Source organism: Bactrocera neohumeralis, chromosome 3 (assembly GCF_024586455.1).
Source record: "Bactrocera neohumeralis isolate Rockhampton chromosome 3, APGP_CSIRO_Bneo_wtdbg2-racon-allhic-juicebox.fasta_v2, whole genome shotgun sequence".
Classification (NCBI taxonomy): domain Eukaryota; kingdom Metazoa; phylum Arthropoda; class Insecta; order Diptera; family Tephritidae; genus Bactrocera; species Bactrocera neohumeralis.
This window is the reverse complement of record NC_065920.1, coordinates 73,703,588-73,991,945: the sequence shown is the minus strand read 5'-3', so window position 1 is coordinate 73,991,945 and position 288,358 is coordinate 73,703,588. Positions and strand designations below refer to the sequence as shown.

General features: G+C 36.5%; 13 protein-coding genes across 20 annotated transcripts; 6 read left to right on the top strand and 7 right to left on the bottom strand.

The window, feature by feature from the left end:
- Nucleotides 1-59,468: 59,468 nt before the first annotated feature.
- LOC126753754 (laminin subunit alpha-1) lies at nucleotides 59,469-126,907 on the top strand. Its single transcript, XM_050465424.1, is given in 17 exon segments — nucleotides 59,469-60,233; nucleotides 60,399-60,888; nucleotides 114,196-114,879; nucleotides 114,882-115,554; nucleotides 115,742-115,997; nucleotides 116,062-116,458; nucleotides 116,522-117,551; nucleotides 117,702-117,898; nucleotides 117,963-118,423; nucleotides 118,486-119,244; nucleotides 119,311-119,593; nucleotides 119,657-119,807; nucleotides 119,873-120,524; nucleotides 124,915-125,533; nucleotides 125,663-125,796; nucleotides 125,873-126,104; nucleotides 126,163-126,907. Coding segments are annotated over 17 exon segments (7,938 nt in total). The 3' UTR covers nucleotides 126,318-126,907.
- A 4,735-nt stretch (nucleotides 126,908-131,642) lies between these two features.
- Nucleotides 131,643-171,599, top strand: LOC126754030 (non-lysosomal glucosylceramidase). Of its 3 annotated transcripts, none has more exons than XM_050465879.1 (11): nucleotides 131,643-132,347; nucleotides 160,906-161,175; nucleotides 166,345-166,859; nucleotides 167,504-167,759; nucleotides 167,824-167,946; nucleotides 168,161-168,275; nucleotides 168,339-168,708; nucleotides 169,609-169,816; nucleotides 169,902-170,142; nucleotides 170,234-170,443; nucleotides 170,644-171,599. In XM_050465879.1, the coding sequence occupies exons 1-11, from the start codon at nucleotides 132,181-132,183 to the stop codon at nucleotides 170,833-170,835; spliced, it is 2,667 nt and encodes an 888-aa protein (XP_050321836.1). In that variant the 5' UTR covers nucleotides 131,643-132,180; the 3' UTR covers nucleotides 170,836-171,599. The 3 variants fall into 3 exon arrangements, with proteins under 3 accessions (XP_050321836.1, XP_050321835.1, XP_050321834.1); XM_050465878.1 differs by having other exon boundaries at nucleotides 166,342-166,859; XM_050465877.1 differs by having other exon boundaries at nucleotides 166,291-166,859.
- A 4,041-nt stretch (nucleotides 171,600-175,640) lies between these two features.
- Nucleotides 175,641-177,344, bottom strand: LOC126754032 (transcription termination factor, mitochondrial). The gene is made up of 4 exons (XM_050465881.1): nucleotides 176,762-177,344; nucleotides 176,271-176,700; nucleotides 176,038-176,188; nucleotides 175,641-175,983 (listed from the first exon to the last, which is right to left on the bottom strand). The coding sequence occupies exons 1-4, from the start codon at nucleotides 177,249-177,251 to the stop codon at nucleotides 175,717-175,719; spliced, it is 1,338 nt and encodes a 445-aa protein (XP_050321838.1). The 5' UTR covers nucleotides 177,252-177,344; the 3' UTR covers nucleotides 175,641-175,716.
- Nucleotides 177,345-177,726: 382 nt separating this feature from the next.
- LOC126754031 (uncharacterized) lies at nucleotides 177,727-179,602 on the top strand. The gene is made up of 2 exons (XM_050465880.1): nucleotides 177,727-178,710; nucleotides 178,788-179,602. Exons 1-2 carry the CDS (start codon nucleotides 177,781-177,783, stop codon nucleotides 179,253-179,255), a joined length of 1,398 nt encoding a protein of 465 aa, XP_050321837.1. The 5' UTR covers nucleotides 177,727-177,780; the 3' UTR covers nucleotides 179,256-179,602.
- Nucleotides 179,586-180,395, bottom strand: LOC126754033 (defense protein l(2)34Fc-like). The gene is made up of 2 exons (XM_050465882.1): nucleotides 179,966-180,395; nucleotides 179,586-179,903 (listed from the first exon to the last, which is right to left on the bottom strand). The coding sequence occupies exons 1-2, from the start codon at nucleotides 180,272-180,274 to the stop codon at nucleotides 179,742-179,744; spliced, it is 471 nt and encodes a 156-aa protein (XP_050321839.1). The 5' UTR covers nucleotides 180,275-180,395; the 3' UTR covers nucleotides 179,586-179,741.
- Nucleotides 180,396-181,330: 935 nt separating this feature from the next.
- On the bottom strand, nucleotides 181,331-191,145 carry LOC126753142 (defense protein l(2)34Fc-like). 2 transcript variants are annotated; one of them, XM_050464343.1, is made up of 3 exons: nucleotides 191,062-191,145; nucleotides 181,711-182,038; nucleotides 181,331-181,630 (listed from the first exon to the last, which is right to left on the bottom strand). In XM_050464343.1, exons 2-3 carry the CDS (start codon nucleotides 182,020-182,022, stop codon nucleotides 181,466-181,468), a joined length of 477 nt encoding a protein of 158 aa, XP_050320300.1. In that variant the 5' UTR covers nucleotides 182,023-182,038; nucleotides 191,062-191,145; the 3' UTR covers nucleotides 181,331-181,465. The 2 variants fall into 2 exon arrangements, with proteins under 2 accessions (XP_050320300.1, XP_050320301.1); XM_050464344.1 differs by lacking the exon at nucleotides 191,062-191,145 and adding an exon at nucleotides 182,143-182,244.
- Nucleotides 191,146-193,712: 2,567 nt separating this feature from the next.
- On the bottom strand, nucleotides 193,713-196,152 carry LOC126752390 (uncharacterized). The gene is made up of 4 exons (XM_050463136.1): nucleotides 196,076-196,152; nucleotides 195,542-195,669; nucleotides 194,121-195,444; nucleotides 193,713-194,045 (listed from the first exon to the last, which is right to left on the bottom strand). Exons 1-4 carry the CDS (start codon nucleotides 196,121-196,123, stop codon nucleotides 193,944-193,946), a joined length of 1,602 nt encoding a protein of 533 aa, XP_050319093.1. The 5' UTR covers nucleotides 196,124-196,152; the 3' UTR covers nucleotides 193,713-193,943.
- A 545-nt stretch (nucleotides 196,153-196,697) lies between these two features.
- Nucleotides 196,698-199,406, bottom strand: LOC126752389 (nucleolar protein 10). Its single transcript, XM_050463135.1, has 6 exons — nucleotides 199,219-199,406; nucleotides 198,881-199,144; nucleotides 198,676-198,813; nucleotides 198,191-198,616; nucleotides 197,838-198,133; nucleotides 196,698-197,773 (listed from the first exon to the last, which is right to left on the bottom strand). Exons 1-6 carry the CDS (start codon nucleotides 199,282-199,284, stop codon nucleotides 196,807-196,809), a joined length of 2,157 nt encoding a protein of 718 aa, XP_050319092.1. The 5' UTR covers nucleotides 199,285-199,406; the 3' UTR covers nucleotides 196,698-196,806.
- A 297-nt stretch (nucleotides 199,407-199,703) lies between these two features.
- LOC126752097 (ras-related protein Rab-14) lies at nucleotides 199,704-203,647 on the top strand. Its single transcript, XM_050462660.1, has 5 exons — nucleotides 199,704-200,190; nucleotides 201,744-201,857; nucleotides 201,943-202,123; nucleotides 202,295-202,477; nucleotides 202,546-203,647. The coding sequence occupies exons 2-5, from the start codon at nucleotides 201,752-201,754 to the stop codon at nucleotides 202,721-202,723; spliced, it is 648 nt and encodes a 215-aa protein (XP_050318617.1). The 5' UTR covers nucleotides 199,704-200,190; nucleotides 201,744-201,751; the 3' UTR covers nucleotides 202,724-203,647.
- Nucleotides 203,648-203,941: 294 nt separating this feature from the next.
- On the bottom strand, nucleotides 203,942-207,036 carry LOC126752096 (polypeptide N-acetylgalactosaminyltransferase 35A). The gene has a single exon (XM_050462659.1). It carries the CDS (start codon nucleotides 206,858-206,860, stop codon nucleotides 205,037-205,039), a length of 1,824 nt encoding a protein of 607 aa, XP_050318616.1. The 5' UTR covers nucleotides 206,861-207,036; the 3' UTR covers nucleotides 203,942-205,036.
- Nucleotides 207,037-207,273: 237 nt separating this feature from the next.
- On the top strand, nucleotides 207,274-210,673 carry LOC126752814 (DNA mismatch repair protein spellchecker 1). The gene is made up of 8 exons (XM_050463802.1): nucleotides 207,274-207,407; nucleotides 207,460-207,509; nucleotides 207,592-208,131; nucleotides 208,201-208,475; nucleotides 208,534-209,618; nucleotides 209,674-209,906; nucleotides 209,974-210,065; nucleotides 210,127-210,673. The coding sequence occupies exons 1-8, from the start codon at nucleotides 207,362-207,364 to the stop codon at nucleotides 210,581-210,583; spliced, it is 2,778 nt and encodes a 925-aa protein (XP_050319759.1). The 5' UTR covers nucleotides 207,274-207,361; the 3' UTR covers nucleotides 210,584-210,673.
- Nucleotides 210,674-210,897: 224 nt separating this feature from the next.
- On the top strand, nucleotides 210,898-218,019 carry LOC126752259 (calcium uptake protein 1 homolog, mitochondrial-like). Of its 5 annotated transcripts, none has more exons than XM_050462944.1 (10): nucleotides 210,898-211,025; nucleotides 211,090-211,383; nucleotides 211,476-211,659; nucleotides 212,415-212,577; nucleotides 212,744-212,781; nucleotides 214,150-214,161; nucleotides 214,668-214,782; nucleotides 215,113-215,273; nucleotides 217,111-217,570; nucleotides 217,645-218,019. In XM_050462944.1, exons 2-10 carry the CDS (start codon nucleotides 211,118-211,120, stop codon nucleotides 217,797-217,799), a joined length of 1,554 nt encoding a protein of 517 aa, XP_050318901.1. In that variant the 5' UTR covers nucleotides 210,898-211,025; nucleotides 211,090-211,117; the 3' UTR covers nucleotides 217,800-218,019. The 5 variants fall into 5 exon arrangements, with proteins under 5 accessions (XP_050318901.1, XP_050318903.1, XP_050318902.1 ...); XM_050462946.1 differs by lacking the exon at nucleotides 212,415-212,577 and adding an exon at nucleotides 211,988-212,147; XM_050462945.1 differs by having other exon boundaries at nucleotides 210,898-211,034; nucleotides 211,076-211,383.
- Nucleotides 218,020-219,823: 1,804 nt separating this feature from the next.
- LOC126752050 (voltage-dependent calcium channel subunit alpha-2/delta-3) lies at nucleotides 219,824-264,767 on the bottom strand. The gene is made up of 13 exons (XM_050462589.1): nucleotides 263,251-264,767; nucleotides 233,119-233,200; nucleotides 232,676-233,042; nucleotides 231,732-232,606; nucleotides 231,494-231,664; nucleotides 229,100-229,177; nucleotides 228,662-229,038; nucleotides 228,446-228,597; nucleotides 227,859-228,364; nucleotides 227,531-227,773; nucleotides 227,375-227,468; nucleotides 226,892-227,313; nucleotides 219,824-224,684 (listed from the first exon to the last, which is right to left on the bottom strand). The coding sequence occupies exons 1-13, from the start codon at nucleotides 263,391-263,393 to the stop codon at nucleotides 224,577-224,579; spliced, it is 3,618 nt and encodes a 1,205-aa protein (XP_050318546.1). The 5' UTR covers nucleotides 263,394-264,767; the 3' UTR covers nucleotides 219,824-224,576.
- Between the last annotated feature and the right edge of the window lie 23,591 nt (nucleotides 264,768-288,358).

The following is a 288,358-nucleotide window of genomic DNA, read 5'->3' as shown; positions in this document are numbered from 1 at the left end:
GCGTCGTAAATGCGTATACCCACACATACTTATATGCACTTATACATACATACATGTGCATTTAATTGCCTACATAAATAGTGTTGGCATTAATTAAGCATACGCGCAGAAATATCGCAGTGTCTCATTGACGTTTTTAATTGATTAACAGCATGTGGTGGGATTTGCGAATTTTTCTGTGAATTAGATAGTCATGTGGGCTACTGTAGGTATTTTTAGCGTAAATAACTGTACATTTATGCATATAGACTTAATTTGCCAGAGAAGCAGTTTCGTGGTTCGTTGCTAAGGCTATTTTTCTCCGAAAGCGCCTAAAGGAATCTTACTTATAGAAACATATTTTGCCATAAACTCGAGTTTATTGACAGATTGACAATTTTGGTGTTTAACATTTAACTCTATTTATAAAAATTCTTCTCGAACACTTTTTTTATTTTTAAAAAAGATAAAAGCTTTCATTTTAAACTCTAGAGTTTCTTAAACATGAAATTTCTCCATTAAACTCGAGTCTTACATTAACTATATAGATGTGCGTACGCTCCGAGGTCCTAACATCGACTCGGACCACTATCTTGTGGGATCCAAGATACGCACCCGCCTCTGTGCAGCAAAATACGCACGCCAACAAACTCAAGGAAGGTTCGACGTCGAGAAGCTGCAAACACAATAGACAGGCGAACGATTCTCTGCCCGACTTGCACTCCTACTCTCTGGGAGCACTCGTCAACAACTCGGTATAAGGTAACTGATGCCGTCCCACATTTCAAGCTCCTTACGTTCAGCGGGAACCGAAACCATTGCTTTTTGGAAAATGCAAATGAGCAGCTGGTATGATGAGGGGTGCCGTATCGCAGTGGAAAGTAAACAGACTGCCTACCACGCAACGTTGAGATCGACCACAACACGTGCGGCATGGGATAGATACCGAGAGTTGAAGAGGGAAGCGAGACGAGGGATAACGCTCGACAATTTCACGAAGACCGGAGCAAACTCTTGTAGCACTGCCAATGGCGATCTAGCGACTGATGCCCATATCATACTCAAATTATAGAGGGAACACTTCTCCAGCTTGCTGGATGGTAGTGAAAATTGAGCAATACCAAAAGCTCCGTCGAGATCGGGAAGGACTTCTCCGAGCCGTTCGATACCAAACGAGGTTTCAGACAAGGTGACTCCCTTTCATGCGACTTCTTCCATCTACTCTTGGAGAAAATAATTCGAGCTAAAGCACTAAATAGGGAAGGTAGTTTCTTCTATAAGAGTGTACAACTGCTGTCGTACGCCGATGACATCGATATCGTTGGCCATAATAACCGCGCTGTTAGTTCTGCTTTCTCCAAGTTAGACAAAGAAGCGAAGAAAATTGTTCTGGTAGTGAATGAGGGCAAGGCGAAAATCTGCTGATGAGTCGGTGTTACGAGTTTTCGAGAGATAAGTCTTGCGGAAGCTTTATGCTCATTTGCGCATTGGCAACAGCGAATACCGCAGTCGATGAAACGATAAGCTATACAAGATATACGACAACATTGACATAGTTCAGCGAACTAAGAGACAGCAACTACGCTGGCTAGGTTATGTCGTCCGAAAGGATGAAAGCCAGCTCGGAGAGTATTTAACGCAGTACCGTGGGAAGCAGAGGAAAAGGAAGATCTACACTCCGTTGAAGATTTCAGAAGGAAAAAGACCTGGACGCAAAATAGAGAAAAGAAGAACGACTGGCACGCTGTTGCCAATAAAGAAGAAGCATAATAAAATATTTAATAATCATTTTTTAAGCTACCCTGAAGTATATTTTTCTTTTAATGAGTTTTTTTGGAGGGTCGCCATTTTGTCAAAGTTCAAAATTTCGACTAGTGCTTTGATAATTACCTCTATTCATCGCGGTAATAACATGTTTTTTTTGGGTTCTTTGGATTTTAGGCAATTTTAAGCGCTAAAACCTTTCTTAACCATAGACGTCTTGTTTGTTTAGGTCCTCCTGGAGACCAGCTACGGGAGCAAAGGAGTCTAAAATTGAAATATTTTGTGAACACAAAATTCTAAACTCGAGTTTACAGTTTTATTTTTACGTTCCTGCGTTTTGATTCCACTTAATTCATTATGCCACAACTCGAGTTTCTTCACTCAAATACTTTGATCTTATCAATTAACTCGTTTTCGTGGGACCAACAGCAGATAGCTGCATCCAACCCTTTTCTGCATTCTTTGTTCACACACTTACTTAGATATATGTATGCCGCGCGCCGTGGCAAGAAGCGCAGACTGTTTGGAGCCACAGTTGTCGCCTTGCACATGCGTCGCGCTCCGCTGTGGTGTGCTCACACAGCAACGCAATGCCAGCACAATCGATGCATTCCTACGCAAAAGTTGGCATGAGTTGCTGCCGCGCAGGCGCTCCAGACTCCGGCTGTGGTGCTGCAACATTTTGTTGCTGCGTTGCTGCGCCCAAACATTCGCTGAATTCTCGCAATGATTGCGGCAAGAATTTGTTTTCAACTTGTTGTAGTGGCTATATACAACTCGATGTTGTTCTTGTTGCATTTGTGTTTTCATTTTCATTTTATTGCAATAGTTGTTGCTGTTTTACGAGCTCGTTGACATTTTTATGGCGATTGGAGCGCTGTTGCCACAGCCCAAATGCCGCTGCAGCAAAGTTCTACGACGTAGTTGTTGTTGCTGTTTGTTTGTTGCGCTCACAATTGCAGTTGTGCTGCCACTTGGTATTTTGTTGCATTGTTGTTGTTGTTTTTCAAGCTAACTTGCTTGCGTTTTCCGTAACCGCGGCTCAGTCTGTAAATGCGACACAGTTGTATACACAATATTATTGTTGTTGTTGTTCGTATTGAGGTTAGTGCGTCCTAGGTGAGCGCTCAGCAAACAAATGCCATACAACAACAAAGCAAATACTTGTAACCACACCATTGACACTTGCCGTCAATATAGAATGCGCGTATGCAACGGTAGTAGCAAACAACAACAATAAATACTTATATAATAAAAAGAAAAACTAAACAATTACAACAACAACAAATGTATGGTATTTTTACAACTGCTGCGCCATCGGAGCTTTTTGCCACTAACGGTTCACATAGCTGTGGTAAATTGAATTCACTCATTTTTATTGCCGCGATTTTTCGTCGGTTTTTGCTTCGTGATTTTTCAATATTTTTCTTGATTTTCTGCCGTTTGATTGACAGCTGAGTGGTTGGGATTTTTTGCTCCGCAGTTGTTAACATATCCTCTTGGCGGCTTTCTGTTGTTGCAGCTGCCAATGTGATGCTTGTTTTTTTTTGTTGTTCTTGTTGTGTTGTTGGTTTTTGTTGCTTGTCTAAGCCGCAACATTACTCGACTCGCCGCTTCATTAGTTCAGTAATTTGAAAAATTTGTGTTAAATACTTTCAATTAATTCGAATGCGAGGGAATTGCGCAGAAAAAATTCGATATTTTGCGGAACTTGTTAGATTAGTATCTTTTCGCACTGTGGAAAATATAAGTATGTACTATGCGTAGGATAGGTTGAATGCATCTTAACTATAATAAATTTTCGATGATTTGGAAAATGAGTTTTAAAGGGAAATCCCAATTCAGCATTATAAAAGAAGAAGATGAATTCTTGGAAGACCAGAACACCTAAACTTAAAACTCGTCGAGATAGAGTAATATATACATATGTATGTATATAAATAATCACGACGACGAGACAAGTTGCAATCCGGATCTGTCCATTCTACGTCCGTTTAGACTGTAACTCGAAAGATAAGCAGGCATTGGATTCAGATGAGCGCTATGATGACGACGAAAAGCGGCATGTCACAGGTTCAGATGATTCCGATGAAGTCAATGTAATAAGCGTTCTATTGTCGCATCGTCGTTGTTCTGCTCACTATCGTTTAGCTTACCGTCGGGAAGCAGATAAACAGTCTTTAGTCAATCGATCGAAACTGTCGCGTCAGAGGTTTTTCATGCCTTGAAATGAGTCGGTGAGGTCCTCATACGATGAAGTGAATGCATGTTCCATAGCATCGCGAAGAACAAAAACTTGTGAACGTTTCGTTAGTTCTTTAAAAATTAACGCTTCCTGGATTAGGGTACAAGGTCTGCGAAGTAGTTTTTCAAACGGATTGTCATATTGGATGGTGGCAAACCAGATCATGGTGAAGGAGTTGGAAATTCACCTGGTAGACGAATTGACTCTCCATAAACGAGATCGGTGGGAATGCCGGTCATATTTTCCTTGCAAGCGGCGCGAATTCCAAGAAGAACGATGGGTAGCATTTCGACCCATGAGTTGTTTTCGTGACAACGAATAGCATCCTTCAAGTGACGGTGAAGACGTTCCACCATTCTATTCAACTGCGGATGGAAAGTGGTGGTACGTTATTATTTACTGCCGAAGAGACGACCGAGATCGTTAAAGAGTTGACTCTTAAACTGTGTTCCCTGGTCGGCCATGATTTTCGACCTCCATCATATAAAAAGTATGCGGGCAACACACTCGGTCTCGGTATTATCAATGGGAAGTACGTCTGGAAACCTGGTGAAAAGATCGATGACTTTCAAGCAGTTACGATACCCCTTGAAGGTACGTATGGTCCAATGATGTACATCTGGATATGTTCGAAACATCTTGTGTGGCATGGAACATTTTGGGTTGATATAAATATCTTCAAGCATACACACTTACCATATATTCATCCTATAGGAGAATGAGTGTGGCACCGCTCACTTTTAAGTGAAAATCACAAAAACAGGCAAACCAATTTCAACCAAATTCGGTATATAACACTATCCTTACTCCGCAGCGTGAAATTGAATCGGAAAATAACCACGCCAACTTCCCATATAACAAATATTTCATTCCATCTGATTCTTTCACTTTTCAGTATACAAATCGAAAACCAATGAAATTATCGGAATAAAATTTCGAATAAATAGTGCCCTCTAGGTATGTTATCTTACATCTAAAAATGTTCGAAAACGGGCTATAAATTTTCAGACCTTTATATACCGAATATATAAACCTAAGTGCAACGAAATAGCACCGAAAATAGTGATATAAGACTATGAAATAGAACAATCAAACTAACAGAACCAGAGATATTCTAAAAAGGAACAAAATCAAAACAATGCTTTACATAGCCTCGATAAGCATTTCCAAATTCCGAGTTCACTTTATACCTTATACTACTGTGCCCAAGAAATAAGGTGACACAGTATTTATTATGAAAATTCTTTATTTATTCTTCCAAATCAATTGCATCCCCTTCAAAGTAATCCCCTCCCGATGCAATGCACTTATGCCAACGGGTTTTCCAATCTTCGAAACACTGGTTGTAGTCACTTTCCGGGATGGCCTCCAGTTCCGTCTTCGCTGCGGCTTGAATCTCCTCTATCGTATAAAAACGGTGTCCCCGGAGCGGTCTTTTGAGCTTGGTGAACAGCCAGAAGTCGCACGGCGCCAGATCAGGTGAATACGGTGGTTGCGGAACGATATGGGTTGAGTTTTTGGCGAAATGATCACGAATTACGAGGGCAGTATGGGATGGTGCATTATCGTGGTGTAAAAACCAAGAATTGTCTTTCCACAATTCCTGCCTTTTTAGGCGGATAGCGTTACGCAAACGACGCATAACCTTCAATTAATACTCCTTGTTGACTGTTTGACCGGTTGGAAGGAATTCATAATGCACAACACCACGATAATCGAAGAAAACAGTCAACATGACCTTGATTTTTGAGCGACTTTGGTGCGATTTTTTTGGTCTCGGCTCTCTTTTGGCACGATATTCGCTCGATTGATCGGTTGTTTCGGGGTCGTAAGCATAGATCCAAGTCGCATCGCCTGTTATAATGCGTTTCAATTATGAATAGCCAGAAGTCACACAAAGCTTGTTCAGGTGAAAACAATAGTTGCGGCACGATTATTGGTTAAACATTTGGCGAAAAACTCATGAAGAATCAATACAATCAAATAGTATTCCTTGTTGATAGTTTGGTCGGTCAGAAGATAATCGAAGAAAACTGTCAACATAACCTTGATTTTTGAGCTGCTTCGACATGGTTTTTCCGACTTCGGCTCACCTATGCACGATATTTGGCCGATTGATAATCTGTTTCCGGGTCGTCAGCATAAATCCAAGATTCATCGCTAGTAATAATATGTTTCATGACATCCGGTAATCGGAAAGCATTGTTTTACCGACGCTGACGGGTCGTTGTTTTTCGAAAAACTTATTGATTTTGAGACCAATCTTTTTTCGAAATTAATTTTCTAAAATAGTGTTCTCTTACTTAGTTGCCGACAGTTATTTTTCTAATACATATATTTTTTATAATTAATTTGATCTCATGAAAAACTTTTAAAATTTTAAATCTCTAAATTTTAATTTTATGTGATCTTCATCAAAATATATTTTTCCGGACCTTGAACATATTTTTGAATGAAACATATTTAAATATTAATTTGAAAAATAATTATTACCCAAACAATAACTAACTGTGAGCGTAGATTATGACACTCACACAATTTAAATGTTTTGATTTTATTCATTTTAAATAAATTATTCTCAATTTTTCTCACTCTAATGGAGCCACCACCAATCAAATCGCCATTAAATGCTAGATTCCATTATAAACACCACAATTGTGGCCATAGCCTTTGAAATAATATTCGCCTACAGCAGCTATTGTTGCGCAACACTTCGCATACACCAGCCATATTCTTGCAACACGCTACATTTGCATACACAAACACACACACAAACATCTGGCGTACCATTCACAAACTTCTTTAGCCCAACAGCGGGGCTCAAGACCGCGCGGTAATAGACACATTAAAGAAACATCTCAGCAAGACTTCTCACATTTCATTGCACAACGCAAATACGCAGAGCGTCATAATCCCCGACAAGTCATAAATCATCGGTGTTGACCTTATCAGTCAGGCGATAGCGTTGCCAGTTTGACACAGCGCTCATCGCTCAAATGAGTGGCCATAAAGTCAGCTGGCAAGCGCAAAATTTGTGCAGCGAAAATTTAGCTGCCAAAAGAGATTTTCCGCCATCGCTTTACAGTTATTATTAAGTGTTGTTGTTGTATAGTGTTTTGCATGTCAAAATTGCCCAGTGTGTAATGCAATTAAAGCGCTTGTATTTAGTTGTAAAAATATGCATTTAATGTTTCTATCTATATATGTAAGTATGTATGTCAGTGTGTATGTGTCTATGTAGTCGGCTGAGTCAGCAGGTGATCAGAATGTTTCGCGCTGAAAAAGTTATAAAATTAGTTTATGACACTAATGAAAACTCTGCAGCATGGATCATGTGTCATAAACTGGTGTAGCGTAGCTCATAAAATTTATTAACGAGAGTGTACCCTTCAAGTGGACTAAGTGAATGTCAGCAAAACCAATTAGCGCCGAATGACATGAGTTTCAACACAATTATGACACAAATCCGCTAAAAGTATATGAATTGATTTGGAAAAAAGACATGAGCTAAAAATAGTAAGACTTTGTTCATAATTTTAAAATTCTTAATTTATTCCTCAAAATCTATGTAATCCCTCTTGGCCCAATACACTTGTGCCAACTTTTTTTTCCAATTCTCGAAACATTTGTTAAAGTCAAGCGATTCACGTTTAATGGCTGAATAGGCAGAAGACACATGATGCTAAATCGCTCGAATATGTTGGTTGCGTCACGATCGACGTATAACACTCAAATAGTATACCTTGTTGACAGTTTGGCCGGTCGAAAGGAATTCGGGATGCACCACACCTCAATAATCGAAGAAAATTGTCAACATAACCTTAATTTTTACCTGCCTTGACATGGTTTTTTCGCCTTCAGCTCACCTATGCCACAATATTCGTCGACTGACCGTCTGTTTCCGGGTCGTTAGCATAGATCCAAGACTCTTCGCCTGTAATCATACGTTTCATAACATCCCGGTAGTCGCAAAGGATTGTTTCACGGGCGTTGACGCGACGCTATTTTTCCAAAAAAACTGAAGTGCTTTTGGAACCAATCGCGCTCTCACTTTTCTTAGGCTCAAACGATCCGTTCGGAAATTCCAATGATGACAGTAAGATCCCTGACTGTTAATCGTCGAATCTGAAACACCAGTTTCTTTTATTTTATTGACATGGTGATCATCAGTTGATGTATATTGCTGTTCTGGACGTGGTTCGTCAACGCGTTCTCGACTCTCTTTGAATAACCAATAACCAATCCAAATGACTTGCTTGGCTTATGCTTCTCCATCATTCTGAAAGTTTGTCAGCAGAAATTTGATTCCGCACACAAAATTTAATGGAACTTCTTCGTTGAATAATTTCACTCATCGTAAAAATCGCCGAATGCGCTTTAGGTACTTCAGAAAGACAACCCTATACTAAACACTAATGATTATTTTGATTTGATATTTGGCACTGATGTTATTGACAGTCAAACCAAACTAGAAAAAAAAATATTTCGAAGAATGGGTTTCCGCGCGTAACTATTCCGAACTTGACGATTGCGTAGGATATTTCACTACCATCAGCTCAAGTGTGTGATAAAATTCCATATGCGGCGAAATCTAAAACTATGAATCAAAGTAGTCTCTTTAAATAGAAATAGTTTGTTAAAAAATCTGTCAACCTTTCAGAGACGGTTTTATTTCTTGCTTTTTCTTTAAATAACCTGATGTCATATTGATGTTCCTTGTACTTTAGGTTTTATGTTTTAGATGGTTAGACAGAACCAAGCGAACTCGCAGATGCCCAATTGTCTCAAATTCTACTTTTGAGGCGATTCACCTCTATTCGGATATTTAGATCCAAGGGCAATGGGATTGCCTTTACAGATTGTTATGAGGTCTACTATATAATCAGGTACTCTGGTGTTTCTGGCTCCATATCGCAAATTACCCGTTTGTACAAGGGGCTATACGCATGTTGAAAAAGTCATTTGATGAGACGAGGTAACATTCTTTCTTTCATATCCGTCTGCTGTCATGTGAAGTATGGTCTGTTTTACTGAATCAAAATTACAAAATCAAATATAATTTTTGGTTACGCTAAACGATTTTTGTCTGTCGAAACTCTTCAAGCTTTTCGTCGTTGTGTTCTTACGGAACCGCACTTCCGGTTCAATAGTTGCTTAAATAATCAATATCGAACATGTGTTATATCAATATGATTGAAAAGAGTCTATGTATGTGCTTTGCTTTGCTTTCTACCTTATTTAACCTCGCTTCGCAACCGAAGCATTTCCGACTAATTTCCATGGTAGTCCATAAACTTTCCCGAATGAGATGTAAATATATGTTTTACAAGAGCTTGAGGATTTGTGGGACAGAGTGTGAAACCTTATTAAAACTTCTTCTTAAGATCAAAAAATTAGTTAAGATCGACCGCCTAGGGATGATTTCATACACAAATGGAGGCAAAACGTGACAGATATATGTATCTATAAATAAAAATGGTTTTGCATTATATCTCGGGTTGAGAGAAAATATGCATGTCTTCCTAAGGTTACTGCTCTTTGATCTCCGCCATTCCAAATTTTAAAGCTAGGATAAAGATTATTTTTTAAAACAATCGGAAAATTTTGAAGCATAATAAAATCAACTCTATACTTTTTTACACTTTTCATAAATTTTTACTGTTTTCTTGTTTTTTGAGCACTTTTGTGCAATGAGATCATTTGCTCCACAGCCTAATCGTCCAGTTTCCTGTTAGGATGGTAAGGATGTAAGTTGCCATCGAAGTCATCTAACGGTAGGTTCAGGAAATGTGTTGTTTCGACGGGGTCGGACCCAAGGGAAAAAGGTGTAAAGAGGTGGTTAGTGTCATAAGGGGACTCATTGCACGCTGGACACTGGACATATATTCGATATGTCAGGGTCGATTCTGGATAAGTAGGAGGTTAATCTGATACAGTATCCAGAACGAAAATATGCAAGGGTCACTCTCGATTCTCACGCCAATTCGAGCTCGTCGTCTGCAATGGATGGTGGTTTGACTCCAAGTACGCTCTCCACTGAGAAGGAATCGGTAAGGCTTGTTTGTCTGGTCGGCGTATTGCGAAACCCCTATTTATTTCTTCTCAATTTAGAGTTTTTACCTCGAAACAGTACGGATGATTGTCGACCGCTCAGGTAATTCATGGTCCACCTCTTCAGCTCTGGAGGGAGCGTAGAATATTCGATGTCCCCAAGTAGCGTTGTATCTAACCGCGTTTGGATCGGTATGTTTTAGTTTACCTCTTCGAAGGCAACAGTTTCCATTCAACTCCAGCCTAAAGTTCATCAACTTACCACGAGATTCTAATATCAGTGTCTCTGTTCCTTTGAAATTTTTTTGAAACTTCAAACATTAATCTACTCGAGCATGACATTCCGTAACGATCGATATTTTGTGAAAAGCTTAACCGATAAATGACTGAAAATATAATTTCAACAAATCCAGTCAAGTGATAATCAAATTCCAAGATTTTTGTGTAATTATGAAATAATTTCCAAAGCCATAACTACCACAACCCGTTGGGCGGTGGAAAAAATTGCTATCAAGCCACTGTTGCAGCATAATTCAACACAGAATTCTCTATTTGTTTACGAAAGTGGCATGTAAAATACTGCAAAGGGCACAATTTTTGCCTTCCTCATACAATAAAATGAAAAGCAGGCAGTTTTCAGTGACGGCGGCGACTTGTTATAGGTACAACGTGCAGCTCTAGGCCAAGAAATCGCAATGTTGCACGTTTGATTTTTGAATAGTGCATTGGTAGTCTAGAGACACACACTAGGAGACTGTCTGGGCGGCAGCCGACACGTAGTTCGGACAGTATGAGTATGTTAGCAGATATGTGCATTTATAAATGTGGGTACTTGTTGTGGAGACTTTAGTGGCCTACGACGCTGTTTGTGACTGACTTTGAATTCGGTTGGCGGTGGCACAACATTAGGCAGCTGATTGATTGTCAAACGTGAGCGGAAAACAGAAGGCAAACCAACTAATACTAATAAAACATAATCACGGGAAATTATAGTCATTAGAAGAAATATTAAACTTGTACATATAAATATAGATATATTCGTTTATGCGCCGAGCATATAAGTACAGATATATTCGTTTTCAAGATCGTATTAGAAGTTTATGTCTCACAAATCTGCGAAAGATTTTCACTGTCCAGTTTTGACTTACATCGATCAAATGTACATCAGAACATAGCATGCAATGAACCACAGTAATGTGCTTCGTCTTTTTCTTTGGCGCTACAACCGTGGGTTGGTCTCGGCCAAGAACACAGAATTTCAACAGTTCTATCTATCCTTGCCTGGCCACGCTAGTTGTGCATCCCAAGTGCAGTCAGATCACTATGCACTTGGTCCTTTCATTGGATGCGTAGGCGCCCTTGCTTCCGTTGTCCACCCTTAATCTAATCAGCGCATTCGTTGGATATTTAGCTGGTATCGTTCCTGATTCTAACTTCCCAGATATTCATCTCTCAAGCGGACGGCTTTAAAGATCTTGCGAAGAACAGTTTTCACGAATGCTCCAAGTGATTTCTCATTTCCGTTCTTCATTGCTAATAATTCTGTGTCGTATAATAGGACGGGAATGATAAGAGACTTATTGAGCGTAATTTTTGTTCGTCGATAGAGGTATCAGTTTCTCAATTGCCTACAGAACTCAAAGTAGGAATTTTTGGCAAGAGTTATTCTACGCTTGATCTCCATCTCGTTGGTCTTTATGCTGGTTTCAAGATAACAAAATCCTTCACTTTTATAAATTTATAGCTAGCAAAAGTGGTGTAGTTTCCAAGACGCTTGGAATCTTTGTGTATAGCCTGCAGGTACTTTGTCGTGTCCTCACTCAGCTCAAAACAACCTCTTTCGCTACTTTGCCTAAGCTGAAGAGTCTGCGGTGACGGCTCTGTGTTTAAAGGCTCTGACTGCAATGGCATCTGCACACCCTATTGTCTTTTCAGAGTAAATTGCGTGACTGTGGTTCAGATTAGCTGCGGGTAGCACTTTTTCTAGCCATTATATGGAAGAAGGCGAACGAGTGGGAATTAGCCTGTCTGAAACCTTCTCCGGTATAGAAAGACTCGGGCGTTTCTCCCGATTTGACGGACCGGATGGGTTCTCAAGGTCATTATGCAAAATGGGTTTCATAGGTAACTCCTATAATATATATATGTATTGGGTCTACTCAATGTTATGGACGCAATTCGATTCTAAAAATCGCTTGTCTCAACTAAAAGGAGTCTTTAGAGGAGCATCGACTAAATTTGGTGCCGAAAGTATAAAACTACAGCATCGATTGAAGCTTTGTGGAATTCTTATTGATGATTTATGGAACTCTGAACCAGAATTGAGACTTTTCATGGAATAAAATATAAATATGCTAATCAAATATTTATATTTCTCAATAGGTTTTTGCTATTCTTAAAGACGCAACCAAGTTTTAGGTTTTCCAACTGTCCAAGATATCAACTGTAGACGTCTCTTATACTATTATACACGTAATTTCATTTACATGTACTCTATTTTATAGTTCTCATCCAGTTAATGAAACTAGGAATACTTGTAAATCGACCAAAAATTTAGTAAGTTATACTCAAGCTCGCATGAAGGGTTAGGTCTCAAAACCTTCAAATATAGGCCTCTCTTGCATTTATATAATACATAACTTTACGCGCGTGAACTCTATTTTATAGTTCTCATGCAGTTCATGATGGTATCCAGCAAAATCGTTCAAGTCTCGAATTTGGCAATCAATTTTTAATTAACACGAGTAACAAAACTGCATCACGGCGTGAAATAGCAAATAATGCAAATGATACATTTAATCATTCAATCATTATAATAATTCCTCTGAATTTGAAATAAAATGCTTAAATTGGACTGCAGCTCTAAACCTTAGCCCCAACTATACAGTTTAGTGTCCACAAATCACGAAGTATATCCTCCATTCCCTCACAATTCCAGTCACACGTTTGAAATTGACCCTGCAGTGGCGACTTCCTGTTGCACACGGTAGCGCCTAGTTGCCAAGGTTCGTCGAACTACTTCACAATTATTTTAATGCTGCTTTTTGCCGCGGCGAGTCAGCGCTAATGTCTGCCTTTGATTTTTGCATATAACTCATAATTTCGCCAGCAGCAACTGATGAGCTGCAAAAATCGCATAAACATGTGGTGGCAGCAGGCATTTCGTGCCTTACAATGTGGCACGTTGCTAATGATCTTGTTACTCGTTGCATTGCTGCGCTACTAACGAGCAACTAGTGCTAATTTTTTTGTTGCCGTTACAAGGTTGCCATAAACAAAAATAAAGTGGCAATATGTCCGTCTGAATGCAGTTTGGCAAGAGTCATTTACTTCTAACTTTATTTGTTTTTATTTTCTGGTTTGGTGTGATGTTTGAGAGAGTTCGTCAAAATTGTTGATTGTCGACAACTGTGGTGCTTAAAGCAAGAAGTTTTTTGGTTTTCTAAGTGATTGGTTTTCAATATTTTTCAACTTTAGGATGTTGTTAGCTGTGTTTTCAACCTTTTGTCTAGCAAAATCTTGCCGATATTCAATTTCTTACGAGGAGATTGAGACAGACATAGGTTCCTGTGAAGACTGTGAAAAATTATTTAGAAGTAAGGCATGTCATAAGAAAACCCTATTGGTTCCGGCTACCTCTTTGTAAAATTTCCTGACACTATGTCTCTCTATTTCTCTACTAAACCGCTCATTTTCCGAAAATTTGCTTGAACTGTCCGCAAAAAGAAATGTTGGTACTCTTGTTACTGTCAATTACGTATACTTGTAGAGAACCGTCAAAAAGTTGTCAATTAACATTACCCTAACTGACAAATGACAGCACTTGTCAACTGTCAAAAATGACAATTTCAAATACGTAACTTTTGTTTAGCATATTCTTGAAAAAACAAATATATAAATTTATTTTTCTTTCAATAATTTTTTTTTTTTTAGTTTTTTCTACATCTTTGCCTATTTTCGGTTGCACTATTCATTTTATTATACTTTTATTTCCACTTTAATCGCTCGCTCACGTTTCTTGGGTGGTCTGTCACACACATTTTTCGCCGCTCTCTTTTGAAACTGTTAAAAAATTAGTTAATACCGAAATTTAAATGCGTCACTAATGACAATCATAAAACGGAAAATGCTTGTATTAAAATTTAATACAACAACAAAATAAATTATAACAAAAACAAGCATTTTATTAGTGTCACGTTTGTTTCATTCAAATGTCACAACCTTTTCCAAGCTCTAAAAATATTTGTAAAATGGACAAATAAACGCATTTTTGTGCATACAGGGTGTTTCGGTATGGACCTTTATGTAAAATAATACGCTGACAGATTGTTGTATGTACATATGTATATGTAAATAAAAAAATAATTCTGAGGAATGATAAGCAGTTGACAGAACTTGAACGGATACAAATCTCAGTCCGTTATAGTCACACGGTCGTTTTCGAGAGTTGTTTTCTTTCTAAACTTCTGTGAGTTAAGGGATTTTATCCACTTGCAAGACATCAGGAAAAAGTGGTTGCGGTTGGTCTTTTTTAAGATTTTTTAGACTTTCGTTTTCCTCTAATCTATTTCCAGGAAGACCTACGAAAAAAATGTCTGGCGACGAAGAAGATTTTTTTGCTCAAAATTGCCTGCAATCCAAAAACCAAACAAATTTATTATAACAATAGATGAATCAGGAAATGATAGAAGGATTCGACAAAAATTTGATTCCTTAAAAAATATCGGCTTCAAAAAAAAAACCGGTGAGAGTGGCGTAAAGGATCAAAAATGTATCAAATATCGTGTTCCTTCGATCGTTGCGTAAGCAATATGTTTAAGAAGATCTGCGAAAATATCGATCGGTTCAATCATTTCGGAAGATTTTCTCACCGACTCTGAAAGCAACATGTCGAGAAAAACGCGATTAAATTTTTGGGAACCGACTACACTGAATTAAAAAATTCGAATAATACGAAACGCTATTATACCATCTGAAATTTGACCCGGACTGTCGGTCTGAACCGACTAGTTTTAAATAGAAATTGCAAAAGTGTTTTGGCGAGTATAAATATTTAAGAATTGATTTTTTTAATTCACAAACGGATGTAATCTCTTAAACCTTGAAGCTTTTGTAGAAAACATTGAGTTTTAAATAGAAATTTTGCTAAGTGCAACAAAACAACTCGAGCTTACAAGAAACCTCTTCACTTCTCTCAAAAGTCCTTACATCCACACCCTTTACGCTCACTACACAAGCTTTTTAAGCTTTTCTTCGTGCATTACATTTTATGACAAATTATTTACGAAAAAACTATGCGCACGATTGTCGTAAAACTGTTGCAACTCGTTGTCATTAACTGCGTTTTTATGGCATATTAGGTAAAAACGGCCAGTGCCATGCTCTGGCGGCTATAAAAAACTTTAACAATTCTTTTTCAGTTTCGTTTTCGTTCTTCGATTTTTCCTAATGAACCATTTCTTCAAAGTGGCGTTAGTAAAGATAAGTCTCAACGATTGTGGCACTAAAAAGTGGAAGTCGATAAAAGCTTTAAACTTTAATGTAAAGGCGTGTGCTTATAAGTTAAATTCCGAGTCATAAGCGTAGATAACACTAAGATGTCGTAAAAACATGAGTCGTTTTCAAAATTTGAACGGATTGAGGTTGCAAAATCGATATATTGATTTTTCTAAGCTTGAAAGCGCTTAGGCTTTTTATAGGATTGTCTGGTAAACAACTTGTAGATATGGATTTAATGAAGTGCGATTTGCATTGATAGTTTGTATGAACTCAAAAAATAACAAGACATAGTTAAAAGCGGTAAACTGATCAGTTTTTGAGTTGACCAAAAATAAGGTTAAAGCTGAACAGATAGTATAGGAAATGAAAAAAATTAATTGGACTTTTAAATATCCGCATAAACAAAATGACACAAAGTAATATTGGATCTAAATAAATCTGACCAGGACATGTTCATGTATTTTAGAAACAAATAAAGATCCAAAATAGGCTTCGGAATCAATACAAGATTAATCCAATTTTCCACACACTCGGGGCGGATGGCCTGGAGAGCCTTTAGTGAATGACTTTTAACTACTTCTATAGACTTATGATGCGTTCGCCGAAGAGGATTTTTCAGTTTCTACAACAAAATGGAATCAATAAAGCTGAGCGTTGACTCTTGCTTAGTACTGGCCAAAAAGTCAGTCCCAATCATGAAAGAGTGAGCGGTAACTTATCGTGGTGAAAAATCCACTAATTTTCTGCCCAATATTTCTGTCGTTTACAATTAATTGTGTCAAGAGATAAATCAAAACGGCCGAGTAGTAAGCCTTTGGAGCGAATTCATGGTAAACCATACCCAATTAATCAAAAAAAAAAACGATGAGTGTCTTAACTTTTAACCATCTTTGACATGGTTTTTTCTTTTCGGCTTATTTTTCAAGCCCCATTCACTGTATTGTTGGACAATTTCGACGTAATATTCATATACCTACTTCTCGTTAACAGCAATGCATTTAATGAATGTTGGGTCTACAGCTATGTTGTCAAGCATTTCGTTTACGACATCGTTTTTGCAAAATATTCTGGTTATTGGACGAATCTGGAGTTGCCACGCTTTATACCCACAATATGTTGAGTCCATCCATAAGAGATTTTTTTTTTAAAGTCGGGAGAAGCATCGAAAGCCGGAGTGCGATAAGTTAATCTGCTAAACCTAACCTACTCCCAACTCCAGACTTTCCCACTTAACCACCAGATAAGGTATTCGTGGAAGTGACAAGAAATTTTATGTCTCCTCTATAACACCGACGGACTGATGCCTATTCTGCTGTAACTGTATTAATTTAGCCGTGATGAGAGTTGCTGGTTCGCAAACAGGTTTCCACTCATCTGAGGACTGACACATAATTGCAGTAAAATTTTCCACCCTTAAACTACCACCTAGAGAACAATGGAAAAACAGAGGTTCAGAGTATTCAATGGAATCCGTACACATCAAACAATACATCGATCAATTAGCGCTGATAGCTTATATAATCTCGTGAATTCGTTTCTCTCTGGATGTCTATGGGCAGCACACTAATACTTCCGCTGCTTCGCTGGATATAGTTCGGAAAGCACTTGTTACTTTTATTGCTGTGAGTCTATGTGCGGCATTTATTGATCTGGCATACGCGGAAAAGATGTTGAGATCTTTATGAGAGATAAGATCTGATGTTAACACTAAGATTTTTAAGATTCTTAAGCAATTTGCATGAGGCAAGTTTTCGATAACTTTACGAGCTTTTTTGACTGCTTTGTGCCACTCAACTACTCGGATCAGTTCGGGTCAAATTCGATCACTATACTATACCATAAGTAGTGTTCCGAAGGACAACGGGTTATTTGAGATGGTTCCTTAATTCTAAGCCCAGCTAGGGTTGCAATCTTTTTACTCAACTCGCTAAGGATGGGCACTGCAGACTCAAGAAACACTTGTCCAACGTGGGCATAGTCTCTTGCGCAAACTGCCGGTTTTGCGACATGGAACAGGAAACTCCAGAACACCTGATTCTAGATTGCTCAGATATTTGTAGAAGCAGGCTCAAGGCCCTAGGATCCATCTACGTTGGCCGAGATCACATCACTTCCATCAGGCCCAGAAACTTGCTTGCTCTAATACACATTCTTGGATCTCTTTTCTGAACTTGGCTTAATGAAATAGCGATCTTTAACTTTTTATTCTCAGTCGGTGATCTCCCGGTTGCATCTACATTCAAAATATACAAACTTATGTACTATGTACATACTAACTTTGCTAACTCACTGCTGAACCAAGCCACAGTCACAAGATCAAGTGCATCGTCTCAGTTAATCGCTTATCAGCAATGCGTAGACTTCAGCGCACTTTATTGCTCCCTCTCCGCGATCCACATCAAAAATTGCAATTTCTCTACGATTATAAAAATAAGTTTTGTTGTTGTTGGGATTCTCCTGCTACATTCTTTGTACTCGTTGCATTCAATATAATTGCCGCAACGGAGACCACACTTGCCGGATCGCGCCACAGTGCAACGAGAAATAAGAAAATTTATCGCAAAAACATCAAGGCGACCAACAACAACAGCAACAATAAGGAAATCCTTTTCTTCACGATATCTGCCAAAGTATTCAACGCATCGTTGACCTATTGAACCACAATAAACGTGTGTGCGACGTTATCGGTGCAACAGCATCAAGGTGTAGCAACTGGCAGCAACGCGCGGGGGAGTGAGCTGTGCGCGCAAGCCCATCCGCGAGCGAGGGAGCGCATAGTGTACAATGCGGAGGATGTGTGGCAAATGCGCTGGAACCTGTTTCTAGCTGACAGCTGGCGGCTTTCTGCAAACTGCTGACTGCTTGCATTTACATCTTGAATGAAAGCGTAGACAATTGTCTATGTGTGAGTGTGTGTGTAGTGGCAATGTGGTCTGAGACTACATAAATATTGACGACTTTGGAAAGCCGGTGGTTTTTAAGAGCAAATAGAACATATTTTCATAAACTTTTTTTGTTGTTGAGCTGGTGCCGAAAATTTTACTGTTGTACTAAGTGTTAGTATGTACTCAAAGGTACATATATAAATTTGTATACAATAATATTTTTCTGTATTAAAATGGTTTCTTTTGTTTTACTGAAAAGGCGGTCTGGCTTTGCTTTGAAGCTACTATTTGCCTATATTTTGATTTGTATGAATTATAAAGAACGATTTGATTGAACTCTGCAGGAATGCCATATTATGGGGATTATAAAAAATAATATATAATATATAGTTCTTTGGTTCATTTTGTTTTTGCAAATGAGAAGGGTGACCCAAAAGTTAGATTACAAACATAGAAAGTTTCATGTAAAATAATTATTTCTATTTTACCGTTATTACAAATAGTACCCAAGGTTAGGTTAGATGGCCGATTCCTCAGCATGATCCCTCCTGCATTTTGATATCAACTAACGGCAAAACGGCTCTGAACCTGTCACAAAATATTTGCCATGTTAACGAATGCATCCCGGCCGAACAGAACCATTGAAAGGTGGACCTTACTGAGGTCAAAGAGCTCCCTAAAACTCTTCTAATTCACCCTGGGTTAGGAAGCCTTGCTAGTAGTTGGTCAACGCCTGCTGAGCTGGTCTGAAGTCCAACCATTCAGTAGTGATCAGCAAGAAGCCGATGGACATCCTACCCGATCTGCAGTTAGGGAGACTACAGTAGATGACCTAGTAAAGTTCATCAGTACTGCTGTCGCGAGGCACTCGAGGTCAGAGATAAGGAGACGAAACATCACTTCCCTAGTCTTGAACGTGCAGTCAACGAGCTCAAGGCTACTACCCTACTATTGGAATGGATAGTCTGTATCGAAGAGGTTTTCTCCAGCTTAATTTAAATCTCGCATAACCCCAAGGTATTTAACAAAGCTCTATAGTCCCCTTAATGAGGAGGATTAAATTTCGAAATTGTTGTCTTTCTTGTAAAAAGATGGATTTTCTTATCACAAATTACATAAAGTTTTAATAGGGAAACATTTTTTTTTATGGTTTCTCAAAACTGTTGTATTTTACCCTGAATTAAATTTTGTGAAGTTCACGGAGACGATGCTGTATCAGTTCTGGAAATTTCGATGTGAAAGATGCTCCTCGCTCTGGTCGACCTTATGAAAAAGATTGACCAGGAACGACGCATAAGCAGCCATGACATCGCTAAGAAACTTAACATTTATCATCAAACGGTTTTGAACCATTTAAAAAAGGCTGGCTACAGAAAGAAGCTCAACGTTTGAGTAAATTTAATGGACCGAATTAACATCTGCGATTCTTTGCTGAAACGAAATGAAATCGAACCATTTCTGAAACGAATGATAACAGGAGACGAAAAGTGGATCAATAATGTGTGAAAAAGTCATGGTCCAAGCGTGGTGAAGCTCAACAAATGGTCGCAAAGCCATAATTGACGCCTCGAAAAGTTATGCTGAGTGTTTGGTGGGATTGGAAAGGAATCATCCACTCAGAGCTGCTTCAGCCTGGTCAAATGTTTGATTGTACATTTTTCTGTCAACAATTGATGAAAAAAGCAATCGAAAAAAATGCCCAGAACTGATCAACAGAAAGTGCTTCGACTTCCATCAGGACAACGCTAGACCACACACATCTTTGATGACTCAGCAAAATCTGGGAGAGCTTGGCTGGGATTGGTTCGACCTGAAATTTTGCACCCATCCTTTTCCCAAGAAGCTTCTAATTTGTTGAAACCACCGATATTGGACCACTATATGATATAGCTGCCATACAAACTGACAGATACAACTCAAGTCCTCGTATAGAAAACTTTTGTATATGACAAGATATCTTTGAGAAATTTTACCTAAACTATTATCCAAAGAAGCGCTACAATATCCGTAAATATTGTTCAGATCGGATCACTATAGCATAAGGCTGCCATACAAACTGAACGATCAAAATCAAGTTACCAGTACGTTTATACCATTTTATGCTATAAGGAATGTACTGAGAAGGGTATTTTACTAATATTCTTAACTTCTAATGATATTTGTAATGTCGTGCACCCGACTGTCTTATATTCCACAGACCTGGTTTTGGTTAGCAATTTTAGGTTAGTTTTCTGCATTTGATTCTAATTCGTTTTGCACGTCGCTGCGGCCAACCCGAACAGCAACAATAACAATAATACATATACGAGTATAAGTATAAACACAAAACATTTGTCCAGCGGCGCCACAATAGTTGCCACTTATTTCCCCACTGACGCGGCGTAAACACACACATACACTCGCCAATTATATATTATTATAATATTTTTATTAAGCCAAAACTCGCGGCAGTTAGCAGCAACTGTCTAAAAAGAGTACGCATTACAGTTAGAAACACACACCTGCCTGCAAACGTACCCGCGCGCAACAGTTACAGCATGTGTAGTGTGTGTGTGTGTGTATGTGCGCCTGCGCAAGTGCATTTTCCGCGCTGCGCTTGTGAAGCGTGCGAAAAGTTGGGCGTTTCTAAACTTTCTGACCTTTTGCGTTTCGCCGCCAACCCATCCGTTTAACTTCCTCTGCAATCAACTGCAGCAGCTCACTCACTCATAGGCGCTGCACTGCCAACTGCAGAGCCAATCAGAAGTATTTATATGTGTTGCTGTGTGTTTTTGTGTGTTTCTATGTGTTTTTGTGTGTGTGTTTTGGCCGACCAACAATTGCGTGTTTGCCGCAAATGTTTTAAATTTGACGTTTTCCCGTTTCATAGCCGCGGCAGTCGGCTTGCATTTAATTGATTTTTCTCTTTTCTCGCACACACACAAACATACATGTGGTTAATAGTGGTTTCGAAGAATATTTTTTTTATTTTGTGTGTCTTTTTCGCCTTTGGAAATGAGAAATATTCGCCACACTTTTCATGTTTTGCAACTCTACAATTTAATTACAATATATGGTTGTTTGGAGATCATAAAATTAGACACTTAGCTGGGCGTCTATTTCTATGTAACTGCAAAGCTTCACTTTTTTGAGTGTTAGTCAAAAGCTGAGTTGTTTTTTTTTTTTTGTTATGGTTTTGAACTCAATTTCGCCTACAAGATTTTTTAGAATTATTCAAATTTACTCCTCTGCTTTGATAGGTGCTTTACTAAAATTCATTGCTTTCAAAATGCAACTCAGCAAAAAAAAGAAAACCTCCAATTTCTGCTCACACTCTTCCAAATCTCTTCTTCTGCGTTTCAGCTTTTACTTCAACAATTTTTAATTGCTTCCGCCAACCAAAGCGTGCAACGTCCAAGTGTGAAGTTACAATTAAAATAGAAAAATTTAATTACAACACCAAAAACGCATTAATTGCATTCTGTAGAAATGTCTTGTGCTTATTTATGTATGTTTATACACCATGTTTAACACTCACCACATGACCACTTAGGTAGTACGTTTGTACGTGTTTGACCCATTTCTAGCAAATTCGTGCACCCGACTTCCTCCATTTTGGTGGCTTCCACTGCACTGACCCAAAATAATTATTTAATTTCTATTTTACGGCATTTCAAGCTGTTAGAAATTTTGTTAAACAACGGTAATAGCTGTAATTTTTAAAATTACATGACCTTTAGTAATTATTTCGAAGAAATTACCAACTTAAGTATTGCGCAGATATCGCATTAGGACAGCTATAATGACTTTAAGAAAAGTAAAGTGAGCAGGTTAATATTTTTGTAACGGTAAATTAAAATTAATTACATTTAATTAGTGAATAATTAATAAAAAGTATGTGTGTCGGTAATTTTATTTCTATAAATTTTTGTTTTATTTTTATGTTAAGTTTATTTTTATTTATGTTTTATGTTATGTTATGTTATGTTATGTTATGTTATGTTATGTTATGTTATGTTATGTTATGTTATGTTATGTTATGTTAAGTTAAGTTAAGTTAATGTTAAGTTACGTTATGTTAAGTTGTGTTAAGTTAAGTTGAGTTGAGTTAAGTTAAGTTGAGTTAAGTTAAGTTACGATAGGTTGTTTTGTTATGTTGTGTTATCTTACGTTATATTAAGTTATGTTATCCCATGTTATTTTATCAAGTTATGTGTTGCTAAATTATGTTAAGTTATGCTCCATTATGTTATGTTATGTTATGTTATTGTATGTTATGTATATTATGATGTGTTGTGTTAAATTAAGTTATGTTATCCTATGTTATGTTGTGATGATATGTCTTGCTAAATTATGTTAAGTTATGCGACGTTATGTTATATTTTGTTATGTTATGTTAAGTTAAGTTTTGTCGTGTTATGATTAGTTTATTTAATTCGTTAAACATAATATGTTTCAGTAATTTTTTTCCAAGGTATTATTTAACCTTTTTTATTTATGACACTCTGAAGATTTTACATCTGATCAAATTTGAGCCGGACTGACAAAAACCACCCAACACACTAATTAAAATGTTGTGCGTCAATCCGTCCAAGAGATATTGAGGTCATTAATCAAAATGTGTTGAGTCCATACAAGGATATTGAGATTCTTAACCATCTCTCCCATGTCAAGACAAAGAATTTCAAACACTTTACTTTGTTGATGTTACCGTCATTAACAGAGGTGGATGGACAACTCGCATAACCTCTGTAATACCAATATCCAATTCGTCAAAACTCTCCAAAGAAAAATTGCATGTTTATAGTTTGACCAACGACTTTTCTGTCATGAACTATAGCGGCACCGCAACTCACAAACACCGCAAAATGTCACAAGCGTTGTTATTTTTCCGCATCAAAATAATGCAAATCTGAAAGACTTCAAGCTTGATATGACAGGTTCGTCCTGTCGCAGACAAACTTAGCAATGCAATAATTTTGTATATGTCACAGTTGTCAACTACTGAGATTGTCAGAGTGTCATGTGAATGTCAAAATGTGAAGAAGGGTTCAATCCGGACAAGAGCTGTCATTGTTTTCCTATGAGACTAGCCGCTTTCACATTTGTAATGACTTTTCACTCTTTTGCGTGGGAAAAGAGCGACTTCTTGTAGCTAAGGTGTTAAAATTAGCTTCCGCGAAGGAATATGAAAAGGTGACTAAATCAATGATTATGTGTGATAAGTTGTTTGGATATCTACGGGCATATAAATGGTAAATCTAAATACAAGGTATACTTTAACTTTAAATATTGTATTTCTAACATCACAATGGTTTAAATTTAGGCCGAGTCGACAGTCGGACAGTGCTTTTTCATTGGGGTGATTTCTACGTGGCGGGTCCCAATCCCAGCGCACAAACTCACTATGCAGGTAGTGAAAAGTTTTGTACACGTTTATATAGCGAGCCGTTTGCTTCAAAACCGACGTCCGCTAGCAGCCGCACCTCTAATGAACAGACGTCGAAGTAGCTCCGCTAAAGCAGTGACCTCAAGCTCCACACAGGTTGACTACCGCATCTTACCCAAAAGTTGCTACCGATTCCAGGGTGCTTGGAAAGGACGCAAATGTAGGAATTGAGAGTAGCTCTACGATTGTAACAGCATACTCAGTAGCATGACTATTCCTCATTATATCCTTAACGGGCTGTCGTTAACTAGGCTGTAACCACGTTAGCGATGTCTACGCCAATAAAGAAGCATTGTTTTTCCGTTTTCTTTATCAAATTATATTTTATAATTCGCTAAGATTATTAATAGAAACATTAAGCTCTTCAGATTCCAACTGTTTTCCTAAGCGATCTTAAGAATGTACATATTTAAATATCTTGATAATCCAGATTTTTCATTCTGTGAATAAATGGTCGAAACTACATTCTCTAGATCAAGATTCAAAGTACCTTCTGATAGTTGAAACTAGATCTCGGCTCAGTTATCAGTAGGTTAACATGACAATTAGAAAATGAGCTGATCATATGTTTTCAGATCTAAAGGTCGTTTTTAATTGAGTTATGATGAGTATGGGAGAGCAGTATGTTTGCATTTTACTTATAACTCTTACGTATATTACAAGATCAATCCTGCACGATTATTTCTTAAGATGATAGGTCTTCGTAGCGTATTGGCTCTCGGAATAGATATTGTGGAAGTTTTTGCTAATTATTAATTAGAAATGGTGAGAAATCCGTGATCAGAAGATCGATAAGATTAGACAAAAATTTTTTTAGATATATCGTATGGCACAAAGCGGATGTCTGACGACGCACCTAGGCTTTTAGGATGCTCATTGTGAAACTTCTGGGACTAAAATTCACCCACACCACTATCTGAACCACTTCTTGCCCCTGATGAAGTTCATCAATTCAAAAAGTTTTATCTGTGCCACTTCCGAGACATTGACAAGAAACAATCGGCCGATAGTTGCGTTTCCTTCCTATATAGAGCCTGGTCTTCGAATAGAAGATATTTTATAGCGTCTTTTTCTTCTACCTCCTGAAAGCTGCTACAATAGTAACTGTATGTCGGTCCCATATAGCAGCGTGCGTTTCTAATTCGGGCCAGTATTTTTTTAATTTTTTTTTTCAAATATCCTACTTTGACTTCTATTAACATCTGTGATTAAGCCTGACCTAAAAATGTTATACTACATGTTTGAAAGGAAAGGAACGAAGATGATGTCCATATTTTTACATATTTTACTTTAATTAATATTGATGTTTTCAATAAGCTCATTCGAAGACGTATATTTCGATTTTGGGAACAAACTTTGAAAAAACGGAGAAATTACTTGTTTACTTAGGGCTTAGCCTCTCGAAAGAAAATGATTTCGTTCAATACCCAGCCGACTGCTGCTAGTGTTATATTAAATACTCCCAAATTTATTCTTCCTTATCCTCTGAAATTCAGAAATGATAATAATACTAATCATTAAACGTATAATTCATAAACAGCCACATTGTACGATATAGTTCCTTATAAATATCCATGAAATTCAAATATAAAATACCTTTCAACATTTGCCAGCAACATGTTGCTCTCAATTATGCATATAAACAAAATACAACGCAACATCAAACACGAATCACGAGCCGCCGCCGAAGAATGCGCACACAACACAACAAGTTCGTTGGAAAAATTACCGCAAAACAAAACAAAATTGCCGATGCAAAAGATAACAACAGCCGGATGGCAGCAACAGCAGCGGCAGCGACAGCGCAACAGCCAACCGGCAAGCGCACGAATTCTACCAGCGCTCCAAACGCTAGCCCAAACACCGCACGTTGCGCGCCGCATAGCATAACGAGCGCACAGCAGAGCGCGGCGTAGAACAAGTTCTGCAACCAGAAAGCCGACGAAGTCGCAACTAAAAATAAACTTTGAAAACAACCAGAGCGCAAAAATTAACGGCGGTGCGTGGCAAGGCGCAGAGGCACGTCGCGCTGCGCTCCGAAAAAGAGAGCATCGCGCGCCAGCTGCTGGCGTAGAGGGGCGGCAAAAGCACAGTTACTTGGTTAACTCCAACCGGCCGACTGGCAGCGCTGAGAGCGGCAACATTCGCACAGTCGTTGCGAGCAATTGCTGTTGCCTGCCGCTGCCGGTTGTTGTACGCTGGTCGAGTCAGTTGTAGAGCGACGGCGCGTTTGTGTGGATTAAATTAGCGGATTGACGGAAAAGTGTGCGCGTGCGATGCGGGAAAATTTCCTTCACAGCTTGTTCGCACTTTTGTTGGTGTTTGTGTGATTTTCCAATTTTTTTTGCGATTTTTCGTTCGTGAAAATGGTGAAAGAAGCGGGTTTTCTTTTCGATTGTTACGATGATTAAAAGTGATTTTCGTTTGTTGTTGGTATTTTTTCGCAGCCAAGTGGGCATTTTTCAGCGCAAGTTTGTGTGCATGCGCGTGACCAGTGAGTGGTGACAGTGTCGCAGTCCTGTTTGTTTGTGCAAAAAATGCGAAAATAAATAAATAATTCGAAACAATATTAATTAAATGCTCTGCGTTTGCGCAAGAAAAGTCAAAGTGATGCAGAAAAGTATTAATAATCAATAAATGCAAACCAAAACAACAACAAAGTGTCTAACAAAATACACAGAAAGTGTTTATTATGCTTGCCAGCAATTAAAAAACAACAACAAGCAGATTCTTTCACTCTGCGGTAATTATTGACCCAATCGTTCGTACGTGCCGCGCGCCTGCGCGACTGCAACAACAAAAGCAATCACTCGCATATTGACTGATCCTGCTGCCGCACAGTCACACGCACATTTGCGCTTACTCCGCTACATACGCTGTCTGCAAGCGCTTCTTCAATCTTCAGCGCGATTGATTGCTTGGCAGCGATTTATGAGTTTAGCATGTCTTGTTCAAGCGCGCACGTGTGTGTGTGCGTGCGCGCCTATGCTCATAAAATAGCATAATAAGCGTACGCATTGCGCACGTTTGTGGACGCGCCTCAATTATTAGGCGCTCGCGCATGCGCAACCCCGCGCGCTTTATTAATTTCAGTGCATTTGCCTTCGGTGCAAATTAAATCGAATTTAAGTGCAACGCGCCGCGCGCGCGTGTTTGTGTGCATGGATATTTTTGTTTTCTTCCACTTCATCGTGCGTAATTATTATGCTGATGACACTGCGCCTAGCGCTTGGCTACTAATGAAAAGGCGTTCAGCAATGCATCGCAGGCAAATAAGTGTTTGGTGAAATGTAAATTAATTAATTTGTATAAATAAATAACAAACACCGAGTGGGTGTAGTTGACGTGCAACAAAGTTTACTGCCAATAAATGCCACAGTAGTGTGCTTGCCTCCACGCAAACTAATTAAATTCCATAAATGTGTTGTGTTCAAAGCGACGACTCGAAGTAGAAAATAAGTGTAAACGATGTGAAGTAATTTATGTATGTTTTAATGTATTTATTGACATTATTTTGACAGCTGCAGTTGTGTATAAAAAAATTATGAAAATTGGGGCAATATTAATTAAAAATTCAGTGGAAATAGCTTGCGGCACACTTATCGAAAATTTCGTTTACATAAAATTAATAAAACTGTCAATAAAAAAGTTTGAATTTTTTTTTTCGAAAAAATTGCTGCGAAAAGCAGTTGAGACTGTTCAAGAATTTTTTCTCAAATAACCAGTATAACAAATTTCTTTTAGGGTTTGCAAGTCTACTAATAACCCACGATTATTTGAACTCGGCATTTGCTGTTTTATCGCCCGTGGCTAGACTCTTATTTCTTTATCTTCATCATGTAGAAAAAAGAATCGAATTCGTGCTATATAAACTAGTAAAAAGTGAAAAGAATCACAATAAGATACAACTTTTTGGAAACTGAAGATGAAATAGCCAAAATTAAAGAAAGATTTAACAAAGGGTTATGTGGGTTTCATGGGTTAAAAAACAGCCTATTTTCAACAATTTTTTTTCTCATAATAAAAATTAAATATTTTATTATAATTTTTTTTTGTTGCTAATATACACTATTAACAAAGAAATTCTGAAGTTTTTGGAAAAAAATATTTTAAACTCGGTATTGCGATGCCATTTCCGGAAAAAAGATGCGCCCTCGTTGGCAGTATAACTCCTTACAGGATCATCTAAAGTGAAAAAATACGTGTTTTAATTAAAACCTTAACTTAGAACTTGGACGAAGGAAAACAAAACTGAAAATTTGATTTTTGGCAGAAATTTTGACAAAAAATGGAAATTTAACAGAAAATATCGTGACATTTTTCTTCAAAGAGTTGTAATTGGAAAAAAAAAATCCTTCATCCAAGTCTTTAAGAATTATCTCTCAAAGATCAATGTAAAATTTCATGAAGATCGGTTGTGTAGTTCTTGATAAATCTTGCTATCCGACTTCAAAAGTCAAAATAGTTCAAATAGTTTCGAGTTAAACAAGTTTTAAAATTTTTGTGACAACAAAAGCGCACAAGTTCTGAAGCCTGTATCTACGAAACTATTACGCGGATCAGCTTGAAAATTTAGGACAATATTCTAGAGGTATTGTAGAATTTAATGAGATAACCCGTAAATCCACGTAACCCCTTAAAATACGTTTTTACGCATCTTGGCACTCTCTTACAACCGAAATGTTCTTCTTAGAGCTAATAAGTTCTTAACTCAACATTTGTTTATTTGGATTCCAGAATGAGTGATTCATTACTGCTCAAACCATCACGTCACATACCAAAAAATACGCTCAAATTCGAACTTTTTCGTTCGTCAGTTCGTCAACTATTAACCTTTACTGAAGCATGATTTCTATAAGAGATCATTCAGAAGCGAATCATTGGGTGTCAAAACCCCCGCTGCACTCCACTACAAAATCGAAGATTTTAATTTAGATTCAGAAGAACTTTTGAAGTAACATTAATACTAAAAATATATTGTTAAAAGAAAATAGAAACCTCCCAAACAAAATATGCCGATAAATCCTTGAAATTCATAAGATAATGTATTGCAAATGGAAATAAGGTTCAAATCCTTGCTAACATGACAGAATTGAATTATCAGCATAAGCTAATAAGTCCTGATATCTTTGTATGCACTAATCTATATCCGCTAAGACCGCCATATTCGGTTAGTAGAAAAGTAGTAAATATGGATGCTTTCGAAGTTGTTGTTGGATCGCCACTGATGCTTCGCAGATTCCAGTCAAGCATAATACGCCTGTTAGGATTCTTTATCTATTGTTTAAAAAAATTGTTGATGAAAAATGTTGTAAATAATTGAGGTACTTGTTGCTGAAGACTAGATGTGTCTGAATCTCGACGGATTCATACATGTTATTGCCAACTTTATATATGTGGTTGAGTCTCATTGAAATCGTTGCGATATTCATCTCCAACGTTTAATGTTAGTTCAAAGAGATTATAGGTCCTTATGGAATCCATTGAGACTATTTCGTCGAAAACTCTTAAAATCGATTCTTAAATATTAGTTTCCTGGACAAATCTTTCTTTATCAACTAATCTGTTCCTATACAACATCCGGTGTGTTTTACGTGGGTAACTGCTGACGACAGCCTTACTCCACGGCGCTCAAAAGCACAACGGATCAAAACAATGCGTTGATCAGCGCCCTGAGAATGCTAAGCATTTTCAGTACCAATTGGCAGTGTGACATGGACACACTAACCACCTTGGTAGGGTTCGAGGTCCATCTAAAACCTCTGCCGTACTTTGGGTCCGGCACCCGGTTGCAATGCAACTCCACATTCAACTGACAAGGTCAGTTCTTTCCGCGATTTGGGTTTTAACCACAACCACCACAAATCTCCACAAAGGGCCAAACCCAATGAGCAGATTGGAGTTACCTCCAAGGGCTACTGCTTCCCGTGGTACCAGAATTAAGTCTCCGGTCAGACCTCGTAGCCGAAGCTACTACCAGTTGAGCTTCCATACGGCTCTGGACTGGTAGCCAGGATATTAGTCGCCTCTTACGACAGGCATGCCTTACCACGGGTATATTCGGGGGGTCCCCCTACCCGCAGAGGGATCTGTTCCTATACAGTGATATCTCGCTGAAACATATTTGTTTATATTTTTCCGATCACAATTTAGGATATATTCCTTCAGAGATAGCATAGAGGCTGACTCGTAGAGTCGAAGATTTTTAGTTGAAGATTAACTAAGTGTTTTTTTTTGATATTTGGTTCATCCCTTATAAAGCGAAATAACTTTACAGAATTTAAATGAAGTGAGTGGCTCGTTTTAAATTTTGCTTGACTCAACCTGATTTCGCTTCACCTTTAGTGTAAACTCGCTTTATTTCTAGTTTAACCTCTATAAAGGTTTTTTCCTAACTAAATATTTTGTACTTGCTTAGGGTTCTTGACTTCACTTAATTAACGTCACTAAAGGGCATTCTTCGGCTACCACACCTAATGCGTTTACTTGACTCAGGCTTAACGAGGAACTGCGATAAATTGGGAAGTGATTGAATTATAGAACTCAAAAGATTTCATTTTTCTACACTTACGGTTTTGTTACCCATTTTCCAAACCAATATTGAAATCAATTCATATTTTTAAACATTTTCGATTTGTTTGAAATAGATTTAAAGACAACTATCCATCCATTATTCATAAAATAATTTCCTTAACCGATTTTCTGGCACAACTTGACTTCAAGCGCCTTCGACCAGTGACCTTTAGTTGCAGTGACCCAAATTCCTTAACAAAAAAATATTAAAAATAAAAAACTTCAAATACATGCAATTAGTTGTTGTTGCTCATGTCTACATATTCTCAGACGAAAACTAATGTGTAACAATTACGTCCACTGTGTCTTATCACCAGCAAAATCACGTCACTTAAATAGCCCACAACGGGCCGCGGCGTGCTGCCATTATTTACACAGCACACACACATGTACGAACATGTTGCAACACGCTGTTGCATGCCAATCTTATCGGCTTTATAAAAATTAAGCAAATTTGTTAAAATTATATTTTTTTTCTTTTTTCAAACAAGTCAGATTGTAAGGCTTTATCTTGGATATCTGCTATTTGCATTTCGTTGAGTTTTCAGGCATTTCGCAGCATCCCACAGCCAGTGCAACGGTCCACCAGCCAACAGCCACCAGACAGTCTGCCAGGCGAGCTGCCAACTCGGGCGCTTATCGCCACAGACATTTCACCTTACACCTTCCGTGTTGCTCTGCTCATTTGTGTCGCTTATGTGTGTGTGCGCGTGTGTGTGTTGACAGCGTGTCTGTGTGCGTTGGCGTAAGATAACATAATTCGTGTATTTGGACACATTTGTTTAAACTAAAAATACCGAAATTAAAAAACACAAAAATTTAACTTTACATGAAATTGTCTGGAATTGTCTTGAGTGGCTGAGGGTTTGTGTGCTTGTGTTCGCGAGTGAAACGTGGGAAGACACGGAGTTACTTGTACTACTGTCTGCAAGCAAGTGCTCGGTTGCTTGTGTAAATATGGGGGCGGCGGTTTCAGGTGAACTATGTGCTAAGAAAATATAATTAAAACAAAGTTAAATAGTTGGCTTAATTAAGCAAACAAATGACAACAGACACTGTTCGTCTGCTTGGGAAGTGTGAAAGGTGGCTTAGCTGCAGGCTTTACTATTACATTATTCCAAACAGTTTCATAGCTGCATACCAAAACAAGAATTTAGGGTATTTACACATTGTATAGAGATTATCTCGACACCTGCTGTAAAATCGTTAAAACAAATCCTGAAAGAGGCACAGTAAGACAAAACTAAGTGGTTACTTGAACGTTTGTTTACAAGCAAAGAAAAGTTTCCCCACCAGAAGGAAACATCGGAAACCCTACAAAATATACAATCCGAATCGATTTTGCCATATCTGCCGGTCCATCTGTCTGTCTGCATATACGCAAACTAAATCCTCAGTTTTTAAGATATGGTCTGAAAGCACGTCCATTCCTCCCATACACATTGACCGATCCAACTCAAATCTTTTTATAAAAATCTTTTTTATTTGACAACTTACAGAAACACGTCGCGCGAAAACGTTTGCCCTGACTCTCCAGGTGCTCGGAGACAACTGACAAGCCGCTCGTTCGTTAGCTAGGAACACCCTCTACCGAATCCACCGCACGCTCCGAAGTGCAGTCGCGGCGGAATAAAATCAATCTTATTACTTTCCGGATAAAACCCTGTAGCTTCCATACGAATTGACCGTTCGACATCAAGATCTTTTATACCCTTTTATGGTTTAAGAAATGCTCCTGTGAAGGATATTATAGCTTCGGGTCAGCCGAAGGTGAAGTCTATTCATGTTTTTCCTCCATTCTGAAATATGGGGTCTCAATAAAATCAAGAATTACATGCGCTGCCCGAATATCGACGTCTTCGAAATAGTCTTTGGTCTGTACTGGCATCTGATGCCTTACAGATCCAGTCAAGCACCATTCTCCTGATACTGTTAGGATACTTTCCCTTCTCTTCTTATGTGTTTAATAAAGTTGGATCCAAGTATGCTGTCAATGTTTGAGGCACTTGTTGATGAAGACTAGAAGTCTCTATTCGGCGTTTCCTTGACGCATGCAAACTAAAATCATAGCTTCGTGATTTGAAAGCACATAAGCCGAGGTGGCTGAATTCTGTTTGTCAACTTTTATATGGCGGTTGAGTCTCATTGAAATCGTTGCGATATGCATCTCCAGCATTTAATGACAACGCAATGAGACTAAAGGTCTTTATAGAATACACTGAAACTATTTCGTCGGAAAATTCTAAAAGGAAATCGATTCTAACATATTAGTTACTAGACAGATCTTTCTTTATCGACTATTACGTACCAATACACTGATGGCTGGCTAAAATACATTTAAGTTTATTTTTCCAGTTTTAGGATATATGTAGTTCTTCAGAGATACCATTGAGACTTCCTCAAGTAGTATATAATAGTTGTGGTTCACTCTGACTATAATTTTAGATTGTTTTCGGTCCTCCATTTCTTTCTAAACTTTTCAGATATATACATTTGTGCCCCAGAAACTCTACTTTCGGCTTTATGCTGCACAAGAAACAATCGGAAGTGCAGTGAAAGCAGTATGAAAGAAATGAGACAAGACCTTTTCCATGAAGAAAGTATTAGTTCTTATTATAGCTTCAGTAAACAAAGCTAGGGGGAAAATCCTTTAGGTCGCTAATCGTCAAAGTTGTATTGAAGAAGAATGCGGTGGAAACATCTAGTCGCTCCTCCATTGTACAACTTTTGCAAGATGAGAGATTGAAACATTTCGACAGTCATAACTTCTGCGAACCAAGAGACACCCACCAAACTTTTTACTAGCCACCTCAATAAATTTGTGTTAGGCTCAAAGCACTTTGTCGACTTTGAGTCAAAACAACGGACCAGCGTTTTCATCTATCGAGGTTAAGTTCAGTTACCTTTTTCACAATATGTAATTAAACTCTTCTAAGCACTTGCTAGCCAGTTGTAAAGTCTTAGTAAGTATGCTTGCAGCAACAATTAGTCGATGGATCTCTTGCCTCGATCTTAAACTTGGAAATCAAAAGAACTTCAGCCTAGAACCCATTTCATCTAAAGACAAACCTTACAACATTATCTTAGCTGCTCGTAGCTAGACATATACAGAGCTTACTTCTCCTTACTCATTGGTTCAGTTACATTCGAAATACATTCTCAACCCGATACTTACTACCACTTGAAAGTTTGACCTAAGCATTTGATAGTCGGAGATCCAAAGTCTTACTAAGTATTCTTGCAGTTACAACTAGTACATGGGTCTCTTATCTCGGTCTTAAACTGAACTGAAAATCAAAGAAACAGCAGCCTTGAACCCATTTCTTCTAATAGTCTAAACTTACATCTTTATCTTACTCCAAAGCCATTAGGAGCTACACATATACAGAGCTAGTCAGAGATCCAAAGTCATTCTAAGTATGCTTGCAGCTACAACTAGTCCACCTTTACCGCGGACTTAAAACTGCAAATCAGAAAAACATCAGTACAGAACCTATTTCTTCAAGAGACTAACTTTATATCCTTATCTCACTGCGAAGCCATTCGTTGCTAGACACATACAGAGCTCGACGTGAAATCAGTCTCACGGTAGTTTCTGTAATTTCAGTAGGTAAACTGAACTTCTTCTCAAAGCTGTCAGATCTCCTATAAGCCTTTGAAAAGCACTACATAAGAGTGTAGTAGCAAGATGCTCCGTTTGACTACGAAAACATCCTGCTTGCTCACCCGTAGTCCACACTATTTAACGCTCCAAGTGTGGCGCTTCCCTGTTTGTTGTAGAGAACATAAACAATTCTCTAATTATTTTCTTGTGTGAACCACAAGCTCATCACCCCAAATCGACAAAGTGCTAAAACGTTTACGATGCTACTTCGAAATTTAAGCGATTCTAGGAACGATTTTGAGATATTTTCGTCTTTTTATGATCGGCTATTTCTACTTACACGCTTCTGTGCTTTGTTCTCACCGTCATGCGCTCCACTTCCGTTGCTTTGTGTGCTCGGGCCCAACATAAAATCCGTCAAATGCAGTTCATTAACAACAAATTAACTTGGCATTTGAATGGACAAACCCCATTAATGACTCTTTCAAGAAGCGGCGTGTAAGCAACAAGTGTAAGTTCAAGGGGCATGCACCGATAACATGAAATCGTATACTATATATTTGGAAAAACGCATAAAACAACAACAGCATGACGCGCTCGAAAATTAAAAGGCGGTAATCCAATTAAATACGAAATTCTGACTGACCCAATTAAAGCGTCGGTCATACCCGAAGCGACGGCTGGAAAAAAATGCAACAACAGCAGGCGCGGTATTAAAGAAAGCAACAAATAATGTCAGCGGCGGCTGGCGCCTACTATATTGTTACCAACGAAAGCCAGACGAGACAAGCGAACAAGCCGAAAACAAAAAAAAATTGAAAAGAAATGCTGGCGTCCAAATTCGGGCAAAGTTTTTGTGGCATTTTGGATTTTTTTTTCTTTTGGTTTTTGAATTTTTTCTTTATATTTTTTTCTCTTGCTCTTGTCGATTTGAAAGATCAAAGATCACTGATCTGTTTGTTGCGCTTTCCGCTTTGTGCGCCGTTCTTTGGTCGTTGCGCTGATGAACTAGGAAACCGCAAAGCGAAAATATTTATTTTGGCCACAAACCAAACCAAAAAATAACAAAAAACCAAACCAAAAAATAACAAAAAAGCAAGTTTGCTAGAAGCGTAGCAAAGATCGCGCTAAACAAGTAGTGACAACAAAAAAGAAGACGGACAAACAACAAACAAATAGAGTAACAATGCAAAAACACGACTTTTGAAACGTAAACACACACACACACAAAAGAAATAAATCTTGGTCGGTTCATTTTGACTTCAGTAGAGTAGCCGGAAAAAAGGATTTACGGCGTACAAAGCGCCAAGATCAAAGGCGGCAACAAGCGCAAATATTTATTTAGTTTGTAAGCGTTGCTGTTGTTGTTATGCCAAAAGCGCTACACAATGCTTGCGAGTGCAGCGTTTAAGGAAATAAACCACTAACCAAAAGACTAACCAAAACTTTAACGAAAAGCGCATTAGAAATAAAATATCATTTCAAACGATCCTCGTGCTGAACGTCATGCAAGCGCGTTGGCGCTACTGCTGACGCTCAGTAAAAAAACGGCATGCCACCAGCGTATTGCCACAACAGACCTTATCAGTATGCAATGACCGATTGCCGATTGAAATAAAAAGTTCGATTGTGGCTGATCGCTTTAGTGATCTTAACTAGCTATAAAACTAAGTTAACTACTAAGCAGGCCGCTTAAGCGCAGCGCATGAATAGACTCATCCTAAAACTCATACTTGCCTGTAGTCGCCACACTCCCGCTTGCGCCTGCAAATTTTAATTTGTTGCATGATCTGCACGCGTATCTCTGAGCGATCAGTTGCAGATCACTTAAGGTTATTTACATTTTCTATCCGCTGATCACTGGCGCACCAGTATGCCAGTAATAGCTGCCACAACAGCAACAGGAGAACAACACCGACGACCGTGATTTATACGCTGATCTTGATTTAGTCATGGCAATGTGGCAGTTACACGGTGCTATCGTGGCGCATATCGCAATACTTGTGCGATCAAGTGTATAATAAACTAAATGAAGTTGAAGTGCCGGAGCTAGAGCTGGAGATGGAAAACTGTTGTTGTGCTGCGCCAAGAATGCTGCACAGCAAATGCATACGCAAGCACAAAGCAAAACGAAACAATAATAAATAAATTGATCTTTTGGTATCCGAGTAGTGATCTTGGCGTTGCAACTGATTGCAATGACTTTGAGAAAATAAACAAACGAACGTCTCTTTGAGCGACAAGCAATGAGTAGACACACATGCGGCGCACAAAACAGCGCCGGCAATAAAACAGGTGTATGCTGCAACTCATCGTTTATACATATATGTAAGCTGATCGTCAGCATGATCACTATTACGACTAATAAGCGATCTACGCACACGATCAATCAAACGCGACATTTATGCCAAATGGAAAAAATGCAGCGTTGACTTTATCGTTGGAAAAAAATTTACATTTAAACAATCGCATTCATTAATCTTATTGCGGAAAAAGAGAAATCAAGCGGAAAAAAGTTACATTTGAAGCAGGAAAATTAATAAATGTCACTAAGAGAAGCTTGAAAGACACAATCACCACAATCAGTTATATTTAGATGCGCGCGAACGATTGTCTAAGCGTTCAAGATGCAAATAACAAATTGAAGAGACGCGATAAGTGTAGACTGACCGTGAAATTAATGACTGAAAGATCAATAATAAAATATGTAAAGTCACAGTAGATATGAAGAAGTTCATTGACACTGCGCTGATCACAGGCCGATCGTGATGCGATCGTGAAAACTTCCGCTCAAGTGATCAATACTGGAGTCGATAGCCAAAACCTGACAGCGTACTTCTCCATCAATCCTCCTCACAAGATTTGATTCGTCCATGAAAAAGCTCATCCCCCTCTACTCTGCCGAATCCTTCCTGCCTTGAAGGTATTTGAGCAGGGAAGGGAACGAAATCAAAGTCTGCAAGGATTCCAGAGTGCACAGGCTCGTAATCATCTAGTACCCAACTTTTCTGAGTTTTAGAGCAATTCTCACAGCCATTCACCTTCCAACTATGTCCAGCGGTGCTATATGCAGCAAGGCGTGTAAATGTCCTCTCAAGTGATCGATAAGAGTTGAGCGAATATGAGTTGTGCCACAATTATCGGAAACTCCAAATACATTTTTATACAAAGAGTAAGCAAGAAAAGCCAGAAGTGTTTCGACTTCAAACAAAGAAGAGCAAATAAAGCTCGTACAATTTTTTAGTAACAAAATGTAAAAAAACTGTGCCACAAGTTCTAGCCCGACAAGCCTATTAGCTGTAAATGCAAAGCACAATGAAATTAAAGCAAATTTAAGTATATTTTCGAAAAAACTGATCTACAAGGCGAAAACAGAGCGCACTTAAGTACGCGGGTTGCCTTTTATACATATATCGTGATTAGAGAACAAAACTGTGGTGATTGCAGCCTCTTTACGTCGAACCTTCACGTGCGTTTTACGCTGCGTATCTTAGCTGCAACAAAATAGTGGTCCGAGTCGAAGTTAGGACCTCGGAGCGTACGCACGTCAAAAATACAGTAGACGTGTCTTCCGTCTATCACAACATGATCGATCTAGTTGGTGGTGGCTTTTCGTTTCAGATGAATTTTCTTGTGCTAGATTCTAGTACTACAGATAACCATATTTCGGGCCACGGCGAAGACGATCAGCCTCAACCCATTTGGGGATGTTTACTCATGGATGCTGAATTTGAAGACTGTTGTGCTAAATATACTTTCGCTTCAAGCGCTGATAGAAGACATCTTTGGTCACATCGTCCTTATCTTCCGGCGGAATTACCAGATCATAACACTAGCCTTACCAAATCCTCATATATAAAAGGCTACCTACGTAAGTATTTGCGTCGCGGAAAAGCGCTATAATTATGCAATTTCTCAAAGGCTTTGCTGGTGGTCTTACTACTCAATACTACAACTCAGTAACCACTGCCGCCACATACCTCGCTCTGGCTTTGAGCGAAAGAAAAACTCTGCGCGAACTTTTTAACGAACAAAAAGTGGGTTTATAAATAGCACAGCCGCAATTCATAAGTAAAGTTCGTTTGTGGCAGCTTGTGGCAACTGCACGCGGGCATAAAAACTGATTGATCTGTAAACGTATAATCTTTTGTGGTATGCAACGAACCTACGATCAGGCGGCGGTAACCGATCGTCAAGCAATGCAAATAAAATTATAGTTGAAAGGAAGTTGCTCGATTAAGAGACTACGCGCCGCAGCTGAAGTGGAGCGCTGGAAAATACGGCTTGAGGAGCTAATAAAGTAAACAAAACGTGGCAAGGTTGTTATGTGGGTAATTTTAAATTGGACGGATAGGCGCCTGGGTAGGAGTCCTACAAATTGCCGCATATAATGCGAATATATATGTTTGAGCATATGCAAATAAACTGAATGACTATGTTGATGTTTACATGGTGAGCGACATTAACTTTGAAGATCAGTGAGATAGGCGCACAATCACTTTTTATTCGATAAAATAGTTATATAAAATTTTTGCTAGTCAGAACAATGGCATCACAGGTGAGGTTAGATGGCTCATCCCACAAAATGACGGGGAACATACATAGACTGCTATATGAAGTCCTGTGTGAAGCCAGATAAATGCTCCCCTAGTTGGATAACTTAGCTAACGACAAAGCGGCTTGAACCTTTCACAAATCTGCTTAAGTGCTTTATTTATATTTCCGCTATTTCTGAAATTATGAGATCTGCCTTTATCTGACAAACGCTGGACATCAAGAAGTTTTGAGTTGTTGGTATAACATACTCTACCAAGCAGCTTGGCAACCGGCTTCCAGTATGATATTCAATCTTACTGGATGAACCTTGAACGGAAAGTTTCCAGTTAGAACTCTTACAACCATTGGAAAGTAGACTTGCTGAGGGCAAAGAGCTCACTAAGCCTCTTACTATTTACCCTGGGCTGAAAGAACCTATCAACTGCACAGTTCTAGTAGTTGACCAACGTTTGCTGTGCTGGTTTGAGGACTAACCATCCAATAGTGAATCGCAAGAAGCCAGTTGAGCTCCTATCCGTTCCCACTGTGGAGTTAGTTAGACTGAAATACATGACCTAGCAATCTCCGCAGCCTTGCAGTTTCCTACAATATCGCTGTAGCCACACACCCAAACCAGTCTAATCATGTTTTAACTCGTTTCCAGAGAAAAAGAGTCTAGGATCGCTTCACTAGTATTTACAGTACAATCAACGAGTGTAAGGCTACTATCGCTGCCCTACTTTCGGTAGTCACAACTCTGAAGATGGTTGGGCTTTGGATCAGTAGACCACCTTATGGCATTCACTTCCGCTTGGATAACGGTCCAAGAAGCCTAAAACTGGAGTCGATACATAATATCTGATAATCTACTCCTCCCCCAATCCTCCTCGCAAAGTTTGATCCGGCCGTGAAAAAGCTCTCCTGCCTCTGCTATGGCGAAAGTTAGGAAGTACTTTAAGGTATTTGAGCAGAGAAACGACAGCCAGAGCTAAGCAAGGTGACCTGGTAATCAAAATGTTTTGGAATGAAATCAAAGTGTGCAAGAGTTCCAGAGTGGCCAGGCTCGCAGTCATCTAAGTACCCAGTTTTTATGAGTTTTAAAGCAGTTTTCCCAGCCATGCACCTTCCAGCTGTGTAGTTCGCAGGGCTCCACATATAATGATGAGAGCCGTGGTAGATTTCGTAGATCATTATAAGTGATCATTTCCCACTGTCTGATCCTCTTCTCTTTTATAATTAAGCTTTATTCCTCAGTTTAGTGATCAGTAAATTTATTCCAGATATAATACAGCTGTTGTAAAGCCAAAAGTGATCAGCTTAATAAATGATGATCTTTATCTTTTACTCTAAAAAAAATCAATAAATAGTTTCACCATTTCCAGGATATGGTTAACAAAATTATCAATGATCTTGCCAGATACCCAAGTGACCGCTATCTTATCATCTCAACTATCACTTTCAAGCTTCGACACTTATCACCATTATTTAAATATACTAAAACAGTGATAAATATCCATGCATTTACATGGATGATCTGTGATCGTGTCACACGCCGTCACCAACAACACCGCCTCTGCGTGTTTGCTCGCCATTTCCATAAAAACCAAAACAAATTACCGACTGTTTGTTTAAAAGCGTCTCACAAGGCAATTTATTAGTGTTGCATGCAACATGCCACGATTGTGGCAATTCCGCAAAACAGCTGCTAACTACTGACGATCAGTGCAAAGCAAATAATTTCTACTTCAGTGGCAGCAATGAAATGCGATCACTGGCGCATCCTCGTCAGCTGTGCGCATCCGCATTTGTCTGCTCGCAATAACCGACTGGCAATCACTTTTTCCACCAGTTGCAGGCATAAATAAATGCTTACAAACACATACGGCTGGTTGGAGCTTTACAAATTTATGCCGAGCTCGTTGTTGCGTATAAATGTTATTTAAAATTTTTATTGGCAGTCAAACTGTCTGCCAAAGTAATCATTCACTCACGTCAATTGTGACCGGCCCAGACGACTCAGTTATGCATACAGTTTATATTTTTTTCTTTCGCGTATCCTGTGGCTCCAAGCGAGAAATTATAGAAGAAACACATACATGCATACATATATGAGCGGGTATGCAAATGTTCAAGCAGTGCTAGTTTTGTGGTCCGCCTGGAAACAGACGCAGCTTGTGCTCTTCACTTCACCCCGATCGCCACGATCACTTTTTGTTCGTCTGTGTAGATCATTCAAAAGTTAGTCATTGCTGTCGTTTGTCAGTCGTTTAGTTTTGTTTATTTGCTCACTCGCTGTGGTTAACAAGACAAGAGCTTAAATAAATTTTGCTTGTTACTCGGCTTTCCTGCATTTCTCTTGTGCAGCAACAATTTTATTGACGAATTTCCCATCGTAATTTTGGGCGTGATTACTACTTGGTCGCTGAGTGCGTGTATTTGTTTAAGAGATTTAAGAGGGTTTAAGAGATTTAATTGGATTTGTAATGCGGTGATTCGAACCTTTTGTTCTGTATTAGGAAAGTCGAGAAATATGAAGAAAAAAATAGCTTAAAACCATATATACCTGTAGTCATGTAGATGTTTATTACTATCATTAAACCAATTCTTACATTGGTCTGGTGGCCAGCATTAAAGAGAGAATATAATAATAGAAAGTTAAATGAAATGCAGAGGACAGCCTGTGCAGGGCCATTAAGTCATGTTCTACTGATGCACCTTATATGTATGCTCCTACCTCAACTGAACCAGCTTCCAATAAATCTAAATAGATCAGATTATATCCACCCAAGTTTGCATTTCAATAATGACTTCCAGGAGAGAATACCCACTAGGCGTGAATATAGAAAAGGTATAGTAAGTGAGGAGATCTCAATATATACATATATACCGACGGTCTCAAAATGAACTGCAGTGTAAGGACGGTGATATATTCCGAGGATCTTGATATCTCTCTCTCCTTTCGTCTACTAAACTGGGCATAGAGTAGGCCTTTGGAGTTCTACTAAATAACTACGAGTGGATACAGAGAGCTTCCATATACACAGATATTGACAAATCAACTCCACTTGCCTCCATTTAGATTCCTGGCCATAGGAATAACGCGCTACGCGTCATAACAATATTTGCCGTAGCTGCAAACTCGAGTGGAGTAAGGAAAAGATTATACACTTCATCTGCGAGTGCCCAGCTCTATGGCAATCCCGATGTAGCACTCTTGGTACGCATCCGGTACCAAAGCTAAAATGTCAAACTACAAAAGGCATAAAGAGATAAGTAGTATCATTGAAGACATGTGTGTCGCTGTGGTTAATCGATTTGAAGCGCTCCGGGTTGTATTGCAGAATCGACACTGTTTAGTTGATGTCGATCGGGTTCATTCACTTGTCGATTGAGGGGAAGAAGCTGCGAGGACCACTTCCTTTTAGCTGGAGTGTAGGGTGTCCAAATGTGTGGAATGATGAGTGTGTTATTGTTTTTGTAACGGTTGTCAATTCTGGATTAGAGTCGAGTTTAACCGGAGACAATCGTCATACGAAGTGCTGGACACTCTGTATATCTTAAGCTCTTCGTCTAGCAATTTGTGATGGTTTGACTCCAAGTACGCCATTCACTGAGAGGTAGTCGATGAAGGTGTTTATGGCTCCAGTGTGAATGGCAGTCAGTGCATGTCTGAAGTTAGTTGCGTCCGAAGTCTCGTTGTATTGTCTTATGTCGTCGACGTAGTTGAGGAAGGACCTCTTGATGCTCCTAGGCGCGGTTCCGATTCAAGCAGGTGACTGCAGGGATGATTTCCACGAAAAAACCCCAGCAGATACTCATAGAAAGTAGTTTATTATGCCCCTTCCTTGTCACTAGTCCAGAGTTTGGGACATGCATCACTATATCCAGGCGACCATGATGGTGCAGCGTAGTTGAGGACCGGCTGACCGATTGCCTTGTATGTTGCCAACAAAGTTTCTTTGTCTTTTCGCCATGTGTTGCTGACTAGCGGCTTGAGGATTTTGTTACGGGTCTGTACATTAGCAATAATCGCGATCGTGTGAGGAGTGAAGGAGCACATGCTGTCGATTGTCCGACCTAAAATCTTAGGGTTATTGAAAGTCGGAATTTTAACGCCATCGACTGCAATGTTAAGGTCAAGTCTGTACTCCTTGCTGCAGTGTACAGAGTGTGGTATCATCAGATTGGCTGTATTGAGGTGTTCTATATTAGGATGTACCATTACTCTCCCAGGTGGCGCAGTAGGGGGCATATTAACTTATTTAAACATAAATTTAAAAATTTTTTTCAACCGATTTCAAGCACTTCTTGCAGCCAATTTTCTCAAACTGACTTCAAAATTCCCATTAGGCGCTGAGTTGATCAAATATTCATATGTATACAATGTATATTGTATATATGTATTTACATACAAAACATAGCGCATAATCAAGCGTTGTGCTGTTAGCCAAACAACTTTGTAACATACCTGCCTACATACATACAAACTATGTACATAAGTGTCTGCCAGAAAAAGTGGGTTATGAAGCCGCTGCAACAACTCAATTGAGTTTACGAACCGCGAGCCACTTTTTCGAAAACATACATTCGTTTTTTTACTTTTTATTCTTTAATTTAATGCTTCTACGCTTTGTTGTTATTGTACTGTTTGAGGCCTGCAGCTTCTTCAGACAACAGCTACTGTGGCAGACGCCGCTTTGCAGTCTCTGGAGGCGCAGCAGCGACTACAAATTGTGGCCTAAAGTCAGTGGCTGTCTATCAGAATAAAGATATTATGTGTATGTATGTATATTTGTATATGTGTGTATGTATACATGTGTGTGTATATTCAGCTACAAGTGCATATTTCTAATGCAGTTGTTGCATTTTCATGCCTCATTTAATTAAAAGTGACAATACCAGTTAATTAACCGGCAATGTGCCCAGTTTCTAACGCCGCGATTGCCTGACAGTGTTCATTTTCGCCAAACAAATACTCAAAATTTCCATAATGAAGCGAAAATGACACAGTTAGTCTAATATCCTATTAATTATTAATAAATGAAATCAAATGGCCACTCACATTTTCGCTTAGAATTTAAAGCAGCGCTGCAGGAGACCATATCATATTACCGCTACTGTTGTTGCAACAACCAACCGACAGCATTCTACAACTTTTTTGCCATTTGCTAATTATTTTTATTTTCTGTCACAAAACAAACGTATTTTCTTTGCAACTTGTTAGCGCTTTTTGCTGTTTTTTTATTTTTGCTTTTGTTTTCTTTATTTTTTTTTTGCTTTTCAACAGCATTTTCATAATTAATGTTTGTTGACAGATTTTTTTTCTTGCTTCGCGTTCGCTCATTCATTTATTTGATATTTTTCCACAATTTGTGTTGCGACCACTTCACTTTCCAGCAAAATGTGTCGCTTTGGTCCGGCCATTAAACGCTTCGTTGGCCACGCGTAACGACTTGGCCTCTGTCTTCTTTGCTTGCACCAAGACTCAGCCTGCTGGCATTGAAATCGATACTTTTTTGTTGTCGCTGCGAGTTTACAATTTACCAAAAATGGAAATAATTTGTCGTTGTCTTATTGAGTTAAGATTTATTGTAGATTGTCTAATAGTTGTTTGATCGCGCCGGTTAAGTATAAATCTGCTACTAGTTATAAATGGTGGGATTTGTGAGATTTTTTGATGATGCGTGGCAGTGAAAACATTAATTTGAACATATAATATAGGGTGATCCATTTCGAGATTCTTCTTGGAACTTTTTAAAAGCCCATAGAGCTAGGCGATGGGGAGGTCGAGCCGCGCTTTGAACGCTTTCAATTTAAGATCTTGACGTAAAATGCGGCAAGTCGTTCGATACGTAAGTCCGACCCTCCACGTCACTGCCAAACAATACTGAACAAAAATAAAATGACAACTTGACACGACTCACGCTTGATCTGTCAAAAAAAAAGTCTATTGAGTAGCTCTTCTTGGATCACCCGTTATTATTAAACTAAAAAATTAAACAAGTTGAGGAGGCAGCTTCTTAGCTTACAATTTATTACACACTTGTTTTTAGCCATGCTTTAATTGTTATTTCTTTCTAAGCTTCACTATGTGCTTAGCCTTAGGTCCTTCTTTATTTATTTTATTACTTCCTTATTGTTTATGTCATCTCTATACACTTCAAATTCAACTTTTTACCGGTTTTGGGCATCTTATAGCCCCATAATGTATAAATTTTAGGTTAAGAGGTCGATCCTGAAAGGAATCTCAGTAGAATCGCTTGGAACGCTTATCCATTCTACCTGTATTATCTAAAACTCCTATATAATTGATGAGAAGGTCTTCACAAATCGACAAAACGCTTTGCCTATCACAAACTTGTTATTACGTAATGTCTTCTGGTTCGCCATAAGTATGGCCGCCGAATAGTTTTAAACTTCAGTATTGCACAGACTAGACCATAAACGAAACATTTTTTGGATGTTTCTACTTCTAACACCTCCATATAACTTTGACTTACACTTACTTTTTCGTCCGACAAGACAAAACGCATGAATGCCTATTGGACATTGTTCATTAAGAACCCCTACGATTGCAGCAAGATCAACTTTGTTAAAGGCAAGTAGCTCAGTAGACCTCTTGCTTTCTACTTTAAGCCAAAAGGATATTGCAGTCGCACAGGAACGGATCGTAGATGAGCGCGTGCTAAGCGCACGTTAGGTCCATTGGGCCAGTGCAAGAACGCAAGGTGTCAATAGAGATCCAACTCGTTCTCGAGATCTTTAATTGAAAGCGTACAAAATACAGTGTGTATAAAAACTGAGGCCCCTCTTCCTTCCTAAGCGACATCGCTTTGCTCTTTAGGCTCTTGAAAAGTTCCAAGAAGATCCGAGGTTTTCGAAACAAAATCTGTTGAACAATGAAGCCCACTTCTTGCTCACTGGGTATGTAAACAACCAAAATTGGCGCATTTGGAATGAAAAGCAGCCTGAAGAGATTCAATCCTTCAAATCGGATCTTGGTGCAAAACATCACGCGTGTCGTTCGCCAGTTACCAGTCGAAATGCTCAAACGAGTCATCGAAAGTTGTACTCAACGGATAGACCATCTGAGACGTAACCGCGACCAACATTTAGAAGAATAATCTTAAAAAAATAAATGTCAAAGAATGTTCTTTCAAATGAAAATGAACATTCCTCAATAACTTTAAAGTTTCTGTGTTTTTTCATTAAACAATCGAAATGGATTACCTTTTAGGTCGACTCTCAGAGCCCTAGTCCTGATTTTACATGTCAAGTCAAAACCTTTCTTTCTTGAAGACGTTTGACAAAAACAACCCAAAAATCGAAACTGGAATATAACTAAACAGGCTTGCAGGTATATACTAAAGTGGCAGAAGATAGTATTGTCTCGTATTATATTATTCTTGATCGGACGCCGCATGATAACTGTCGTATGGAACTTGAAAAGGAACGATTCCCATAAGTCGTTATCTACCGGTAGATTGATTGAAATGAAACAAGAGCAGAAAACTGGAGCCTGAGATACCATTAATTGACTTCTTCCAGACATTATTAGAGTATTACAATCTTTACTCACTTAATCCGCCATAAATTTCCATTTACACACAATTTCAATACATTGTAGTTTAACTTACAACATGGCATATGCCACATGCCACATGCAGTTCGTTCAATTAAGTCATAAATATACTATGTGTTCATATATATCTTTTTAATTGCTGGCATGCGTTGCAATTTATGTAACCAATAGCGCCTCATGCCACATGCCACATGCCAACAGATGTCGCACAAGCACAGCAACACCCTTTAACAGCCCAACGACGCCGCCACCACACGCACGCACCCATAATCGCATGCAATCAAACCAATCAAGCACGTTCGGCCAACTCATTCGCCCAAATGATCGTCGACGCTTAGCGCCTAACGGTACAATTTTTTTGCTGGTCTCAGCTGCTTAATTAATGAAACAACAACACAGCATTGTTAGATGTTGCTGCATCATGGCGAATTATTGCACGCAACTTTTCGATTAAAAAATCATCTCTTTCCAAGTACTCGACTCGCCTCGCCTCGCCCGCAACTCGCTTGCTAAGCGCACGCGTTCCCTCGAGAGTTTTGATTAAAAACATATGCGTGTGTTTGAAAAACACTTTCAATTAATCGATTGTTTCAGATGAATGTCGATTTATTGTTATTGCGTGTGCTTTTAATTTCACAAACATAAATATTCGTATTTGTTTTTCGAACCTTGATGATCATCAAACTGAACAGTTAATGGCGGCAAGATCACAGTCATTAAGCGTTCGCCTTAATTTGATTTCTTGGTGGTGATTTCGCAAGTATTCAGCGCATAGAATCATCAACTGTGGGGTTAAGCTGAAATTTCTGTTGAGAGCAGGGTAAAATTTTTATTTTCAGTAATAAAGTGTGTTAATGCGCTAAATTTAGAGGGCGCTTTATTATGCGCTGGCAAGATTATACAGATCACTTTATGAGCTAGCAAACTAACAGCAAGTCAACTTTTCTCTAAGAGTTGGTATTCTTATTGAGAATTGGGTATTGGCAGCTTGTAGTAGTAGTTTGAGTCTATTCTAAAATGAATTTTATGTAAGAGGTTAAATATGTATTCTTTATTCAAATTTGAACAGCTAAACAGTTGGTAACGCTGTCCAAAAAGTTGTTGACTAAACAATTTTCAATAAATTGCTAAATAATAATTAAATTTAGTGAAAAATGTCTCTCTGTTGATATAAAGGTTTGAATAAGTGGCAACGCCAGTTGAAAATATCTGAAATCGATTTTTTGCTAACTGCCTTAGTTTATTGGTCAAATGGCAATTTTTTTAGTTAACTTCAAATTTTGAAACAGGTGGCAACCTTAAAATAAATTTTAAAATAGATGGCAACTCCTCTGTTAAAAATATTTCAATTTTTGCTTAACTATTTCAGTTTTTTGATTACATTGCAATTTTTTTTAAATTAACTCCAAATTTTAAACAGGTGGCAACCTTGAAAAAAAGTTTAAAACAGCTGGCAACTCCTCTCAATGCTTTATATTTTATTATTATCATAATATTAAATTTTTTTTATTTAGTGCATAAATTTTAGACATGTGGCAACTTTAAGTGCTTCATTTTGATAGCCATATTCTTAAATTCATTTTTTTAATAAAATATTTAAGCAGTTGGCAATCTTTGTAGAAAATTCCATTGAAAATTTGTAAAAGAACTTACGAGGTTAATTTGCATACCTCCATTGGAATACTAAATTTTTATTAGTTTTTTAGTTAGTGAAATCCAGTCAAAAGTTTGTAAACAGGTGGCAACTCTGGTCAAAACGAAGAAAAATAACAAAATTTACTGATGTTTTTTTGTTATTTTATCATTATCGTAATATTTCGTTATTATAAATGAGATAAACTTAAACAGGTGGCAACCTCTCTCAAATATATACCGAAAAATTTTAAATTTTAAGAATTGAAAAGGTTTAATATCCATACCTCCATTGGAATATTAAATTTTTATTAGTAAAATCACGTTAACACTTTGTAAGCAGGTGGCAACTCTCCTCAAAACGATGTACAACAACAAACTTCCCTAATGCTTTTTTGTTAGTTTGTCATTATCATAATATTCAACTATTATAAAGAGCTTTTTATCATATGTCCCCTCGGAATATTAAAGTTTTTAAACAGTTGGCAACCTCTCTCAAATATATCACTCAAAATTTGAAACTTTAAGAATTGAAGACATTTAGTGTCATCCCTCTCTTTGGAATATCTAAAAATTAAAATTCTAGTTAAAAGTTATTAAACAGGTGGCAACCCTTCTTAAAAGGAATTTCAACTACAAACTTTTCCAATGTTTTTTATTTAAGCAAATTTGTGTATACGAAATTCTATGTTCAGCTTTCTGTATGCTGTCTGCGTGACGGCTATTTTTTGTTTAAAATTTCGTTGCAGTTGTCCGATATTATAATTAATTTAAAAAAAATTTTACGAATTTTTCGTACTCTACTGGAATCTTAAATTTTTAATGGTGAAATCTAATTTAAAGTTTGAAAACAGGTGGCAACACTTCTCAAAAAAAATTTTCAACTATAAACTTTTTTCATGCTTTTTCGTATGCGAAATTATCGTTCACCTGTCTAAATGCTGCCTGCGTGACGGCATTTTGTTGCGTAACTCAATTTCGTTACAGTTGATTGATATCTTTGTCTAGAAAAGGTTCACTTAGTTCCTCATAAATTTATTAGTTTTGAGCAATAAAATGAAATTAAAAAAAAATTCTGATAATGTCAAAGAAACAGTTATGTATATACATACGTATGTTGAAGTGCCACATCGATCAATTTCCTTACGTTCCACTTCTCTTAAAATTCTTCTTCTTTCCCAACCAATTAGTAAAGCGCAATGGCCAAACTTAGCGCCAAATTATTTATAGTCATTGTTTAGTCTATTTTCATACAAAAAGCATTTGCGTAGAATTCTGACGAACAACAGAAGCTGCCACACGAAATTTAGGTCAACCGACTTTTTCCAATTACTTTTTCAATTATTTGCGTTTTTTAATTGCCAATCGAAAAGGAAATGAGCTTCTTTGCAAAATCTTTTCCCAATTCTTTTTAAAGCAATTGAAATGTTGCTGAGCCTATAACAACATAAATTTGTCAGCGGGTGGCATTGTTGTGCGCTGGCAAGCCAATAAGTTATTAGCAAATACATTAACTAAACTTAAGACTAAGCAAACATATTTATTTACCTTAGTTGTGTTTGTTTAGTGATTTTTGTTTTATTTATTGTTGTTATGTGCGTTGTTACATGACGCAATGCTGCCAGATGTGTACACTTATGTACACACTACATAAATACACAAAGCAATTAAATTCAAAATGGAATTTATTCAAGTTGAAACATTTTTGTGTGCCATAAATGCAACGCTGCTTGAATTTATTCAGGCATTTTGTTGAAAAAAAATATTGAAAACCCGTTAAGCGGCTGTACGGCAATTTATATTTGAGATTAGTGCACAAAATATGAAAATTCACACATGAATAAATAGTTTTGTATATTTATGCGTATTCGGTTATATATTCGGTTATAAGTAATCCGCAGTTTTGTTTACGATTGCCTGTGCTTTGCTCATTGGCTTCGTATTTCTTCGTATTTTTTTATTTTAACGGTAAAGTTACTTATGCGTTGCTGCCAACTGCCGATAATCCTTTTACCTGTTGCAAGTTAAATAAACATGTCTATACTGTTTTTATGCACCAACTGACATATATACTAACTTATCTATATTTGTATATCATACATAAGTACATATGTATGTATGTATGCAAATGTGCGCAACACTACAGCATGTGTTAATTGGTTAACATGGAATTTTATTGAAAAATTATGCAAATTTCGAATTATCGTCAAACCGTAAAAAACTACCAGATTACTAGATCTCGCTTTCAGGTAATAAAAAAACTGATTTCGATAATGAAAACAAGATGTATGGCATATTTCTTTTATATTAGGATCAGCTTTAATACGGTACAAAAAATCATATTTATTAATGATATAATGTAATGGCCTCGATTAAAAACACAATTTGAGTTCAATATTAAAAATTCTTCAATATTTTTGGCAAATGAAGTTTTGTGAAGAAATTCATATTTTTCGAAAGTAGCGGTGAGCTATTTATAACCAATTTAAACTATTTTTGAATACAAGGTCAGCCAAGTGGGCAGCGAAATAAGCGCCTTTTACGTGTCGAGGCAGTGTTGTCACTCTGTTTGAGGTATCTCCAAAACATGCGTTCTAAACTTAACGATCGCCTCTTCAGGTTTCGAAAAACATTGACTCAGAGGTTAGACGTTTATTTATTTGCTACAAACGAGAATAAAAAGCAGTGATTCGGTGGCAATCGGGACTATATGGAGAATGACGCATCAAATTGATGTTTCGAGTGCTCAAAAATGCAGTTATTTCAGTCGATGTGTGAAAGCTCGCAGAAGAGTGATCCGTCTTCAGAGGTTGTTTTCCTGATTTCTTGAAAGAGAGTTGACAAACAAAAGGTATTTGCTGTCTGCGTTGTTCTAGTAGCACGGTTGCAATATATCAAGCTTTTCCAAAAAACCGCCAACCATTTGCTTGGAAGTGCTTAGAGCGCGAACAACTTCGCTATCGCTTTTTTTTACATTTCCCTCGGTCAATCGGCACGAGCCTTTATTTGAGAGATCGACAAATTGTGTGGGATACAACGGTCAAATGTTCATGAAATATTGGATACATGCTGGTCTCACTAATGGCCATAGTCGTCTCAATCTTACGTTAAGTCACATGACGATCTTGAAATATCAATTTTCGCACAGCATCAATAATTTCCCGAACAACAACTGATTTTGGACGACCTTCGTTTTGCGAAATTCGTCTTGGAGTGAGCTACGACCATTTACCAAACCATCGATAAACACTGGTTTGTGATAAAGCTTAGTCGTCAAAAGTTGAATTAAATTCATCGATGCCCTCCTCCTTAACTCATCAATCCACGTCGAAAGTTGTAAAAAAGAATCGCGCGAAAATGTTCGCGATTTAGTATCATTTTTTTTGTCGAAAAGAATATTTTAAGTTACTGTACTGTTACTGAGTATCCATACCATCAAAAGTATGAACCCTTATGATAGAATCGTGAGTTTCAGATTGCCAAATTATGGGTGGCAAATCCAGAAATTTAAAAGGCAACTTACGTATTGTTATTTATACCTCGAACAGGATGTATTAAGCTTGTCAAGAAGTTTTATGACACCCAGAAGGAAAATTTGGAGATTCTCACAAAAATATTTATAAAAGATCAGCCGGACGGCCTGAGTCGATTTAGCTATACTCGCTTTTCTGTCTGTCTGTATGGTTACATATACGCGCACTAATCCTTCAGTATTTGAGATATTGATCTGAAATTTTGCACACATCCATCTCTCCCCAAAACGTTTTAATTTGTTGAAATCGTAAATATCAGATTAGCACAGCATATATAGTATGTATGTAGCTATCATACAAATTGACCGATCCAAACGAAATTCTTATAACTTCTGATCGAATTTAACTGATTGTCCAAAATAGTTTTTAAATCTTTTAACATATTTGAGTACAAATGTTTATTGTGGCTTTTAAAGTAGTCTCCTGAGCCAATACTAGATTGTTGGACAATTTCATATTCAAAAAAGACATCCCGACCAGTCGAGATAAGTTTCTCAAAACACTATTCAAAATGTGTAAAATCGATTCATAAGAGATATTGAGGTACTCTGTTATCGCTCTGATGTCAACATGAGACAAATTTTCGATGCTTTCACGATCTCCAATAACCTCTTTCTTTTAAAGTTTAGCTAAGCTTTAAAATTGTGTCTCAAATTTCGGCGAGCCGGAGTCTATTGATCCAAGCTGGATCTCAAGCAAGCCTTCAAGCTTCCGGAATACTACTGTGTCCTTCAAGCGGAAGTCTGGGCAGCGGTCAAGAAAGGGCTGACATAGGCAACAACGCAGAAAATCACATGTCTATAGTCAAGCGGCAAATAAGTCAATAATATCACATCGCATTACGTCAGAGTTTGTTCATGAGTTTGCCAAAAATACCAACCGCCTGGCTACCAAACTAGAACGGAAAATATGGAAGGCACTAAAAACGAAATGAAATTTCTGAAAGGGCGAGATGGAGTGTCCCAAAGACATGCAGGATCGCCAAGATCATTTGCAATAGCACCAAAGAAAAACACACATGCCTTTCACTCACACGCTCTCGAAAGAATTGCAGGACGGTTCTTGGTCTTACGACATGTAACTGTACTGGTCTCACATGCGAAACGCAAGGGCATAAGTAACAGCGATACATGTCGAAAGTGTTGTGAAGTAGGTATGAGAGAGACGGTGGAACACCGCCTATGTTTCTGTCCAGCCTTATCTAGAACTCGTCTCAGATACCTAGCAGCTTCGCGGTTTAAGTGACTGGATGAAGTATAAAAAGTTGATATCAAGGCTCATTTAAAGCTCCAATTAAACTTCATCTTACATTACCAAGGAACTATATGGCTAAGTAAGACTTGACAGCCGGCCAGTATTATCTAATCTAAGCTTCGAGTTTTTCACAGTTGGGTATTATAAAATCAATTATGCTTTTCAAACTGAGGAGAGATTGGATAAAATGGTACAGTTCTTATCTCTTTTAGACCGTGTTGCCTTAATTTTTTACATTTAATTCATTTATTAAAGAATTAGTCCGATTTAGATCTTTTGGGTTCCGGTATCAGATTTATTTTCTCTGTGGTAGCTAGAAATTAAATTAGGTTTCAATTATGAAGAAAAGCAACGTCGTCCGAAAAATAGAACAATATGTTCCAACCGATTTTTATGAACATTCGGTTTCTAATAGCCTCGACAGACGGCAGCGTTAATCCGGATTAACTGCGCACTTAATCAGATCCAAATTTGTAGGTGACAGACGGCAGCTATGCAAGTTTGAAACTCTCATAAACAGCTCATTGTCCTTTTTATAATATTTTCAATGAAAATTGGTAGAAGATAAACATTACGGTTGTTAGCCGACCAATTTTTACCAAACCATTTTTTATTACAAAAACATATCAAACCATTATTTTTAAAACTGCATCATAACATAGAAGTTTTATTGATATTATATTGAGAATTTGATAAACAGCTGTCAGGGTTGCTTGTATTTCATTCACAATAGATGAAAATTGGCCATTTTTAACAATGTTTCCAACGAAAATCTCACAAACTCCCTAAAATTTTGAGAGTTATTTTTGGATTCAGCAACGGAGTTAGCTATGGTAACTCCTGAATTAATCCCGAAAAATGCAATTAATCTGGTTTAACGCTGCCGTCTGTCAATGCTATAACTGAGCTATCGGGCTGACGAATTTCGTGTAAATGTTTAAGTTTTCCCCACGGTAATACAAAATATTACTAATCAATCGCATGCTGCAGTTTCTAACATGATACATAAGTCTTTGCCTAAAAAAATGTCTTAAAAAAATCTTAGAAAATCCATTTATGTACACACCTTAACCAAGAAATATTATTTAATATTTTTTTAAATTTTTTTTGGCATATTTAAATTATCTCTCCAAATTTGTCTAGGCAAGTTTTGTAATAAAGGGCAGGGCAACGCCTTTCTACATGCCGCTCCAAATAAATAATTAAAAAGTAAAAACAAAAAAAATACAAACACCACAAAGTTCACACCTCGTCGCACTCGCTGATAGGCGTAACTAACTAGTAAAGCCTTTTTCGGCGAGTTTTTTCCACCAAAAATCTGGCAAGCGCTCGCATAAATGTCTCATGTTAGAAATGTGAATATTTACACACATTTTTACTTATACGTATATTATACATATGTATATATGTATGTATGTACTTATAACTGTTTGTAAGTGTATGCCTGTCATTTGCCACAGCTGTTGGCAATTAAATCCGAGTTAACTGCCACACTCTCTGCACATGAAAATAAACCGTAAAATCGACGGCTTTGAGAGTGTGAAAAAATCGAAAAGACTAAGCAAAATAGTGAAAAATTAGAAAAGGAAGACAAGTTGAAAGAGTAATAAAAATCAATTAATTCGCAGACATCGCAGGCATGCGATCAGCGTAGAGTGCAAATGGGCTGCAAAGCGAGGGGTGATATTAAAGCTAAGGACTGCAGATAAAAGAAAGAAGTTTGATGGCAACATTATTTATTAATTTTTTTATTTATTTATAATTTTTCTATAAATATCTATACATAGGTATATATAGTATATATTTTTTTTCTAATTTTTTAGCATAATTTGTAGGCGCGTTAAACGTCTATTATGTAATTGCGCGCAACGTCAAGCAGAAGAATGGCGAGAATGTCTTTTATCAAAGCCGCCGTATAATTCTTTCCGCCTTCATTGGCCTAAAGAGGCCTTTGCGTGCTCATTTCTATTAACTTTTTTACCATTGTTAGTATTGTTTTTTCACAATATTTTAGATATAAAAGCGTAAACGTTGCTTCGTCTATTATTTCAGCAAAAAAAAAAATAAAAAAGATATTAAATTAAATTCTTCATCATGTGCAGAGTTTACTTAGAACTTAAGCATTATTATGGCAAAAATTGATTAACAAAAGGGCTGAATACCTTTCAGCTACGAAAGTAGTTAAATTTTGAAAGCGATAAAATTTTATCTTTTTGGATCATTTATCTTACTTTTTTTACATTAAAGTGGATTTTTTTTATATTATATTTCTTATAACTTCTCAACTGAGTACATTTTTTTAGAGAAAAAAATATTATTCACTTAATTCTTAAATGTCTACTTTCAAGAGAAAAGTTCAGGAACCTACTTTCAACCTTCTATAATTTATTGCGAACAAAGTAAGTTTTTAAAAGTCGACAAAATATTTCGAAAATTTTCTGGGTATCGGAGAGACTAAATATCTCGTCTTTATGGCCGAGTTTACAACAGCGCGTCAGTTGTTCCTATTCGCTGTTTGGCGCTATTTGGATATTCCAAGTGTAGTCAGGTCCTTCTCCTGGTCTTTTCAACGGAGTGGGGTCTTTCTTTTCCTCTACATCCCCAGCCGGTATTGCGTCGAATACTCTCAGTGCTGAAGTGTTTTCATCTATTCGGTCGACATGACCTAGCCTGCTGCCTCTTAATTAGCTGAACTATATCAATTTCGTCGTACATCTTATACAGCTCATCATTCCATCAAATGCGGTATTCACCGTCCCCAGTGCGCAAAGGACCATAAATCTTTCGCAAAACCTTTCTCTCGAAAGCTCGTAACGGCGACTCATCAGATCTTGTTATCGTCAATCATATACCAGGACGGGAATGATAAGTGACTTATAGAATTTGGTCTTTGTTTTTCGAGAAAGGACTTTCCTTTTCAATAACCTACTTAGTCCAAAATAGCACTTGTTGCCAAGAGTGATTCTGCGATGGATTTCAAGGCTAATTGCCTTGTCTGAAACCTCGTTTGGCATCCAATTTTCGGAGAAGTCTTTACCAATCCTGGCGGAACTTTTGGCATTGCTCACGGAGCTATTGGTATTACACAGTCATGTTAGTTTTGCAGGGATGCCAAATTCAGACATAGCGGCATAAAAGCGATCCATTTTTATGGGTCTTTTCCATTATTTGGCACATGGTGAATATCTGGTCAGTTGTTGTTTTTCCAGGTCTAAAGCCACACTGAAAAGATCTAATCAGTTTGTTGACGATTATGTTTATTATTGTCTTAAATAAAAGGTCCTCTCGAACACTATTTCTTTAACTTCTTCGATGTCATAGTCATTAACAGAAGGAACGGACGACTCACGTGTGTCAGTTTTCAATGACTTCACGACCTTTACTGAATGCTTCTTGTATTTGTGGTAAAGTGGACTCCATGATTTTTTTGGAGACCCAAATTTTCAGCAAACTCGTTGTTCTATGTATTTTCATGGAAAAATCGTCAGACGCACTTTTCGCGTCGTAAGCAAACAGATGCCAAACAAACATACAAATATAAAAAATATAAAACGTAAAATATTCAATTATTCATCAATATTTATTTTGTCGCCTTCAAATAATCCCAAGAAGATGTAATATACTTATGCCAACGATTTTTGCAGTCCTCAAAACACTTTTTTCATAAGCACTTTTTGGGATGGCCTTCAGCTCCCTCAGCGAATTTAGTTTTATCTCTCCGGTCGACTGCAAACAAGTCCCACGGAGCGGCGATTTCAATTTGGGGGGCAAGAAAAAATCACACAGAGCCAAATCTGGTGAATACGGTAGTCGAACGATGGTATTAATTGCGTTTTAAGCTTTAAATTTGGTCACAATCGTCGATCGATGCGATGGTGCAATATCAAATCCATTAATTGTTCTTCCACAATTCCAACTTTTTTCGACGGATGTTCCCACGCAATCGCCTCAATATTAGTCTAATTATATTTCCAGAGGTTCACTTAAGTCTGAGAGCTATGAGCCAGGATCTGTATGTCACATATTTGAAATCAAGCTATCTCTGCTTATAACTATACTATTCTGACTAACAAATTAACGAAATAATCAAAAGGATATTAAAAACAAGGATTAAATGAAGTAGAATTTAAAGATAACCCATATATAGGTTATGTGATACAAGAAAAGGTGATTCCAATTACAAAACTCAGATTTGTGTGAAAAGTGAAAGTGACTTCAACTACAAAATTCAGTCATCCGAAACTTTTTAGAAAAGTCTTCATCTACAACCTTTTCTCAAATCTGCTGTATTCTTATTTCATCTCCTATCCGACCAATAATTTGCTTTATTCACAGACTTCCCCTGTCTGAGTCACTCAAACGTGCGCTGAACTTCAATCGGGCTTCTAACGAATTCTCCACCTCAGCTGCTTAGGCAGTTCGTTTTAGCGTTTTTTTTATTTTATTTATCATTTTTGTTTGCCATTTTTTCGTACAAAATTTATTACATCACGATTTTCGCGTTATGCTTTGTTATTTCCCGCGCTTTTTGCTTCTATTTTTTGTTAAACCCGCATTCTAGTTTCTATTTAGTGCACGAGACGCCACTTTTTATGGAGGCCTGTGTTCTTTGAAACAAAAAAACTTAAAATTTTTGTTTTTATGCCTTTGTTGTTGTCTTATTACATTTGTTGTCGGCTATTGCTGTTAAACTTGCTACTTTCTGTTGACCTAAGCGCTTTACGTTTATGCCATTTGTTATTCGTTTGTCTGGATATACACATGTAAATATGTATGTATGCATGAATGTACATATATATATATATTCATGTATGTATGTATATTCACATGTATGTTTGTATTTATTTGCTGTGTTTTGACTTTTTCAGTTTTTGCTTCGATCTTTTTGCTTTTAGCCCGCCACTTTCACGGTTTCGTATACCTCACACATTTCTTATAGAATTATTCCCGCTGATGTTTCAAATTCATTCAAAAGCAGCTGGGCTTCCTGGAAAATAATTTCGCTTACCGCACAGCTGTCCAAAAGTAGCATTTAACTTCTGTTTTTATTCATGAAAGCCTTCGTTCAGGCATCTAGCACTTTATAATTTTTGAGTTATTCACACGTGCAGCGTCTAATAAGTGCCTGATAAATACATACATTTGTTCATAGATATATATATATGTATATATATATATGTGAACTTGTGTTTATAATTATTGGATATTTATGACGGCTGACGCGCTCGCGCTCTCATTATCTTCCACTTAGATTTACCTTTTTAATCTATTTGGTGAATCTTTTGGATGTTGGCGTATTTGATTTGTTGAGCTCTTCTGCGATTTTGTTGAAGTCGTTAGTTTTATTATTTATTATGTACCGAAATGCTTCTAAGTTTTGCGGACTAGTTGCTTTGAATACAGTTTTATCGCAATTTAACACATTGCCTGTCAAGCGGTCTTAACGAAATCCTTCATCGGGTGCCAAGAACGTTTTTATTATCTCCAGCAGATGTAATACACTTAAGCCAACGATTTTTGCAGTCCTCGAAATACTTTTCATTAGCACTTTTTTAGATGGCCTTCAGCTCCTTCAGCGAATTTTGTTTTATCTCTTCGATCGACTGAAGAGGGGTTCCACAGGACGGCAATTTCAGTTTGGGGAACAAGAAAAAACACACGGATCCAAATCTAATGAATACGGTGGTTGATCGATAGAACTCATTGCGATTTTGGCCTTAAATTCGGTCACAATCAAATTCATGATCCACCAAACCACGAATATCGGAAAGAACTATGAGCATCACTTTGATTTTTGAGCGGCTTTGGCATTTTTTTTTAGGTTTCGGCTCGTTTTTTCCCTCCATTCCGATAATTGTTGACTTGATTACATGCAATGACTCCTAAATATTGTTATTTCATGAATGCCACATAAACCACAATAACTTAAAATTTTCGAAATTCGTAATAATTTTGGCTTACCTAAACTCCCTAAAAGATCCTCTAGATCAAATTAGTCGCAGGCCGAATATAAGCTGTGCTATTTTTTTTTTTTTTGTACGAAGAATGATTTAACCAGCAAAGGTCTTCAACTATTTTTTATTACATTTTAAACTCTCTCAGTAAGTCTACGGTTACATACCACATTTTTAACACTCTTAGGAAGTCTGGAGAGAAATCTTGACTCTGGGTGCCATGTCTATGGCTATGAAATGAATATTCACCTGCACCTGCTTTTGCACTGTGTGACACTTCATTTAGAAGATAAAAAGCAAAAGTTTGTAGTCATATTTAATATTTTTGGTAACAAAATATCGCGCGCTGGGGACACCCGCCGTGCGCCGCCATGCGAATGCCAATTGAGCAATAAAATTTCGCCGAATATAATTAACTGATTGCGCGTAATGCACCGCATGTGGTTAAAGCGACAGCTGCTACGCGCCACATGGCGCAGCAACGGCGGGAGGGAAAAGTGTAGACACATATGCCGGTCTCTAAGCGCAGTGGGGCAACGCTGGCTGGCGTTTTTCTGCTATGCCGCAGCTACGCGTCTGTAAGCCGACCGCTGGAGATTTAGGCCGAAAGTGGGTTAAATGCTGAGGGAAGACAAATTGCAAATTAACGGCAATTAATTGAGTTGTACACGCGGCAACAGGTCGCCACGGATATTTCTTGTATTCCTCGCTGAAAAATATAAATTCAACTAAATAGAAATGCAACACTGCGGCTGTCAAAAGCAAATGTCAAAATTTATTATTTTTTTAAATTCGTGCAACTATTTATATAAGTGTCTTTTCTCCTGCCACACCAATAACAAATAGCAAATGTGACTTGTCAACGATTGAAAATATGTTTCGCCACGAACAAAAACAACAAATGCTTTCAATTAAATATAGAATAACATAAACAGTGCAAGAATTAAAAATGACAGCGCTTGTCAAGCGAACTGTCAGCGTGACATTTATCGCTGATAGCAAACAACAGTTATGTGACACGCGAACGCGCGCCACTTCCGCAAAGCAACAACAGAAACAGCAACAAAAACAACGCGACAAACGAAAATCTACGAAATGCCACCGCCACCTTCGGCAAATGGCGTATTTAGTGCGACCTTTGCTGTTGCTCTTCTGCCTGCTACATGCCGCGCAACATATGCGTTGCGTCCACATGTTGACAGATGACAGCGCATCCAGTGCCAATCAGTTGCTCTCGTTTGTGGAGAGTACAGTGAAACCTGTAAATAATAGTGTTAGTGTAAATAGTGTAAGTCATAGCCGAAGTGGCGTAAGTGTTGACAATGAGAGTGTACAAAATGATGTTGCTGCAACAATGTTGCCCGCAACATCGCCACCAACCAAACGAAAGCTGCGGCGCAAGTATCCCACGAAAATGCAAAATCAAACAGAGCGAGCATTGGGGTCAACGCAGGTGGCGCAGCGTTACAAAGGCAAACGGCGAAAAGTGTTGCTGCCGCGCGGACAACCGAATGCAACCGCGCAGGCAACACGCAACATGTCCGCTGGTGCGGTGCAACGGTTGAATGCGGAAAATATACCAAAGAATGTGCGAAAGCCACAAACGCTGCAGGAGCGGCAAAGGCAGCGACAGTTGCAACAACAAAAACAACAGTCTGCGCAACAGCAGCGCCAACTGCAGCGACCTGATGAGTTGAAGCGGACTAAAGATGCAGTACAACAACAACAAGCACATTTCATACAAAAACAACAACAACAATCGCTTCAACCAGAACAACAACCACACAGATTGCTGCTCACACAGCAACAACAACAATTCTCATATAATCCCCGCGAAGGCCACTATTACCAACAGCAACAAAGGCAACAACAACAACAGCAGTTACAACAACAAATTCGCGTGCCACCAACTTCGCACTTACAAAAACAATACCATTTCATACCGCAACCCGACACACCAGCCACCACCCTACGCATCAGCACGTCCATCGATCATCATCATCATCAGCAAATCACAACGAATACAACAACCACAATACGACAACACATACAGCAGCAGCCACCACAAGGTCCTCCAAACGAACATCGTTATGAACATAGACAACAGCAACAACAGCAACATGCTGTTAGCAATTCAAGCAGCATAACGTCTAGACATCAGCACACCCATCAGCAACAACCGCAGAGCCAGCAACATACCGTCTACGACACTACAACGATACAGAATCGTCAAGATCACGTCGTCGTCCAGGGCAACACGGACATCGTGGTGTATCGCAATATTGGCACGTTGCCATGCCCACCGAGCGTGCGTTTGGTGCCGCATCGCTTCATACCGGTGCACCCGCAGCAGCGTACAAGGCCAAGGGGTAAGTGAAAGGCGGTCTCATTGTGTTCAAATGCAGTGTTGAAAGTTGCAGCAATCTTTTACGTGAGACTTATATAAGAAGCATAGATTTTATGAAGAAGAGTGGAAAATTTTTTAGTTCAACACCAAAATTCGACTTTTCAAAGTGATCTTAAATTACTACCAGTCTATTCTCCCCCCAAAATGCCAATAGTTAAATTATTCCTTGAAATCACTACTTATTCTTATATAAAAAAAATATTTTTGATTTGCAGAAATTTACTGAAATTCTGAGGTGATCGCCTGATATGTTAAATGCTCTTTCCCTTTCAGTGCTTTTCTGCCTGCTTATTATTATTTGTAAAAGAAGTAGGTATAGAGATCAAAGTTCTCAAATTCAAAATCTTTACACAATTCCCCGTCACCTAAAACACAATCCAAAATATTCTTTAATTTGGTTTGTGTATAAGCGTAGAGTTGTAATCAAATTTTTCAGACTAGACAATATTAGTATTACCTCCACAGAATACAGTTGAAATAATTTTCATAAAATCTCTTTTATGCTATAAAATTTCATAAAAGCTTTTTGTTGCTAAGGCGTTCTTCTGGTAATGACGTCAAACTAGCGATACTCTGAGAAATAGGTAAGTTTAATCTGGTAGGCCAATAAGCCAAGCATAGACCAGTTTTGGTTCTTTCCAATACCAGTTACTAGATCCATGAGCAGTAGTTATCTTTTACGATGTCTGCGCTTGACGCGAATTTCAACAGACACTGTGGTCTCACTGTTAGCCCTAATCTGCGGGCGTGTTTGGGTAGCAGACAGTGACCAGTTAGTATTCCGATCATGTTCCTACTGCCTCATCTATCGAGTGTCAATAGAAATTTTGTGTACTTCCGCTCTACCGTTTTTCACATGACTTTTGTAGTTTTGCACTCAGGTAGCATGAGTTTCCCAATGTTGATCACATTTTCGGGAGTTAGCCGTTCACCATTCTTGGCAATCTCATCCACTATCTCATTGCCATCGATGGTTCTGTAGCCTGGCACTCAGTAGAAGTAAAGTTGCTTACTTCTGACAACACTTTTCACAGCTGCCGTGATTCCCAAGCCACTTCTGGCCGATGTGCGGGGTTACTGCCTTGAATGCTACTTGGCTGCCTACTTAGATGTTGACTCTCAAATTGCCTGAAGGTATATTAGAGGCCAGTTTCGCAGCTCTGAGTGATAACTCATAACCCAATATCATAAGAGAAACTAAGCAACCATTGCAAGAGTTAAAAGGAGAAAAGCCTCTTTTATATCGCAAAAGCTTCTGCCTTTGATTTTTCTTCTTAACACGATCTACTCGATTATAGTCCAACAATAGATTGAAGAACTCATACGATAAGTTAATATCCTTGTTTAAAACCTTAAACAATTCGTACGGCTCGGAGAGGTCATTTCCGATCCCGACGGAGCTTTAGGTGTTGCTCATCGTCAGTTTACCTAGTTGTATTCGCTTTGCGAGAATGTCTAATTCAGACATAGCGGCATTAAGGCTGCTCTCTTTCGCGCTGCGTCCAACATCTTTTCGCAGGGCCTATTCCCAGCTTTGACGCATACTGAATATCTGGTCAATAGTAGATTTTCTAAGTCTAAAACCACACAGACAAAGTCCAATCAGCTTGTTGCCGATGAGCTTCTGCCTTTGATTGCTGTTTAAAAAAGATGCTAACTATGCTCTCAACCAAAGCATTAAAATATGAGAGCTTACTAAGGAGAGAGCGAGAGCACCTTTTAACTTTGTACGTATATAATCCAAGTGGTCTATCTTCACCAGATATTTCAAATAAGTATCAACCACAGCGCCTTTATCAAAGCAGGCGAATATATTCCAGAAGCTTGTTAGTTTGGTTTTACAATTATCGATCTTTATACTTACAAGCCACATATAATAAAGTAAATAAAAATTATTTTAATTTTTTATAACAATGACTCTATCAAAAAACTAGATTTTACGGGTCAAAAGCAGAAACAATGAATTTTTTATTTAATTACACTTCAGACATCGACACATTAAGACACTTAATAAAAAATTTAATACCCCGATTGTGCTGCTAATGAGGGCTTTGCGCAGATAAGAAGTTAAGCCAGCCGAAGCCGACAAGCTGTCTTTTTTTACGAATATGAACGCATATTTCAGTTGATGTTGTTGTAATATTGAGCTCTCAGCTTACGACAGAAAATAAAGCGCGGCTTCAATTACGAAATTTTCATTACAAATTTACATAGCTGTATATATAACGATGTATGTATATGGAAATAAGATTAATATAACATAAATACAAAATAGTCAAATATCATATGGATGGACGGACATACACATTTCTGAGCATATTAAATGTCAATAAATATTTTTGTTTGCTGTGGTGTGTTTTATATGAATGTAGCCTAATCTTCCGAATATTTTCCGAACATTTTCTTAATTTACTCTATTAATAATTTTTACTCAGCGAGCTGACAAATGACGGCCCTCCCAAGCTGAAAAATGCGCTGTTTGTCCGAAGTGTGTGGTGTATTAAATTTCAAAGAAATGAAAAATCGAATGAGAGATGAATATTACCATATGTTTGAAGTATGTTGGGGCATTTAAGATTTATAAAGGAAATGCAGATAGTCATACATAACCTCAATCAACTATTAAGCGCCGAAGCTAAGAAAATAAATCAAAAATACATATGAACAAGATACCTATAAACAAATACAAAAGTTTCCATAAAAAAACTTGATTTTAATCGGTCTGTTTCTATGGCAGCTATATGCAATAGTGGTTCTATCTGAGCAATTTTTTCGGAGATAGTGTCCTTGCCTTAGGCAATAAGCCATGCCAAATTATGTGAATTTATCTCGTCAATTCAAAGAGTTTTCCATACAAGAACTTAATTTGGGTCGAATAGTTTGTATGGCAGCTATATGCTATAGTGGTCCGATCCGAAAAATTTTGTCAAGAATAGTGTCATTGCCTTAGATAATAAGCCATGCCAAATTATGTGAATTTATCTCGTCAATTCAAAGAATTTTTCAAACAGGCGGACAGGCATTATAGTACTTATTGGTTGGGCACCCAATATAGCCACATTCTTTAGATATTCCAATTGAAGTTCTTCGTTATATCTATATGTATGTATATATACAAATTGCATATCACAATAGCCAAATGTATTTATATACATGTATATGTATATACATATGTATACGACAAAATCTTATACTACTCTCTTTACAAAGATTGGTTTATCTTTTAAGCTGTCTAAGCTCCCTCTACAACCCTAACCGCAACATCTATGTCAACGCCCATCGTCTGTACATATGTAATATATTATATATAGACACGTATACATACACATTTACAAACACATATACACAATATAATCTTTATTCAGCTCTATTTGATCCAGCTTAAGTCTTCTGCCATGAGTTGGCTTGCTCATGCCACAATTTTCGGTTTTGATTTCATTTTCTGCGGCGCGTGGCAAGCGTTAGAAAACTACAGTCGATTTTCACTCTTCAATAAAAAGTGACACGCGATCTAAAAACCATACGTTTTCCTAATGACTTTCTTTCACTGCTGACTTGCACTGGATCTGGAGGGTAACCACAATATGTGGCATATAAACGCGAAAGATTCAATTAACTTGTGGTAAGCGTGCGGATTCTGTCAGTGAAAATTAATAAGATTTCATTTAAAGAAAGTGTGATTAGTGCAGCAGACTTTGTGTCGCTATAAGCTACCGTTTTGACACTTAGTGCTAAAGGCATGAATTTAAGTTCTCAAATATTTTTACATGTTTGTATATACAATTAGAATAAGTTCCATCAAAGTAGGGCGTAACGCGAAACAGCGCCCAACGCGGCTATCTCAACAAGTAAATAATTGAGTTAGGGGAAGATGGTTTGGTATAAAATAAAAGTAAACAATTATTTCTTAAAAATAAAATAAAAACAATATAAAAAATATAGAACTTATAGAAGCAAATATAATTCTAAGTCAGTGAGATCATTCAGTCAATTTGGTGTTTCCAATTTTCTGCCATTTCGTCATGAAGGCATCTAATGTAGTTTGCGTTACCGTACTGCGCACCTTAATAGCTGACATCACAGTAAGGGATACCAAGACGCGACTCGGCACTACAAAAGGTTGCTCACAGGCTGGAGTGCTACCCCCTTCGTTATGGAGCCTTCCCGTGGACGACCTACTAGTTTTGTTAACTGACAATGGGATCCGCTGTCAAAGATATGAGAATGACATTGTCATTATATCCAGAGCAAATTTGAGTACACTCTCTGCGACTTAATACAAATAGGTTTAAACCTGGCTAAAGGATGGAGCACTGGAGTTGAACTGAATATCCACCGCTCTAAGAGGACCATCGTCCCGTTTTCGAGACATAGGTCCCAGCCTGGCCTCTGATACCAAACACTTGGGGGCAGAGAGGTAAAGATGTCTAACACTGTCAAATGTTTTGGTCTCACGCTGGATCCCACTCTGCGGTGGAAGCAGCATGTTGACCTGAGCATGCACTAACGGTGCACAATCGACTAGCTGGTAAATCATGGGGCTGCAAGCCAAAGATTGTCAAGTAGTTGTATAGCATGATCGTAAAATGCGCACTAGAAGTCATGGTTGATCTCACACCCCTTCACCTAGTAGTCACACCCCTTCACCAGGTAGCCAAACACACACTGCTACAATTGACAGCAGTTGAAGTGTGTGGCAAAGATAAGGGAATCTCGTTCCAGCGGATGAAAGAGTTAAGTGGCTCTTCTCTCAAGGGAAAGCATTACCAAAAGGGTAAACTTCACAAAGAAGCTCAAGGCTACCCTTAGCAGCAAGGCTGAATAGAATGATCTCGAGCTACTGCTTAGGGATAGTATAATCAAGTGGTACACCGACGGCTCGAAAACGTCTAAGGGAATTGGTGCAGGAGACGCAGGATCACGCACCAAACTCTCCATACCTATGGGAAGTTTTCCGAGCATCAGGCAGAAGTCTTTGGCATTAGTCGGTGCATAAAGGGAACTATCGCAACGAACGTATAACCATACTTAGCGATACTCAAGCGGCACTTAAAGCAATCTCTGCCTATGAGAAAAAATCCCAGCTGGTGCAAGAGTGTAAAGAACGGCTGAATAGCTTAGTGGAACGTAATCAAGTGCACCTCATCTGGGTGCCCGGTCACAAAGGTATAACGGGAATGAACTAGCTGATGAGCTTGCCCGCTCTGCAGCATCCACTAACGTGGTAGGTCCTGAACCATTCATCGCGGTAGTGCCATAGCTCTTTCAATGATCTTCTTGTTATCTCATTCCAAGATTTAATAATACTGATTGTAACGTCTTGGTCCATTGCTTGGATTAATTATGTGTGGTTGTGTGTGTATTCGATTTCACAATTGAGAGGAAACATATTTACGAATATATTACGTTAGAAATCTGGTGATCCGGAAGAACATGATACAATTAATTGTGCTCTCCTTCTAGAAAAGAAAAGCTATCTTTATTTCTATATCTTTATATCTCTCTTCTGCACTCTATTTCTAGAGGAACTACCAAATTGTAGCACCTTCTTCCCGTTCACTATGCAATCTCAAAGTTCTCAATCTAGATAAATATTTTATTAAGTTTGAGCAAACCTTTTATGCAAGCTAAGGAAAAAATACGTTTTATTCACTATTCAATCAACGAATTAGCTGTCTGGATCTAGAATAGTCTAAGTAGTTTAATCTTCATAACACTGAGTAAACCTTTAGTACCATTTCAAAGGAAAAAGTGGTATTTACCAGAGCTACAACAATGTGTGAAGAGAAAAATAGTGTTGAAAAAAATTAGTTTTGCATTTATGTGACTAGTACTTTCGTAGGTTTAAACTCCAAAGCAAAGTCTAAAATAAAGCTTAAAATCGAGTCTAATTACATATTTATCTAAGTTTTAGCCACTATTTATGTTATTAATGGAAAATTTTCAATTTATGACTTTTAATTTTCGGCCGACCGCTTGCATAAGATGCATTACCGAACTCAGTTTGCAACTGTGCAGCAATTTTCGGGCATTTTTCAACACCTGTTTATCGCTTTTTCGTAAACTTCAAAACAATTTGCCAAACTCATAAATTATAATTATGAGCAAAAAGTGGAAAAAGTCTGGTCGAAATTATGATATCGTGCGTCAGCTGTAACTACAAAAGTGCATAAATAAATTAGGCGCTAAAACCAAAATCGAACAGTAGACTGCCAGAGTTGCCAAGAGCGGGAAAGCGCCAAGTTATGATCTCAAAACAATTTTTTATTTATATATTTACACAAAAAGGAAATTTATGATGGCATAACAGACACGCAACATATATAATATATATGTACAGCATGTATGTATGGTGTGTACAACAAAAAGTGTCAAGATATATACATGAAAATGGTGATTTAAAGGCAGCGCATGCGGTGATTTCCAAAAGGCGTAACAAAGAAAACAAGTTAGGCATTAAGAAACACAGATTTTTTAAGAATTTTGTATGAAAACTTTTATTTTTTTATACATAACGGCATATGTAAAATTGGCTGCAGTTAGAGCGCTTGCAACATGTGCTTGCCACGCGTGAAACGAGTTCTACACCTTTGACGGCATTTTTATGCTACAAAAATTGAACAAAATTCAGTTGCAAAGCAAAAACAAATACAAAAAAATCAAAAAAAAATTTTGGAAGAAAAAAATTTAGAAAAAAAAAAATTGAAAAAAAAAATTTCCTATAAATATCTGCTTTGATAAACCAAAAAAATGTGTGAAAAATAAAATAAAAATTCAAAAATTGACAACCAAGTGTGTATGCGGCACACAACACTCCGCAGCTCTTTTATTTACATACAAATCACAAATCACGTATACATATACATCGCACTTGTGTTAAGTAGGTGACTTTTGTAGAAAACGAAAACTGTGGCAGCATTGTGGGCGACAATCGCGCACGAAATATCCGCTTTTTACGCCTTGTGAAAATGTGTGCAAAACAAAAAACAAAAACTGTAAAGGCGAAAATGAAAACTTACTCGGGCGCGAAACGTTCAATCAACTCTCTTGACACAACCCACTTGCTTGTCACTTGACGATTTTTTTAGGTTATGTGCCGTGAGCGGGTGTGATACTCGTTTGCTAACTTCATTTGTCAATAGAGAATTAAAAATTGCACTCAATGAGAAAATTAATTGTATATTTACCAGTTATAAATTATAGCGATGGTTTTTGAAAACCGTTAGCTTTTGAAGAAAACTGGAAACTGTTATTTCATACGGAAATCGTAGAGACAGAACAGAGTTCTCTTTGACACATACGATGGAACGCCTCCGTTAGATATTATTTGCATTATTTAAGACCTTTTATGTTTGGGAAATAAAGAGAGGAGCTGTCTTAGTAAAGGAAATCGTCGAACCCTTCCGAAATGCAGAAGGAAACTTGAAGAAATCTCATTTTTCACTTATTTCCGGTATTCGGGAGATACTTAAAGTTGTGAAATTTCGGAAATATCGGAAATTTATCCCGCATTACCGATGGTTTCAAACCTAGAATATAAATATAACGGTTTTTTGAAAACATAATTTCGAAAAATCGAAAAGAAAATCCGAAATGTCCGCACTTTGAAAACTAGAATGCCAATACATCTATCGCATTGAAAACATGATGCCGAAATTATGAAATTTTTTCTACGAAACAATCTCTTCAAAAATGACAACTTTGAGAGCTTATTTTACCGCAAACTGATAACAAGCTCCTTATTTCGAGAAGTTTAAATATCGGGATGCCGATCTTGTCAACATAGCAGTCAGTTTAATATACATATATATTAATATTAGTTGAATATAAAAAATTTTGGGACGAAAAAACATGTTTTCCACAAACTCACATTCCGATGTCGCAGCCCCGATATATCATTTTAAAACGGAAGTTATTTATAGTTTTGAATATCAGAAAGTGATGCCGAATTATCGATATTTTGGAAATTAAAATAGCAAAATATCGGTTATTTGAAACCATGTTCCTGAAAATATAAAATTTTGTCTACGTAGTATGAAATATAAATTTCGGGATCCCGAAATTTTTTTTGTAACATTTTGAAATTTTGGAAATATCGGAAAGTTAGCCGAATTATAGATACTTTGGATGCTAAAATTTTGTCTACCTAGCATTCATTTGAATATTAATCTCATCAAAAATAAGAACTTAGAGCAAAAACTATTTTTTACTGCAAACTGATATCAAGTCCGTTGCGCCGAGACTATTTGAAAAATTTTAGATCGAAACAATTTCACTCAAACTCAAACGCCGATGTCGTAGGCCCGAGAGTATGAAATGTAAATTTCGGGATCCCGACATTTCCTGTCTTTAGCATCGCAACTAACCACCTGCATATGAAAATTTTGGTAGGAAACTAATTTTTTACGCGAAAACTCAAATCCTGACATTAAAGTCCCGCGAGTATAAAATTTCATTTCGGGCTTCCGAAATCTCCTTTCTACAGCATCGCCAGTAATCACTTAAATATAAAAAGTTGGCAAGAAACAAACTTGCAAATTTAAACCCCGATATCGTAGTCCCGAAAGTATGAAATTAAAATTTCGGGATCCCGATTTTTTTTTTTGCAGATTATTTAAGTACCAAATCTATAGAATATATACAATAATTTTACATGCTCAACACTAAAAAAATAAACGTTTTCTTATAATATCGTTATATTTTTTCTTTTATTTTATTAATCTATTTAAATTCTAATTCAATCTTCAATGAACAATTTTGTGAAAAAACCTAATTTTTTTCGCAAACTTAAATCCCAATGCCGTGGTCCCGAAACTGTGAAGTGTAATTTTCGGGATCCCGAAATGTTATTTATTCTTTGTATATAATTTATAAAATTAACAAATTTTTTGCAAAGTTAAATTCAAAGGCCGTAATCCCGAAACTATTAAGTGTAATTTTCGGGATACCGAAATTTTATTTTATTATTATTTTTATATACAATTTATAAAATTTATGTAATAATATCTTTATGCTTCAATACTATAAAAACAAAATTTTTTCTTACATTCCAGGTAAGTTCCATAAACTAATGATTTCAAAGAAACTTAACACTGAGTGCAAATTAGCCCCACTGGTCAGCATCATCCTCATCGCGTGAGTACTTTTATTCAATCAGTTGGCGTTTTGCATTACCAAATGTTTTGGTTATGCTCATAAACACCAATCTACTTGCTCTTCAAGTCCAGTCAAAGTGGCACTGGAAAAACAGCACATTTCCGCCACTCTATAGCCGTTACCATTAAAGCTCGTTAGTATGTACAAAAGTTCGTGTGTCTTCGTGTGTATGTGTGTGTGTGCGCGTATTGTATTTCGTGCCGCCGTTTGTTTTGTCGCTTGATTGAAAAACAATATCGCCAGCATTTTATCTTTATTAACGACATGTTTTTAATTTAAACTGCGGCTATAAAATATTTAAACCAGCCTTTTCGATTGCGGGCATTTTTCTCCGCAGCCACAGCCGCAGGCGCCGCCTCTTACTTGTCCGGTACTTCGCTGCGGTGTTGGGGGTGATTATTCGTTTTTTGGTAAGCGATCCGCGCAAAAGTGAATGTGTGAATGAAAATTCATTGCTCGCGCGCCGATCTGGCTTTTCACTTAGCTCACACGATCACGCGCCAACCTCACCGGTGGCCGCGGCGGCTGTGCGCTCGGTAGCCGTGTACGTTATTTGTTGTGATTGTTTTGAGCTGGCTTTGCCGTGATTTTGTGGTTTATTTTGTTGTTGTAATAGTTGTTTTTGGCCAGCTGTTGGCTGAGTTAATTGAAATTGAACTCATATTTGACAGGCGCAAAGTGCAAAATACTGATAAGGCCACTCATTTACGGTGCAGATCGGAGATTTGTGAAGCTTTCAAAGTCTTTAGACATTTATGTATCAACATATCAGCTTAATGGAGTAGTGGATCGGCGCTGTTGTAGCAAACTTGTTGCGCAAATTTTAATTTATTATTACGTGTAATAATTATGAAGTATTTATGTATATACGTATGTCTTATCGGCTTGGCAATATCGCTTAGAATGTTGGAATTGCGCGAGCTTTCATGATGAAGCGCAATGCAGAGCGGGTTTCATTGATACTAGCTGATAGTGGTGATCATTAGGATCTTCTAGTTGCCATGCCATGATGAATTTATGCCCTAAAAGTGACTTATCCGTTATCCTCTAAGGCGTGCGACAACGGAAACCATTTGGATGGCCCGACGTAACCAAATCAGCAAGTTGGAGATCTTTTAATTCACCTAAATTTAGCAGATATAGCCGTTTGGAGTTCATTTCTCATAATATTTTACTTGGCATCATAAGACCTACCTAATCCATGGCATGTTTTAATATTGCTCTATAATACTTAAGAAAATTATGAATGTCTTAGATTTTATATGCCGTGTAGCGCTGTAGCCTCAGTGAAAAGATCCGAATGTCTTACAAATTGATAATATTTTAAGCTCTCTCTTGCGATATATGATAATTTATGACTCACAATTTATCACTCTAACATTATATTGAGTAGTCGAAAAAGTCTTTTCGTATTTGTAATCAAACTTCAACTTATTTTTTTTAGACACATTATTTCATCAATGTCAAACTTTTCTTGTTTCTCGACGAAAAACTGCGACAAGTAATTTTCACAGTCTTCTCTTGTAGCCAACTTTACTTCATTTAGGGAGTTCTGCATTGACCGAAGCAAATGGTTGTCTGATGGTGTAAGGTCAGGGTTATATGGTGGATGCATCAAAACTTCCCAGCCAAGCTCTCCCAGTTTTTGCCGAGTCTTTAAAGATGTGTGAGGTCTAGCGTTGTCCTGATGGAAGACCAAGCCCTTTCTGTTGATCAATTCTAACCGTTTTTTTTCGATTCCTTGCATCAACCTCATCAGTTGTTGACAGTAAAATGTAGAATCAATCGTTCGTACAGGCTGGAGGACCTCATAGTAGATGATCCCTTTCCAATACGACCAAACACTCAGCATAACCTTTCGAGGAATCAGTCCTGGCTTTTGCCATTTGTTGAACTTCACCGCGCTTGGATCATAATCTTTTTTGCACATTATTGTCGCATTTGATCCACTTTTCATCTCCTGTTACCATTCGCTTCAGAAAGGGACCGATTTCATTTCATTACACCCAAGTGTTACAGATGTTGTTATAATTCGGTCATCTCCTGGGTGGTTTTTGTCTTTTGTGCTGGAGTAAAACGTTTATGAAAGAGCCATCGCAGAGAGTATTGGTTAACTGCTTTACCACACCTTCTAAAATATCCTGCTGATATACTTTTTGCCCAGTTTTAACTGGTTTTTAACAGAACTGAAGATGTGTAACGACTTTACGAGAACCGCATGCCCGAACCAGAACAGCAGCTGGTTGTTGACCATGTTGAGCCCTTGAAATAACATTTTCTGCGTCTTTGGAAGCTTTTGTGTAAACTTTGGGTTTTGAAAGCTTATTCAATAGCTATGTTGTTTTCTTCTTTTCATTGGAAGTGTTTTTCTCTCTCGGGTCCCAAACCCACCGCACAACACTGGGCAGGGATACTTCGTCTTCTCACTTTAGCTCGTCATGAGTCATATGTGTAAGAATCGTTGCAGGTCATTCCCAAGTAAATGGAGCTCAGAGAACTTTCCTCACTTGCGTGAACTTCCACACATGGCTCCACCCGAGGCTGTTATGTCCTTTTGCTTGACTATAAAATAGCTGTTTGCCACGTGAAACAGAAGACATCGCTTGCATTTGTTGAGCATATTTTGCTGCAAGTGTATTGTCATATACATAATGTATATCTAATCGATATATGCATTTCCCTTGACATAATTTTCTGTTATTTTTAAGGGAATGCGTTGGCGAACAGTTTTTATAGCTGGATTGATTCAATAAAAACGAGGATGACTACTTCTCTTTCTGTCATTTGTAGACTTTCTTTTGGTGAAAATAATCAATCCACCAGACACATTTTTTTTCTAAAAGCGCCTTGAAATTTCAGATCGAATTTATAAAAAAAAACTTTATGGAAACATCATACTCACCAGCTTAATCTAAGAAGCTGCACCTCACAGGTTTTCTTTAGTATTTCGCCTATGCTATAAAATATAGTATCAGTCATTCAGAAATAAACACCTGTCTTAGAACTAACTCCCCTGATACATGAAAAATACACTTCTCGAGTTCGTACCAACGACGGATATGTGTATACAAACCAGCACTTGCCCTATAGATAGTCGCTAAGTACAATCGGCTTTTATGAGACTAAAATTAATTAGCTACAAAATTTTCTCAAGGTTATTCGACACTAATTAGCCAAGTATTTACACATTTTTGGGCGCAAACAAACAAAATTACTCACAAACAGATTTGTTTTCATTTATTTGTTTATGTTTCCATAAGCTTACAACAAAAAAGGAAATAGGTTACAAAATCTAGTTCAATAATCCGTCAATAGTGTCAACAATGACATTTGAGAAATGTCACTCGCGCCTGTTACTTGTTGTTGTAGCCGTTTCGTGCACACCCACGACAAAAATCGATTACCGAGCACATTTTGAATATGTGAAACGAAAAGCATTTGGCATTCAATGCAGGCGGCAACAGACAGTGTTATGTTGTAACTGCAACAGGCTTGAGCTGCGACATGTGGCACTACAAAAATACTAACAATTGTTGCTAATTGCCGTGGGTATGCATATGTACATATGTGAATGGTCAAAGCGTGGCGAGAATGTAATATAAATAAATAAATGGTAAAACAGAGTTGTCACATTTCAACACAGCAAAACACGCTATTTTACTAAAAAAGTGTAGCCACAACACAAATTTATCAACAACAAAAATAGTTAATATTAAAAAAATTATAAATTGACAAGCGAAAAATTACTAATTGGGATTAAGCGCTGCAAAACCGACATATGAATTTATTAAAAAAATTTCTATATACTTTTGACGGAGGATAGTGACTAAAATTGTTGGTGGCAGGTAGGAGTGCAGCCCCTGTTATGTTTCGGACTCAATTAGCACTAGTCGTAGACCTTTTTATGATTGCTATCACGTTGCATCTTCTCGTTCAAACCATTTTGTGATTTGGATGAAGCTACTAATGTCCGATATGTTTTTGTAGATATTCATTCAAGGTTTCATGCTTGATGGATTCCAAGTGTTCTGTGTCGGATCTGCGATAGGGCTGAGCATTCACAGAGAAAGTGGAAAATTGTTTACTTATGCGATACTAGTTCGCAGTCTCGGCGAATGTTATTTTAGGGCATACCCATTTGAATGCAAGTTCTCCAAATGGTCAATGCCCTGTTATGGTAGCAGTTAGTCTGAGAATATTTTTCCTGGACCTAATCGTTGAAATTGTATATTAAGCTCTCTTCTGATCGATCCCGGAGGGCTTGGTATTAACTCTGCCTCGGATTCGTTGAGGAAAGCTCCCGCCTTTGCCAACTCGTCTGCTTTTTCGTTGCCGAAAATGATCCTGTGGCGTTTGTTAGGTGGAGTTTGTTTTCTAGTGAGCTCAGCGCCTTCTGGCAGTTAAGGACTATGCTGGAATTAGTCATGGGAGACGACAAGGCCAGAAGAGCCGTCTGGCTATGCGGGTATAATGTTGCTTTATGTATCCTCACGTAGTTATTCAATAAAGCCTCGCAGGTCTTCTCTATGCCCAGTACTCCGCTTGGAAGATGCTAGCCGCGTTCGGTAGACGGATAGAGAGATAAATGTCCAGATCTTCGAAATATACACCCGTGCCTACTCTGCAGTTCATTTTTTACTGGTCGGTATATATGTTTCGCCTTCTCAATTTAGCTCGCCTTCAAACAGATGTTTTTTGGCTACCCAGAGGATACTTGGTATAAGACCGGAGGTCGTGAGCTGCTTGAGCCGTATGTAAAAGAATCATGTCTGGCCATTCTTAAGTGAATGACGCTCAGTGAACTTTCCTGACTTGCGTGAACTCCTAGTAGCTTATAAATACTAGTTTTTCCGACAGGGTATTCATGAGACTGATCATAGCGGTGAGGGTGTTAAGCGCAATGACACCAAAATGTCAACGGAGCAACATTGCTATCAACCCGTCACTACCAAAGTGCCACTGTGCTACCGCATATTTTTTGATGAAGTGATGGCAAATCTAGTTTAGCAAGAAAAATTTAAATATGAAATGCAAATTAACAATGCCACAATTTAACAATTCATTTGTCAAATCCGTTATGCTTACAACTACATAACACAACTAAGAAAAAACGCTAAAAATGCATTTAATAAATTACAATATTCGCAAATATTTTCACATTCTAAAAAATATTTAACTTCAAACTTTGTACACACATTGGAAAATGTTCCTTCACCGCAACATGCGCGCGGCATTTAGAAATTCCGCAACTGCCTCGCAGCGCGTTGAGTTGAACACACCTCAAATTAACGCAAAGTGTGCATTTTTACTCCAAAAAAATATTTTGCATTTTGGTTTTTTGAGTCACTTGCATTTTTTTTTTCGATTTTACTTTACCAAGCGAAGCGATTGATTTGTTTGCTTGCGCGCTTGCTTGAAAGCTTGATTGGCTCTACGCTTGTTTGCGTTCGCTTCACGAAGTGACTGCCTGGGTGACGGACTGACTGAGTGTCTGCTGTCGTTTAATGCATGCCAGTGTGTGATTTTTCGGTATTTCCACTTCGCATTTACGGTTTTTTGCTGTTGTTTGTTATGTGTGTTATTTTAACGCTTCTGGGTGATGGTAGCCTAGCTTGTGGCACGTTTAAAGTATGTGGTTTTTTCATGTCTCTCAATTCATATGTGCAACACACAAAACGATTTTGATATGCTAATTGCCCCTACACATACGTTTATAGGCAACAAAGTGCATATTGCGGTATGATTTTGTGGATTTTGTATGAATACGTACAGTCGCAGCGAAAAATATGAGTACGGGTAGTAATTTCTCCAGTGGAATAAACTGAAATAATTGTTTTAAGATGATGATATTATAACTATTTTTATAAGAAACAATCTCACGAGTCCTTTTCTTCTTCTTATACCCATGACTCTCGGAAGGTGTTTGGCTCCGAAAGTTGCCATCAGACTCAGAGAGTCTGGGTTTCTAAAAGAAAACTTACTCACTTTGACTTCATACGGGATCACTTGGATCATGATGAGAAGAAACCGTTGGAGGATGGGTCAAAGCATGGGGGAAAGGTTGGTGGAAGGGTTTACTGTTGCAAAAGCCTTTTGGCCGAAGACCGATCGCAGGAGATGTAGTGATCTCTTTACCCTCAGTAATGCCAACCTTTCCTTAGTTTTGGGGCTTTTAACGCCCTATTGGCGTCCACGCAGTATGGCTGGGGCTCCTACCAGACGCCATCTGCAGAAACTGTATGAAAAAAGATGAGGTGGAAACAACTCAACACTTCCTCCTTGACTGTCCCGCGTTTGGGAGGTCAAGACTTAAACACTTGGGAGCGCATACATTCGGACATCCCACCGAGCTGGCGGGAATGGAAATTAAACGCCTGTCCAAATTTGTATTGGCTACTAAGCGTTTTGCTAATTTATAATTTCGTACACAGGAGTTTTTCATAGAGGACAGTAAATCGTAGTCCACATCTTTGATCAGACATCTAACCTAACCTAGATTAGATATCTTTTAAAACGAACTATCTGATCAAATTTTACTAAGATTAATCCACTTAAACTGTTAATGACGATAACATCGAAGAAGTTAATGAAACAATGCTCGAAAATTGTCACCAGAGAAATAGCAGAGGGTCCCAATCATATTTGGGTAATATTTTGGATATGAAGCAATGTTTGACTCGTACTAAATCTGAAACGCTAAATCTTTTGCAAACACGTCGCGCTTAGAGATCGCAAAAGAGATTACTGACAGCGCAGCTGAGAACGCTATATTCATCAAACGAATAACGAGTGGTGGCGAGGCGTGAGTTTATTAATATTACTTCGGAACTGTTCCAAGAGTCTAGACTCTAGCACTCCAAAAATGCGCCGAAACCGAAAAAACTATGTCAAAGTCGGTCAAAATCAAGATGATGCTCGTTTATGTCTTTGATTACCTTTGTGTGGTTCATCATAAGGTCGTTCTACAGAGTCAAACGGTCAATAAAGAATTCTACTTGGCTGTTTTAAGGGGTCCACGTGAAGCAATTCGTCGCAAACAGTCGGAATTATGAGCAGAAATTGTTGGATTTTTCACCAAGACAATATGTCATTACATTCCGGCTCAAATCTGATCAGATGCACAGCATCTTTTTATCAAAATGAGTAGGGTTTCAAAAAAAAGATAGAAGGTATGACGGAATCGATATTTCATAATAATTAGTGGATTACTAATGAACCTATAGTTTATTATATCATCCACTTTCTATCTCTGATCTACAACATACCTGTTATTTTGTTAGTATACTGCACTTTTCTATAACTAATAAAGAAATTTGCTCTAACTCCTACATCACAGCATCACACTTTTCTCGGAACTGACTTCTGTTATAACATGGTTTTCTTAAATCCAAATCTTGGTCACCAAAATGGCTGTAGGTCACGTTCCTTCAAGCAAAAGAATAGAAAATAGTTCATCTGAACCGCAGACTCGAATGTCACTTCTCAGTCTGTTAATGCTTCTTCGTATCCGTGCTATACTTTTCTCTACGACTGTGTCATTCATGCGGCTAAATATCCGCATTATGCTCGCGCCTTCACTGCACTCGGCAATAATGGTCGCTTAAGTATTTATGCCCCATTCCTCGTCGATCACTAGACCGTCAATCTAAACGCTCTTTCTTTAATAGACATTTGCTAGAAAACATGTTCACGTTCGTGGAAAAAAATAAAACTCTGCGAAACTATAATTTAACGGTGGTAATTCGATTTGTTATGCCGTGCAAAGTAGTGAAATTAGCTAAACCATGATTGATTGAAAATTTCAATTACTTACATTACATACTTTGCTGAATTACAGTAAACAGTTAACTAACTCTATAAGCGTTTCGGTGCATTGGGGGTGCCAGACTGTTCTTGTGTAGTTATGGCAAACGTTTGCTTTCGTATTAAGTGCATGAGACATAGTATGAAGGTGTGGTATATGAATATTGGTCGTTCACTGAGTAATTTCGTTTTTTAGTACAATTTAAACAAGATTTTTTATTGAGTAAAACATTTAATGAAACTATAAATTTTCCATTTTCATCCAATAACTTTTGCCATCTTTCCGGCAAGATACTGATTCCACGCTCATAAAATTTTTGACCCTTACAGGCAAAATACTAATCTAAGTAGTTTTTGTCCTCCTGATTTGAGGTAAAGAATCTTCGATACAAAAACAAGATATATTGAAACAAGTTATAGTCCGAAGGTGTCTGGAAAATATGGTGGATATGGTTTCATATTCCATTCAATCTGCAAAAGCTTTTGGCGAGTTGTATGAGGTCTCGCATTATCCTGATAGAATACTACACCTTTTCTATTAATCAATTCTGGGCTCTTCTGTTTCGGTGCATCACTCAATTTGTCCAGCTGATCACAAGACATTTTAGAATTAATTATGGTATTATCGGGTAAAAGCCCAAATTGAACGAGCCCTTTGAAATCCCACCAAACAGACAACATAACCCTTTTGTGGTTTGAGCTGATTTCTTCTTTTTAGACCACGATTTCTTGTGATTTACGTTCTTATAAACAACCTATGTACTTTCCATAGCCAATAATAGTGCACTTCAAAATTCGATCATTTCTTTACATTTCATAATGAAATCAGAGTCGTAATGCTACGGAGCAGATTTCGTTCTGTAAGAACAGGAGGAATCTATGTATCCAACTTCAAAATCCTAGATAATCCTAGACGTTGGATGTGGTTGTGAACGATCGCTTTAGAAAAATTTAATCTTTCAGCAATCTTTCGAGTGGTGCATCCTCAAGATGGAAATTGCCGGAACGAAATTTTGGCATTGTCTAACACATAATTTTCGCCTTGCATGAATTACATTTTTACCCTTTTGATAGTAAGTAACAGTATGCCGAAAATGCTCTGTTAACAGATTTCTTTACAAAACAGGCCTTATTATAGCAGCTGTACAAATATAGTTATAACGATAAAGATCAGCTTTTGTCATCAAACGGAATTACTTATAGTTTGTTGCTTTGAAAATATTTAAGTAGATATGATACCTTGAATTTGTTTTATGTAAGGTCTCTTAAAGAGCCGCAGTAATAATGGCGTAAAAGAATATGTTTCATTCCATCTTCGAAAACTAAAAGGCTTAAATTTTATCTTTCGTGTAGTAATAACTACTTAGAAGGGCTTGAAGTAATTTGTAAAGCACTCAAAAATCAGATGCTAGCTTGAACAACCTTTTTTCTGGGATCTAAAAGGTTTGAAACTGAAGATTAGCAAAGAAGAATTTTTGTTTGCCTCTGTGAATTTCCAGAACAAAATGGTTATCATCAAAAAAAAAAAATTGAAAGGTTTAAATTTAATTTTAAGTCCTTGGAGAACATGATTCTTTACTCATAAGTCATATATTTAGTCGTATATAAGACCTCAAGCTCTATGAGTCAGTATGACCCCGTATTAGCCTTAGAAAACTCAGCAAAGTAGTGTATTTTCTAAGAAAAAATGTTGGCTGGCATTGCCAACATGACTGGACGTCGGCGGTCAAATTAAAAGAAAAGTTTTTAAAAATTTTGGTGAATATCACTTTAGAAAATAGTATTTTAACTAAGAAGGATAATTCCATAATGTAGGCTCATTTTAAAAACTTCTATGAAGCAGAAGTTAATGAATGCGGCAGCATCGGCCAATCTTGCATTCTGTTAAGTCGGTTCTGTTATTGTTGTAGCGGGGAACACATCTCTGCAGCAATTTGAAGATATACCCCGATGAGTTGACATTTCTAAGCTCGTAAATAATGCGGGCAACTTTTGGGTTGTATAGACAATTCACGCACAAATATGGTAACATGACACTAAAAACATTAGAATAGAAATTTCCTCAGTATACTTACATTTTTGCTAAACCCAAAATTGGAAGTCCAAGTTAATGTACTGATTCTGAGTCATAAAAGTAAGCTTCGTTTGTTAAGCAGAGGAAGCTGTAGTTTGTTCACACACAGTCTTTCGAGCAATAGGTTTGTGGATGAGAATAAAAATACAGGTTCGTTGCGGCTACGTCGGTGCTGTGAGTAAAATTGGCGTTGCCTATAGCACTTTCCTTGTAAACTGTGTCCTTCTGGAATGCCTTGAAATACCCTCGACGAGTTTGAGATCTCCAGAAAATACCCCTCATTACTCTAACCACCGAATTTGGAAGTCTTAAGTTTTGGAATACATACTTTTTCGATCTTCACTTTATAAAACTTCCATTAAATGTCACAAATCAATGCATTACTCCGCCGGCAAAGCCTCTTACATAAATAATATTCATTCGACCACGACTCAACTTTCCGATACATGTGTCAAAACATTTCAAAGTGTCAACACACACGCAAATTTCGCCACAAACGCCAGACAAATTGGAAAAAAGGACGCCGAGGAAATGGATGCGGGAAAACTTCAAATTACATGCAACACAAATAAGTGTACACTTATATGTATTTGTATGTATGTATTTATGTATGTATGTGTATGCATGCGTGTACTGTTAGTCTATTAAAAATTAGGATTTATGTTTATTGCAAAAAAGAAAAATTGTCACAAAACCAATTTGCTGCTCATACAACAACGCCGAGGAAAGTGTTAGCAGACAGACATGCAGATATACAAACATAAAGACATACAGCCATAAGCACACATATGTACATATGCTCTGGTGCATTTTGGCCTGACAATTTTTCTATACACACGCACACACATACAGATGCGTATGGATATATGACAGCTGACACTTTGGCGTTGACAGTTTTAGGTGCGTGGTAAAGATAAGACTTGTAAATGGCTTTAATTACAAACATTTAATGCATTTTAAAATGAGATTGTGGCTACACAAAAGTGCACACGTACACACACACACATCCATACCAAAAAACATTTATATATCGATATGCAATATATACATACATATACATATGTATGTAGTTAGTATGAGCGATCTGAGGTTATATTATAGAAAAATATTAAAAAAAAAAATTATATATTTGTTTCTGTTAATATAAGATATAACGGTATATATGTATATTTATTGTCACGGTTTACATACATATTTGATTTTTTTTAATACATATTTGTATAAATTAAAGCTCAATCAGAGGTACTTGATTTCCATCGGTCAATTTGTATGACAGTCATTCACTTTAGTGATCCGATCTGAACAATTTCTTCGGAGATTAGACCATTGACTTAGACAACAATCCTTGCCGAATTTGATGAAGATATATCCTTAAATGAAAAAGTTTTTATACAAGAACTTTAATCCGATCGTTTAGTTTGTATGACAGCTATGTGCTATAGTGACTCGATCTGAACAATTTGTTCCAAAATTGTAGTGCCTACTCAAATAATAATCTATGTCGAGTTTCTTGAAGACATATTGTCAAACAAAAAGGTTTATCTTATAGGGAATTAAGTTTGAATGATCAGTTTGTATGGCAGCTATATGTTATAGTTGTCCGATCTAAAAAATTTGTTCAGAGATTTTATCGTTGACTCAGAAAATAATACATGCCAAATTTCATGGAGATATCTCCTCAAATGAAAAAGTTTTCCATACAAGGACTTGGCTTTGATCGATCAGTTTGTATGACAGCTATATGTGATAGTAGTCTAACAAATTGTCCGGAAATTAAAAGGCTTGCTTAGATGATAATTTATGCCAAATTTGATGAAGATATCTTGTCAAATAAAAATTTGTCCATACAAGGACGTGATTCGGATCGTTCCGTTTGTATGGCAGCTATATGCTATAGTGGTTCAATATCGTCGATTCCGACAAATTAGCAGTTTCTTAATGAGAAAAGAATGTGTGCAAAATTTCAGATCGATATCTCAAAAACTAAGTGACTAGTTCGCGTATAGAGACAGAGACAGAGCCCCCAACAATATTACATATATTATATTATATATGTGTATGTATGTACATATGGAACATTTCTTTTAAAATTCAATCATTGTAAAGTTGCTATTCTTAAATCTCAATGCCAAAATCCCGCTTTCGCCGCATGAGCACATGTGCAACAGGGTTTGTGGCATGCCACTTCCTCTCCTTTCATTCGAAATCTCCACATTACAAATGCAAACTTTTGTTTGTATGTTTGCGGCCGCCATTTTTGGCAACAAATGACGCATCACCATTTACCTTCTATTGTCAATTTTATTTTAGTTGCTTTCAACCATTTTATTCTTCCTTTTTTGATTTTTGTAAATAAACTTTGAAATTTTTCGAGTGCCAAGCGTTTATGCCACATTACTCGACTTCATTGCTTGGCATCAAAGACTTCAAATGCCGCCGCTATTCACGCCATGTGACTTTGAGTTCCACCGCAACAACAGATGGATGGACTCATTTTTAGTTGTTGTTGCACTTGCTTTTGTTTTTGCGCTCAACTTTTGCAAAGGAAAATTTAGTTGTGCCGCGAAAATTTAAGTCGCTGGCAAATGAGCTGTTTGTTTTTATTGGCGCATGTGGCAATTTTCGTGCGCATTTGTAATGTAAGTGTGGCGTTTCTTCTAGCAAACTCACATATACATATAGTTACGTAAAGAAGGAGCAATCGTTTGATCTAATTGTGAATAGTTCGGTTTAAAAATAGAGCGCTCATCACAGTATGAGGACTTTGAGTGTGCTCTTCGCCTTGCGATTTTGTCACTGATAAGATTTTGAAAGAAGCAAGAAGTTTATTTTCGAATACTTTTTGAATATCGAAAAACTTTCGACCTTCAGATAATATGAAATCAAGATCTTCCACTATAGCAAAGCTCGCTAGTTTAAAATGTTGTTAATGTTGTTTTTGTGTTGGCACCAAACATGGTGGAAAATGCTGCTGAGTGAACATTCCTTGGCCAGATAAAACTTCCGGATGCCGGTTTATAGACACATCTTTCGTGTAAACAGTCATCACAGGGTTGCTTTGCCGGAAGATATTGTTATTAGACGGATTTCGGAGCACAGCTTCTATCAGAATGATGACTGTACACGTTGATAGTAGAACTGCGATTTTAACCTCTAGTTCGCTGATCAAACGTTAGAGACTAAGGAAGTAATGTCCCGAGGCCTTATCAATCGTATCGAGGTACTTCATCTTTCGACTGCTTTGGCTCCCTGACCGCTTCTCCAGGCAACTGTAAGGCTGATGAGCTTGCTATGTCAGGTACTTCAGTCTCACTACTTGTAGAATGAGAACTAATACGGGTGACTCTTGGGATTTTGGTGCTTAAACGAGCTCGACAAGCGCTGGTCAGATACCAGAAACTGTGCAATCGCATAGTTCTTATGACTTTGGATACATCGTAAGAGGTCTAGTGAGCTCCTCGCCCTCAGCGAAGTTTACCAGTCTATATTTATTGGATTGAAAATTTACCAGATATCACTTACATAAGCTTATTTGAAGATTCTGATAGACATGCATGAAATAGAAAAAATAGAAATATAGTTTCGAAGCGGATTTAGGAAAGATTCAAGGCGCTTTGTCGCTATTTAATATCCGATTATATGAGTTTCTATCTAGCCTCACAAAGGACTGTATTTGACAGTATAAGTATGATCTCTCATGTTTCGAATAAGTATTCATAGGTCCTGATTTACGATTTTGCACATGGACTTACGGTCCTTGATGTGGTTTGTTATACATCAAGTTGTCTTAGATACTGAAGGTTCTTCTCTTCAACAATCCTTTTCTATCACATCTACGGGCTCCATCCAAGTTAGCGACAAACAACAGAGTTTCCATACACGAATCGATGCTGAAGCGCAACAATATCCATTCATTTCTGGATTGTATGGTTACTGATGATGGAAATTGTATTCTTTACGACAACTTCTAGCGAAAATGATCGTTGTCGAATCGCGGTGCGTACTAGGATTGTCGGTCCGGAAAGTTTGTTTATGCGTACTGTCAATAATTCCACCATATGAACGAAACAAACGCCCAGAAACTGTCAGCTAAAGCTAGTAGAAAAGGAATTGTGCTCCAATAGGACAACGCTACGCCACCCTCGTCGATAATCCCTCTATATAAACTCTAGGAGCTTGGTAGAGAGAATCTTTTGCATCCACATTATAGTCTGGATTTATCACCAAGTGATTACTGCCTGTTCTTGTCTATCGTTAATGATTATGCTGGTGAAAAATTCGCCTCAAGAGAAGCATATGAAAGTCGAGTTCTATTCCACTTCCAGTATTTTTACCAATAATAACGAGGGTTTCTGTGGCAGACGTATATAACTACATATTATCGAACAAAGTAGTACCTGGGTTTCCCACTGTGACTAACTCACCTCATGACAAACACAATCTGAGGCTTAGGCTCCCTCAACTCGTCGATAATTTCAGTCTACTGTGACGAAAAATTACAATAATTATGGACACACTCCAAGCGAATACAAATTATGCCAAATTCGTGGAAGGCAACACCCAGCTCTAACGAGTTAGGACTGCGTGAAATCGCGCACAAACAAATGCAACAACATACGTGTACCGTGCACACGTACGCCGAGCCGAACGTCAAAACGATTTACATTACGATACCTGACAACTGTATAACAAATAAGCTCACGGCTGCTCTTGCACGTTGCACTCGTTGACGCTAAGTCGATCTACTTAATTATAATGCCGGGTAGTTGGGCGTTAAGGCAGCAACAACAATAACAACAACAATGTCAAGAAAATATCAACAATAAATAAATTTTAGTAAAACAAAACGTTCGCCATAATGGCATAATGCCGTTAAATCGCTTCAAAATTATAACCACCGTGTGTGAGGGGGCGACGAGTGAGGTGGAGGTGCTGGAAGTGGATTAGAATATATGTGAAATGTTGTTGTATGAACGCAAATGTTGCCACAGCAGCAATAATAATTGTATTGTTAAGTGTCAAAATGCCCAACTCAAACAATTTATGACACCTTCAATGGCGCAAAGCACAACAACAGCAACAACCGACACACTGACAACTGACAACTGGCGATTGGCGCGGCGCTTGCTCATACACGGCTTTATCGGGAGTATGTCCATGCAAATGCTTACCTGTTAGAAGCGTTGTTTGTGCCCCTAATTTGCTTTGTTGTTGTTTTTTTTTGTAGTTTTATGCTGAGTAATTTTTAACAATTATATGTTTGTTATTGTTGCTATTTCATTTGCTTTTGCATTCGCTCGAAAAAGTTGCAATTAGTCATAAACAAATGGCGGCTGTCGCTGGCGGTGCGCCGGCGCAGTTAACTAAATTGCAGTAACCCTTTTGAGCTGAGGAAAATTTGTTAGATTTTTCTTTAAAATTTATTGATTTTTTTTTACTTCCATGTAAATTTATATAGTATGTATGTATGTATGTATGTATTTTTATACCATGAACAAACAGTAAATAGTCAGAAGACAACGTCGGAGACTCTATAAAATATATACTTAAATGATCAGCACGACGAGCTGTACCATGGGAACTGATAGTTCGCTTCAAAAAGCTGCTCATTTGTCGGGATAGCCGATATTGCCATACAAACTGAGCGATCAAAAATAAGACCCTGTAGGGAAATCTTTTTTATTTGACAAGATATCTTCAAAAATTCGGTCGAACTATTTTGGAAGTAATGCTTTTATCTGTCGAATTTTACAATCGCTCTATATACATATAGCTGCCAATACAAACTTGGCCGATCAAAATCAAGTCTTGTATGAAAAACTTTTTGATTTGACGAGGTATCTTTACGAAACTTGGCACGAACTATTTTCAAAAGCAACGGTATAATTTTCAAAGAAATTGTTCAGATCGGACCATTATAGCATATAGCTGCCATACAAAGGGACCGATCAAAATCAAGAAAAAGATCTATTTTCCCCTTTTTTGCAATAAAAAATGCAACTGTGAAGCGTATTATAGCTTCATTGCAACCGAAGTTGCCGTTTTTTTCTTATTTTCTGAAAATTTTAAATTTTTGACAATTTTTTTATACATAATATGATGTACATTTCTTTATTTTTTTTTTAAGTTTTTGAACTTTTAATATATTTTTTCTTGTTATATTTTTAAATATTTATATAGTTTTAAGGTTGCATTCATTAGCTTGCTATTTGGCTACATGTTCCTTTGTCATTTTTTGACTCTAACAATGCTTTAAATATTTTTCAAACTGTGCCTTTGTACAGCACCTTAAATATTTGCTTAACACTTGGGGCCACACATTAAAGTTTCGCTTGTTTTGTGGCTATATTTTGCAGTTTTACTTTCAGCTTGTTTTATTATTGCACACAGCATGTGCGTGGTGTTGCAAGCAGTGTCAGGCTAAAAAATGTTGCAAAAACCTGAAAAATATGGCACACATACGCATCTACATAGCATACATATGTATATAATCATGCATATATGTGCATATACATATATATAAATATACTTGCAGTATCCAGCTCTGTTAAAAAATAATAAACAACACTCGCTCTCTGTACGCATATTTGTTTTTGTTCTATTGTTTAGCCAATATTTTTTATTTTATTTTCCCAATCGGCGTCTCACCTATTTCTCCTAATTGTTTGTGCACTCAAAATGGTGTTAATGTCGCTAATAAAAATGTTAAATTCACATTTTCCACTTCGAAACGCTTTGCTATTTTTTACCGTTTATGTGTGGCGTTCAGGTGTTTGCTTTTCGCATTTGCACAGCGGCGCTCTTGCTGTGATGATATTGATTAGCCGCTTGTTTGCGCTAAAACGTTCGGTGCGGCGGGGCGTATGAGTGAAATATGAGACGTTATAACTGTGAGCGAAGTGGTTCATTGGCTGACCTGTGAATTTTGCTGCGTTTATGACTTCAAATATTGCTTGTGAAAATTTTTAAATGGGATGAGAAAAAGCTGACTTCGATGAAGTTTTTGCTGATGACAAAATGTAACGAAGCTCTAATTTCTCTATATGTAAATTACATATTGATATAAAATGATTTTGACAATACCATAAAGTTTATAGATGACAAAGTATAAACTAAACGATAACTCATGGGAATGCGATTTTAGAGAATAGATGATATTCATTACTCATCATTTGGCTACATGCGCCTAAAAGTCGCCTTAAGTTGGGGTCAATTGAAGATACCTAGCGAGCTTAAATAAACAGAAATAATGCTCGACTAGGAAAACATCACATTGTATGTGTCAATCCTCTATTATGGGTGTTTTCCAAGACTTGGCACATAGTTAATATATGGTCAGTTGTTGATTTTCCAGGCTTAAAGCCACACTGATAAGTTCCAATCAGTATTTTGACGGTGGGTTTAATCTTTCACACAATAAGCTCGATAGATGCTCCTATGTGATGTTGAGGAGGCTTATCCCTCGGGGGTTGGCGTTGATTGTGGAGTCTCCCTTTTTGTGCATTGGGCAGAGCACACTTTTATTTAAATTTTCGGGCTTGCTTTCGTTCGACCATATTGTAGAAACAATAGATCACCTCTGGGGGTTCTACAAAAACTGCTGTCTTGAAACCTTCTGTTAGTCGCCGCAACTTTTCGCAGAATTTTCGATCATTACTCCTGTAGCTTGTCAAGCCCTTCATACCCTTCGGCCGCTCTCCTTAAATTTCATTTGTCTTCAAATGCGTCTTGCTTTCTTTTTCAACTCTCGGTATCTATCCCAACCCGCACGTGGTCGATCGTAACGTTGCGAGGTAGGCAGTCTGTTTTCTCTCCGTTGCGACACGGCACTCCTCATCATACCATCTGTTCTTTTGCCTTTTCCGAAAAGCCAATGGTTCCGTCACCAATACTGATGCGTTTGGTGAATATAAGATTTTCAGGAATCTTATCAAGTATATTATATGTTACCTCTACTCGACCCCGTTTTTGCAAAATATTCAGATATTTTGATAAAAGTCTAGCATTGGCACGCTTCATACCCAAAACATTAACCGAAATTAATATATTTCAATTCATAAGATATCGTTCCCACAACAGTCGGGTCTAAGTAATCGGAACGAAGCCGGTTTTTTAAAAGTCCAACGACTGTCAACTCGTTACCATTCCTACTTCAATAATCTTTTCTGCCTCTATTGCAACAACCGATGTTGTTCAGCTGTCGCTCTGATGCCAATTGGATAATTTTCAAGCGCTGTTTCTTTAACTTTTTCGATGCTAACGTCATTAGCAGAGGTGGAGGTGGACGATTTTAAATGAACCAGTCCGGCTCAAATTTGATTAGTTGGTATATATGTACATATTATAAATTCGAGAATCGCTGTTTTATTTTTGAAATGTGAATATTTAATTGGAATTTTTGGGTGTTACAAAGGTTAAAATATGAATTTAAGTGGTTACATGGGTTTCCTCGAGTAAAAAACAACCTTTATCAACATTTTTTTTTTCTAATATAAACAATGAAATATTTTATAAGATTTTTTTACTGTTTCAATTATTAACAAAAAAATTCGGAAATGTTTGGAAAAAAATATTGTAAACTCGACTATTGTGACATCATTTCTGGTGACCACTCGGAAAAAAGATGCGCCGGACTTGCCTGCTTACAGTATAATCTAAAGTGAAAAAATAATTGTTTTAGTTAAAACCTTAAATCCTTCGTTCAAGATTGTATCTCAAAGAAAATTTCACGAAGGTCAGTTAAATAGTTCTCGGGAAATCTTGCTAACCGACTTCCAAAACACAGTTTCGAGAACAACGCAATTAAAGACGGCGCACTTAGCCTAACTAGCCTTGAGCGCACAAGTTCTCAAAGCTGTATCTCCGAAACTACCACGCGGATAAAATTCAAAATTTGTGGCAATATTCCAGAGGTGTTGTAGAATTTGAAAAATTGATTTAATAACTGTAAATAATAAAGCTCTCACCACAGCCACTCTCTTATAACAACTATAAATATTCCAGTCATTTCATAAAACTTAATAAATAAATTAAAAACATAATTGGTTTCTGTCTTAATTTCCGTTTAACTAAGTGAAAAATGGCGCATGACATTAATCTATACAAATATTTCAAAAAAAATCTAATTTATTCGATATAAGCTCCACTTCAAATTAATTTGTGGGATCATATGTTAAACTAGAAGACAGTCTTTTATGACTCTAATTTATGTTTCTATTTATTTATTGAAGTCAATATCCTACATAAAGTTCAATTATACACTGGAAATGCCCTCAAACTGTCGAACTACACATATTTTTGAATTTACTAATAAAAAATCTAAGCTAAGTAAAAAATACTACACATACATATACACTTACAAACTTATGTGGTTATACAAAAAATACTTCGGTATGTAAATCTATACCTTTAAATGACTAATAATGCCTTAACCGCCAGCCAATTTAGCGGCAATCAGAGCTTGACTCACAGCTCGAATTTCAAAACATCGAAATCTTTGTAATACAAATCGTTTCACACAATTCTACATGAATTCCAGCATTTAATTAAGCTGTCAATCTTCGTAAAACATTCTATCAAGCCAAACAAAAGTCTAATTGTGGTTTTGATTACGAACAGTGGCGGGCTCACATATAAAGATACGCTGAATAAAGAAAAAAAATACAATTTAAGTGAGTAAACTACGCGCTATTATGTAATGTCTATTTACTATATATATTTTTTATGTATATATATTTATATATATGTATGTACTTATATATATGTACATATATATACTAGAGCATTAAAGCAAAAAATTTCCAATTTTTGAATATGTGTATATTTATATGTATTTATATACCCTCCGGTATATGAGTTAATTGCCTACCGTTATTTTACATAAATACCCAAAATCGCCATCTCGCACTTCTTACTGTCACATCAAATCGCTTTGACCAATTTAAGTCACGTCCATAGCCAAATTGTTATTAATAATAAATGTCTGTTTACATGCGGCGCGCATGCGTGCGTGCTGGCGTGCTTTTGGTGCGTGTGTGTGGTCCATGTAAGCACGTTTTTTGCGCTTTTGTGCTTAACACGTAAATGTCATAATAGCAGGCATCAATTTGTTCTTGTTGTTGTACTTGCTGTCATGCTGCGAAACCAAAAATATGAAAACTGCATTAGAGTCTTTCCTAAAAAGTGAATGTGTTATGGGCGTATGGCAAATTGTAAAAAAATTACAACAACAAAACAATTATTCGCAATTTTTTTTAGAACTTTACTATGTATATGCACATGGCCTGTTACTATATATGTATATGGAGTATAAGGTGTATGTCTTGATGTTTAATCATAGATCCTAAAAGTTATAAGTAAACCTCAAACAGCTAATGAATTTGAAGATGATTTTTATTGACATAAAGGCTTTCAGTGGCTTAATATGCCAGGAACGAATAAAAAATTTTCTTTACCAGAATTCCTTCATACAACCTTCCTTTCATGATCAGGCGCTCAACCCAATCAAATGATCAACATTTTTACTATTTCTTAGCGAAGGCTCTTGGATAGTAAGCTTACTAGAATGCTTTCAAAAATATCTCAGTTGTAATCAATCTTAAATGGTGACAACGGTAAAATATTCATCATATAGACCCATACTTAAAACTCATGTATCCTCGGGTAAAAAACAGCCGAATATAATCTTTTATTATTACAAACATACACTATGAACAAAGAAATTCTAAAATTTTTGGAAAAAAATATTTTAAACTCGGCCATTGCGACGCCATTTCCGGTGACCCCTCGGAAAAAAGATGAGCAGGCGTTGGGAACAAAAATGCGACCGCGTTTTTCAAATAGTTGTAATCGAAAAAACCTTCGTCCAAGTCTTTAAGAATTATATATCAAATACTTATGTCAAATTTCATGAAAATCGCTTAGGTAGTTCTCGAAAAATCCTACCAACCGACTTTAAAAACACAGTATCGAGAAAAACGCGTTTAAATATAGCGGACTTAGCCAAGATAGCCTCGAGGGCATAAGTTCTCAAGGCTGTATCTCCGGAACTATTACTCAGAGCAACATGAAAATTTAGAACAATATTCTAGAGGTATTGTTGAATTTAATAGGACAATAAAAAATTAGATTTTTTGAAACACGTAAATTTTATCTCAGGAACGTCAACTAATTTCGGGAGCTGTGCCTGTTATAGACACAAAAATTAAAAAGACTAAACGACCACCCTTTATATAGTATCAAATATATAATATAATAAAGGTTAAAGCCATTAAATCTTTTAAGAATCCATTATATGAAGATTCTGCGAACCACACCTTGCAAACTAGAAACTTTGACGCAACAGCTTGTCCGGGATTACGTTACTCGATATTTAGTAAAGTTGAGGCTATTGGTTGGATAAGCTTCTATTTATATAGTTTCACATAAATTGCAAACTTATGCACCGTTTTCTCCGATAACTTGTTGCCACTTTGTAGATAATATACTAATGTCACACTCATATAAACCCTGCTGTTATTGTAGCGGCAGAAAACATTGCTGAAGTAATTTCGAGGAATGGTGCCGGCTGATGAGGCCGGATAAAAATCCGATTCCGTTTCGATTACTTAGACCCAATTGTCATGGGAACCCTCGTCACTATCAGCAGAAAACTCGTACAAAAGATTTTGTATTAGGTACTCGTGATTCGAATTTTTCACCGTTAAAATCAAACGCCATAGCCATAAACACTTAGTAATTACTTGGTGTCAGGTACAGACTATATGGATACATAGGAACTTCCCAATCAAGCGCCAGAGCTTCTGGTGATGTGTGTGGCCTATCTACCTATTGACCAATAGGAGACGCTTTTGGGCGTTTGTTTTTCAGATTTGATAGATGCCTGTTCGACAGCAAAGATCCATATTAAGAGCTTAGCCATGGAACTCATGGTTTCATTCGCTATGATTCCAGGCTTGGTCATACTGTGCATCGGCTTACCGCTTTTCGACCACGATGGTTTTCGCTTGACGCGGTCGTAGATGGCCCACTTTTCGTTTTGTTACGATTCGCAAATGGAAATTCGATAAATGAGATTTTTTTGGGTTAACTCAACTGACACTCATGCGTTAAGCTTCTTTCTGTATCCAGTCTTATTTAAATGGTTTCAAGAGGTTTCTTGTACAATGCTGAGATTCTGGAAAATCTAAAGTGCTTACAAAAAGGTCGGACTCGGCGATTTCTTTTATTTTATTGATATATTCGACAATCTTTCTAGAGTATGTTGCCTCTTTGACAGCAAAATTGGTGGAAGAAATCGATGAAATCAGAGTCCGAACACCTTAGAACTCTTCGCGTTTTCAGCCGTCTTGCTTGCCTTTTAGCCTTTATCGAAGACAAACTGTAAAATATGGTGTCCATTCAAACAGTACTAGGTCAAGCAATCACAAAAAAATCTGAGAATTTTTTTTAGGACAGAATGGTGTCTTTCTAAAGCCATATAGTGCTCGATAACCGATCGTACCTACACCACGCAAGATCCCCATTAGATTTAATACAACGACTTTTGCAGTCGTCGAAACACTTTTCGTAACAACTTTTTGGAATGGCCTTCAGCTATACTATAGTTGACCGATAGTATTCATTGCGCCTTTGGTTTTAAAATCGGTCGCAATCGTGGCTCGATGCGATGGGGCATAATCATCATGTACAATGTTCTTCCACATTTCCGGCCGTTTCCGACGGATGTTCTCATGCAAACGCCTCGATACTACCAAATAGAACTCCTTATTGACCTTTGTTCCTCCGGAACTAATTCATGATGCACCAAACCACGAATATCAAAGCAAACAATGAGCATCAACTTGATTTTTGAGCGGCTTTGGCGCGGTTTTTCTGGTTTTGGTTCGTTATTTCCCTCCATTCCGATAATTTGTGACTTGATTGCATGTCAAATTCATAAATCCATGTTCTATCGCCGTTGCTTTCCATGAATGTGAGATGGGAATTCGCACGATCAAGCATGTCCAAATATACCTTTTTACGGCAATCTTATTGAAAAAAGTTCAGCTTTATCGGGACGAAACGAGCAAGAACGCGTTTCATACTCAAATATTCACCAAAAACATTCGAACGGACTTTTTTAACATTTTCTTCAGTTGAAGAGGTCGAAGGTCGTCCAGAACGAGGCATGTCTTCAACGATTTCTCGACCGTCTTTGAAGGCTTTGTACCACTCGTTGGCTTGTCTTTTGATAAAACTGAATCACCATAAGCCTTTTCCAACATTCGCAATGATTCCGCGTACGAAATTTGACTAGAAATACAAAATTTGAGACAAATTCTTTGTTATTTTTATCCATTGTAAAAACTGCTCATATTTGGCATAGTAATTAAGGACAAGTCCTACCAACTTAGCAAAACATTTTTTTAAATGTCGTTTACCCGGCGAATTCAATCACAATTTCTGGATGCTTTTTTGCCCAAATCTATAACAGAATTTTGCCATTAAGATGTCAACACCATTGTTCAAAAAGTGTGTCATTGAAAAAGTGCGTAAAGTAATTATGAAAATCCAGAGTCAAAGTTGTTTAGGCAACGGCATATACGAATACATACCTACATATGTGTCAAAAATGTCAATTGTTCTAAATTTGCACAACTTTTTCACGCTATTTTTAGACACTTAATTATATATACACCTATACCAATACATATGTACATTAATTTTTTTGCAACTTTCGGTCATTCACTCACACACGCTACATTTCCAACTTCAATTCGAAAATGAAATAAACTATACAGTAGTACATACACCAACAAAATCGTTTACTTTATATATACATATGTGTATATAGCATTTATTTTTATGACTTCTGATGTTTTTTGCCTAAGTCTCCCCACTTCAAACTGCAATTTGTTGCACCGTGTTGCCGAAGTATTCGCAATTTATGTTTTCCGTTTGACATTTTTGAACTGCACGCACTCGATCGCAGAAAAATACGAAAATCAAATAAAACAAGCTTAAAATCATTTAAAAAATATGCATAAATATGTAAAAAGTAAATGTTTAGTGGTAAACCTCTGCCAGTTGTTGGCGTTTAAATAAATTTGTAAAATTTTTCATTTTTAGTACGCAGATATGGCCTATGGATAACATACATATATATATGTACATTCGCTTTATAACAAATGCCTGCGAATGGGTTTTTAAAATCGCATTTAAATGCAAATTAATGTGTCACTTATTAACACCGTTTAAATCAATCACTGACTAAAGTCACCATGTTTCCTCCGTGCACCATAAGCAACTGATCAGGTGTTGCTTGCAGACATTCATAGGAATAACTCCAAGTAAAGTGAAAAAGCAATAACTCCGCATGTCCAAATATGACTTGAACAAATCTTCATGGTGAATTTAAATTAGTAACGGTTTCTTGGTTTAGGGCGTAAAATAATATTTACAAGTAAATAACGGAATATTACAAAATTTAAATAATCGCCACATATTTGGATATTTTTAATTTGTATGTATTATAATCTTTACCGAGTTATAGGCAAGATATGGATGCTTTCTCGAAAACTAACAATCTCTTAAAGTACAAATGGAAAATTGTATAAAGAGAATTGGTCCTTCACACATTGCCCAGTGCAAATTGTCAGTACAAATGTCAAAACTTATGGAGGTTAGAATCTTAGATTAGATCTTCAGAATGTCAAAATAAATTTTGGATCACACACAGTTATTTGAAAATTGGAAAGTGACTCATCCCTCGAGGTTTAAAATCCGAGCCCATTATTACAACGGCTCTTCTTCGTCTAGATCATACCAGAGCTCTCCCCAGCAGTTACGGGGATGACTCCACCTCGTTGTCATGCTGTTTATAGGCCGAGACAAGCCAGAGCTGTCAGGTAATGTCCTCAAACCTGGCGGTGACGAAATGATCATTGCTGAAATTACTTAGAAGTAAAATATTAAGCTCATTTCGGATCAATACACATTATTCCTGTTGTTGTTGTAGCTGCAGAAATTAGCCGAGTTGACAGTCCTTGGCCGGATAAAAACCGGGTCCATTCCGGTTACGTAGACCTGACTGTCGTGGGATCTATCAATGTAACTGGCAGCTAAAAGCTTATGTATCCTTCTCAAATAAGTTGGCGCATTTCTTCTGCTTCTGCCAGTACCGTTATCTTTCCACTCTCTCCTCCGTGCGATACGCTGGCGTTGCGATGAAGATTGATTTCTGCACACTGACTTATAGCAAAAACTTCTGCTTGAAAGATGCTCGGAAAACGTCCCAATGGTATGGGTGTGGCGGTCCCGCAATGCCTGTTCCAATACACTCCGGTGTTTTCGAGCCGTCAGTGTAAAACTGGATACTGCTGCCCCTCAGTTGTAGGTCGAGCGTGAAATCACTCCATTCCGCCGAGAGTAACTCTAAACTTATTTGTAAAGTTTACCGTCTTCGTAATGCCGTCCAATGAAAGAAGGATCAGTGTCGTGTCTTACCTTAGGTCCTACATTTGCGGAGACGACATTATCTACCCTCTCCAAAACCCTCTGCTGCCATAATTTTAGTAGACTTAAGCTCCTTTGAATTATGTCGCATAGAGTGTCCTCAAATTTACCTCAGGCCGTTATGACCATACCATCGTCGTCCTATTGTTAGTGAGCAATCTTAGGAGCTCATCTACTACTAGACTCCATAGCAGGGGGGATAGAACTCCACCCTGTGGGTAGCCCTTCGTAGTAACAAGGTTACCCACTGGTTTCAGCTAAAGAGGGAGATAATAAAGAAATTGGAAAATTAAAAAGATTGGAAAAATTAGAACAGAGCTCTTAGATGTACTGTACTTCTAAAGTTCCCTGAGAATAGCTTCATTTCTTGCCAAATATAAGCCTTAATATTATAACATATAATAACAAATAACTTCGCTCATGTAATAGTTTCAATTTAACCTTCAATGACTTCAAATTTTTTACTTAAAAAAATCATTTCGAATTCACCATTAATTCTCTAATTTAAATGAACTGCAAAGCAAGTGTCCGAGGTATCGATTGGTTAACTCAAAAACACTTACCCAGTTCACAAATTGACTTTGTCATGTGCGAATAAAACATAAATCAAGATTAACCGATATTTTTGAGTATGCGTTGAGCACTCTAAATTAGAAATCAATTAAGACACAATTACAAACCAAAAACCAGCAACAACACAGAGAGTTTTAATGGATCAAGCACACAATGGACAAGTTAAAAGAAAAGACCCAAAACGAAAAAGAAAAATGCCAATAAATTTGAAAAATTAACAAAGGAAAATCCAAGCGGTTGCACTCGATTGCAATAAGTGCATTAAAATGCAAGGCGTGCAAGGGAAACGATCATTGCTACAAACGAAAACAATAAAGCATGCATTGAACGCAATCGAACAGCCCAAAAGCGCACAGAAAAACGGCCGACTAGCGCTCAAGACAACTAAACTTTTGACAAATCAGGCTGGCAACTGGCAAACGTTTGCGCTACAAAAAGGCACGTTGTGGATTTCGTGAATACGAGTATTTACTAAATATCGAATTGAGCGCTGTACATTTAAATGGTGGTTCTAAAGTAGTTTTTTCTATTCTTGAAGATTTTTAGATTATTTAAATAATATATTTATAAATTTGTTCAATTCTTCTATAGAAAGTTTAAACACTTTCTTGACATACATGAATTTGGTTAGTGAAAAGCCGACATGGGGTTTGATACTTTTAAGGCTCAGCTGATTTAAAAAAAAAAAAAAACAAATATTTTTTCTACAATCTACTAACATTTATAACAGTCCAACCATGTAGTGCAGCTCACTTCTGAGTTGACGTATCCTGGATAATGCTAAATTATATGCGTCTTTCACGGCATTTTTTAACGCCTGGACTTGAGCTTAGCTTTTGGATTAGATTATGAGTAGAATTAGCTCTTTTACGATTTTAAAATAACAATGGACTGGTGCTTGTGGCATTGTGACACCTAGTAATGATATAGTGACACCCTTCGAAAATGGCTCACGTGCTAATATCTCTTCTGTGCTCGTCTGGTTAAAACCCTGGCAAGCAGCAGACTGCGTTTTCCTCTCTTCGTTGCCAAATTTCTGTAGTGAGGCGACTCCTTCTTTGAGCTAGACGGTTCTGAATGTATAGCCTCATAAAAGCATGCTTCAACTCCCGCCTTGGGCTCGTTACTGAGTCCACTTTGGGACCATTAAAGACGACTATCATTTCGGGAGATCGACAGCGGCTCTGATTCGGGATCCAAACAACAGGGACAAGTAAAATAAAACAAACGATGACGGAATTCTTTCCGCAATAGAAAGTGAGAGAAGGTCGAAACCGACATTTAAACATGTCTTTGCTGGGCATACTGCTGTTAGCAGGACGAAACCGTCGTCAACTAAAAGTAGTTAAATAATCACCACTTTTAAGAAATTCGAAGTTGGGTTCTTTGCAGAACAATAGGTCGATAGATGACGGCGGAAATCTGCAAAGGAACGTCAGTTAGACTCAATGGAAAGTGAAGGGAGGTCGAAACCGACATCTAAATTTGTCGCTGGTAGGAGTACTGCTGTTAGGACGACGACACCGTCGCCAACTAAAGGCAGTAAAGGATATCTACACCAATTGTAAGAAGTTCAAAGGTAAGCCCTTTGGAAAACAATTGGTCGGAAGAAGTCTGTCGGCAATCTGTCGGCAAGCGATGTAAGTAGTACATTCATATGCAGCGGAATAGCTAGCATTAGCAAAGGAACCTCAATTAGACTCACAAGGAACTCAAAAGTAATCAGACGTAAAGCAGCACCGGAGAGGAAGCAGAGGACACATCGTCGTTTGGTAGCCAAAAGGGACAGCGGTACGGTAATAGATATCTAAGCAGCATGCTAACATTCTCGAGTCGGCCAAGAAGGTGCTGAGTGAGAGCGAAAATGGCAGAACCAGACCGGACGTGAATGCCTAAACAAATTTGTATTGGCCGCAAGGCGTGTTGCCACTTATAGGATACAGGAGTAATATTTTTATAACTCCAGAAAGAACTGCATATAGCAATGCAAGTGAGATGTCAGGATCTCACTGAATCCTGAAGTAATCTCTTATTATATTTTTCAATCGGAAGTCAAGAAGTATGGATTATAGATTATAGCTGGAAACAGAACCAGAAGCTTGATTCAAATATCTATTTGGCTGACATTATACTTCAAATACTCCAAATCTATTCAAGACTCTTTTCAATAAAATTAATGTCATCTTATTCCAAAAACGGGTTTTTTTCATATTTCTAACATTCAATAATATAAAAGTGTTTGAAGCTGGAATAAAGGGCGATATAAGTGGTTTTAGCCCTTTTTTGGGACCTCACTACCTTATGATTTTGGGTAAACTCCTATTAAAAAAAGTGTCTCATTTATAATTGGCTATATCTGGAGCAAAGTAGACTTCAGTACTTACTTTATCAAAAGGGAGTTAGAAGACCTATAAGAGACTTTTAGTCAAATACGTGCAGTTCTATAAAAAAGGTTTCTAAGAAAAAATTTAAATTTAAGTTTTGGATGTTCATGAAATTTCTATTCATTCGAACCACCCTATACCTAGATAGTCACAACGAAATTTGCCACTCGGCAGCCTAACAATCAATTATCATAAATTTCAAATTAACCAATGACTTGAAGCGGTCTACTTCCATAAGAGCCCGCAAGCACATACACACAAACATATATAATGGACGTACGACTCGTTGATGGACAGACGGAAATACTGACATTTCGAGTAGCCTAAACATAAATAAAACAACAACGATTGCATACAGAAAACACTACGCTTTTGGCCAAACTACTTAATTGCCTTGCGGCGCAGGTAATCAACAGGCAATTAAGCGCGCTTGAGCCGTTGACTTAAAGTTGACATTTGAAATGTCAAATTGATGAATACAAATGAACACAAAACACAACGCATGCAAGCAATGAAGAGAATTTAGACAAATATTTGTGGGAAAAACAAAACTTAGTTGAAGTTCAACTTCGTATTTTATAACTTCCAACAGGCATTAATCACACTAAGGCAGTAACCTCAAAGTTACTTGTCATATTTGACAGTTGTGCGCAGAGATTAATAGAGCGTAGTGTATGAAGTGCTCGCTATTGGCTAAACAAATTGAAATCTTTGCACACAACGTTCCACAAGGAAGGGCACAGCATGGCCGCTGGTTTAGAATAAATTCTGAATGAAAGTTTCTGGTATGCACACAGACACATATACATGTTGTATGTATGCATTTACAGATACATGTACGTATTTACATACACATGCATGAACATAGGTGCATAACTCATTGCTTCTACTGCCCGCTACAGTCTCTCTATTGGCCCACCTATGGCCAGCACTCAAACCAAAGTGTATGCCACACACCTACATATATGGGCAAACACACACCAATACACATGCAAATATGTATGTAGACATGCCGCCCACTGCTGACCCATTTATCTCGGCCAATGCGTCGCCTCATTTGCATTTTTATATGTCTTCATTGCGAGTGACTACAAGCACATGCAGAAAAAATCTCGCGCGATGCAAGTTGCAGATAAACCAGTACATGCAACATGCAACAAATACATTTACGTACATGTTGCTTGGTTGTAACTAACATGTAAATCATATTTATGCTTCTATTTACATTGATTGCCCACGAAATAACGCGAATAGCTCAGAGACCACCATGAAGGGGACGTCCAAGCAAGTCCATTGGCGGTTTCATGTATAAACTTACTTTTGTACACATGTATGTGCGCATGTCTGAAAGGATGCACGTGGTCACGGTGCATAAATATTGGGTATGTAAGTCCCACCACTGGGCTTTCGTGCTCTAATTCCTTTAGATCATTAGAAAATTCCAAGCGAGCTCAAGTATTTTCATATAGGTTTTTAATGCTGTGAACCTGTTTCGAGTTGCGTTGACAGTATGAAGGAGACTTGTATAGATTTTACTATCAGTGAGTCATTTTAACTGTGAATATTTTATGCCTCAGGCTATTGGTCATATTATAAATTCATTAGAAAATACCTGTCCGTGTAAGACTGATGACGGGTGCTCAGGTTAACTGGCAGCTGGTGAAGTATGAATAAGCAAAGCCACATATCCTTGACGTCAAAGTACTGCGCTATATATAGAAGAATTAGATTGATCTGGCTAATTGGCCAGGTCCCGAATATGATTTTTTGCATTTAAAATAGTCGTAATGACACCATTTTCAGCATCAGTCACAATCCTATGCAAAAACGTGTTCTTTTTGAAGTATTCAATCAAAACCACTGACAGTGTGAGCTTCTAAAACCGAGTCAAAACAATGCTATCGACAACAATTCATCGAATTGAAACGACCGATTGCCGAAAAAGCTCCGAATTTGCGACTATACAGGAAATAATAATATACCAATATGACAACGCTCGCCTTCATGTTGCGAAACCGGTTAATGTCCAAACCTTGTCCCAACTTACTGCCACTTATTTCGGTCGATACAGAACGCCCTCACTGGAACATCAAAACTGGGTAAACTGGCTTGATTCATTCAAATACTTTTGGGATGGAATCCACAAATTACCAGGAATTTGAGAAAACGTGAGAGCTTCACCTGAAATATACTATTCAACATGTTTTTCATAAATAAACGTTCAATTTTGGAAAATAACCATATAATATAGTTATAGACCCAATAAGCTGGCCTCTAATGCACCTGCCGGCAATTCCAGAGTCAACATCTCCAAGCAGCAATCAAGGCAGTAACCTCGTATCGAGTTTTGGGAAGCAGGCCAGCAGTGGAAAGAGTTGCCAGAAGCAAACAACTTCACTTCTACTGAGTGCCAGACCACAAAGGCATCGAGGGCAATGAAATAGTGGAGGAGATTGCTAAGAATGACGTACGGCTAACACCCGAAAACGTGATTGACATTGAGAAACACATGCATTGTCTGTACGACGATCTCTACAGAAGCATAGTAGACAAAATCAAAACCCGTTGGGTGCAAAACTGCAAAAGTCATGTGCAAAGCGGTAGATTGGCAGTACACAAAATTCCTATAGGCACTCGATAGAAGAAACTGTAGGAACATGATGGGAATACTAACTGGTCACTGTCTGGTGGCGAGACACGTCCGCAAGAAGGGGCTAACAAATCGAAAGGAATGCAGTAAATGTGTAGAGCAGGCCACCAGGGAAACAGTGGAGTATTTCCTGTACACTTGCCTCGGATTGGCAAGACTACGCTTTAAGCATCTGGGGTACCCACGGTATGATACACTGAAGGAGATATCGTCAAGCGCAGACATCCTAAAGGATGACTACTCCTCTTGGACCTAGCAACTGAACTCCATCTGGCATCGCAAAAGTCTAAAACTGGTCTATGCGTGGCTTATAGGTCTACCAGATAAACCAAACCTAACCTAACCTATTTAATATTACCGATTATTGCGATCTTCCAAACTACTTAACTCTGCGTGGATTATCGAGGTTTATTTGAGATTGGTGTTTGTTAAAAGATGCGAAGAAAAAAATTAGAGACGGGCTCCCTTAAGCTGGATGTGTGCTGTGCTTTAGTATTTTTCTGATATGTCTTCATCTCACTTCTCCAGTTCCCATTTACTTTTAGTAATGCCTTCGGTTATAGATACCACTGGCATTAGAGATCTTTTAGACCGATACCAGAAATAAATATTCATAATAGACTCTATTAGCCGTGTCTCTGCCGGATAGTAAACAATAATCTAGCAATATCCACAAACGTTCCGAAACTTATTTCTCTTAGTGTGCTCATAACCACAACACCATTTGACGGCGACGTCACCTGCGCACACTAACTCCAACCCATTAAGAGTATATAGTGTAAAAGTATGGTATTTACAAGTTGACTCAGTTTCTTTTTTGCGGCCGCACACTTGGTTGAAATTTCTTCACACCGCCGCATCCACGGAAGATAAAACCACCAGTAGCCGATCTCATTGATCACGTCCATATTAAAATGAATGCCACCGAGCCGGTTGCCACCTCGACGACAAGCAATAGCCGGCTACTTAGAGCATATGGCTAGAACCGCGGCGGTGGTCGCCGCCACAAAAACAACAAACAGCGAATCCGCCAGCCATCTAGTTAGCCACCCAGCAATGTTACGCTTCAGCGCGTCCGTGGAAATCTGGGCGGTTGCTTGCACAGCTGCTCTGATGCGTCTGTACATATTTTAGGAAGTGTGTTGATGGCGCGCCCACCAACCGCCAGCCAACCATCCATAGCTCTGACTTAATACCTGACTACTTGGCGTTAGACGCGTACGCGACTTCTGCCTGCCTTTATTTATATACATTTTGATCGAAGTGTACAACATGGGTCATAACATTTTCTTTCAAGCCATTAAAGGCAGCAGGCGTAATGGGCATTTCTGTGTGCCGCAGACGCTGGCAGTTTTCTAGTCTAATTTTATATATTACTCTATTAATTTTGCGGCATTGCAGGGAAGAGTTTGAACTCATGCGCGGCGCACAACTTTACTCGAATATTCAGTGGCTTTTTAGTGGTTTCGATGAACGCTTTAGTGTCTACAATGGTGTGTGGTACCGAAGTTTCTTGTCGAGAATTCCCACTTTACCTTGTCGTTCTCAAACATCTTTGGAATAGAAGCTGTTTTATCAAATGATATGCTTGAAATAACATTTAAGTCCATATTTGTTATTGATATTACAGAAATACTGCAAGATCTAAGAAGAGGTTGATCGGATCTTCAACTCCACTTCTTCTTATGCAAATTGATAATACTTTAGTGGTAAGCTACTATTTTATACTGATCACGAAAATGGATCATGTGGCCTTGAGCCTGCTTTTACAAATTGTTGTCAAAATATCCAATATTTTTTGCTCCGTGCAAGTTATTAGAAAAACTAGTCCTAACAATCGCAGGCCTTGTTGAGAACTACGTTAAAGACTTTTTATATTACGGAACCAGCTTAAATTCTACCAATAATCTAAGATCGAACGCAGAATACCATATTTCTTGCTAACTGATGCTACTTTGGGATCAGTAAGCTAATGAGAAGCAAACCCCTCTTGCGACGTACAAAAAGTAGCCTCTATAACTCAAGAGAGCTGCTGTCCGCAAGTTCTTCGAAACCATCTGTGAGAGCGATTGATATCGAAGAAGACGGAACCATGAACTTTATGAGTTCGACATCGATATGGCAAAAAAATCCAATAAATGCGCTGGTTGGGCCATGTCCTTCTCATGGAAGATGATATTTCAACAAAGAGCTTCTTCGTTTCGAGACCCTAGGGTGGATGCAATAAAGCACACGCGTCCTTTCCATTGGACCAAATGCGTAGCGACCTGTTTGCACTTGGGATATAGTACAACTGGATAACCTCACAAAAGATGGAGCCAACCGGCGAAATTTGGTGTACTCAACCCAGACCCACCCAAAGCTATACTGTCTAAGAAGCTGAAGAAATCCAAAACTAGAAACGTTTCCATAAAATGTCGGTATTTGGCTTTGGAAATGTTTATTTTGCAGTCTTGTACGCCGTTTACCTACATATTCTATTAGCAAGATCCAACGTACGACAAAATATAATTTTCTTAACCTCAAACTACTCATTTGCAATTACAACGTTGCAATATCGGTCACGCCCCTGTCGCCTGTCGCTTGTCGTCACAAATCATTCGATTTATTGGCGCGCATTGAATGGCCTATAACGCCTATATATACACACATACATACAAACATACACATATATATATAGGAGGGTATGTACAACAACTATAAAAACAACAACAAATATACGCGCCTAATAAAGCCAAAGCCAATCACGTCTAACAACCTGGAAGTAACAAAATAATAACTCAATTACATTATGCAATTTTCCAAAGCAATCAAGTCTTGTATCTTAATTAAAATATAAAATTGAAATGCCATTGAAGACTGCCAATTTGACTGAGCGATTGACAGACGGCGGCTGCAGCGGCTAAGCGCCACTAAAAATGATGAGAAATATTGTATGTACTCACATAGACAGCAGATGAATGTGTGCAATGTGGCTAGAAGCTTTTGATTTTTAAAAATAATTTCATTTTTTTCTTTGGAATTAATTTTTGGATTTTCGTGGTTAACAAACAGCTTATCATTGCCAAAATTGTAATAAAAAAATGCTCAAACACGAATTTGTATTTCTCTTGATTGGCGCTTTGAACGCCTAAGTAATTCTGGGCCACGCTGAACACAACTACGCCTACATTTATATTGAATTCGGTAATTGCAGATGAAATCTTTACAGAACCAACGATGAAGTTGATTTTACAAGTTTGTTAGTTTTTCGATTTACAGTTGAAGTAATTAGTGTGTAAATTTTTGCTTTTTATTAAATTGCTGATGCTGGCTATTCTGTTATAGCAATAAAAATATTTTCTAATTAGTTTTGTGCCACGTTTTTGGCCCACTATAGCTAATTGCTCTTCACTTTTGATTAAACATGGGAATTTTGTGTTCCATTAAACTGAAAAAAATTTAAATACTTAAATTGTAATATCTCTCAAATCATTATAGAACTATTCCCTTTTCTATATAACTAACAAAAATGTTACCCCCTTATTTGTTTTGACGAGAAAAATTTAGTTATAGCCTTTCAACCCCCTACACGCGTTCGGAGAAATCCGATCCTTTGCATCAAAAAAGATGTATGTGGTCCAGCATTGTCCTTATGGAAGACGAAGCCCTTTCTGTTGATCAGTTCTGGCCGTTTTTTTCGATTCCTTGCTTCAATCTCATCACTTGTTGACAGTAAAATGTAGAATCAATAGTTCAACCAGGCTGGAGCAGCTCATAGTGGATGTTTCCTTTCCAATCCCACCAAACACTCAGCATAACCTTTCGAGGCGTCAATCCTGGCTTTGCGACCATTTGTTGAGCTTCACCACGCTTGGACCATGATCTTTTTCGCACATTATTGTCGTATTTGATTCACTTTTCGTCTTCTGTTACCATTCACTTTATAAATTGTTCGATTTCATTTCGTTTCAGCAAAGTATCGGTTCATTAAATTTTTCACAGACATTTCATGTGGTACCCAAACATCGAGTTTCTTTTTGTAGCCAGCCTTTCTTAAATGGTTCAAAATTATCACTATTGGGGTGTGTCAGATTCACGTTCAGGAAACACAATTGCATCTCAAAAAATCGACCGTTTAGTACGGCTTATGGTATGGCGGCCTCATCGGGCCTTATTTCTTTCGAAACCACCAATAGTGAGCTTTATATCTTGTCTTCGCGTCAACCAGCTACTCTCGAGGAGCTCGCAAACAACATTCAACGCATGAATATGCTGCACCGGCTTACCGAAAACGAATGGAGATATGCAAACGAAGGGTGATCATTTGCCCGACATTTTGTTCAAATCATAAATGGCATGAAATATAGTGGATAACAAAAAAACATGTTGACCAAATTTGAGTATTCTATTTCATTTTAACATCTCGCCTCTCTTGTTGGTAGACCTTTTATGTTTGTGTCACTTCTTTAACAACCCAGAATCATTAGTGAATATTTGAGCCTATCAAAAATATAGTGAATCTTCACTGTAAAACTCTTACCTAATTAAAGACGCACAACCGATCGACCCCGAATTTTCTTTGGACCACCAATACCACAAAATGTCCCTTTCAAGCAACGGAACATATTTTTCAGACATCTGTGTTTCTTAGAGGTGTTCTAAAGCTGGTGTTAAGGTTTCGGTAATGTCGTAAACGTCTAGTGTTAGTCTTAGGCATTATTTCCGAAGACCAAATCTTTTGATAGAGTTCAATAGGTCGATCATCGTTTAGTAGTGTAATCCAAAAATCAAAGACGAGTAAAAAGTCTATGGTTTCATTAACAAATTATGCTCTGAGTTTATTTTAGTCTCAACAAAAGTAATTTAAGCAAATAAATCTAAAGCTCTTGATAAATTAAGCAATCAAGGTAGCAGCGCTATCAATTACTCATTACCCAAAGTAATTGGTTACTCATATGTACACAAATGTGGAACTGCACATAACTGTATTTCGAAATGACTCGCTAATGTGGTTTTGAAAATGAAAATGTCCAGTCATCTGTGGACCAACATTTATTTTGGGAAGGCAAGGCAGCAGCCAGCGTGTCGGTAGCCGCCTCCGGTGCTGCTACGCCCACACTATTTAATTCGCAATTTTAACTAACAGTTGATATATGTATGTACTCGTATATATGCATATATAATAGGTGTATATATGTATTTATATTAGAGCTCAATACTTTTTTAATTTGCTAAGCGAAACGTGCTCATTTCAAAAACAAGCCAAAACTAATGGCAACTCCGGCCGGGCAAGTCAACTAAGCGCTGCCAAAATAACCAAAACTGTTGTTAGCAAAAAAAAAAACAGCAACAAAAAAATGTCAATAAACAAACCCACGCTTCCTTAAAATAAAGCCAATTACAAACGAACGAACGCATGAACCTGATGTGTGAGTGTGTGTGTGCGTGAATGTGCAACAAGGAAACATTACAAATTTATGCATACATATGTACATACCTCATATATGTGTGTATGTGTGTGAATTAAAAAATCACATTATAAATGACAACATATGTGTGGAAAATTAAAAAGTCAGCGATTTGAAGACATAGCGCCGATGAATAGCGAAAAAACAAACAACTTTGCAGCAACAAACAACTTGGCGGCAACAAATTGCATATCGAAATTACTCAACTCAGCAATAGGCAAAATATTATGGAAAATATGACAAACGCGAAAAAAATGAAGCGAATCAATGAATATCGAAGCAAGTTGACTGAACTCGACTTTGTGCGCAGGCGTAGCGTAGTTCCGCTGCTACCGAGAGCAATTACGGCGCTCTAGAGCGGTTATTGCGCATTTTATTTGCATATATTAAATTAATTTGAATATTCATTATTGCTTAACACAATAAGTTAATGAAATGACGAAAAACCCCAAACAAAATACTTCGAGGAAAAAGCAAGAAAAGTCGATCCAGCGAAGAACAAATTTGTTGTTTTAGCAAAATAAAAACCAAAACAAAATACCTCGAGGAAAAAGCAAGAAAAGTCGATTCAACAAACAACAAATCTGAAACTCAGCACAATAGTTTAAAGAGACACTGACGCCTCCTAACACTACTAACTGGGCACTCACCATTTTATTGGCAGATATGCCAATAGACTAGGAACACCATATCAAGGACTTTGTAGAAGATGCGCCTAATATGACCTAAGTGTGACCACCTGCGGTCCGGTTTTCAAACGCTTCCCTTTTCAACCAACCAACCATTGTGAAAGACCAACCAACCATAAAGAAAGAATCGCAACTACAGGTCAAGGGTTTTCTGACGATGTCTTGCAGGTTACACAGTTAAAACCTTTTGTACGGATGAACTCCATCAGAAGCACAGCGTGGTTCGGAGGGGACATAATAGAGTAAGAATTTTTAATGAATTTTAGGCCCAGTGGTTTCTCAATGGCCCTTCTAAAGGTCTAGGGGTATCGCCAGACCACCACCTTCTCAACTACGTTTTTTAAAACCCTGCCTATTATGATACCAGACCGTGTAAAGTCCGCCGTGAGATAATCGCAAAAAGTTTACAAAAGCTGTTCATTTCAAGAACAGGGACAAAAAGTTTATAAAAGCTGGTCATTTCAGGAACAGGGACATAGTAAATCCTGCTACGGAAGGCATAGAGGCTAAGGCATCTTACTTATGTTGGCACAGCTCTCATCAAATAAACTAAACAAGAGTCAGTTAAACAAATTAAATAAGAAATATATTCCCATAGAATATTTTGCTAAATTGAAGTAGGTTTTTTCACCGTCCAAAAAAAGTGTGATGTTCTTCATAAAAGGTGCCGAAATAGCTTAACAGAATAATAAAAAAAATTAGAAGTTAAAAATTGCAAGTTAAAAAATCTAAGGGAAAATGTTACTATAGCAGATCTCGAAAATATTAGAAGATTGAAAAGTTATAAAGAAAAGTGTTACTATGTTAGACCTCAAAAAATATTGGTCACTCTCTCCACGTTCCTTAGTTTCGGTTCAAGCACGATCTAATATTCCTCCCAGTCGTGTAAATATTATTGTACAGCTCACTTTTCTTCACAGTTTTATCCAGATTCTTGCAAAAGTAACTAATAACTCACCATTAAGTCTGATTTCTGAGATTTTGACTTGAATACAATCAGATCAAATTTGACCCGGACTAGAAACTGCATTTTCACGTATTTTAATACAAATCTTTATTTTCGACTCTAAAATATTATTTTCATACAAACCTTTATTATCGACATCAAAATAGGCTTCTGAGCCAATCCGATTAATCAAATTTCCCATACACTTGTTACAAGCCTCAGATGGAATAGTCTTCACTGCCTTCGACGAATTTTGATTTTTCGGTTTCGAGTTTCACGAATTTTTATTTTTTCGCTTTCGGTTTTTAATGAGTTTAATAAATGTTTCCCCATCTACGTTGTCAAGTCCCATCAAGTGTTGTCAGCATCGCTTTCCCGACCTCTAGGTTAGATAAGGTCACAGGATCATCGAAAATCAATGGAATTCACATGATCAAATATTATGTGTTATCAAAAACTCTTCATAGAACGGTCGAAAAACCCAAAATTCGTCGAATAAGACTCGTGAAGACTATCCCAGCTGAGGTTGAGTATGGTGTATGAAAATTTAATTAATCGGATTGGCTCAGAAGCCTATTTTGATGTCGATAATAAAGGCTTGTATTAAAATGCGTGATAACGTATTTTTTCCAGTCCGGGTCAAATTTGATCAGATCTTATTTAAGCCAGAACAGACTTAATGGTGAGTTATTACCTACATTTGCGTTAGAAACTGAATGAAACGGTGGAGAGGAGTGCTCTCAGCTTATAACAAATTTATTAAGTTGATTGATCTCAATCCCAGCCACTGCGTTAGGTTCGCCAAAAGTGTGTCTACCAAATATTTCAATCTCAGTCATCAAAAATCCGGGCAGTGGAAAAAGTGACAAGATGATTCCATCACGGCTTCCTCCATACAACTTTTACTTAGAGCGTCTTTGGCGATCTCTACTCGACGTCGTTTTAGCAACAGATTCAGGTATTTTGGTACGGTGATACACTTCATACCCGAAACATTAACCGAAATGTCTTGTGTCTATCCAAAGGGTTTTGATATTTTTTTTTTTTTGCGGGCGCAGTTTACATGGACCAGTCCGGGCCAAATTTGATCAGGTGTTAGGTAACTTTGTGTAAAATTTTTCGAAAATTTTTGGGAAGACTATATATGTATATCAAAATTGTATGTTAAAGCTGACGACAACTTTTCCACTCGAAAGTTCTTTCTTACACAACTTTCTAATGCTTTGCTATACAATCAATGTACTCATCCTGCATTTAATGCGCTGAACCACTTACTTATCGTTGAACATCCGTCTTAATTATCCAGTCTAATAAATATCACCGCCATGGTAGTCAACACGTACTCGAATCTTTCATTCACTGTCTGCGCTGAGCCGCCACTAGCAACTCATTCACCCTTCTTCTTCTTTATTGACGTAGACAGCGCTTACGCGGTTATAGCCGAGCAGCTCATTCATAAAAATATTAAAACAACAATAATAAATATATTACAGCGATAATAATGGGGAGCCACTTAAGTGAATGCAGCTGAATAGACTTACATATATAACATTTGTGAACATATACACATATAACTATATAAGCAATGACCGATTGAGTGACAACAAACGAAACTATGGAAATGCCTAAGGCCATACGGCGGCACAGCGAGGACATGTGTGGACGCAAAGACAAACTGTGTAAATATAGCAAAGAATATAAAAATGTAAATTAAAGTGATTACCGGCAATGCGCATGCGTGTCTTACAAGTTGTTATGTGTCTACATAGGTATATATCCACTGCAGCCAACAGTCAGTCATTCAACGTAGAATCACTCAATGAAGCCCACATGAAAATTTGCTTGCAACATAAAACTGACAACACACATGCGAACGCCACTCTTGTGCCTGCTTCCTACCTACAAGCTAAAAGTAACAAACCATTAATGGCTGCAACAACTACATATAGATAGTATACGCTTGCGATACTCAAGAGTCAAACTCCTTTTGGCCATTACGGCTTGCTGCCGCCCAAACACGTGATTTTCATGAATGAAATCTTCAAAATCTCCTACACACATACTCAAATCTGCATACTCGCAAACATATAAACACATCCTCAATCAGACACACACACACATACACTCGGTGCACTCGCAAGCCGCCCAACCAACAAACCATTCACAATTTGCAATTGTCAGTTGCCTTGGCGGCTGGCTGCAGGGGCGTCCGGAAAAAGAGCCAGTCTCACCTGAGTTAGCGCGTGTGTTGGTGTCATTTCCATATGTACATGCACACATAGTACATACATATACTAGGGTATGCGCCTCGTCGCCAGTGTGTGAATGTGGGCGTAGGCCAACCAACGCCAACTTGCGACCCACATTATTTAAGCTGAAAACCATTACAATTTTTGTATGCTGCTCGCTGAAATTTGTATGCTATTTTATATACATACATACACATATATGTGTATACACTGAAATACGGTACATACATTTGGGATATATGAATTAAAAATACATTAATTTTTGTTGCCTTTTTTTGCGCTCAAATGGTTTGTTTACTTGCCCATCTCGTTTTAAAGCCGTCGAACATGCGCAGCAAAGAGTCGCCTTAACTGACCTGCTTAGCGTTGCTCAACAATTCAATTTCCGATGTTCATTCATTTGTAATTACGTAAGTAATATGCATGTACTGTGAAATAGTATAGAAGTTTGTAAAAAAAATAAGAAACTAGTCTCAATATCACTCAGTAGACCACGAGTTCCCTTAAAACTATCTATTATAATTTTTTGTGTCATGAATACCACCTTTTAAAACTTTTGAAATTTTCAAAATATTCTTGATTTTTATAAATGATACTCTTAGGGGGTTTTCAAGACGAAAATCGTCGGTGTTATATGGATTGTGACACAAAAGTACCCGGAAATTGCAAGCAAAACGCAAAATACTGAATTATTCATCAACATATATTTCGTCGCCTTCAAAGTAATCCACACGAGATGTAATACACTTATGCCCACAATTTTTCCAGTCTTCGTAGTACTTTTCATAAGTACATTTTGGGATGGCCTCAGCTCCTTCCTTTATCTCTTCAATCAGACTGAAAACGGGTTCCACGGAGCTCCAAAAAAAATCATACACAGCCAAATATGGTGAATACGGTGGTTGATCGATGGTATTCATTGGGGTTTTGGACCAAAGAGACTTTTTTGTAGGAGTCGAGCAAGAACGCGTTTCATACCCAAAAATCAACCAAAATCATTCGAACGGACTCGCGAGAGATAATCTCTCTTGCTATCTCTCCAACTCTTGCCTGACGATTTTCGAGGACCATATCCATATCCTTCACTTTTTTATATTTCCATCAGTTGAAGAGGTCGGAAGTCGTACAGAACGAGGCATTTCTTCAATGATCTCTCAATCGTCTTTGAAGGCTTTGTACCACTCGTGAGACAAATTCTTCGTTTGAAATTTGTATCCATAACAATAAGTTTTGAAGCACGTCCAAATATGAAATTTGTACTACAAAAAAATATCTATAGTAGAATGAAGAAAGCCACGAATAACGTTATGTAACGTCTGAAAACTTCACAGCTGGCCTGGTCATAGCGAATCTAACGCCTTAAAACTTCGCAGTTGGCCTGGTCGTAGCGGAATCGTTGTAATCTGTAAAGCCGATGAGCTCACTAGAAAAAGCACCCTCACCCACATCCCATTAGGAGCGGACAAGCAGGTGTTCTCTTTGTGCACTCGAATGCTGGACCTTCTGGACCAGAGAGGAACGCAAAAGAAAAATGGAACTTTAAGATCATTCCACAGTTCACATGACCGCAATGATAGCAGTCCTAACTAAACACTGTCCCATTGTCACTCACCCAGTAAGGCTAAGGATTTTGGTGGATGCAACTTGTCAAATTTGCAGTTAAGAAAATGAGCTGGAAACATCCACTGTTCAGCTGTCGCCAGACTAAGGTTGAAGCATCCAAGGTTACCAAAAAAAAACCGGCTGGAGTAGATATTAGCCAGCTCTGTAAATTTGTGGTTGGCCTTAGGCGCCTTACTATAATTAACGACGGTCTTTTTGATCCGTACTTAGGAGTTCGGGCCATCACAACGAAGAAAAGTCCCTAGCAGTACAAGTAGGATTTTTCGTGGTCTCATGAATATTATCCTATTTAACTATTCTAGAAATGTTATAGCGAATAGCAGTCCTCAAAAAAAATTATTCTGCCATGCTAAAGAAAAGTTAAAGAGGATAACTACCAAAAACACGAAAGCCTCGACAGTGTATTTTATAAAGAGTGTTAAATCGCACGGTCTAGAAGGCCTCATCATAAGCCCACGCCGTGAGATAACGTGCTCACTAAAAGTTTCCTTAAATAAATTAATTGTTTCGTTGGATGTATGTCATGTAGCGGCTTATTGTTGGAACAAAGGTCGTACACGTCAACATCCTTCCAATTCAGGCATGAAAAAGTCTCATTGCGTTTGGAAACATTTTTGAAGAAATGTGAACCCGTAATTACGCCATATATTTACAGTATTTGAGGATGTAACGGCGTCTCAACAATGGCTTCTAGATTTCATCACTTCAAATACGACAATTTTGTTCATTAACGTACCCATTTAACCAAAACTGAACTCCATCGCTGCAGAAATTTTTATTTTCTTTTCCTTTTGAATTCTTGCTCGAGTAGGATTTAGTAAACTCCATTCATAAAGTGGATGAGAAGTTTCTAAAAGTTATTGGCTTTCAAGACATATTTCTATAAGCGTGTAGAGAATTACAGGCTACTTTTCAATGAACTGAAATGAAAACTGATTATCGCAAATACTTAATTTCCGCAGAGACTGGCATGCGTGTCTAAATTCCGTAATTGGCCCCTAACTTAATCGACTGTCTATGGCCTCCAGTAATTTTGACAGTATCTTCGCTGAAACCCAAATTGCAAATATATTTTTTATTTTTTTCTCTTTTTGTGTCATTTAGCTCATGTAAAGCCTTAGGCCACGTCACAACGCATGTTCAAAGCGCAAAACATTTTGTCAACTCTAAAAAAATTGACGTACCACTTGTTTTATTGCTTTTGGCGTCTGGCAGAAATTGACATTTAATTTTTTATATCATTACCAAGAAGACTTCAGACATACATGCACACATATATGCAAAGGCATGTCTACCTGACTGCTACCTGCCTGCGTAGAGTTGTCTGTATGTCACAGCGGCTCATCGCCGCCGTTGTGTCCGCTGACGCCGCAATCGAGTCGGTCGTCTGTCTGTCCTGCTTGTAAGTCTGGCTTTCAATTTGTCGCTATTCTTATTGAAGGCTAAGCGTTGTCTCCACTTTGTAATGAGGTATACACTTTTACAAAAGTAAAGTATGCAAATAAACCGACCAGTTTTTGGAGCAGTGCACCACATGCCGCCTCTTCAGCTGGAGCTTCTTTCCCTTCTCTTATTGACATTGTGCTCATTGTGTATATTTGCAACCTCGTTACTTGAGAACTTGTAACGGCTGTTGATTGTAAACGAAATAACGATCTTGCCAGCGGCACTAGTTGCGGGCTTTGTTAGTACCCTTTTTTTTTGTCTTTTTTGGCTTGTAATGAACTTTGCCGTGCCCACTTGTTTGGTGGGTTTTTAGGAATGAATTGATTTTTATCAGCGTAGAAACAAATTTAAAACGTGATTGCAAACAACGTGATGCTTCCTCAAAGCTACACCGTCATCTTTTCTTATTATATTTTAAGCGGACTTTTTTCAAAACTGGTCCTAAAAGTCCAACCCAGTGCGTCATCGATCTCTCCTACTAAAAAATGTAAATTGTAAATATCTGCGCTTTGATGCATCAAACTCATTTCCGCATTTTAACCGCCATAAATCTTCCAATGTCTTAAAGCTGCCGCCCCCTCTTTGTGTGCTACCTACTATTTCGCTTACTTTCATGCAGTTCATTCATCTCCAGGCCATAGCCGGACCATTCATTAATACTCACTTATCGTAAGCACGCCAAATCTTTCATATACAACTATACTTTTTCTTTTCTGTTTGTATCTTTGCAGAGTGTCAGTGCAGCCCGATCGGCGCCATCGCCGTCTCATGTGACAAGCGTACCGGTCAATGTGCCTGTCTGGCCAACGTTACCGGCCGGCGCTGCGACAAATGCAAATCAGGTCATTGGAACCTCACGCAAGGCGTCGGCTGTCATGACTGTCGCTGCGATCCGGCCGGTTCGCGCAGCCACGAATGCAACCCGTGGACGGGCCAATGCGATTGTAAGATCGGTGTAGGCGGTCAACATTGCAATGAGTGTACGGACGGTTTTTACGGCTTCTCCAGCGATGGTTGTCAACGTTGTACGCAGTGCGCGGGCGAAGGACAAGTTTGTGATCCGTTGAATGGTCGCTGCATCTGTCCGCCGAACAGTCGCGGATTGGGTTGTGCACAATGTGTGGCCGGTACTTGGGGTTGGCAGCCGCGTCTCGGTTGTCGCAATTGTGCCTGCGATCGTATCGGTTCAATCGGCCAGCTGTGTGAGTCGTTGAACGGCCAGTGCCAGTGTCGTGAGGGTTATGCGGGCCGGCAGTGTGACACGTGTGCAATTGGTTACTTTGGTTATCCGGAGTGCAGGCGTTGCAATTGCAATGTGGATGGTTCGTTTGTGCACGCCGATGGCTCGATCACTTGCGATGCGAACGGCCAGTGTCCGTGCAAAGCGCTGGTGGTTGGACTCAAATGTGACACGTGCATGAAATCAACTTTGGTTTGTCGGCACTCAACCCGGAAGGTTGTACGCGTTGCTTCTGCTTTGGTCGTTCGAGTGAGTGTGTGCAGAGTGAATGGTCGTGGGGACATATACGCATGGCGGAGGCACGCAACCTGAGCGTGCAATACATACGACCGCAATACGTTACGAATACGGAGTATGAGTATATTGTTGTTGTGCAGATGGCGGGCGCGAAGAGCTATCGCGAAGATGCCGAAATACACCTGCTCAACGATCTGAATTTGATACCACGCTCCACGGGCAATGTGTCAATCGGCGCATACACGAATTTCTTTCATCCACTCTACTTCCAACTGCCACCGCAATTCTATGGTGATCGCACTAGCAGCTATGGTGGTCACTTGTTCTTTACGCTTCTGATCGAAGGCGCTAATCGGCCACTGGAACGCAATGTGCTCTCACGTTTCCCGCTAGTGCAGATACATTCGCACAAGAAGTTGGTGCTCGACTATTACGAATATGAGAACTACGAGTATGCGCTCAATGTGACCTACAAAGTGCCTCTTCACGAGTCCGAGTGGAAGTTTCATCACAACAGTCAGACGGTGGATCGTGCTACATTGATGGCAGCGCTGCAGAATGTGAAGCATATCTTTGTGCGAGCCTCGGCATTCGCGGACTTCACTGAAGTAGTGTGAGTATGACAGTAAAAAACATTTCTTTAGGATAAACTTGATCTATATTTTTGTGAACCAACTCAAACAAAGGAGCTTTTTAACCGAAACTTTGGCGCTCAACTGAAACACTTTCCTAGTACCTACTATTATAGAACCTAGTACCATCTACGCGCGTAATTTCTTACCTCACTTATTAAATTTCAGACTGAGCAACGTTCACATGGACTCAGCCATTTATGTTTACGGTTCCACGAATATGATAGCCAAAGGTGTTGAGCACTGCAAGTGCCCGAAGCGTTATGATGGGCTATCGTGTCAAGATCCTGGCAAAGGTTTTTACCGTTATCGCAATGTCACTGAAATCGAGACCGTCTTCATAGAGGATCTCATCGGACGCGTTGTGCCCTGTCATTGTAACGGACGGAGCAATGAATGCCAACGCGAGACGGGTATTTGCTTGGTAAGCGCAGTACTGAGCTTTATTTGAGGACTGAAAACTCATTTATTGTGTCTTAACTTCATAGAATTGTCGCGATAACACAGGCGGTGGCCACTGTGAACAATGTGCAGATGGCTATTATGGCGATCCAAATTCGCCATACGGCTGTCAGTCGTGTCCCTGCCCGGAAACAAGCCGTAATTTCGCTAAAGGCTGTAATGTCTGGCAGGGTGAGGTTAGTTGCGTTTGTAAACCCGGTTACACCGGCAAACTGTGTGATCAGTGTCGCACTGGCTATTTCGGCAATCCACTGGCTTATCCGAATAGCACCTGTCAGCCGTGTAACTGCAATCTGGATGGATCAACAAACGACGACTGCGACAGTCAAACTGGACAGTGTCAGTGTCGGCCAGGTGTGACTGGTCTCAAATGCGACCGTTGCATTGCGGAACGCAGCCATCTTGAAGATCGCGGCTGTCGAAGTGAGTAATTTATCAAGAAAGAGTTCACATGGGTTGCTTTTACCATTGTGTTTCCAATTTCAGTTTGTGACAATTGCACACTGTTGCTGCTGGACTACATCGAGCTGATCAGCAATAAGCTACGCCGTGGTCTGCACAATATGGATATGACGGGCATACCAGCACCTTATCTGAAAGTAGACGACTACGAACGCGACTACAACACGCTACAAATTCACTACGAAGACTACACGAATGCGCGCAAACTGTTGGGAAACTATGATGTCAACGAATTGCTGAAGATCGACTCACACGCCGAGAATAATAAATTTCAGTCACGCAAAGCGCTGGCCACTGCAACCAAGCGCAAAGAGGCTGTAAGCCAACTAAGGAATGATGTGACCACGCTCTATGTGGATATAGGCGCGCTCCGTCCCGATATTTTACAATATATTTTCACGCTCAACAATTACGGTAAGAGTGAGCAGCACATGAGTCTACCGATGGCGTTAGAACAAGCGCGCTTCTATTTGGCCTCCATACGACAACACGAGGAAACCGTGAAGAACATACGTAACTCCACGCAATGCGCTTGGCATTTCTACTATCACTTTGGTAACGCATCGGATGCGGCATTCGATCAGGAAGCGCGTGTCGAAATGTTCTGGCGTGATCTTAATCAAAGTAATGTTCGCATATCCGATATGCGTCTGCACGTCGATCGAACGGTGGAAATGCAAAGCGAGATCGAAGACACATTAGAGCATGTGGTGAATTTGCGCAATCATGTTGCGGAAGATTACAGTAAAATCAATGAGCTGGGCACTGATGTCATGGATTATTTGAATCAGAGCTTAATACCGCGCACAAATCTATTGATCGAGCAGAATTGGGCACAACAAGAGCAACTGACAGGTGTGACCGATACGATTGATAGACTATATGAACAATTGAATATCTCCATGGATGATAGTGAGGGCTTACAGCGTGAGGTGCGCAAGCATTGGCTGCCGAAAGCACAAAAGCATGCCGATAGATTGATGGAGCGTTCGAATGAGTACGCCAGACAGTTTCAACCCACGAGAAATGGCGCGAAAATCGCGTTATTAGCAAGGTAAGCTAATTGAGCATGGATACAAGTAAACGCCACTTCACTTCAAATATTCTGAACTGAATTTGTGTTAGACAAGTTCATAAACGTTTTGAAAATTAATTTTTTCATATTTAATAAAAATCTCGTCTCCCTTCTTCATACCAAAAACAGTTCCGCGCATAAGAACATATCCGATGCCATTGACGCTGCAAGACGAGCATCAATCGAAGCCAAAGCACGTGTTTGGGAAGCACAGAGAAGACTCTATCCCGACGATGGTAGCTCTGTGATTGAACGTGCTGAGATATCACTAAACAAATCTAGAGCACTACAAAAAGAAGCGCTTGCCGAGATGGAACGCACCAATGGTGAGTATAAAAGTGAAAAATAATTGAGCTTCACAATACTCTAAATGACGCTAACACCTCGCAGCGCTCAAGCAAAAACTCCAAATACACGAAGACAAAGTGGACAGCATCAAAACTACGATCTACGACGCGGGCACGCGCACCAACAACGTCTCAGCACATTTACATGCGGCGGCTAACAACTCAGCGCGTCGGTTGGCTTTGGAGAGCATAGACATGGCGAAGAATATTAGCAATGAAATGCGGCACGAACTGCAAAAGGCGAGACGGTTGCACGAGGAAATCCTGAAGTTACGCGAGAAGTTCGCCATCTTAGAACCAGATTGGGAAATCAAGCTAGGACGCGCCGAGGAGAATATATCGCTCACTAAGACCAATATACGTCTGGCGAACATATCGCTCTCGTATGTGGAAGAACAAGCGCAGAAGGAGAAAGCGAAATTCGATGAATGGAATAATACGATGTCCAGTCAAGTGCAGGAATTGCGCGACAAAATCGCTAAAGCACGACATGCAGCCGAGGGCGTAAGTTGTATTGCTAATACGTTGACCAAACACATGCTAACTCAACCCGTTTTACTTTACAGATTAAAATCTCACTGGAATCGCTGAATCCGAAATGCTCGCGCACCTATCTACCCACCTTATATGGGCTCTCCACTTCGAACACCATAAAAATTTCATTTGCGCTGCCCAATCGTAACGGCAACTCGCCACTGTTGCACATACAAGGCAGCGACGGCCGCTATATCGCACTCGAACTCTACAAGCGGCACGTACGTCTAGTTTGGAACCTTGGCGGCACCACCACCATCATTACACATCCACTGGAAGTGCAAACGCGTGATCCCAAGTATGATGACGCCTGGTATCATGTGGAAGCGAATCGCACACTGAACATAGGTAGTCTTTTGGTACGGCGCATGAATAACTATGGCGCGCTGGTGCCCGGTCAAGCCGTAACTGGTAATACCGACGCTGGCTATACGCGCTTCTTCCAAACGCCCAACGAACGCATACATCTCGGCGGTTATCCGAGCGATATGTCACAGAAGGAGATGCAACAAAGTGCGGGTCTCAATGTTGTCGTGCACAACGTGGAGGTAGACAATCGTCCCTTGGGCATATGGAACTTTATCACTAGTGAGGGGCGTTGTGGCGGCGCAATTACTGGTGCACAGGAATCCACATCAACCTCGATAGCAAGACACTTCAATGGCGTGGGTTATGCGGAGGTGAAGAAGTCACGTTTGAGATCGTACCGTATGAATTTGTTTGCGCTACAAATGACCTTCAAGACACTGGATGAGAATGCGCTGCTATTCCTGGCGGTTGATGATAAGAATGTATGTGGTTTAGCCCAGATTCAAAATTTTAAATAATTTTTTTGTGCGATTTTTGTTACTTTCCAGAATCGCTCCGTGTCGGTGACGCTCAGTCGTGGACGCATTATGTTCCGCATTGATTACGGCGATGAGGCGAAATTGGAAATAAACACAACCAACAAATACAACACGGGTAAATGGGTTAAGATTGAGGCAGCGCGTGAGTTCGTGCCGAGACGCGGCACTGAGAATGGTATCTTACGCGTGGACAACGAACGTGCCATCACTGGTTCGCCCACAGTGCCCATTAAGAGTCACATGTTGCCGGATTTGTCGAAGCCGGTATACTATTTGGGCGGTGTGCCGCCAGGTAAGCGTAGAAATCTTAAACAAATTTTGTGTTTAAAATATATGGCCTTACGCTCTTAACTAGGTTTCAAATCGGGTACCTCCAAGGCACCTGGTGCGGATAATCCCTTCCTGGGTTGTATGAAGGACGTGCAAGTCAACAGAGAAACTTACGATCCACTGGAGGGCTCAACACACTTTGGCGTAGAGCCATCTTGCAAGGAAGTTATAACAAAGTAATTGGGAACACACTTTTGAACAATTAAACTATAAATTTAAAACACTTCTACTTCTTCTACAGAGCCGGCTTCACAGGTCAGGGTTACATCGAGCTTCCCTCCCAGTCACTACGTAAGCGCGCCAACACCGGTTTCGTTTTCCGCACCTTACAATCCGATTGCCTACTATTGCTCTCCGCCTATCCACCCGAAGTTGCTGAGGACTACGACGACAAAGACATCAAGGGAAATTATTCGATCAGCTTAATCGACGGTCATCTGCAAGTATGGATCAACTCCGGACGCAGTCTTTTGAAAATCATTTCGAACAACACGCTTAACGATGGTGAATTCCATGTGGTGAATTTAATTAAAACTGGTCGCAAATTCGAACTGATGGTTGATGATGAGTTGCAAGACACGAAGAGCTTAACCGGCGCACCCACACTTGTCAGCATGCCACGTGACGCCGGCGGTCTCTACATCGGTGGTGCTCCACCTTATGAGGAGTTCACACCACTAGCACCTACTTTTATCAAACTAGAGGGCGCCATACGCGATGTGGTCTTCAATAACCATACGGTCAACTTGAACCAGGCGGTGGCCTTCTCGAACGTGCAAATCGGCCGGAACGGGCCACCAATGGGTACTGTAAATGGACTTATCGATGTACTGCTTAAGACTGAACCGATGATTGGCAAGAGCTTTACCGCATCGCCTGAGGGATGTTTAAGGGTAAGTGCTCTTGATTTTTATTCCGTAGTGGGTAGAGGATGCTATTGATACTGTAGCTGATGAAATTTTCATTTCCTGTAGTACATAGATATACCATCGGTATATACAATAGGCCATTTTTGAGCATTCAGGTTATTATTAGTATTCATTTTAAGCTATTATTAAAAAAATGTATTCCTAAAGCTTTAAATGTTGAATATCACATCTCCTAAGGTGTCTCTATGAAATCTGATCCCCACTAACCAAAATTCTCCGGCTCTTAACTCGTGTTTTAAATCCGCCTCTCTCTAATTTCTAAAGCTGCGGTGCCGTTATAAAAAAGTTAAGACTAACAATTCTGCTCTTTCTTCATGTAACCTTATAATCAAATCAACCACAGAATCACTTTACTTCTCTGCTGTATAGCAATATTTTACTGTCAAAAATCTCGCCAACTCTTAAACATTTAATATTAAATAGAATTCTGAAATGTTCTCTTCTAAAGTCATTTACCATTCTTGTCCCTTATACGTTCTTGCCACGCCTGGTCTTAATTCTACTCAAGAACTTTGGCAGTAAATGTACTAGCAGTCCAATCACTCCTTTCGACGGGTTATTTTTAACGAAGCTCTCATATTGTGATTACTTTTAACTTCCAATTTTGACTATTGTGTCGTAAGAAGTCCTATGTTTAACTATAGCGTGGCCAGCGGGTGTCATATTTTCACTGCTCTCCCAAGAGAAAAGTGTGAGTTTAAATTCGTAGTTCTAGTGCTGTTAGGTTAGCTCGAAGTCTATGAAAGAAAATATTTGTATATCCCGCGCAGGTTATAATAAGTTTGCCACGAAATCGGTAACTCCCAGAAGAAAAAGTCGGAAATACTTCTTTGCACTGGCCAATTGGAGATTCCAAGTATAGCCAGGTCCTTCTCCAGGTCGTTTTCAACGGAGTCTTCCTCTTTCTCTGCCTCTCCCGGCGAGTACTGCGTCGAATACTCTCAAAGCTGGACTGTTTTCATCCATTCGGACGACATGACCTAGCCAGCGTAACCGCTGTCTTTTAACCCGCTGTCGTTATTTATCTCGTACAGCTCATCGTTCCATAGACTGCGGTTTTCGTCGTTGCCCGTGCGCAAAGGATCTTAAATCTTTCGCAGAAACTTTCTCTCGAAGACTCGTAACGCTGACTCATCAGATGTTTTGCTCGTCTATGCCTCTGCACCATATAGCGGGACGGGGATGATGAGTGACTTATACAATTTGGTTTTTGTTCATCGAGAAAGTTCATCTTTACTTCTCAATTGCCTACTCAGTCCGAAGTAGCATCTACGCTCGATTGAATATTGTTAGCGATATTGTTGAGGCTTATACTCTTATCGTCAGGCATAATTTCGTCCGACCATATTCTACAAAAAAGCTGATGCATGCTTCTTATCAGTTTTTCGCCGCCGTATTTGAATAGCTTAGCCGGCAATTCATTGTCCCCCGCCGCTTAGTATTCTACTGACAAGTAATTTCTATTCGAACTTCTTAATGATCGATTGGGGTATCGGGTTTACCATCTCCTGGTGTTATGCTTTCACTGTAATTCAGCAGGTTATAGAAATATTCCCTCCATAATTTTAGTATACTCTGGGCATCAGTTACTTTATCACCTCTGAGAGTTCTACAAGAGTATGCTCTAATCTTGAAACCTTCTGTTAGTCGCATTACACCCGGCACGCATTTCGGCCTCTCTCTTCCGTCGAGGCGTGGCGGCAAATCAGCAATATGTTGAAGAGCTTCGTTTTGAAGCGGATTGTGGCTAGACGTTCATCCGCCGGGGTGAACGCCAGGGCTCGGCGACGGAGTCTCTCTCCCACCACAAATCTCACACCGAATTTGCGGTCTTTTAAATGGGAACTGTAGTAAAAGCCACAAAGGCCTTCTCGTCTCAGTTCTTTTCCCGTCCATCGCACTTCTTGGACGGCGGTGATGACAGTCTTTACTTTTATGAGGACATCAACCAGTTGGACAACGGCACCTTCCCAATGAAGTGACCGGCCATTCCAAGTGCATGCCCTTAAATCGTAGTCATTAATGCATTTGCACCCAGTATAGAATATATGTAGCTGCCAAACTGAGTAATCAAAATCATTCAAAATCATGTTCTTGTTTTGAAATCTTTTTTATTTATGAAGGGCGTTACAGTTTCGGTACCACCGAAGTTAAATTTTTTATTGTTTGCCTTTAAGTTATCATCTCTGCCTTCATTTCCCATAGAAAATATCTTTTTATTTGTCTTTTTTGGGTTAAGTTAGACTGAGTTTTATTTAAGCATTCTTTTCCGTATCAAAACAAGCTAAGTTAGTTAAAATAATTTTTAGTTTTATCGGAGAAAATATTCTAAACAAGTAATTATTTAACATCTCGATTCATATAATATTTGGGCTATAAATAATATAATAAAATGTCATCAAACTATTTTTTTTGTACTTAAATTTTTCAAATTTATGAGGCTGAGCACATATTGCGGTGCGGAGCAATGAAATGTTGTTAGTTTACAGTTTTAAACGCAAAAATATTATATGATATTTTATTGGAAAACACAAACACACCTACATATGTATATATGCCGTATTGTTTCACTTTTTGCTCTTTTCCAACAACCTTTGCTTAGTCTACACCTCACTATGCTCTCAGCCTTATATCTTAACCCTTAAGTGCCTGGCGGTTCCTCCAGGAACTACTACTTTTTTGTAAAATTTTCATGTATGAACATGCATTTTTAAATATTACATCACGTCACTGGTGTGTGAGCTTTGCAGTCATTTACGTTTTGACTTGAGTAAGAGTGCATCGAAAAATTAATTTCCAGAAAAATTTTGTATTTTCAAGTGACTATTGTGAGAAGTAATTATAATTAATTAGTGCAGAAAATTTAGAATCTTCGTCGTTATTACAATTTAATTTGTTGTAAGTGTTGATAAAAAGTTTACAAATTTAAATTTTATGAAATGAAACTTAAATGGTCTCTTGAGGAACCATCAGGTGCCTGGAGATACCGCCAGGCGTTTAAGGGTTAAACGCTATGTAGCTATTTGCTTGCCTCATATCATCAAACATGCATTATCATGAATTTTCTTTTTATTTTATAGGACTTTAGTTGTTGAGTCTAATGAATTCCAAACACAACGAACATTTATTATTTCTAAAAATTGAGCTAAGAACACTAACGAAATTGTTAAATTTATATGAAAATAGCGGCCATATTGTATTATTGCTATACTATATACTTGTATGTGTAAAAAACTATTAAATTTATTGAGGCACTTAAAAAAAAGTTTTTGGTTGCGGTACTACGTCAAAAAAATTATTTTTGTAAATACCTACACATTTTTCATTATTCACCAATGTTTACTATTAAATTTTCATGGTATGCCATATTATCACGTGTCACATACGGACTGAGCATTGAAAGGAACAAAACTTTTTCTATATGTATTTATGTATATTCTAATTATCATTATTAATAACTTCATTTAGTATTTAAGTGAAATTTTCACCGAATTTTGTGCGAAACTCAACTTAATTTCACCGTTAATCGATTAAAAACGCAGAGTTTATCATGACGTCACAAACTAAAAGCGCATAAAATATTTGTAAAATATTTCACCTTCATCACATTGCCTTTTTGTGTTTGTTTAAGCTTTTGTATTTAATTCTATAATTTTAAATTTACTTTTAAATAAAGCTAAATCATTTTCACCTCATTTCGCCAATATTAACTACGCACTTAAATAAATGAATTGTATAAAATTTGTTGTTGTAATAAAATAAAAAAAAATATTTTAAAATAATTTTCATTTACATATTTTTAATAAAGCATTATTCTTTAACAAAAAACAATCATGAAAAAGGTTTTTTATTTCTTGGAAACTAACCAACATTCACAATTTTCGGCTTCACTAAATTTTACGCTAACAACTAACCATTTGAAAACGTAACGCTTTCACGGCAAGCAAAAGCTCAAACTAACCGAAAAGCGCGATGCGTAAAGGTGCGTTTAAATGTATAAAAAATTAGAATGAAGACTGTTAATAATGGGTAACTGGTTTAACTAAAAACAGACACTAATCTGGGCACTTAGCTAACTGTATATAACTGTCATTCATTGCTAAAACAAAAATCACACTTTCGACTAAAACTTTCATGAAAGCTCCACTAGCAACCATTTGGAGCTTAAAGCTTCACAAGACACAATGAAAGAAAAATCATGTCATATAATTAATTTTGGTACATTTTTGAAGCGATTGTTGACTTCAAAAACTTTCCTCAACGCGCCTAAATACCGCATACTCAAATACATATGTATTTCTCCCCTCTTTCTCTTTCTCTCTCTGCCTCTCGCACGCGCTTACGCCTAACATAGGTCGGCAGCTATTCGTACGAGCCGAGCGCCTTCAAATTCGGCGATGTAACGCACAGTTACGCCCAACTTCAAGTGCCACAACGCAATTTCTGGCAACGTAATTTTCACATCTCTTTCGGTTTTCGCTCCTTCTATCCGAACGGTTTAATCTTCCTAGCACCGGGCAGCAAGGAGAAGCATAAACACTATGTAGCGCTGCTGCTCAAGAATGGTCAACTGCTTTTGATAGTGCGCGGTCGCCGGCGTGAAGAATTGAAATTGACAGCAAAATTAGACGACGGCGTATGGCATCACGTGACGATATTGTGTCAGGAGCGCAAAGTAACCATGTCGGTGGAGATTGGACAAACCGATCAGAAGACATCGGCGCAGATGAAGGTGCCGAAGAAGATTGCGGCCACAAATGTGCTGTATGTTGGCGGTTTGCCCGAGAAGGTGCCTAAATTGCCAACGGAGTTGCTGCAACGACTGGAAGCCTTCAAAGGTTGTCTGCGTGGCATGAGCATAAATAATAGCACGCAAGATCTGGCGCGTCCGGGCAAACATCTGCATGTTGGACAGTGTTTTCCGAAAGTGGAGAAGGGTGCATACTTTCCCGGCGATGCCTACGCGATATATAGTGAGTATTATAAGATATTTAAAAAATTTGAGAGGAAAGGATTTCATAGATGAAATTTGTAAAATGAATCAGTTATTTAGACCTAAACTTCTTGCGAGTACTAACTACTAATTTACTTCAATTTTACAGAACGCAACTTCCATGTCGGCAAATACTTGGAGTTCGAGCTCGACTTCCGCACCTCCGAACTTTTCGGTACACTGTTAAGTATCTCGGAGCCCTCAGGGTTTCCAGCGCTCTCATTAGAACTCAACAATGGCAATGTAAGTCTTTGACTCAACATTTTTGCAATATATTTTAGCAATATTTTTACATTAATCTGGCAACGCTTGCACGCAGATCATCTTCTCCACCGACCTCGGCGATGGCATGCCATTCCGCGTACAATCGGAACTACCCAGCAAATACGCTTTATGCGACAATAAATGGCACAACATTTCGGCGCTTTACGATTACGAACACATCACATTACGCATCGATCAGATGGCGACCACCAAAGCGCGATCGACACAACAACGCAACAACAGCAAAGTACAAACGAAGTCGGCGCTTTACATAGGCGGTCTACCAGGTAAATATTTTTCATGGCAAGCGAATACAAAAATTAAAAAATATTTATTCTTGTACAGAAGTCGCTCCCAGCGGCACGCTGCTCGCACGCGAAAACTTCAAAGGCTGCATACGCAATGTGTCCATACGTCAGGAGCGACGCGATTGGATCGACATGGACGAGCTGCATAATGTTTTGCTAAGCGAATGTCTGGTCACAGGCGTGGACAACTGATTGTGATTGTGTGTGCGAATATGTGTGATTGCAATGTATTTGCGTAGAAGTTAAGGTGAGAGTGGTCACAGTGAAATGCTTTAGTATTTAGACAACGCTTGAATATGCAGCAGCGATTTTCGTTTATGTTTAAGTAGACCGTCGATGCCTTTTGGTAGACCTGTAGCATACCGAAATAGACTAATTAAGGCATAAACATGAGTTTGTTGTCTCAACCGCCGGGTTTTTATTACATATACATATGCATGCATGAGTGTGAGCTGCAATGTATCATTGTGAAGAGCATCTAATTTAAAAGAAATATCGGTTGAATAGTTCGACCAGAATCATGTCCGCCAGTTTAAAAAAGTGTGTTTTGAGAAAAACGCGTTTAAAATTTGAGGTGTGCACTCCGAGCGCTCCGAACGTCGAGTGGTATTATTATTTTTGGGCCTTTTTCGAAACCTTCCAATGGTAAAGTGGGTTTCTACATTAATTCTAAGGATATAAGAAAATGCAAAAAAAAAATTTTTTTTTTTGAAAAAAGATTACCCTACTGACTCCTTAAATATTTTAAAAATTAAAAAAAAAAATTTCGAGAAAAAATTTAATTCTCAAACACAAAAAATTAAAATGTCTCAAAAATATTTTTTTGAGAGAAAAGTTTTGAATTCTTTTAACAAAAATAAAAAAATTTTAAAAGAAAACTATCGAAAATATTTAGTTTCCCGAAAAAAAGTAATAATTAATTATGTCAAAATTTTTTTTTTCGAAAAAATTAAAATTTAGAAAACAATATTTTCTATACAACGTTTTATTTGTTTAAAAATATTATTTTTCGAGAAAAAAACAAGTTTTAAATTTCTCTAAAAATTAAAACAAAGCATTTCGGAACTTAATTTTCAAAGGAAAAAAAATTTTAAAATTTCTCGAAAAAAGTTTTCATTTCTTTAAACCCAAAAAAATAAAAATAATTCTTTGAAAATTATAGAAAATACTTAATTTTTCAAAAAAAGAAATAATTATTTCAAAAATGTTTGAGGAAAAAGTTTTTATAAATCATTTGATTTGTTTAAAAATATTTTTTTTCAAGAAAAATGAACAAGCTTTTTATAAAAATTTTTGAGCAAAAATTGAACTTTGCGAAACATAAAAATTATAAAACTGCTCAAAACAATATTTTCCAAAAAGTATATATTTTTTAAAGCTTAAAGCTTTTGAAAAGATTTTCGATTTTTCTAAAAATCACAACAACAAATATTAAAAATTTCGAGAAAACATTTATGTTTTCAAAAACACAAAATAGAATAAAAAAAAATGCTCAGAAGTATTTTTTCTCAAACAACGCATAATTTTTCTATAAAACATTAAAGTCTCTTAAAAAGAAAATTTCGAGCAAAAAAACAAAAAAAAAACTCATAGAAGTAGACTCATACGTTTTTAAATTATTCAAATGATATGCTTTCTATTTTCGAAAAACCTCAAACACTTTCAACTTTTTATCTCTTTTTAAATTGATAAGCTTTTGAGCTTTCATATTCGATTTCAAAACTTCAGAAGTCGTAACTGGTTCAAATCTTATAACATTCATGAAGTCAATAATTATCGCGTTTTCATTTCACTAAAACTTGGTTAAGATCACCACTCCTCCACTTTTGAGCAATACCTTGTTTACTTTTTAGAGTCGATAAAAATACGAACGACACTGCCATAATGTATTTACGCTTACGAACACGCTATAGGAATTTGAAAATTAATGCAAATGTGTAATTAAAAATAGCAAACAAATAATTTATAACGAAATATGAAAGTGCAAATCACTTATGAAGAATTATATATACATACTTCAGTAGAGCTTTTATGCAAGTTATAAACAAATCTCTTGCTAAAAAGTGTGACAGCTTAAGCGGGGTTTTTAAAGCGTTTTTACAAGTGATAACTAAATCACTTGCGATGAAAAGTGAAAGCTTTATTAGAGCTTTTTTTAAGCTTTTCTATTAGATAAAGTGTAATTTTTTAAGCTTTTATACAAGTGATGTGCATATCACAAGCAAAGAACTGTGAAAGCTGCGGTAGAGCTTTTTTTAAACAAATCTTTATACAAGTTATAAGCAAATCTCTTGCTAAGGAGTGTGAAAGCTTAAGTGGGGCTCTTAAAGCTTTTATACAAGTGATAACTAAAATATTTGCGAAGAATTGTCAAAGCTTCAGTAGCGCTTTTTTGAAACTTTATACAAGTGATAACTAAATCAATTGCGAAGACGTGTGAAGCTCCAGTGGAGCTTCTGAAGTTTTTCTAAAAGCTGAAGTGGAATTTTTTAAGCTTTTATACAAATGGCGCACGTCACTTGCAACGAAGTGTGAAAGCTTTAGTAGAGCTTTTTTAAGCTTTTTTACACATTATAATAAAATCACTTGCGAACAAGTGAGAACGCTCCAGTAATGCTGTTTAAGCTTTTATACAAATTAAAATTAAATCACTTGCGAAGAAGTGTGAAAGCTCCGATAGAGCTTTTTTAAGCTTTCACTTGAGAATAAGCGAGAAAGCCTCAATAAAGCTTTTGTAGAAGTGATCTGCGAATCACTTACAAATGAGCTTTAAAGTTCAAAAAGTTATGTTATACTTGTACATATACATATGTAAGTGATTTGCGGCACAAAATATTTCAGCGTAACGACTTATATGTGACTATATATGAATTATAAATAAGTATGTCGAATTTATTACATATACAGGCGCTTAAATATATAAATGCGTGCATTTTTTCAAATTAGAGCTTCGAAATATAATAAATTCTACATTTAAATCATTGCCAATACTTAGAATTTCCACTGAAACAAACTACATAAATGTATGTATGCCACTATTCAATGTATTAAATTAAGAAAAAATCACTTAAACATATAAATATATATACTATATTCATATAAATGTATGTGCTATGTGCGTACGAACGAACCAGTGACTGCATTTTAAGAATGCAACTAGTTAAGTCGAGTAAAAAATTGTTAACCCTTAGCGCGAAGCATACTTTTAGGCTACCATATAGATTACTATAATATATAGTATGTGTAGGTAAATTGTTATAGTGGGTATATACATACGTATATATATAAACGATATTTTTTAATAATTTATGTGCATTCATTATTATTTTCTTTTATTATTTATTATTCATTTATTTCAATTTTGTTTTTAATTTTCTTTTAATTCGTTGAAGAGGCTTTAGTTAATTTTTTATTTCATAATTATTTTCATTAATTTTAAGTATGTATGTTGCACTTGTGTTCGTTTATTTAAATTAATTATTTTATTTATTGATATATATTTAATATTTAAGCTCAAAAAATATTTTTGAAAAGCATTTGCCGCCAAAACCTATAAGAGTTAAGAACCGTTATGTTACGTACAAATTGTACTTATTTAAGCATGTACATATATACCTATACCTAACAAATACATACTTATACATATATGTACCTATATATATAATATTTTCTGCTTTTTCGCTGCATATTGTATATAAGTAAACCATTGTAAATACAAATTAGTGAATTAATTAAAATTACTTTTATTAAATTTAAGTACCTATAATTAAAAATTAATTAATTTAATTAGTTTTAAATTAATTAGAATATAATTTCTAGCTATTAATTATATTTTAAATAGCTCGCTAAAATTATTTTTTAAATGTTAGCTAACCATAGTTGTTCATGTAATCACAGCCAATAGCAAAGTAAATAATTTTTTAAGTTAATTAATATATACATATATATGAATAGTATTTATAATTATTTGTATATGCATATAGCTTTTGGTTTTATTAAAAAAAATATTTAAAATAAGCCTAGCATTTAATTTGAACAAAGTATGCATGTCATAAAATCGAACAAATAAAAAATATTTATTTAAAAAAAACAAACAGTTTTTGTAAAAATAAGGTCAAAGTGAGTACAATTTTTTATAATAAAAATATTATTTGTATTCGCCTTTCCTTCCTTTCTTAATGTCGTTTATTTATTTATTTGATTTTATAAATTTATTTGCATTGTTTTCCTTTCCCATATAATTAATTATTCTTTTATTAAAAACAAATTGTATATATTGTCATTTATAAATTAATTTTTTTAAACTAATTAATTAATTATTATCGATTATTTTACGTAACTAATTGTACTTTTATTCAGAATAAGAACTATAAATAAACAAAAATAATTTCGTCTATCTGTTTAGTTATTAATTCATAATTTTATTTATTTCTTTTCTTAAATAATTAATTTTTCTTTTAATATTTTTTTTTGCTTATTTGTTATTATTTTTTTCACATAATTAATTGTTATTTAATTCAAAATAAAACTGTTCACTTTTTCTTTTGCTAATTTTGTACTTTAATTATTTTCCTTTTCTTATAATTAATAATTTTTTTATTAAAAAAAAGTTATATCTCTTCATTTATATATTTATAAGTTCATTCGTTCATTTTTTTTTTAAATAATTAGATTTCTTTTTATTAATTTTTTAAACCAATTATTGAATTACCTATTATTATTTATTTATTTAAATAAAATAACTTGTTATATCTATTCAGTTATGAATTTATATTTTAATTATTTTTCACAGAATTAATTTTCATTCAAATTTTTAATTTATTTATTATTTAATTACTAATAATAAATATTTATATTTTTTTTCCTTTTTATATTAGTAATATACATATGTATGTATGTACATACATATATTTTTATCATTATTTTTTTTATCTTCAATAAAGTTGAAATTTGAAAATATTTTTTTTTTTGTTTTGTTTATTAAATATATTAAATTTCATTTTATTTCATATTGTTTTTTTCAAATATATTTTATTTTTATTTTTTTATTATTATTTTTACTTCACATAACTATGTATACTATGCTTTTATTTAATTTTTTTTGTCTTGATTTATTATTTTATATTTTTCTCACTAAATGTTCTTTTATTCAAAATATTTAATTTTTTCTCATTTAATAATATTGTATATTTTTAATTTATTTATTATTATTGTTTTTTTTTTTTGTTTTGTTTGATTTCAAATAATTATCTTTCCTTTTATTAAATTTTTATATATAATTTAGAGTTGTTATATTATATTAAATTTAACATCTTCCTTTCAAATCGTATCAGAAATCTCCAAGTTTATATATCAACAAATACGCTAAAAAGGCAGTTGGCAACTCGGCAACTCTACAAACAGCTGTTCGCCACATAAACCTCTGCTTTCTAAATTTGACACTGTGCTCTCCCCAACTGTGCTCCACGTCAATTCAAAACAAAACAAACCATTTGATTTTGTTGTTGTTTGACGCTTGCTCACGCAACGCAATCTGCAAAAGCAACGGAATTTCAAGCCAATTTAGTTCTTTCGTGGAATTGAGCGAATGCGGTTGATTATAGTAGAGCGAAGAAAACGTGTGCATTTTCCCATCAAATAAAATTTTGGTCACAAAAGTGAAGCAACAATTAGTGGGACAGAATTGTGCACAAATTCAAGCCGCATAATCATAATTAAGTGTTTCATATTCGTAGTGAAGTGCGTGTGTTTCATGTGCATAAGTTTATTAACTGTAAATGAAGAGCAAAGTTGTTTGAGTGAAAGGGGAACTGTATAAATTGATTTTTGCTTTTCCCCACCAGTCTTTGATCGTGTGAAAAAGTGTAGTGTATCAGTGTGTGTGTTTGTGTGGTTTGCGCGAGAATTTCTTTGCACGACAATTAATATAATTATTTGTATCTCAATTGGTGCTTATTCCATTTACTAAATCGGCTAAATTGAGTTTGATTACGATTTAGTAGCTCTTCCCACGTCATTTTGCTTATCTTCACCGTTGGCCAGTCAACAGTCAAATATGGATTCTGTAAGTGCAAACCTCGAGGAGTTGCAGCAAAACGAAATCACCGCTATTCCACAGTATGGGCTCAAGTTGAAGTTTGATCATGTTTGGCCGGAGAAACGCAATCAAAATTTACGACCGTCGATAAGGCAAACGCTGCCACTGGTGCCGCTTGTATACAGGTAATTACAACAATTATACATACATATGTATGTATGTACATGCACGCTTACGTTGTATGTATGTATGTACATATGTACATATGTATGATTCTTAATGGTAATTAGATGTAAATGCATTCAATGAAAATATTATTAGTTTTCATTGAAGTTGCAGGTAAAGGTACAGTTATTTGTTGAATGAGCAGAGAAACAGTCCAAGCGTTACGGTAGTGAATTTATTAGTTTGCATTTAGTTAAAATTTTTAAGGGAAGCAATTATTAAATAAATTAAAGCTGAAAAGTTGTGAATACTTTTAGCATTTTTATTTTATATTTTTGATTTAAGATGAAGAAAAGCTTCAAAAAAAGTTAAAAAAATGTACTTTAGAACTACTTAGCCCTTCCTTACTTGTTATTTTATATTTTTGATTTAAGATGAAGAAAAACTTCAAAAAAAGTTAAAAAAATGTACTTTAGAACTACAAAAATTATTTAAAAAATAATTAAATTAAATTTTAAGTTCGCTAGAAAATTAATATTCATTAATTTTTATATTTCACTTTTATTTTTAATATTTTAAATTATTTTAATTTTTAGTATCGGAAAAGGCAGTGACCGAAATAATATTTTTTTTTATACCCTGAACATGGTACCTACATACATATGTACACACATATATTAAGTTTGTAATACGCAGAAGGTAAAGTCGGAGACCCTATCTACTAAATGTATAAATGTTTAGCTTGACGATCTGAGTCGGTTTAGGCATGTCCGCCTGTTCTTCTCTCTACACGTACTAGTCCCGTCAGAATTTGAGATATCATTCTAAAAATTTGCACACGTTCTTTTCTCCTCAAGAAGCTACTCATTTGTCCGAAACGCCGTTATTGGACCAATATAGCATTTAGCTGCCGTGTAAACTTACCGAGCAACGTGATTAGAAAGAACTAGCAAAACGGTTTCCGTTTGATGGAAACAGTTGTTGTTGTAGTGACAGAAAAATTCCTGAAGTAATTTTGAGTCATGGTGCCTGGTTGACAATCCTTGGGCGGATAAAAATCCGTGTCCGTTTCGGTTACTTAGACCCGTGGAAACAAAAACTTTTCGTCGGTTACGGTTCTAAATTTAGCTATACATTAAATTATTAAAAGATATAACCATAGGAAAGGTTTTATTAAATTTTAATGAATGTTTAAGATTTTGTTTGTTGAACCTTTGGTAACAAAACGATAATTTTAAATGCTATTTAAGACCCTCAAAGGCTGCAAATATTATCATACCACATACATACATATGGACATTTGGATATTGTATCTACGTTATTGATACAATATTCGTTCTTATATTCTTGAACTTTTCAATGTCAAACAAATTTTCATCAGAAAAGCTTTTTTGGTGAAAAAGAATATTCCAAAAACTTTGTTTTCAAACCTTAATTAAATTATTCATTGTGTTGCCTCAAAGCCATTTTACTCTGTGTACTACTATCATAAACTTTGTATTTGTACACAAAAGTTGCGTGTGGCATAACCAAAATTGTTTACCAAACTCATTCGCGCAGTTTTAGTTTACACTTTTTATTGATAAAACACAGGTGTGGATGCAACAAAGTTGAAAAAAGTGTTTCGGAGAAACATACATACATACATACATACATACGTCTGTTTGTTCATGTATATACAATATGTTTATCGATGTAACTGTACACATGCCTTTGTATATATGTATGTGCATCTGTGTCCTATTTTATTGCTTCACACACCTGCTTCGTCGAGTATATTTTGATTGTATACAAAAAACACAAAATTTCGAAGCATACGTTCTGGCGTATACGCCAGCCCAGTCAAACACAACTTTATCAATACAAAAACGGTTACTGTACATACTGTAAACACATAAATATTTATAAAATACTGTTTAAAATCCAAAAATAACGCATACTCACCAAAGCATAATTGAACGAAATAATCAAATTAGGCGCTTTACATTAGCTAGCGTCCTGTTTGCATTAATCGTTCGTGTATGAAATAATATGAGCCAAAAGCTTGGGAGTGTATTTGCGCGCCAGAACTTCGGCACCAGGCGGCCCACAACGACGCCAGTCTATAGGCGCATATGTCGTTGTATGAGTGTGTATGAGTATATAAACCTTCCACTGGTATTTAGGCCAAACGTGACGCCTGGTCGACAGGATGTCGATGAAAACTTCATTTGCCATATAAAAATATATGTACTCATTCACGTTTCGTGCCTTCAACTAGTGTACGTGTGACTACATGTTAGATCTTGCTTTACTATTCAAATTGGCAACAACAAATACGGTATATATAGCTCTATAAATTCGTAACAAACTAAAATGAAGGGTTGGTCCTTAAAAATGTCAAAAATTATAATGTTCCGAAATACATACATACATATGTATGTATATAGGTATGTACATATGCTGATATCTTAATCTATATCGTCACCTAAAATGAATCCCTGTCAGATATAATAACCAATACATAACCATTTTATGACCAAACCCCAAATTTTGTTTCAATATGAGTGGTTCCTGTTAAATCGTTTTTCCTTCGCCTGTAATCTTATGAAAAGTGATGTTAAGTTATTTTCCATTTTAGGTTGTAAAACACTGTTTCTGAGTCGGTGAAAACTTTTTTCTGAAAATCCTTAGACATATTTGTCAAATATAAAATTTTTAAAATAATTTCGATTTTTAAGCCATTCTGAAGTGTAAATTTTTTAATGAAAAAAAACATTTTCTTGTGACGCCGAATTTTATAGTTGCTGAACTCAGTTTGGGCTGTGTGTGTTTTATCCTTTAACATCATGAAGAAGACACCACAAAAATTGTGCATTTGATATGTTTTCTGACCACCCTAATGTGACGACATACACATTTCTTTCTGAGTTAGAAGCAAACATGGCGTGCCTGCCTCATTTTATTAGCATTCGTGTTTTATTTATAAGGGAAGTCGAAGCTTTTACTATCGGAGTCGGAGTTTTTATTACGGTTTTTATATACATATGTACATTTCTGTATACGTAAACCCCAAAATAACTCCGTTCCTTTAAGTAGAAGTAAAGTTTTTACTTCATAGTGAAGGCTTCCTAATTACTCCATTAAGGAGCTTGATTTAATATGCTAAAATTTTTTTCAATGTAGAGTTCGTAAATTAGTCGTCGAAAAATTCCAGAAAAAATGCCAAGCTACAATATGTTTCCTTAAATCATATAATTTTACATTTTTATTAGGCTCATTTTTGATCTTATACAGAAATCTGCTTTTGATATAGGATTATAATATGTGTAACTTCACCAAAAATTTTACAGTTACTCTCTGCAGTAAGGCGGAGTGGAGTGATTCTATATCTACCTTCTACTGAGAGGCAGCACTATCCAGTAGTACACTGACGGCTCGAAAACAGCGGAAGGCTATAGAGCAGGCATTGCTACACTGCATACCAAGCGATCCATACCAATGGGATGTTTTTCTAACATCTTTCAAGCAGAAGTCTTTAATATAAGTCAGTGTGCAGAAATTATTATACAATCCAACTATCGCAACGTATCGCTATACTCAGCGGTAGTCAAGCGGCGCTAAAAGCGATCTCAATTTATGAAGTCAAATTATTATTAGTAGCTCAAGTAGTGGCTCAAGGCTCTTAGGTCCATTTACGTGGACAGAGATCACATTGCCTACATCGCTCCTGGAATTGTTCAGAGTGCTGAACCTTTGTGACCATTTCACATAGGCACAATAGACCGTAGGTCACAGTGCAAAACTTCATTAATTTCTGTCTTTGCTTTCACTATGTGAACAATATCTGACGTTCGACTGTATTTTTGTTGGGAAAACACTCTTCATTAGGTTAGGTTAGCTTACACCGGTTAACTTTCACGCCATACTTAGATCTACCTTTGTAACGCCAGATGGAGGTTTATTATTGATACGAGCAGAACGTTAACGATTTATGAGAAGTTTAATGGAGACTTGGTATTTAATTCAGATACTTCCTCCAGTCCTTTGAACTGTAAACCTCCTACCTTTCTAACACCATTACCAGCGTCTCTTATACCCACTTCCCTGCATTTTTTACATGTATCATCTCATACGGTTCGCTTCCAATGCCAGTAAATTGTGACCTGTGACTAGACAACAACCGTCCTGCAGTCTTTTCGAGACCGTGTGAGTTTAAATCTTACGTGTTTTCCTCTCCATTAATAGCTATCAGAATTTCGGAAATGCCTTCAAACTCGAATAATAGCCCCAGTTCGGATGCGAGCCTAGCAGTGGTTTAATACACAATTATTTGAGCTCCTAACGATACGGTATACTTTAGCGAGTGGTGAATCTAATAAACAACTCGTATAAATTCAATAGAATAGAGTGGTATAATCGAATATTTATAGAAAGCAACTGATTTTGATACTTTAACGGGAACTAAATTCTGCTGAATAACTTAATTATTGCTTACACATGTACATTATTTCGTAGCTAAGCGGAGACGGCTATTTTATGTATATAGTAAAAGGACTCAAAGTATTTCATAACCTATGTATATATTTTTAAAAATTTTATGATTTTGCATTTGCAACATTTTTCGATGGTGTAAATTAATTCAACTTTCTACGAGTAATTATAAATCCATTAAAATGTCATTTACATCATCAAACCCTTACATTTCACTTTACGTAGAGGATATTATAAGCGGCTCCGGCCAACAATGAAGGAAACAAACAAACCACAAAATTTTTCACATTCTATATAAATGTGTACATAGTATGTACATAAGTAAAGTTTTATTTATATGTGTCAATAGTAATGTCAACAATTTTGCTTTTGATTTCAACCGACTTCTTCTTCAGCTCACTCTACTTCCAGTACAATAGTTTTCAACAGTAATCCATATAAATCTTACATAATCACACATACATACATACACAACGAAATTTGAACAATGTGAGCAACCGAATTTAGGCCAGTCAGTCAGTCAGTCAAGCAAATACGAATGTGTTAGTTATGTCAGCCAAGTTACTATGCTCATTTGTCAATACACATATTGGCTTTGATATCCGGCGCACAGAAAAGTAAATAGTAAACAAATGAAATTTTTATTTGCTCGTCATAGTGAAGCATGCAATTTCGCAAAATGTACGGTGACCGAATTGCGATTTAGCCGGCAATCAGCCGAGTATAATATTTGTGTAATAACTAGACATATACAAACACACATAGCTATACATACAAAGGTAGTAATATCACTTGAATCATAGAATTTGGAATGAATTGCAGAAATTTTGTTTGAAAGAACTTTCATTAAAGTATTTGAAGTTTTGCGCCTAAGATGAGTGGAGTTAGCGAGCCTTATTGAGTATTACAGGTTAATGCAACTAAATTTAATTTAATATTTATACACAGAAAAGAATATATAAAGTTTTCCACGAAGTTTATATACCCCAGACGGAAACGTCAGACAGAAGTTTATATAAATGATCAACGAGACGAGCTTAGTGAATTTTGTTATGTCCGTTTGTCTGTATATACACGACCATGGTCAACCAACTAAAGCACAAATGGTGTACAATCGATTAGCTGATGAATCCTGGGACTTCAAGCCAAGGATTGTAATCACGTATCGGGGGTGGCTTGGCTCAAAAGCAGCACAGTCTTCGGTAGGGCTCCAACTATCGAAGCTGCATCGACTTGCATGCATCTGCATGCCACGTGCCATGCGCACATACCCGACGGCAATACTTAAAGCCATGCTTGAGCTCACACCACTTCACCAGTAATCGGTCATGTAGCCAAACACATAATGGTCTAGATGACAGCAGAACGGTGTGGCAGAGGTAAGGTAAACACATCCCAGCGGATGAAGGAATTAAGTGGTGTATACCACTGGCACTTCTCCCAAGGGGCAGTATTACCAAGAAGGTAAACTTCACCAAGAAGTTCAAGGTTACTCTTGGCAGCAAGACAGAATGGAATGATTCCACTCTCGAGCTACTGCTTAGGGATAGTACAATCAAGTGGTACGCCGACGGCTCGAAAACGCCGGAGGGAATTGGTGCAGGAGTCGTAGGACCACGCACCAAACTCTTTATAATTATGGGAAGTTTTCCGAGTATTTTTCAAGCAGAAGCCTTTACGATAAGTCGGTGCGTAGAGATAAACTTCCAACTTAACTATCGCAACAAATATATAACCGTACTTAGCGACTGATAAGCGGCGCTTAAAGCAACCTCTGCATATGAGATCAAATCGCTACTGGAGCAGGAGTATAGAGAACGGCTGAATAATGACGCCTCATCTGGGTGCCCGGTCACAAACGTATGACCGGGAATTAACTGGCTGATGAGCTCGTCTGACTTGCTGTTAATTTTATTGTTGTTTGATAATTTTCGGTAATTTTTTTTTTGAAATCCAATTTCCTCTTAAAAATACTATTTCTAGAAATTGATTATCTACTAATTTTAGAGTTTTAACTAGACATACTATATATACATATGTATATATGTAAGAATCATAAATTTAACCGACTTTTAAGAGGAAATATAGAAATAAATGCTTTTTTAACTTAAAAGATTTCGATTAAGAAATCAATTCCGCCAAGCAGCAATTATAAGAAGATTGGTAGATATCGCTGAATAAATGACTATGATTTGTTAGTGGATCATTTACTTTTTGAAGATAATTTCATTTAAATGTTGAAATTCGGAAAGAATAAAGTTTTTGGGCAACTCACTGTAACCTATCTGAATTTATAAAAAAACTTACTATTCACATCACTGGCCCTTCTTCCAAGAGACGGCGTTACGAAGAGGATAAACTTCACAAAGAAGGATAAAGTTCCTCTTGGCTATAAGGCATGCTGCGCACGGAGAAGAAAGTGAGGAGATAACAGCACGCGCAGCAGACAACAGGAATGTGCCACGCCAACCTGCTGTTGGGAGGTTACAACCTAGCAAGGTTTGGAGATGTGATCCACCTCCTCCGAGACAAATTCCGTCTCCTTGTCGCTCCCTATACTGGGCACTGTCCAATATGGGCATAGCCTTTTGTGTAAAATCCCAGTTTTGCGACATGGAACCGAAAACTCCAGAACACCTGATTTTCATAGCAATTTGTAGAAGCCTGCTCAAGGCCCTTGAATCCATATACGTGGACAGAGATCACAGAGATCGTATCACCTCTCTCTTCATTTGGTTAGGTTAGCTTACACTGACTGGGTTTCACGCCACACTGATTTCATTTACAACCATTTCTCTTATATATATTCGTTAAAGACATCGTCAATAATATTCAGTTTGAATATCTGCTCTGTCCGATGATCTGTAGGTTTTCTGAACTAGCTCGAAATCCAACTTTCCATCCTCTTGAAGCTCAATCTCAATGCCAAAAAATGTACTGTGGTCTCCTATCCTCGCTTTCAGACTAATAACGGGTCTATTGAAAGGTCCCCGACTTACCATTGTAATGTGATGTGCACGTTCAGTTGATATGTTTAGACTGCCTGCTATCTTGAACAACTTCACTTTACGTTCATCCAAATTTAGTTTATGGACTTTTTTGATGTTTTCGTTGGTAACAACCTCTTTTGGTCGTCCACTGCGTTGACCGTCTTCGGTGCAAAATGCAATATTTTATCAACATGTGATGGGGGGGAAGACCATGTTATCATAGCAAGAATTTACTAGAAATTGCGTATATCATCGATCTATGGATTTTAATTAACGGCAAACTCTCTTTTGTGAGGCACCTAGACAGAATAACCTTGCAGGCCTACAAAGTTTTGGGACTCATTGCATGAGCTGAGGGACCACCTCAATATATACCCCTTGATTAGCCCGTATTGTGCTCTAGTCCTACCAATACTCGAGTACAGTACTGATATCTGGTCACCATACACTGATACTCTCATCAACACAACTGAAAGGATTCCAAACAAATTCAATACTTACAAGTATTAGTATTAATGGTTGAGATCTTGTGAAAGATCAAGAGCAATTTAAAAGCATACCTCACTACTTTGCAGAACGTTGTTTGAACTTTACTTCTAAGCCTTTTTTAATTAGACCATTGATATTTCAATAAAATAATCAAGATACAAACATTCTTAGAGATCAGAAGATATTTTCAAAAAGATCCATGAACTTAACCAAAAAAAAAAGTCTTTTTTCAACACTTGTAAATCGAAATTTCTGAACTTATGTGGTTTTAGTATTGCAGTTGAATCATATTTAGGAATATATTATCATAGAGCTGTAGAACGTGCCCTCCATTGGAAACACTGTGGTATTGTCATACTGGCATAACTATTTTCTCCAATAAGTGAACCTTCCCGACTATAAAGTTGCGTTGAGACGAATTTGAAAACAGAAAACACCGATTGCCATCTTTAATAGATTTTCGTATGAAAAAGAGCGCTAAAGTAATGAATAATTTTTGAGTACAAGTGACAAACAGCTAAACAGCAGACTCAAGTACATTGCAAGTGTCTTATCTTATGTACATAGACATATCAATTATACCCAAAAAAACACCTAATATTTCTTGAAGTGATAAACTACCAGCCTAACTGCTTATCGGCAACTGGTAGCGTGTCACGTGTCAAAGAATGCTTCTGGTTTATGATGAAACAGCTGGTTTATATTAAACTTATCGATCGATAATTTATTTTATGCTTTTATGGCGTTAAACCATCAGCTGAAATCGAATAATTATACTTAATTTTAGTTCGTTTACAAAAATATGCGAAGCCACAATCTCCAATTTCAACATTTTCGAGTGCATAGCACTGAAACAGCTGTGTCTCATATTTATTTATTGCATTGTTTTATGTGCCGTTGTTTGGCCATAAAACTTGGAAACATATAAACTGCACATAGGTAAGTTTGTATGTACTCGCATCTACTTCATGTTTCATTGGCGTAATCAGCAAAGTGTTAGGCGCACTCGTTGAAAAAATGGAGCGAAGGCCTGATAAAGCCGCCTGAAACCTTATCACTAAATGCCATTTGACTATATTTTACATAAAAAATTAATGAACTGACGCTTTGTGAGTGCATACATAACTACATATGTACACTGAGAAATACAAAGCCTTAGGTTGGTGTCAGAGTGGAAGCGATACGAAAACTGAAGCGATAGCTTTTCAAGCGAAGACCGATGTTATGGGATGTCAGAGTGAATAGAAGTAGTTAGTGCCATCGTGTAGCATCTCTTCTCGCTTCCACTCTGACATTAGCCTTAGACATTTTGAAAATTTTTATAACACGTGTTGGTTAACTTTTTCTTTCTTTTATGCTATTTACCATTTCTTGTGTTTCCGGACAAAAATGAAAAGTATTTTCGAAAAAGCTCCATTGAACGTAACTGAATGTGAATATTGACTTTTTTGAACTTAACCTAACTAAACAAAGTGACCTCTTCAACGCACTGATTAAATTCTGTCACCTTTTATCTGAGCGAGTGTTATCGTTTTGCAAAAAAAACTCAATATTTTTATTTTGTCAGTGATTTTATCTCGTGCCGAACACTTTTATCTTGAAAACTTCAGAAAGTTCGACGCGACCATGCTTACAGACATACATTTGGGTTCAAAATGTATACTTTATTACGCTATCATTTTCTATGACATTGATAATATTAAACTTTTTAACTTGTCATCGTGAGGTTTTCAAATTCTTTCAACCATATATGAATGGTGTAAAATGAAGTTAATATCCATTGATAATTTTAATCAAGAGCTCAGTATTAAACGTTTCAACTAGTCATCGTGAGATTTTTAAATTCTGTCTGGCAACCGTGTTATAATTATGGTGAATAACAATATAACTAAAAAATATTTCTCCGGTTCTGGGAGTTTGAGTCTATAATGTTTCAATCAATCATAATCACTAATCATTATACATACATATGTAGTATATGGGAGTTGGGTGTAGTATCGACACGACTTTATCTATTTTTGTCAATAGAACATACTAATAAAATGTTCCCTGAGGTTCATTAAAGTACATATCATAACCAATCATATGGAGTAAAGTCACACGGTTGTAATATGTTTGTTATATGGGGGCAAGCACAAGTTTTCGCCCAATTTTAACCATTTTAGGCACAGAGACTTACTGTTATCAGTAAAACACTCTCTCTCATTTTCATAGAGATAACTCACTTGCTGGCCGATATATGTGGTATATAGTCACCTTGAAGTTCGAAAATCGTTGTGTTACGTATATGGAAACTAAAAGAAGTATTGACACGATTGAATCCAATTTTTTCACACCGACATACAATTGTCGGGAAAAATATATTCCTGAATTTCAATTATATATCTCACACATTGACCGATATTTGCCAAATATTTGTTATCTAGAGGCTTCAACAGTTCTTTTTTTTGGATTTGAACACTTTTAACTCATAAGGTGGAATACTCTCAAGGGATAATTTGAGCAAATTTTTATTCCGTTATATTAATTTCTTCTTGATTTGTAAACCGGGAAGTGAAAGAACCAAATGGAATTTAAAATTGTGTTCTATGGGAAGTAGGCGTGGTTGCAGTCCTATTTAGTTCGTTTTCGCCCTGTGAAATAAAAATATTGGAAGAATGTTATGTACTGAATTTGGTTGAAATCGGTCGAGCAAGTCCTGAGATATGTGATTTTACCAAAAAGTGGTCAATGCCACATCCATTGTTTAATTTTTACACCGGTTTTTTTAAAGCACTCTCTTATACCATTTCGGGGATAAAATTTAATGTCTCTGTCGTATTTAGGGTCCTCGCCAATTTTTTCAAAATTTTCAGCCAGAGCCCAGATTACGAATTTATTCATGAAGATATTGAATGTGCTCTTGTTTTTTCTGTTCATTGCGTATCTTATATTTTGATCAATTATCGGCTTATTAATAATACAATTTATTTTTCCGGTCATGATTAGAGTTTGGCATGCCCTTTTCGCGTATACAAACATCATGTGATCGCCATTATCAGGCTCTTTACCGAAAATTTGGGAAAATATACGAAAAATGCGAAGGTTTTCAAGGTCTGGTTATGGCTATTCATGAAAGATACATATTTAATCAAAGTTATGACTGTTCTGAAATGTCAAGCTGGAAAAGGTTAAGTGTTGACCGTCGAAAATATCTAAGGTAATCATAAATTACAAAATTATGAAGAAATTGTATTAAATACACTAACAGATTTTAGACTCTAGGAGCAAAAATAAGAATCAGGAAGAATCAGGTGTCTCTGGAAACACCTGAAAAGATTTTCAGATAATTCAATACATTAAAGTGAGGAACAGGGAGAGTGGTACCGCTAAGATCTAAGATTGATGTAAGAAAGGTATCAAGGTTGATAGGATCGTTACATGAAGGTAAATTATTTCTGGTCCTTAAAAAAGACTCAACTGAAAAACTATAAACGAAAACCACTATAGACTAGTACAAAAGTTTTATTGAACTAATTGCATCAGAATTCGAATGTTTTTAATATCAACTGATTAATATTTAACACTTCATTCTTTCTTTCTAGGGACAACACCTTTAAACATAACTCAATTTTTGTATTTACTTTATGGTTTAACCTCTATTGCTGCAAATTATTCCTATATGTAAACTTCACTAAGAAAATCACCTTAAGTCACTTTCAAAAGTCTTACTAATTTGTTATTGAAATATTCACTTAATTTCCATGTTTGGCGCCAAAGGTACTGTCGACTTGGCCCCGCACATCCATAGCAAAAGTATTCCGCCTCAGTGACTGCATTAACATAAAATTATATAACCTATCGCTCTCTTCTGCTCACGCTCACGTCGTGCTCATGTATTTGTATGTGCTTTCATAGTAATTTTTATTGCTCTCATATTTCTTTTATCGAAGTTCCCGTGAATTAATAAAAGTAAACAAAGTAGAAGTCATAAACTGAGTATCGAGCTGGGCAATCGCTGCCAGACATTGACAATCACGCCAGGCTGTCGTAGCAGCAGCAGTGGCACAAACTCGTGAGGCATAAAATATATATTTATATAGTTATCTGATGCTTAGCAAACATAAGCTTAAAAAACTTTTAGCATTTCGTTTTGCTTTAAGGCGAAATTGTGTAGATATGTATTTCTTTATGTGAGTTTGTAAGTGGTAAGCAAATTTTTTATTTGTTTTATGTTTATTGCTAATTTATGTATTTGAAAATATGTATATGTATGTATGTAACAAGCAATTGAAAAGTCCCCGGCCTACCATAGTAAAACACATGTTTTCATTTCAACAGAGATACCTTCAAAGGTGATACACTGATTATAGCGACCCTCCAACTTTTCGATACCATTTTTATAGTATTGACCTCTGTTTCAAAATAGGCCTCAAATAGGCGATCACTTCTGTATTAGACGAAAATTTCTTCCCAGCGAGTATTCTTTTGAGATCTGAGAACAGGAAATAGTCGCTGACAGCCAGATCTGGAGCATACGGTAGATGCGGAAGCAATTCGAAACACAATTCATAGATCAATTTTCAGTTTTAGTACGGTGCATTGTCTTAGCGAAACAGCACTTTCTTTTTCTTCAAATGCGGACGATTGTCAGCGATTTCGTCTTTTAAGCGCTCCAATAAAGCTATTTGTCGGGGCCGTCACTTTTCAATTGTTATATACTGGTATATCTGATAAACAAAACATATATTTTGCTTGCAACAAAGTTTCACCTTTTGTAATTATAGAGAGTGTGAAATTGTATTATAATCGAGGCTATAAAACAAGTATATCATTAATATTCTAAAATATTCCAAAAACTTCATTATAATTAATTAATACTGAATTTAATGCAACATATCGAACTATGCCTCGATTAGTCCTCAGATACTTAGTTCCTTTTGCTACTAGTGCTGGTCCACGCTTGTTGGTTTTCTTAATGTGTAACCCATTTGTGCCATAATCCCGACCTCTTTTTCGAACAGCTTCGCGCAAACAACACACAACACTCAAATAGTATGTCAACAAGGATGCAAGGAAGAAAGGTTTGGCCGGTCGGAAGGAATTCGAAGAGTACCACATCTCGATAATCGAATAAAACTTTCAACATAACCTTGATTTTTGACCTCCTTTGACGTTTTTTTTCGGCTTGAGCACTCTTTTGAGTGGTTTTTGGAACCAATCGTGCCCAAATGATCTTTTATAATGGTTTTCACTTATCCTCCTGGTATTCCAATGATGTCAGTAAGATCTCTGAATATTAATTATATTCTCAAACACCCCTTATTTTATTGACATATTGATCATCAGTTGATGGTGATGGCCGTCGTGTACGTGGTTCATCGTCCACGCTTTCTCGACCCTCTTTGAAGAATTTGTACCAATCCAACCCACTTCCTCGCGACAAACAATTATCACCGAAGGGCTTTTGCAACATTCTGAACGTTTCGGCACCAGATATTTGATTCCGCACTCAAAAGTTAATGGAGCTTCTTTCTTCTCATCGTAAAAATCGGCGAATGCACTTTATGTACTTCAGAAAGAAAAACGTTTGTTTTGTTTGATGCGAAATTTGGCACAGATGTCACTGGCAGAAGTGTCAAGCTAAGAAAAAACATTTCGATGAATGGCTTTTCGTGGGCAATTTAAATCAAAAAGTCTTACCTTTTTTTGCCCACAGTAGTATCCAAGTTTCTATTAGTTAAAATTCTCTTCAGAACCTAACTCTGACTCAGGGGCGAATCCAGAGTAGAGATTTGAGGGGTAACTATATAGTTTTGTTCTTGCAACTCAAAGTCCTTTTCTTCGAGGAGTGTCACTCATGATGGAAATAACTTTGAACTTTGGGGGAGGGGGAAGGGGGCGAACTCTCCGTAGTAACTCCGTAGTAACATCCCGACAGGCAATTTTTTTGCTTTAAATTGCCAACTGGTCAACACTGAGCTGTATTTGGCATCCTCACATAAAGTTTGCACTGAACAGGGTATATTATGTGAGTTTGCGTGAAGTTTGTAACATTCAGAAGGAAACGTCGAATTCTCTATAAGGTATATAGTACATATATATAAGTGATCAGCGTGAAGAGCTGAGTCGATTTACCTATGTCCGCCTGTCGGTACATCAGGTTCCTCGAAGTCTCACATTTCTAATGTAATGTAATCCATTCTAGCTGGTGAAATTTCAAACAATTATCTGCAAATTCGGTTCCAACATTTAGCCTTCTAGTTGTTGCAAAATGTATAATTACATTGTAAACATTTCCTAGAATCATAAAGTGCTGTTTACAATTATTTCTGAGTATTTTTGCAAGCAAGTAAGGGAGGGTTAGCTAAGGGTGTAACCTAGTAAGGGTAAGTTTTCAGTAGTTTCTAGCAAAACAGTTATATAAGGAGTCGGCGGTGTGTTACTCGGTTTCTCCTATTTTCACACTGTCGATAAGAGTTCTTATAACTAATACTTGCTCTGGGCGAATTTAGTTTCTGTAGTTTAAGTGGTTTAGGAGATGTTACATTAGATTAGAGGACGAGCCACGCCCACTTTTTCAAACATATTACCCCACAGGTTTTCTAGCTATTACGATGCTCTTTGTCAAATTACAGTTCTATGACACTTTTTAGATTTTTGTTTAATGTGGTTTTGTGGGCGTGGCAGTGGTCCGATTGCGCCCAGCTACGAACTCATCCTCACTTTTTTTTTGCCGAGGAACACGTGCACCAGGTTTCTTTACGATATTTACGATTATACTCAAGTTACATCATGCGCAGCCAGACGGACTCGCCCGAAATTCAACTCGTCACTTCACTTCATCCTGACCATTTATATATATACATATATGTATATATATACATATATATATATATATATATGTATATATATATATCCATTTCAATTAGCTTTAGCTGACACAAACAACAGTTAGGTACACACACATATGTACGTAGTACAAAACTGGACACCTTTATGTCTCATATTAATTCTAATCTATATTACATGGTATTGGAACGAAAATAGTATGTCATAAATTATATCATCAAATCCTGAGCAATAAAAATTCCATATAAATAAACAATTCCGTGAACTTCGATATCAAAGTTGTTAATGAAACCTATAAATAAATGCAATGGTTGATTGGTTGGCAGATTTATTGCTAAACCCACTCATTTCCAATCAGAAGCTATTTGCCGACACACCCTGTACTGTTAACTTCGCTTGCACTTCTCAGCAAGTTCACTGTAACTTGTAGAATGCATTTTCGTTAAGTACAATATTTATTTTTAACATTGGCTGGAATTTATTCATACACGTTTGTACATATGTATGTGTGTAAGTGTCGTTACCGCATGCATTTCTCTGTATGTGTTGTGTGTGCGTACAAAATCACTGCCCAAAATGGTGTTGCGGCGGCGCCAATGGCGAATGGCGGGACACACCTTAATGTACTTTGTCAACAGCTGGCGGCATAATGGACTTGGTGGGTTATTTATAAAATTGCATCAAATTACGCATTTTGTTTGCGAAGAACATGCATGCTCACACGCATATACAGCGATGTGCCTATTAAGAGGAACGATTTGAAAAATGAAAAGAAATTATAGAATTATTAATTTAAATATTGTTTTATTACAAAGTGACTTAGAAGTAATGAATAATCTTTTTACACTTTTTTCTTGTGGCTTACTATTTATAAACGAAAATCTGGCAATGCAAAATAAAAAAGAAAACAGAAATCCTTTTTTTTAGCTTAATTGATCAATAATTATACCAACTAGTTTTTTTAACAAAAAACATCTGATCAAAATTGACCCGGACTGACAAAAAAAAAAAACTTTCATGAATTTGAATACAATTCCTTATTATTGTCTTCGAAATAGGCTCCTCAGGCAATACAATCATATGTCAATACTTACAGATGGTCTTCACTAGATTGTTAGACAGTTTCGACGTCATATTCAAAAACCCACGTCTACTCGGGCCCAAATATGGGAGAAAGCCCTCGAAATCAAATCGTATCGACGCGGCCTATTTTCCACGTAGTACACCATATGCGCATTAAGAGTATGCTCTGCGTTTCGTACGGTATCCGAAGATGCTGCCCTATTAATTGCGTGATTACCCTTAGTCAAAGAGCTCACGTACCCTCTGAACTCACGTATCACCCCGTAGAACCCAAAAGGAGAAAGGCCGAGCAGATACGGTGAAGAGCTGGCAAAAAAGATGGGAAGACAGCCGAAATGGTCGCTGGACATTCTGACTAATCCCCAACATAGAACTATGGCTAAATAGATCGCACGGTGAAGTCGATTTTCACCTAACCCAAATTCTCACTGAACACGGCTGTTTCAAATCATACGAATGTGAAGCAATTCAAACACGAAGGCAACGATATATATATAGTATTATTGCGGAGGCGAGATGATCGAGAATGTGGAGCACACAATGTTTCTTTGCGCGAAATATGAGGAATACGCATTCGGGATAGACCCATCCCCAGAAAATCTAGTGTTCCAAATGGAGGAATCACTAGATAAGTAGAAAGCTGTGTACGAAGTAGCAACCAAAATAATGAAACACCAAAGAGCTGGAGAGCAACAACGAGGTTGGGACAAAGAAATGCATCTTGTTACTGAATACATTAGGTCCATCAGGTACATATGAGTAATACTCAACCTTCCTCCCAACGTAATATCTGACGGTGGTACCGTGGTATCGGTACAAGACAGTAGGAGGTTTAGTTCAGATTAAAGTTCCATACTGACATGGCGTTCAGGCTTTCGAAAGTGTCCTGAGCAAAAATTAAACATTTGATGAATAAAGGGTTTTCAGTGTTGAACAAGTAAAAGCATTAACAAATCTCATACTCAAAACATTTACCAAAATATGGTGAGTCATTACATAAGAGATGTTAAAATCGTCTATTATATCCCTGTTGCCAACACGATGATTTTCAAGCACTATTTCATTAACTTCCGACTTCCACTGTAAGCTTTGTGCCCCTCAAATACTCATATTCGTCATAAAGTAGGCACCCCAAACCACTTCTGCAACGATTACGTACCTGTGATTCCATCGGATACACTAAGTTTCAAGCAATCTGGTTGTTAATTCTTTCTTTCAAGTAAAAATCGTGAGAAAAACGTTTGGCGTCGTAATTGTAATACACACTAATTGACATATGGAGATCAAACTTTACACGAGCATAAAAAAGTTTGTACCAAACTAAGAATCGGCTCGGTTTGTGCCGAAATTTATATGGACTAGTCCGAGTCAAATTTGATCAGATGTTCAATATTGGAATCTTTTACACTGTTAAATATTAATTACATTTCGTTACCTGCAAAAAAGTGAAAATGAAATGAAAAATGTTCAAAAAACGAAACAAGCAATTATCATCAATTTGTTCGACAGTTGCGATTAGAGGCAATGTTCACTACTAAATTCATCACTTAAATTGCATATCAACGCCAAAAATATATATTTTGTAAATAAATGCATTCAACTGTTTCATTATCAACATGATTATCTGCATCATGTCACAGTTAGATTATATAGATTACATGTCTCATAGATTAATCTATACATTAGTTTTATGGCCGTATAATTATCTGTCTTTATGTCATTTGCTGATAAACACTTTTTTCTATTTTTGTCAGCACGCGCCCAGCTTATTAATGACTGGCATTTATATATTATAAATGATATTTTATTGTTATGGTTCTTGTATTCATATACATATGTAAAAGTGGATAAGAATGACTTGGAGAACTTTCTTATTTTTATTCTTTGTGGCTAGCCTCTGAAATTGATGGCAGAATTATTTTTCGGAAGTAAAAATTAGATAAGCAAACGAACTTCTTCCATTTTTTTTTCTGAGTGTTGGACCAAACAATTTTTTTCGGGAGAATTAGTCCATTGTAAAAAGTAATAAAAGTAAAGTTTCTCAAAGTTAGCCTCCAAATACAAGATATTTGCCTTAGAAGTTCGCATTTGAGCTTATGGAAAACGTAATTATTAATTATAATATTTAAGTTCCTGAAAATGAATATTTAACTTTCTCAAAATGGAATGAAATGGAATGTTTTTCCGCTTATCTCAATTTCGTGTAACATTTTTCGGTCTAGTAAGATTTCGGTGTCACGCCAAAAATTTAAAAGAAATGTATATATATTTTTTTCGAAAACCCCATTTTGGTTTCTTATAGCATCTGCTCAAATATTTAGATTTTGAAGAGTAAAAAGTCGAAAAACGGAAAAATTATTTTTTTTACTTGGGACTGCACCTCCCGAAAAAATTAAATTGGTCCATTGCTCAGTCAAGTTTTGTACAGTGTTAGTGAGCTATTTTTTTTAATTTTTAAGAATAGATGAACTATCAGGAAATCTTAAAAAATATAGTCACATCAAGTAAAAAATTCGAAGAAATCATCAACTGAAAAAGATTTATTTTTGAGTCTGCTCGAAATTTATAAAAATTACTATTTGTCTTGTATTTTCAGGTTAGGTAATATACCTTATGTCATAAAAGCATTACGTTGTAAAATTATGTGTAAAATTACTAAAAAAAACAATCGATATTTTAGCCGATAATTATTGATACCCTAAAATATCGATAACATTTTCAGGCTTATGGCTTCTATATAGATTAAAATATCGTATATAATAACTATAATTGTATTGCAATGTTTTCGATGTATATGAACAGTATTAAAATAAAAAAATCGATAATTTGATTTAAAAATACGTATATCGATAATTTTTAAATTGATCGATAATTAAGTAAATAATTTATAACACTCTCCAAAACAAATTTTCGATAATTTTCTTGTACACAATACAAAAACTACATACATGTATATATTTAAATCGATGATTTTGTTCAACGAATATATCGATAATTTTTAATTTTTTCGATAATTGAGACCTTATATCTACACATGTAATTGTTCGTCTTCTACATATTCAAGACGAAAAGTACATACAATAGTATTGAAATTTCAGTTTCTTCTTCAAATATAACTATAAATAGATTTAAAAAAAGCGATATTTTTTTCAAAAAATATATCGATAGCTTTTAACTTGGTCGATAATTGAGTTGGGTTTGTTGTAAAAAATATATCGATAATTTTTTTAAAGCTCTTTTAATTTAAAGAACAAAATATTGCAATGATAATTATAAAAGTAATACAATTCCTCTTTGTTCTTAATCTACATATTTGCAAGCAGTATTAAATTAAATTAAAATTAGTTTAAAAAATATATCGATAATATTTTAATTTGTCTACAATTTGTTTCTTATATCAAATTTATATAGTATATAAAAAGTATAGAAAAAGAAAAAATCGATAAATTTGTTTTAAAAGGATCGATATTTTTTAAATTGTCGTTAATTTAGCCCTGATATCAATACTTTAAATGTTCTGGTGGCCTAAAGTAGCCCAAATTTTTTCAACTTTTTAATTATTATGCCAATTAATTACCAAAAATCGATATGCTTTTTCGATAACTATCGATAACGTGGTATTATCTGTTTTATTTTAAATTACTTCTGAGTTCGGGAAAAAAATTTTGATGCAACTATTACGCATAGACATCAGTTCTCCCACATTCATCGAAAAAAGTAAATTTTCGTTCCAAATACTTGTACGAATATCTCTTTTCCACTAGTAATCTTATATAGTATCGCTTTATCTTTCAACCAAAACTTGACTACAATAAAATTTTTTACAAAAAATGGCGCCACATTCGAACATCATCAGCTTGTACTAGAACTTAAATAAAATAATAAATACTTTCGTTCCACGTCGGAGTATCAAGAATTTATGTGACAATTCCTCGAAATTGTTGACTTTGTAGCGGCAGAAATATTCACAAAGATTTTGAGTAAATAGTCCTTAGCCTAAAAAAAATCTGAGTCTGTTCTGCTTACGTAGACCCGCAGGAATGAATACCTCCTCTGTTATACAAACCACAGGTTTCTTGATTCTATCCCGCCGAATTTTTTCGATTATTGTCCAAGGGAATCCTTTCTGAAGTTTGTTGGTTACTGAGCTAAATTATCTTTAAATTGCCGTTAATTTTTTTAGTAATGAAAGCTAACAACCTCAGACCTCTTTAACACTTATCTCGAAGCCTAATCAGGCATTAAAAAGCGTATGTTCTCTTAAAAATGTTACTTTAAAAAAAGATTTAAGTTGATGGAAACATAGTTTTTCATCCGATTAAAACAAAATTTTGATATCAAAAACCTTTTTCGGTTCTAATTTCGCTTTTAGGAATTCTTAATCTTTAGTGTATCATTAACTGGAATCCTTTCGTAATGATATGTTTACCTATTTTCTGATACTCTTCTTCTTAGTAATCTCATCTACCTTTGTTTTGAGATCCCACTACAGATGTGAGGTTATTCCCTATTATACTTTGACAATTACATGACATACAAACACACCTAACTGGTTCTTAGTGATTCATGTCCCCAAGTTCCTGTAGTGCTTGAATATTCACCCGTTATTTAGTACATTAAATCCATATAATTCCACTAGATAAAATCAATTTGTGCATTTGAATTTTTAAATCCATTCAATTACCCCCGAATGGTTGACTCTCACAGCAAATGTTCTGCAATAATTTCATTTAATTTTTTTGATTGATAATTTAATTACGCAGTCACAGAGCTGCGTGATTTCAATGACCCGTTAATTGCGGCAATAACATTTGGGGTAATTGCCACCAATTAAATTTTCGCTATATTTACTGTTATGTTTGTGTGTGCGTCGAGTTTGCTAATGATTGCCAATCAGATTATATTTCTATATGCTCATATGCAAGTGTATATACTTGAACATATTTATGATGTTTTCCGAATTTAATCGAAATCTGTTTATATGGAACATGTGTTTTATGGTCACAGGTAGTTTTATAACAAACATATAAACTAATAAAAGTAATGGCATGGGATATAAGAGATTAGGTTTGGTTATGTCATCGGGCTGATATTTGTAAAACTAAAAACTGGTTCGCTTTCATATCTAGAACATCTAAAACTGATCAAAAAAGCTAGCTCCACAGGATCTCACACGAGATCCACAGACAGCCATTGTTAGTATGTAAGACGCCATCGGAGCACCGACTCGTTTCCAGTTTGATGAGTTGGAGCTTAGAGCGCACTTTCTTGTGAGCTCATCAGTTATGAGGTTTCCAGCGATTCCGCTGTAACTAGGCACCCAAATGGGTCTGATATCGAAATAACTTAACAATATTGCTACACGACTTGCGACATGACGCGACTAAAACTTACCAATCCAAACGAGGTTAGATCTCCGGAAGTACAGTCCTTGGCCGGATAAACCCGAGTCAATTCTGGTAACGTAAAACTGGCTGTTGTGGGACTCGACGCTGACATATCAAAAGCCTGGCTGTAAGAAATGAACCACGACAAGACGCGACTAATCCAAACGAGGTTAGATCTCCGGAAGTACAGTTCTTGACCGGATAAACCCGGTTCAATTCCGCAAACGTAGAACAGCTGTTGTGGGACTCGACGCTGACATATCAAACAAATGTGCAACGAATCCCCGCATGACACTAGCCACCTCTTTGCATGCTCTGCTAAATCTACACATCTAACACCCCTCTCTCTATGGTCCGACCCAGTCGAAATAGCACGATAACCTCGAGGACAACTTATCTAATCCTTACCATCCTAACGGGGATTAGGTATCAGTTACAACAACAACAACATGACGCGACTGGAAAAGTTGTTCACGGCTTTCTGTAGTGCAGATCCCTATTAGTGTTTTTAAGATTCCTAAAAAATCTAGTATTGGAAGTACTACGCCCAAGCCGTCCTATGATCAGAGATAGATTGGTTATTAAGAACCTTCCAATTTGTGAACAATCATGAAGTTGTGAGCTTCTTCGCTTTTACAAATGAATAGATCTACGCTACAAACAAAAAGTTACTCACGTCTGGCTCGAGTTCGAGCTTGCGTCCGAGTCCATTATGATGAGAAGAGCCAGGTGAACCTCTGCCCTAATCGTCCTCAGCAACTCTGGAGGTGTCTTCACCTCTTCGTCAAGCGGCATATAGGTTAATACTAACCTAAGTTATCCCGATTCCACCTGTATTATTGGTTCTCAACATCTTATTACTTCTTGTCCTTAACCCAGAGATATCACTGGTGTTCAACCGCGACTCCTGAATTAGCACAACGGCGGCTTTGTCTCCTACCAGGGGACACATGATATTAGAAAGTGGTTAATCTGAAAGATCTTTACACCCAGTCCCCTCTTCATTAGTGCGAATACTCCACCACCATCTTTTGGTGTCCTCGAACGGCAGCTCGTGGACTTATCCATCCATCGACGGTCCGCATTTAGTGTCCAACGCGTCCAAAGAGACTTGATCGATATCCACGACTGTTTTTTCCTCGCCTATCTTCTTCACCCTCGCTCCTGGAGTCTGAGATCATCATCTTTAGCGATTGTTGAGAGGATCCGAAGCACTACACTCTCGAAGCCTTTGTTAGTGGCCCCTTAGTGTCGAGTGTAAAGAATAAATAATGACAAATCTTTTTTATTTTATTGCATATTTTTAATTTAATATAATTTTGGTTTATTTGGTTTTAGTAATGAAATATCGCAAGATTATTTTTTCAGAGCTCACATTCGCAAACGTTGACCCCTATGGTAGCAGTTTGGTCTGCCTCTAATTAGCCAAGAAAAAGGTCCCTAAGTGTTGAGTCTATCATTTATTACAAAGCACCACAGAAAAGGCAAACATAATTCATGCTTTTCAATAAAATGGCGCAAGCGTGTTCAAAAAGTGACTTAATTAATGTATATAGCATACAATTAGGCGCTAAAACGCACTCAAGCCCATAGTGGTCATGCAAAGTAATGCTCGACTGCTTTTAGGCGCAAATGGCAGGCAAGGCGAACTAAATTCATTTGAGTTCATTTAATTTAGTCCTATAAGAAATGTTGAACCTGCGCCTTTTTATATATTTTTCATACCCCTCCACGACTCCCTTATATTTTTATGTTTGTATACTTGTGTATCTGCAGGCATGGGTGGCTAGTAGACACAACCCGCTGTGTTAATATTTTACTGTCACGGCACTTAAAACCGGCACTGCATATGCGTTATAGCAACGTTATGCTCACCATCTTCACCGAGTATCTTCGCTACGCCCGTGTCGCACTGCCTTTGTCTATCGCTCACATTGAATTAAGTGAAAAACACTTGTGACAAGTGCTTTTTAATGTGGCTTCATCCGTCGCAGCGCCCTTTTCTCAATTGCAATCACTCAGCAACGTCAACGATGATGACTCGACAGGCTTGAAAAAATTTCGCTGACATTTGCAGATTTGTTGGCAAATTGTTTTTCTTTTTTCCGCTTTGCATATTTTTCCATATTTATATGCAGAGTTGCATTTACGGTTGGGTGGTTCAGCTAATTTATTCTGTATAAATATAGCTCTGTGTTGTCGCCGTAGTCGTCGAAGACTGTCTCTAAGCTCTTCACAAACTTTGCAATGACTTTAGATTGCAATGCTGACAAGAGAATATTTATTTTTAAATTTTATTTATTTTTATACTCTGGACAAGATATTTTAAGTTTGCCACAAAGTTTGCAACACCCCGAAGGAAACGTGGAAGATCTTATAAAATATCTATGTAATTGATCAGCATGACGAGTTGAGTCGATTTAGCCTTATCTGCCTATCCGTCTATACTGTCCGTATATACTTGAACTAGTTCCTCAGTTTTCGAGATATCGATCTAAAAATTTGAACACGTCCTTTTCTCCACAAGAAGTTGCCGGAACCGTCGATATCGGACCACTGTAGCATAAAGCTGCCATACAAACTGAACGTCGGAATCATGTTCTTGTAAGGTACTTTTGGTATTAAGCTTCGGTGCAGCCGAAGTTAACGCTTCTTCTTTTTTGTATATATTTTTTGCATTTTAATCGCTAAGTGGCGTTTACCAAGTGCATTTACGTGATTAATTGATTATGGATTTTCCCTTTTGCATACTTTTGTTGATTGCCAATTTGCTGATGTCTTAACATGTTTTCAATTACTCCATTGAGTGAAAGGCCTTACAAATTCATTCACAGTGATTGAGTGGATGGAGATAACGGGTGATATAAGTAGAGGTATTTTTTTTAAAGGCATTTTTCGAGAGATCACGTGTGATTCGTGTCAAGCTGTCATGTTATTTTTGTTCAGTATGGTTTGGCGTCCAGCACCCAGTGAAGAAAATATAGCAGCCGTAGCTGAGAGTGAACACGAAGACCGTGAAGAGTCGATTCGGCGCCGTTCGCAGGAAGTCGGACTGACGTATGGAAATACTTGAGCCATTTTATGTCGAGATCTTAAATTAAAAGCGTACAAGCACTAAAGCTGCTCGACCTTCTCAAGCAACATCGCTTCGCTTTTTAAGCTCTTGAAAAGTTCCAAGAAGATCCGACGTTTTCGAGCCAAATTTTGTTCAGCGATGAGCCCCATTTCTGGCTCAATGGGTATGCTAACAAGCAAAATTGCCGGTTTTGGGACAAAGAGCAACCTGAAGAGGTTCAAGAGCTGTCATTTCATCCAGAAAAACAACGGTTTGGTGTGGTTTGTGGCCGGTGGAATCATCGGTCCATATTTCTTCAAAAATGACGCCGGTGAAAACGTAACCGTCAATGACGACCGTTATTGCGCCATGTTGACCGACTATTTGATGCTAAAAATTGAAGCTCGTGATCTCGGCGACATTTGGTTTCAACAAGACGGCCCACTTCCCACACATCTCATCAATCAATAGATTTATTAAGAGAACACTTCGGTGAGCAGATAATTTCACGTTTTGGGCCGGTCGATTGGCCACCAAGATCGTGTGATATCACACCGTTCCTGTAGAGATATGAAAAGTATGACAATCCCGCTTCGATTCAAGCCTTGGAACAAAACATCATGCGTGTCATACGCTAGTTATCAGTCGAAATGCTCGAACGAGTCATCGAAAATTGAACCCAACGGATGGTCCATCTGAGACGTAGCCGCGGCCAACATTTGAAAGAGATAATCTTCAAAAAATAACTGCTAAAGAATGTTCTTTCGAATGATAATAAACATCCGTCATTAAATTTGAAGTTTATGTTAAAAAAATGTAGCGAACCTCGAAATGTCTCACCCTTTATGTTATATATTATATGGAAGCTGGGTTTATTAGTAGAGCAATGCCACATATTTTCTGCATTAAACTAAAATATATCGAATTTGTTTATTTTTGCTAATATATCTTACATATTGACCGAAAATTCGTATATTAAGTATATTATTGGCCCCTCTCTTAGATATCAAAAACCTAAACAATACCTTTTTCACATTTTTAAATAAAAATTAAAAATGTTTCCTATTAGTAGTACCTTTATTTTGGCCTAAAAATTATCACTGATTAAAGCAGATTCTTCTTCACACCTTGATTGAAGAAAGCCACATCTGTTCCAAAGCTTAAATATTTCTCAAATGTTGTAGACACTTTACGTTACTAATTTAATGACATAGTTACAAATTATTCACGCAACACCCAAAGGTTACTTATACGCCATGACAGCATTCCGAAATGCGATTAAGTTGTGAATGACTTCATCACTTGACTTAAGTACCGCTATGACCGTAGTTGCCAAACGTTTGCTCAAATGTAAGTGTGTCAACAATGTGAAAATTTTATAGCAACAACAAAAACACACTTTTACATATACCTATGTATATATACGAGCAACTGTGCGTTTGTTTTCCTCCCGCACGTGAACTTGTGCATTTCTATGGCCTCTACGTCTATGCAATGTTTTATTTAAATTATGTCATACACATCCGTGAATTTGTAATGCCACAAGTGTGTATGAAGTGAATAAGAAATCTGCACAGTGTACGTCTCTTCAACGATTTCAGTGACCGTTAAAGGGTCGTGACACGACATTGCACTTGACAGTGCCGCCGAGAGACGCTTGGAAGTAGGCAAAGTGCTCATACGCTGACCTTAAAAGGCGTTTCCTGTGTATGTGTGTGAATAAAATTGTAACTGTATGCACATACGTATGTGTGTACTACTCAGAAATCATAAAATTTAAATTATGAAATCACTTTCACTGTGACTTCTCTTACATTTTGTCTCGCACAAGTTGCAACATTTTAATCTTTTCCACTCTGCGGCCAAAATCCTTTAGGCAACGTTGTGTTTGTTTGGCTCTGCATTGCTCATAATTTATTTTTAACTGCATTTATGACATCATCTCACAATGGCAACTCACTTTGTGACCACACGCTGCTGCGCGCTTTCGCTCACCATTTTCACCACCTACCTCATTATCCTTCCCGCACGTGTGCAAGTGAGCGAATAAAAAACGTTTGTGCGCGCTGTTGGAGCCTTTGTAAAAATATGTATTATATACCGTTGTGTATACACAAATATTGGCTGTTGCCATGGTGCTTATTTCGGCCTTGTATGTAGGTATGGCTAAATTTTCGGCTCATATTTCAATTGATTTTTTTGTGGTGTGTTCTTAATTACCATCATTAATCAAGTAATTAATTTGGCTTTAATTTAAGGAATAAATCGGAAATGTATGCACTTTTATAGACTTCATTTAAGATATGACTGCACCCAGAGAATTGTAGTCAAAATTCTCGCGTAGCGAAATTCTAGCAATCACAATCCGACAGGAAATTTAGAACGTTCTGAGAAAGTATAAAAGTATTTTCGAAATACAGGGTTTGTCCGGAAAGTAGTAGGACTGGGGCTATTTAAAAAAATATATTGAGGCAATCGTTACAATTCTTTAAAATCTTTTAAAATAGGCTCCTTATGCGTCGATACAGCACTTCCAGCGCGCTTTCCAAGCATTGAAGGCGTCATGAACGTCATTATCTGGAATAGCTTTGAGAGCCGAGGTGAATGCTGCTTGGATCCTCTCTGTCGTCTCAAAATGCTCGGAAGATTGCCTCTTTGACTCGCGATCATACTCAAAGATCCATGACTCGTCACCTGTGATTACGTTATTCAAAAATTGGTGGTCACTTTCACACATGTTCAAATTTTCTTGGCACACTTTCACTCGCTTTCTGGTCGTTAGTGAGCACTTTTGGGACCATCTTCGTCACAACGTCATAAACCACAGAGTTTGTTACATTTAATTATATTTTATTAAACGAACGTTAGTCGACGGCCTGAGTTGAAAATTTTGCATACACGAGTCACACTGTCGTTGTTTATCGAAGTCGCAGGTCTCCCACCACGGTCTTCATCAGCGACCTCTTCCCGGCCCTCCAAAAAGGTCTGGTGCCACCGAAACACACCATTTCTTGCTAAAGCAACATCTGGGTAAGCCTGCTTGATAAGTCTCACACAAAATTTAGTCGCGTACCGCTGCTCTAACGAACGCTGTATTTTCGGCTTGCACCACTCACAGAAACACGTCGCCCGAAAGGGTTTGTCCTGACTCTCCAGGTGCTCGGAGACAACTGACCAGCCGCTAGTTCGTTAGCTTGGAACGCCCTCAGTCGCGGCGGAATAATGTCCTATTACTTTCCGGACAAACCCTGTATCAGCAAGACCAATTGATGCTTCTAAGAGACTGATACTTCAAACGTCGACTATCGACACCATTATTCTCAAGAAAACTTTTATCTCGTACCCCACAATAACCTCCGCCATGGGCTGTTCTGGTAGCGACAGTAAACATTCCGGAAATAGGTAGGTGGTGTTTAATGGGCTAATAGTTCCACTGTGAATGACGTTCGGTGCCTATCGGAAATTGGTCCCGCCCGAAATTTAGTCAGTATATCGTTCCGGTTCGTCGACATATTGGCGGAATGTTCTCCAAATGTTCCTCGTTGTTGATATTGTTGTTGCTGTTCTAACGGGTAAAAATCTTGGGATAGCAAAAATTAGATAAGTTGTCATCGATGTCATCCAACGGTAGGCCCAGGAAATGTGCTGGTTCGAGGTGGTCTAGTTTTGGTAACATTACGGTCAAGTCTGTACTCCTTCATTGCTGTGGATTTAGTAGGCGGCGCCGCTTCCAGCAGATGACTCTCTGCAGTCAGAAACTGCTTAGGGAGATGTTTGTTTATAGAGAGCTTGCGGCCCTCACCATGTAGAAGCTCGATGAGAGATATCCCGTTATTTGAAAACTCAAAAATTTTAAAATTAAATCGTCGTAATTTGACATCAGTGTCGAAAATATTGAGGTCCGGTCTGTACTTCTTCGTCCAGTTTTAAAAAAGCAATAAATTCCATTGTTCCATTCGCTTCCTTTACTCGTTTCGTCCTCGTCCGCGCTTCGTCATCCAATTGCTAACTCCAGAATTGGAATAAAAAATAGAAAATGTAATTTTCAATACAAAATTTTTCAATTAAACAATTAGCAACCCTAGTATTTTACTACACTCAAGTGTAGAGTGCTCAGTACGTTTTCTGCTATTATTTTGAATTTCATATAATATGGCAACGCCAATTTATTTTCCATATGAATTTAAGAATTATTTGCTATAAAAAAATATCAAAATAAAAAGTTTGCTCTCACCAACTTACCACACTCTCTTTTCTCCGTGCCCCACAGGTACTCTACCTACTACTGGAAGGTCTCTCGCGAAAATCGTCGCTGCTACATGGACTACTATTACACGGAGAACGGTAAACAAATTTATGGTGTGCCCTTGGGCGGCATTGGCGGCGGCACCATAGGGCGTGGCTTTGCCGGCGAATTTTGTCGCTTTCAGATGCGTCCCGGCATGTATGAGTACAATGTGGTGCAGGCGAATCAATTCATAGTGACAATCAAAGACGCCAAGAATTGCACAATATTTCAAAGTTTGCTCTCGAAGCTCAGGTAAGTGACAAGCTGACAAGCTAAAATAATTATTCCCAGTAAAATGTAATTAAATACCAACATGCATGTGATGTAACTAAATCGCCTGAATCCCTAACTCCACTAACCTTGGTGAGCTTCCTCAAAACGGACATGAAAATACTTCTATGAGATATTTCTATGTAATCATTTGTACGGTACTATTGTTGAAAGTAATCAAAAGCGATTTGACCTCAATTTGCGCTGTAATGCTACTGACATACTCACACATTTGCTATTTACTCACACGTTCAAGCCTTATGTATGTCTCGGGTATTAGAATTCTACATTCATTAAGCTGTTCGAACATGTTATCACATTTTTTTTTTGTTCGCCCACATTTCCTGTCACGATTTGTCACCATTCGCCATACGTGTCCGTTATGTAATTATGTACTTCTTTTGTTTGTTTATATTGTTTGGATTTATTTGTTCGTCATTTGGCGTCCTTATAGTCACGTTGCATGTGCCACATACTCCTTAAAGTTCAACTTTTCTATCGAGAATTTGTTTTGAATCGAACTCATCACGTTTTGGTACAATATTCGTATTATCACAATATTCTTTGAAACTCAGGAATCAATATACTTATATATATTGTATATACTTGTATTTCTGTTTACAATCTATTTTATTTATTTGTTTGTTGTTATTATTATACCTTTTCACGCCACACAGTCGTAAATTTCAATTTAAGTTCATAAAAAATTAAACTCCAATCTTGTAATGTGTGACCTAACGGTAAATACATAAAAAAAAAAATTTGACATTACATAAATTCCTTATTTATTAGGTTATATTTCCCTTCCGCCTTTTTGTCCTTTCAATTTCGCGGCTATGTGTAAAGCGCTACAGAGCTCGTATCTGGCAATGCTATATATCTTTGAAAGGTCTTGACATAACCTACAAAACGAAGCTATGCATGATTAGTTGGGATATTGCGATCAACAGTTATAGACGTGTAAACATGGAGTTCACTAACTCCGAAACTCGCGCTTTTTTTAAGTTTTCCTTCGTTAAAGACAAATCCGCTAGAGAAACGTTCCCTGAGATTAATGGTGTTTTGGGGGATGGTACTCTATCACTTCGAACTGCGGAGGAATGGTTTCGACGATTCAGAGCGGGTGAAAACGGCACCATGGATAAGCTAGCCGGCGGAAGACCTGTGACAACGAATACCGATCAAATCATGGAAAACATCGAGTTAGGACGGCATGTGGCATCTCGTGACATCGCCCAGAAGATGGGAGTTAGTCACCAAACCATTTTGAACCATCTGCAGAAGGCTGGATACACAAAAAAGCTTGATGTTTGGGTGCCGCATGATTTTACGCAAAAAAGCCTTCTGGACCGAATCAACGCCTGCGATATGCTGCTGAAACGAAACAAACTCGATCCATTTTTGAAGCGAATGGTGACTGGCGACAAAAAATTAATCACATACGACAATATCAAGTGAAAACGGTCGTGGTCGAAGGCCGGTGAATCGTCCCAAACAGTGGCCAAGCCGGGATTGACGGCCAGGAAGGTTTTGCTGTGTGTTTGGTGGAATTGGAAGGGAATCATCTACTGCGAACAAATGGACCGCTTGAAGCAGGCTATCGACCAGAAGCGTCCAGAATTGGCCAACAGGAATGGTGTAGTGTTCCACCAGGACAACGCCATACCACACACTTCGTTGATAATTCAATTACTGTAACTTTATCATAACTTAATGCTAGCTTTCTTTTATTTCAAATAATAACTAGAATTATAAGCGATTATTGTGGTAATGACTCATAGGGTGTGTGACTCGGCTACAATTTAACTTTTTGGCGCCTGAGTGTAGGCCAACATTTTTTCTGCTATATTTCTGAATTAATAGCTAAAGCAAGAACATTATAATTTTAATGTTTCTAAACTTTTCAGTCGAAATTTAAAATTTACAACCTAAACCGCAGAGAGTAATGGAGATGGCCCCAAAATATGTTATAAGAAAACAGGACTTTGCTTAAACAGTAATCAAAACTAAATTTGCATATTTTTCGGCTGATATGATAATTTATTTATTTTATTCACATTAAAGGCTTAGGCTCTATTATACTTAGGAAAATATGCTTTTAATTAGTACTCTATCGCATTAGTACCGCAGAGGTTGGTTTTAGTCGGCGCATTTTTACTCTAGTCCATACTTAAAGGGCACCCCTTTGTTGGCGACCTAAATTAAGACAATTTTCTGGAATTAAGAAAGAAACTGCTGCTTGAATTGTTTTAAAAAATAAAGAGCATATAAATTTCTATTTTAAAAATACACAGCAAAATGTTTATACGTTTTGCGAGTTGCTGCAGTGATTCTGGCATTATCCATTGGTAAAATCTAAAAATAGAAATCTCTACTAGAAGATTTTCTCCGCACAATGACCTATGGTCGAAGAAAATTACAAAATGGCGATGGCATTAAAAAAAAATTAATTTTACCCAAAACTTTAGTCAGTTTTGCCCTGCTAAAATTCGATGTTTTATCCGATCAAAAAACGGCTAGCTCATTGTATGGAAAACTATATACCTATAAATGAACTGAGCAGCTATGCTTTGTAGAAGGCTGTAACACAAAAACTATTTGTTTCTTTCTCATTTTTTATGTCAACCTTCTTTATGTCTTCGTCCATTTAGATCGCGGTCTTCTCTTTGCTTTAGTTGTGAATGCTGTGTTCTCCACAATTTTCTTCTGGGTTCTCTGGTTGTCCATTCTCGTTACATGGCCGAGCCAACTTTACTATACTCGTACTCTAAACGTTCGAGAATAAATGTTTTGGAATGTCATATGAAAGCAGTGTATCCTGTCTTATTAGTCTGACTTTATTCCAATAATTTCCCAAAATACTAAAAACATATACCTATGTATAGTATGTACCATATAAAAATTACTCGCATATGTAGTTACATCTACATACATATGTACATATGTATACATCCATAGATATAATAAAATTGGTAGCACGCCCAGTCAAGGCAAGTAAAAGTTTGCACTGCAATAAACGTGCAAGCACTAACTAAACTTTACAACATTTTCACTAATGAAATGGCGCAAGCTAAATATGTAAACAATATAGGTAGCAAACATGTTGGCACCTACATACGTAATATGTTGCCACACCTAACAGATACCAAAACTTGGCCATTCAATTAGCACTTGGTCTTGCAATTGAACAACATGCAAGCTAGCAAATAACTGATACTGCATTGAAGATTTAATTTTATAGGTACGCATAGATAAATTTGACGCTAAAAATTAAATCAGGTACTGAAATTTTTAACCAACATATAAACACAAAATATGCAGTATTTGCATACAAATCTTCATTATAGCCTTAAAAGAAAGTCCTGAGCCAACTGAAGCATGTCAACACTGAATCCAATTTTCCAAACCCATCTTCCAAGCCTTGGCTGGGTTGGAGTTCAGTGCCCTCAGCAAATGGTCTTTAGTGTTCAGTTAGAGTTCACTGAACTCATGGCGCGTTCCCCGAAGCATATTTTTTTTAGCAAAAAGCCACAAAGAATAGTAACATCTGGCGAATACTGTGGCTCAACGATGACTCTCGTATCATGTTTAGCCAAAAATTCAGCCATAAACATGACAGAATATGACGGCGCATTATAATGATAAAAAATCCATAAATCCATCCACAAAATCGGTTGTTCATAAAGAACTGTCATAACCCCTCAAAACAGACAGATGGTATTTCTTATTGGAAAAGAAAACTGCGAGCATCACTTTGATTATTGACCGACTTTGACGCAGTTTTATCGATTTTGACTCAGTTTTGGAGTTCAAATTTCACAAGAAGGTTATAGCAATCTTAGAAAAATCTTTGCATCAATTCGATTCGCATGCACAGAGCAAATAAACCAGTCCGGGTCAAATTTGATCAGATGATAAATCCAAGACTATCGAATCATTTGGTCCTAAATCAAAATTTGACACTTTATTTGTAATATATACTGGAATTAAAAAAAAAATCAGCTAAAAAAATTATTATTTTAAGCTAATTTATATAATTAATAGCTAAAATTGTAAAAAAAAACGCCTTGCACAACGCGCGCTTGTCCATACTCCTGATATGTATAGGTTATGTATATTTGTATATTTTAATTTTTTTATACCAATTATTTTTTAATTGTTGCCTGTGTTTGTTGTGTTGTTTTTGTTATGTAAGCTACGTACTTGTATTACAGAGAAAAATATTAACCTAAAAATTGGAAAAATATTATAAATCTTATTTGCAAATTGATTCTTATTTGCTTTCCTTTTATTGTATTCCAAAATTTTTTCTCTTTTCTATTTTATGGCAAAAAATATCATTTGCAATTGAAAATGGTATTTCTATGCACGCGCTTACAAACACATACACCTGCTATTCGAACTCTGAAAAATTGTCTGTCCAATGGAACACCATGCCGCTACCATCACCAACAACACACATGTGCACTTGTATGTAATAAATCAAAAAAAAAAAATTGGAATATATCGAAAACTGAAAAATCGCCGGAAATGGATATTTCCAAAATAACAAATTTGGGTGCTGATTTTTTTCTATTGTTATGTGTGCTTTTGACACGGGTTTCGCACCAAATATTTTTGTATTTTAATATTTTTTGTTTTATTATCAAATATTTTTTTGTTTTATCAATTTTTTTTAATAAATGTTTTATTTTTTTATCAAATATTTATTTTGTTTTTTTTTTTAATTTTTAAATTTTTTAATACAATATTTTTTTTAATTAATATTTTTTTAAATATTTTTTTATTATTTTTAATTATATATTTTTATTTTTTATCAATTTTTTTTTTTTTTAAACATTTTTATTTTTTTATCAATATCTTTAATTTTTTTTATTAAAAATTTTTGTTAATTTATCATACAAAAATATTTAAATTGTGTTTTTCATGCCATCATCAAAAATTCATCGATTCATTTTATCATTCATCTCTCCACCTCTCATCATCTGCACCATACAAAACCGTCATTCACCAACCGAACAACGCGTCGTCAAATGAAATATTCCCTGTCCTTCCCGCTCCCATCCAAAAACAATTTCGATGCACACACACGTGCAGTCCCACTGACAGCAGTGACAGTGACTCTCAATGTAATATGCCCAATTGCAGCAGTCGCTCCAAGCAGCCACTAAATGCCTGGCACTCGAATATCGACGACTCGAAATGCTCATATACGGGTCTGTATCCGCGCGCCTGGACCGACTATGATCTGACTGCGTACGGCGTGCGACTGATTTGTCGTCAAATATCGCCCGTCATACCGCACGACTACAAGGACTCATGCCTACCTTGCGCCGTCTTCGTGTGGTCTGTGGAGAATGTTTGCGCGGAGGAGCGTAAGGTCTCCATAACGTTCACCTTCAAGAATGGCACTGGCACAAAGAAGCAGGACGCCGAGGGCGGCGCTGAGGCGATACTCATCACAGAGGGCAATGTGAAGGGTGTCGGCATACGACAGAAGATCGCTGGCATGCCATGCGCCTACAATTTGGGTTGTCGTGTTTTGCCCGAAATCAGTATTACACGCTGCACGCAGTTCGATCCGTACGGCACGGGAGAGCAACTATGGTCCGAGCTGAAGGAGAACGGACAGCTAAGCGAAAAGCATTGCGATGAGGTGTTGAAAAGTGAGTATATGTACATATGCTGTGCGAAAAGTAATGTTTAAGAAATCGCGAAGAACCAAAACTGGTCTATGCGTGGCTTATTAGTCTAAGAGACTAGGCTAATACTTAAGAGATGAGGAAAGAGAAAAGATAAAAATATTTTTTGGAGATTGTCGCATATATTTTTGACATACTTCTGTAATTTAGTATAGGGACACCTTATAATCTTAAGCCTAAAGGTATGCTAATTAAATTTCAAGTTCTTAGGAGTCTATATTTGGTTCTAGAGAGAGCAAAATTTAAGATATAACGAGGAAAAACTTTATTATAAAAATATTAACAAGTTCTTAAAGTTAACACTGCCATATAAATAACGGTTTAATAAAAATAAACTAATGGCAACCCTATAACAATGAGCATATACATACATATTTCAAAATAAACTACATTCGCTTCATTTTGAAAAATTTCCATATGCCTTACTAAAGCACAAGCGTTAAAACAGTATTCTCAACAGCTATTTAACATATTTTTAGGCGCATACCACTTTAATTGCACACTCATGATTAATATATTAAAACTGACTATTCTAAACTTTTTATTTAAATTTTAAATATGTCAAACATTAAGTAAAACCTTTTAATTAACCCCTCCCACCACTTCAGCTAAGGATCTCGGTGTTGCTTTATGCGCACAGGTTGCTGTCAAACCAAATTCTAGTCATGATTTAGAGTTCGTGTTGGCCTGGGATATGCCACACATACATTTTCCCAAGAAACTAAAATCGTATACACGTTACTACACCAAATACTTCGATGCGTCCGGCGAGGCTGGTCCTAAGATATGCGAGTATGCATTGAAGCACTATGGCAGCTGGGAGAAATTGATTGATGCCTGGCAGCGTCCCATACTCAACGATGAGTGAGTTGCTAAAAATCACAAAAATTTATAATTAATCTAAAAATAACAAAACACTGCTATTTAGTGGGCTACCCGATTGGTATAAGAGCGCGATCTTCAACCAGCTCTACTTCATTTCGGATGGCGGCACAATTTGGTTGACTTGTAATTCCTCGTTCGGCAAGGAGTTGAACTACGATGATCCCAGGTGGGTAGAAGAGTTTTTGGAAGTTATAAATAATAAAAATATTTTATAATTTTAGTTGGTATTTTTGATAAGAGATTATATGTAGTATTATAATTCTGTGCTTTCCTATAGACTTTTTTTACTCACAATAATGCCATATGGTGGTACAGTTTAACTTGACTAAGCTGTATTTGTCATGCAGCTGATTATATTGACTTACTTTCAACCCTTACAGATTAGCTTACGGTCGCTTTGGTTACTTGGAGGGTCACGAATATCGCATGTACAATACCTACGACGTACATTTTTATGCCTCATCAGCGCTCTCGCACCTCTGGCCCAATCTACAGGTGTGTTTTGAGTTAAATTTTTGCTTTCTTCTTCCGTTACAAAGCCCACTTTACTCTCCTCAGGTTAGTCTACAGTATGATATACGCGATGCCATTGATGTGGACTTGCCCGATACGCGTAAAATGCTTTATGATGGTAAGATTCTGCCGCGTCACATTAAGAATTGTGTGCCACATGATCTCGGCGATCCCGATGAGGAGCCATTCACGCTCATCAATTGCTACAATATACATGATGTGAATCATTGGAAGGATTTGAATACGAAATTCGTGCTGCAAGTCTATCGGGACTATTATGTACTCAATGAGTTAGCACAGGCGCAAGCGGATAACGCGAGTAAATTCAGTTCGATTGAGTTTATAGATAAGGATAGTTTGTATGAAATGTATACGCAGGATAATAAGCGTAAGAATTCGGCGGATGAGAAGCAGCGTGAGTGAAATGTTTAAATGTTTTTGGAATGTTTAATATTTTTTATATTTATTTTTACTTTTTTCGTATTTTTTATATATATTTTTTTATTAATTTCCGGTTTTAATGTTTTTATTTCGTTTATTTATTTGGTTTTATTATTTTGTTTAATTTTGTTTTATTTTGAATATTTATATAATTTTTCGAATTTTTATATTTACTTTTTTTGTTAAATTCTTAGTTTTTTTTATTAACTTCCGGTTTATTATTTTTATTTTTTATATTTTTTTATACACATATACATACATACTTCATTTTGTTTTTTTTTTTGTTTTTTTTTTAATAGTTTTTTTCAGCGAAATTTTTGGAATTTTTTATATTTTCTTCTAAAATTTTTTTCTTAATTTTTTTGTTTTTCTTTATTAATTTCCGATTTTAATATTTTTGATTAGTTTTTTTTTTTAATTTTTTTATTTTTAATTTTTTATTTTTTTTTTTCTATTTTTTATTTTTAATTTTTTATTATTTTTTTCTATTTTTTTATCAACTTCGTATATTTGTTTCTAATTCTCTCATATTATTTTTTTGATTTTGTTTTATAAAATTTTTTATATACATACATACTGTACATAATGTACATATGTACATACATATGCATGTTTTTTTTATGTTAAATTTTTTGGTTTTTTTTTATTAATTTGTAGTTTTAATATTATATATTTTTTAATCGGTTTATTTATTTATGTTTTTTTTCTTATTTTTTTAAATTTATATTTTATTAACTTTCTTATTTTTTATTTTATTTTTTTTTTTTAATTTTTTAATATTTTTTTTAGTTGTGTTTCTCAGTCTTTCGCCTTTTAGCAACGAATAATAATATACTCGCATTTATATACAGTTCCTTATTTATTCATTACACAGAAAATCGCAAATCGGCTTCTTTATATATCAATGAAACTAACGGCAAAGTGTATCTAATGGATGCCATGGCTTACTTGAAGGCAATGTATCCCGCATGCAAAGCGATCATGGAGCGCACCATCGAATATGACCAAGACAATGATGGTCTCATTGAGAATATGAAAATGCCAGATCAAACGTACGACACGTGGGTTATGGATGGACCTAGGTAAGTAGCAAATCTTACATACATATTTATTTAAACAAATTTTCCATAAATTTACATATATTTAACATGCCGTCATGCCTTGCAGCGCCTATTGTGCGGGCTTGTGGCTTGCGGCCTTGCAAACCATGTCCGTAATGGCCACGCTGCTGGATCAGCCGAACGACTGCTTACGCTATCAGGACATTTTGGAGCGTGGCAAGCACTCATTGGAGGAGAAACTGTGGAATGGCAACTTCTATCGCTTCGATCTGCATCACAAGGACACACTAATGGCTGATCAATTGTGTGGGCATTGGTATCTGAAAACGTGCGGTTTCGATTATGAGGTGTGTTTGATAATATTGTATTTACACTTACCGATTTTACGATTATTAACATTATAATAACTCTGCTTTTTATATTTTTTCAATAACACAGATTTATCCGAAGGAAAATGTACGCAAGGCCTTAAAGCAAGTCTACCAACATAATGTTATGGGTTTCAAGGGCGGCAGTATGGGCGCTGTTAACGGTTTCATTGTTAATGCGGATCCTGACAAGCCGGGACACGTGGACTATACGACCCTGCAGAGTGAAGAAGTGTGGCCCGGTGTAACATTTGCTCTGGCAGCCACTATGATACAGGAGGTAAGTTATACTAAAAAACTACACTCAAATATATTTATATGTACATTTGTATGTGTGTCAATTGATGCAAAACAGTTAAAATGTTAAAATTTATAGAAAAAAAAAATTTTAGTATTTTAATAAAAATTTCTGTTTACTTTTTTAAATTGAAACCGCAAAAATTATTCTGATATTATTTTATATTTTTCAACCGTTCACAGGGCATGTTTGAGGAGGGCTTCCAAACTGCCGGCGGCCTCTACAAGACACTCAGCGAGCGTATTGGCATGAATTTCGAGACGCCCGAAGCATTATACACCGAAAAGCATTACCGTTCCATCGGCTATATGCGACCGCTAAGCATTTGGTCCATGCAAGTGGCCTGGGAGCGACGAAAAGCGCTGCGCGATTAAGCAAATTCACAAAAATGTTGCAGAAATGCATGCAAAGTTGAAGCAAACATTAAGTTGGTTTTTAATTTGAAAATATGTATATGTGTAGAACAGTTATACATATATACATATAGTATATTACAATACTCTCTGCAAGACGTTGCATTGAAAACGCCAGAAAGTTATCGTTTTGTCGCAAAAATTTCGTTTAATTATTAATTAATTAATTTTAATAATGAAATTTAGCTATGAAGCAAAAGTACAAGTTGTTAACTTGCTGTAATGTGTTTTCATGAAATTGAGAGCATAACTTTTTAACACAATTTTTTTTATTTATTTATTGGCAAGAAAACGCAAATTATAATTATGAATAATATTGGCTAAGACACGCTTAAAGTACCAAAAATTGACAAGTCAAAGTGTGGGTGGGGAAAAAACGTTTGCAACAACAACAAAAAGCACAAGGTTTGTTAGTTATATACAAACATTTGAAAAAATAAAATGGTGCCAGTTTCGTTAGTGTTACAAAAGTACAAAGTGAGCAGTTAAATGGAGTTGAAGCAAATTGCGGCAATTTTTGCACTTGTTGAAAATGAGCTTACGATTTATACTTGTATATCGTCAATATTTAGCTGCATTATGTGTAATAGTATGTATGTAATGTTGTGTTGTTAATGTCACAAAATTTAGAAAGAAAGAGCAAAGCGACTAATTTGCGAAATTTATTATGGAAATTGTATTATTCCCACTTTGAGAAAAAATAAACCATTACTAAATTTAATAGAGGCTGAGAAGTTCGTATCTTTTCTGTGAGATAGCGTTAATTTCACTGTTGGCTTAACGGAACATAATTTTTTGATATTTTTTTACACCAAAATTTACCAGAGCATGTGTAAGGATATCGTAAAATGAAAAAGTTTTCCATACAAGCATTTTAATTGCGATCGTTCAGCTTGTACGCCAGCCTTATGCTATAGTGTTTCGATATGAGCAGCTTCTTGGTGAGAAGAGGACAAGTGCAAAGTTTTAAATCGATATCTTGTTTCTATATATACTTTATTGGGTCTCTGACGTTTTATGTAGAAAGGGAACAGAGTGAGGAACGGAGCCAATCTCCAATCTTTAAACGCGTTTTTCTCATAAGGGTTTTTCAAAACGGTTTCCACTCTCAAAGAGAAGAAGATATCTAGTTGTTAAAAAAAAATAGCGAAAATCAGTGATTTTTCGGAGGGTCATACTGAGGCGATCCCTTAATGTACCCTGCTCAGGGTACAAAAATTCACAAATTGATTTTGTCAAGTTAGCAGACACCGTAAAGTTATAAAAGGAACGAGTTGGAAGTATTTTGTAATCGGACAATAGCAACTTTCCTATTCTCAGTACTCAAAAGAATAAAGAGAGAGAGAGAAGTATTTTTAAGTTTTAAGCAAAATTTAGAGGCAAAGAAGAGTTAAAGCAAAAAATAAATAGTGCTGCAAAAATTCGAATGCAACTATGAAATTCAATACTGTCAAAAAAATGCTTAGATCTTTTCAGCTCGTTTTTTGAAATATTCAGTTTTGGCTTTTGAGAAATGAAAGTTTTAGACAAAGCGAAAAGGTGTTGTTTTGCAAAGGTTTGTTAAAATTTAATGCTCGATTGTTTTTTTCGAAAACCATAAAATATTTATCCGAAAAAATAAATTACTAAATTCTAAATTTATATTTTTATGTAGAAAAATTGTAAAAACATTGTAAAACTCTTTATAATTTGTATAATATTCGAAAAAATTATAAATTTTGTAAAAGTTTATTAAAAATTAATGTTCGAAATTCAAATGATAAACCTGTTTTTCGTTGTGAAAGAAAAATATTTCAAAAAGCACTCTAAAACTAAATAATACTAAATTTTTTTTTTATATTTTTATTGAATATTTTTAATTAATTTATTGACAAAGGAAACTATAATTAATGGTGAAAATTCAAAATTTCGATTTTAATTTCATTAAAAAAATAAATCTAATAATTTTTTTAAACAAAAAATAAGTTTAATTTTCTAAAACAAAAATCTTTTTAATAGAAAAATTAATTTTTAATTTCGAAAAAGAAATCATTAAAAGGAAATCTAATTCTAATTAATTTATTGATCAAAGAAACTTTAAATAAGCAGTAAAAATTTCAAAATATATAAACGACTTAATTTTAAATTTAGTCAAAAAAAATAATTTTTATTTTCTTTAAACAAAAAAAAATTTTAAATAAAAAACAATTTCAATTTAATTAAAACTTTTTATTTTCAGAAAATATAATATAATTAATATTCTTATAGGAAATATTTTTAATTAATTTATTGACTAAAGAAACTTTTAATTAATTTTAAATTTCATTCAAAAATAAATAAAATATTTTTTTACCAAAAATTTGTTTAATTTTTTATTATAAATATAATTTTTAATAAAAATTTTTATTTTCTAAAATCAAAAAAAAATTATTATATTTAAAAAAAAGTTCAATTTAATAAAAGCTTTTTTTCAAAAAAAAAATAGTTTTATATTCTAAAAAAGTTATTAAATAACAAAAAAAAATTCAACATATGGGTGTACATAATAATAAAGTTTTTAATTTTTCAAAAACTTAAAATTCTGATATTTAAAAAAAAATATTTTATTAAATAAAAACTTGTTTTAGAGTCCAAAAACTACTTTTAATTTTCAAAACAAATTTTATTAGTTTTCCCAAAAAAAATACAAATTTTAATAAAATTTCCCTTACTTTACATCCTTTATATTAAGCATTAACTTTTAAAAATAATTTATTATAAAAAATAATATGCCGAAAAGACCAAAATGGCGCTACAATTTTTAATAACATATATATTACATTACATTGGTAAAAAAAAAATTGTCAAAATATAAGGCACAACAACACAAATATTAGTTCCTAGTATCTCAATTGTTTTTGACACAAATGATTAATTAGTTATTTAGTTCAAAAATCCTATTTTAAACATACATACATATAAACTAGTGTAAACCATTTGGTATTTTATTTTAAGCTTGAGAGCAAAACAAGGCACAAAAAGTATTTTGCTAAGTGAAAATTATTTCTGAAAATCTACTCCAAACTTACATTGATATTGCACATAAACGCGTAGAAGACGAATTATATATATACTGTGTTGCCTTTATTTAAAACGACACAAGCTTCACAAGTGAGGTTATGTGCGTGAGCATAAAAGCTTGTCTAATAAAGCCTAAAATGGTTTTGAACCAAAGTTAATGTCAGTGAAATATTTAATGACACAGAAATCTCCAAGGTAGACAAACGTTATTTACAACTTTTGAAATGTAGATGAAATATATGAACTATTTTTGAAAAAAATGTAAGAAAACAGGTAACTGTGTATTAATCGATGTATTAACCAATTTGCATATTCTGATGTTAAATAAAAATTAATAAAAAATTATGAAAATTTATGTATTTCTCATTTTACATAAAATTCCAAAAAAAAATTCGAGAGGGAAAAGTTAAAATGAAATTAAAACTTCTAGTAACCTCCAACTTTAATATTTATATATGTGTGTAAATACATTAATACTTTACTGCACCGTTATTTATGCATCTACAACCCACATATACACTGCCAGCAATAAAAATGCATGCCTGCACTTGCTTCTACAGTTAAAAAGGTATTTAATGTTTAAGAATTATTCAGCATTCAATACCACCACCTCCCGCTCATTGTTAATATTAATCTTCGGATGTGACAAAAACTCATTCCAGCAAGAGTGACGAGTGTTTGTTGACTGGCGAAGTACTTTGTTTGTGTTTGTGTGGTTTGTTTTCATTAATATTTGCGCAAACACTTCGAGTGAGCAAAGGAAAAGATGAAAAATCGTTGCCAAATCGTTGTTTTTGTTGTCTAGCGACTTTTATTTATTGTAAACTCAGTGAACAGCACATAATGCAGTAATGGATTGCATTTTTTGCAGAGTCGGGACAATGGGAATTAATATTTAGGGTATTTTATGTACACGTGTATGTACGAACGTTTCGAAAGGCCTGAGGCACCTGCAGAAAGCTAAGCAAAAAAATATACACATTTAGAAAAAAAGAAGAACACACGTTAATTTCGGCTGCAGGTGCATTTCGTTTAGCATAGGAGGGTATACAAATTTCTTTATTTTGATTTTATCAGTCAGTTTGTATGGCAGCTGTATATTAAAGTGGTCCGATCTAAACAATTTCCTCCGAGATTTTAGCATTGCCCTGAACAATAATCCATGCCAAATTTCAAGAAGATATATTATCAAAAAACAAAAACAGTTTTCTATACAAAAACTTGATTTTGATCGTTCAGTTTGTATGGCAGCTATATGCTATAGTGGTCTGAACTGAACGATTTCTTTAAATATTGTAGAGCTGCCTTAAACAATAATTCGAGCCAAATTTTGTAAAGTTGTTTCTTGAAACAAAAAAGCTTTTCATACAAACACTGAATTTTGATCGTTCAGTTTATATGACAGCTATAGCTGAGCAGCACGTTGGTGAGAAAATAACGTTTGTAAAATTTCAGATCGATATATCAAAAACTAAGAGACTAGTTAAATGTACAGAAAGACGGGCATGATTTAATAGACTCAGCTTGTTACGTTGACCTAGCTTTTCCTTCTATGTGTTACAGATTTCGTGGAAAACTTAAAAAATCTTGTTTACGGTATAATGATGATGATAAAATGCCGAGTCGATTTTTTCTCATTGGTTTTTTAAATGAATTTTTCTTTGACCTTCTTTCAGTAACAGATCACATAAAACACTAAAATATCAACTGGATAATAAAACGGTCTCTTTTTGTTTTAGTTAACTATAATATATTTTCAAAACTTACAAAATATAACAAAATCGAAAATAAATTACTTATTAACTATGTTTGTTCTTCATTGGTTTGACTCTTTTCCTTGTATTTATGCATTTTTAAATCCATTTCCAGCCAGGATTTTACAAATTTTTCGTATTCACGTTTGCTGCGACACACAATAACTAAGCTTGTGGGACGGCAACCGTACGATTTAAGTTCTTCTATACGTTGCTTAGTTGTGTCTAAACCGTGGCATAGAATCCGTGGTACATTCGCGATTTCATGTCGCGTGAATCCCGCTTCATTCAGCAAATAATCAAGGACTTCTTTTATCTGCAAAATGAAAAATGTCATGTACTGAATGTCAGTGAATTATTGATTGCTTACCTTTGTTACGCGCACACGCATAACAGCTGGATGCCTTTCCATTATGCATTTCATAGTTTCGACATCGAATTCCAAACGTTCAGCTACATATTCGACTACATTCTTTTTGTCACCCAACACAGCGAGTTCGTCTAAAGTAAGCTTAAAGGATCTGTTATTCATGCGAATAACAAATCGTGAAGCAAAATAATTTTCAACCGCACAGAACACGTTTTAGGCATATTTCCACTTACCTTTGCAATATGGGTTCTGGGCAACGTACCATCCATGGCATAATCTTATCTTTTTTAGCACGTTTTGCACGTTCCAAACGCAATTCCACAGATTTTGGTGTGTAACGAAAAGCCCAAAGATCTTTCAAAATATTTATTGGTGACACATTGTAGTTTATCATGTGCTTAAGATTCTGCTCTAACATTTCAAAAGGCATTTCCAAAATAAACAAACGTTTTGATAAATACTTTGTCACTAACTTTGGGTCTGTATTTAGTAGTTCGCTGATGTAATAAACACGATTTCCTTGTGGTATAACTTTCGATTCTGAATTCATAATTGATACCAACTTTCGTAGACGCGGTAAAGTCAAACGCAGAAAAGGCACAAAGTGATTAATATCACGTACCGGAAGTGTACGTATAATCGTTAATTTGTCTTGCAAACGCACTAAGAAGAAATTTCACTAAATTATTTAAAACAAATATATAAAGTTTTTGTAGGTGCATACCTTTGTCGATCGTTAATATCCATGGATAGCTTAAGAAGCTTTCTTTTGTTACACCTTCAAGACAAAGCAACTCTAATGCCCGTACGAGGGAACGTTTGTGGAAAGTTTTTTTGACCACTTCATCTTTCATAATACGTTCGACATCGTTATCCGTTAGCCGATAGCGCGTACGTAGTGCTTCAACAAGAATATAGCGTCGCGGTTTTTCGTGCTCTAAGCAATATTCTACAATATAATCACGTTCATTTCCTCGTGGGGAATCCAACTGACTTGGGTCAGGGGTAAATGACGAATCGGCGTTTTTGTTGTTTTCTACAGAAGATTCCCAGTTGTCATGAAGGCGCCTAACACTACTCAGCGATAAATGATTAGCGGGATATACTACGAATTTTCGGCAAACACAGTGAAATGTATTGTTAGTGATATGAGTAGATCTCGATGTTTGAAGCACTAATATACGTTGAAAATTTCTCAGCACTTGGCTGTACATATTTTTGCGAATTTCACAAACTTTTATATCAATTAAAAGAATAATCACTTATAGAATAACGTTTCCTCCAAAAGTAATTTGGCACAGCTGTAAAATCAGCTGTGAAATTTTGGCATTGCCAACTACCTTTTATATGGTGTGACCAGGCAGATGATCTTATTAATTATCGAATTTTATTAATTAGTTGCGAAAAAAGATATAATTGTTGTTTTAGGAAAACAAATAGCCGTTTGGGCTTATACATTTTGTTTAGTTGTAATCCTCTTGCACAAATTTTATTATTTGAATTTAGAAGGTATTCGATAAAAATTAAAAATATCGATAGTTTGGAGTACAGATATCAATTTGAGTTTTGATTCAAATCAAATTGCATGTGATTTTTGTTTTTGTTTTCGTGTACAGCTGCTTAACTGTTCCAATTAACTATTACCGCGTTTTTCATCAAAAATAACACTATTCTGTAAAATAACTTAAAACTATCTAATATTTTTTTTTATTATTATTCCTTTGATTAATAACATATTCTAAAATGGGTTATGATATGTGTTCCAACCGCTGCTGCAATGTTTGTCTTCTAATCGAGTTAGACAAGCAAGTAAGGGGAGCCTTGCCCTCGAAGAAACCACTAACAACAAGATTACAGAAATGCAGCGGCTGCCAACTGGTACTGTATTGTAGTCAACAACATCAACGTCTTGATTGGCCGCTTCACCGTGAATTCTGCCGAGGCATTAGGAAAATTATGAATACCTATAAAATAAAGCACCCGTTTCTACTAAGTGGCCAACCTCACAATATATTTACTATGGAACGAGCTATACTACAAGTAAAATACTTACTTAAAACAAACCTAAAACGAAAACTGGAATTCCACGAAGAAGAATTAACTTCTTTCCCAGCACATTGTGAAGTGTGTTACAGTTTTGAAGGTCTGCGTAGTTGTAATCGCTGTTTTGGTACTTCCTATTGTTCCTCTCAACATGCCGCCGAGGATCTTGAACGTCATAAAAAACGTTGTAGTCAACTGCAAATATATTACTGTCCATATAAAGTGCAAGCCCGGATTTATCCCGACAATCTTTTGGGTGAATTGGGTAAACGTGTGCCAGATTTATTGAAAACCGATATAAGTGGCGCTATTGAATATATATTTTCAAAAAAGCTACCTGCAAAGCCAACAGCCTCAATGGAAAACTACCAAACCTTCGCTACTGTAGGAGACTTTAGTTGTATTGGTACCATTTTGTTCGCACTCCAATTCATTGATGTGGATACAGTTAATGCCAAAAAATTTATAATTTTCATCTTGGGCGCTACAGTGGAACAAGACTTTTGGTTTCTTCAAATACATACGAAGTGGTTTTTCCTACAATATCCAAACTTTACCAGATTGGAACTATATTTTATTGGACCTGATGTTTTGGGCGCAGCTAAACGTGAATGCACTTTTAATTATAAGGTCAGAATAGATTTTTTAAGCTAATGTTACCACATAAATATTTATACTGATGAAATCGATTTCAAACATTCCTACAGGGTGCCGACCGTACTGTTTTATATGTGAGCCATCGCATGCTTTTTCAAGATTTTGCTAAAACTAACTCTATTAAGCCATCAATAATTTGTATCTTCAATTGCGGTTTCTCTGAACATGCTCCTGAGACCATTGAAGAACAAAAGGAACAAAGTCTCCTTGGTGTGCCAGGTGATTCCTGCGCAAGCAAGGATACATGGTCCGGTGGCATTTTACAATTGATAAAAAGCCATAATACACCAATCATATTTACCTCATTAACACGCGTGGAAGCAGATTTGGATTTTTGTGCTGTTAAACGTGTAGCTTTAAGAAATGGCATAGAGACGCGCATAGAACGGATATTTGATGTAAAGGTGAATCCTTATCGCGATATCCGTCCATTACGTAACTGGCAGCGAGAAAATGATGATGACATATTCTATCGAAATGGATATGTGCAAGGGTTTATAACGCATCTCATGGAGTAGGACTGTGCTGCAACTGATGTGCATTAAGTATGCATAATTCATGCAATTTTGTATGAATTTTATTTTATCTAAACACTATGCCTGCAACGCATTTATAATATATACTCTGTTAAGCATGAATAAATATTTTTATATTAGCTGTTAAGTATTTAGAGTAAAAGACTGCGAATTTAATTATACATTAAGCACATTGTAATAATATATATACGAACTACAAGATGTAAGTTTTATGACGATTTTTTAAATAATATATTTTGTGTTTATTTAATATATACAAGTATGTTGGTGCAAAGAGCTATATAAATGTTTCGGTTAATTTTGAGTAATAAAGTTTACGTATCACAAAATCCTTTCATTTATAATTTTGGTTGAGTGGGCTTATTGATAGTTATAATCGCATCGTTGATGATATTTAAGTTTCGAGTAACATAAAAAAGGTTAAGAGGTGTCAGATATAGCATTTATCACCATCCGTCCTTATTACATTCACACGTTAATCTCTTTAAGTGTGCGACGCACCCACTGACCTCCTTCCTTTGCCAAGGTAGCAACAAAACGCACAGTGCCCTGATAACCAGCTGGTATCCAAGAAAAGTCAACACTTTTGAGCGGACCCTCCTCTTGAGTTTCCGCATGCAAGATCGTATCCTGTACAAATAAAAATCTTAAATATTTCCAATATTGTATAATATTCATGAGTTGGCACTCACATCCAAATTCTTGCACGCCATAGTTTTGGAATTATGCTCATCGATAATTTGAAATCTGCCCACTGGTGCACCACTGGGATCTTGTGCTTGTATCGCAAAGCCTGAAAAGCCGCCATTGCCGCCGCTTAAACGTAGCTGGAATTTCTCCTCATTTGCATTGCTATTGTCTTCGGCTTTGGGCAATGTTTGCGGCGGTGGCGCTTGATGTTGTTCGACACTTCCGTAATGGCAAAAGTCCGGTGGCAGAACTGTTGAAGCGTAAAGGATTGTGGGTATTAGGCAAAATGCAATCGAAAGCACGCGAAACATTTTTTACAAATTTTAATTTTGTGGTATTAAGAAATTTAATGGAAATAATAAAAAATTTTTGTTAACCAAAATTTGGATCTTTTCTTTTAATTTTGTTAAAAAATTAATGACTTTTTGTATGAGCCTATATGAAATAATTGTTTTGACTTTGTTTTGAAGTGCAATGCGTTACATTTATAGTGCCAACAAAGTAATTTCTACAAACTAAAATAATTTGCAAATATGATTGTTAACAAAATATAATTTTTTATAAAATGGGATTATTTTAGTTATGGATGTTCTTGGTTAAATCGAGCATATAAAGCTTGTGGCAAGGCCTTAACAGCAATGACCTGATGGAAATGAATGAATATGGTTATTGAAGATAAAAATCAGAAAGATTAAAAATTCGAAAATTCAACCGAGGGTCGTAGTTACGAAGGCAGAAATTATTTTAGGGACCTCGGAACCATTTAAATTCCATTAGAAGAGCACAAGTAATTCAATTATTTACAGGTTACCCTTTAGTTTATATTTATTATATCTCAAAAAAATGTATAAAGACAAAAATATTACTCGCTATTGTGGCAAAGCGTGGGTACTGCTACATAAACACCTACAGACCGTTTACCAGTATAATCGATGGAATGGGTCCAGACAATGAATGTCAACTCGGAGGCACGCGTATGAACTTTCAAAATAAGATTATTGTTGTTGTGCGGTAAAATTCTGTTGAGTTGATAGTCTTATGCCGGATAAAAAATCAGGGTCAATTTTAGTTATGTACGTAGATCCAAAATATTTGGTTATTGAACAGATGAAGATTTTTGTTACTTACCGATCCAAAATAACCCCTTGGCCGTGCCGTTTCCGTTAACACCCTGTGCTGTGCTGTGGTGGTAATTCTGTATTGACGGGGTCAGACCAAAGACCAAAGGGAGAGGGGTGTCAAATCATTGGGGTTAGGTGGTAATTCAGTCACAGAGATCTTTCAGACCTAACCAAACCTGATGATCCATAATTTTTTTCATGGAAATCTGATCGATCTTCCCTCAAAATAATAATAACATACAAAAGTCCTTCTATCACACAAAAATACTTTATAGTTTTATTTCACATCTTTAAATTCTACAAATGTTGTTTTAGATTTTATGTAAATTTGTAAAAACGAATATTTTTCTTATCAAAACAAAGTAAATGCAAGTTAAAAATTTAAACCTCGACCTCCTTGAGCACCTTACGGATCCAGTAGGTACCACCGTCTTGAGCAACAGTAGCTACAAATTTTACTTTACCCTTATAACCTGCTGGATCCCAGTCGAAAGCTACGCTCTTAATGGGACTGTCATGCGGAATCTTCTTGTGGGTAAGTGTGTCCTGAAATAGTAAAAACAAAGTTAAATTAAATGTTTATCACTTCATTAATTTTTTTTTGTATTTTGTATTTTGGCACTCACATCAGCAGCGCCGCAAGTTAACGTTTGGGATTTAGTGCCCTCGACCACTTTGAATTTACCCACTGGCTTATCGTTGGCATCACGTGCCTGCACCGCGAAGCCCAAGAAACCATTCGAGCCACCAAGTGTGAGTGAAACTTTGCCATTCTGTGCCTTGCTGTCGCCCGAGAAGCTATATGGCACCGGCGAGCTCTGGCCATCGACACCGTGTTCGGGCGTCAAACCGTTAGAGCAGATGTTGGTGGGCGCACCGGCTGAGTAGCTGTAGGCGGGCGCGGCCAAGCAGGCGGTAAGCAGCAGCAAGCGGAACATATTGACAGGTGTAAAGCTGTGGGAAAAACAACAAGTTAATGGGTTAGAGTGTAAGTTTATGTAAATGAATTGCTTATAAATAAAAAAAGGAGGTTTTGTATGTCATTAGAAGTTATTTACTGTTTTGCAATACATTTATTCAGCTAATAGTTGCCGGTTTACTTCTTTTTATTACTTTTATGTTGATTTGTATGTATATGTGTGTGTGTTTCATTAATATTTATTATCTGTTGTTTAACTATGGTCCACCAGCACCCATCGCTCATGGCAGACGTCAATTAGCGCCCGTAATTAAGGGGAACATATTTTGTGAAAAAAAGCAACAATAAAATGTAAAAACAAAAACATTATGAAATGCAAATATATGCATCACGTTTAACATAAAAACATTTTCCATGCAAAACCGTAAAGTAAATGTAAATGCAAACTTACTCACACATACTCGTCTTGTTTATATGCATGCATATATCGTAAAATGTCAATATGTAGGAAAAATATGAGTCCCTATTGGAAATATGAAGCATAATGACAGTTAACTGTTCACAAATTCGAATTGTACAAACTCTCCCATTGTATGTGTTTCATTGATTATTAAAAGAGGGAAGGGAAATGATAAAATCCCGAACTAGACTTAACCTGCTCATTATACAGTTAATATACCGTTAGAACCATTTAAGGGGATATATTCACTTACAAGTCAGAGAAAATGCACTTTTCGTGATATTTTTTGTTGAAACGTTTCATTTAAGGGGCGTGATATTAAAAAGAAACCCATTTTTTATACTTCGAAAGTGTATACCTTTAAAAATAACATACTAAAATTCTAAAAATGGAGGATGGAGCCATGTGAGAGGAAAGTTCTTTGAGCGCCATTCTTATAATAACGACCACTGCAAACGTATTAAGGACTACGATTTAAGGGCATGCACCTGGAATGCCCGGTCCCTCGTAAGAGTAGAGGCTGACATCACCGCCGTCCAAGAAGTGCGATGGACGGGAAAAGGACTTAGACGAGTAGGTCCTTGTGGCCATATGAAGGAGCGCAAATGAATAATGGCATTCACCCCGGTGCATGAATGTCTATCCACAATCCACATCAAAGAGAAGTTCTCCAAGATATTGCTAATTTGCCCCTCCTCTCCGACGGCAGAGAGATAGGTCGAAATTCGTGAGTAAGTAGAGCTAGAGAAGCTGGCCGACAGAGGTAATGCTCGAAAATTCTACGAAAAGATGCGGCGACTAACAGAAGGTTTCAAGACCAGTGCATACTCTTGTAGAACCCCGAGAGCTGATCTAGTGACTGATGCCCAAAGCACACTAAAATTATAGAACACACGATTTTAAAGCCGCCTTCGACCGCACGAAAAGGAGTTGCCTGTATGCCGCTATATCTGAACTTGGTATCTCCGCAAAGCTAATACGGCTGTGTAAGCTGACGTTGAGCAACACCAAAAGCTTCGTCAGGATCGGGAAGGACCACTCCGAGCCGTTCGATACCAAACGAGGTTTCAGGCAAGGCTACTCCCTATCGTGCGACTTCTTCAACCTGCTTCTGGAGAAAATAATACGAGCTGCAGAACTAAACCGAGACATTCCCGTCCTGTTATATGGTGCAGAGGCGATGACAACATCTGATGAGTAGGCGTTACGAGTTTTCGAGAGAAAGGTTTTGCAGAAGATTTATGGTCCTTTGCGCATTGGCAATGGCGAATACCGCATTCGATGGAAGGATGAGCTCTAAGACATTGACATAGTTCAGTAAATTAAGAGACCGCGGCTACGCTGGCTAGGTCTTGTCGTCCGAATGGATGGAAACATTCCAGCTGTGAGAGTATTTGACGCAGCAGTCACCGGGGGAAGCAGAGGCAGAGGAAAACCTCCACTCCGTTGGAAAGGCCAGATGGAGAGGACCTGGCTACACTTGAAATATCCAATTGGCGCCAAACAGCGAAAAGGAAGAAACTCTGCTATATCAATTTCGTCGACGGTATTTTTATTCTCTTCCAAAATCAATTCAGTGGTTATGAGACTTATTTGAAATATGTCTGTATGTATGTAACGTTCGTGGCGTTGCCATTTCCAACTGGGTAGCTGCTGTATGTGAATACTAATTTTTGGTTAATTTAGGTAGTGGTCAAAGAGACCTTGGCTTAGTATAAAAATATAAATATATATATGAATACAAAACCAGTTGAACAGTTACTTGGATGGTTTTTCCAATTTTTTGGTTTTGTAGCAAGATATTCTAAATTTTGAGAGCAGCAAAAAATGGCAAAAATCATTTTTTCGTTTTAAAATCGAATGTTGAAATTTAAAATCGGTTATATTCTTCTTCTTATTCTTTACTGGCGTAGAAACTGCTTAATCAATTATATTAAAAATATATATATTTTAAAAATGTTGCCAAAAAAATTAGTGATATTTAAAAAAAAATAGTTCCAAAACTTAAAAAATACAATATTGATGTTATTGTTTAAAAATAAAAAATAGGTTATGTTGTATGTTATGCAGAGTATATTAAATATATTTTTTATTTTGCTATAGAACCGTAAACACAAGCATTTTGAAGACAAATTAAGCTTTTTTTAGCAAATTTAAGCTAAATTTAATTTTTTTTTTAATTATTTCTTAAATCATACCCAATTTTTTATCAAAATCTCCATCATTTCTTATAATTTACATGCATCTCGTCTTTTACTCGATTTTTTGTCTTTTTTGGGTTTATTCCATGCTGTTTACAATTTTAATTTTTAACCAGTTGCATAACAAATGGCTTTAATTGGCTTTTGGTGACAAAACAGGTTATAAATTTTAGTAGCAATTTTTATTTCAATTACTTCTGCTGTTAATTACCGTTGAATATAAATTGCATGAGCTTTTTATGTGTCTGTATATATGTAGATTTTTATCTATTTTATTGAAATCAGGCTGTGGTAATAGCGAGGTGACATAAATGATTAAGCCGTGTTCACTTAAATGCCGATAATTGCTAGAAATTGTTGCTGTGATATTTAAATTGTAACTGGTGAACAAACATTTGATTCAATTTGTAGAAGTGGTGTCGTAAATTTTATATTGTTATTTAATGTTCTGTGATTGCGGCAATTAAATTTTCATTTGAAAGTCGTGCAATAACAACAACACTAACATTCTGAGTAATTTATGCGATGCAATGAGGAAGAAATTACACAGGTTTCCAAAAGTAATAACAATGATGTAGACTTTGCCTTAATGAGTTCTAATGACTTTCACTTTTCAGTTGTTGTAATGACAAACTACTGTTGGCAGGTCCGAGTTAGACGTAAATAAATTCTAAATTATCTATTTTTTTATTAATAAAGGGCGCTCCAAAACACGTTGTACAAAATATTTTAAAAATTAATCCATTAGTTTGAACCTTTTGAATCAAAATCGAAGTATTTTACCTGAAGATCTAAAATTCTTTGCAAAAAGGCATTAAAAAATTTTAAATTAAAAAAATTAAAATTAAACTAAAAAAATTAATTAGTATAATTAAAAAATTTAAATAATTCATATTAATTTAATAGTGGTCTTAAATTATATTATTTTTTATAATTTAATAAATTGAATTTGATAAAAAGTTAATTTTCTACAAACTATTATTTTAATTAGTTTTTTTGATTTGCTAAATATTAAAAGATAATTAAAAAATCATTTAATTAAAAATTTAAAAACTTTAAGTAACTAATATTAATTTACAAATAATATTAGAAAAAATATTTCATTTAAAATTTTGTTTTATTAATTATAAATTATTTATTTTATAATTACAACTTTTTTTATAAATTACAAATTAATTATTTTAATAATTTTTTATGAATAATTTTATTTTATTTCTTGATTTTGTAATTTAGCTAAATCGATTAAATCTGCACAAATTGATTAGATAAAAAGTTAATTTTCTGCAAATTAATTATTTTAATTCATTTTTATCAATTTAATATAAACAAAACCTGTTTTTTTGTAATTAAGCTAAAAAAGTAAACTCCAAATTATTAAATGATAATTAAAAACCATTTAATTAAAAAATTAAGAATTTGAAGTAATTAACTTTAATTTAACATTAGTGCAATATTATTTAAATTTTTATGAGCCAATTTAATTTAATTTGAAAAAAAAGTTTATTTCAATTTTTTTAATTCATTTAATTAACAACAATTTAATATTGATTTTGTTTTATTAATTAAAAATTAATTATTTTAGTAAATTTTTATGAATTTAATATAGATCTTTTTATTTTTTGATTTTGTAATTTAGCTAAATCGATTAAATTTGCAAAAACTTTTTATATACATACATACATACATATCTATACATACATATGTATATATGTATATAATTTAAACAATAATTTTATTAGCGGTCTTAATATTTCTCAAACTAATTTAATTCCATTTAAAAAATAATAATAATAATTTTATTTAAATAAATTCGCTAAATCAACTTAATTTACGAAAAATAATTAATATTTATTATTTTCATTTAAAATTAATAAGTCTTAATAATTATTAGATAATTTAATTTAAATTGAAAAAAGTATTTCATCAAAAAATAATAATTTAATTAAGTAAAATTAGTTAAATCGACTTAATTAAAAATTTAATTATAATTAAAAAAGAATAATTTAACTAAAAAAGTAATATTTCAAATATTTATTATTAACCCAATATAAGTCTTGATTGATTTCCAATTTTCATTAGCTAACATAATTTAATTTAATTTAAAAAAATATTTTAATTAAAATTAATTAGAACATAATATCAATTTAATATTGGTTTCATTTTATTATCATCTTTTTTATTTATTTAGCTAACTTATCTTAATTTGTAAAAATTAAAAATGTGTTATAAATATTAATTAAAATAAAATTAAGAATATTTTAAAATATTTTTTTTTTCATATACTATATATTAATTTGTTCCTTTTTTACATTCGCCTTATTGTTTTATAAATGCTATGTTCTCAAATTTTATTAATTTATTTAATTTCACGCCTAATTTATTCGTCTAAATTGGTTAACTTTATAATTAGCTAACAATTATGCTATTGATAAAATACTGTTGACAATTAGCTATTTTACTCCCATCAACAGCGAACAATTAAATGTGCATGCACAAGGCTAACGCTGATTGGCATCAACAACACTTTGATAATGACACAGTGTCTGCGACAACATTTCTGCTTGTTTCAAACGAACAACATAGCCATACACACATATACATATGTACATATACCTATATCTACACACGTTCGCATCGTCTAGGCATCAATATGTTTAGTGGAAAAGAAATAAGTTTGCTTTTTGACCACATATTTACATTTCGACATAATGTCAACGGAGCTGCATGTCACCGCAACTTATAATTTATTACACAGCAACACACATACACACATACATGCATGCATAAATAATAAAAATACAATTTAACAACCAAACATTGAAAATACATTAATTATTTTTCAACTCCATAAATATAAAACAGAAATCAGCGTTTAACTCTGGCCTTGTCCACACAACAAACAAAAGACTTAAGCAACAAACTTCGCGTGAACAAAAATATTTTTTTTTTTATTCTTTGAACATAGATCGAGCAATGTTAAAGAACTATTAGTGTATGAGTATGAGCGAAAACGTGCTTATGCATGCAGGAGCAGCACACAACACGAGATGTTGGGGGCGCTGTCTCGGAGCATATGCATATACATACATACATACATATGTATACACACATACAACATTGTGCTCGACATTTTTATGTGTTTTATTTATATTTACCGCTGTTTATTAGCGCGTACAAGCATTAAGAAACATTCAAACACACCAGTTTATGTTTTTTATCAAAGTTTCTAGTGAAATCATAAAATATGGTGACTCGTTTACGCTACTGCAGAAATACAAAGAGCAAATAGAACCGAAATAGCGGTACAAAACACATAAACAAGCGGCGAATTGATTATAAAAATTAAGTTTTTTGTGGATAAATCTTTGTGTAAGCAATTTTGGCAACCAAAATGTAGCTGAAAATTCAGTGTGTGTGTGGCTGTGTGTGTTTAAATTTTGAGTTATGGCTTTAAAAGTGGTTGGCTTAAAAATTAGTTATTGGCATTTTAAAGGCCAAAGCAACAAACCAGTATTGAAATATTAGTGGAAAAATATTTTTTTAATTCGGTTTAATATGTGCTTACGAAAATGAGGTTATGTAAGCATTAATTGTAAGTATCTTTGAGCTCGTTTGTTTGGAAAACACTTTACTAAAATATTCTAGACACTAGCTTCAAGGTATCAATGTATGATTTTGATATTTTAAAATAATAATGGACTCAAAGAAAGAGAGAGAGAGAGAGAGAGATATGGGCCGTTCCCACGACAGTCGGGTCTACGTAACCGGAACGAACCCGAATTTTTATCCGGTAAAGTACTATCATCTCGGCAGAATTCTGTCGCTACGACAACGACAGCGATTATAGATATTTGTTTGGAAAAGTCGGAAATTTATAATAAAAAATTTTTCCGCTTAAATCCACTGAAACTAAAAGACGGTTCGCACCAAAACTTAAGAAATTTGTTTCAGGATAAGGTTTTTTGTTGTTCTTTTAGCAGCAGCCAAATTGTTCTCAAGTAATTTGGGAAACGCTGCTATCATCCTAATCCTTGAGAGGATATTTTATGTGCATTGTAGGCAAATGTAGATCTGACTGTCAAAAGTTCGAAGAGATCACTTTTATTGCAATAACAAATCTCTACGATTAGTGTAATTAAGATTAAAATAAAAATTATGTTAAAAAATGAGAAAAAATGTAAAAAAAAACAAAAATATTTAAAAATTAATAGTTATAAAAAAATATTAAAAAACTTAATAAAAAAATATTTATTTAATATATTAATATTTTTCAAATTAAATTTAATAAAAAATTACATTTTAATATTTTTCAATGACTTCATTTAATACTTTAATGGTTTTTCAATTTTTATTTATTTCTTTTATTTTTTTAAATATTTTTATAATTTTTTTGTTCTTTTACATTTTTTCTAAAATTTTTATAAAAAAAAAAATTTCTTTAAATTTTTTGTTATAATTTGTTTTAAAATAATATATTAATGTCTCCGCTTACAACGTCTGGGATGGAATCAAGCTGGCTCTGGTCATATCATTGCAGGTATGCAGCACCTATTGAAGGCTGATGTATTTCCCCAATCATCCATTTATGGTAGACTACTTTATATGCAAACTCAGAAGGAGGTGAATGGTTAAATACAAAAGTCATTGCTAATGAGGTATTGGTAATGTAAAAACCTAGGGCTCGAATCAAAAAAGTCACCAGAAATCAATGGAAAGAATCTGACTGGGATATTAGTATCAATGTTGGTGGAAGACGATGCTGCTACGAGCTAAAGACACAGCGACCCATCAAACTTTGTCTCCAGCGGCCAGACCTCCACTGCAACGGGAGCAGGTTGAAATGGTTTTAGTACTACTGCCAAGCCATCTCTACACCGTACGGTTATCTCAGCATATGGTTATAGTACTATTGCCAAGACAGCGCACGAGTGCCACAGCACATGCTTACTCGATCTAAGAATACGCTGAGAGCATAAACAGGGAAAAGCAAGAAGAGCTTCTTCGCTCTTTGGAGCAGGCGATTGAAGGTTCCAATTTTGCCAACAAGAGAGGACCCCGAAATAGCCAAGCAAGGAGGAATTGAAGGAAAAAACGCTGTTCATGGCGGCGGTCGTGGCACCAAGGAAACAATGGAGCACCTCTCACGCACTTGTCTCGCCCTAGCAAAGTAACGCTCCAATATTTGTGAGCCCCCCATCGCTAAGGACAAAAACTGATCTATGCGTGGCTCACGAGCGTACCGGATAAACATAACCTAACCTAATTTTTGAAAAATATTTACAATTATAATAACTAACTTTTGAAAAGTATGTTGGAATTACCTCATAAAAATATAAAAAAAGCAATGATATAAAATGCTTCCATGTCCTTGAAATTACCTTTTTTTTAACATATTACCAGAAGGCCGGTACTAAAACACTTAAACTACGCAATTTCATTACAAAGAACTATTTTTGAAGTACAGTTTTTAATTACATTTATTTTTTTTTTGTGAAGAAAATTTGGTTTGTTTTCGCCATATCTGCCTGTCTGTCTATATATGCGCGAACTAGTCCCTTAGTTTTTGAGATATCGATCAGAAATTTTGTTCATGTCCTTTTATGTCGTAAAAGCGGCTCATTTGTCAAAACCGCCGAAATCGGACCGGTATAGCACATAGCTGCCATACAAACTGAACTATCAATATTAAGTTCTAGTATGGAAGGATTTCTTATTTGACAAGATATCGTTACGAAACTTGGCACATAGTTTTGTTCAAGATAGCGCTATAATTTACGAAGAAATTGTTCAGTTCGGAACACTATAGCGTATAGCTGCCGTACAAACTAAATGATCAAAATTGACTTCTTGTATGGAAAACTTTTTTATTTTAGCACATATCTTCATCAAATTTTAAAAAGTTTTTTTCTCTAAAACAGAGCAACAATCTACAAATAAGTTTTTCAGATCGGATCACTATAGCATATATGTAGTAGCTGCCATACAAACCGAAAGATCAAAATCAAGTCCTTGTATGGAGAATTTTTTTATTCGGCAATATATCTTTATGAAATTGGACATAGAGAATTACCAAAGATAACGGTATATTCTCCCAATAAATTGTTCATATCGGACGACTATAGCATATAGCTGTCATACAAACTGATCGCTAAAACTCAAGCGAATACCCTTTTATACCATATGAAATGCCTATAAAAGGTATTAACATTATTAATTGTTGTTTTATTTTTTTTCATACACGATTCAAACAAAAAAATTTTTAAAATTCAATTGCTTTGCCACAAATTAAACATAAATCTTATCAATCTTATCTCACACTGTAAGGACATTAACAGAAAATAAATAAAATAACACAACACTTCAATGCTCAAATAATGAATATTTGAAGTTTTCGTACCTTCAATACAATGCACCGTGCAGAAAATGGAATAAACTCTGCGTGAACTTTGCTAATAAAGCGATAAACTGACAATAAGCTCAAAATTCTATTCCATACTCGTATTTATACAAAAACGGCATGGCACACGGCGCACAGCTGCTTTGTGCAGAACAAAATTTGAACTACGGAAATCGTGTATGAACGTATATGCACATATGTACATGTATAGATGTGTATGTTCACAGATTTGTACAAAGTAGTGTCGTTTGTGGATTTTCAGCATTTGGTCCACGAATGAACTCGGCGCTACGAAGCGTACATATATGTACATATGTATATCTATAAAGCTCTAGCCATATTTTACAATGTTTTATTTGTTATTGTTTGTATGCAAAAAAGTTCGACACGAAATAGAAAAAATTGTAATTATGGAAACAATCGATTGTTTAAGCGGCGATTTAAAAAAAAAAAACTGAAGAAAACGAATCTGAACTTGTGTTCAACTCTACATACATATGTACATGTATATGTATTTGAGTGTTTATGTATGCAGATACATTTATGTCTGAAAATAAAAAAGTCTTACCTTTATCTTGGGTAGCGTGACCGGTATTGATTAATTACACTGGTAAGCGGGTCAAAATTCTGCAAAATACAGAAAACTAGATTTTTCTTTGATATTTAAATATGCAGGCGCCTAAAGAGTGTGGCGATAAGCTTTGAAAAATTTAATTAATTAGATTGAATGAGAAACAGTGGAATGGATACTCACACTCACTTCTTCATCTTTATTGGTGTAGACACCGCTTACGCAGTTATATACGAGTTTTCAACAACGCGCCAATGCTTCTTCCTCTTCGCTGTTTGGCACCAATTGGAGGCTTCAAGTGTAGCCAGGTCCTTCTCCACCTGTCCTTTCCAAAATGGGTGGAGGTCTTCTTCTTCCTCTGCTACCCCCGGCGGGTACTGCGTTGAATACTCTCAGAGCTGGAGTGTTTTCATCCAAAGGACCATAAATCTTCCGCAGAACTTTTCTCTAGAAAACTCTTAACGTCGACTCATTAGATCGTCCATGCCTCTGAACCAAATAGCTGGAAGGGGTTTATGAGTGACTTAAAGAGTTTGGTCTTTGTTCCAAGATAGACGAAATTATCTACGATTTCGAAGTTTTGACTGTCAACCGTGACATGGGAGCCTAGTCGCGAGTGCGACGACTGTTTGATGACAGAAGATATTTCGTCTTGCCCTCGTTCAGACCCATTTGCTTCGCTTCTTTATCCTACTTGGAGTAAGCAGAACTAATGACGCGCTTGTTATGGCTAATGATATCGATGTCATCAGCGAAAATTGTTCCTTCTGTATTCAGATCTGCTGTTCGAACTATTTTTTCCGGCTGTAGATTGAAGAAGTCGCACGATAGCGAGTCGCTTTGTCTGAAATCTCGTTTGGTAGCGAGGGCTCGGAGAGGTTCTTCCTGATCCTGAAGAAACTTTTGGTATTACTCAACGTCAATTTAGACATTGGCTTTCGGCGATACCAAATTCAGACATAGCGACATCTTTACACGAGTTTTTTCCAAGATTTGGCACATGGTGAATATCTGGTCAGTTGTTGATATTCCAAGACTGAATTAATACTTCTCGACAGAGAAAACATTCAGGTCGTCTGTTATGCAGGCAACCTCACTGTCCTCTGTTCGGGTATGAATCTTAATCGCCTAACCCGGCTCATAGAAAGACTTGAAGACAGAAATCTGACTTTTCACAAGAAGGACAAAAATTTCGAAATTCAATCTTCCCTCTTTAAAGGATGGAACTGTTGTATTTTCGGACTCTATGAAATATTTAAGAGTCTTCCGAGATAAAAAGCTAAGCTAGAATACATTGAGAGCAAGTCCTTCAAAGCCCTTCGAGCCTGGATCTCTTGCAGAAGACCCATTGCCACAAAGTGTGGTTTTCGACCCCATATAGTCTATTGGCTTTTCCGCCTATATATTATATGAGTAGTATGGTGGATGGCATTTTCGAAAAAGAGTACGGTCCAGTTGTATGGCAATGGATGGCATTTTCTTGTAGAATGTAGAACAAAAGTGAAACAGGTGCAACGGTCCAGACTAAAATACTGAGCTTCAAACTAAATGATTACATTTCACGGGCGCAATGAAAACTATGTGCCAATACTCGGTTAACATTAAATGAAAACACAGACGAGCTGGTCCGCTCGGAGGCAGCTGGAGACACAGTTCTCCTAAGCCGCCCGAGGTACACTTCAGGTCTTAGGACACTCGTAACACAGGGCATACCATAAAGTAACTTTGGGGTACTGTTGATGATGGACAGACCAAAAAGCCCTTACTCCGAGGCTCCTAAGGGAGCTTAGTAATATAATAGGGGTTATTACAGGGCACCTATCCTTAAGATCACACTTTCAGAAAATGGGAAAAAGTGGAGTCGGCGGAATGTAGAACATGCGCGCAAGATGATGAGACGCTGGAACATGATCATTAAATTGAAGCATTAAATTTTACTATATTTTATTTATTTACTAAATTAAATGCATTTTCAAAAAATAATTGCAACAAAAAAGTTTGTTTTTTACTTGCTAACCCCTTAGTTTAGACAATTTTTTAGTAACTATATTTAGAAAATTGTAACATAAAAAAAAAAACATTTTCAATAATTTTGTTTCCCCTTTAATGTAAAATAATATAATAAATAAATATGTTTTTAACTTTAGCAACAATAAAAATAAATAATTTTCTTTCCAGAACATGCCTGATAATTACAATAACAATGGTTCTTCATCTGCTGCTTAAATCCGTTCGCATTGCAACTAAGTAAAATAGATGAAGCTGAAAAACACTTGTGAACTGCAGAGAAGCGACGCATTTTGAAGTATTTTCAGCTGAGCCTTTGGTTGATTGAATTTTTGAATTTACATAAGATACTGCGATAAACCGTTTTGCCATCTTTTCCAGAACCAAGCTCTTTCCTTTTCAATTCCTGAAATGTATAAAAACATAAGGGTAAATATGTATAATAGATATATGTACATATGTATGTAAAGTTTAGTTTTACCTCCACCTCAATCCAGTTTAAGCCTTCAATGCGCAACTCACAGGTGGGTCTCGTTGGCGCATGCCAAGAATGCAAGAGAACTTGATCGGACTCTTGGCAACAGCCAACCATGTGAATAGTTTTCAATGTCCTACAAATATTTGGTAGTGCTAAAATATGTTCATTCGACAAAATACGACTATAGCGGAAGGTCATTGTTTCTATTACGGTGCAACCGTGTATGAGTTCTATCCACTCTGCATAACGTTCAAAACATTTCCAAGGACTTCCCTTCATAGCATATACCTCGCATCTTCTCTCTTTTTCGGTCGGTTTCCATTCAACGAACGATTCGTTAATCATAAACGGTGGCTCAGTCTCCCAACACAGTGAGTACAATGAATCTCGGCGTTGAAGAAAAAGTTCTTTAAATAACATTTTTTCGAAGTTAAGATGCTCATTTGGCCAATAAAATTTCAAAGTTTCCAAATGTGGCAGTGTCAAAATAGCCCGTATTAATAATTGATTTGGGTAAGCCGTTAACCAAAGTTGTCGCAATGTTTTGAATTGCAGAGAGAATATCTGTTTCAAAAATGGTATATACATCAGACGTCGAACTTCGACAATATTCAATGACTTCAACTGCAATTTTTTACACGCCTTTAGTATATACACTCGACACATATTTATACAAAGTGGTAAATCGAGTACTTCCAATTTACGTAATAAATGAAAGTTTTTACCAAGTACATATACATTATTTGGATCTAATACTAGAAATTCGCGCACCTCGGGACAATAGCGTGCCAATTGGCCTACAGTAAAATCAAGCAACAGGCCTCCTAGTACTTTAAATGTTCGCATTTGCGGAAAATGTACTAAATGTTTACACATCCAGATGTTAATTTCACGTTTGGCATTTGGTCTCATATTATTTATTAGATTTTCGCTGCATACTCTTAAGAATTGCAACGAAAATGCACTGCTAAATTCTAATGTACGTACGTATGGACCGCTTAGTATACTAAGGTCCCAAATTTCTTGGTCGCTTAGTCCCAAACCTTTCGTAAAGAAGGCGTCGGAAAAAATTAATTCATGAAATCGCTTACTAAAAATGTCCATTATAATCTTGTGAAAATTACGACACACCTTGGCCAACGTGATTTGTTCCCGCAGACTGCATTTTACAAAGATGAGGCGCAAGCAATCCGAGTTCAATTTTAAAATGCTATCACTGGGTGCAGTGTAGGGACTATTTTGTTCGACGTAATCGCTAGTTAGCGATGCATTATAGACACGTATAGTAGAAAGTGAAGAGTTTACATTCTCAGGTAGCTTAAGTAAACTGTACGAATAAAAACGGGTTTTCCCCGATTAAACAAAGCTTAGTAGTTTTAGACATGTATGTACTTATGTATAATATATTTACATATACATCTTACCATTCATATGACTCGTTGGTTTCACAACGAATATTTGCTATTATGTGGTCTTCCAAAGGTATTAGATTTTCTAACTCCCACGAGTTGGTATGTCGATTCAATAGTCTTGTAAGCTTGTAAATAGAGAACTGCAAATTAGATCAAGAAAAAAGTTAACTTTGGCTGCACCCAAGCTATAACACCTTTCAAAAATAAAAGTTTTTATAAAAGAACCTTAATTTGTCGAAAAAAGAACCTGTATTGAAGCTTTATGCTATAATAGTTCGATATCGGTGGTTCTGATAAATGGGTGGCTTTTAGTGGAAAAAATTTCAGATCGATATCGCAAAACTGGGAGGGTGTAGTACGCTTATATACTTATATAGACATAGGAACAGACAGACGTACCAACGTTTCCTAGGGGATGTTGCAAACTTCATGGTCAACTTAATATACCCTGTTCAGGGTATAAAATAAGTATAACATTACTGATTAACAAGGACTTAGAAATACATAATATGTATGTATGTATGTAATTACTTAAGAAAACTTTACCATTTTTGGTAATCCACCAATCGTAATTTGTAACTCATTTTCAATCATATTACAATATTTAATTATAATTAAACTAAGTACGACCAGAAATTGAATAAATATGAAAATTAATAAACTAGTGGTATTTTAAAAGTCGGTAATAGATAAAAATTTCGTTGATGAGTCCTTTTATCCGTTTAAAATATTGAACGAAACAGCTGATCGAAAAATAGATCAGTTAATTAACCTTAAAGCTACCAATTAATAACATTGAAATACTCGCAGTAAAGTAGTCGTTTTTGATATGGAGAACTTTTTTATTATATCATCAGGAAATTTGGTTTGCACTTTTGCTTAAGGCATCAGTACTTGTCTTACAAACTGAACGATCAAAATCAATTCCTTGTATGGAAAATTTTTATTTGTCGAGATATCTTCACGAAATTTGGCATACATTATTTATTGTATAAGGCAACGGTACAATCTCCGAAGAAATTGTGCCAACTGACCCATCAAAATCAACTCCTTACGTGGAAACTTCCATTTGTGAAGGGTATTATAGCTGCAGGTGCAGCCGATGTTAACGTTTTTTAACCTGTTTTAATGCAATGTTAAGTTTCTTAAAAGAATAAACAAGAAAAAGTTACTGGTTTCACTATATAAGCAAAAATATAAGTTTTATTTACAAAAACAGTTTAATTTACACTATCAAAATGTAAACAATTAATATATATGTACATACATCGTAGTTATTACTTAAAATTTACTTTTTTAAGTTTCAGCGCATTTATAGGTCGTATAACCTTTTTTCTTTCTTCCCGATGTTTTTTCATTAAATATTCGCGCTTCTTCTCATCTTTCGTGGGTTTCTTTTTTAAATCGAACGTCATCTGCCGGTTGCCCAAATTACGTCCAATCGTGGTCACGTTCGCACTGGTGGCTTCATTGAATCTCACACGATCTTTTAGACTTATTTTCATTATTTTAGAGCGCATTTCGCTAAGTTTCAGGTTGTTGTCTTCTAACGAGGTCATTTTGACCTGACCTCCGCGCTGTTTAGTCTTTTCCAAATTACTTGAGTTAGCTGATTTAATCATCTGCTCATTTTCACTATGTTCTTCGCCGTCTTCTTCGTTTTCCATTGCTTCGACCTCTTCCTCACGTTGTTTTCTAACATCTTTGTAGGCTCTCTTCATTTCCTTCGCAAAATCACGCATACCTTCTTCATCTGAAGATTCTTCGTCAGGCGATTTTTCGTTATCGTCATCGCTTTTCTCAAAGCCGAACAGATCTTCATCGTTGTCACTTTCCTCATGTGGTTTCGCCTCTTCAGCATGCAACTCCGCAACACGCGCCACTTCAATACGTTTCTTAATATCCTTGATTTTGGATTTTTCCAGGCGATTCAAAACAGGTGCCAGTAATTTGTATTCTTCAGCACCTTTGTTAATAGCAAATTCAGGATTTTCGAACATTGCTTTGAAACGTGTATCCTCAAGTAGATTAGTGGTTTTGGCTGCTTTTGTATTATTTGTTTGTTCGTCCATAATCTTGAGTGCCAACTCTTGATTGACTTTTGGTAGATTCGTTTTGATCTGCAAGCGTGACTTACGTTCACTTTCGATTTCTTTGCGTATCTTCTCTTTGCGGAAGCGTTCGAAAGCAAATGGATCAGCCACCGCTTTAGCCTTATTGTACAAGCGAGCATCGATAAAGTAACTGAAATCGTTAAAAGATGTCGTATGTTTAAAACTAAATAGCTTTTAAAAAAATTTAAATTTACCCATGCATGTAGCCTTTCAGTAGATTGCTTCCAATTAAGTGTTCCAAGCCTAGTTCTTCCAATTCCTTTTGTGTTATAAACTGGTAGTCGTCATACATATTCTCCACCACTTCAGATTCTATTTCCTCGGTGAGGTTATCTAAGAATGAACACCAACGCGGAGCTGGACCCATTGACGGCACATAATAGGTTAGCATTTTGACATCTTCTTGAGCAAGGAATACCATTCCTGTCTCGGGTATGGTACAGAAATCATTAAAAGTGGTAGCGGATTCAATATATGCCACTTGTTTGCCCTTAAAAGCGTTTAAATTATATCACAAAAATTACAAGTAATATTAAAGTATTCTTACCGTATTTTCATCCCATAACTTTAGCATGGCATCATCCAGCGAATATACTGTTTGATGACTCGGATTGAAAGCTATACGTTTTACCGGTACTTTATTTAAATGATCTTTAACCAGCAATGGTGCTTGTGCACGTATATCATAGAGTAAAACATGTCCCGAAGCTGTGCCTACGCCCATTTGCAATCCATTCTTAAATTTCAAAGCGGATACGGAGGGAAACGTTTTCGTGCCTGGCAATTTTATCGCTACGTCCAAAGTGCCCACACGTGTTTTGCTACGTGGATCCCATGCTTCTACCGTGCCCTCTTTACTACCAACAATAAGTAATTGATGTTCGGGATTAATATCGCAAGCATTGTTACAACTTGCATCCGTTTCAAATGGTTGCAAAAATTGTCCACGCTCTAAGTTCAAACGATAAATGTCCTAAAAGTACATTCAAAAAATAATATACAATCACAAACAATAATTTTCGAATTCCTTACACGCGTTGTTCCCACAACGAAGAGATCACAAGATGGTTTATGGTACTTCATATCACGTCCAAAGCGTGGTATACGCAAACGGTAGTGTCGGCCGGAGGCAGAATGAATTTCAACAAACCGATCACATTGTAAAAAAACCTAAATTGTGCAGAACGCAAATGTTAATTTGTATACTCCTTACTTCGTCTTCATTAATTTTACTCACTAATTTACTGTAATCATCACTGATGGCCTCAAATGTTGTCACCTCCGAATCAAAGCAACGCTCAAACTTAATAGACAAATTACTGACTTCAAAGCACTTAACTCGTGGCTTATAGGTGCCTGTAGCTAATATATACTGTTGATCGGGGCTCATGCGTATCGATGTACAAACACCTGGCATATCAAAATCCTGTATAAGCTCAATTTGTCGACGTGAATCGACCTTCTTCATTAACTGGGAACGCTTGCGGCGATCTGTAAGCCACTGAAAGTTATAAAATATAGTTATTATCAAGGAAATTGTGTAGTGCTCAAGCAATTCAAAATGTTGGCACTTACTTCTGGCACAGATTTGCCAGCGCTTAGGTTGTATATTTTCACATCATTCACTTCGTTGACAAACATCTTCTCATATTATATTAGTGCGCGATTTTAAACTTTGATCAATAAAAATAAGAAATAATTAAAACAATTTGTTTTATAAGCACGAGCTGCGGTGCGTTTTGTAAAATGTAAACACAGAGAGAGAGAAACAATTTGAGCAATGCACGTGTGGTTGAGTAGCTGTCAAAAATCTCAAGCATTCACAATAATTTTGAGTTTTTTTACTAAAGCATAATAATAATTGTTGAACTTAATTTGTTAATATAAATAGTAGCTTTAGCTAATAAATATGCATAAATAAATATTTAATAATAAAAACATAATAAAGTAGTAAACAAAAAACTTAAATTATTACATTTTCTAATTTAAACCGATTACGCTTTCATTTAAGATTTGGCAGCCCTAAAAATGACAAATTGCACAAAATACAAAATAATGAGAGAAAACGTAGAAGACAAGTGATTATAGAAAATTGAACAAATAATTTGTGTCTGCTGGTCCGACTTTATCAATGTAAAAATTTGTGAAAAATGTATAATAATCTCACTCGAAATTGAAAACGTTTATACATTTACGGTCTTAATCGAATAAGAAGTTAATACGTCAAATGTGTTAAAAGTTAATCTCAAAACCAAAGAAAATTTTACGAAAGGGATACGCAATTAGCAAAAATTTACAAATACAAAAGTACAAATTGAGTTATTCGTCATCATAATTCGTTTTTAAAAGGAAAAATTTACGCATTTGTGATTTAAACTAAATTAAATATTATCAAACTTATAATCAAAAGGGCCAAGGCATCGCCAAAAGAAGTAAAATCATTAAGCCAACAACACAGGTGGTGATTGTCTATAAGGAGACTTACCCACAGCAACGCTAACGCGAAGGGTATCGTTTAATCGGAGTCGGTGCTACAGTGTAAAAAAGGTAAGAGGAATGATATATGCTTAATTATTGATATTCCAGAAAAAATTACGAAAGTTTATATCAACCTCTAGTAAATTCTAGAGGTTGAAAATTTAACTTCCAATAAAGTTAGAGCGAAATTGCTACCTTGAGGTTTCAGTTTTGTTATCTTACATATATGGCGTATATATTGTAAACAAAGCAAATCATATTATTTCTAGGATTTAAACAAAGACTTCGTAGGTACATTATTTCTTGGTTATAAACCTCATGTTAAAATTTTGGTACTACTTTAATCTTTATGGCAATTAAAGTGCATATGTAAGGCCCTATATATATTTGAACATTTTACGTGCTCACCCATCCCTTGAGTGCTTTGTACATATTTTTTTGCATATTGATTTTACCGATGCTGTCTGACATAGTAAAATCTATTGCAATACAAGTAATTAACATATGTAAGTTGATATGTACGCTTTTTGAACGTGATGTAAAATTAGTTGGGAGGTAAAATAAAAATATTTATCGTGCTAAACCCTCACCAACACATATTTTTATGTACATAGGAATAAATCAACTCCGTCATAGTTAAAAACGCATACCTGGCGGTAATTTATATAGGTCTGCTTGTATGTGTTAACGTTTTTGTAATTATTTAAATATATTATTAAGCTGCGCTTATTTTGTAAATAACTTGTATGCAAAGTGTTATTGGCGAAAAAATGAATTGTTATTTGTATTAAATCTTATTCGGGGTTTCTTCTCTTCGTAATTGTTATTATAATTTATAAAAATTCTGCTTTATCATTATTGCAATACAACACAAATATCTGCTGCACAACCAAGGCTGATAGCTGTATGGGAATGTGGTCGTGAAAACATTTGTACGTACATTCTGCCACATGACAACTTTTTACAATATTGATGTTTGCTAGCATTAGTTTAGGTTTTCGAATGTTTCCCTCTTCGTTGTCTTTTACGCCTACAATTATTCATATATTTTTTCCAGTATGACTATATGGAACTATTTTTTATATGTATGTATGTTTGTATATACATATGTACTTACTTAATAGGTATGTGCTTTTTCTCATGTGTAATTTATGCTGTTATATGTATGTAACTTAATTAAATTCTACATTTTCTACTTGCACTCCCTAAAAAGTAGCGATAACAAACTGCCACTGGCTTAGTTACCGGCATTACTTTAACGCCGCTAATAAATACACAAAGCAGCCAAAACTTTATACATATGTATATGACTTGAGTGAGTGCTATTGTTGTTGTTACCTACAACTCACTTGTTTGGTAATCAAACAAACTCAACCCATAGTAAATGGTGGCAAAGAAGTTTAAACTTTAAGTTTAACTTGAGCGGAAGTACAACCCAAAAAACGCTGACGATAACAAAAATTTGCTTTCAAATTTATAGAACTAAACAGTTTTTTCAAATATTAAAAACTATGTGGTCGTTGTTGCAGAAACTCTCAAATGATATCGATTTTTTTCTAGAAACTTGTATGTTGTTAAGATTTTTCTTATTTAAACTCCAAAAAATTTGTGTTTTTCCGCAGACCCAAAGATGTCATCGGCACCTTACAACTACAACTATATCTTTAAGTACATAATCATCGGTGATATGGGAGTAGGCAAATCATGCCTGCTGCATCAGTTCACAGAAAAGAAATGTAAGTAACTGTAGATGTGCATACAAAGTTTAAAACCTATCGCATACTTAAAAGTGATAATATTCATGTACTTATTAATTTGCAGTCATGGCGAATTGTCCTCACACGATTGGCGTGGAGTTCGGCACACGTATCATTGAGGTAGATGATAAGAAAATCAAATTGCAAATTTGGGACACTGCGGGACAGGAGCGCTTTCGCGCAGTAACACGTTCGTACTATCGTGGTGCTGCTGGTGCGCTTATGGTTTATGACATAACAAGAAGGTAAGCGTCTACTATTTCTCTCTTCAGCAAAATATTTGATTTTGTTTGAATTTTGAACAAAAAAAAAAATAAACTGTTTTTATCAATATTGCGAAAACACGAAATAACAATATCTTAAGTGAAAATGTGTACATAATGTTGAACTAACATTATAATTAATTTTCCACATAGATCCACTTACAATCATCTCAGCAGTTGGTTAACAGACACACGCAATCTCACAAATCCGAATACTGTGATCTTTTTAATTGGTAACAAATCAGACCTGGAGAGCACACGCGAAGTAACCTATGAAGAGGCCAAAGAGTTTGCTGACGAAAATGGTCTGATGTTTTTGGAAGCCAGCGCCATGAGGTAAGGTTAAATTTTATTTTAAATGGTCTAGCTGCAAGCTAATTGCTTCTACTCGTTATTTTTTATAGTGGTCAAAATGTTGAAGAAGCATTTCTCGAAACTGCACGTAAAATATATCAAAATATACAAGAGGGCCGTCTCGATTTGAATGCTTCCGAATCGGGCGTACAACATCGACCTTCACAACCGGGACGAACTTCGCTAACAAACGAAGCACCTAATACGAAAGATCAATGTTCATGTTAAATTCGCATTTTTTTCATTCACTTTACTTTCCTCTTTTTTGTGTATTATTATATTTTCCCCTTTCTAATATTAAGTTTAATTATTACGAGGCAAAATGATGTGTAAAAACAAATCAAATGCTATTATCTAAGTAAAAAATTATATATACACATAAATGATAATTATTACAAAAATATATATACATATATATATATATATATACAGACGTTTATTAATTAGTAAACGTAATATCGAACAATTTGTAGCGAATTATAAACAGTTGGCAATGCTGAGTATGTAATGTGAAAATTAGTATTGTTTAAAACAAAAACATATTAAAGCGTGTATGCGCATTATAGAAAACTTTGTGTATTTCAATATACCTACAAACATACAACTGTGTGCGTGTATAGAAAAATAATTAAGAAATTCCCAAACTCACTTTTAGCCAATATGCAATTTAATTGATTTCTTTTTTTTTTTTTGTTAAGTGTAGGAACTTTTGGAAAAGAAGTTTTTCTATATTTTAAAATCATTAGCATAGTGTGTACAAGCAAATGAAACAATATCGCAATATGCGTAAGCTAGTTCAAACAAAACGATCGATCTAGATATATTAGTGTGTGAGTTAAATAAAGTAATTAAATCTGCAATTAAGCATAATTAGATAATATCATTGATATATACATATTCACATTTTAAAATATTGAGTTGAGTATAAAATTGCAAGGAAATTTTGAAAATTTGTAGGTACAAAAACGTAAATTTTAAACCTTTGCCACAATTCAAATTCGTTAAATATGTTAATTAAAATATATGTGGATACTTATATTGCAATTAACTTGCAGAAAACATATTTAAGCTCGTTTATCAAGACCTGCGAGTGTTGCCGTGTATTGTGCTAATTAGAGTAATTAAAAATTGCAAATCGAATTTGTCTAAGAAGACATGCAGAAGAAGACATTTTTTTTAATATAGAATAAGAATATATTTCAGTATAATTCACCACACTCATTACTACCACTAAAAAATTATGAAAATGAATTTTCCAAAATTTCACCCCACCTTAAAGTAAACAAAGTTCCGCCCAGAGAGTTTTCTACCTCTCCGTGTTGTTTAATTTTTAACGCAAATTTAAAGCGTTACGTAATCAGCGTGGTTTTTTTAAGTTTCACTGGACACTTGCAGAGTGGTGAAAAATTTTTTTAAGTCTTCGCACCCACATATGGATCAAATAAATTAGATTTTTGTCATCAAATATATTAGACTTTTTTCATATATCTGATTACTCCTGTTAAGATTTTTGGAAAAATTTCCTGCTTATATTTTTCACTTTCCATCCTTTCCGTCGTTTTTATTTATAAGATGTTTAAAATTCCATAAAAATATCAGGTGTTTTATTGGAAAATAATATAAATCTAACCTTCATTTGTTCGTTTTTTGGTCTTCTAAATAAATTCCTTGGCTCTTCAGATTTGTCGTTTTCATGTTTTCCATTTGCTTGCATGATACATAATAGAAAAATTTAATAAAAAACAAACGTGTGGCGCTACGCCCAACCGTATTTAAAAGAAATACTATGTATAGTATATATATATAGAGGTTTTATGAAGAAAATACATTTTTAGTACATACAAACCAAACGTAAAAAAGACACGCAATAAAATGGTATTCTTAAATCACATAAAAATAACTTCTTTAATTATTACTCGTTTTATATGTATGTATTGAAACTTACATAATCTGTTTACATATTTTATGGAATACAATCTATGTTTGTCTTTTTAAATTTTCACTCTTATGAACATATAAAAATAATAATTATTAAAAATATGTAGCGTTTGAAGCGAATTACATTCGTTACTCTAAACGACTTATTACGGTGTACATACAGCATAAGCTTAATTAACTGGGCTTAAACGATTACAAGTAAGTATATGAAATAAAATGTCTTTACACTCATTTTAAAATTAAGAAAAGTTAGCAGACTCCTGTTAATACATATAAATAAAGATTTTAGAGAGCACTTGTAGCCTTCAATAAGCATTAAATTTTTTGTGTGCTTCGAATTTGTCAAATTTAATTTTTTAACTGGCAAACATTTTTTTTACAAGTTTGCTACAGCTGCCAAATATTTGTTCTCATGTATTGACTTTATGTTTTGTTTACACAGATTTTATCCTATAAATATGGTTGTATAATAACTATATTGCTGCAGTAATATCAGTCTATAATTACGGTTTGCACAACTTATGGCGCCTGACATGTTTTTGTTCGTGTTTTCGCACATCATTCTCAGTGTCGCAATTCATTTATTTTCCATTTAGGCATATCTCACGACGCCTCTTCCACTTTAACAATATCCCATGCACTGGCGTCATCCTTAGAGCATAAATCTAATCCAATACGTGCACCGATGCTTGCACTTTTGGCGCGCATACAGGTTCCCGCCGCCATATTGTAAATGGGACTGTGTTCGGTCCGCGTATGACGCCACTGCTGATCTCCTAGCATTTCATGACATTTGTTAATGTGCACTTGAGCATCACCATACGATTCCAGACACAACAGTTTATCCAATACTATTTCAGCTTTATCTGTTTCGAACCAAATTTGATTGCGTGTACGCATGCATGCTTGTAAAATTAGTGGACTGCCTTTCTTAAGGAAACCTTTTACTTTGGGTGCCACCACCGAGGCACATAAGTTAGTGCCGCTTAAACGTATCATGTAAGTAGCGATATAATTACGTTTTCTAGAGTGCCATGGCTGGTAAACACTTGCAGATGCTGATTTTTTAGTTTCCTGTCCTGGTAGCTGCAATTCAGGGTACACATTTTTCATGTACCAGGAGAAGTCGTGGCATTTCAAACGGTTCCGCAACTCCACACGTGTTGATATGTCACCATAATCCATATCACGCGCAGAATTTGTTTCTTTCAGGAAGTACTCCTTAAATTCATCCATCCATACGTGGGCTGCACGCAGTGAGTTCCGCTTCATTGTATCCTTGCCATCAGGCGCCGAATAAGGACGTCGTTTGCGAAAGATATGTCCTATGCGTGAGCAAGGATATATCTTAATGGCACCATGGCATTGCCAGACACGGAAGGAAATTTCGATATTCTCACCACCCCAGATATCCATTCCCTCATCATACTCGCCGATGTGTTTGAAATATTGCCGATTAATTGCAAATAAACCACCGGCCATTGTGGGTGTTTTGAATGGACCTTTAAAATCTTCGTCTTTCTTTAAAGTGCCTTTCGGCAATGTTATCCATTTATAATGTAATCCCCAATTGAAACCTCCACGCACTAATGGACTGGAAGTATATTCAAAAGTATCAGGACTAATAAGATCCATAACTGGCACAGCGATAGTTGAATTTTCTTGCTTAACAGCACGCACAAGTGGTTCTGCCCACTGTCGATTAACTTCAATGTGTGAGTCCAGGAAGACGAGTACATCACCTTCTGCAGCATGAGCGCCTGCGACGCGAGATCTTATAAGTCCCTCACGCTTCTCATTACGTATATAATGTAGTCGGTCATAATGGAGTTGCGCGTGCAAATCACTTAACAAATGAAATTCCAATTCGGGAAGATCGCTAAAATCGTCCACAAGAATAATTTCTTTTAGGACATGTTGAGGCGTGCGTTTAATTACGGAATTTATAGAACGTATTAGCGTCATTTTGTGTTCATTATAAAAGCACATAATAACTGAAATTGTCGGCAAATTTTCTTTTGGATCGGTGGGTTCACGAGAGCAAACCTTATGCCGTGTGTCAGGTACCTCACGATAAGGTCCAATATTGTTTGAAATAAGTGCGTTGAAGGCATGATTTTTAAAGCCAATATCACGTATGTATTTATCCTTCTTATCTCGTAGAACTCCCAGCATTTTTAAAGGATCTGTGTCTTCTTGGGTTACGCCTCCCTTCAATTCTTCCTTACAACAATCCTCTACGCGATTTTTAAACAAAAATTGAGGGTTTGGCGTATGTGTCTCATTTGAACTGGGCATCTTCCATCCACCTTCAATAATTGAATTGTGTTGGTAGTACATGTAGTATGTAAACGCTAAAGATGCAAGCAATGTGAAGAATATTGTGCTCGAGGTAAATCGCCGGAGGTGACATCTTCTCAACATCATTTTGAACCCGTTTTGATACGATGGCAAACGTGGAATATTTTTTGTTGAAACTTGAGTTGCTTCGAGGTCACTGTTTACTCAATATGAGTAATAAAAGAAGTTATTAATTTATGCAAAAATGAGAACCTTCAACATTTTCTTGTTCATAGACCACTCTTTTTTGTTTATTAATTAAATGCAAGTCAAACAATTCTCAATAACACCAAATGTGTCCATTGTAGATGGGATAATTTGTATAGACAAATTAAATAAAAGTCTAAAAATTAGTTTGGTATTGGTTATTAGAAAATATGTAAATACAAATATTTGTATATTGTACTTCATTTCTGGATCATAAAGATGATTAACTTATAAATTAAATTAAATAAATTTTACTGAAAATCTGCCAGACAAAGTCATTGTGATTGTCATATTGCCTTTAGAAAAAAAAGAAGAATTTGCTCAAGGCGCGCGAATATTGCAAAATAAATTATTTTCAAACATCACAAAAATATTGTAAAAATGGAAGTTATAAATGCTAATAGACAGGAGCCACAGTTAAATCTTGGTAGGTAAATTAAGAAAACAATTATGTTTTGAATTAATAGTAATTTTTTTAGATATTAATGGACAACGTAACTTCATCAAGTACTATGCAAAATTGGAGGAAGTAAGATTCTAAAAATATATATAACATATATGTACATATATATTTATTAAAAATAAAATTAATTACAAAATAACTTTCATAGAAACCCGCGACCACTGTGCGCTTCTTCGATCGCATTGATTTTTATTCTGTGCACGGCACTGACGACTGCGAACTCATTGCAAAGCTTGTCTACAAGTCGACCGCTTTTGTGCATCACCTTTTGCCAGATGAACCCGAAAAACTCAGTTATGTTACGCTATCAAAGGCCAACTTTAATATGGCTGTGCGAGAGTTATTGCTAGTGCGCAATTTCCGCGTAGAAGTTTATGTACGGCCGCCTGGAGCTTCAGCTGTCAACAATAATTGGAGCCTTGAATACCGTGGTTCACCTGGCAATTTGCTACAATTCGAGGAAATTTTGTTCGGCAATAAAGAGATACTTGTAAGCAATAATTTGTTGTCATTGCAAGTACGCTTAGTTGAGGGTAACCAACGGCGCTTAGGTGTTGCTTTTGTGGAGCAGAACGATTGCCAGTTTCATGTATTGGAGTTTGTTGACAATGATTTCTTCACCGAACTGGAAGCAATGGTCGTGCTGTTGGGACCAAAAGAATGTTTGTTGCCTGCAGGTGACGGGGAGGTATGTTTTTATTATAATTTGCGTCAATTAGCAACACACTTTTTATTTAGTTTTATTTACGGATTGTAGTATGTAGCCGTCAAACAACTACTAGAGCGCAACAATGTGGGCGTTACTGTACCGAAGCGTTCTGCTTCTACACCCGCTGAGAAAAACGACTTGCTGCAGGACTTGAATCGGTTGATACGTTTTGCGAAGGGACAACAGGAAGATGCATTAACGTTGCCGGAAATGCAACTTACTATGGCCATGGAAGCATTGCGTGTGGCTATTAAATATTTAAATCTCGTTAATGACGCCAGCAATTTAGGTCATTACAAAATGATGCAGCTGAATCTTAAGCGGTAAGCTCATAAATTAAACAATGTCATTTTTTATTGTTTATGGTCCTATGTCTTACAGTTTTGTACACTTGGATTCAGCAGCTGTTGCAGCGCTCAACATTTTACCCAAACCCGGTACGCAACCCAACTCTCCCGGCTATCACTGGCAGAGCATATTGGGTGTCCTCGATCATTGTCGCACTCCACAAGGACATCGCCTTCTGGCTCAGTGGATAAAGCAACCGCTCCGTAGTATTGAAATTCTAAACGATCGCCATGACATTGTACAGTGCTTGCTCGAATCACCTAGCACACTAACTTCCCTTCACGATGACTACTTGAAACGCATACCTGATGTGCTAATGCTAACTAAACGTCTGCTACGCCAAAAAGCTACCATGCAGGACCTCTTTCGAGTCTACCAAGTTATTTTGCGTACTCCACGCATAGTAAACACGCTACTGAGTCTCGAAAATGCCACTGTGAAAAATGTGCTGTGTGTTGCAATGAAATCGCTCTTAGAAGATCTGTCCGGTTTGAAGCAATTAGTTGAGCAAGTGGTGGATTTTGAAGCCATCGAAGCAGGAGATTACCTTGTGAAAGCTTCCTTTGATGAACAGCTGCAGGACATGAAGAATGATATGTCACGTATTTTAGCTAAAATGGAACGCTTACAGCAAAAAGCTGCAGATGACTTGAATATGGAGAAACCGCAAGTGCGTCTAGATAATGTTGCAAAAATTGGTTACCACTTCCGTGTGACTTTGAAAGATGATTCCGAGTTGCGTAAAAATAAGAATTATAAAATTTTGGACGTTGTGAAGGGTGGTGTGCGTTTCACCAACGAAAAACTGTCCGAGTATAGTGAAGAGTATGGAAACTTGTGTGAGAAGTATGAAGAGCAGCAGAAATCAGTTGTGGAAGAGATTATCAAAGTGGCTATTGGGTACGCGGCGCCACTTAGCTCATTGAATGGCGAATTGGCGCAACTGGACTGTCTGGTCAGCTTTGCATTGGCCGCAATGAGAGCACCAACACCCTATGTACGACCGAAAATGTTAAAGGAGGGAGCTGGTGTGCTCTCCTTGAAGGACTTGCGACATCCTTGTTTGGAATTACAGGAACACGTAACATTCATTGCCAATCACGTGACATTCGAAAAAGGTGAGCGCAAATGAATATATTGTGTGTATTTTTTTATATATACGTGAACTTTTAGATGTATGCAACATGTTCATAATAACGGGTCCTAATATGGGCGGAAAAAGTACATATATACGTTCTGTGGGCACGGCTGTCTTAATGGCGCATGTTGGTGCTTTTGTGCCATGTAGCGAGGCGATAATAACTATGGTTGACTCTATATTGGGACGTGTGGGTGCCAGTGACAATATAGTGAAAGGTTTAAGCACATTCATGGTTGAGATGATTGAGACTTCGGGCATTGTTCGGGTAGGTGAAAGTTTATTTTTAAATTATGTGTGGGACACATATTTGATAATTTATATTAATTCTACAGACTGCCACCGAGAATTCTTTGGTGATTATAGATGAACTTGGCCGCGGCACATCTACATATGAGGGTTGCGGTATAGCTTGGTCCATAGCTGAGTATGTGCTCAATTATTACATTTTAATGATTTAATTCAAACTTTTTTTATTATTGTTCTAGACATTTAGCGAAACAGACTAAATGCTTCACCCTCTTCGCAACACATTTCCATGAGATAACCAACCTAGCTGAGTCTGTAAAAACCGTTAAGAATTGCCATATGGCCGCCGTTGCAGATGCTGAAAATTTCACTCTGTTATATCAAGTACGTCCTGGAGTTATGGAGAAAAGTTTTGGCATACAAGTGGCACGTTTGGCCAACTTTCCCGAAGCTGTTGTACATACGGCTCAACGTATTTATAGCGAGTTTGAAGATGAATACACCGAAAAGCAAGTTCAAAGTGATAAGGAACTGTTGGATAAAATTGATGCAGCTGTAGAGCGGCTAACAACAACGGGTAATGACGTTGACATCGATGAAGCGGAATTAAGTGCATTGGTTGAAAATTTCGCCAGGGACATTAAACAACTAGATAGCGAGTATTTCCGTGCTGTACTATCGGTGGAAGGAAACTAAAACGTCTAGTATTTTTAAATTACATTGATTCAGTATTCTTCCTTTTTATATCGAGTTGTAATAAAAATGTTGCTAATTCTTTGTTAACAATTTTGTGTTTCTTCTTAATGGTTAGAGTTATAAATAACGGAATGCCTTTTAAAAGCTTGTATTTTGCGGATGTCTATTTAAATAACACATTTTTTTGAAAATATATAGTTAAAAACAAAATTTTTAAATAATAAAGTATATCAAAAACCCGGTTACTTGTGAAACGGTTAACTGTTATGATTGAAACAGCTGATTTTGTTTATTGTGAAGTGTTGCTAAAAGAAGAAGTAGAATTCATTCCATTCTTGGTTTTTCGAAATGAAAACATATTATTTATCACAAAATAAATGAACATTATACGAATTTTTGTTTTGATTATTGGTTAAACACTGCAAAAATTGCTAAGTGAAATGTGTGTATAGTAAAGTTTATAAATTGTATAGTGACAACAACAACATATAGTAATTTTTCTTCAGATTTGTGCAACAATAAAACTAGGAGAAAATGTCCTTGTTACGACACTGTGGCGCCAGTTTGCGGCGTCAGAATGGAGTGCAGCAGTTGCTGGTAAAATCCTTAACGATTGGTGGTGGCCAGCGAAACTTCAACCAGCTGCTACTTCAGCCCGCTCCTAGTACAACAAATAAGGTTGATTCGGTGCGCGGATATAAAAAATTTGGACACAAAGAGGAACCCACACCGCGGCTAACAAGATATTTTCATGTATTTGTTGGCACACTGTTCTTCATAACTATATTGGACTGGAAGAGGTATGTGAACGCATAAATATATTACGCTTACTGGAAATAATTTTTTTTTAAATGCATGTATTAATTATATATAATATGTATTCAAAATTTAGGTTAAAGCGCGCATTAATGCCGAAAGTTGATGCCGACGCACCAAAGCCCAAAGATATTCCGCAGAAAAATAAAGTAAAGAATAATAATGATAGCGATGCGGAAGAATCGGATGGTAAAGATGAACCTGCTATTTGCAAGGAAAGGCGTTCTGTGAAGGAAAAAATGGGTTTTCGCGAACGCAAGGTATGGATATTTTGTAAAGGTGGAAGGTAGGCGTTTTATTGGCTTAATCTTAGTTTAAGCTTAATCTCTGAAAGGTCATTTTTATTTATTAAGTCAATTTATTTTACTTTTTGTATATATAATATATTTCTTTTTTAGCTGTTCACTGTTGTAAATTAAATTAATTTTCTTTTAATTTCATGTTACATGTGTTTAAATTACCTTTTTGTTAACCAAATATGCACAATATGCACAACCCATGCATTTGATTGCATACATTTTGTTCATATGCACTGTGTTCATATAAATAAATGAATGGATCGTGCAATTACCCTTGCCCTGGTTGAAGATCATTGAGTATGAAAACCGTATACGCGCCTATTCTACACCGGACAAAATCTTTCGCTATTTCGCCACAGTACGTCTTACCACAGCTACAAGTACTGAAGTCTGCATGACGCCTGATGACTTTCTGCGTTCGATTTATCCTGGCATGATGCAGCCCGAGGGTATGTGTCATTCGACTATAACAAAATTAGGGCAAACGTACAAAAAGTTGTCTACGGTTAAATATACAACGTCCGTTTAAATGTTAAAAAAGTGTACATATATAAGTAATTATTTATTTTTAAATTCCGTTAATTATTTTCACTTTTTCTGCTTAATTTCACTATGTTCTTATGCGAAAATGTTTTTCTTTGAAATTCTAATATGTGTTTGACATATCATTATGTATTACGCGCATAAATAAAATTCTGCATTTCATGTCTGGCCAGATTATCGAATACGAAAATCGTATACGTCAATTTTCGACACCTGATAAGGTGTTCCGTTATTTTGCCACTATACAAGTACCGACATCAGATGATCGCTATGAAATCTTTATGACTCCACAAGACTTTCTAACTAGCATGACGCCAGGCATGAAGCAACCAGAGGGTATGTCGAATTAACAAAAAAATAAAAAAATAAGTAATCTTATACAAAGAAAAAGAAAAATAATTTGACAAATCATTTTATTGTACATTTTTATCTAACATATATATTATTTATATTATTGAAAATTAATGTCAGTCTCTCTAATAAAACTTATTTTTGCTTATAGGTTTGGGACTTGACCAATATCGCCGTTACGATCCGAAGGTATATATTTTTCGTATATAATACATTTAAGGATTGGGATTTAAAAATTGAAATTTTGAAAATTTAAAGTGAAAATTACAAAAAAAAAGTAAAATAACTTTAATATATAATAATATAAAATATAAATATGAAAAAATATTAAACGAAATAACCTAAATAATAAAAATATATACATATTTGTATATAAAAAAAACTTAAACAATTAGAATGAAAATAATTAGAAACAAGAAGAAATGTTAACTGCGGCTGTATCGAAGTTGTCATTCTCTTAACAAGCATTTATTATAGCATAAAAGTGTATAAAATGATCTTGATCTAAGTTTTGAGCGGTCAGTTTGTATGGCGGTATAGAGATCCAATTTAAACAATTTTTGCGGATTGTTGTGTTGCCTTGGAAAATAATCTATGCCGAGTTTTGTGAAGATTATTTGTGAAATTAAAAAGTTTTTCATACAAAAAGTTGATTTTGAGCGATCGGTTTCTAAGGCAGCTATATGATATAGTTATTTAATCTAAACAATTTCTTCCGAGAGAGTCGCGTTGCATTGGAAAATGCTCTGTGTCAAATTACGAGAAGATTATTTGTGAAATTAAAAAGTTTTTCATACAAAAAGCGATTTTGAGCGATCGGTTTCTAAGGCAGCTATATGATATAGTTATTTAATCTAAACAATTTTTTCCAAAAAAAAAAGTTTTCGTTACAAAACGTTGATTTTGTTCAGTTTGTATGGCAGCTATACGCTATAGTGGTTCGATCTGAATCATTTAATTTTATATTGTGTTGTTGTTTTGGACAGGGTTCTTTGCCAAATTTCGTTAAGATTATTTTTGAAATAAAAAAGTTTTCCACACAAAAGTTGTTTGGAGTGGTCGGTTTCTATTGCAGCTGTATGCTATAGTGATTCGATATCGGTGATTCCGACACAGCAGTTTCGCGGAGAGAAAATACCGTGTGCAAAATTTCAGAAAGTTATTTAATAAAATGATGGACTAGTTTGTGTATATATGTACAGGCAGACATCGCTAAATCGACTCAGCTCGTCACGCTGATAAGTTATCTTTATCAACTATTAAAACAGTCATGTAAAAAAATTATATGAAAATTAAACTAAAACTTAATATATTAATCCCATAAAAAATAAATATATTAATTCTAATAAAAAAGATAATGTTAACAAAAAAAATTAAATAACACATAAATAATATGTTAGTGTAATGGGTAAATAAATCTGAATTACCACGTAAACTATTTTTAAGCCACTTACAGCATCATTTTTCAAAACACCAGCCCAAATTTCCTCCCTGTATCTAATATCACAAAAACCTTTTTTCTCCTCACCACCTATAAAACATGCTCTCTACTTACAGGTTGCAGGCGAGGTATTTGTGACAAAAAGTCATTAATAAAGAAATAACAGTAACCATAAAAAATCGGCTGTAATTGTATGAATAAACGAATGCTATGTGTACCCCCCACTAGTCTATGTTTATAAAGATTCTATATACACCGTTATAATACGAATTAACTTATTTTGCATGTAGCACCAGTATGAATGTGCGTGCAAGGCAAGCACGTCTAATTAGCTTGGCTTGCAAAAATTTTACTGACCCAAAAACTTGTGCTTAACAAGAAATATTATAGATTTATAGACATAAATGTTCTTGCACTAATTTAGCTGCTTTCGACACTTAACTTTTTCCAAACTCTTTGTATGCCAAACTATGCCCTTTATTGTTTAACCCGTTTTGTTGAATACATAACAAAGAAAAAAAATTAAAACAATTGCAGTACCGTTAACCATTTAACATGTTTGATTTTCGTGTTTTTGAATTTTGTCTTTGTTTCTATTAGAAGAAGTCAGCTAATTAATATTTATTTTGTGCAGGATGTTGCTGAGTGTTTGAAGCTGCATTTGGCGAAGGACAGTATTTTCTACAAATTGGGCTCCTTTGGTTTAATTACCTTTTCGGACTACATATTCTTGCTAACAGTGCTCTCAAGTGAGTTTATTATGCTTTTTATGTTGAAAGAAAGAAATAATTTTATTTAAAAAGTTAAATATAAAAAATAAATTCAATTTATTTAAAAAAAGTTTCAATGCTTTTATTTAAAAAAATAAATTTATTTAAAAAAATTAAAATTACAACAAGAATGGAATAACTTAAATATATACATAACATAAATTATTTTCTTTTATTAAATTTAATATAATAATTTTTATAAAATTTACTTATTTATTTATTTATTTTTATAAAATTTATTATTAATAATTTTTTTTTATCATAAATTTTTTTTAACTTTATTATAAATATTTTTATTTTTCATTTTAGCTTCTCGTCGTCATTTTGAAATCGCTTTCCAAATGTTCGACCTGAACGGCGATGGCGATGTGGATAGTGAAGAGTTTGAAATGGTCGCCGATTTGGTGCGCCAACAATCCACCATCGGCATCAGGCATCGTGATCATGCAGCTACCGGCAATACATTTAAGGTATGAGCGTATTACCTAAATATTTTATTTTTTCTATTTTGCTTGTAAAATACATATGTATGAGTAGATTAGTGTTCCTCGTTGCCACAAATATCTGTCCTTATTATATTTTATTATTGTATATTTGTATTGCCTATATTTGTAAATATGTATGTATTTGTCATACTTTACCACTTTAGTCTACTAAATGATCTCCTAATTGTAAAATGTATTTTCTATATCTTTGCTCTTTTGCATATCTTTTGTAAATAACGACTAATGCAAAACTGTCACAAAACCACCACCACCACCACCACTGTAACCACAACTGCCATAACTAACAAATGCCTAATCACAAAAATCAATAATTAATATTTTACCTACTACCTACTAAACCAAAGCCCATGAAGGTATATACTACTTTGGGTAACTGTATAAGTATTTTGCTTCACTAATTCGAAATTCACCTTTTTCACCATAAGCCTACTTTTTGTTAATGCTCATTTTCGCTTACTGTTAAAATTAACTTTTGGTTGAAAACCATAGACCCGACTAACATTTTACTAATTTGTTTACTTAATTAGAAATTCACCACCTTTTATTTCTCACGATTCCTTTTCACTAATCATTACTTACTCACCAACTTGCATTTTCGTTTTGATTTAATGGAAGCTGAGTAACTGTGTAATTATTTTCATACATTCATATTCTCTTTGTGTTATTAACGGTACTATTTTGTTTACCTAATTTAAAATTCACCACCTTACATTACCACTTTCCATCAGCTGCATTTTTACTCACCAATTCATATTTTCGTTTTGAGTTATTGGTAACTGGGTAACTTAACTAATTCGAAGTTCACCTTTTTCACCATAAGCCTACTTTTTGTTATCGTTCATTTTCGCTCATTGTTAAAATTAAATTTTTGCCTAAAAATATTGGCCCGACTAATATTGTACTTTTTTCACTTAATTAGAAACTCACCACTTTTCATTTCCATTAATTTTTATTTGTCGCTTTCTGCAAAAATCAGCTACATTGTCACTCGCTGACATTTTTTCTTTGTGTTAATAACGGTACTATTTTGCTTATCTAATTTGAAATTCACCACATTACATTACCGCTCTTCAATCAGCTGCATTTTTACTCCACAACTCACATTTTCGTTTTCGTTTATTTGTGACTGGGGAATTAAAACGAAATTCACCTTTTTCACCATGCCCCTACTTTTTGTTAACATTAATTTTCGCGTACTGTTAAAATTAATTTTTGTCCTAAAAATTATATATACCCCGACTAACATTGTACTATTTTGCTAACATTTTTTGAAATTCACCACTTTAATTTTCACTATTAATTTGCACTAATCATGACTTACTTACCATTTCATATTTTCGTTTTGGATTAATGGAAACTGGATAACTGTAAAATTATTTTCCTCAGCTAATTCGAAATTCACCTTTTTCCCCATAACCATACTTTATTTATTTTCGCTTACTGTGAAAATTAACTATCAAATAGTTTCATAATTGCTAAAAAATCATGTTACTCGACTAACATTCTACTATTTTGTTTACCTAATTTGAGATTCACCACATCTCATCTCCACCTCACATCACCACTTTTCATTTTCATTTATGTTTATTTGTCGCTTTGTGTAAAAATCAGCTACATTCTCACTCACTAATCCATATTTTCGTTTTGTGTTGATAACGGTACTTTTGAGTTCCCATTTGCACGCATTAAAGTGTCGCCCATTTTCACTCATTAAATTGGCTAAGCGGCTTAAGTTGACCACTTGGTTGCCAAATTACTGATATACTTGAATGTAGAGTTTTTGAAACTTCAACTTTCACAGGGTGTGAACTCGGCGCTCACTCACTACTTCTTCGGCCCGAATTTGGACCAGAAATTGACCATACAAAAGTTCATTCAATTCCAAGCTCAACTGCAACGTGAAATCCTAACGCTGGAATTCGAGCGTAAAACTCCAAACAGTGAAGGTCTGATTACTGAGGTGGACTTCGCTGAGCTACTGGTGGCCTACGCTGGTTATTCGCATAAGAAGAAGTCGCGCAAGTTGAAGCGTGTCAAGCGTAAATTCAAGGATAATAATTTGGGTATCTCCAAAAAAGATTATCTCGATTTCTTTCACTTCTTGAATAATATTAACGATGTGGACACCGCACTGACGTTCTATCACATTGCGGGCGCATCGATTGACCAGGCTACACTCAAACATGTGGCCAAAACTGTGGCTATGGTGGATCTAAGAGATCATGTGATCGATGTTATATTCACGATTTTCGACGAAGACAGTGAGTATAGATGGCATTTTGTGTGTTTTTATTATTTTTTGAACTCTTTCAATATCTTCGTGCGTAATTCGCAGACGATAATCAGCTGAGTAATCGCGAGTTCGTGGCTGTAATGAAGAATCGTTTACAGCGTGGTTTGGAGAAGTCGAAGGACACCGGTTTCATCAAAATGATGCGTTCGATGTTGAAATGTGCCAAGGAAACAAAGCCGGTGCTTTTGGATCTTTAAACGAGGAAAAAAGATTTAGTGAATTATTCAACGACTGTGCTTTCTAAAAGCTCGCCACTTTTAGATAATTATGAATATTTACCATTTGTGTACACTTCCTATTTACTAAACCTGTTTCTATAAATAGTTAATTTTAACATAACCTAGAATTATACTTTTTTATTTAGTTTGTTTGTTCGATAATAAATATGCAATGCAATTGCGTTAACCTCTTCTTCTTAACACTTTTCTTTCTTTAATTGATGGGATCTCCAATCGAAAGTCTCTACAGAGGTCTGGTAGATGCAAAGGAATTTTGATATCGAATTTTGTTGAAACGACACCACCTCCCACTCGAATATCTAGTTTGGACCCATCTGTATAGAGTCCTATCCCTGCGTCCCTGAGAACCTTCCTTCTTATCCACTCTTCTCTGGAACGACAGACAATATTGAGGACCGAACTTAAGTTCAACTCTATAGGAAACTCTATAGGAAAGACCATGGTATTGGGTAGAAATGGGAATCTACTAAGTGTCTTACTAAAGCGTGATCCATTTCGAGGATTCCTAATTTTTTTTTAAGAAAAAACAAAGAAACTTAAAATTTAATGGGGAGTGTTTTTTATTATTCGAAAAAACATTATTGGCATTTATTTTTTGGAGATTTATCTTTCTCAAATCTTGGCCGCATTTCGTCTCAGATGCTCCATCCGTTGAGTCTAATTATCGATGACTCGTTCGAGCATTTCGACCGGTAACTGGCGAATGACACGCGTGATGTTTTGCTCTAAAGCATGAATCGAAGCGGAATTGCCCGCATAGACTTTAGATTTTATATATCCCCACAAAAGAAAGTCTAATGGTGTGATATCCCACGATCTTGGTGGCCATTTGCTCACCAAAGTGTTCTCTCAATAAATTCATTGATTGACGCGATGTGTGGGAAGTGACGCCGTCTTGTTGAAACCAAATGTCGCCGGGATCACGAGCTTCAATTTCAGGTATCAAACAGTCGGTTATCATCCCGCGATAACGGCCGCCATTGACGGTTAGGGATGTTCGAGTCTCAATCACTGCGGCAGTATCGGAAAGTATCATATTCGACGCAAAAATGTTGCAATATAAGTATGAGCTGAGTATCTGCAGAAAAGCAACACTGTCGCAATATTGCTGCAGTTATTTGCTTGCTCGAACATCCCCTTACGTTCTCACCGTCATCGTTTTTGAAGAAATATGCACCGATGATTCCATCGGCACACAACCCAAATCATCCGTTGTTTTTTCTGGATGCAATGGTAGCTCTTTAGGTTGCTTTTCGTCCCAAATGGTAAAAGTTTGTTTGTTTATTGGGTTCTTATCACTGAACAAAATTTGGCTAGAAGCCGTGGGATCTACTCGGAACTTTTCAAGAGCCCATAGCCCGAAGCGTTGTCGCTTGGTAAGGTCGAGCGGCTTCAGTTCTTGCACAAACTGTATTTTGTACATTTTTAAGACCTCGACGTAAAATACGCCAAGCCGTTCCAAATCTCAGTCCGAGTTGCTGCGAACGGCGCCGAATCGACTCTCCACGGTCTTCGTGTACACTCTCAGTTACGGCTGCTATATTTTCATCACTGCGTGCTGGAAGTGGTCGAATATTATTCAATAATGAATGCTGGGTCTCAAGATGGGATGATATTGCGAATATTACGCTCAGTATGCCGATTATGTTAATCATAGGTAGAGCGAAGCAGGCGAAACACATTCTTTATAGAACGTGAATTTCTATAATAAAGTTGAACGATTTTTAAACGTTGTTCAGGCATTAGTCTTTCCATGATAAAATGCCAAACAATACTGAACAATATTAACATGACAGCTTGGCACGACTCACTCGTGATCTGTCAAAAAAAGCCTATTGAAAAAGTACCTTTACTGGCATTATCCGTTATGTTCTTTATTAGTGGTGACTAATGCGGAGGTTTCCCTTTTCCAGTTAAAAAATAAATAAATTGCCCCACTCAGCAAGTTGCAAGAACTTTTTCAAAATTGAAAAATATATGTATTTCTTTTTTATTTTCTTTTTGTTCTTTATTTATATATTTAAAAACGGTTCAATCGGTTTATGCTGTCGCAGTTGACAGAAGTTCTCTGTGTTCTTTTATTATGCTTAGAAATTATTAAAAAAAAAACTTTTTTTTAAATAAAACTCAATATTATTTTACATATTTAGTGTACATTGATGAGTTTGGTTTAAAATAAAATTTATGATTTTTTACATAAAGTGTTTTTATACAAACTATTCCCACTTGCATTTTACTAATTAGTTAACAGTGTTGGTCAAATAATTTTTTGATCTTCATTTTAATATTCAAAAAATTGATTTATTAATTATCTCTCTCTCATATACATAACTATATATTTACTTAGTTTGCTTGTTTTTTAAATAAATATTTCTTTCTCATTTTACTACGCTTAATGATCGTAAGAAATTCATATAAATATAATTTACGATTTTAAAAATTTACTTTTAAATTTAAAGGCAATCTGTTGAATTAATTCATCATAAATTTCTCTCATCTCAGTTAATGTTATATATATATATATTTTTTTTTTCATTTTTTCTTTTTTTATATTTCAATTAAGTTTTGTAGGACGACAATGTTGCTGCGAGAATTAGAACCTTCAACGCTTAGCGTTAAGGTTGTTTCTTTTGTGTTTGCATTTGCATTATCTTACATAATTAGATTTTTGTGTGGCTGTTTATGAAACTAGTGACTAGTGTTTGTCAGTTTCATAAAATTTACAAAAAATTCTTTTTAAAAATTCATTAAAATAAACTTTTTCGTGTTCTTGACAACTTAGTGTCAATAATGTAAACCTTTGTTTTTCTTTATATATTTTTATATACATATACTTTGAGATATTTACTTTAATAATGTGTAAATAATGTAAACGGAAGAATAGCTATAATGTTGTTAGCCTTTCAAGTAATTTGTGCTTAACTTGGTTGAGAATTGCAATTGGATATGCGAGATTATTTGTTTCTGTTAGATATCTACCCTTCAGCACTATACTCAATGGCGTTTTATTGCTGATGAAATTAACTGTTAAAATTACTGGATATCGGTTGTGGACGTCAGAGTATTGGAAAAGTTCATTTATTCAGAAATTTGGATATCCGTCAAGTGGTCTTTTTTTACCTCATGCCCAAACTTAAAATAGGCCCAAAAATTTGGCGTAAAATAGTTTTCTTGATTGACAGACGAACATAAATTGTTATTCGAGGTCTCTAGCTTTCAGTGCAAGAGATGAATTATGGATCTCTTCGGAGTCCTTTGCGATATCATTATTTAAGCTCTCTAGCAGCGACTTTCAGAGCAAGAGATACATTTTTGGATTTGTTAGTGTCTTTTGCGATATTGTTATCCAAATATTCTAGTAGCGACTTTCAGAGCAAGAGATACATTTTTGGATCTGTCAGAAGCCCAAAGTTAGACCCGTATGTCTTTTCCGATGGTGTACGAAATTATTGTTCTTGATTCTTTGACATATATTGTTATTCAAGGTCTCTCAGGAGCCCAATGTTGGAGCCGTATCTCTTTTCCGAAGGCGCTGCGAACGAAATAAATCGGCTTAGCAGATTTGTGATGGGCTCAAATCGGTTTGTCAATAGATAAGTTTAGATCCATCTTCAGAAGCCTTTGGCAAGGATTTATAGATTATGAAGCATAAGCCTCAAAGCCTACCATAATTGATTTAGCCTTGCAAAAAATTATGGAAATCAATCAAGATGAAGCTGTGGCATTGTCTCTGACATTTTAAATTTTGTTGTGGTATGATTTGAGGTACACCAAGAATCGCAGTATCATATAGATAGAAGCAATTACCAACTTGGTTTAGATCTTTGGCTAACTTCGTACTCTTTGAGGATCTGACTCACAAAATAGTACGGTTTTCCATTGAAGCTATTGCTAATTTATGTTAGATCACAAAGTAGTTCGTTTTTTCGTGAAGCTATTGTAAAATGAATCCTTTTATTTTAGGTTAGATAAAAAAATTGTTCGTTTTTTTCGCAGAAGCTATTGCTAAAAGCCTCATTACCAATTTAGGTTAGATCTTCGGCTATGTTCGCAGGGATATGTCTCGTTCTATTGCGGAACTGGTCCTCCTGCTCAATTCACGAATCAGTTCATTATTTCATAGAAGCTATAGTTGAACGTGTTCTCCTGTTCTTCGAAGGTGATTTAGTTAAGGAAGTATTGCTTGCCGTTGTATAAATCCTTGTGTACTGTTGCTTTGCATATAAGGAAGCTCTAATTCTAAGCTCTATCTAAAGGAAGCTTTTGAGCGAATTCTAAGAAGTTCTGAACTCTTTTCTACTTTATATCTAAACTGCTACCGTAAACTAAAGGTGCGCGCAAAAGTTTTAGAGATCTACAACCTAGCTTCAAATACTCAAGCTCGATCTGGCAACAGATGTGATAGATTATTGCTGGATTGTCGAGCTATGAAAGCTGAAGGATTGAAGTTGGCTGCTGACTTTTAGTTAAAAGGAGACAGAAAAGGAGAAACGAGTATGAAATTTCGATATTCTTTAGTTGTTTGCTAGGAAATTTCTGTTTAGATCAGTCTCTGAAACTGTACAAAAATCGACGGATTTGCAGGCCCGATTGAATTTAGCTAGACTTTATGTATTTTTAAATATTGGAAGTCTCAAAACGTGATCGCTTAGTACGAAAGGATTTCAAGAACTCTCCGCAATAGATTTCTTTATGGTTTTCTTAGCATATAAATTCCAAAGAATTTACGAAAAACGGCCTGACTGTCAACTTCCGAAAGCTGAGGGAATGAATTGAGCGAAGGCTATTAACATTTACTCGAAAGGAGTGGAAGAATACTTGTTTGATAACCAAAAGGTGCTGGGGTCACTGTCTAATGCTTCATAAAAAGAGTACACAAATCCGGTCAGATTGGATTTTGATTCAACTCGTGTATTTTAAAATATCAAAAGTCTCGAAATGTCATCGCTGAGTGATCTCGGAGGGAGCAGACGACCTAACAGTCTTCAAGAGCTCTTCGCATTAAATTTCTTTATGGTTTTTTTAGCATATGCCGTTCAAATTCCAATGGATTTACCGAAAACTGCCTAATTGTCAACGTCCGCAAGCTGAAGGGTTGAATTGGGCGAAGGCTGTTAACATTTATTCTAAAGGAGTGGAAGAATACTTCTTTGATAGCCAATACAAACTGCTGGGATCACTATCTAGAGCTTCATAAAATTAGTCTGATTGGATTTTGCTGCAGTTTGTGTATTTTAAAATATCAGTAGCCTCGAAATGTTTTCGCTAAGTGATCTCTGAGGATCTATCTAACAGAAGGCTTAACAATTTCCAAAAATTCCTCACATCAATTTTCTTTATGATTTTCCTGGCATATATCTAACTTTCAAAATCAGCACATAACCACAAATTGCAATTCTCAGCGCTTTGCCTGCTAACAAATGCGAGCTAATGTGCGTCTCAATGCTCTATTATGTTTAAAATTATAATGGATGCAAAATAGGCAGGTCTCGGTTTGGTTGTTTGGTGGTACTAGACACATGTTTCGTTTTACATACACATACATATACAATATATAAATTATAAATCATTTGCTTTTGTTTTTTGGTTTACATTTCAAAATATACATACAAATATATATATAAGTAGTACATAAGATAGTGTACATTAACATATAAAGATACACAAATATAGGCGCATATGCATACATACTTACATATGTATATACACATGCATATGCGTGTAGGCAAGTATTTACGCTATAAATTAACAGTAACAAAGTAATAAGTATTTTAGCTTGCACTTAACTATGCGCTTAGTCGCCGCCATTCATTTACCACCATTTAACTAATTAATTTTAACATTTTTGTTTTTGTTTTGATTTTAGCTGTTAACTTGAAGGCTAAGCCTCATTAATCAACGAATTCGACTAGGGGGTACGTACATAACGGTTATAAAATTCTATCAAAATTTAACCAAGTAGATTTCTTTATCTAATTTCATTAGTTTTTTGTGTTTTCTTATGTATTTTTATTTTGTTATAATTTATAATAATTTTTTGGGTTTTTTGGCAAATACGTTTTACTCATTGTCTCAAACAAAATGTTGTGTACTTGTTGTTGTTGCTATTGCAAAGCACATAACATGCAACAATTCCGTATGTGATTTGCATTATGTTACATGTATACATTTCACGTGTGTGCGTGTGTGTGTTTGTTGTTCAAAAAATATCCTAAAATTGTTTTTGTTGTTGTTTTTTAAGTGTTTCTTTTTACATTTTCTTTTGTGTTGTTGGTTTTTCGTCAGTTAAAAACTTGATTATCGTCGGAAAGCAGAAGATGAAAAGTTAACTTCGGTTTCAAGTATTTAGTCCTACAGTCATACATACATACAATACATAAGTACAAGACAAGTGTATACAGTAAAAAAAATTAAACAGTTCCGCTAGTTTTGCTAGTCATTTTTTGTTTTAAATTTTCTAACCATTATTTTCATTTTAGTAATGTCTTTGTTTTCTTTGGCGTTTCCGTTTAAGTCTACATGGTATTTCACATAAGAGAGAACGCTAGGAGCATTTATAGTCAATACAGTTAAGAGGATTGTGCTAAATTATTTTTGGTGACAATGCAAATTTTTCTTCTTAATTTTTACTGTTGCCATTGTGGTTGTTGTTTCTGTTTTTTTTCATAAAAAATTTGTATTTAGTTACATACTTTCGTTCGATAGGGTAAAAAATAAGTAAATGTTTACAAACATTTAAGTGCGTAAATAGCGCGTTAATAAAAATATAAATACGGTCATCAATAAATTTACAATGTCCAATCGCAGCGCTGTCGCATCGCCACAATATGTATATTTCTCCTCCTGAAAAGATATTAAACAAATATATATATAAATAAAAAATGAAATATAAGCAAGTAAGGAAGAAAAACAGGGGAAACTCTCCTACATTTGTTACTGCAGGCGAGGAGGAGGTTCTTAACCTTACCCTGACCTCAAACGGAATTGGCCTATTGATGCCAAACTGGAGGATGCTTGACGATCACTTTTTCTCTAAACATAGGTTTATAGGGTTCAGTCTAGTCGAAGAATGTCCGCCTAGAAAGTCTTCTAGAAATCCTAGGAGTACAAACTGGGAAATGAACCGTAAGAGGCTCGGACGTAATCTCCCATGCGCGTCGGGGGTAGACTCATTGGTCACCAACGACACGGTAGTCGTGGGTCGAAATCTTCAGCTCGGCATATAAAACTACACTGGAGAGCTCCTGTTCATTGAAAACACCGAAAAGCAGGGATAAAGCTCTCTGGCGGACTATAGAACTTTCGGAAATCAGAGCGTCCTCCAGACGTTTATTCTATAAGGTCCGTGTGTGTGGTTCAACTGACAATTGGACGATGTAAAAAATGGAACTGACAATATACTACTCTGAGTTAAGGAAGGCAAAGAAGAATTCATGGAAAAGCTTCTGCGAAAAAGTGGAAGGCTACCATGAGCCCGCTAGATTCAGGCGTGTTCTTGCAAAGAACCCCATCTCCTCGGGTTATCTTACGGATGCAAATCGGATGTAGGCGCAAGACGATTGCGCGGTCTGTGTGGACCTTCTGGATGATCGGCACTTGACATGGGCGATCAATTCATTCAAACCTTTCAAGTCCCAGAGCCGGATGACATCATAACAGTGCAGATTCAACAGGCTTTTAAGGTGTCATGAAACTGGTTGACATCTATCTATGCGAACTAAATAAGACTGGGTTATATCCCGGAAGCCTGGAGACGAATAAGAGTCACGTTCATCCCGATGACTGGCAGGGGCTCCACAACACGGCCAAAGACTTCAGACTCATCAGCCTCTCCTCCTAGAGCCTCTGGCTCTACGACACCATAGTCAAGCTTATTATGTTCTATGGAGTCTTTATGTGATGGAAAAGGGAAAGACCAAACTTGTGAAGAATCTGGAGAGCGTTCAACGAACGGCGCTCATCAGCATGGACTGCAGAGCTGAATAGAGAAGGTACAATCTTCTACAAGACTGTACAGCTGCTGCTCATATTTATTATATATAGATCGATATTTGCGGTAATAAGTCAACAATAGGTTCTGGGGTGCAAATATTCGGTGCCTAAACACTTTAACAGTTTTTGTTGGACTTAGATAATCTTTGATAGTGCAAAGTTTTATCTCGTTATATTAATTATTTCTTGATTTGTGTACTGGATAGCGAAAGAATCAAATTGAATTTAAAATTTTGTTATATGGGAGCAATGGGAGTGGTAGCAGGCCGATTTCGCTCTTTTTCTAACTATTACATAGAAATGTGAAAAGAAGGTCATATACCAAGTTTGGTTCTAATCAAAGTATTTGTCCTGATTAGATATGTCTATCTCTCTGCTACCAAATGTTAGGGTCCTTAAGACCGGCAGGAATCTTCTTTTGGTAAAAGTAACGATAGTTGTTTTGGATAGAATAATATTTAACACAACCGTATTGCACCATCCCTTTGCTGTGCTAAGCCTCTTTTTACTATATCGTAGAGAGTGTTCTCGGATTTTTATTCTTGTCATTAAGCCACTTTGCTGTATCCTTGATACTAAATCTCATTGTTTTTAAGCAGCTTAAGTAGTCATCTACTAAGAGGCTCTATAATAATGTGGTCAGAAGAATCTTTCTCTCTCCCACAATGGTTTCAGCTATCCTAGTACGCAGTAAAGCTTTTATTCATCTGCGTTTTGGAGCTGGTTCATTAATTTTCTCCAGTGCTCTAATTCGTGAACAAATTTCGTTAATAAATAACCATACAAGGACACGACAAATGAACACCTTCTTGGAGAGAACAGGACGTGTGCAAAATTTTAGTTTAATATCTCAAAGACTGAGGGACTAGTTCGAGTTTATATAGACATACCGACGGATATGGCTAAATCATCTCAGCTTGTCACAATGATGATTTATATACATATGTACGTACTTACCGACGTCTTCTTCTGGGTATTACAAACTTCACGTATATATTCACTTCCTTCCTCTAACTTCATACATATATAGTATACCTTACATTAGCACATAAATTTACCTCTGGGTGCTGGGTGAAACATTCCTCCAGACGCCGTCGCTCGTAGAAGCTCATATTTAATTTATAGCATGGAAACTCTATATCATATTCTAAACGTTCGGGTTCCGTGGTCAAACGCATACCTTTCGATGGCATCAAAACATTTACCACCACCAACAAAAGATTGGTATTCGGTATTTTCTTTAAATAAAACGGTCGTGAATATGGCACTTTTATATAGTCGCTTATATCTTCGAGCGAATTCGGTTGTAAGACATAGAGTGTTGAACGCGTATCGCATGGATTATAGACCGGATCGGGTTTCTTCATCTCAAATAATAATTTGCCATCGTCACTCATGTCTTTGTCTTTTTGCGGTTGACGTGGAAACGCATCCGGCGCCGCTTCGTAGTCGTCGTCGATCTCGTCCGAATATTCCAAGACTGGAAATGTGTAATGAATAAGTATAAATAATATATAAAGTATGTAGGCGAGGCTACTTACATGGTGCGCCGTCCGCCCACCATTTGATGCGCGCATATTGCCAGAAGAGCTGCGCGACCAACCAGCGCCAGCCTATGCTCAACAATCTGATTGGCTGTATTTGGGAAAATTGGAAATTATAATAGACTTCTTTACTTCTTGCCGTTGGGGACTTACGTGCAGTAGAGCTTGCGCGTCGCTGGAATCGTCGACTTCCTCGCGACATAGCGCTTGATAATCGTAAACATTGATGGCTTGGAAGAAGCCCTTCTCCACCATTGCCGCCATAACGTCACCTTGGTGGTCGCCGAAGAATTTTCCAGTATGATTGACATTTTGCGCTATCACAATGTATGCATTATTGTCTATGACGTAGCAATCTATCTCGTCGCTCGTACAGGTCTTTATGCAACCATTGCACTGGAGAACATTTTCGAAAGAAAGATGCATGGAACAATTCGAAAATTAATTTGTAAACAAAACAAGTTAACGAACTTCCACTTACATTATCTATCGAAGTGATATTGAAGAATCGGTCCATCATACGTGCATGTGAAAATTGAAAGCCGACAACACATGCAGGAGCCTCTCTACCGCCATCGCGTGGAAATATCGCATGCGAAGCGGTAACCATCAATTCGTTATCCTCCATTGGATCGCTGGCATGCTTCACCATGTACACGAAGCTTTCAGTGCGCTCTTGATGATGCTGCAATATGGCGCTCTTATACCAAGTCTCGTCGATCGCTGTCGTATGATAGTCGCCAAATTCACGATCATTTTCCACTTCAACCTCACCGTAAATGAATTGCCAACGTGTCAAGCCGCTCATGGTGGCCGCAAAACGCAACGAACCGCCAAAGCCTTCTATCAGCCTACGTTCCTCATCATTTGCGAATTTCCACTCACCGTAACTGGAGTTTGTTACCTTGGCATCGAAGATGAGCAGTTGCACGAGCTCCTTGTTGCAGTAGTAGGCATCCTCGTCGAGCGTTATGCGGCCGCAATTTACTACAGTGGAAAGGGTGCACAAGTTACATTGATTTCAAGTAATAACATAAGAAGACTATTAGTACAATCTAGAACACTTACTTTCATCCGTGTCATCACGGTCTGAATCATCTTCTTCATACTGTTCGGACCATTTCCAGTCGTTTTGTAACATCTTTGCAAGAAAATGGCGCAACTCAGCTTCAGGTGTTTTGAATTCGTGGCCTTCCAGGTAATGGTACTTACAATAAACCCTAAAAAGTGTTGATAAAAAACTTTAGAGTTGTTCACACTTTATATTTCTGCCACCGAACTTACCAAGCGGGATGCACTTTCCAGTTGTCACCGACAAAATAGTCCGATATATTCACTTTCATATGCTTGTTCTTCATCACCTCTTCACCCACCTTAATCCAGGTCTTACCATATTCACTTGGCAATACAATGCCTAACGAAAAGGGTGTGTTCGGTAGTGGCGCAAAGAAATAATCTTGTTTCTCCTCGGATACTCGACGCATATTGTCATAGTGAAACTTTACGCTTATATCCTTGACTTCACCTGATTGATATTGGACCATGGCACTACGCAGCTGCAGTATGGACTCACCCGGTTGGCGTGGTTCCGAATCCTCGTAAAGGTGCTCCACTTCCGTGAAATCTATACTGTTGTAATTGGGATTGAGCATACCAGTTTTCTAGTGAGAGGAGAGAGTATTTTATTTCATCAATTTGTGGTGCTAAGCTGTGTTAACTTACCGAAATCGGACGTAAATCGGGATGCAGCAGCATGTAACCGTTATTGGAAACCACATACGAGTAGCCATTTACACCAAGCTGCAAGTAGAGTAGTGGAAATTCTTAATGTCTGATTAACATTTACTATTTTCAAGAAGATTTTTTTACTTCCTAAAATTCTGAATTTCTGGACTAGATTGGAAATTAAAAGTTCCATTGAACTACCAGCGCTTAGCAGGGTTCACATCGCCGCAAAGTAAGCTGTTCTAACTGACTAACTTGCTCTTCTACTGTCCACCTTAAGGCAATGGTTGAAGCCTCTCATTCGCCATAGTTACTTTCTACGAACCTGGTGAATTGGAGGGAATGGAAACCGCTTCATTAAATTTGTCCCAGGCTCTGGGCGGATTGTCGATAAGCGACGGATAAAGCCAAAAGCTCCGTCAGAATCGGGAAGGACCTCTCCAAGCCGTACGATACCAAACGAGACTTGAGAAAAGGCGACTCCCTTTCGTGCGACTTCTTCAATCTACTGCTGTAGAAAATAATTCGAGCGGTAGAACTTAATCGAGCATGTACTATCCTTTATAAAAGTGTACAACTGCTACGCCGATGACATCGATAACATTGGCTTCAACAACCGCGCCGTTAGTTCTGTTTTCTCCAGAATGAGTAAGGAAGCGAAGCAAATGGAGTAGTGAAGACGAAATATCTCCTGTCATCAAAGAAACAGTCATCGAACTCGCGACTAGGCACCCAAGTTACTGTTGACAATAATTGTTGTGATTTACGTGAGTACCTGCCGACGACGGCCTTACCTCACGGTGCTTTCTAGAATAACATAGATCAATGCAATGCGTTGATCAGCGCCCAAAGTATAAATGCATTTTGCACGTATATTTTGGTTCCAACTGGTTCAGGTAGATAGGGACACCTCAGCAGCCTTGGTCGGGTACGAGGCCGATCTAAAACCTCTGCCGTACTTTGGGTCCGGCACTCGGCCGCAATGCGACTCCACATTGGATTGAATTTTTCAACCCTGCCTACCTTTAAGTTTCAACCACAGCCACCACGAATCACCACAAAGGGCCAAACCCAATGAGCAGATTCGAGTAAACTCCAAGGGCTAACTGCTCTACGTGGTACCAAGTTAAAGTCTCTGTAAATACCTTGTAGCTTTTGATACTACCATTTGAGCCCCCAAAACTCAATGACTGGTGACATTTGTCGCTTGAACAACAAATATCCTTATACTAGGAACAAATATAAAGCCTATAATATCATTTCAAGCTGAGTATTATAGCACTATTTCTGACATAGACTATGCTGACATTACAAGGCAAGCTCAGAAAGAAAGGCATAGTGCATATGGATTTCAGTCGTCTCTTACGACAGGCATGCCTTTCCACGGGTAAATTCTAACCCCTACCCGCAAGGGGAAGTTACTGTTGACAGTTATAACGAAGTCGTAGATAATTTCGTCTATCTTGGAACCCGCATCAACACCAACAACAACGTCAGCCTCGAAATCCAACGCAGAATACCTCTTGTCAACAGGTGCTACTTCGTACTGAGTAGGCAATTGTAAAGTCCTCTCTCGACGAACAAAAACCAAACTCTATAAGTCACTCATTATTTCCGTTCTGCTTTATAGTACAGAGGCATGGACAATGATAATATCTGATGAGTCGCCCCTACGAGTTTTCGAGAGAAAGGTTCTGCGCAAGATTTATTGTCCTTTACGCATTGGCAACGGCGAATAACGAATTCGCTGGAACGACGAGCTGTACGAGTTATATAACGATAAGTTCAGTGAATTAAGAGACAACGGTTACGCTGGATAGGTCATGTTGTCCGAATGGACGAAAAGACTTCTGCTCTGAAAGTATTCGACACAGTACCTGCCTGACAAAGCTGAGGAGGAGGAAGACTGATGGAGAAGGACCTGGCTTCGTTTGGAATGTGCAATTGGCGTCTCATAACAAATAGGAGAAACGACTGGCGTGCTGTTGTTAACTCGCCTATAACCGCGTAAACGGTGTGTACACCTGTTAAGAAGAAGAAAGACCTAAGACATAATTTTGAAACTATCTAACTATAAAGGTAATATGATTTAGAAGAGAGCACTTAATCTACAGATCTAGTTTAGAATTCCAATATTGGCGGATACTAAACTGAATCCGAAGCTGCCGTGTACCTCAAATTGGTTACTGAAAATAATATGTAGGAGTGGGATTCGAAAAAAAAAAACACTTTTATTTTTGTAAATCATCAGACTACTTAAGGTTTCGCCACACTAGTTCTCGATTGGCCGATGGAATTCAGACGGACATACCATAATCCAGGTTACATTGCAATGTTGAAGATATTTAAAAAGTCCAACTCTCTAAAGTTTCAATGATATCCTTCACTTACCTTATAAGGCAGCGTTAGTTTATCGATATCCTCCACCGGCACATCGGTGCCAGCTACACCAAGCAGACGTGCCCGCTTCGAAGAGTTCTCATTGCGGTAGGAACGATCAAAGGCTGGAACGCCCACAGCGATCATAAGCCGTGTGCCAGTATCGTTAGCGCGCGGCTCATACTGCAATGAAATCAAGTTGGAATATGTGTGGGGTTAAAACTTTGAATAATTTGTATGGCTTACATACCGTTCGATCCGTAAACGAATGCGTCCATGTCGGCGGATGTTCCTCATTTTGCAGCACCAACGGCGTGGCTATCACATCTACATACTTCAACACCTCCTCGTGCACCTCATCCAATGTCTGCACATGCGAATAGTAGCCACGATTCAAGCAGGCCATCCATTGTATCTCGCGCACCTTGGTCACTTCCTTGCCCAGCAGATAAGTGAATATGCGTATATTCATATTCATGGTGCCGTTCTCACCATTGCCCCAATTATATTTTTCGAAAATTTCGGTGGTATTGCCAGCAACGCCATCGGTGACAACCATTATAGCTTGATTGCAAGTGGACGTCTCATTGCAACGGCGTTCGATATAGTATTTCTTCAATAGCTGAAATGCTTTCTCATACGCCAACGATAGGTTCGCATATCCCTCAGGCTTGATCTCTTCAATGGCATCATTAAACACATTGATATTCTCAGGTGTGGCCTGCACTAGGGCGTCCTTAAAGCATGGTATTATATCGTGAACCTCCGCGGAGTAATTGAAAACCGTAAAAAAATCATTATTCGAGAAAGAATCCAAAATACTGCGTATTGTAAATTTGGCAACATGATTGCGGAAACCGGTCATCGAACCCGAATTGTCCAATAGTATGACAATATCCTTGGAGCAGGTGGCAGTCTCAATATACCACGAACGTTTGCGGCAATCATAGGTGTCGGCATTTTCCGGATTACCGCGCCGCTGCCATTGTAGGCCGGGATAATGGCGCAGTATGCCCGTGTCGGAGCCGAAATATTGCCACGATAGTGCGGGATCTGATTTGTAGTTTTGTTTGAAAACTTCATCCAGCGTTTCGGACCACATAATAGTCTTCAACACTTCTTTACCTAAGTTATGAAGGAACGAAAATAAATTTACAGAATATTTTATTTAATGATATTTGTATTTGAACTTACCGCCATCAAATATATTAGATGGTACATGGACGGAACTGTGTTCTGTATCAACAGATATATTATAAAAGTGTGTATCCGGATTTAGCGTAAAATTTAGATATCTCTCCTCGTATTCCATCATACCATCCAGCAGCTCCTCGGCGCGTTTGTCATCGAATTTTGAAAATTTACTCGAATAGTATTGGTAATTATCCTCCGCATATGTGTAATTAAATACGAATTCTTCGTTGACTGCCTCGGCTTTTTGTTGTATGCAACGTACCGCATCCATTTTGCGCGCAAACATGCGTCCCACATTCGCTGTGATGGATTTAATGAGTTCGGTGCCATTTTTCAATTCGACGCGTGCATTGTATTCTTTGTATTTCTATAAAGAGAATAATATACCGTTATCAGTCGGCTAGTATTAGTTGCACGCTTATGGCTTGCTCACGCGTACTTACGGCTTTAATCTCTTGAGATTTGGTCATACGTTGCGCTAATTCCCACAATTCATCGCCAAACTGCATTGCCCATTTGCCAACGCTGGAAGGACAAGTAAAAATAATATTTGATTAATTATGAACTTTACTGTGGACTTAAATAAAATACAACGGGTTTTTGGCTAAATTATCAAAATTTGTTCTTATATTACTAGAAATTGCTCCTCTGCTCTTGAGAGCACCCTAAATGAAGGCACCGTTTTCTTTATGGTTTGAGAACAGAGTGGGTTCTCTATAAATCGTTGCCTATATTTGGCTTCAAAGTTGAGCATTACAGGATTCATTCACTCTGTTAGGCATATAATGGGGTTTTTCATAGGAACTAGTAGAACTAAAGTAGACATATAGAGACAGCAAACGACGCTATATTTTTCCCGCTCTTTTAACATTTCTCTTCAGTAATGTATGCCATTTTATATTGGAAAGTTATACGATCCAAAAGTTGAAACTATTAAAATTTACTAACGAAATTCGGAGTCAGTGGCCTAAACTTTAAGAGCGCTACGTCCAATTTATGGTCGTTATAATCGTCCTGGCGGATCAACAATTGAGCGTTTAGTGGAAAAATTTGAATCCACAAGCACAGTACAAAATGTTACCGTGTCAGTGAGATAAAGGAATGTCTATAGTAATACAGAAAAAGGCTGCCGCTAGCACATCAATTAGGGAAGACCCAAATCAGTCCCTGTGAATGGGAATCGCTACCGTTCAATGATAACCGAATATTTTTGGCCCGAATCGGTGGATATGGACTTGGACAATGTGTTGCTCCAACAGGACGACACCAAAAGCCAGACAGCAAATGTAACAATCGATTTATTAAAAACCAAGTTCAGTGAACGTATTATCTCATGAAATGCCTCAATTGGCCGCCTCGGTGGTGCGATTTGATGCCGTTAGACTATATCCCGTGGGGCTACGTCAAGTCTATGGCCTCTACTAACAAGACAGCGATGATTGATGAACTTAAATAAATGAACTCATGTTTCGATTATTATAACGAAACAGTGCTGTAATTTATCTTCGGTTGCATTCAAGCAAATGGTCTTCTGATGATTAGAGATTCCTACACAAGAGGAAGCGAAGCGCTCACATAGTTTTTTCTTTCCAAATATTCATGAAAAATATTTTAGGTCTAGTGGACAAAAATTTAATGTGTATCTTTGATTTCAGATCTGAACTAAAAGACAGTTTTGAGGTTGCCTGGCTTAGTGTTTTTGAACACGCGTTTTGAAAAACGGGCAACAGCGAGGAGAAAGTAGGCTAAATTTTGTATTCCTTGATGCTGTTCCGAAAATTTTATTCAAAAATTCACCACACTGTGGACCGCCAATTGTTAATTGAAATCGGATAGGCCGAGCGTTTCGATTGTCTGGAAATAACCATTTCTCAATAAACCCTTTTAATTTTTAGTTTTTTTTTAGTTTTAGCCATTAAGAGGGGAATTGTGTTCAGGACAACGTCAGGTCGCTCACATCAATAGTACAACGAAGCTACATGCGCCCTTCTTATAGTTTGGACTTGGCATCTAAAGATTAGTACTGGTCTTTGCCAAAAAAAAAAAAAAAATAGTGGAAAATTCGCCTTAAGAGAAGCTTATAAAAATCGACTCTCGCAGTTTTTGCCCATAGGGACGACGGTTTATGTGGGAGAGGCATTATGAAATTATTTTAATACCAGCAAGTTATCATACGAATTGGTGTATATTTTAGCTAAATCAGTTCAGTCTAACTATACCTTTCTTTTTACTAGATCTTGTACCATATATGGAACCTTTTGTTAGGCTCACTGATTAAGTGCGGTGTTGATGTATCTAGCACTTGTGGCTTCCATTCAATATACATAAACGGGTGTAAAGGAAGATGGAGTCATGTGTAGAAGTTCACGCAAGTGAGGAAAGTTCTCTGAGCGCCATTCACTTGGGAGTGGCCAGAAACGATTCTTTTACTTATGGCTTAAGCAGCTCTCAACTTCCGGCCTTAGACCAAGTATCCTTTGGGCAGCCAAAAAAGATCCGTTTGAACGCGAGCTAAAGTGAGAAGGCCAAACATCCACTCCCTAGGGTTGAGGGTTTGGGACCCGCCACGTAATAAACATTACCAATGGGAAGAACAGAAAATCCTCGGATGAGAGACTACCCTTTTGATGACGACCCCTGCAAGCGTGTTAAAATAATTCGAGTTGCAGATCTTTATCGAGCAGGTACAATCTTCTATAAGAGTGTACATCTGGGCTCGTATGCCGATGATATTGAAATCATTGGCCTCAACATTCGAATAAGAAAGCGAAACAAATAGGTCTGTTAGTGAACGAGGGCAAGGCGAAATATCTCCAGTCATCACTCTCGCGACTTGGCTCCCATGTCACTTTTGACAGTCATAACTTCGAGGTCGTAGATAATTTCGTTTATCAATGTCAGTCTTCAAGTCCAACGCAGAATAACTCTTACCAACAAGTGGTACTTCGGATTGAGTTGGCAATTGAGAAGTAAAGCCCGCTCTCGACGAACAAATACCAAACTCTTTTTTCTTGTCGCGCTATATGGTACAGAGGCATGAACGATGAAAACATCTCATGAGTCGACGTTGTTGTAAACTCGGAAATAACCGTATAAGCGGTAAATTCGATATCAGTGGTTCCTATAAATAAGTGGCTTCTTGGAAAGAGGAGGATGTTAGTAAAATAGCAGATCGATATCTCAAAACGTAAGGACACTAGCTTTAAAGCTGTAAGAACGACGCGAGAACGGCGCGTTGTTGTAAACTCGGCTATAACCGCATAAGCGGTATAAAAAGTCTTGATATCTTGAATTTGATGGGCTAGTTTGTATGACAACTATATATTATAGTAGTCCGATCTGAATCTAAGATTATAGTGTTGCTCTGGATAGTAATCCATGCCAAATTTTATGAAGATATCTCATCAAATAAAACAAGTTTCTTTATAGGGACTTGATTTTGATAGGTCTGTAAGTAGAAGAACTATATGTTATAGTGTTCCGATTTCAGTGGTTCCTATAAATATAGTTCTTGGAAAAGGAGGATGTTCGTAAAATCAGATCGATATCGGAAAACTTTCGACACTAGCTTTACAATGCTGATAATTATACCCTGAACATTTGGTATAGATTATTTTCACGATGTTTGTAAACCCAGAAAGAAGGTCGGAGATCTATAAAGTATATATATAAATGATCAGTATATTGAGCTGAGTCGATTTAACCATCGGTCCGTCTGTCCGTCCGTCTGTATATAACGAACTAGTCCCTCATTTGACAATGTATCTTTTCACCAAATTTTGTAAAGATTATTTTTTTAAGGCAACAATGCTCATTTGTCGAAGAAATTGCGATATCGGACCACTATAACATATAGCGGTCATATAAACTGAACGATCGAAAAAAAGTTCTTGTATGGAAAACTTTTGCACTTGACAATGTATCTTCACCAAATTTGGTATAGATTATTTTCTAAGGCAACAATGTAATCTCCGAAAAAATTGTTCAGATCGGATGACTATAGCTTATAGTTTCCATACAAACTGAACACATAGTTACTAAAAGAAATGCATCTTTGAAGGGTATATTAGCTTCGGTGCAGCCGAAGTTAACGTTTTTTCTTGTTTTTATTCTTTTTATGGTCTGCGTGGCACTCTGTTTAGGATATAATGAAGGGTATATGTATATTAAACGGATGGCGCTGTTCAATATATAGTATGCGATATTATTTAAAAAATCTAGATCTAAATTGTAGATATAAGTCGAAAAGTTAAGACGACACTTGAGTACTAATTGCAATCTTGAATACTTTTTACCTTAAAGCACTGATTTCTTAACGCGAAATATAAGAAATATTACTCCATAATAAATAAAATGATAACTGATCTATATTATGCCAAATACCACCACTTGCATTAGCTTCAAAAGTGCCCAACAGTACTCTCAATAAGTGTGACTTCCTAATTAAATATGCATTGCTGTCAAATAAGAACGTCCACAAATGCTGCAGTGTCGAGCAATGTACTGACAACTTTCGACCGAGTGAAGATAATGGAAAGCCCAATATTATTACAAGTGGCAACAATACATTTGGCGGGTGGGGCAAGGAGAACGCAAAGTGCAAACAATTTACATGCACCGCAAAGCTAGTGCCATTATATGCCCCATGGGCACACACATACATACATAATTGAAGACAATTTGAGCATACATGTATGAGTGCATGTTTGGCTGTGTGTGACTGTGCCAACACCCGCACACAAAAGAGCACATGCAGACAGGTCTGCCGCAACAGCCGCGGGCAAGCAAACACGTCAAATAGGCACACAAAAGCCAGCTGCTCCGCAAGTCGGCAAGTCGGCAGCAACGTGGCAAACGCAAATAGCAGCCCCGCGGTGGGTATACGAGTACTATATGTATATACATTTGTATGTATGTGAGCACACGTTTGACGGGCAAATGTAAGTTGCATGCATATATAGTACATATGCACACACATACAAACCCATACAAATGCAGTGGAGCAAAGCAGAAAAAAGCTGATAATGAAAATATATATAGGTATGTATATAGTATATAGGTATGTATGTATACTTAGCTGCTTATGAGCACACTGGGACATGCCGTTATGCTGCTGGCGTCGCACTGACGACATGTCCCAACCGCTGTGCAGAATAAATGTTGGCGCAGGCATTGTTGAGAAAATCAAGTTAGCAGTGGAGCACAGAGTACCAGTCAGCTGATCACAGCCAACCGCTGTTATTTGTTTACAAACAAAAAATCCGTTAATAAAAAGTTGCTGATAAAATGGCGCATAAGCACAGTTGATGAATAGGAAGGTAAGTCCGAAAGCGTAAAGGCGAAAAATGAGGACTTAAAATGAGAGCGCGTTGGTGACAACTGTATAGAGAGTTTCAGAGTGAGAGCGCGCACCAGCGACATATTGCTAATGCGTGCGCAAATAAATGGCAATCAACAAGTGTGTTGTGTTGAGGTCATATTTGCGTGCTCTAAAGTGCTGCCATGCTGCTTTATTGCGTTATTGCCTTGCACATACTTTCGTTGCTTTTGCACATTTTCTTTGCAATCGTTTCGGCATACATTTTCGTGTTTTGATGCCCTCTCGTTGCGCGCTCACTCTCCAGTTTGCTCGCTCTTTCTGCTTTTTCTCTATGTCACTCTCTCTCTCTCTCTCTCTCTAAGTAACGAGCACACCGCTGCGTATACGCAACCTTAGTTATATGCTTTGTTTTAATTCCAACAATTTATCCGTTGTTCATTTAGGCCTTTCATTTGTATTTAACCTGACGTTTGCCACACAACAACAACAAAATAATACATACATTTAAACATAGTTGAAGCAAGCCACAAAAACAGAATAATATTTTTATGGCTATTCATAAATCGAGGAGGAAACAAACGTTGGTTATATACATACATATGTATGTATGTATTATGCGTATATACATATGTTTGTGAATATGCATTATACGTATTCATGATATATGTATATTTATATATATTCCGGCCATACATATGGCGTCAGCTTTTTTATGGGCAATACATACACATATGCAAATATGAATTTTATCAGCTGCTCGATTTTCTGACTTTATTATTGTGTACTTTCTTATCACCTGCCTATATATAATCAAGTAATAATTATGTTAATTTTTCTTGTGGCTAACGGTTTGTTTACAAGCAATATATAATTAACAACGTGGTAATTTATTTTCTAATATTTATTATATTCACCCTGATCAATAGAAAATTAGGAAAATAATAAAGTGTGCGCTTTGTCTCAAATTCTTTGACTTATTTATTTAGGTTATATTATATTTTTAGATTTTGTTAGATACTTCCATAATTTATTATCATTTTGTTATTTTCAGCATAGTTTCTTGCCCACTAAATCAGACCCTTATCACTGCTGATACTTTATGCTGTTGTTTTTGTGCATTTTTTTGTGTATCTTTTTTAGCATTTGACGTAGAAATTGAAGCGGCTTCCACTTTTATGTATGTGCATTATCAAAACTCCACATCCGACAATTTTGTTTACTAACGTGCCCTTTAAACCAAAAGTGAGTAAAATTTTCTTTTGAAAATCGGAAAATAATACAATGGTTGTACGGCTTCAATTCGAATTACATGTTATAAGCTTCCAAACTAAGATCCCTCCAAAAACTCTCACATAAAGTGGCTGGGCACAGCTCCAATTGTTACGTGCGATGGCGGATGGACTCATTCGGGTCGCCTTCGATAATCTGCACCCGATTGGCAAAAGCGTCTTCAGTCCGCATTATACGGCATCCCTAAGGATTCGCATTATCCATTAAAGTAAACGTAGTGCTAAACGGATCTAAGGTTTCTCCAATTATCGACTCTGTTGGACAATTAATTCTACGGAATATTGGACTCAAAGTGCGATGTGCATGCGAAACGAACCGCGATTTTGGTAATAAACGCTGTACCAGTCTGTTCACTTTGAAATCAAACTAAGTACAAATCAAGTTACAGCTATTAGAAAGACGAAATCTACGAAAAAAGTATTGCATTATTAAAAACCTATATAAACATCGACTGCAAAAACTGATCGAATCGGTAAGAAGGCTTTGTGTGTGGTAGGATCAGAAAGGTGTGGTAGGATCAGAAAGGTGTGGTATATCATGAGCTTCTAAAACCTGGTGAAACTGTTAATACTAATCTCTACAGACAACAAATGATCAATTGGAACCATGCATTGCTCGAAAAACGGCCAGTAAGGGCCAGTATACCTGCACACAAAGCAAAGTCGGTTCTGGATACAATCAAAGCACTTTGTTGGGAACTACAGCTCCACCCGCCGTATTCATCAAACTTGAGTCAGGCCCCTTCCTCTTGCCATTTGTTTTCATCGATGAGACACGCATTGGTTGAGCAGCACTTCGATTCTTACACAGAAGTCGAAAATTGGTTATTTGATTGGTTTGCTTCAAGTGACGAATATTTCTATTTGCATGGTATCCACAAATTGCCAGACAGGTGATCAAAATGTGTTAAAGCAACAAGTTTTTGAAATATTTATTATTTGGTGCCCTATCGAAGCTGAAAGATCGAAAACAGCATTTAGGAACTTTCTCCTGTTTTACTATCAAAAGGGTAAAAATGCAGTTCAAGCAAGGCGAAAATATTGTGATGTGTACGGTGAAGATGTGTTGACCGAACGCCATTGCAAAATTGGTTTACAAAATATCTTTCCGACAATTTCCATCTTGAGTATGCAACACGTCCAGGAAGGACTCTTGAAGCCGATGTGAATAAAATAAAGTCGTTGATAAATGAAAATCGTCGATTAACAGCTCGAGAGATAGTTGGCGCAGATTGTGGGGTCTCCCGTTTTATGAATTGGGCAGAGCAAACTTCAATTCCCACCGTTGGACATGCTTTCGTCCGAACTTCTTCATGGTTGGACAATGGAACGTCTGCTCCATCGTTATCGGATAGGTGATCGGGCTCACCATCTCCAGATGTTATGCTTTTTCAGCAGACTGAAGAAACTAGATCCCCTCTGAGGGTTCTACAGTCACTAGATCATAACTGAGGGTTCTACAAGAGTATTCTTCGGTATTGAAATTTCTGTTAGTGGCGGCATCTTTTCATGGAATTTTCGGGCACTACCCCCGTCGACCAGCTTGTGAAGCTCTTCGTGGTCACGGATTTCGGCACCTCTCTTTTTTTGTCTGCAAATGCGTCTCGCTTCCCTCTTCAACTCTCGGTATCTATCCCATCCCACACGAGGTAGGCAGTCTGTTTTCTCTACGGAACTCCTCATCGTACCAGCTGTTTTTTTGCATTTTCCGAAAAGTAATGATTTCGTTTTAAGCGGTACGTAAGGAGCTTGAAATGCCGCCCCACAGTTTCCTTTTACCGAGTTGTTGACGATTGCTCTCATAGAGTAGGAGTGCAAGTCTATTAGAAAATCGCTCGCCTGTCTGTTGTGATTGCAGCTTCTCGACGTCGAACCTTCTCTGTGTTTGTTGACGTGCGTTTTTTGCTGCACAGAGGCGAGTGCGTATCTTCGTTGCAAGAAGATAGTGGTCCAAGTCAATGCCAGGACCTCGAAACGTGCGCATGTCTAGAACATTGGAGACATGTCTTCCGTCTATCACAACATGATCGATCTGGTTGGTGGATTTTCTATGCTGGAATCTAGTACCACAGATAACAAGATTCCGGGCCCCAGCGAAGTCGATCAGCCTCAACCCATTTGGGAATGTTTCATCATGGAGTCTGAATTTACTGACCGTTGTGCCACAGGTACCTACTTTGCCCACCCTGGCGTTAAACTCGCCAAGCACGATTTTGATATCGTGGCAGGAGCAGATCTCATAGGTGCGTTCCAAGCGCTCTTTGAAGACATCTTTGGCAACATCGACTTTCGCTTCCGTCGGGTCGTCGTCGGCTCGTTTTTCCGGTTGATTTTATACCATAGAAGTATATATATCGATTCAGATTCGTGGCCCGCCAATTTCCTAATAAAACTATATTTCATTTATTGTCTTCTTTTCTTAAGTTTCTGTCGTAAAAAGTTATTTTTAATCTAGTCTTTACAATAACACGCACTGCTCCTTCAATACAATCGCATAAATTGCTTATATAGGAGTGCAATCATTCGAGCAATCGCATTTTGCCACACACTTTAAACACAAAGTACTTGAATCGAATAAAGAATCCATTTAATTACATACTTGTGTTTGTTGAATAAAATTCACTTTCATTTTTAAAATCATTCAATTTTGAAGATATTAATTTTCAAATTCTCAGAAATGAGGAAGCCATACAATTCAATCATAAATCTTTCGAAGACAAAAACAAATATTTTAATCGACAAACGTTTAACAATGCCACTAAAAATAGAACACACTGCCAACGGACAGCTACCGAAATAAGTGCAAACAAGCAACTTTATATATCTATTTAGGAACATTAGTGCGGGTCAATTTTTGAGGGGCATGCAAAATTTTTGAAAAAAATAAATAGTTTCACAGTTGATATAGATTTTGAGAATTTTACTACTTGACGACTGTAATTATAGATAATTAATTAATATATACTTATTTACAAAATTAAGCAAATCGAGGAGAAAACATTTGGACCCTAGCGCCAGTGGTGTAACCCCTTAAATGGTAATGTCCGCTTGTGAATTCCATTTTGGTCTTGCATATATATCGAATATACATTAATTTGAGAATATACTCCAAAAATTAATAATATACATATAATAATTTCGGAGTTATGTATGTGTGTAAGAATTTTTTACCTTCGTGTAATCGGCTGTCGAAACCTTCAAAGACTTTTCGACGAGCTTTTTTGATATATTTGTCTGGTAGTAATGGAAGGAATAAGATTTTAGAAAATATTGGGTAGTCGAAAAAGTCTTTTCGTATTTCTGCTTTGCCATTTTTCCACTAGATACATTATTCCAACAGTGTAAGACTTCTCTGATTTCTCGGCGAAAACCAGCGACAAGTAATCTTCACAGGCTTCTTTTGCAGCCAACTTTACTCCATTAAGGGAGCTCTGCATTGACCGAAACAAGTGGTAGTCCGATGGTGCAAGGTCAGGGCTATATGTTGGATTCATCAAAACTTCCTAGCCAAGCTCTCCCAGTTTTTGCCGAGTCATCAAAGATGTATGTGGTCTAACGTTCTTCTGATGGAAGACGAATGCCTTTCTGTTGATCAGTTCTGGCCATTTTTTTCGATTGCTTGCTTCAATCTCATCAGTTGTTGACAGTAAAATGTAGAATCAACCGGTCGACCAGGCTGGAGCAGCTCATAATGGATGATTTATTTTCAATCCCACCAAATACTCAGCTTAAACTTTCGAGGCATCAATCCTTGATTTGCGACCATTTGTTGAGCTTCACAACGCTTGGACCATAATCTTTTTCGCACATTATTGTCATATTTGATCCACTTTTCGTCTTCTGTTACCATTCGCTTCAGAAATGGTTTGATTTCATTTCGTTTCAGCAAAGAATCGCAAATGTTAATTCGGTCCATTAAATTTTTCCGAGACAATTCATGTGGTACCCAAACATCGAGTTTCTTTTTGTAGCCATCCTTTTTTAAGTGTTTTAAAATCATTTGACGATGAATGTTAAGACTCTTAGGGATGTCATGGCTGCTTATGTGACGGTCATCGATATATGATGGGTTCATCAGAGCGAGGTGCATCTTTCACATCGAAATTTCCAGAACGGAAGCGAGCGAACCACAGTTGTGCTACACGAACTGATACAACATCGTGTCCGTAAGCTTTACAAATTTCATTGGTCGCTTGTGTGGCATTCTTCCCGTTTTATACTAAAATTTCAAAATATAGCGAATTTCTTCATTACTTTTACTCATTTTTGAACAGCTGTAACTTTTTTAATTTCCTCGAATTTAGTTTTTTTTTGTTAAATGAGGCTTAAAATCTTACCTTTCCGACACTATGGAGATATACGACTGCAAAGACATCTATTGACAAAATACGAAAAGACTTTTTCGACTAGCAATATTTGTTTTAAACTTATTTATTCTATTTATGAAGCTTAAAAATGATATAAAAAATGCAAAAATGTGACTTCCTCTCCTCAAGGTTTGACCTCTGAAGATTCCGCAGGACTGGTTTACTGCCTTTTATTTGATTGACTGTAGTTTAGCACGAATGTATGCCAGATAAACCCTTTTTAAACACGCGTCTAACAAAAGCACATTCATAACTCATCTTCAACAATTTATCTACACACACATACATACATACAGACACATGACAGCGCAACAAAATTGCATTTTGCAAAATGGTGCACATTTAATTGAATTTCAATTGAAATCAAATAACTAAAGTGGTAATGGTTACTCATACGCCACACACCACCCCACACACTCATGTACACTCGAACACACGCACACACACACACAAGCGAACTCAATTAGCGTTATTACCAACACTGGCAGACAAGTCAAGAGTTGTCAGCGTTGTATGACAGTCGTGATGCATTCTGTTGGCAGTTGCGATATTTTATATTTCTACAATTGATGACACCTCCTTCATTCATTTAAGTGCACAAATGGAGCAGAGCAGAGCGAAACTCGTATGCGAGATACTGAAAGCGATTGTTTGGCGGCACACCTGCTCCACAAGCACAGAAACCAACATATATGGCATGCAGCACTCGCACAAAATATATAACGGAATAAATTACTGTATGTCAAGCGGACAGCGCGGCACTGGTCGTTTGTGTTTATGTCTGTAAGTGTGACGTCATAGCGGTAACCCTTTTCACTGTTTTTGTATAATAAATAAATTAAATTCTTTTTTGATTCATATTCAAGCATTTCGCTTGAAGCCACATCAATCACTCATGCATTCAATAAATCAATGATGATTATTTACACTTGAGTGTGCAAAGTTTGTCAGCTTGTTAGTTTGTTAGGTTCTACACTATGCTTATATATACTTGTAATATGCCGTGCGCCGGCAATTTTGTCACTCGCAAAATGCGATTTGTCTATAAAAATAGAAGATGATTGTCTTTTATCGACCCATGATGCCCGTTTTAAGTTATTTTGGAAATGTAGAAATACTAGAGAAAAGTGCATACCTCGTAAAATTTATTGAACTAGTTTTGCTACAAGGAGCTTAAATAGAGGCTGCAAAAAAAAAACAATATAAATAAGAAAATAAAATTCCTATTCAATTTCGATGGAAAATCGTCAAAATTATGGTAATCGAGGTCGACGGGATCATCATCGAGAACTAAGCCCTCATAAAGAGCTCGCCAAATGTGAAAGTCGAAAAATAGTGAGTTTTGAGAACGACGTCATATTTTTTCCCTCTCCTTTGACATTTCTCTCAGCTAAGGTAAGAATATTGTTGCCGCTAGCGCATAAATTGAGAATGACCCAAATCAGTCTCTCGCACGTCGTTCTCAAGCGTTGGGTATCTCTATGACGTCGTTGTGGCGAATTTTGCGAACAGATCTTGGCCTACATCCTTACCAGATCGAACTGGCGCAAGAACTGAAGCCGCTTGATTACCAGAATCGTCGTAGATTGGTGAATTGGGCTGAGCAACAAATTGAAAATGATCCGGATTTTCATCGAAAAATCATCTTCTGCGATGAGGCTCATTTCTCGCTGAATGACTTCGTGAATAAACCAAATATGTGTTATTGGTCAGGCAGTAATCCACATGTACTCCATGAGTCATTATTGCATCTCGAAAAAAATACAGTTTGGTGCGGTTTATGGGCCGGCGGCGTCATAGGGCCGTACTTCTTCCGTCATGATCAAGACCGGCACGTTACCGTGAATGGGAATCGCTACCGCTCCATGATAACCAAATATTTTTGACCCGAATTGGCTGATATGGACTTGGACAATATGTGGTTCCAACAGGACGGCGCCACAAGCCACACAGCGATTATTGAAAACCCACTTTGGTGTACGCATCGAATGTACTTTCACAGGAAAAACTTCATCTCAAAAATCGACTTCTCAAAACCGGTTTTAGATCCATAATCTCTTAGGCAAAGTTGTTCAGAATGAACCACAGCTCTTTTCTTAAAAGGTAAATGGACCCTTCAAATAGCAAACTCTCCTTATTGGCTCGAAATCCACTATTAGCAGTAATGTTTTTTAAATAAATTGAAGCTAACCAGTTTCCTTAGGTGTCGTTGTGTTATCTGTGGAAGACTTGCTGGACTTGACTGGATGAATATTATCCTCGAATAAGCTTTATAGTAGAATATGACTTAGAACAAAAATTTAGGTTATCTACAAAACAAAAATGTCTAATGTCCCTTCTGGTTCGAAACTCTCAGCCAGTTGTATATGGATGAAAAGCTTTAAAAAGTACGATATTCGAATTTTGAACCAATACACTGCCTATCACTTAAGTCCCTAATAAAAGTTGTCTTAAATATCGTTAGTAAGACCACATAGTCTGTTAAATTAGCGGCAACCGTAGGCTTCCTGAAGAATAACTCCTTCATGAACTTTGAAACAGAACGCCTCCAGGTATCGCAAAGATACGAAACTGGTCTATGACCTTTAACAATACTAACTTAACCTAACCTTTGTGATAAAGTTTTTATAAAGTTTGCAAAGTGGTCCTGGAAATAGCTGGTTCATCGAATTATTGGAAGCCGCTAGCAGCGTTTCGGTATTGAGAAACTACAAGTTAAATATCATGTCCTTCACGAGCCACCAACATTGACCCGTACCCAAGCTTGAACATTTTATATATCGTGCATTGTGGCATGCAGCAAGTCATTCACAAATTTTATCCTTTTAGTTTTATTGGTGCTTTTGTGTAAACATGCAATCTAAAGTAGATTCCAGCGATAAAATTTATGTACTGGTTGAAGAACATGCCCTGCCACTGTTGTTGGAAAAGCTGCAAATTAAGTTTTCAGCTGAAAGTAATTCACGTTAAGTGAGAGTGAAAATTTGACATGGTCTGTTAAATTTGAGCGTAACTACAGTTGTGATACACAAAAATGCATAAATATGAGTGCCTTGTATACGGAATTTAATTTATTTAGTTATACAACCCTTGTTGGAAGGAATCTATAAAGAAGCTGAGAAGTTCTGAGCTTTTTTGCGACTTGCGGAACGTTTGAAGGCATAAGAAGACTTATATATAATGTCATCTCAGAAGAATGATTAGTTTCGGTTTTTTGAATGTGTCAGTATAGTGTTGATTGTTATACTATATAATATTATATATTCCAGAACAAATAGTGCTTTTGTTTTAAAAATTAAAACCAATTTCTAGTAATAGATACTTAAAAATTATCTTTCGTTCTAATGTGAATGAGCTTAGTGGAATGTGTCTCAACAGTGCAGAATTTTATAGAACTTCGAAAATAAGTTAAGAAACTTTATTTTGAATGAAAAAGTTTCATTGGATTTTATCTTTGTACCTCTTTGTGTTTACATTGTCTTCACTACATTCAATTTCATATAAAGTTTAGTGATTTTTGAGTTGATATTCCATTTACCGCCCTCATACCGATCTAAAACCTTTAAATAAGAAATTGTTTTAAAGTTCAGAGACAATAATAACGTAATTAACTTCTCTTTAGACTTTTTTTAAGAACACTGTTTTGTGAACTCCCAATTTCAAATATAGCTTCGTTATAGTTTGTGTTCGGATCCTTTTTTCCGGTATAATACTGATCCGAAATCATAATATAAATGTTTTTGATTCTTTTCCTTAGGTCTTTTTTAAAAACACTCTTTTGTGAACTCAGAACTCAGAAAAAAGTTCGTTTTAACGGGCCATTCTAGTAGATGTACTTTTTCAACAGTTTTTTATTTTTTGACAGATCACGCGTGAGTCTTGTCAAGTTGTCTTGTTAAGTTTGTTCTGTATTGTATGGCATTTCACTACGGAAGGACTTTCGCCTGAAAAACTTTTACAAATCGTTAAACTTTTAGGAAAATTCACGTTCTGTAAAGATTGTGATTCACGCGTTTCGTTCAACTTATGGTCAACAAAATCGGCTTATTGAGCGTACTATTCGAAACACCATCACCCATCATGAACCCAGCATTGATTATTGAACAATATTCGACCAAGCGTGCATGGAGACCGTGCTAAGTAGATTTGGCGCCGTTCGTAGCAACTCGAACTGACGTATGGTACGACTTGGCGCATTTTACGTCGAGATCTTAAATTGAAAGCGTACGAAATACAGCTTGTGGACGAACTGAAGACGCTCGACCCTTCCAAAGAACATCGCTTCGCTCTATGAGCTCTTGAAAAGTTCCAAGAAGATCTGACGTCTTCGAGTCAAATTTTGTTCAGCGATGAGATCCATATCTGGCAAGCAAAATTGCCGCATTTGAGATGAAGATTCAAGAGTTGTCGTTTCATCCAGAAAAAAAAATGGTTTGTGGGACGATGTAATCATCGGTCAATATCGCCATGATAACCGACTATTTGATACCTGAAATTGAAGCTCGTGATCTCGGCGACATTCGGTTTTAACAAGACTGTGCCATGGGAAGTGGGATCAATCAATGCAGATAATTTCACGGTTTTGGGCCGATCGATTGGTCACTAAGATCGTGCAACATCACACCGTTAGACTTTTTCGTGTGGGGATATATAAAGTCTATGCGGACAATCCGGGTTCGATTCAGGCCTTGTAGCTGAAGATTACGCGTTTCATGCGCCACTTGAAATGTTTGAACGAGTCATTGAAAACTGGACTCAACGGCTGGAACATCTGAGACGTAGAAGCGTTTGAAAGAGATAATCTTCAAAAAATAAATGCCAAAGAATGTTCTTTCGAATGAGGATAAACATTTTCCATTAACTTTGAAGTTTCTGTGTTTTTTTTTAATGTAGAAAACCTCGAAATGAATCACCCTTTACATATATATGGCAGTATTCTGAATGTAACATTGAAATTTATATTGACTATATTACAGATAACCGAAGTTCAAGATGAACAATCTGAACATATTATATGCTAGGAGACACCCTTTGCATCCCTACCGGAAAGTATAAGCCCAAAGAGAATATTGAATTTATACAAACAAAGCCGCATGACGAAATTTCACTCTAAAGTTATAAGTAATTAATCGAATTATATAATATCATTGCCATTATTTTAGTTTAAGAATAAACCAGAAAAACTAAAAAATGCTGATCATACTCTGTTATATATTCCGTCAAAAATAACATAGTAGAATAATATTGATCATAACATTTTTTATCAAGAACTGTTTAGAACAGTATGAAAGTAAAAATTTTGTGTGAAAGTTCTAAACTGGTCAATAAAATATCACAAGTGGTCTCTTAGACAAGTTTTGACTTAAAAGATAACAACAACATTTAATAATATGTATGAAAATAGCAACATCATCATATAAATTACCTCAGTAAATTTTTCTCATCCTCTTGAATGACTTTGTACTCGCCAGAAAACTTAAGGACAACTCTACAATGACACGTCAGGCATTTCTTTCAGTCATAACCAATATTCGTTTTAGCTTATCTCTAAATATTTTTCCCCTCACTTGCGTAAATTCCATTAGAATATTTTCCTTAAGAGCATACATACATACATATAAAATAAGTTCAAGTGCTGGTATGTACATTTTTGCCACATTCCGTCGCATAAATTTAAAATCCTTTCGGCTGAAATGTTTTACACATTTTTGTTGTTATTGATTTTCTGGCGCACTTTATCGATGCGAATGTCTTTTGGCATTTTAAGGTGAACGTACACATACACGCCGACAGATGCCAGCATGTGTATCTATGAATTTGTCAGCACATAGCTGTATACAGGCATATATACATGGAAACATAAATGCATATATACATAAATACATGAATTCATACATACATGTATATGTACATATATACCCATACAAAGAAAACCTTATGCACGTGTTACAATTTGAACGAGCACCAATGTGAATGCTGTGCGCGCGGCGAAGGTGTTGCGAGAAGGTAATTTGACGGATTTGCGTCGTTAAATCTTGTTTTGTGGCCAGTCAAGCGTTTACGGCAATAATTTCTTTGCGGCTACGATTTTGTAAAAGGCACTTATACCCAATTGGGTTTTGAACTCTTACCCGCAAACGTGCGCGTAAGCTTAGAAAGCGTTCGTTTTCATTGGCATAAAAATTCAAATACTTCAAAAAAATTGGCTATCATAGAATCGGCAAAAGGCAGAACAAAAGGGCTTATGGTGGGGGTTCCAAATATAAAACGTGACAGATAAAAACGCAATAAAGCGAAGCTTTGCGTTGCCGAACAAGAAAGGAAAAATGAAAAGCGATTCGTTATAAGTCTTAAATAAATGATAAGTACAAGTATATATAGTATAATACTCGCTATATTTACTCGCTATTATATTTATAGAATTCAGTATAAAAGGCATTTTTCTAAAACCTTCAAGCTTTTTATTGCCAACTTTCTGCATAAATTCTTAACTGTTTTAAACCCTTTTGGTTGGGTCCAAATAATAATGATTTCATGGGTTAATAAACTCGCTTCCGTGATCCCTAATAAATTTTTCTGTTTAAAATAAGATTTCGTAGGAATGTGTTAAGCCCTTAACTGTTTTTTAACGCAGTTAATTTAAAATTCCTTGTTAAAGAAAACAATAAAAGAAGGTTTGTTACAGGGTTTGTCCGGAAAGTCATTTTCTTTCGCCGCGACTGTACTTCGAATCGTGCGCGCACCCACTGGATTCGATAGAGGGCGTTTCTAGCTAATTGTCTCCGAGCACCTGGAGAGTCAGAACAAACATTTTCACGCGTCGTGTTTCTGTGAGTGGTGCAAGCCGAAAATGTAGCGTTCGTTAGAGCAGAAGTACGCGATTAAATTCTGTGTGAAACTCGGTAAATCTGCGTTAGAGACGTTTGATATGATCAAGCAGGCTTACCCAGATGTTGCTTTAGCAAGAAGTGATGTGAAAAGGGAAGAATGAGCAAATCCAAAGTGAATACGATGCTCATTGTCTTTTTTGTTCCTCTTTGACAAACTGTCAACGCCAAGTTTACGTGGAAGTCCGCAAAAGGCTCAGACGAAGGGTCCGACAAGACACCGCAGCCGATTGGAAGTTGCACCACGACAACGTCCCGGCTCACATCGCCTTTCTTGTGAACAGCTACCTAACCAAGGCCGGAAACTTTTTTTGTTTCCTTGTCTGAAAAGGTCGATGAAAGGCAAACATTTTAAGACGACAGGGGAGATCCAAACAGCATGCACCTTGCCTCTAAAGGTTATTCCGGAGAATGCTTTCTGTGACGCCTTCAATACTTGAGAATCGCGCTGGTAGCGCTGCATCGACGCAAAAGGAGCCTATTTTGAAAGTTTTTAAAGAATTGTAACGATTGGTTCAATACATTTTTTTAAATCGATTCAGTCTTATTACTTTCCGGACAAATCCTGTTGATTAAACATAAATATTACTATGAGCAAAAAATAGTAAGACATTGGTCATAATTCTAAAATTCTGAATTTATTCTTTAAAATCAATTTCCTGAATAGCCTTTAAAGCGCGTAGCGATTCACGTTTAATATCTTCAATTTATTCAAAACGGTCTCCCCGGATCGATCATTTGAGTTTCCTGAACAGGCAGAAGTCACACGGAGCTAAATTAAGCGAATACGGTGGTTGCGGCGTTGACATTCTTGAATATTTGGCGAAAAATCACAAAGAATCAGTGCATTATGTGACGGTACATTAGCGTGGTGCAAAAACAAAGAGTTGACGGCCCATAATTCCGGCCTCTTCTTACGAATAGCTACGCGCAAATGAGGCACAATACTATATTTTGGCCGGTCGGAAGTAACTTGGAGGGCACCACACCACGATAATCGAAGAAAACTGTCAACATAACCTGGATTTTTTACCCGCTTTGACGTGTTTTTTTGGCTTCAGCTCACCTTTACCACGATATTCGCCGATTAAACGTCTGTTTCCAAGTCGTAACCATAGATCCAGGACTTATCGAGTGTCGACCGACTATCAGCATGTCAATAATATGTTTCGTGACATCCCGGTATTCACAAAGCATTGTTTCCCATACGTTAACGCGATGCTGTTTTTCTAAAAAAATTTGTGATTTTGAAACCATTTTGTGCTTCCACTTTTCTTAGGTCTAAATGATATTTCAAAATGATTTTCACTGATCCTTTCGATATTCCAACGATGCCAGTAAGATCTCTGACTGTTAATTGTGGATTCCCATGCACCAATTCTTGTATTTCATTGACATGTTGATCATCAGTTGATGTTGATGGCCGCCTTAGACATGGTTCGTCGTCAACGCGTTCTCAATCCTCTTTGAATAATTTGTACCAATCAAAAACATTTACTCACGACATACAATTATCACCAAAGGCCTCTTCTAACATTTTGGACGATTCGGCACTACTTTGTTGAATAATTTTACTCATCTAAAAATCGCCGAAAGCACTTTATGCACTGCAGAAAGACAAGCGTATATTAAACACTAATAATTATTTTAATACTATTTGCTAGTACACTTTTAATAAAGTTTTCTCGATAATATTTTATGTTATCTCTGATTTTCTACTTTTTCTTCTTTTCCTGTTATTGTATCTGTCGACATGGCAAGTACATATATTGCATTGGAACTATAGTGTGTGATCTTTGTTTTCCTAGTTCTTTTTCAAATCTTTAGCTTAAGCTTTCCAGGATCTTGATGTGAGACTTCCATCATTTATTTTTAGCGTTCATTTGTTAGATTTTAGTTCTTAAGCCCACAATAGACCCTGTGCAAATATTAGCGTTTGTCTTTTGGCTTCCTTTTCTTTGACCACTCATCGTTGGTCTAATATCACGCCTGATGTACTATTAATTGAATATCTCCTAAGTGCTATTGGATCCATCTGCACTTCTGTTATTGTATTTGCCAACCAGATACGGTTTTTTTATATTGTAATGGGTGATCTACGTAGAGGTAGTTTTTACTTCGACCTTCCCAAACGACATCGCTTCGCTCTATGAGTTCTTAAAAAGTTCTAAGAAGATCAGACATTCTCGAGCCAAATTTTGTTCAATGATGAGGGCCATTTGTGACTCAATGGGTATGTAAACAAGCAAAATTGTCATATTTGTCACGAAGAGCAACCTGAGGAGATTCAAGAGCTGCCATTTCATCCAGAAAAAACCAGGGTTTGGTGTGGTGTGAGTACCGGTGGAGTCATCGGTTGATATTTCTTTTAAAATGATGCCGGTGAGAACGTTACCGTCAATGACGACCGCTATCGCGCTATGATAACCATATATTTGATGCCTGAAATTGAAGCTCGTTATCTCGGCGACACTTGGTTTCAACAAGATAGCTCCACTTTCCGCACATCGCATCAATCAATTAATTTATTGAAAGAATACATCGGTGAGCAGATGATTTCACGTTTTCGGACGGTCGATTGGTCACCAAGTTAGTGTGATATCATACCGTTATACTTATTCCTGTGGGGATATGTAAGGTCTAAAGTCTAAGTGGACAGTGCTGCTTTGATTCAATTCTTGGAGCAAAACATCACGAGTGTCATTCGTTCGAAATGTTCGAAAGAGTCAATATAGTCGAAAATAGGAGACGTAACCGCCGCCAACATTTGAAAGATATAATCCTCCAAAAATTAACGCCAAAGAATATTCTTTCGTATGATAGTAAACATTTCCCACTAAATTTGAAGATTCTGTGTTTTTTGAGTAGAGAACCTCGAAATGGAGGACCCTTTAAAACGATAATAGTAATTACGTGCGTTATTTAATAGGTATACTGAAGAGCATACTAATATCAGTGACTCCCTTTTCCTTATTAAAAACTTCAAACTATTATAAATAACAAACAAAAAAAGAAATTTACTTTGTTTGTAGTGTTTGTAGAAAGTCACACAATTTTAAGGGTATAATTATACATATTTCAAGAATATTTTGGAAGGGCAAAATTAAAAATTTTTTAAGATCTACACGATCTTTGACGCTTCTAAAAAAAAAAGTCCTCCACTGCTCCAGTGATTCGGCTTTATTCTAACATAAAACTCTCTGTTGAAAATGTTCCTATAGGTTCGAAAAATATAAAAACAAGAAAAAACTTTAACTTCGGCTGCACCGAACCTAATATACCCTTCACAGGTGCATTTCTTTTAATAACTATGTGTTCAGTTTGTATGGAAGCTATATGCTATAGTAATACGATCTGAACAATTTTTTCGAAGATTATTTTATTACCTTAAGCAGTTATCCATGCCAAATTTGGTGAAGATACATTGTCAAATGTGAAAGTTTTCCATACAAGACCTTGATTCCGATCGTCCAGTTTGTATGGCAGATATATGTTATAGTGATCCGATATCGGCGGTTCCGACAAATGAGCAGCTTCTTGAAAAGAAAATGATGTTTGCAAAATTTCAAAACGATATCTTAAAAACTGAGAGACTAGTTCGTATTTATACAGACGGACATTGCTAAATCGGCTTAGCTCAACATATTGATCATTTATATATATAATTTATGGGGTCTCCGACGCTTCCTTCTGGGTGTTACAAACTTCGTAACAAACTTAATATACCCTGTTCAGGGTATAAAAATGGTTAAAATGACAGCCTTTAAAAAAAAAATAGAATTTTACCGAAAAATTTTGATCGTTTCCGGCCAACTATTTGTCTGCGACTAATCACTGCTGCAAATTCGCAAAATGCTGTTTCGAGAAAAACGTGTTTCAAGATAAACGAAAGGAGCTGAACTGAGCTGCTAAACTTAAGCATATTCTAGCGAAATATGTAAAAATCCAGAAATTATTTTTTTTTAATATTTCACATTAGTTGAGCTCTTCAAAGTGACTAGTAGCCTAGATCTTAGCACACATTACTACTTGTAGTTATATCATAATATATTTCAGTGTACATACATGCATAGTTTTAAATAAAAATACTGCTCAAATGGCTTTTGCTGCCGCGAAAAATGTTGCTGATCACTTTATTCATACGAAAGCACATGTGCGCATATCTTAAGTAAAATCTGTTTATTGCATTCTTTAATTTATTCGCTTTTTATACGCGACTGTAAGCAATTTTCCCAGAATTTTCGGCAATATTGACAATGACGCTGTCATTACAGAAATGCAAGGCACGTAATTTAAGTGAATTTAATGCATATGAACATATACATATGTACATACAGACATACAAATGATTTTATTACTGTTGATTTATTAATTGCAATTAAAATTAAGATTTTTGCAAATTTTTGGAAGCGAACTCTTTCAAAATTAAAGGAGGAAAAATATTATTAAAATAAAAAAATTCAATGAAAAATATATCTATGAAACATTCTAATGTATTACTATAATACTTTGGAAAATTTCTCCTGATCCAGAACCACCTTTTACGCTCATTTACATTTAAGCTAAGTTTTCTAATTGTTAACTACATAATTTCCTCTCTACAAATCCTCTCATTAGCACATAACAAAAATATATGTAAATATGTCTCACCCATTTTGATATGCAAATGCTTAGTGTAAACTTGGCTTAAGGCAACGCAGAAAGTCTTATTTGGCGGCCTATGCCATTTTACTACGAATTTTATTACTGAACTTACACTGTTATGTTAATTTAATGAGAATAATAAAATCCGCCATAATGCCACTTAATATTGTGTGTGTGTGTGTGTAAATAGGCAAATTAGTGTCAAAGTATATACATCGACACACACGTAGCTTGATGTATGAGGGTGGGTCAGCTGCAGTGAAATCAACTAGTTATAAATTGCTTTATTTTACAACTGGTGTGAACCCCAAGCCGAAGTTTTAACTTGGATATTGTTGAAATTCAAATCCAAATTCAAATGAAAAAAAATTTAAAAACGTAAAAAATTAATATTGAAATAAAGTTTTTTTGTTATTTATTTTAACCTTTTAAAAAAATTTCAAATTTTTCTTGAAAAAAAAACATTTATTAAAAAAATAACTACACATTTTTTAAAAACACAAAAAATGTATATTAAAAAATGTTCATTATTACTCATTTTTACATTTAAAAAAATTTTAGATTTCGCTTGAAAAAACTTTTTACTAAAATAAAAATTTAAAATAATTTTTAAAAACACCAAAAACATTATTTTAAGTTTATTCCTACTTATTTTTGCTTTTAAAAAAAATTTTTGATTTTGCTTGAAACAATTTTTACTAAAAAAATCTTTAAAAACACAAAAAGTAATTATTAAAAATGTTTCTTGTTACTTATTTTTAATAAAAAAATTTTAAATTTTTCTTGAAAATAAAATTTAATACAAAATAGCTCTATAAATTTTAAAAAACATAAAAAGAAAATATTGAAAAAAATTGTTTGTACTTTTTTTGTACTTATTTTTACTTTTTATAAAAATTTTAAATGTTTGAATATTTTTTTTTACTAAAAAAATTTCAGTAAATTTTTTAAAAACACAAAAAATAATTATTAAAAAAATGTTTTTGTTACTTATTAAAAAAAATTTAAATATTGATTGAAAAAACATTTCCTAAAAAAATTTCTATGATTTTTTTAAAAACACAAAATAAAATGTTTAAAATACAACTTTTTTGGTTTCCTTTAAAAAAAAATTTAGATTTTTTTTTAAATAAAAGGTTATTATTAAAATATGTTTTTTTACTCATTTCTACTTTAAAAAAATGTGGATTTCGCTTGAAATAAATTTTTACTAAAGAAAATTTCAAAACATTTTCTTTGTTACTTATTTTAACTTTTTAAAAAAATTTCAGATTTTGCTTGACAAATTATTTTTGCTAATTTAACAAAATTTTTTTCATTAAAATGAAAATTTTATTATTTAGAAATACTAGCTTCACTTTCTGTAATCTTAACATCCCTTCATTTCACTCGCAGCGTAATTTTCTGCCAGTCAAAAATATGCTCCGACCTAACACATACATACACACATGCTTATACAACGATTTCCTCAGTAATGCGCTATCCAAAAGGCTATTTAGCATTAACGCCAATACCACAAAACTCATCAGCGTTGCATGAAAACCTCGTCTACATTGCAAACCGCCTTAAGGCTCTGCCATGCCGTTAATCAGGATGTGGTGGTGGTCAACAGTTTTGCCGCCCACACACTCTATTAAGCAAACACTAAACACCAACAACGCCAACACCACAGCCTACCTCTGCTGTGCTGTCGTCAGGGCACGCGAGTCCACGGTCTGTAGCTGACAATTCAATTTTCTTTGATTTTATTCAACAACACAAACTACTTGTAGCGAATACACATAAAAAGCGAGCAAAAAAAAACTGAAAAATAAAAATAACAAAAGCAAAGTAGCTCTTATAATCACACTTGCACAAACGTACGAACAAATATGAGCACCCCATTTTAATAGAAATGACAAATTACAAGTGGAAATACATGCATATCGAGGAGGCCGCCGCTACAAATGCTCGGCCAGAAGACTACAAAGCGGAGAGGAAATGAAAGCAGAAATGAAAACGTGCAATTAATAGCGAATTACTTAGCATAAAAGCATGCTAATTATTAGTGTGTGCGTGTGGGCTGATTCATGTAAGATTTAGAGTAGGGGCAGGGTAGGTGAGAAGGGGCGTGCTTAAATGCTTTTAAATGGAAATAGGCTATTCGAAATTGTGAATATCCTTTTTTAACAAAGACCAGCTTTTGAAAGTAGGTCAATGGCAGTTAGCCGCACCTATTCGCTCTCTCCATCTCCACCAGCGGTCGTTTTCCATGCCGCTGAACTGCAAATTTGATTTATATCTTCTTCTTCCTCGACATTAAAATATTTTCACAAGTATTACATTCATTCTTTCACAATCATAAACCATAAAGGTGCTTCTTCTTGAGTACTCTCATGCTGAGGGTTCACACAATGGCTTAAAACATGCTTTCAGAAATAGATGCGGTATACTTGTATAATGTACACATTATTTCTGCTTTCCTTACACTGGTTAAGGGCAGGACGAAATATCTCTTGTCATCAAACAAACAGCCGTCGCACTCGCGACTTCGAAGTCGTAGATAATTTCGCTTATCTTGGAACCAGCGTTAACCCCATCAGTAACATCAGCCTCGAAATCCAACGCAGAATAACTCTTGCCAACATGTGCTACTTCAGACTGAGTAGGCAATTGAGAAGTAAAGCCTCTCTCTTGACGAACAAAGTCACTCATCATTCTCGTCCTGCTATATGGCCCAGAGGCCTGGACGATGACAACATCTTATGAGTCGGCGTTACGAGTTTTTGAGAGAAAGTTTTTGCGGAAGATTTATGGTCCTTTGAGTATTGGCAACGGCGAATACCGTAGTGTATGGAACGATTAGCTATATGAGATATACGACGACATTGACATACATAGTTCAGCGATTAAGAGGCAGCGACTACGCTGGCTAGGTCTTGTCTTCCGACCGCTCCAGCTCTGAAGCAGAGGAAGAGAAAGACATGCACTCCGTTGGAAAGACCAAGTGAAGAAGGATCTGCCTACGCTTGGAGTCCCCAATTAGTTTGGAATAAATTAATATAAGGATTGCAGACTTTCTAAAGTATATCTCTCCAATATAGTTTCATAAACATCTCCTCAAATTATTTGATAATACTACCGGTATCAATGTAAGAAATTAAGTTTTATCAAAAATGGGAGATATACTTACTCAAATTCCAGACACTTTCGATCCGACATTCATATACGGTTTTTATGCCCTATAAGTTTTGTCATAACCATAAGTTCGAATTTTGAATACTATTTTCAACTACTTTATACCATTGCCTAATATAGGACACTTAAAGAGAGATGTCCATGCCTCCCTGCGAAATTTAAACACGTTTTTCTGACATTAGTGACGATATCGGTAATTAGTTCCCCTCATTAGGTTGTAGGTGAACTACATATGATGTTCAAAGGTTGATTATAGTCAAATACTTGTAGATAAGGTATAAAATCATATTCTCTAAAATATGGTAGGTAGGTGTCAAAACTGTTTCATATCTATTAAAGAAGGTTTCAAATATGACGTCGTGTAGAGAAAACCATAAAACACATTAGCTGCGATTGCATCAAATATTACCCATCAAAAAGCTTTCCATGTAAGAACTTCATTTTGATCTATCAGATTGTAAGGTAGTTATATGTAATATATAATAGATATAGATGTTATAGAGGTGCCAACTAAAGAATTTGCTCGGAGATTATGGCATTGGCTTGGATAATAAGCGCCAAATTTCTTGAAGATGTCTTTCAAATAAAAAATGTTTCTAACAAAAGTTTTTCCCGCAAATGGGCTTGGGGGAAATAAGGGCGTATGAAAAATTTCCGGTTTGATTTCTTAAAAATTAAGAGACAGGACATATACAGACGGACGTGGCTAAATCGAGTCAGATCCTCGCGCTGATAATTTAACATATATACTTGTATAGTGTATAACGGGTTTTCCAATAAGAGCGCTACAAAAGTATATCTAACACCCAATAGACGTCTTCTTCTCGACGTTGCAAACTTCGTGGCAAACTTAATAGATATATCCTGTGCCGGGTAAAATAAGTCAAGATACAAGAATTAATCACTTAGGTATTTTTTGATGTGCGGAGTTCTGCCTTCGCTAGATTTCATCAACGAGCGTCTTATGTTATTACAGAATAAAGAGAAGTTAAGTCGAATTGGCTTTTGACTTTACCTGCACAAATCGATAAGGCCAATAGTTTTATCCAACTCGGATAACTAGGAAATGACGAAATCTAACATGAAATCTCATATAAGATTATAATTACACCAATCTTATAAAATGAGGATCTGGTAGTGTATACGATTAGAATATTCGCTGAGGTGGCTTTTGGCGTGATCGACGTTCTGCTAAAAGTGAATGAACCTGTATGCAGTGGGAAGCACTAATATCGCACCAGACGGTACAAAAAGCTGTATGAACTGTTCACGGGCGTCAATATGTAAAGGCCTGGCATGAAATAGTACATACTGATCAAATTGAAAGGTGAATTTTGTCCGCTTCATCTCCTTCAAAGTAATCCCTTCCATTGCAATATACTTATGCCAACGATATTCCAGTCATCATAGCACTTTGAAAAATCCTCGTCGTGATGGCCATCAGAGCCTTCTTCGGTTCAGCTTTTTTATCCTCAATTAAGTCAAAACGGTGTCCTCGGAGTGGTCATGTGAATTTGCTGAATAGCCAGAAGTTACACGCAGGTGGATCAGGGGAATGCGGCGGTTGCGGCACGATATTAGTTGAAAATGTGGCGAAATGATCACAAATAACCAAAGCAGTATGAGATGATGCATTACCGCACTTCTTTGTTCAATAAATTCAGATATGGTAAAAATCGCAGAATGCACTTTTAGCATAGATGTCACTAACAGTACTACCAACTTAGAGAAAAAAAAATTACCGAAAACACGCGAAGTATAAATTAAAAATTCCCCTTTCAATTCAGTAGTATGTATATATTATTAGCCGTAAACAAACTAATATGCATCAAAACGAATTTATCAGCAGCAGATAAGAACAGATAACATGCATTATCGCGAAATGCATTGGACAAACGCTGGAACAATAAAAATGCACCCTCAAATAATAAACAGACCAAATAGATATCTACTATCTACCAATCAAAAGGACTAAAAAACCGGCAACGGAATAACCCACTGCGATAAGAACCAACGTATCTCAATAGTATAAATAACATTAAGTTCAATTTTTTCCGTTGATTGGTACAATGCTTCATCATGTTTGTGTAAAGCATGGTCTCCTCACCACCCCAAAGGTGTTCTAGTGACTCATGCCCAGAGCATACTGAAATTATGGAGGGAACACTTCTTAAGTCTGCTGAATGACAGTGAAAGCATAACACCAGAAGATGGTGAACTCGATTCCCCAACAGATGACGATGGAGTAGATGCTTCATTGCCCGATCATGAAGAGGTCTGAATAGCAATTACCCGTCTGAAGAACAACAAAGTAACAAGGGCCGATCGATTACCGACTGAGCTATTCAAAAACGGCGGCGAAGAACTGTTAAGAAGCATGTATCAGCATCTTTGTAGTGTGCTCTGCTCAATCCACAAAAAGCGAGACTCCACAATTTGCGCCAACTAACATGGGATAAGACTACTCAACTTCGCATATAAGGGGGCGTATTGTGTGAAAGATTAAAGCCCACCGTCATTAAACTGATTGAGCTGTGGCTTCAGGCCTGGAAAGACAACACAAAAAGAAGCTGATTTAGCCCCTACGTTTGGAGTTGGTATCCTTGCAAAACTAAGACGGATATGTAAACAGACGTTGGGCAAGAGCAGAAGCTCCGTCAGCGTCGGGAAGGATCTCTCAGAGGCGTTCGATACAAAACAATGCAGGCAAAGAGGCTCTCTATCGTGTGAATTCTTCAATCTATTGCTGAAGAAAATAATACGAGCTGCAGATCTGAATAGAGAAAGAACAATCTTCTACAAAAGTGTACAACTGATGGCCGACGAAGATGACTACGATATAATGTCCTCAAAAGCCGCGCCATAAGTGTTGGTTTCTCCAGGTTGACCAAAGAAGTGAAAAAAATGGGTCTGTTGGTGAAGGAGCACAAGACGAAATATCTCCTGTCATCTAACAAACAGTCGTCGCACTCGCGACTAGGCTTCCACGTCAATGTCGACAGTCATAATTTCGAAGTCGTAGGTAATTTCATCAACCTTGGAACAAGTATTAACAGCAACAAAAATGCCAGCCCCGAAATCCAACCCAGCATAACTTTTGCCAGCAGTTGCTACTTCGAATTGAGTAGGCAATTGAGAAGTAAAGTCCTCTCTTGACGAACAAAGACCAAACTCAATAAGTCATTTATTATTCCCGTCCTGCTATATCGTGCAGAGGCGTGGACGATGGCAACATCTGATGAGTCGACGTTACGAGTTTTCTAGAGAAAGGTCCTATGCGAAAGATTAATAGTTTTATTGCGTATTGGCAACGGCGAATACCGCAGTCGATGGAAGCTATGTGAAACATACGACGACATTGACATAGTTCTGCGAATTAAAAGACAGCGGCTCCGCTGATTAGGTCATGTCGTGTTGTAGAAGGACTTGGCTTCGCTTGGAATCTCCAATTCTCCAAGCAGCGAAAAGGAACTTGGCTATAACCGCGTAAGCGGTGTCTACGCCAATAAAGAAGAAAAATATTAATTCGCGGAATAAAAACACGAAAAGATTTCTTTGCAAAACTGCAAAAGTCATTTGTAAAATGATATATCAGACATATGCAAATGGGACTCGATAAAATGTTATGTTGACATTTTTTTCGCATACGAGGTGTGGTGGACTTCGAATTCCTTCCGCTTGGCCAAACTGTCAACAAGGAATACTATTTACGTAACTCTTTTACGTGAGGTTTTTCGTAAAAAGAGGCCTGTATTCTGCCAGGACAACTCTTGGTTTTGCACGACTATGATGCACCGTCACATACTATATCGATTCTTCATGAGTTTTTCGGCACTTTTTCAGTCCATAACTTGCCGCAACCACCGTATTCACCTGATTTAGCTCCATGTGATTCAGCAAACTCAAACAACCGCTCTGGAGAAAACGTTTTGTTTCAACTAAAGGCATTCAACGCGAATCGCTACCCGCATTGAAGGTTATACCGGAAATTGATTTTAACAACTGTTTCGGTGACAGGAAAAAACATTGGCAGAAGTGCATAGTGGCAGGGGGATAACTTTGAAGAGGCGACATAGATTTTGAAGAATGAAATAAATGCTTTAAAATGATGAATATAGTCTAACTATTTATGCTCATTGTAGTAGGAACAGACACTATACTCAATGAAAACAAGAAAACTACATTTTTAGATTGGCTATCACAGTCACCAGACGCCAATTCAGTAACAATGATTGGTATTTAATAAAACAGAAAACATCTAGAAAACATGTAACTTCAACAATAGATTTTATTCGGCGCAACCTGGACGTCGCTGCTGGTGGAATATGCAGAAAATTATTTGCAAGTTGCCATCAAAGTTTTCAGACTATATAAGACCACGCGGTAGATAGGAGGAAGTATTAAATAAACGTCAGCTATAACAAAACCAGTGCATCTTCTATAATTACAACATTTTTTGCAAATTTTTCCACACTTTGAAAAGCGAAAACGTTATTTTTGAAAGCACTATGCCTAGATACGTATGTATGTATGTATATGACTATAAATGCTTAATAGTTATACACGTTTCACTAAACTGCTTGCTATAGACACTTCAGCAAAAGTTTTACAATAATCGGGGGTGATAAGCAATAAATATTGCCAACAGGGCGATCTGAAGACGCCGCAGTGTGCACAAGTCATGCTATTTATTTATTCTTTGTAACGCAAGAATTTTGCTACACATTGAACATGTATGTATGTATATGTGTGTGTAAAATTTTGTAATGTCAAAGCAGCTAAGGCTGCAGAAACGCGCTTGTTTTTTGTGTTTTTGTTTTTGCTATTGTTTTGACTAAACTTTTATTATTATTTTTGTAATTTTATTTTATTTGCTGTACTACGAACTTACGCTTCATCCTCGGGAGTGGCCTCAACGGCGCGCAACGTTTGCGGCATAAACGGTGAAAAACCAATGCAATGGAGTAGCAGGAATGCGGTCACAATGACAGTAAAATGTGTCATCAACTTGTCGCATGTAAGCATCTTGGGCATTTTTCTAGCATTTTCCCTGCTATTGCGAGCGCTGCGGGGCGTCGCGAACGGCGCGGCTACACAAGTTCAAACGACACGACACTCTATTTATTTATATATATATATATATTTATATATATTTTGTATATGTTACACTTATGTACGCCGTTGCTTTGTATATATAGATACTTATATATATTTTTATAATTTGTTGTATGTGTGTAAGTATGTAAGTACACTTTTTTTTCTGGCAATCAAACGAAGGAGTTTGATCGTAGCAAATATTTACTGGCTTCTTTAAGATTTTCTTCAACACTAAGCTCATTAACTGCTCAAAGCATACACACTCACACGCGCACTAAAACACGAACGACACAGCGACGTTTTGGGCTTATAGCAAACTATACATATGTATGTGGGCACATATATATGTGTATGTATGTGTGTATTTATGGCCTCATTAGCCCTTTTAGCCAGACGCAATGTGTTTGCTTATGCTTTCTTAAGTTCTCCTGATGCTGATGCTGATTCTGTTTCTGTTTCTGCTGCTTCTTCTACTTATTCTGCTTCTACGCCAGTGTCTGCTTGATTTTCCTATTTTGTATGCGTTTTCGTTGACCACGAAACTGGGTGGAGTCCCGAAAAATGAAGTGTTGACGAGACGAACGACGATGGATTACAGCAGCAGCAGCAACAACATGCGTTATGACAGCAGCAACAACAGCAGCGGGAGCAGGAACGGGCGCAGGCACAGCAGCTACATTTAAACTTTGACATACCCAGATTTTTCAACACAACGCACTTTGCCAAATCGCTATATGCGCATATATGCAAGCAATAGATATTTACTTTCTATATTTCTATATACACTTTGCCACTTTTCCGACTTTTGCGACTTTTCGTCTGCTATTGCACAATTTTAAGAATTATAAGCGCTCAGGCGATTTTCCAACAGCGAAATTCACAATGAAAATTTCGCCTCGATACGTGAACATATGAAAAACCGCACCGAAATTCACCGTTCACCGTTTCACTAAAAACGAAATTTTTCAGCTGTGCGTAAATTTTCTATATATAAAACACGGCGTATGGCTGTGTGCGCGCGCTGCTCTATACGTACATGTATAAGGTAGCTGAATGTATGTATGTGTATGTGTGTGTGTGCGTGTGTTTGTCGTTCGTTTCGTGTGTACCGTACTGTATGTTGTTGCTGTTGTGCTATGATAGCGGCTCGTCGTCGGCAATATTGTTGTTGTTCGGCGTTTAATATTGTTATTATTGTTGTAGTTGTTGTTGCTAGTGTTTAATAGTCGCGCACCGGGCCACAGTTGGTCGCGTATACCCCCGTACTCGCGTGTGTGTTTATAAGATTTTCCCCGTTGCCGTACCGTCGCCACTGAGTAGCCAAGAAAAACTGAATATGAAAATTTACAGGCAACTAAGTGGAGCACTCGTTGTCGTGCCGCTCGTTGTCGCTTCGGCTGAGATTTTCATGACACGAGAGCGCTTAGTTAGCCGTTCGCCACTTTTGTGTGCCATATCATTTTCGTACATTTCCTTTTCGGAGCGCTTTTCGTGAGCGCCAATTATGCGCTAAACTCTTTCTGGCGGTGGCGGCGGCGAAGGCGTTTAGTTCCGACCGCAATTGCTAATGTCAGAGCCGCTCAACAGGATGCGCTGTGGTGTTTTTGTGGTCTCCATTTTGTGCTGGCATTTTCAAATGTCAAAGCGCGCTGCAAATAAAGGCAATAAAAACAAAAACAAAAGCAGTAACAAGAAAAAAACAAAGACAATAAAAACAAAAACAAACCAAAAGCATAGCGAAAATAAAAGCAAATACTTTGCTTGCTTTGTTTTTGCATGAAGTTTATCTCAATGAGCGCGAGGCAATTGGTTGGCTGCTCATTTGCCAGCTGTTCGTATTGATTTTTCCTTTACATTTTGCTCGTGTGCTCATTTGCCGCTTTCGTTGAATGAAAGAAAATCTTGTTTTCGCTTTTCAATAATTTTCACTTTGTTTTCCTCTGGCGGTTTCTTTTGTTGGAGGCGCGTGTTAGCTTCGTGTGCGCTTCATTTCACTTTCGTAACAGAGCAAGAGAGTGAGTGCATGCATGTACGGTTGTATGTATGTATGCAAATGCTTCTGTTCCGACGTAATAGGAATTCCTTTAGTGGGTTATTCCCGAATGCTTGATTAAATGACATTATTACCATCATCAGGGTTGGGTCAGCGAGGCTCATATATATTTCTTATGTGTATGTTTTCATTGTATTTGTTTCTTTGAAAGCAGAGAAAATTTCTTCGGAAAACTAGCGGGGCTCTAATATAAGCTTCTAAATGAGTTGTTGTAATGTCAGTAATTGCTGAATCTTCCGAGTATTTTAATATATTCGCAATATTAGGTCCACCGGAAGTGGGCAACTTTTATCTCATCGCATCTGCTGGTACTCAATTAATTTATATGTATGTACATCTTCTTATGATGGAGTCATGTGTAAAAGTTCACGCAAGTAAGGAAAGTTCTCTGATCGCCATTCACTTGGGAGTGGCCAGAAACGATTCTTTTACATACGGCTCAAGCAGCTCACGACTTCCGGTCTTTGTCCAAGTATCTTCTGGGTAGCCTAAGAACATCCGTTTGAAAGCGAGCTAAAGTGAGAAGGTGAAACATGCTTTACATAGGGTTCTGCGCTGGGTTTGGGACCCGCCAAGTAAAAAAAACACCCCCAATGAAAAGCAGCAACCAGCCTCGGATGAGAGACCCCTCTTTTGATGACGACCATGGCAAACGAAATAAGGACTGCGAATTGAGGGCATGCACCTGGAATGTCCGGTCTCTTAATTGGGAAGGTGCCACTGCCCAGCTGGTTGATGTCCTCACGAAAATGTATGTATATAGTCAATTTAAAATCTGTTTAGATAGTTACAAGTCCTCTTTCGACGAACAAACACCAATTTCTACAAGTTACACTTCATCCTCTTACTGCTATATGGTGCAGAGGCAAGGACGTCGACAACATCTGATGAGTAGTCGAAGGAACGATGAGCTGTACGAGACATACGACGGGTACGCTGGCTAGGTCATGTCGTCCGAATGGCTGAAATCAATCCAGTTCTGAGAGTATTCGACGCAGTACCCGCCGGGGAAGCAGAGAAAGAAGAAACTGGAGCCATGTAAGTTATAATGAGAAATTCCATTAGTTGTAATGGAATGAGCGAAAGAAACCGGCTCCTAGGTTGAGTTTTAGATGGAAAGATCTTATAAGATAATGAGAGAGAAAATAAGGATCTTATCAGATAGAGAGAAAGAAAGACAAATATAAATTTTATGCGAGAGAGAGAGAGAGAGAGAAAGATCGATATGCTTGGCATATACCCGTGATCCAGTTCCTTTAAATATGTAAAATATATCATACATCAAGAGATGAAAAGGTTTGAGGACTAGACTTTTAAGCCTATGTATGAAAACGAGATCCTACCAGACCAAGGCAAGATCGTACAATTATTGTATATAATTATATGATTACATTATATGACGAGTGTTTTCAAGGAGGGTCTCTAACTCGAGGCTGTTTTCTTCTTTTCATGGGGGGTGATTTTTACGAGGCGGGTCCCAAACGCAGTGCACCACACTGGTTAGGGATGTTTTGTCTTCAAGCGGATGTTTTTTGGCTACCGAGAGGATACTTGGTCTAAGTATGGAAGTCGTGACCTGCTTGAGTCATATGTAAAATAATCTCAAAAAACTTTCCTAACTGCCGTGAACTTCCAGCCAAATGGATTGAGTGCATGAAGAGTGGTTCATTATCTAGGATTTTTACCAAATGCAATTCATATCATAGAACGAGTTTCCCTTCTTGAAGTAGGAGTTTCTTTAAATTTTAAATGCTTTTATGTGACTTATTTGTCGGCAGGTGCATTGCTGCTAAGGTCACTCTAAGCCTCTTGGAAGCTGGGTACATGAAGAGATTCAAACAGGGACAAGCTGAAATTCTATCCTCCTTCAACTGTATTGCTGAAAACTTAGGCCATTATGACGTAGAGGCTAAACATGGCGGCATTTTCTCAGTTCACACACCGAAGAGGGATATGTGGACGTGGAAAGGACGTTAGAGTAGGTGTAGTAGTAGGCTATTTCACGTATGAGTCGAAGGTTTGAGGAGGAGTTTTCTGTAAGGAGCTCCGCTTTAAACTTAATAGACGTACTGCTCCGAAGTTCAGTCTTTTTCATTGAAGTATGAATTCACATAGGCAGCAAAGCGGCAATACTAGCGCTGAATTCGCTAACTATGCACTCAAAGTTCGTCAGTGTCAAGAGTGTCATTCCTCACTAAAAATAGCATCTAGCAACTATCAGACTCGTTTGTGCGCCTAGTGGATACACTGGTAACTGCAAAGCCGGTAAGTTAATAAGAGGAAGCACCCTTGCAGCGCTTATATCGGAGTGGGATTAAGTTACATCATCCTGAGCTCTTGTATGGAATTATGAACGGACCACACTTGAGCTTACTAGGCGTTGGTCGACTACCAGCTTCTGTGAGACTACGAGATCCCTCTGGCCTAGAGTAGAACGCAGGAGATCTAATATTGATGCGCAACTGAGTTCCCGCTGTTTGTCAATAGATGGTTCCAGCAGTTAGTAGTTATCGATTTTGATATATTGAAAACATGATTAACTTAACCTAGACATTTGTAAAAGAAACTTTGTTTCCACATTAGTGACTTTGTTTATGTGTCCTATACTTTTGGTTGTGCGAATATATTCGGTTTTTTTACCAAATAATCTTCATTTTCGGAAAGTATTGATTTTCTTCTTATTGTCAAAGAAATCGGCGGCTGATGCATATCGGGAACTCCGAAAAGTTACGGAGGTTTTAAATAACGTGCTGTGATTAGTTTCGTCGCTTCAAAGATGGCAATTTCAATATTAACGACCGTTCGCGTGAAGGAAGGCCAAAAACCTTCGAAGACGGTAGACTGAAGGAACTTGAGTTGCCGATGACTTTAATGCCAGGAGAAGAAGTGATGCTGATGCTTGATAACGATCGGCCTCACTTTGTCGAATCTGTTAAAACCTACTTGGAAACGCTTAAATGGAAAGTCAAAGTTGCATGGATTGTTTGGGTTAATAACATCTCGGTAGTCATAACTTCGACAAACCAGGACACTAAGTCACAATATCAGCTTCTATCGAGCGCACTGTGCGGAAAGTTAAAGCCCACCGTCAACAAATTGATGAAACTTAACAGTGTGGCTGCAGGCCAGGAAAATCAATAACTGACCAGATATTCAACATGCGCCAAATCTTGGAAAAGATCCGTCGATTTCAAAGCTGATTTCGACAGCATGAAAAGGAGCTGCCTTTATGCCGCGATGTCTGAATTTTATTTCCCCGCAAAACTAATACGGCTATGTAAACATACCTTGAGCAATACCGAAAGCTCCGTCATGATCGGGAAAGATCTCCGAGCCGTTCGATACGAAACGAGGTTTCAGATAAGCCAACTCTCAATCGAGCGACTTCAACAATCTACTGTTGGAGAAAATAATATGAGCTGCAGATCTGTGTAGAGAAGGTACAATCTTCTACAAGAGCATACAATTGCTGGCGTATTACCTGTCATCAAAAAAACAGTCGCTCCATTCGCGACTTGGCTCCCAAACTTGGCTCGAAATCCAACACAGATTAACTCTTGCCAACAGGTGCTACTTCGGACTAATGGCAATTGAGAAGTAAAGTCCACTCTCGACGAACAAAGACCAAATTCTAAAAGTTACTCGTCCTGCAGTGCAAAGGCATGGACAATGGCAACATCTGATGAGTCGACGTAGAATAAGAAGACTGTAGTTACTTTGACGGGCTCGGCCATGTTGTCCGTATGGATGAAAACACTCCAGCTTTGAGAATTTTCGACGCAGTACCCGCCGGGGGAAGCAGAGGAAGACCTCAACTCCGTTGGAAAGACCAGGCGGAGAAGGACCTAGCTGCACTTGGAATCGCCAATTGGCGCCAAACAGAGAAAAGTATGACGTCATTGTTGGATTTTTTTTTTTTGTCACTGTGAAAAGATTCTGCTTTAGTCACTTTCCTGTTCCTACAAGCAATTTAAAATTAATTTGTCAACCCAGAAGCATTTGTTTTTAAACTTTTCAATGAAATGCTTGTTGCATTTTAATAAAGCCAATTACCACCTAAATATGCCTTAAAACGGATTTATTTATGCAAATATATGTATATGTATATACTCACACACATACGCACACACAAACATATTTCTTTATGAGTTCGTAAACCATGCTCTGTTAAAAGTGCATTAGCAACTCGTCTGCGCTGGACACCCCTTACATGCGCTCCCTTCCAATGCACGCTTAATATGAAACCACCGACACGCTTTTGTCATATGTAACGGTAGTGTTGCGCCACAGCAACAACGGTGATGACGACGTCAACATCAACACCAACACCAACAACAGGGCTTAGAACAGTTGACAGCTGTTGCCACACCAAGTGTGAGTCAACTTGTTCGAGTCTAAGCTAAAGGACTACAAAGTCCTGCATAAAGTTTTTACACAAACAAACACGAGCATAAAATTAAGTGCGCACTTGCAGACTTACACTTATACTTAGCAACATACCGCTATAGTGCCATGCATGCCCACATACTTGCAAACCAAACTGTTGTATACACATACATACAGCAACAACAAGTAGCAACAAAAAGTGTTTCGGCGTTCACTACCAACCGCAATAGCCAACAATCACGAAGGACATTTGCATGTTACCCCTTAACTAAGTGTCCTGCTTATTGTTTTCCAGTTTATCTAACTGCATACTCTTACACAGACACACTTATACGTGTTGTATATTGCTTTGTAAGTATATGTATTTATAATAAGTATGTCGTTTGCTGTTCGTGTTGCATGCGTTGCATTATTTCACTACCCCAGCTCTTTAAAGGGCAAATAATTGCACGAGCTGGTGCATTGACTACCAGGAACATGTTCAAAAGTACACGTACATGCACACACAAAACAACAAAAATAATAATAATAAGCAACAACACAAGTAAGGCAACTATAATACCCTTCACATGCTCATTTCTTATCGAATAAAAGGGTATAAAATTAAATTTTTATTGATCTTGATAGTTCAGTTTGTATGGCAGCTATATGCTATAGTGGTTCGATCTGAACAATTTCTTCGGAGATTATACCGTTATCTTTGGCAATACTCTATGTCCAATTTCATAAAGATATATTGCCGAATAAAAAAATTCTCTATACAAGGACTTGATTTTTATCGTTCGGCTTGTATGGCAGCTATATGCTATAGTGATCCGATTTTAATAATTTCATCAAGGGTTCTAGCGCTGTCTCAAACAATACCCTATGCCAAATTTGGTGGCTATATCTTTTCACATAAAAAAGTTATCCTTACAAGGACTACATTTTGACGTTCGGTTTATATGGCAGCAATATACTATAGTAGTTCGATCTGAATAATTTCTTTGGAGGTTCTAATCATATCTTAAATAAACCTAATGCCAAATTTGGGAATATATCTTGTGAAATAAAAAAAGTTTTCATATAAGAACTAAATTTTGATAGCTTAGTTTGTATGGCAGCTATATGATATAGTGATCCGATATGAAATGTTTGTTCGGAGATTTGCAGCGCTGTCTTTGACAGTACTCTATGCCGAATATCGTAAAGATATCTTGTTAAATAAAAAAGTTTTCCATACAAAGACTTTATTGGGAAGGTTCAGTTTGTATGCCACCTATATACTACATTATAATGGTCCGATATCAACGATTCTAACAAATGAGTAGCCCTTTGAGAAGAAAATGACGTGTACTAAATTTCAGGTTGATATCTCAATAACTAAGGAACTAGATCGTGTATATACAGACAGACAGTCATGGTTAAATAAACTCAGCTCATCATTCTGATAATTTATATATAAGGGCTTCGACTTTTTTGGATCTTACAAATGTCGAGAGAAGCTTAATATACCTTGTTTAGGGTATAACAAAGTTTAAAGATTAATATGTATGTGTGTGCGCTTGCAACAAAATAATATAGTGCATAGTGCGCAAGTTTCTCCGTTAGTTACCTTTATCTACGCTTTTGTGTGAACTTTGCTTACATGCATGTATGCTCCTTGCCCTTATATATATTTGTGCATATATTTATAGGCGCATATGTCTCATGTGTGCCGTGTGGCATGCAACCACAAGCAATAAAGTGCAATTAGTCTTAAATTTCAATATATGCCGGCAGACTGTTGTCACTCGAGTGTAGGCTTTAAGGCATATTTATGAGCCGAATATTTAAGTGAGAACAATGTGACAGTTTATATTGGTGTTTGCCTCCTGGTAAATTAATAGGCGGATATGTTGTAGAATAAACGGTTTCCTTGCAAAATAGTGTTTAGCAAATTGAGGGTTATTGACAATTTTCATTTAATTTTAATTAATTGAGAGCTCGATTTTAACCTCAGTATCATTCTTAATCTTATTCTCAAAAGTTGAAACTGAATTTAAGTTATAGTCCACATTTAAACCTCACTTTAACCTCAAATTTGATGTACTATTTAAATATCTAATTTAAAAACAGGTCTTAAGTTAAAAACCTAATGTAAAATTATATAGAGGTCGATAGTTTATACTTTTAAAAATAACAAACAAAAATTTTAAATCGATATATCGAATAGTTTTTGAGTAAGAGGCTTTAAAAGTGTAGCCGTTTGGTTCAGTTAGCTCAATTATTATAATTTTTCATACAATGTCTCACCAAATTTTTGATATGACCAGGCAAATCAAAAACGACCAAAGTTTGGTTGAAAAACTCAACTCAACTCAACTCAGCTCAGCTTAGCTCAACTCAACTCAGCTCAACTCAACTCAACTCAACTCAACTCAACTCAACTCAACTCAACTCAACTCAACTCAACTCAACTCAACTCAACTCAACTCAACTCAACTCAACTCAACTCAACTCAACTCAACTCAACTCAACTCAACCCAATTCAACTCAAGCCTGCTTTTAGTCTTCTTCAGAGCTTTTCTTTTTCTTACTGAATTATCATTTATAATATCAAAAAACTGAAAATAAGATTTAATTCCAGTTTCCTATTCCAATTGGTAATTTAAATTCAGTCTCAGTTTAAATATTGCTATTAGTCAAAAATTCTGAACTAAATTCGATGTAGCATCAATCACAATACCTGGGTGATTTGTCCTTATCATTGTCATTGTCTTTGTTGTTGTAACAGGCACCGTTAGGATGATAAGGATTAGCTAAATTGTCGTCGACGTCATCCAACGGAAGGCCCAAGAAATGCGCCGTTAAAAAGAGAGGAGGTGTCAGATGAGTGGGCTTAGTGGGGCATGAGAGTGGCCAGTGTCATTGCGCGGGACATATATTAGATATGTCGGGGTCTATTCTGAATAAGTATGAGTTCAACCTGCTACCGTATCCAGAGCGAAGCTGCGCCAGTCTTCCCACAACACCCGGTTCTATGCACCGGATTTTTTTCGTCAAAGGGCTGTTATTTTGGAGATCTAACCCCGTTTAGATCGGTAAGTCTTTGTATTTATCTTTATCTTTATCTTTATCTTTATCTTTATCTTTATCTTTATCTTTATCTTTATCTTTATCTTTATCTTTATCTTTATCTTTATCTTTATCTTTATCTTTATCTTTATCTTTATCTTTATCTTTATCTTTATCTTTATCTTTATCTTTATCTTTATCTTTATCTTTATCTTTATCTTTATCTTTATCTTTATCTTTATCTTTATCTTTATCTTTATCTTTATCTTTATCTTTATCTTTATCTTTATCTTTATCTTTATCTTTATCTTTATCTTTATCTTTATCTTTATCTTTATCTTTATCTTTATCTTTATCTTTATCTTTATCTTTATCTTTATCTTTATCTTTATCTTTATCTTTATCTTTATCTTTATCTTTATCTTTATCTTTATCTTTATCTTTATCTTTATCTTTATCTTTATCTTTATCTTTATCTTTGTCTTTATCTTTATCTTTGTCTTTGTCTTTATCTTTATCTTTATCTTTACCTTTATCGTATCTTTATCTTTATACATACTTACCCAAATCTTCATCTTTATCTTGGCACACCCACTTTGTCTCGCAACGCAAAAATTCCTTTAAGAATATTTCTTCAATCTCAATCAATGTGCAGGAAAATGTGTTAAAGCTTTTACAGCCTGCCGCTTAGGTCCATTACCACATTATGACAACAAATTCGAAAAACACATTCGATCACCAAGCATTGGCCAATTGTCATTGATATTTTGACTGCCACATCTCAGCATAAATTGCTTGCTTCGAATTCCTTCTGCCAGCTTTTCAGGTTCCCATAATGGCGCCTTCCCTCACTAAACACAACTACTTATGACCACTCATTTCACCACATCTACAATCATAAGACATCTTGCGGCTATTGACCCGTAAATACAACCAATAGATTTATGTGTGTGTGTGTGTGTGTATATGAATTTATAGTATAAGTACATGTGTGTATTTGTATTTCGCATTCGAAAAGCAATCATCTATGGAATACCGAAAATGCTTTAGTCATGATGGCGGACTTAAAGAAAATTTAGTTTCGTTGTTTTTGTGTATATGAATGTGTGTGTTTGTCTACTTTTGGGTTACAATATAAATTATAGTTTAGCTGCGAGCGATAGGCTCATGAGTTTTGTTGTCGTTTCCAATGAGGAACCTACAACTCATATATGTGCGCACATTAGGGTGATTCAAAAGCTATTATATCCAATTTATGGAATAAGATTTACCTGTTTAGAGAAACAAAGATCTCTCTTTGGGCAAACCAGAGAGATTCTAATTATGGTATACTCGAAACACGGAACGGATTGGTTAGAAAAGGGCTCGTGAGAACAGTATTCTGTTAACTCAGTCGGTAAAAATAATATCTAAGCGAAATAGCTGGTGAGCTAATGCTGTACTCATCTCTGTCTCGTTAAAATTCTGGCAGGTCTTCAAGTAAGTTCAATGCATGTCGCTATTAATTTGGCAGTTGACATGATCTCCTAGTTCCGTGCCCAACCTGGTGCTGAACATAAGCTTCCATAAGGACATGTGTCAACCCTCGCATGGGCTCGCTGCTAACATAGAAAACCATGGAGTTTATCATATAGGGCAACTATTACGGGTTGCGTATATGGCTTGAAGCGGAGACCCATTAGCGTAAAATGAATACGCCACAACAACAAAAAACCCAAAAGAAAGAACAATACGTGACAGTTTTCGAAAGATTAGCAGCATACTCAGGTCCCTATACTCATTGTCACACCTAAAAAACCGGTATCTCTCTAGCTGCCATTACAGAAGAATAACTCAAAGCTCACCGAAGCAAGGGTATAACACTCAAGTGAGACCGGCAGTACAGGAATCTTTAGAGAAGTGCAAGGGTATCGTACCAATAATGAAGATGCCAATCGCTAAACATAAGAATGACAGAGGAGTATTCCTAATAAAATTTTAATACATTTTTAGTACGAAGCCTTTTAGCACACACTTCACATCTTGTAGAAAATTCACTCAAAGATTAATAATTTTTAGTACACAGCGTTTTAGTAAACTTTAACTTCCATTTCAGAATAATCACATATTGCCTTTAGTACTTAAAGGGTTGTCAAAAAAGTCTTGCGATATTTTCGCTAGTTGGCGCTGAATGCGCGTAGATCTAGTTCTATTCGTCGCATCGGGTCATGCTATACCTTTTTGGAAAGCTCATTTCACGCGCTAACACGTTTTTGATTGATTGTCGTTTTTTTTAAGTCGTTCGTGAGTTATAGCGTCGCAAACATGGAGCAAAATAAAGAGAAAATACGGCATATTTTACAGTACTACTACGATAAAGGCAAAAATGCATCTCAAGCCGCCAATAAAATTTGTGCAGTTTATGGACCCGATACAGTTTCCATTTCCACCGCACAACGATGGTTTCAACGTTTTCGTTCTGGTGTAGAGGTGGTCGAAGACGCGCCAAGCTCCGGAAGGCCTGTCGTCGAAAATTGCGATAAAATCGCTAAAATTGGTCGAAAGAGACCGGCATAGTAGCAGCCGGAGCATCGGTCAAGAGCTGGGCATGAGTCAGCAAAAATTAATTTCAATTTCAATAAAAAAAAAATTCAATAAAAATACCGCAAGACTTTTTTGACAACCCATTATGTTCTATGATTAATAGAATATTAAATTAATAATAAATTTATTATTTTAGTACTGGTTGGCATATTATTTACATATACATATTTAGTACTCTTTTAATACAATATAATAATTTTTATTTGGATAATACTCAATTTAGAGTCAGTAGGTAGTAATAGTTCATATAGATAGAATCGGGTTGATACCACTCCATCTCCGATACATTTTGTATAAAGATTTTCGTTTTTCTAACAAACCTTAAGCCGAATAGTCAGTGTATGAGTTACTTACTGTATATGTACATTAGAGTGATTCAAAAAAAAAAAAATTTTTTTTTCGTTTCCAAATGGTAATAAGCTTTCAGAGCTGAGATGATTGGGAAAATATATTTACCATCTAATCAAATTTGACCCTGACTGATCCACTTAAATCTCCAGTGCAAACTGAATTGATATTGTTTTTTTGATTTTTTATACAAATTTTGGATTTTGTGCACCATATGTCAATTAGCGTGTGTTTGACAGCTGTTTGTTTACCATGCGAAGGGTTTGTTTGCGGATTTATGCCATACAAATTTTTAAATCGAATTTGTTTTAAATTTTGTGTGTTTTAATGGTTAATGTTTTGGGTAAGGTATTGGGTAATGTTTAAGGAATGAGTAAGAAATGTAGAGAAATCGACAATAGTAACATATAGCACCTATAGAATTTAACATGTAACCCAACAAAAAAGAGACTGATGTCCAAAACCACATAATCTTATAAATAGTTTCATGCATTTCGGCTGCATAAGTGCATGTCCATAGTGAAATGAAGAACAGAGCATATACAATTAATGTTCCTTCAAGGTCTCTTTCCACTTTTAGGGATTAAATTTATCAATATAATCGATATTCAATCGATGCCTAGGATAAATTCACCTTATTGTAAGACCCTTCAGCGCCTGTTTAACCAGCAAATGGAAGCTTTGTAAAGTGACTTGAGGAAAAAAGTTAACTAGAAAAGTACTTTGGCTCACTTTATTCGTGTTATTTATATGGGAAATTTTGACTGCTCACAGACATCATTTCAAATGAAGTTAACACTTTTCCCTACCTGGTATGTAGTTTTCTCTGTATACAGATTCACATTAACTCATGAATCGATAGTTTAGTTTTGGCTCACCCTAACACACATATGTATAAGTTTTTTATTTCCTATTCGTTTTATATGAAGTATAAAATGTCCTGTGAGGGGATTTTTGTTTGCGAAAACACAACCACAAAAAAATAGATTCATGGACATAGTTTTATTAATTCAGAGATAAATTTCAACAGTCTTGACTTAACGCACATTTAATTTTCTAGCAATTTAATCAAAGCTCTGGCAATCCGAATGCTAACACAAAAATTGCTGGAAAATAAACAATAAATATGAGGCTGGTATTTTTCACTAAAATATTTAGCTGCGTGCAATTAAAATTAAAAACAAATACCACAAGCCAGTAATGGTAATGTAGGGTAATGAGAAACCACTCTCAAAGTAATTATACACGTTTATAATAATTGCGCTGCAATGAACCGTGAAGCATGTCAATAACACAGACATTTCACGAATTGCGCTTAGATATTATTTTAGGGAGAAATGTTACGGACAATCGAACATTTGACAATAAATAAACACGCTCCGACACACACACAACAACTGTCATTACCACGCTACACTCGTATACTGCACATTTCGAAAAGTGGTTGAAACAATTTGAAATTTCGGTTGCGCGGTGGTTCTGCTGAATGCAAATTTATTTATAATTATTATTTCATTCCGAAATGTGAAATTCGTGCGGGTAATTATATGTACATCACAATTTTTGTTTCATTAAAATGGTAGTATGGCAATTATTATGGTATTGAAATTTCATTTTGAAATTAGCCTTATATACATATAAACAGTTCGAAAATTGGTCATTAAAATGAGTGCGCCGTCCCGCAGGCCAATTTGCGGTCAACACATTGACAAATGAAATTTCCATTCTCAGAATTTCACCCACAAATTAGTTAATTGTTTGGGGTTTACCTTACTTTAAATTTAATACACTTTTATTAATGTTCATTCTGAAAGCGAATTGTGTGAATATTATGCCCAAAACTTCCGCTTTAATGTGAAGCTTTCTTAAAATCCTAATTTTACTTTAAAATTAAGTTGAATATCCACATTGATTCATTATTTAAATCTAATTTACTAGCTAAAATATTTTCAGTGCTCAAAAATTATTTTAGTTTAACTAAATTAGGCCTAAATGAGCCTAAATGTAGGCAATATTCACATATACCTTACGTTGTTGGTGTTGTAAAGGGTACCTAATCCACGTTGGGATCGTAAGGATTAGCTAAGTTGTCGTCGATGTCCTCGAACGGTAGGCCCGAGAATGGTGCTGTTTCGACGGGGATGGATCAAAGGGAGAGGGGTGTCAGAGGAGTGGGGTTGGTGGGGCATGAAAAGAGGTGGCCAATGTCATGCGTAGACTCATTGCACGCAGGACATATATTAGATATGTCGGGGTCTATTGTGGATAAGTAGGAGTTTAACCTGCTACAGTATCCAGAACGAAGCTACGCAAGGGTCACTTTCGTTTTTGGCGGCAACGCGAAATTTTCATCTGCAATGGGTGGTGGGTTGACTCCAAGTACGCCATTCACTGAAAGGGAGACGGTGAAGGTGTTGATGGCTCCACTGTGAATGGCGGTCAGTGCTTGTTGCGTCCGAAGTATGGTTGGCGTGTTGTCTGATGTCGTTGACGTAGTTGCGAAATGACCTCTTGATGTTCCTGGGAGGCGGTTCCGCTCCAAGCAGGTAACTGCAAGGATGATGAACTGCTTGGTGAAGAGTTCATTATGCTTCTTAACTGGGATCATACTGGCCTCACTATGTAAGTGTTCGATAGTAGACATCAAGAGGCATCCTGTCGTAGTCCGGAGTGTAGTATTCTGACAAGTCTGGAACTTTCTCGTCTGCCTTTCACAGCATACAGACGACCATATTGTTGCCCCCGGTCTGTTGGTTACCAACAACGTTTGTTTGGGTGAAGTCCTCTGCTGGTCACTCGCGGGCAGTGAGCCAACTAGGTGCAGGTTGAACAACCGTAGAGGCTAAGGTCGCAGTATTGCGTTGACAACATGGGGCCACGGAACTTGTGGTCCACTCCCTTTATGTCTTAAGGCCAGAGCAGATCTTAATATGGCTCCATATATTGCATGTGTTACACCTGACCGAGGTAGAGTTTGGATGAAGCCTTTTGGCGCAAACGAGTCAGGAGGATACGGAGCAACCCTGTTGCAAGGCGTTGATCCAGTGACGACAAGCTTAAAATAGGACTTACCGATTTAAACGGGGTTTGATCTTCGAGATAACAGCCATTGGCCGGATAAAATTTGGGTCAATTCCGATGCGTAGGACCGGCTATTGAGGGAATTGACATCTTGGTGTATGGTTTAAAACTTTGCCTTTAGGATACTCGAAATTTAAATAAAACATATTTATTGGAGTTGTATACCTCGGAACTCAGTGAAGAGAGCACAAACACATAGATAGCACCGACTTTCCGTTCTTTACAAAGCACTGTGGTTTAATGAAAACCCATTTAAGCAGATCACAACCCCAACACTTGGCATTAAAAATGCGAGCAGCAAGTGAAAAAATATAAAAGTAGTAGGCAGAAGGTACCTCCGGAGGCAGTTTACTGAATCACTAAACAAAGGGTATCAAATCTTTTTCTAAGTCCGGTATCGCAATAGCTATAGGTTCCGAAAGTCAATTTCTGTGGTTGATATGAAAATTCAACGCAATATTCTCATGTTCCGAGGCTGTTTTCTTCTCTTCATTGGGGGTGCTTTTTACGTGGCGGCTCCCGAAACCAGAACAATCCTGGGGAGAGATGTTTGGCTTTCTAACTTTAACTCACCTTGTTGTTTTTTGGCTACCCATAGGATACTTACTAGATCTAAGACCGGAAGTCATGAGCTGCTTGAGCTTTATGTAAAAGAATCGTTTTTGGACAAGTTTCTCAAGTGAATGGCGCTCAGAGAGCTTTTTTCACTTGCGTGAAATTCTACATCTACACATGGCCTTATCCTCCAGTGTCTACGCCATTAAAGAAAAAGAAGATTCTCATGACAACGTCACGAGTTCATATATTTATGCCAATATCTGTCACCATATATTTCAATATACGTACCTATATATGCTACAATTCATGAAGCAGCATGAAATTGATATGAAATAAGGTTCGCACGCTCTCTTAGTACCATCACGCTTATGTTAATTGTGAAAGTGCGAATAACTTGACATTAGAAGAGAACTCTTGACGTCTGAGTTGACAATGATTTATGCGGCATGCGACAAAGTGTCGCAATGCGCTGAAAACATACCGACACACCAATGTAGACGCATTCGAAACGAAGTGTTGCCAATTATGATATGCAGTGCAATGCATGTGTGATTGTCTGCTGCTCGTATATGTGCCCCCGGTAGGAAGTTCCTTTTAATAAGTTCAGCCGTTAAAAAGGCGATTTTCCATTAAAAAATTGGTAATTTTTAGAAGAATATACTGAATGAAATATAACAATAAAGCAGAGTCGTTGGTGTGTAGTTATAAGTTGTTTATATACTATTCGGAAGGTTTACCTGACGATTTTATTATGGAAAAAGGTTAAACAACGAGTTTGCTTAAAACTTTGTGTTTCCAATGTAATCACGCTTACGTTGAAAACGTCATCAAAAACTGCCTGGTGCGAATCGAAAATCATCGTCATGGCAACAGAGAAACAGCAGAGGATCTCCACATCTGTTGTGGACTGACCCAACATATTATGGGTAATATTTCGTGTATTAGGAACAACGTTAAGTAGAGGTCATAAAAAAGGTGTTTGAGATCATAGCTGCTTAAAAAACTTGAGAATCGTGACTGCAGGTTATTGCCTACGAAGACGATATAGCACTTATGGTCAAAGGAATGTTCCTGAGTGCCTGTACACGGGTTGACGGAGGGGTTTCTCAGCGTCGTAACAAATTGGGCGGTCGGAAATGCTGTCGCCATCAATCCAAGTAAAACCGAGATGTTTTTTTTGCTAGAAGATATAAGCTCCCGGTGGCATCGCTGCCGCAAATGGGAGACATCCGTCTGCAACCGGCGGATACAGTGAAATATCTAGGGCTCATACTGGATAGCAAGTTTTTCATGGAAGCCGAATATCGAAGAGAGAGAAAAAAAATATCGGTTGCCTTATTCTGCTGTAGAGGAGCCATTGGCAAGAGGTGGGGTCTCTCACCGAAAGAGGTCTTCTGGCTCCATGACACCATAGTCAAACCCTTTATGTTCTATGGAGTTTTTATGTGGTGGAGGGCTTTGCAGAAGACCACGCTTGCAAAGAAACTCGAGAGCGTTCAACGAGCGGCGCTCATCTACATGTGTGGTGCACTAAGGTCCACTCCAACCATGGCATTTAATGCCTTTTTGAACATAGTGCCCGTAGACATCGCCGGAAGGTGTATGGCATCGAAAGTGACTATTACACTTAGAAAATCTGGATTCATAAAAGAACACATATCTGAACACTCGGTTATCCTCACACACATTAACTTTATACCGGATCACTTAGATCAAGGAGTCGCCAAACCGCACTCTGACGACTCTTTCTCTACTCATAAGCGTTTTGCTAATCTATAAGTCCGAACACAGGAGTTCTTCTTTTCTACGGCTTCACAAAGGACTACATACACCAGTCCACGTGCGATCTTCGATCAGCCATCTAACCTAACCTACAATGCAGAGTGGGCTCTATTAAAGACACATAGAAGAAGGTTTGGAAAAATTTATAAATGCCACCTGTTAACTTTTCTTTTTCCCTGCAGGGCTCTCAATAACGATTGTATGTATGTGTGTGTATGTATTTGGAAGCAATCACGCAGAAAAGAAATGTCACCACGGTGACAGTGTTGATTGTTTTATGACGACAATGACATAGGCAACAGCATTTGCAAACTTAAGTGTCGCTAGTTGGAACATTTGTACATATTAACAATGACATATGTAGGCACATACATGTACATATATATGTATTAGTATTTAGTCAGATGTGCAAAAAATCCGATATGTACGTAGTGATGTATGACTGTGCAACAAAACATGCGTGCAACTTTTCATGCTTGAGGTCAATAGCGATCAACCGCGGACCACTCTATCTCCACATAACGGTTAAATAGCGCGGCAAATGTGCTGTTCGCATGATTTCGATTTAATTTCACTCAATAAAATTTTTTATTTTTTTTTTTTATTTAATTTTTTAGGTGCTACAAATTAAAATTTTAACTCGAGTAAACTATCTACATATGTATGTATATAAATATATTTATACAGACATATATCATACGGACATATGTATGTGGTTTTATTTCTTGCTTGCGACACTTCACCTCAATATATGTACATATATATACCTTGAGCTGCAGTCTGTTGCATGCATGTGTGAGTGTAGATAAGTCATACAGCGCGTTATAGCTGCTACAAACGTACATATAAGTGCCGCCAGCGGCTATGAGACAGTTTCGGTATGAATTAATAATAAATAATATTTATATTAGTAGTGAAAGCAGAAAGCTACGAGTGACTGGAATGAATGAAAGCGACTTTGCTTAATTGATTGAGAGGCCGTGAAGCAATAATAATTGCTAGTTACAAGTGAGTCTGTGAGGTGTATTAAAGGGTGCTAGTGCTTCTAAAAAAAAACGGAAAATTTCCAAAATAATATTCTCACATTTAAAATGCAATAATCGAATCAATCTTTATTAGCTCGTGTTTTCAATAATTCAAGCAATCAACGGAAATCTAAAATACACACACACATATACCTTCAAGCTACCACCATAATTGGCTTCCCAGGCCACTTATGCGAGTGCCAGCATAATTAAATTACAAAAATACCCAACATTGACCTTATTGGCCGTGGCGAAAAAAAGTGCTGTGATAGCTGCGAATATCACCAATTTATGTGCATCAATATTTGATCATTACTAAATGGCATTTTGCTGTTTACATATGCAAGTCCGCTAAGTGCACGTGTATGTGTGTGTTGGCGTGCGATTTCTATTCGATTTAAGTAAATTAAATTATTTGGGCTGCTGTAAATGTCAATCTCAATTAAAAGATATTGAATTTTATGAATTCCAATAAGTTCAATGCAGTCAGTGTATGCAACATTAGTGTGCGGCAACGTTAATGAAAGCGAATATGTTTAAAAAATCTTACTAATGAAAGCCAATATATTTTATACCAATACATTAGAAGCATATTTTTTGTACGGATTTTGGTGTATGTTAAATATCAATAAGATATTTTGTTAAAAAAAAAGTATTTATACTTGATTTGGATCGATCAGTTTGTATGGCAGCTATATGTTATAGTGGTCCGATCTAAGCAATTAACTCAGAGATTATAGCATTGCTTTTAACAATAATTTGTGCCAAATTTCGTGAAAATTTCTCGTCAAGTAAAAAAGTTTTCCATACAAGGACTTGATTTTGAGCGATCAGCTTGTTTGGAAGCTATATACTATAGTTATCCGATATCAACCATTTTTTCAGAGATTATACTGTTTTATTTGGAAATGATCTATGCTAAATTTGGTGACGATATCTCGTCGAAAAAAAAGTTTTCCATAAAGGACTTGATTTTGATGGTTTAATATGTATGACTGCTATAGCCTATAGTGATTCGATATCGACGTTTCCAACATTAGAGAAACTCTTTAAGAAGTAAAAGACGTGAGCAAAATTTTAGACTCATATCTCTAAAACTCGCGCATATAGCGATAGACGGAAATTGCTTAATCGACTCAGTTCCTTAGGCTGATCATACATATTTATGCTTTAAAGGGTCTCTGACGTTTCCTTCTAGTTGTTAAAAACTTCGTGGCAGACTTATTGGGTCGTTCACGTAATAATTTCGTTTGATGACAACAGCTGATCTCATTGAAATTCTTCGTAGCCAACTTCACACTGAACCCCTTTCCCGTCATATATTTGAGTACCTGATATATGTTAGTAAGGCTTGTTTTGTAAAAAAAAAATTGAAATAATGAAATGAAAATAGTTGTTGTTTAATACCTTTTCGAAAATGAAAGATCAAAAACAGCATATTACGAAAACTTTAATTTTTTGCTATCAAATAAGTAAAAATGCAGTTCACGCAAGGCAAAAATAATTTGAAGTGTGCGTAGAAGATGTGTGGACCGAGTGCCAATGCAAAAATTGCTTTGGAAAATTTCGATCTTAACGATGCCCCTCGACCTGGAAAGACACTTGAAGCCGATGTGAATAAAATAAAGACGTTGCTCAATGTAAATCGTCGAATAACAACTCGAGAGATTGCTGAAAGCTGAAATTTGTCTAACGTGAGGCACATGAAACGTCTAGCATTACTTTTGGTGCTAGGCATATGTGCTCCTCATATTCTAACTTCCGTCGTCGCGTTAATGCGATTTGCTAATCAAACGTCAAAGAAGCGATACATTTTTGGAGCGCATTGTTACTGATGATGAAGAGTGGGTTGTTTATAAGAACTTAAAGCGCAAAAGATGATGAGAGATCATGGTCTTAAAAGCACGAATCAGCTCAAACCACTTCGTAGCACGATAGTCACAAAAACAAAAGATTTGTTGTCTGTTTGATGGGATTTCAAAGAGAATTTTTATTTTGAGTTTTTACCAGAATATACCACGATTAATGCTGAAGTGTATTGTCATTAACTGGATAAATAGAATAATGCAATTGCAGCTTTAATGGGAGAACCCTCAACGCAAATCAGGGCGTCATAAACGACTTGGTCCAGTTTTTTCCCTGCTAAAAAAACGAAATTAGTCTGCGAACGTACCAATAATATACTCTGTTTCGGGTCCGCACTCTCAAACAAAAAAACAAAATTCTCATAATACCAACAAGAGAACTCCATTCCAAAGAATATGTAGATCCAATGCCAATCAGACATCGATTTCAAAAGCGGCATTCACCAAATTCATTAGAGAAATTTATACATCCTAGTGTGTATGCTTTTATATTCATCGGCCTACAAAGTTGTATTTATAATTTCTCAAAATTTATTTCACTTCAGTTTTAGGCCTATTGATGATTTAGGTAAACTTTTAGATAAAATTACTCGATTAACTATATATCGTCACCTGAAATGCAAAACATCGCATCATAAAAAATTCAAAATTGAGTTTTTCATTGCTCACGATTCACTACAACATATAATATGTATTACACATCGTAAAATTTCAAGCATCCGCTCACCAATATAGTATAACCAATATATAACCAATATATAGCTAATATATAACCAATTTGTAATTAATATATAACCATTTTATAACCTCAAATTTTGCTCGAATATAAATTGATTCTATTATATCGTTTTTCCTTCGCCTATAAACTTATTAAAAGCGATATTACGTTATTTTGTATTTGATATGTAACTATACCAAGTTTATAAGAGCTTAATATAGTTTGTCAAAAAAGTCTTGCGGCATGGTCGCTAGTTGGCGCTGAAAGCGCGTAGTTCTAGTTTTATTCGTCGCATCGGGTCATGCTATACCTTTTTGGAAAGCTCATTTCACGCGCTAACACGTGTTTGATTGATTGTCGTTTCTTTTAAGTCGTTCGTGAGTTATAGCGTCGCAAACATGGAGCAAAATAAAGAGAAAATACGGCATATTTTACAGTAGTACTACGATAAAGGCAAAAATGCATCTCAAGCCGCCAATAAAATTTGTGCAGTTTATGGACCCGATACAGTTTCCATTTCCACCGCACAACGATGGTTTCAACGGTTTCGTTCTGGTGTAGAGGTGGTCGAAGATGCGCCAAGCTCCGGAAGGCCTGTCGTCGAAAATTGCGATAAAATCGCTGAATTGGTCGAAAGAGACTGGCATAGTAGCAGCCGTAGCATCGGTCAAGAACTGGGCTTGAGTTATCAAAAATTCATTTCAATTTCAATAAAAAAAAAAAATTTCAATTTCAATTTCAATAAAAATACCGCAAGACTTTTTTGACAACCCATTATAATCTTATCTAACAAGTGACACCAAATTTAATGATGCATTATTTTTAGTCGGGCTACGAGTGGAAGTTGCAGAAAATGTGTCTTACATATCATTTTCACTTCCGTTTCGGCATTGTTGGCTCTGTACAGCATTAAGCGCTTAGACTACTAATAATATACTAATTCTTATTCATTAGAGCTTCTTACTATTCTATTTTGATTCAATAAAGCACGATTTGTATACAATTAATTGTGATTGAGTATTTCCTTGGCAATACGAGTATAACTTTAATAATATACTTGTATTCTTAAAATAACTGTGAAAGTAAATAAGTGATGACATTAGATAGATGATCGTTGATCTGTAAAGACTGAAATTTAATTAATTAAGTAAAACTCCCCTCAGTGCTTAAATATAGTTCAAATATAAAAGCACATTGACTTTAGAGAGTTCTGCTGCTATAAATTTGTTGCTTTAATTACGAATCATGCGATTTTCTAATCGCAATGCGTCATAAAGCGGAGGTCGAAGATGAAAGCCTACCGCTAAGAACATCTTTTAATTAATGTCGTGTTGAAAAAATACTTCTAAGAATTAAAGGGAAGTTGAAATATATATTTTCGTTACTTTGTAGATACGACTTTTTTATAGATATATACAAGTACATATATGTATATGCCGTACATACTATGTTAACAGTAATGTATATGGCGCAATATAAACATAAATCAAGTATTAATATCTTTAATAATGTTTAGAAAATAAACATATAATTTCATCTAAAGATTTAAAAGAACACATGTACTGGTTTGGCAAGTCTATAATTACTACACATTGATTGTTTACACACACATTGATTGTTTAGCTAAAATCGTCATTATTTTTATGAATTTCGCATCTGATACGCAATAATTATATTATCATCACGTACATTATTTGGCATTTAAGCAGCTAAGTGCTGAACAACCTCTTTTATATACCATGCAACCATGTGAGGTATTATTTAAGTCAAGCTTCACTGATTTTAAATTTTGGCAAATTTATTTTGAGCCGTGCGAAAAAAAATTTGTTTCGTACCACTAATTTTGTGTTATAAAGGGTGAACCATTTCGTGGTTCCCTACTCTTTTAAAGACAAAATACAGAAACTTCAAATTTATGCTCCATTAAAATTAAGTTTTTGTTATCTTACAAAAGAAAATTCTTTGGTATTTTTGTTTTGAAGATTATATCTTTCAAATGGTGGCCGCGTCAACGTCCACCATCTCATTGAGTCTAATTTTCGATGACTCGTAAGAGCATTTCGACTGTTAGCTGGCGAAAAACACGCGTGATGTTTTGCTCCAAGGCCTGAATCGAAGCGAGATTGTCCGCATAGACTTTGGACTTTTTTTTGGACACAAGAAAAAGTCTAACGGTGTGATATCACACGATCTTGGTGGCCAATCCATCGGCCCGAAACGTGAAATTATCTGCTAACCAACTTTTCAAGAGGCCATAGAGCGAAGCGTTGTCTCCTGTGAAGGTCGAGCGGTTTCAGTTCTGGCACACTGAATCTCGACGTAAAACGCGCCAAGTCATTCTATACAAAGCCCGAGTTGATGCGAACAGCGCCGAATCGACTTTCCACGGTCTTCGTGTACACTCCCAACTATAGTTGTTATATTTTCTTCACTGCATGCTGGACGTGTTCTATTCGGTCGAATTTTATTTAATAATGAATGCAGGGTCTCAAGATTGGTGATATGAATAGTACGCTCAGTAGGCTGAATATGTTGTCCATAAGTTGAGCGGAGCCCGCAATGTACACTCTTTACAGAACGTGAATTTTCGTAGTAAATGATTAGTAAACGTGGTTCAGGCGTAAGTCTTTCTATCATGAAATGCAAAATAATACTGAATAAAAGTAACATGATAGCCTGACACGACTCGCGCCTGATCTGTTATAAAAAATTACATTATTTTAATAAAGGTTATATTTAACTTAAAGATTATCTTATACCTACCTTACTTGAGATCGAGAGCCATTAAGCACAATGTTGTTTACCAGATGAATGGAAAAGTGAACAGTTTTCACAGCAATAGAAAGAAAGGAATTAAAATTATTGAATTAATTATTTTGAAGAGAAATTAATAACTAACGAAATACAATACTTTAAAGATATAAAAAGGGAAAATATTTAAGGAAAAACTGATTGTGTCAAAAACACCATGGTGAAAGCTCAGGAAAGAAAAAAATGTAATATAAATAAAATATGTGAAGAAAATCGGAAAAAGTAAGAAAACTTTCGTAAAGTAATGTAAAGCAAATTGTTGCATAAATTTAGTGAAAGAATACACTATTAAATAAATAGATTAGATTATATAAAGAAAATATGTGAAGAAGAGCGTAACAAATTAGTGTATTTAACTGGCTGAGTTAAGATTAGTTGAGTGAAGTTGAGTTGAGTGGAGTTGAGTTGAGTTGAGTTGAGTTGAGTTGAGTTGAGTTGAGTTGAGTTGAGTTGAGTTGAGTTGAGTTGAGTTGAGTTGAGTTGAGTTGAGTTGAGTTGAGTTGAGTTGAGTTGAGTTGAGTTGAGTTGAGTTGAGTTGAGTTGAGTTGAGTTGAGTTGCGTTGAGTTGAGTTGAGTTAAGTGGTTGAATTGATGACAATTATTTGAAATATTAATTTAATTTTTTATTTTCTTATTTTTAATGGTATAACATATCG

Coding starts and splice junctions, on each gene's coding strand:
- LOC126752389 (XM_050463135.1), bottom strand. CDS start 199,284: ATGTTTGTCAACGAAGTGAATGATGTGAAAATATACAACCTAAGCGCT. Junction 199,145..199,218: donor CTGGCAAATCTGTGCCAGAA/GTAAGTGCCAAC, acceptor TATAACTTTCAG/TGGCTTACAGATCGCCGCAA. Junction 197,774..197,837: donor CTGAAAGGCTACATGCATGG/GTAAATTTAAAT, acceptor TAACGATTTCAG/TTACTTTATCGATGCTCGCT.
- LOC126752814 (XM_050463802.1), top strand. CDS start 207,362: ATGGAAGTTATAAATGCTAATAGACAGGAGCCACAGTTAAATCTTG. Junction 207,408..207,459: donor GGAGCCACAGTTAAATCTTG/GTAGGTAAATTA, acceptor TAATTTTTTTAG/ATATTAATGGACAACGTAAC. Junction 207,510..207,591: donor ACTATGCAAAATTGGAGGAA/GTAAGATTCTAA, acceptor TAACTTTCATAG/AAACCCGCGACCACTGTGCG.
- LOC126753142 (XM_050464343.1), bottom strand. CDS start 182,022: ATGTTCCGCTTGCTGCTGCTTACCGCCTGCTTGGCCGCGCCCGCCTAC. Junction 181,631..181,710: donor TAACTTGCGGCGCTGCTGAT/GTGAGTGCCAAA, acceptor TTACTATTTCAG/GACACACTTACCCACAAGAA.
- LOC126754033 (XM_050465882.1), bottom strand. CDS start 180,274: ATGTTTCGCGTGCTTTCGATTGCATTTTGCCTAATACCCACAATCCTT. Junction 179,904..179,965: donor TGGCGTGCAAGAATTTGGAT/GTGAGTGCCAAC, acceptor TTATTTGTACAG/GATACGATCTTGCATGCGGA.
- LOC126752259 (XM_050462944.1), top strand. CDS start 211,118: ATGTCCTTGTTACGACACTGTGGCGCCAGTTTGCGGCGTCAGAATGGA. Junction 214,783..215,112: donor CTTGCTAACAGTGCTCTCAA/GTGAGTTTATTA, acceptor TTTTCATTTTAG/CTTCTCGTCGTCATTTTGAA. Junction 215,274..217,110: donor CTACCGGCAATACATTTAAG/GTATGAGCGTAT, acceptor CAACTTTCACAG/GGTGTGAACTCGGCGCTCAC.
- LOC126752050 (XM_050462589.1), bottom strand. CDS start 263,393: ATGCCCAAGATGCTTACATGCGACAAGTTGATGACACATTTTACTGTC. Junction 233,201..263,250: donor GCCACTCCCGAGGATGAAGC/GTAAGTTCGTAG, acceptor TTGTCCTTCCAG/CGTTGGCAAATGGGCAATGC. Junction 227,314..227,374: donor GTGGGCGGACGGCGCACCAT/GTAAGTAGCCTC, acceptor ACACATTTCCAG/TCTTGGAATATTCGGACGAG.
- LOC126754032 (XM_050465881.1), bottom strand. CDS start 177,251: ATGTACAGCCAAGTGCTGAGAAATTTTCAACGTATATTAGTGCTTCAA. Junction 176,701..176,761: donor GATATTAACGATCGACAAAG/GTATGCACCTAC, acceptor ATTTCTTCTTAG/TGCGTTTGCAAGACAAATTA. Junction 176,189..176,270: donor CCAGAACCCATATTGCAAAG/GTAAGTGGAAAT, acceptor CATGAATAACAG/ATCCTTTAAGCTTACTTTAG.
- LOC126752097 (XM_050462660.1), top strand. CDS start 201,752: ATGTCATCGGCACCTTACAACTACAACTATATCTTTAAGTACATAATC. Junction 201,858..201,942: donor TCAGTTCACAGAAAAGAAAT/GTAAGTAACTGT, acceptor ATTAATTTGCAG/TCATGGCGAATTGTCCTCAC. Junction 202,478..202,545: donor TTGGAAGCCAGCGCCATGAG/GTAAGGTTAAAT, acceptor TATTTTTTATAG/TGGTCAAAATGTTGAAGAAG.
- LOC126754030 (XM_050465877.1), top strand. CDS start 132,181: ATGGATTCTGTAAGTGCAAACCTCGAGGAGTTGCAGCAAAACGAAATC. Junction 161,176..166,290: donor AGTTTGCTCTCGAAGCTCAG/GTAAGTGACAAG, acceptor ACACACGTGCAG/TCCCACTGACAGCAGTGACA. Junction 168,709..169,608: donor TTCGGCGGATGAGAAGCAGC/GTGAGTGAAATG, acceptor TTCATTACACAG/AAAATCGCAAATCGGCTTCT.
- LOC126752096 (XM_050462659.1), bottom strand. CDS start 206,860: ATGATGTTGAGAAGATGTCACCTCCGGCGATTTACCTCGAGCACAATA.
- LOC126752390 (XM_050463136.1), bottom strand. CDS start 196,123: ATGATTGAAAATGAGTTACAAATTACGATTGGTGGATTACCAAAAATG. Junction 195,670..196,075: donor TTGGTGGATTACCAAAAATG/GTAAAGTTTTCT, acceptor TCTAATTTGCAG/TTCTCTATTTACAAGCTTAC. Junction 194,046..194,120: donor TAAACTGGATTGAGGTGGAG/GTAAAACTAAAC, acceptor TATACATTTCAG/GAATTGAAAAGGAAAGAGCT.
- LOC126754031 (XM_050465880.1), top strand. CDS start 177,781: ATGGGTTATGATATGTGTTCCAACCGCTGCTGCAATGTTTGTCTTCTA. Junction 178,711..178,787: donor AATGCACTTTTAATTATAAG/GTCAGAATAGAT, acceptor ACATTCCTACAG/GGTGCCGACCGTACTGTTTT.